The sequence below is a fragment of the Pleurodeles waltl genome, chromosome 3_2 (genome assembly GCF_031143425.1).
Source record: "Pleurodeles waltl isolate 20211129_DDA chromosome 3_2, aPleWal1.hap1.20221129, whole genome shotgun sequence".
In the NCBI taxonomy this organism is placed as follows: domain Eukaryota; kingdom Metazoa; phylum Chordata; class Amphibia; order Caudata; family Salamandridae; genus Pleurodeles; species Pleurodeles waltl.
In genome coordinates, this window is record NC_090441.1 from 42,392,231 (window position 1) to 42,623,093 (window position 230,863).

General features: G+C 44.0%; 2 protein-coding genes across 4 annotated transcripts; one reads left to right on the forward strand and one right to left on the reverse strand.

Moving 5' to 3' along the window:
- Window positions 1–11,511: 11,511 nt before the first annotated feature.
- On the reverse strand, window positions 11,512–196,622 carry LRWD1 (leucine rich repeats and WD repeat domain containing 1). 3 transcript variants are annotated; one of them, XM_069226701.1, is made up of 17 exons: window positions 196,536–196,622; window positions 148,398–148,538; window positions 147,470–147,704; window positions 141,572–141,691; window positions 135,234–135,386; window positions 102,625–102,735; window positions 90,364–90,660; window positions 86,916–87,188; window positions 85,002–85,128; window positions 83,185–83,288; window positions 77,724–77,931; window positions 75,565–75,637; window positions 55,859–55,999; window positions 54,576–54,679; window positions 45,283–45,444; window positions 44,429–44,535; window positions 11,512–12,026 (listed from the first exon to the last, which is right to left on the reverse strand). In XM_069226701.1, the coding sequence occupies exons 2-17, from the start codon at window positions 148,475–148,477 to the stop codon at window positions 11,883–11,885; spliced, it is 2,439 nt and encodes an 812-aa protein (XP_069082802.1). In that variant the 5' UTR covers window positions 148,478–148,538; window positions 196,536–196,622; the 3' UTR covers window positions 11,512–11,882. The 3 variants fall into 3 exon arrangements, with proteins under 3 accessions (XP_069082802.1, XP_069082801.1, XP_069082803.1); XM_069226700.1 differs by lacking the exon at window positions 196,536–196,622 and adding an exon at window positions 196,197–196,279; XM_069226702.1 differs by lacking the exons at window positions 90,364–90,660; window positions 196,536–196,622 and adding an exon at window positions 196,197–196,279 and having other exon boundaries at window positions 11,742–12,026.
- A 311-nt stretch (window positions 196,623–196,933) lies between these two features.
- On the forward strand, window positions 196,934–220,566 carry ALKBH4 (alkB homolog 4, lysine demethylase). Its single transcript, XM_069226703.1, has 3 exons — window positions 196,934–197,250; window positions 209,954–210,151; window positions 219,438–220,566. The coding sequence occupies exons 1-3, from the start codon at window positions 197,128–197,130 to the stop codon at window positions 220,110–220,112; spliced, it is 996 nt and encodes a 331-aa protein (XP_069082804.1). The 5' UTR covers window positions 196,934–197,127; the 3' UTR covers window positions 220,113–220,566.
- Window positions 220,567–230,863: the final 10,297 nt, after the last annotated feature.

The window sequence follows — 230,863 nt, forward strand, 5'->3', positions numbered from 1 at the left end:
ATCCTTGACAGAAAATGACGTTGAAAGACAAGGTCAGAGACTAAGGGTTGTTCTAACATACAGGAGCGCAAAAGAAGAAAAAGGGGCTCAAGAAAACATTCTCTCTTGCACCTTCTGGGAAGGCAGCTCCTGAAAATGACTCCCAACCGGGGAGATCTAAGGAGAGAAAGCAGATTGCTTACCACAATGGTGATCTTTACAAAGAGGAAGACAGTGCAATCAGTGATTCTGAACAACACATTTAAGTTATTGCACGTGGAACTGCTAACATGGGGGCATGAGTCTAGGAAAGATGTGAGAGGAGGAGAGCAAGGATTTTAGATCTAAAAAGCCCCAATGGTAAGGTGCTACAGGAAGACACCCTTAATCTCCTTAGCGCAATGCACTTGTAATAGGGAGTAAATTAAGTGTACAGTGCCCAGGATGCAGCTACGGACCAGCGCAGTGGTATCTTTTTGGCGGCTCAACTGTGAGTATCTGCAGGGCTAATTACAGATGTGTGATCTGGAATAAGTAGTATAATGCACAAGTGTCATGGTCAAAAACACAAGTACTATACTAATTCAGCAGTGGGTAGCCTCCTGAATCCGATCTAGGCACTTTAACTACACTCTGAACAGAAGGTGGTTACCAGGGAGACAGGATGTGGGTTGGTGCTGTGATATTTTATTAGCAGAAAAAGACTGGCCACCTGAATTTGTCAGCAAGCTCCTATATGGGGAAGATGTCATTTTGCCTTCTTTCTCAGTCCTATTTCCAGATGTGGTAAAGGAAGCCTATAGATCTGACTGGGCTTTAGTGCAGTCTCCAGCGCTGTACTGCAACCACGTGGGCTAGGATACGGAATCTCCCAACCATATAATACTACTTAAATCCACACTACAGCCTCAACCACAGTATCCATTAAGCATGATGCTACAGCTCCAGTGAGAGATTCTCACACAACTCGAGTACCAAGTGTAGGAAGCTAGCCTGGTGTTTGGTGAGCACCAAAAAGTGTTATCACCCTATACCAGGTCCCCCCTATTAGTGAGGTGTAGGCAGTGTCTAGGAAGCCAGGGCACTCTAGAGATAACTGTGGATGAGCAGCCAAGGCTTATCTAGGAGACATGCAAAGCTCAGGCAATACCACTTAGTCACACAGCATGTACACACATGGAAAAAAAGTGTGTGTTAAAAAAGTAAAGGGACATTATTCTAGTGACACAAATACTATATAGGCAGTACTCTACTAGCAGGTGAGTAAACACACTATTATATACACCTTAGTTGTCAGGAATGAGCATAGAAAGCAATAGAAAACAGTGCAATAAACAATAGTGACCCTGGGGGAGCCTAAACCATATACTAAAAAAAAAAAAAAAAAAAAAAAAGCATGCGAATAATGAATCCCCATCCCAGATAAGTGGAATCTATAGAGGGAAGCTGGAGGAACTAGGAAACCAAAAGGTAAGCACCAGAGTGCCCCCCAGTGACCAGAAGAGAAGAGGTAAATATCTGTTTTTCCCCAAACTCAGAGAAACTTTGGAAAAGGGCTGTGCAAGACCGCGAGAAACAGAAGATAGATCCAGACAGAAGAGGACCTGCAAATGAAGGGGACCAAGTCCAGTTCCAATTGGAGTGTCTGGTTGGGACAGGAGCCACTACCCACCTTTCTGGAGATGCAGGACCAAGTCGACAGTGAAAACCAGGTGTTGGTTATGCAGCACAGGAGCAGGGGACGAGCTCCAGAAGTGATGCAGTCGATGTCCCACGTCAGAAGCAGAGATGTAATCCGTCAGTGGTGTGGAAAAACCACCAACAAGCCTTGGCAAAGGCAAAAGTTGCAGAAGATGATTTGCAGAGCTGGCGGGAACCGGAAAGGTCCGAGAGGACTCAACCCACGAAGGAGATTCCCAGGCATCCCCCAGCAGCTCGGGGAGCAAGTAATCATGGATGCAGCCCCCACAGGCAACTCACAGCAAGCAGGCACAGGAGTCACTGTGAAGCCCACTCAGCACACCTGGAAAGGAGTGTCACATCCTTAGAGCAGCAGGCAGGAGACCACACACTGCAGGGAAGAGTGCTGGAGGCCGGGGCTACACGAAGCCTGGAGCTCCCTCAGAAGAGTAGTCAACAAGCCTCAGTAGCTGCAAGAGTCACTGTGCACAGGGGTTCCGTCCTGCAAGTAGAGGCAAAGACTCACCACCTCTAAAGTTGGACAGCGGGTAGAGGGGACCACTCAGGACCGCCATCTGTGTTGCAGGATCCATGCAGAGTTGCAGGAGAGAGGACCCACGCAGCCGGTCATGATTCCAGTATGTGCCTGCGGATGCAGGGGCGTGACTCCTTTCCTCCAAAGGAGATTCCTTCTTGCTGCAGACTGAAGACTTGCTGCCCTCAGAGTATGCACAGCCAGGGAAATGTTGCAGTTGCTGGAAGGAGCCGGAGAAACAATGTTGCAGGGCGAAGTTTTTTGTTGGAGCTGCAGATTGTACGTTCCTGTGGAGTCCAGTTGAGGTTCCAGTAGCCATAAGTCAGGGTAAACTATGCAGAGGAGTCCTGCTGGAATCTTGCACGTCGAATCTGATGACCCACCCAAGAGGGAGACCCTGAAGAGCTCTGGAAGGGGGATTGGTCACCTAGCAAGGTGACCACCTATCAGGAGGGGGCTGTGACGACACCTGCCGGACCTGGCCACTCAGATGCTCACAGAGGCATCTGCCCATCTTGGTTTCAAGATGGCAGAGTCAAGTGGCCACCAAGAGGAGCTGTGGGCACCACCCCTAGGGTGGTGATGGACAGGGGAGTGGTAACTCCTTCACTTTCCATTGTCGAGTTTTGCATCAGAGCAGGGACTGGAGGTCCCTGAACTGGTGTAGACTGGTTTATGCAACAAAGGCACCAAATGTGCCCTTTAAAGCATACCAGTGGCTTGGGGAGGCTATCCCTCCCAAGCCATGTAACTCCTATTTCCAAAGGGAGAAGGTGTTTCCTCCCTCTTGCAAAGGGAATACTTTGTTCTGCCATCCTGGGCTTCAGCTGTTGAAGCAGCAGGAGGGCAGAAACCCATCTGTTGGATGGCAGCAGTGCAGGCTGCCTGGGAAAACCCTGCAAACTGGTAGGAGCAAAGCTGGGGGTCTTCTAAGGAGCCCCAAGCGTGCATGGAATCATACAACCAATACTGGCAACAGTATTGGGGTATGACTCCGATGTATTTAATACCAAACATGCCTAGGTTCGGAGTTACCATTATGTAGCTGGACATAGGTAGTGACGAATGTCCAGTACACGGCTAAAATGGCTTCCCCATACCCACGAAGTCCAGGAAAATGGAGCTGGAGTTTGTGGGGGCAACTCTTCTCATGCAGGGGTGCCCTCACACACAGGTACTTGCACCCTGCCCTCTGGGCTAGGAGGACCTGCCATAGGTGTGACTTATAGGAACTGGTGCAGTGACCTGCAGTGAAAAGGTTGCATGCACCCTTTCACGCAGGCTGCAATGGCAGGGCTGCAGACACTTTGCATAGGCTCCCATGAGTGACATAATACATGCTGCAGCCCATGTATGCTAATTGTGGGGTGTAAAAAGTTAGCGATAACCAAATCCAGAGGGAGAGAACAGAGTTACTGGGGTCCTGGTTAGCAGGATCCCAGTAAACAGTCAAAACGCACTGATATCAGGCAAAAAGTGGGGGTAACCATGCCAAAAAGAGAATACATTCCTACACAACCCCCTGCTCCTCCCCCCTAAACAAAGGATACGGCTAATCTGTGTAAGTGGAAATATCTGGAGAGTCCATCTACATTGGAGTGGTTACGCCCAGGTCTATGTTCCACTGTATAGTCCATTCCCTGTAGGGGATATGGACCACCTCAAAAGTTTTGGATTTTTACCCTTCATCTGTTTTAACCATAGGAGGGGCTTGTGGTCTATTTGAACAAGGAAGCGAATGGCAAACAAGTATGGCCTCAGCTTCTTCAAAGCCAACACCACAGCAAAGGCCTCTCTTTCTGTGGCTGACCAACACTTTTTTTCATGGGGCCAACCTCCTGCTTGTAAAAGTTACAGGTTGATCCTGGCCCTCTGTATTAATGTGCGACAGTACTGCCCCAATACCTACCTCAGAAGCATCTGTCTGTACTATGAACTGCTTGGAGTAGTCAAGGCTTCTTAGAATAGGTGCAGACCACATGGCCTGTTTCAAATCCTCAAAATCTTTTTGGCAGCTAGCAGTCCATAAAACTTTCTTGGGCAAGGATTTTGAATTGAGGTCATTAAGAGGGGCTACAATGGATCCAGTTCTTAATGAACCTCCTGTAGTACATAATGAAGCCTAAAAAGGCTCTAACCTGGTTCTGGGTAGTAGGGTGAAGGGAGGGGGTCCAATCCAGAATGGTTTGAATCTTCCCCTGTAGTGGCTGAACCTGACCTCCACCTACCAGGTGGTCAAGCTATACCACCTTTCCATGCCCTATCTGGCACTTAGAGGCCTTGATAGTGTGGCCTGCCTTTTGCAGAGCCTCCAAGATATTCCCTAGGTGGATCAGGTGATCCTCCCAGGTGGAGCTAAAGACAGCTATGTGGTCTAGATAAGCTGCACTGAAGCTTTCCAACCCTTGGAGGACTTTGTTCACCAGCCTCTGGAATGTGGCAGGTGTATTTGTCAACCCAAAGGGCATCACAGCAAAGTGATAGTGGCCACTAGGGGTTTAAAATGTGTTTTTTGGCTTAGCATCCTTTGATAATCTGATCTGCCAGTACCCAGCAGTCAGGTCAAAGGTGCTGAGATACGTGGCAGACGCCAATGTATCTATAAGCTCATCTGCCCTAGGGATAGGATGAGCATCTGTCTTAGTAACAGTGTTAAGACCTCCATAGTCTACACAAAACGTAATTTCTCTCTTGCCATCTTGGGAGTGAGGTTTTGGGACAAGCACTACAGGGCTAGCCCAAGGCCTATCTGAGGGCTTAATTACTCCTAGGTCAAGCATCTTCTGAACTTCAGATTTGATGCATTCCCTTATATGGTCATGTTGGCTGTAAATTTTACTTTTAACAGGCAAACTGTCCCGTCAATGGTGTGGTCTGACCAGGTATAAGGGAGAATAATTCTGAGAACTGCCCTAGGAGGTTTCTGCAGTCCTCCTTTTGGGACTCAGAGAGGTAGTCAACTAGGACTACCCCCTCAACTGAGCCATCAGTTGCAGTGTGGGAAAGTCAGGGAGAGGGCACTCTTCTTCCTGTCCCTCATCAGTAGCCATGAGCAGAGTCATATCTGACCTGTCATAATAAGGTTTGAGAGATTCACATTAAGCACCCTGTGGTGGCTTCTGGTAGTGCCGAGGTCTATCACCCTTTTTCCTCCATAATGGTGTGGGGTTCACTCCACTTCTCCAGGAGTGCCCTGGGAGCCACAGGTTCCAGGACCCACACTTTCTGTCCTGGCTGATACAGTTAGGACAGCCTTCTGGTAATGTCATTGTTTCGGAAACTCCTGGCTAGCCTGAAGGTTTTTACTAGCCCTATTCATGTACTCAGCCATCCTTGATCTGAGGCCAAGCACATAATCCACTATGTCTTGTTTGTGAGGCTCGAGAGGTCGCTCCCAGCTTCTCTAACAAGAGCAAGGGGACCTCTAATAGGATGCCCAAACAGAACTTCAAATGGGCTGTAGCCCACACCCTTCTGAGGGATCTCTTTATAGGCGAAGAGGAGGACTGGCAGTAGGCCATCCCATCTCCTTCTGAGTTTTTCAGAGAGTTCCATGATCATACCCGTGAGAGTTTTGTTAAACCTCTCTACTAAACAATTTGTTTGGGGGTGGTAAGGAGAGGTGAACTTGTAAGTCACACCACATTCCTTCCACATGCCTTTCAGGTAAGCAGACATGAAGTTTGCATCTCTGATACCACCTCTTTAGGAAAGCCCACTCTTGAGAAGGTGCCAAGAAGGGCTTTGGCCACTGCAAGAGCTGGAGTGGTCCTAAGAGGAATGGCCTCTGGGTACCTGGTGGCATGATCTATCACCAGTATACATCTGTTCCCAAAGGCTGTTGGAGGGTTCAGGGACCAACAATATCTACCCCAACCACAGGCAGTGGGATTAAGGGGGCCTTTGGAGTGCCACCTGTCTTGCCATTGGCTTGACAGGTGACACAGGAGTGACAAAACTTATTTGTGTCTTCTGACATGTGGGGCCAGTGAAAGTGTGGGACAAGCCTGTCCTAGGTTTTGCTTTGCCCCAAGTAACCTGCCAGGGGAATGTCATGTGCCAAGGTCAACAGGAATACCCTAAACCTCAGAGGGATCACCAATCTCCTGGTGGCACCAGGTGTGGGAAAGGAGACCGTTTTCCCAGTACACCTTATGGGTACCACTGACATCCCCTGCCTGTTGTGCTGCAGCTTGCTGCATTGAGTTCTCCAGTGTAGGACAAACTTGTTGTTCCTTACTGAGCTCTTCCCTGGTGGGCCCTCCTGTACCCAAGAGCTCTGTTGTGTCAGCGTGCAGCTCCTCTGGTGTAAGTTCCAACCAAGGAGTGGATACTCTCCCTCAGAAGTGGATCCGCACTGGAGGCTGGAGCAGGGGGTAAGGTTTTACCATTCCTGCTCTTGGGTTTAGGAAGCTCTTGTGCCATTGTTCCAGGCTCCAAGCTTCTTTGCTCTTCTTGCTTTCTGGCCTGTGCTCTTGTTAAAGCAAATATATGCCCTGGGATGCCCACCATTGCTGCATGGGTCTCCAATCCCACCTCAGCCCAAGCTGAGGTCTCCAATTCGTTCCTTAGTAAGCATTCTACACGTAGGTCTGAGGAAACCCCAGCTTTATTTTTTCGGGCCAGTAACTTCCCCCACCCCCCAGCTGAAATCAATAACTGCCATGGGGTGGCACAAGGTGTTATTGTGAGCATTAGTCACTTGGTACATGTGACCAAGTAGGTGTTGCTCAGGAGCCACCAGTTTTTCAGTCACTATGGTGACACGGTCACCTGTGTCCCTGTAAGCCTCAGCCTCAACACCTTTAGTTAGGGGATGCTGCCTGTACTTAACCATGTTAAGGGGACAGGCAGCAGAGGTGGCAAAGTCAATGCCCCCATAAGAGACCAAAACAGCCTCAGTGATCTCTTTAACAAGCCCAGACCGCACTACAGTCCTTAAGGTGAGCCCAGCTACAATCTTAGACTGACTACTGTTAGTACTCCCACCGCTACTGCTATTGCTAGGGCCACTAGTAGTAGAAGTGGGGGTAGTAGTGGTGGAAGTCGTGGTGCCTTTCTTAGGACAGGAGCTGTCCCCTGACCTATGGCCTTTGTTTTTACAAACCTAGCACCAAGGCTTTTTGTAATTTGAGGAAGAGAAGGATTTGTTCCCACCCTCAGAGGAGTTTTGTGGGCCTGATGAAGACTATCTTTGTCCCCACCCTTATCCTGCGACTTACCGGCTTCCTTCTTTTTGTGGTCACCCCCTGTGTGAGCCTTCCTACTCACACTGGTGCGGACCCATTTGTCTGCCTTCTTTCCCAGTTCTTGGGGAGAGGTTAGATCAGAGTCCACCAGGTACTGATACAGCTGATTAGATACAGAGTTATTCAACATGTGCTCTCTCAACATGAGGTTATACAAGCCCTGGTAGTCACTAAGTTTGCTCCCATGCAACCAACCTTCCAGAGCGCTCACAGCAGTTCACAAAAATCAACCCAATCTTGGGAGGAATCTTTCCTGGTCTCTCTGAATTTGATCCTATACTGTTCAGTAGTCACACAAACCCCATCTATCAGTGCAGATTTTAAAACTTTGTAATTGTCTGCATCCTCTTCTGACAGTGAGGACTCTGGGTGTTCCTATGACTTCTCTGATCCTCCCCGAGTACCTCCTGACCCACCTCAGTGTCTAATTCTACTCTCTCCAGCACTGGGGGTTCAGTCTCTACTTTTTCTCCCTCCTCCTCCTGGCTACCAGCATGGTCCTGGTCATCCTGGAGGATGTCATTTCTCCAACATGGGCAGAATCAGTTGCGCTCCATCATGCAGTTAGGTTGGACATTGCAAGTCCTGAAAAATGGCTGCGTGCCTTAGAAAGTCATAACTAGTAGTGGCTTGTTTGCTGCTTTTAATCTATCCAGACAGCAGCAGACAGTGGCTAAGAAAGAAGCTAGTGACACCATGCTTAACATTGAAAAATTGGAAAACTTGCCTTTTAATGTGGCAAAAATTCCCTTAGCAGTATGGTTGATACATGCGATTATAAATCTACCGATTTCCACCTTTCATTTCACAAAATTAAACACTTTGCTGTAGGCAGATATGAGCGGTTAGGAAACAGTCATATACACGAAGTGTAGGAGTTGCTTTCCGATTACAAGTGTCTGAATGGCGAAAGAGGTCTTTCTTAGCGGAAGCGAATGTGAGACTACTGTTAGTCATTCTAGGGTTTGTAAGCAGGTGTCCTTGCACAGCCTTTGCAGTGCAGAGGTCGCCAACGTGGTATGCCATATGAAGGGCACTCCTGTCCCTTTGATTCGTCCAGTATTTCAGATACTTTCAAATGGAAGTTTTTTTGGTTCTGAACAAAGAAAGCTGCTGCAGCATGAAACATTGAATTCCTTATGTGATTTTGGTTTTTCAAATTTTAACCCGTTGCAGCCATGTTTTATCCCCACTACCCACACAAGAGATAAGAGTAGCGGCATTGTGGCCTCACATTGCTACTTTGAATATAAATGTTGACAAACTGAGAAGACTAAATGCGCTATTGTTCCAAAAACAAGTAACTGACATCAGCAAGAGAGATGTATGATCTCCAGATAGCAATGTCATCAGCTGAGACACAGTCCCTATTAAATACCAATTTCCCCAAACATTTTGGAGAAATGGTCAGCAGATTTTTCAATGCCCCTAGCATTGAAGTGATTTTGCACTTTTTGTTTTTTTGTTTTTTAAGGCTGTCGGTTCCGGGTTTGTCAGTACTTTCCAGACCGCGTTTGGAGTCATATCTTCAGTTATACACTCTCTCTTTTTTTTTAGCATCTTTGGCGGATTCCCTTTTACTTTGGTATTGATTGGCGGGATTTTGCTGCTATTGTTTTTGCTACGCAGCAGCTACCCTATTTCAGCAAAGCAGAACAATGGATCTACCATCAACCCGACTGTCGTGATCGCTTGATGCAGTACTTCAGAGCATCCATTTTGGTGAGAGCTGGAGCATGATTGGTCATTGACATTCAGACCAATCCAAGTGTGCAGACGGTTTACCACTGCATTTGGAACGTGCATCAATGGTGTGCCTTACAGCCTGTGCCTCCTGGAGACTAGAATGTGTTAATGTTCTCGATGAGGGTTCATTCCCCAGACATGTCCCTTGAGACCAAGGCTGATTCACAAGGCAACGTATGAGCAATTGGTGTAGACTTTTGGCCATTCCTGTCTCCAACGACGTCTGACAATGGACGGTACCAACTCCACAGGTCATTCTGTGTTTGAGGATCCTGCACACTTATGCTCTGTGGATCCCTCATGCAAATCATTTGATTCACCTGTCGCCTGCCGCAGTGGAATCCTTTTTGGTCTCAATCTCCATGGACGACATCGGAGACCTCTTTCAAGACCATAATTGTTAATTTGACCATTGCCTTTTTTTTTTTTTTTTTAATAAAACAAAATATATACGAAGTGTGATACCAAATTGCCTTTCAATTTGATCTGTCTGCAGGCCTGTTTTGATTGTCACTGTTGACATTTCATCTCTTACATATGATTTTAAACTTGCTTTTAGAAATTTAGTTTAGAGCATTTTTAGTCTTTGGATTTAACACCCTTGTTTCGTCGATAGGGGAGTGTTGTGGATCCATTATAGTTTGCTTGGGTACAGGAGTTTAGGTTAGCCTCGGCTTGTAGGCCTGTGCCCTTTCACCTAGATAAACATGCACTCTTATTATTCATTTTAACAGTACTTGCAGTTCCTGCGTTTTATAAGAAATGTTTTTCTTTGCCATTCCGTGAAAGCGTCATTATCAGGAATGTACGTATTGAATTGTCATCATGTCCCTCGGCTTCACAGAATATGAACAGGTCAGGCATTTTTGTTATCGTACTGATGATCCAAGTTTGCGCACACAATCTGACACGTAAGTACATAACCACGTCAGGATGTCTGCACAAACAGTAACATGGACCTTATATAAACACTGATATCAAGGTCATTCGAGGGGTTGCCACCGAGGAGCTTCCATTTACACTGTGCGTCATATTGCAGCAGACCTCAGCCTTTCCATCTCTGCATTGCTTAATTTGGGGGACTTGAGGTCGGCCTTGTTCTAAGGTAACCGTGGCTGGGGCGCTTCTTGTGGAAATGGCTTGGGCAGATTAGGATTATCATACTTTGCTCTCTTTAGGGTAGACAATACACCTTAGGGAGGAGTTTGTGTATCCATGTTTATTGCAAAATGTTAGGGTTGTTATTTACATCGCTTATTTTCACAATCCTGACTTTGTGTCTTGTCCTTATCATAATCATTGCAGCTCATGTATTTTACAGTAGTCTATTCAATAAATATATTGCAAACTTTCCTGCATCTTCGTCTTTGCCTGTGTGTGTGAGTAAGGGGCTAATTTCTAACAAGAGAAAAGGGTAAGACTTGTTGCATCACAAATTCAGAGTCCATGCCCTAGGCTGCTAGAAATCACATTTACTGTTCATGTTTTTGGGTGACGTGCTGCTAGAGAGCCAGGAGGATTGAGTCAACAGCTACCAACTGTTGTGGGAGTAACTCAGAAGGTACAATCAGAGGTGCTACAGCCCCTAATCCAGCAGTCTTGTAGAGATACAAGGGTCCTTACGACAGATCAACCAATGATGGTTCGTCATGTGACCCAATAGGGGACCAACAAGGTCCTGACTGCAGGGCTTACCTTTGGCATGGGGAAGCTGGTCCTGTGCCCAAGGCACATACAGCTGCCTCCATTAAGGGCATGCATGCAGATATCTTGGCCTGGTTCCAGGAATTCAACTTAATCTGCTTTTAATCATTTGGTTTTTTAATACATGCTGTACGCACTAAAGTTTTATCAACCCCCTCAACCTTCTCCTCGCCCCAATCTCCCTTTAGCACCTGGCACCATATCCTCAACCCACCCCTAGCCAAGAGCTTGGCACCAGCATGAAGCAGGTGAACAGTGAGCGAATCCGATGAAATGGAGCGCATAGGTGATCATGGCAGTCACTGCTCAGATTTAAACAGCCAATCTCTGACCTTTCAACACAAAAGAGGCCCCATGTTGCCTCATGGTCAATTAGCAGGGAGTGTCTCAAATCGGGTTCGACACAGGGAAGTATCCGAGCAAAGGCAGGCCCTTCCTGGCTGTCCGTGGGTTCAGCAGTCGAGGTAGGAAGGGGTGAAAGTTATCAGGGGAGATGAAATGGAACAACCAACACCAATGTACGAGTTTCATAGGCAAAAACATAAAAATGCATGGGATCATTCAGGAATAATGAATAATTAAACACTACCTAAGAAATCAACAAAATACAAATATTCCACTTTCTCATGACTTTATGAAACCATAGGAAGGCTGGAATTTCACAGTAGAGGAACTGAAGCTTCAGCTAAAAAAATAACACACTAAAAACCTTGGTTAAAAAAGTCTGCTTAAAAAAAGCGTAGATAAAATAGTTGTCTTCCATGAGCCAAAAAGTTCCACGGTATGCTGTTTACATGGTGACAATTAGAGAATGATAGTTGAATAACGTCAAAAATTGTGTAGATCTTAATGAATATAAGAGTTCAAACACTGAGTGATCAGCGTCGCTTCAGTCTTCCTCTTTCAGCAAGTCTTCAACTTTTTTTTTTTTTTTACATTTAAAAAGGCACAATGAATGTGTATTGTCTGTTCAACTTGCTCTTTTGATTCTACTTTATCTTCCATATTGCTACAATGTTCTTGTCCGTGATGTAAACAAGATAACCAAAGGATGGGTCCACAGTCACTCCGTTGATCATTGTTCCCTTCAGTTTCCCAACTCCTACTGAAGACAAAGTTGGCCACTTAAGTATCTATGGAAACAAAACACGAAGTAGTTCATTACAAAAAGTATATAAAGTAGCAAAACAATTTAGTTTGTAATAATGTTACTTACATACAATGTATTTGTTAAAAGTCTGCTTCTTCTGAATATATATATATATATATATATATATACACACACACATATATATATATATATATATACACACACATACATATACATACACATACACACACATATATACATACACACACAACAGATTTAACATGGTAATCCTTCATACTCAATGTTTGCTAGTGGTTTCAAAGCTCATATTTCATAGAATTATGTGAATTATTTCCTGTAATTCATAATGATGAATTCATTTGCAGAATACTTAGCTTCCCATAACAAATAAATGGTACACATAACATTTCCTCTTTCTTTCAGTGCTGGTATAAAAACAAAATTCAGAATTACTGTGCTGCTCACCGAACATGCTCACCCTTGCAGGCCCATCCTTGATGCAAGCATCTACCAATTAATTCTGGCCATTAAATTATATGAAAATAAACATTTTATAAACAGAGAACTCTTTAACTCCCAGAAAAACATGTATTTAACAATTTAATTCAAGTTCAAAATGACATAAGTTATGCCCCATGTAATGAGTAAAAGTGAGAGGCAAGGTCTCAATATCCTAAAAACACACTTGACAAACAAGTTAGTTACATTGGGCAACTCCTTATCTGGTAGAGACAAACCAGCCGCAGATTCCTTACCTTAGAATTCTCCCCAGGTGCCATACCGGATCCGTACAAAAATTCAGCGGTACCTCTGCGCGTCGGTAGAGCGAGTCTTATCGATATAATCCCTGCCCAACACACCGACATCAATTTCTTCTGCGACTAGAATCCACACATTAACGCAGAGCTCCTATAGAAACTGGCAGTGGAACAGGTTAGCACCAAGGAAGTGGATGTAAATTTGATGTTACAACCACTAAATTGAAAAGCATAGCAAAAGAATGCTAAGAAGCAAGATAAAACAGTTTTCAGCGCGGGGACGATGGGTGGGTCAGTAAGGAATCTGTGCTAGTAGTCTATGTATCTACCAGATAAGGCGTTACCGGAGGTAACTAACTTGATCATCTGATACAGATAACTAGCTGCGGATTGCTTACCTTAGAACTAGATAGTAAAGTAATATCAACCCAGGAGGAGGGTCTGCGAACACATCCTACCCAAGACTTGCAATAAACAAGCGGTCTAACTAAAGGAGTAGTAGACCACACAGGAGAGACAAAGATAAGAAGCATTCAGCTCACCCGAAAAGAGTGGATGACCCACAGAATATTTCAAGAAAATATAAAACGCCATGGGGCCCAAAGTGTATGTATGGTAATGAAAATGAATCAGTTGGTAGAGAACAACAACAGGGAATAACATGAAGTGCCCCAAAGTAGGAGCCGAACGAGTAAGGTGCAAAAGTGCTCCACCAGTTAATGAGATAGTAGGAATGGTACACCCATCAAGGGGTAACGCTAGAGAATATGAAAAAAGGGAAGCAATGCATATATGCTGCTTCCTTTAGGATGCATAGGCAACACCTGCAAGGAGGAAGTTTAACACTGGAAGGGAGGGTAACTCAAAAGACAGTGTACATCTTCAGTAACACCCAAGGGGGAAATCTGCAGTGGGAGACCAAACAGAACTGTGAGACACAAAGCCAGTTGACAGAAGACACAAAAGGTGTGCCAAATTCATAAAATGGGTAAATTAGGAGGTCCGAAAAATACATGCCGGTGACACCCATATGCACAGATATAGATGTAAAGACTTGTGTCCATACATATGTCTATAGATATGCACAGGATCAGGGTAACACAAATACCAGTATAAAAATAGAGACATCGACCTATGAAGCAGCAATGATTTATATATTATATATACATACACACACACATATATACCTATATATCTAACAAGTAGAGAAAAATGAAAGTTGCGCAACAACATATGAGTAAAAGAAAAGGGGAGAGAGAATACAGCCCTCAAGAAAGAAAAGCCACCCAAAGATGAAAATCAATGCTAGCTTACAAAAGTAAAAAGGAGGCTGGTAGAACCACCTGCTGATAGAAACCAACAGAAACCTTTCTGGACATGAAAAGACCAACATGAGGCAGACAAATGCCACGAGTAGATGGAAATCACAGAAAGGGTAAGGCAATAGCAATGACAACCCAGCAGACGGAAAAAATGTTGTCGAATAAAAAGATGAAAGATAAGAAAGTGATCTAAAATGTGGACCCCAATAATGAAATGTTATGGAATATAAGGTGTATGAGACTTCGACCCCCAGAATGGGGTTCTAACACCTGACCAGCAGAAGTCTGCGAGGCTAAATGTGAATGACGACATCCAAGGATAACAGTCCGAAACACAAAAACAATATGAGGTATGAAGAAATATGAGTACCTTCTTGCAGCTGGTATAGTAAGGATGAAGCAAATGCTAGGATTGGAATCCTACAAATAAAATTCCTGAATAAAGAGGTCAAAAGATGACCAAAGGACGGACACACACTAAGAGGAAGAATCCCAGGAAGGGAAAGAAACCCCCCTAATGAGACGGAAACATAAGTCCAGGAATCCATACACAATTGGATGATGCCAAGACTTACAAGTGCGGGGGAAACAATAAAAAGGCACATTAACAGTATGAAAAGAATAGCCAATTGTCATACCAATGGCAAGATACAACCCTTCTCCTGGCCATTGTGTATTCAGGAGCACTAGATATTTTGACTGAACAATAGCTCCGTACCTGATAGGAAGTACATATACATAAGGAAAATACAGATATAGATATATAAAAATATATATGTATATATACACACACTCCAGCAATAAAGGGACTGCCTCCATTACCGTACCAAAAGGTCAGAAGGAGGAAGAAAATGCCCAGGAATAAGATAAAAAGATGAATGTGGCACAAGGCCAGAGAGAGAATAAGTGAAAAAAACAAAGTAGTGCCTCATAAGGACAACAGATTATGCTCCGACTTGGAGCAGATAATAGCCAGAAGAGAGGTATCTGGAGTAAAAGAGGTATCGGCATGTCCAATGGAAGCAGACCATAGAAAAAGGGGTTGAAAATCATCTCCCACTGTACCAATAGAAATGGACACTTTTTTTTTCTTCTTTTTTTTTTTTAACACAGCAGTACAATCCTTATTGACACAAGGAAGCATACTACTCCCACAGCAGCACTGAGCAAGTTCCCAGTAGGGAACAGATAAGCATGAAATAATGGGCAAAAGCCTACACCAATTGCTCCAAAGAGCTGGGACTGAAAACAACTCCAACACGAGGGAGAACCCCATAGAGAGCACTCATCTTTCAGGCGACCTGTCAGCAGAGTACAAAAGAAAAACCCCTGTTTAGAGGTATGAGAACCAGACCGGGTCGGAAAATTAATAATGAAACCTGTCTACCAAATAGAAACAGAACACCTGCAATGCAGGAGTACCACCTTGAGTGCTAGAACATACGAAGAAAAGAACCCGCAAGGAGCAGGAACACCACCACCACAATGGCAGTAGAAAAATCTGCAACAGGGAAAAAATAAAATAAAAATACAACTGCCCCTGAACAAGGAACCAGGCCAGACGAAGACTCGAATATGAAGAGGACCTAAAACTGAGTCCCACCATGAGCATTTCTAAAGCGGCGCAAGGCTGAGTCGGCATGCGCCCTAATAAGGGAGGTGCCATCAAAAGGCATATCAAGCAAAGAAGCTTGCTCAACTTCTGAGAAACTGGAAGAACGTAACCATGCCCTTTGTCGCATCGCTAGTGAAGAAGCCATAATCCTTCCAACAGAATCTGTGGTATCCATACAAAATCTAACACTAAGCTTGGCAGCATGCAAGTTGGCAAGTGAGCGGACAATTGTGGGGGAACCTCAATCTGTTTAGGGTCATTGATAGGACCCAACCGTAAATATAGAGCGATAGGAACCTAGATATCATTTCTTAACCGGCACATTACACATGATCGGGCCTGGGGAAGGGTCCAGGACGCTGCCTCTTGGTCTCTGGCACGCTTCCCTCCAATAGGTTGATAATTAAGATTACAATAGTTGTAATGGTTTGGACTGGGAGAGTTGTAGGTACCGGTCCTGGGGAGAGGGAGTTACAAAGGGGGTTTTATTTTGGTTGTGTTGTTTTCAGGGTTTATCAGGCACATCTGTCTCGCAGCCCAAACGGTTCACACCTTAGATTACGAAACTCAATAGGTTTGTCCAGTAGTAGTAGTAGAGCGGTGTTAGCGGACCGCCTCTACACCCCTCCTTAAATTATGACCACAGAATATAAGATAATCACATGGAATGTCAGGGGCCTAAATAACATGTCCAAGAGGTACAAGGTTCACAGCTTTCTTAAACGAAGGGGAGTGCACATAGCTATCTTACAAGAAACTCACTTGTTGGAGCAGGAGATCAAGGCCTTGAAAAAGCGCTGGAGGGGACAAATATTCGCCACTACCCACTCAGCGTTTGCAAGGGGAGTGTTGATATGGATCAGACCAGGCGTCCCATTACAGGTTCTTCATACTTTGATCGACACTGAGGGGAGATACGTAGTGATTTCTGGTAGATTGGACAGGAGAGAGGTAACTCTTGCGGGACTATACGCCCCAAATCACGAACAGGGAAGATTCCTAGACAGATTATCACTGATCATGAGCACACTTCTCACTAGCACTACGTTAATAGGAGGAGACTTAAATTGTGTAATGAATACCGCAATGGATAGATCGCACCCACCATTGTCACAATCCGTAACCCATAAAACAGCACTGCACTTCCAGCAGTGGCAAAAACACTGGCAATTAACGGATTGTTGGCGCAAACTTAATCCCCCCAATAGAGAATACTCTCTATTCAGCAGTTCACGACCTGCATGTACGACTGGACACCTTTTTGGCGTCTCCAGAGGTGCAATCTGTGGTGACGAAGGCAGAGTATCTTGGCCGCACCATCTCAGATCATAATCCCTTATTGATTTCTTTGGCCTGGTGCGGCGAGAGACCTTTGATTCCCACTTGGCGTCTGAGAGCAGAGTCACTTGAAGACGAAGCCTTTAGAGCCCAACTGGGCACGCAGATTACGGAATTCTTCGAGAATAATGCTGGAACTGCCGCGTCCAGATCTGTAGAATGGGAATCCTTTAAAACAGTGATCAGGGGATATTGTATTAGCACAACTGTGAGAGTACGGAAGGTGCTAGAGATAGAATTAACCGATCTCGAGAACTCCCTAAGGGATCTCGAACGTAAGCACCCAACACAACCCGACCTCTCAACACAACTAGAAGAAACAAGGGCTAGAATAATAGAAACTAACACTAGATTGTCTTGTTTCGACTACAAACAATTCTTGCAGAAGCAACATACAGAGGGCGACAGAGCAGGTGCCCTAATGGCCTGGTTGGCCAAACCGCCCCAATATCAAACCATAGTGGTGGAGTTAGAGACCACCCCGGGTATAAAAGTATATGGACAGAAGGAGATCAATGCCACCTTTCTTAATTATTACTCAGAGCTATATGCCCCTCCCACCGAAGTACTCAGCGACGCTCAATTACAAGATCTGGGGAACCTCAACCTCCCGGCATTGAAAGGGGAAGATAGTATAGCCCTGGCGACTCCCATATCGCTTACAGAAATAAAGACTGCAATCCAGAGTATGGCAAGGGGCAAGGTACCGGGAGCAGATGGTCTCCCTTTGGAGTTCTACCTTAGTATCAGGACTCATTAACCTCCCAGCTCAGCATCTTATATGCAGAGGCATGGAATAACAACAGCTTACTTCCTTCCACTACAGAGGCCATAATGATTCCCCTTCTGAAACCCACCAAACCCTCCACAGAAGTTTGACCATACCGCCCACTATCAATGTTGAACTTAGATTATAAAATATTAAGCAGAGTACTAGCTAACAGACTTCTACCATACATGTCCTCATTAATCCATCAGGACCAATCAGGATTCATCCCAAAGCGAAGCACTGCCCAAAATATCCGTCAATTGATTTCACTCCTTCATGCCCTGCCCTCGGACGCAAATAGAGCAGTAATCATCGATAGATGTCGAGAAGGCTTTTGATAGCCTACGATGGGACTACCTAGAACGAGTGATGCTGCAGCTAGGACTAGGAGAAGGGTTTGTCAAATGGACGAGGCTTCTCTACACAAACCCCACAGCGAGAGTACGCACTGGCCGTACAATATCCCCTTCCTTTGCCATAGGTAGGGGTACAAGACAGGGCTGCCCGCTATCACCTTTACTTTTTGAGTTGGCAGTTGAGCCTCTCGCCCAATCAGCTAGGTCCCAGAGGTTCTACGAAGGCATTACAATCAATGCTTGGACGCATCATCTTGCTCTCTATGCGGATGACATGTTACTCTTCCTCCGGAACGCAGAGACCGATCTACCAGGAGCAATGACAATGTTAGACAACTTTGGAGGTGCATCTGGGCTCCGGATAAACTGGGGGAAGTCTTCCATTTTTCCAGCTACTAGGGGTATCGAAGAACCAATGGACAATCGGGGTCTCCCGTGGTCCCCGTCCACATTCAAATATTTAGGGGTCAATATCTATCACTCTGCTGAGGATTTACTAGAGGGGAACATTCAGAGCACGATTAGGAGTATCAAAAACAGCATGATATTCTGGCAGACACTTCTGCTAGCGGTCACTGGGAGAATTGCACGGATTAAGATGATAGTATTACCCAGAATGTTATATTATTTTGCAACCATCCCACTCATTATACCGAGGGTGGTATTTAAAACAATTTCGTCCTTGATTACAGGATTTATATGGGGGAACCAACAGACAAAGGATAGCATTGCGCACCCTCCAGAGAACAACAGCAGAGGGTGGTTTGGCTGTTCCTGACTTTGAATTATACTATTGGGCGAGCCAACTCCAATGGCTGGCGCGATTCATCAGAGCACCCCCAGTGGGGGAAGCACTGAGAGCCCCTCTCCACTGTTCCCGTGATAGAATTCTGGGCATTCTACTAAACCCCAAGAAACAGAATAAACCACTTCCGATAGAATGGGAAGCATCACGTCACTGCTGGGAACAATACCTAAAACAAACACATACCAGAACACCGTACTCACCAGAGGCCCCCCTGATCTGTATAGGAACCATCACAGGAAACCATGTGATAAGGGGTATCACCCAATTCATGGCACTTCAGATCGACACTATAGGGGCTCTATATAATAATGGGAAACTGTGCACTTATGCAGAACTGCAGGAAAGGTTCCAGATACCACCAGGGCTGTTCCTAACTTTTAACGCAATTGCTAGGACTCTTCGTAGACAAGGGGGCACAGGACTAGAAGAACCCCCCAGACATAATACCTGTGACAAAATATGCACTATAGGAGACCACGGGAAGTTGATATCAGGGATATATACATCTCTACTAACCAGCATATGTCTTCCCTTAAATAAACTTAAGACCAAATGGCAGGGGGAATTAGATGTTACAATAGATGACACACAGTGGACCAGAATAACCACACACATATATACAGTTTCCAGAAATGCCAGGTTTAAATTTATAAACACATATGTTTATCACAGAGCTTACTTAACCCCCTATATGATATCAAAGATTTATGGTGTAGAAAATGCCAGCTTCCCCCGATGTGCAGAACTAGCTGTAGAGTTGCTGCACATGCTCTGGAGTTGCCCACTAATCGGGGACTACTGGACGGAGATATTTGAGGCACTCTCCACTTGCACGGGCAGAACATTATCCCGATCAGCCATGGTGGCGGTTTTGGGAGATTTCCCTCGTCCCAGCAAGCATAAAATCACAAACCGATTCATAGACCTGGCTCTGATATTAGCAAGGAGAGAAATAACCTCACACTGGAAAGATCCGAAGGGACCACAGATAAATCGTTGGAGAAATGCATTAATCAAATGGGCGGAAACTGAAGGGACAGTATTATTAAGGGAAACACTCAGGGGCCTAGGAACTAGAGACAATGCTTAGCATTGGAACACGATACTGGACAATTTTAGAACACCTGACTGATGCAGAGGCAAATTTATCAGTCAGATCATGTATAGTTGACCAAGATATTCCTGTTGAAGATCGTACAAGAGACCAAATAAGTAACTCATTTGTGAACCGAACTAACACCTCTGTATAACTGATGGGAAGTGCGAAAGGCGAGAGGGAGGGGGGGATACAAAAAGATGGGAAGTTATTTTGTTCTGTATGCGTTTTCATGCAATTATAAAGCAATAAAAGAGATCTTTAAAAAAAAAAAAAAAAGCTTGGCAGCATGCAGACCATCCCATACAAGGGGATTAGGGAAGCACTTTGTTGTTCCTCTGCACGTGTTCAGTGCTGTATGCCCTCTGGAATATCAGCATATGTTCAGAGTTCGCTGAGAAGCCCCAGCATATCCCCTGTTGAACTTGCAGCGCCCGGGATGTGTGAGCAATGTCCACAAGAGGCTTTCTTCCATGGAAGCGCGCTCTGTGCCCAAAAGCCTCATTACCACTGTACGCACAGCCCAAATAACAATTGCCCTGACGTCTGCTCTCTTTTCTTGTGACATAAGGAATTTGTGCACCGGGACCAGCCCCGGCCATTTGCTCCTGCAGAAGCTGCGCCACACGCTTATGGGAAGCTCCTCCTGGGTTGATTCTGCACATGGGGGCCTAAGCAGTGCTTCCCATCAGCCTCTGCTGTGTGTGTGCCCCCTACCCCTCTCCTTCTCTTGGGAAGTGCCTGGGGCCTTAAGGAGAGTCTGGGAACTGCTTGGCTGCATTTAGGAATTTGATGGAACTTACCCTACCACATGTAGTGGGCACGCAGGTGTTCCTGTGGCCTACAGGATTTTGTATGCGTAACTACAGTAATTTCTGAGCTTCTTGCAATGAGGTTAGAGTGCCTAATAGAAGTGCAGGTGTCTTGGTGTCCTATAATTGTATTGGTGATGTGTGTTTTTGCAACCACTATACAGTGCTTACACTAATGTGGTGATTTATGTACCTTGTGTCTATAATCTGATGCATACAATGACCAAAGTATGTACTGATCCCAGGATGTTATTTTTGACTTGCAGAATACTAAGGCCTATCATGTAATTGCCTTTTATAAACAATATTTATGATTCATGTTGTTTTCGTTCATGATGTATATACGTAATATAGAAAAATATTTCTTTTATAATCAAGTGTGAAGTCTCTTTTGTGGTGTACTTATTGTATCACTGCTGTGTGTTGTGCAAACGCTTTACACATTACCTCTGGGGATAACCCGGACTACTCTGTGCCAAACTACCACGGGGTGAGCACAGGTTATCTTTGGTGTGTTACTTACTTGCCCCGACTATAGAGTGGTGGGTTCTGCGTGGCTTAGGTACATACCCTAGCCAACCACAAACCCCATTTCTGACACCAAGTAATACCTTCAAAGTGGTGGGTCTGAAGATCTAGTCAATCCGATAAGTCCTTCAACATAGACCTTGCAAAAAGGTGGATCGAAGCCTGCATACAGCTCAGTACCTATCCAAGGATAGGCACAATTTTGAAAAAAATGCCAAAGAAGAATTGCTTGCCCTAATGGTAAGGGCACTGATGCCCTCTGAAGACTCCTTGGCGGGAGCATAGCAGATTTTCTTTCACAGTACAGTCGAGCATGAAATCCGCGCTTCTGAATTGCCTTGCCTTTCTTGAAAAGCACACAGCCAAGGAAAAGCAAATCAGTAACTGTACTTGCAGGTCCTATCATAGCGGAAACAAAGGGCCCTGGAGCGGAAACAAAGGGCCCTGGAAGGATCCTGGTTGTGCAATTTCTTTTCCTCCTCTTTGATGAAATAAGAAGGTGGGTTGAATATTGGTAGAACTACTTACCCACTGAAACCGTGTAACCCCATTCTATAGGAAGAAAGCCAATTTGTCCGGGAAAAATTAAAACAAAAGGAGGACAAACTGATGACAGCAATTGTGCATCAGCTTGAAGGGTGAACCCATCAGGAACATGCACACTGGGTTAAAGCCCCACTAAGACATGACAATGGGGGCTTTAAAAAAAATTTAAAAATTAAAAATACAAAAAAAAAAGTGTCAATCCCGAACTATAGAAGTCTTTGACAATAACCACTTGTCTTGTAAACAAAATAAAAGCTGAAAGGGCTAAGAAAAAAAATCCTTTACTGTGCCCAGAGAAGATATCAGACAAGCAAGCCTTAAGAGAGTCAACTTCTGCCTTGGCAGACCGAGACATAACAGAACCAACTACCAGAATAAAAAAAAAGACTTAGAGGGCGACAGGCTGACAAAATGAAATCGACCTCCTCTGCATGAAAGTCAAGACCCCTCAATCACCAGGTATTAAGGTGGAGGTTCTGCAGGTTAGGATGCAGAACTTGTCCCTCTCACTGTGAGAGCAGGTCCACCTTGAGCAGAAGTGGGAGAAGGGTGCACAATGACACAAAGCAGATCATAGTACAGCCAGCCTGGTATGATCAAGGGTATCTCGGCACAGTCCTGATGCCCTCAGAATCTGAGGAATGTCCTCTATGCTCCACAGAGAACCTCCTGCTGCAGAATGTGATTATGGTTGTCTAAATAGACAAACGGAACAGTGGTGTGAAGGAGGCATGTCTTGGAAGGGCATTGTTTTGTTTGAAATCCGGAGAACCAGACGGTCCATGGTGGTGGACTGGGTGTGAAGTGAAACATGCTCCCCTCTGCAGGCTGCACGTTCCCTCAAATAGTGAGTTAAGGTGGAAACGCAGATAGCGCCTGGGAGGAGGAGGAGGAGGAGGAAGAGGACTATTGCTGTTGCCCTTGACAACCACGGGAGGTGCCACACCCTTATACCTGTTAAAAAAAAACTTTTAAAAAAACTGCAATGCCTGGACATACCATGGGAGCATCCACTGAACTTGAAGTGCTGCTGGTGAAACGGGTGCACAAGAGAGGCTAGTCCCAAGCACTGAGGTGTATGTATAGCCAGCCTGACCTTCCTTGAGGCGAGCTCAGTCATTTGACATGTACATAAGATCGGCTTGGACATCACCTGAGTAACCAGTAGGTTGCCTCCAGACATGGTGATGGATGGCAACAGAAGAGTGCATGGAATAGACTGTATGCAGGCAAGAGTGGAGAATCTGTTTGACTATTTTGCACAACCACAGCAAAATGATCATGAAGGTGGTATGGAGGTTTGGACCAACCACTTGCACCATTTTCCATTAAGCATGGGAATAAATGGCCAAAAGCCAAGTTGGGTCGGTACTATGAAGGGCAAGGCTACCCAAAAAAAAAGACCTTCTACCCTTGTTGCATCAATTCCTTTCAGATACCTCTCTGTGGGTGTACAGGGAAGCAAGTTAAGGGCCTGAGAAAAGAAAATCTCAACTACAGGTCCCTGGGGAGGGGTGAGCCATCCAAAACGTTGGGTCTACAAGAAGACCAAGATGCGATTCAACAATGCCTTGCTGAAGGGCTCAATGGCAGTGGATGGCACCTGCAGAATTTCTGTGACGAGGGGAGTATTGTTCTCCTCTATAGGCAATGGTAATTCAAGGGCTTCTGAAGCTATATGCAGAACAGGCATCAACAAGGCAACTTTCTTTGCGTGGAAGCCAAAGATACACCTTAATGAAAGTATCTAGGCACCTGGCATACTGCAGCTTAAAATAGTTGCCAACATCCACATCAGTGAGGAAGGAGATTTTCCACCTCACTATCGTGGTAAACGGTACTGGGCATCTGAATGTGTCCTCAATCGGAGCCAAAAAGCTCCCGAAGCCTGGCAAATACTAATTCAGAGGCAAGGGCGTATAAAGGAGCTCTTCCTCCACAAACTGCAGTCTGTTGCATCAGATTTGGACCAAAACTGCCTTCTGCTTTGGAAAATTAGCCACTTTTGTAATGGACCCGAAGATAGCCCTGGTGATGATGAAGGTAGCTGAAGGTTCAGCCAGAGCCAAAATGGCATCAGAAGAGTTGTAACAGTGGTGGACCAGCACAGTGATGTGGTTCCTGGCAGAAGCCAGTCAGCATCCCCTTGGCTTCTTTGGGCACGGAGGAGCACTACAAGTAGCCAGAGTGAAGTGCAAAAGGGCTAGCTTTGGTGAAAGTCACAATCTGCCTGGGGTCAGCGCAAGGAGCTGGGAACTGAAAAATGTAAAAGGGAGTCTGGAGCCAGACCCTAGGCACAACCAGATGCAAGTGCATCTCTGTCAGAACAGGCTATGAAGAAGACAGAGCATGAGACGAGGAACAAAGCTGCACCCATAAGCGGAAGAGACACTGTGAAGCTGAAGAGGAATAGCTCATGTGGTGTTTCTTTCTGGAGGACTTGTCCTAATCAGCAGTGTGCTTTGAAGTATCTTTTACAAAAGAGAGCTGGAGCAGGGCCTGAACTGATGACCTGCTTGGGGGTCATCTTGAACCCACACAATATTGAGCTTTGCAAAGAGATTTAAAGGACCATGCTTCGGCCCCAGTTACTACTGATTGAATTCATGAGGGTCCGAGAGCATCATATGTTTGTAACAGGAACAATACAGTTTAAACTGCAACAGGTTTGGGGGAGACATACTGTCAAAAAGTGCAAAAAGGCAGTTTGTTAGTAAATGTTTGTGGTGAGCAACTCCAGATATACGAAGTAGGGGTACTGATGACAGTTACTTACCTTCAGTAACTCATTCTGGTGGGTAATGCAACCACAGCTCACCCTGTGAATACCCGCCAGGCACCTGATTGGATCTGGAAATTTGCACTTCGGTAGGTGGCACTGTGCAGCTCTGATTCTGATCCATCCCTCCCCGAATGTCACCTCGTCCCCTCATAGCTCACTGACAGTTTCTTTCTGATCTGTGTCCGTGCCATCAGACGACAAGCCATAGGAAATCATGAGTTAACCAGTGTGCCGATTTCTAGATTTAAATCTCATTAACAGACTAAATGAGTGCATTCCGCAGAATGGGGAGGAGGATGGGTCAGTGAGGAATTGGTGAGGACATCCCAGAAGGTAAATAACTTTATTCTGACGGATAACTAACTGCAGATTCCTCAACCTTGTGAATAGATACCCAAACAGTTTCTCCCCATGTGGAGGTGGGTCTGGGGAATGGGTCAGACAACAAGGAATACTGCAGAAAAGACCAGCATAATTCCCCTTCTGCTGAATCAATCTATCCAGGAGCAGTGTTTTGTGAAAGTGAACTTGTGCCCATGTAGCTGTCTGGCAAATGTACAAGACTGGAGCACTGCACGTCAGAGCAGTTGTGTTAGTCTTTGCTCTGGTAGAGTGAGCATAAAGACTTCCTGGAAGCTACTTCTTGGCTAGCCCAGAGCTTAGTACATACTGCATAAGACAATCTGTTTGGAAATGGCTCTTTTTGCCCCAGTAAACTAACAAAGAGGTGATTGTACGCCCAATCTATCTTGGTGGGATTGATGTAGAAGCTCAGGGCTTTCTTTGGATCAAGGTGATGAAGTCTTGCTTCTTTAGATGGATGAATTAAATAAGCTGGCAGGGTGATAAGTGAAAAAGCGTGACGATCGTTGGCAGAAATGCATCTTTTGCCCCAAGTACTAGCTTATCTTGGAAGAAGGTGGTATGCAGCTGCTGGACACAGTTTGTAGCTCACTTGTGTGACAAACTGATGTTATGGCTATGTGGAAGATGGTATTCAGTATGAGGAGGCAGAAAGAACAGCTGAGCATTGGTTCAGATAGGGCCCTCAATGTAATTGAGAACCAAATTAAGGTCCCATTGAGGCATCACAAAAGGTGTTGGTGAAACCGTAAGTAGAGTAAGTGCTATAAACAATGGTGGCTTATCTGGTAGGTGTAAAAAAATGCCAAAAAGGTTGATAAGCAACTCTCAACTGGCACCACAGCAAGGCCTTGCTGGACTAATGAAAGACAACATAACATGTCAGCTTGCTGTGTCTATAGTGATTGTACGCTGCGGGAAAAAAACATAAAACAAACATCTCCTAGGGTCCAGTGTAAACTGTTTTGGCAGAGGAAACCTTGGCTGCAAGATTTTTTTTTTTTTTTAAATATGTTTTTATTTTATTTAACTCAACAAGTGAACATAGTGAAAATATACAAATACGCGTGATACAATGAGACTATATGCACATTTCCCTCGGACCTTATAAGTACAATCGTTTAACCAAAAGTAGCGGCGCCCGCAGGAGGCCCAGGGCATTAAAGCAGGCATTGGCATGCGCGCAATCGGTGGGGCAAGGTCAGGGGGAAACGTTATTAGGGGAACTTTAAAGGGTAAGAATACTACAGATGGGGGGGGGGGGATGAGGGGGGATAGGCCAAGATTGGGGGAGTCAGTGGGAGCTCAGTGAACGTGGTCCCCTGGTGGGGGGGGGGGGGGGGAGAATTGCCCAGAGGTGCGCCGAGCCAGCAGTACGCGAATCTGCACTCCCCCCCCACCCCCCCACCCAGGCTATGCCTAACCTATCACTTGTGATAATGTGGTCTCGTTCATTTGTGGAGGGTCATTATGGAGTGTCCGGGGGTGTTCGGTAATCTTAACAGGTATTGCTATTTTAGTACCTGGGATGTAGAGGTGTTCATGGTGGGCGTTCATCGTCTTTGTTTTCGATTTTTGTGACAAAGGAATTCCATGTATTCAATCCCTTGATCGGAATCCCCTTAGCCAACAGGAGCTGCAACGTCCGTGCCTCGGCTCTGGCCCAACGCAGCAGCTCTGCGCGCCACAAATCGATCCCAGGGGCGGCCAGGGCTTTCCAATGTATGGCTATAAGGCGTCTGTACATCACCAACGCAAAGGCTATGCATCTTAGTGAGTGCTTCCGGTTTTTGGGGCGGGGACCTATACCAAGCAAGCACAGTTCCGGAGTGAGAGGGAGCATAATGGCCGTCCACTCCGACAACTGGGTTATGATATCATTCCATGTTGTACGGACTGGGAGGCAGTCCCAGGTCATATGAAAGAAATGGACATCGGGAGTTGCGCATCTAGGGCAGACCTGGGGCGATTGGGGGAACATACGTGTAATGCGGTGGGGTGATAGGTAAGTTTGGTGTACACAATTGAACTGGGTATAACGAAATCGTGGGTTGCGTGACACTTTTACCATGTTCAGAGCCTGGGACCAAGCGCGCTGTGTCAGGGGATCAGGTAGCACACCGTCCCATCTATTTTTTGCTTGGTCTTGACTATGCTCTAAGTGAGAGGCGAGGATCGTGTGTATTCTGGATACATTTAGTGGGGCGGTTATGCTGCTGAGTATGTCGTGAAGAGTAGGGGATATGCTAGGCTCGATGTTGCCGGAGTTCCAGCAGGCGCGAAGCACCTGTCGCGCACTGCACCAAATGTTATGAAGCCGCCTTGCCCCAAGTTGTATTTAGTGGAGAGAGCGTTGAACGTTAGGAGGTGGCCTTCACTGTATAGATCCCCAATTGTGCTTATGCCTTTATCGACCCATCCACCTAGGCCCACCTTAGGAGCTATATTTGCGAGTTTTGAGTTTGCTAGTAGTGGGATCCTGGGGGAGTATGGCAGAGATTGAGCATCTGATATTACGTAGCGGCCCCATACCCGGTGTGCTGTTTTCAGTAATATATTATGTGGGTGATTGGGGTGCTCGCGGTTCATAAGGTACTGAAGTACTCCCGTGTTACCTAAGGAGGAGAGGATCTGTTGTGATTCCGCTTTGTCGGGGCTTCCAAGCCAGGCGGATGTCCATTGTAACTGGGCGGCTGCGGAGTATAGTTCAAATCTGGGAGCTCCCATGCCACCCATAGCCAATGATTGATGTATTTTAGTTAATGCTACACATCGCCTTCCGTTGCCCCAAATTAAGGCTGTTAGTAGGCTATTCAGTGGTTTAAAGAATGAGGCTGGTAGTATCAACGGTAGAGCCATAAAAAAATGGAAGAGTCGGGGAAGGATTATCATTTTGGCAATGATCACTCTTCCCATAGGTGAGAGCGGGAGCGAGCTCCAGAAGGGTAAGGAGCCTCTAATGGATCTGATCGCCTGCCCTAAATTACCGTCCCTGAAATCTTGTCTGTCGTGATATATATTTATGCCGAGGTATTTAAAAGTTGTGAAGCACCACTTCGAATCGCCCGGGTTGGAGAGTGCCCTGTGAGCCTCAGGAACCGGCCGCATGGGGAATATACACGATTTTGTCCAGTTCACCTCCAACCCGGCGAGTGAGCCGAATTCACGCAATAGTTTCAGTAAGTCAGGCAGAGAGTCATTATAGTTACGGAGAAAGATAAGGGCGTCGTCTGCATATAAAGATACTATGCGGTACGTGTGGTCATCTTGGATGCCCCATAAAGGGGCTACCAACTGTAGGCGGGCCGCTAGGGGTTCGATGGCGAGGGCGAACAAGAGATGAGACAATGGGCATCCTTGCCTAGTTCCCCTTTCATTATTTAATGATTGGGAGATCGTGTCACCTGTTTTGACCCGTGCGGTTGGGTTAGTGTAAAGCACCCTCACCCATGCAATGTATGCCCGTCCGAAGCCCATGCGATGGAGGGTTTCCATCAGGAAGGGCCAACCAAGCGTGTCGAATGCTTTTTCTATGTCTAAGGACACCGCTACTCGGAAGTAATCGCCCGCTGGGGAGTTCGCCATTAATCGCAGTAAGTTTCTGATATTGCCATAGGTGCTGCGGCCAGGGATGAAACCGGACTGATCTTGATGGATCAAGTCCACCATGTATGGGAGCAGTCGATTGGCCAAGAGTTTACCTAGTAGTTTACAGTCTGTGTTCAGTAGCGATAGTGGTCTGTATGAGCGTACATCTAGAGGGTCGCGGCCTGGTTTGGGGAGTACCGCTATTAGAGCTTCCCTGCTAGTGTCGGGTAATTGGCCCCGTTCTCTAGCTTCGGATAACATCGTGAAGTATGGGGTTAAAATCTGCGATGAGAACGTGGTATAATATTCCGGGGGAAGACCATCGCTGCCGGGTGCCTTATTTTGCGCTAGTTGTTGCAGTGCCTGTTGTATTTCTTTTGTGTCTATAGGCCTGTCCAGATCAGTTGTTTGTACAGTGGTCAGGCAGTTTATGGTGATGTCTTTGAAGAAATCGCCTATATTAGTTGTGGGGGGAGGAGGGGGAGCTTTGTAAAGGGTGCAATAGTAGTCTCTGAAGGCGCTATTAATGTCTGCTTGGGTATTCACAATTAAACCTGTGCCTAGGCGGATGGCGCCTATAGGAGAGTTCTGTGGATTGGATCTTGTGAGCCATGATAGAAGTTTCCCTGGTCTATCTCCCTCAGAGTGCGTGCGGGCCATGTGGTGTCGATAGTCGAAGAGACTTAGTCGTTTGTCTGTTTCGTACCACTGTGCTCTTACTCTGGAGAGCTCAGCTTGGCCAATCGAGCCGCTTGCTAGTTTATTTTCGGAGAGGTGGACTTCCGCTTCTAGGTCGCGAAGCTCGCATGCTAATGTTTGCCTTACTCCTACTGTCTTTGATATACAAGCCCCCCCCCCTTATTACTGCTTTGTGAGCGTCCCACTCGTTTGCTCTGGAATTCGATGTCCCGTTATTTTGAGTGAAGTAGGAGGAGAGATGTTCGGATAAGTCAGTTCTAAATGGCGGGTCCTGTAGTAACTGGGTTTGCAGCCGCCATGTTGGGATGCAGGCGCGTGGCCTACCACATCTAATGTGGGCGATAAGTGGGGAGTGGTCTGAGATTACCCTGGCAGTATATTCGGCACTCGTGATTTTGTGTATCAGATCCGGAGTTGTAAGAATGAGGTCTATGCGGGTATGAAGAAGGTGTACCGGGGAATAATAGGAGAATTCCCGGTCTTGTGGATGTAAGTGCCTCCAGGTGTCTATTAGGCGGCGATCCGACATCCATTTCCGTATCAATTGCGAGTTTTTTGGTGGCTGGGGTAGCGGCTATAGGGGTGTGTGACCGATCTATGTCTATTTGCGGTACGCAGTTCCTGTCACCGCCCCAGATGTATGCTGTGAGTGAATCATTAGATATGTGGGAAATAGTGTTGTGTAGGAAGTCTCCTTGCCCTATGTTCGGGGTGTATAATCCGTTAATCACCAAGATCTCACTGTCTCACTGGCCCGTTAGATGTATATACCTTCCATCTCTGTCAGTAACGCTGCGTTGTACTGTGTAGGGAACCCCAGGTGCTATCCACATGAGGACCCCCCTAGCGAAGGATGAATTACCCGAGCCATACGCCTGTCCCGCCCAACACTTCATTAGCCGAGGGATCTCCTCTGAGGGAATGTGTGTTTCTTGGAGGATAGCGATATGGATGCGGTGTCTTTTTAGGTGTGCGTGTATTCTGCTGCGTTTTTTGGTACCCGCCATGCCCCTCACTTTCCAGGTCATTATGTTCTATGTAGGTGTTTTATTCATTATATTGGGGTGGGGTTTAGCGCGTTGAAATTATGGACCCGGGATCCCATCCCCAGGGTCCAGCATGAGTTGCCATCCTCCCTGCGCGTGTGTAACTCGTGCGTGCAGCGCGGCCGCCTCGCTCCCACTTGTCAACACCCCCTGGCCCAAAGAAGGGGAAATAGTGCCAAATAACAATAAGAGAAAAAGAGACAACAATATACCACGATAAAGGATATATCGGGGGAGACCCGATTTGAAACAATTTGGCACAACCGGTGCCTAAACAGCAGTCCAAACGGTAAAGTTCCATACAGGGGTTTTTCGGTTGAAAGAGCGTGGGTTGGTAGAGATTGGATATCACCTAGTCCTCCTCCAGGATAGTTCTGTCCCTTTGTGCCTTGTGTTGTGGTCGTGCCCACAGGTACCGTTTCGGCGAGTAGTCAGCATGGCCGCTGTAGCCCCAGCTCACGAGTGGGACGCACACATGATTTTGATCGAGTCCAACTGGAGAGTAGGGGGTTTCAATGCCCCAGTTCAGCGCTCGGGGGGGAAGCGCGGCAGCGGCGCGTAGGATAACACTAAAGTTCGTCAGCAGAGCGCGGGGTGAGGTCGGGGCCGACCAGGAGCTGGGAGAGGGGAGAGCCAGATTCCTCCCCGGGAGAGCTGCTGTCGGAGATGCACGCCACGCTTCTATTGTCAGCTTGGGATCCAGTGAATGTGCTGGTTTCCCTTAAGCTTTGCGCCTGATCGGCCTCTATTTGCGATCTCGACGGACGAGATATTGTCTTAGTTTTCTTTTTCCTGTTGTGAGCGGGCGTGATCCATTCTTCAGTTGCTTTTTTACCTTTAGGGGAGCCGGCCAACATGAGTGTTTTTTCGTCGATGACTACTCTGAGCCGGGCGAGGAACACTAGTGAGTAAGTGATGCTGTGTTCCCGCAGTAGTTGCTTTATTTTAATATATGTGGCTCGTTTACGTTGTACTTCCATCGTGTAATCCGGGTAGGCGGATACGGTGCTGTTTTCCAAGCTAATGGGGTTGGATTTTTGGAAGTGCTGGAGGACTGAATCTCTCCCTCTGTAGTTCAGGAAGCGGGCTATCAGAGGGCGTGGTGGTGCACCAGGTCGTGGGAGTCTCCTCGGGATTCTGTGCGCTCTTTCTATTACTGGTGCATTTGTGGTGCTTTGTATGTTTATTATTTCGTTTAGCCATTTCTCTATGAAGTCTTCGGCTGTAGGTAGTTCCATGCGCTCCGGGATGCGATGAATCTTATGTTGTTGCGCCTCGATCGACCCTCCGCTTCTTCGGTCCTGCGTTGCAGCTGTGCTAGTTCTGTTTCCAGATGTTGGATTTTGCTTTTCATAATTGTTACTTCTGGTTGGATCTGTTCGAATGAGAGTTCTGTGGTTTGCACTCTGTCTTTTAATTTACGGTGGTCCGCGCGGAGCTGTGAGACTTCCAGTGCAGCGGCCTCTATTTTACTTTCCAGCGATGTTTTCGTCTCCATTATTGCTTGCATGATTTTGTCGAATTGGTGGGAGTGCGTTTGAAGTGTCTCGCTCAACTGGAGCAGCATGGCATCTTGTGTGGCTGAGCGCCCAGTGACGAGGGGGGGGTTCCCCTCTAAGGGGGCCCCCAGTTTGGGATGTTTAGGTTTAACCATGGCGCGATCTTTGCTGCTGAGGTGGGTGGAGTGAGTCAACTTCCTAGGGAGATCCTGGAGGGACAAGCCAGTGGCCTCGTCTGTGCTGGCAATTGCCGATATGCTAGCTACACGGAATGGCCGCGTGTAGTGTGGTTTCGTGGCAGAGCCCGGATTTGCATCCGTGGCGGAGGTGTCTATATTGCTTCTATTGGTATTGTCCCTGGGGCCACGGTTTTCGAGTCCAGGGAGAGAGATGTGCCATTAACAGGCTGTGCTGTAGAGCGCTTCCCGAGGGGGGGTCTGCAGCTACCCCGACTCCTCTATTTATCGTTTGGCTGCTCGGTGCCTGTTTTTTATTATGTTTTTTTTTTTTGTAATCCCCACGTCCCTTGTGCAGTCTCCTCACCGTTCGTAGTGCAGCGCAGCAGTTTTGGAGCCTCTGCAGGCCGAGGTCAGGGCCGCTGGGTTTCCTTATGCGGGGGGGCGGGCACCAACAGAGGATCGCAATCTTTGTCTTTGTTCCAGGCCGCGTCGCGCGCCGATCCTCGCGTCGTCGCTGCCCAGGGGTAGAGCTCCGGCAACCTCGGCCGCCTCTGTGGCACCGGCAAAAAGCGAGCGGCACCTAAACTAGGCATCCACTCGCAATGATCCTGGCACACCCGAGCAGCCTAGCCCTCAGGTCCAGTTTTTTGTGGGCAGCTGTTCACCGTCCGGGTTGTTGCTCCGCCCGCCGATCGCGCTCAGGGCCTCGGCCGCGCAGGTAGAGCGCAGTCAGACCAAGGGGCAGAGGGCGCCCCTGCGCGCCCGGCCAAGCGGCTCCCAGCCCCTCGGGCAGTGGCAGGGCGTCAGGACTCCAGCGCCGACCGGTGTGGGGTTGCAGATTTAGCTCGCCTCCCTCGCAGGGAAGGGTCGTCGCTCAGCGGAGCCGAGGCCACATTCACACCCCGCTCCTCGATCCGGGCCTGGGCCACTGCCGAAGTGGCCCGACCGGCAGTATAATGTTCAGGGCTTACCCCAGGAGTTGTGGGGGAGCCCCAGTTACTTATGGCACTTCAGGGGCCAGGATAATTATAAAAAAAGGCGGACCGTGAGCGGAGCTCCGAGCTCAAGCGTCCGCTCCGGCCCTTGGCTGCCAAGATAACTCCAACTACTTTGGTAGCAAGTTAATGTGGAGGCCAGCTTTCCCCAGGGACCAGAGTCTCCACTTCTGTGAATCGTCCTCTTCAACCCAGTATCAATGCATCTCTCATGACCTTTAGCTACGGATAGGGTAGGGCAGGGGGAGGGATCTGCCAGCTGGCCAGTTGTAGTCAAAAGTCCCTTGGAGCAGAGCCCTCTGAGACTTCTGATCCCCACTGCAGAGCCCATATGTGCCACTTGGCGTGGTCCGCCATCAGTCTGCAGGCGGCCAAGAAACCTCAAGGCCGCTCTCACTGAGACCCACATCAAACCATTGGGATCATAGCCCAAATGTCCTGGACTCATTAAGGCACAGGAAGAGCAAAGTGTCCAGGTTGGCTCCAATTAAGGGCTGCTAATGTGAAGGATTCATGTGCCTCTTTGGCACATTGATGGAAAAGCCCAATGATGTCAACAAGTCAGCTGTCTGGAGGTGACTTACGGCTGAGGTGAGTGCACCTTCAGCAACTAGTTGACGAGGTATAGCAACTGTGGTATTCCAAACTTCTGCACATGGGCAGCAACCAGTAAGGCCAAAGGAGAGAAACAAGAGCTAAAAGTGTTAGTTTACCTGAAACGCCAGGTAGCATCTGTAGGGCAAGAATGTATGAAGAGGCATCCTGGAAATCCAACACAATCATCCAGTTGCCTGGGTCCAGGGCAGATAGAAATTGTCTCTGGTTGAGCATTTTGAACCTGCCTTTCTGGAGGAAGTTCAGCGGGCGAAGATCAAGAATAGGAATGGGGGCCTCCATTTTTCAGCATCAAAAAGTAATGGGAAAAACAACTAGTCCCAAACTCTGATGCCGTCACCCTCTCTACAGCTCCCTTGATCAAGAAAGCATGAACTTCCCCTCAGAGTATGGACAAGGGATTCTCCAGGAGGCGTTGTGGTGGAGAGGCATGTTGGGAGGGGATGATAGGAAGGAGATGGAATAACCATTTCACACAATCTGGAGCAGCCACTGGTATGATGCGATTCTCCTCCACCTGGTACTCTCCAAAACCACAAAGGGGAAGAAACTGCTGGGAAAATAGCTACATAGGCGATACCAACCCAAGAAAAAGCGCTGTTGCTCTGCTCTCTTTAAAGTGCTCCAGGGCTCAATCTGCCTAGTCTTCAAACAAATGTGTACCTCAAATGCCATGTACATAAGGGACTGTTGGACACTGCTCGAAAAACTGGTGGATCAAATGCAAGCATGGAGCTGGAGCACCACACTGGTCCCAACTACTTTAACTCAACAGCAGTGGCATGCACTCCTGAATGGAAGAGTACTGTTGCATAATGCATCAGAGTGGCTCCCCAGGAGGCAGCCTATGTTCACCGACCTGAGAGCAAGGCTGGCTTAGGAGAACATTTTTAGTGAATGCCTCCATATATTTTGATTCTAGGTCTGGGGTGGTTGTCAGAAACCCACTTGGTTAAGATGAATTGTATACCACAAGGCACTTTGGGGAGGCGGAGGAAGGCAGGGTCCCCTAGAGCAGGCCTATGCCATTTTGCAATCTGCGTCTTTACTGGAATGCAAGATCCTGGCTTTGCCCAGGGGCCCAGCCCAGCAGTAGGTCTGTGGGGGCCTCATTTCTTTAATATTTATGCTGCTAAAATTAGATCCAGTCTGAACGTCAACTGGAACATTCTCTATTGGACCATTCTTACAAATTAGCCATTTACATCAGTGATTTGTTTCCTAAATCTCCCACTTCATGCTCCTTTTACTGATGACAGAGAGCGGTGCTTTCTCCCACAGTACAACTCAGGATGATCCTGAAACAATTTCTTTACCCAGTGACAGCCCTTAAATTAATTCTTTAAGAATCAAAATGCTAACTAATACACATGGAGGAACGAGAATTGTAGGATTTTTTCTTGCTCCAAGTAGAAGCAAGATACCCTACAAAATGTGCTCGTCTGAATCCTCATTTTAGTAAGAGAAGTATCTCACATTAGTACCCATGTCAGAAGGCATTGGGTTTTAGAGAGGAGAGGGGAGGAGGTATGTTTGCCCAGACACATTGCTTAGAATAACCAAATTGCTGCACCATAACTTGGGGGTTGAAGTGTTATGGGGAGAGATTGAGTGGGTGGTAAAAGTCTGGTTATAAATTGTTTTGATGAAATGACTAGAGGAACCAGTGTGCAACATAGAATCAAAGCAATTACAATGTGACCAAAACATACAAATAAAAAAAACTGAGGCTTTTTTTTGCTAAAATCGTCCAGGACAGTACATATGTTGTGGCTACTCAAACAATTCCAATGTTACGGTTATTTTCTAAGGAAATACAGTTGTTAGGCTGTTTCTTTCCATCCCAGTCAACATGTGACAACCCCTATGACTGGACAACCTGGAGCTCTAAGGCTGAAAAATGTAGGCCATGAATAGTTTTATACAGCTATATCTCTATAACCTTAAGGTACAATGATTCCTACCAATACCTTATCAAGCGAGACTGATAAAACACTACCTGCTAACATTTACTGGCTACAATGTAGAGAAATATGTAGTTTTTGCCCAGCTTTGGTGGACAGAAAATCTGAATTTTATTAAAGACACAGAGACTTATATTATTGCATTCTTCTTTAATGCCACTACTTCAACAGCAGGCCCTTTAAAGAATATGGAACAACAACAAAGTCCCAACTTAATAATACAACAGAGCACCCAGCCATCTCCCTTCTTTTTTAGCAATCGGCTTCAAACACACGTTTAACTGCAAAACATATCAAATTGAAACAAATAATTAAGTTCCCCAAAAATTAAAGTGCAAAAGTCAATAATTCAGTCACCCAAAAAAGTCCACAATTTTCAACATCTTACGCTGTTATTCCTCTTCTTTATTTTTGTGCTCGAGCTACAATACAAACGACATCAATTAACTTGGGCTGGGTTCAGGGAGGGATAATATTAGCCTCCGTGTCTAACAAAATCCAGATTTTCTGTCCATCAAAGCTAAGGAAAATCTACATTTAAGACCGGAGGCTAACCTTATTGCAAGTATAAAGTTTTTCCAACAAACAATTAGCTACAGTCTCAACAGGTTTAAAATAATCTCTGGAACACCGTCAATCAACCAATCTACACACCTCAAAATATCCTGCAATGCACCCCCCAAACATATAATCTTTCAACGGGGATGCACCCCTCCTAGAATGAGCACCAAAAGTTTCAACATTCACACCTGATTTTTTTGATCATATTTCACCCAACGTGCCAGAGTAGGTGACAAAACTGCTTTAGGTGGGTATTTAAAGGAAATTATCAACTGTTTCTCAAAATCAGCTCAATTATGCTGTCCTCTCATATTCCTTCACAAAACGACCGGATCAACTTTTCGTGGTCATCAAAATAGGGATAAAATATTGAGAGTTTGTATTAGTCCTCTTAGTCAAATGGAAACCACACCCTCAGGAGAATAAATTCTGTTTGTAATGTCCATGGCTCTGACATCTGAAACTCTCCTAAAAGAAACTAGACAGCAAAACTGTCAACTTCGGAGACAACATCTTCAAGCTCAAAGCTTCATTCGACTCCAGATTATCTAGATAATTTAAAAAAGTTTAGACACACCCCAAATCAAATTATACCTAACCACTGGAGGTATTGAAATCCTTATACTCCGACACCGGGACATCTTGTTTGGGGTCAAGGGCAACAAGTTTTTATGTTTACTTTGTCCTTGGGACAAGTAGGCCCAATCCCCTACAGCACAAACCCTTTGGCTGCCTGTTTACAGAGAGTGGAACTCTCTGCAGTTGAGGTAATGTGTTTCCAAAAGATAATGCTGTTCGAACTTGTATTTATGGTTCATTAATTGAAAGCCTTCATTATTAGGGTGCGTGCTGTAAATAAATGTTTTAAGGTCACACTTCACTACTGACGTTGGTTCCAGTACAAAAAAAAAAAACGTGTACACACATGTTTGAAAAGTTTAGGCTAAGAGGCTAAGTATAATGCTCCCAGAATGCTCTCTGATTATATGCAAATGACGTGTCATTTAGTAAAATGTGTTGATGCATGCTAGTATTTCCCAAAAATATTTCTAATGGAAAATCAGTGTAACCATTTTCAACACGATTATGGGAAGCATGAAAATAAACAAACACTGACAAAGCCAACTGATCTGACATATTTTTATAAGTCTTTTAGTTTCATCAATGCGTGTCTTGTTTTGAAATGGCTTTTGTAACACTTTATTGTTGTGGGAGCTACCAGGCCCTCAACATTGTAACAAACATTGGCAAAACCCCCCAAAAAAGTTTTTGAACTCTTAAAGCACACGTTGCCACCAGCGGCATAACAAAGGCCCGCAGCCGCCCTCCAGGGGGCCCCGTCAGCACAGCACCTGCCCTGAGTGAGTCTGGAGAGGGGGCTCCTCCATGTTCTTTGCAAAGGGGCACCCTCCAGTTTCGTTACGTCACTGATTGCCACTGTAGTTCCTGACACTGAACAAAACTACTTTGTGTGGCAATATGCTCCTTGTGGAAGAGCAGAATGCGATCACTCACAGTAAAGCCAGCCGAAAGAGAGAGAAATAGAAGTTTAATAAAAACAAAATGTCTTTGTTAACACCAGACCTAATTAGGGACCAAGACCCACATGTAGGTAGCTTTTTGCATGTCGCAAACAGCGACTTTCGCTGTTTGCGATGTGCAAAAAGCACATTGCGATGCACAAACCCAGTTTTGCGATTCAGTAACCTGGTTACCGAATCACAAAACGGGTTTGCGACTCGCAATTAGTAAGGGGTGTTCCCTTCCTAATTGCAACTCGCCGTGCAATGTAGGATTGTTTTGTGACCGCAAACGCGGGTGCAAACCAATCGCAGTTTGCACCCATTTCAAATGGGTGCTAACACTTTCGCAAAAGGGAAGGGATCCCCATGGGACCCCTTCCCCCATTGTGGATGTCACTGTAAACATTTTTTCAGAGCAGGCAGTGGTCCTGCGGACCACTGCCTGCTCTGAAAAAATGAAACGAAAACGTTTCATTTTTCGTTTTTGTTATGCATCTCGTTTTCCTTTAAGGAAAACTGGCTGCATTACAAAAAAAAAAAAAAAAAAACTGCTTTATTGAAAAGCAGTCACAGACATGGTGGTCTGCTGTCTCCAGCAGGCCACCATTCGTGAGGGGGTCGCAAATTGCGACCCATCTCATGATTATTCATGATGTGGGCATTTGCGAAGCCCTTGCGAATCAGATTGTGTCAAGACACCATCCTACATTCGGATTTGCGACTCGCAATTTGCAGGTCACAAATCTGAACCTACCTACTTGTGGCCCCAAATTCTTAAAGAAAGTCACAAAAGTGCACCCATGGTATATGTCGTACCCCTATAAAATATTTGTGAACTGTATTTTAGCATGGGTAAATACGATGTGTAGATTTGCTCATGTGAAAATCTATTGAGCATTTGCAAGTTCATTTTCCCTCCAGCCACTTTCTTCCCAACCCTGGAAGAAGTTCTAATTCTGCCATTGTCAGGAGTAAATGTCCAACCTTTCTTATTATGGGAAAATATTAGAGAGAAGCTGGTAAAAATCTTTAAAACATGCAGGTTAGTAGGTTTGCAGACTCAAAGGCATTCCAGCCCTGGAACTATTGCTTACTGCTTCCTCCAGCCCCAGTATGCAGATCTGCAGAAAGGTGACAAAATAAGGAAATTGCTACAGTAGGGATTGAAACTCCAAGTATTGAAGCCCTACTATGGTAGTAGCCCTGGCATAATCAGAGAGGTTATTAATTGCTGCCATAATTTGTTGCCACACTACATGGCACCAAAGGGACAAGTAGATCTTTTTACAGGACAAGTAGATTTGAGAAGCAACCTGTCCCCTGGACAAGTAGATATTTTAATAAATTCCACACCCCTGCATTATGCAAAACATATCCTGAAGCAATAGCTGACCTATGCCCACAAATATTTCTATAGGACATACCCTTTTTAAATAAAGATGTCAAGTAATTAACCACTTGAACTACATCCAATGAAATGGGATCAAATTCCTTTTCCACACACCAGCAAACCCATTTTTGCCATGCTAGTCCATGCATCCTCCTTGTTCCTGGTGCCCAGGAATCTTTAAGTTTTGTAGCTTCTAGTGAGAGTTCTAGCACATCCCCACACACACACCTGAAACTTACCAGGCCACCAGTCTCAGTTGACCTGACATCACCAGTTTGTGCGTTTCTCCCCGAGATCTCAGAAGACTGTCCTGAAACACAGGTAATAGGACTGGTAATGCCACTGACAATTCCAGGAGTATGGGATACCAAACCTGTCTCTTCCAAAAATCTGTCACCAACACCAGTAACTCCTTCCACTTGTGAATCAAACTCTTCACATGAGTCATCGTCGAGAATGGGGGAAATGCATAAGGCCAGAGACCTCTTCAATCCTGTCGAAATGCATCTACCCCTGCTGAATCCAGATCTGGTCGCCAACTGAAAAAAAGTCTCTGATCATTCAACCTGTTTGCAAACAGATCCCCAAGGCATGGGAACCTTCGAATCATCAACACCTGAAAAAACAACCTGTTCCGCATCCAATCACTGGATTCTATGTAATTCCTTGAACACCAGTCTGCTTCCACATGCTCAGACCTCCTGAACCACCAACACAGTTCCCCCGTTACCTCCATGAGTATAATCTCCTCTGCATACTTCAGACCACTCCTCAAATGCCTGGCTTTCAATCTCTGAAGTGCATGATAATGTAAAGAAACAGGAAGAACAGCTTGTAGCGTTGACAAACATAACTCTCTAAAACATCCTCAACGATATCTTCTCTGAACTCAATACCTTTTGAATTTCTTTCCTTTCCTTACCTTATTTTCTTCATTTTCCCCTTTGGCAACTTCAATTGCCCTTCCACTGTATCTACCATAAAACCTAAAAATTGAATCTCCTGACTTGGGACAAGACATTAATTCTGTCTGTTCACTATGAAACCCAGATCCTCCAACAATGACACTGCCATCCTCTTATATTCCACAATTTTCACCTTGCTCTGATCCATTAACAAAATAACATCCATGTAGCCAGATAAATAATCAGATGTATGGCTCGCTCCCTCAAAAAAGCCGACACTGGACGGAGAACCTCTGAAGCACCAAGGGGCTGATGAAAGCCCGAATGGAAGACACACAAACTTCCACATTTTTCCTTCCCATCTAAACTGCAGAAACCTCTGATGTGGTTCCCAAATCAGAATGGTCAGGTAGCGTCCTTCAGATCTAACCGTCATCCAGTCCCTGCCTGTAGAACATCTCTAAACAAATGTATACCTTCCATTTTGAAGTGGTGGTACTCCACCACCCAATCGTTCGGACTTCCTAAATATTTATCATGGGCCTCTCTTTTGTATTTTCTCCACAAGAAAAATATTGCTTACAAACACTCAAATGGTTCTTTACTTCCACAGTTGCCCCCTTTGCCTTTATCTCCTGAACATCTTTGCTTACCATCACCGAAAACTCTGTACTGAACTGAATCCTCCCGGAATAATGATTCTGAATTGGTTCCTCTATGAAGTCTATGTGATAACCCTGCACCATCTCTCAAGACCTCAGGATCTCCTATTACCCAAGTTAAATTTTCATAAAATTGTTCTAGTCTGGAGCCTAACATTAAGGGGATACCAGTAGGGTGTTGTCTTACCTGAACTCCTGGTGCAACAGTCACCACAATCTCCTCGGCCTCTAGATCTAGGAGGGTAAAACTCACCGCTTGGTATGAGGTCTGATAAATACTGGGTCTAAAAGATTGTCTCGTAATACCCATTCCTCAGCCGGGGAACTGACCTCTTGTTCGCCTGGCTCCTTCATGAAGAGGTTTATCAAACTTTTTGCATTTCCTACTGTGATTTCTGCAACACTTGAAATTTCCCTACATGTTTGGACATCTCCTTAATGAAATCCTCACCAAATAACCCATTTGCTGCCTGTCGTGCATCATTATTTATTAGTTCAACTAAGTTCAGGTAAATTTTAAGTAAAATACTTCTTTCCACAGATATTGCTGTGAAGCATTCCACAACAAACACACAGTTCTCTAAATCCACTCTCTCAGCTTATCTAAGTTTAATGTTTTTTGAGAAACGTAAGCCTCTTTGGCTATATCAAATATTTTAGTCAGTGGACCTTTCAGATCCAAAAGTCTATTTTAGCACATTTTTAAGCCTTTATCAAGCCCTTTCCTTGGGTTTCGTCCTCCTTTGCACATGGAGGCTAAAATCTTTACATCAAGCTCAGGAGTCAACATAACTATTTTCCAGACTAGGTCTTGAGCACTCAGACCTCAAGCACAGTCTGATTTCTTTCGGTATTTGCCTTCTCAACCATGTCTCCACATAATCTGCCACATGGGCTGCTGGGCACCACTCTGGAGAGAGTGGGTGTTTTATAAGCAGTGGGTCAAACATGAATTTCCCCCAATGGATCAGTAAGGGACTCTGCTTCTCTGCTTAACACACCATTTTTGGGCTCTGCCCTCAAAATGCTTTCCCCATCGGAGTCAAAATCTGATGAGCAGCTAAGCTCCACCTCTGCACTACCAGATGAACCATCACAAGAAACTGTGGAGTGCCTACGAGTCTGAAAAGACTTTCCTTTACTCTTTTCTGGACCCTTTCTTTGTTCCCCTTGTGTGTCAAAGGCACCCTCCTGTTTCGTGCATTCATGAACCCTCTGTTCGTTCTCTTCTGTTGCAGATTTAATTTTCCTTTATTGAGTCACTTCCTCCATTAAATGTTTCCTCTTTCTACTCATTTTTCCTCCTATTTCCTCCACAGGCCCTTCTCTGGCTGACCAATACCTCTGATCCTGAGTGGTTAAACCCTTCACCTGTAGTAAATCATCCAATTTATTTTCCATCTTATTGTTAAACTCTGAAGAAAATGTAGATAGCATATTTAAAATTATGTCTTCTAAAGAAAACTCCATACTTTTCAATGTACTAGGTTCACCCATTTTCTATCTTTCTCCAACAATTAAAGCAGTCAAAAACAAGAAATCACTCAAATTCTCCTCACTGCTTCCCTAAACCAATAAACCTCACTGTACTATTTTCCCAATTTAGTAAAGCTTCAAATGTCACACTAACTGTAAAAAACCTACTTGAACAAAGCCATTAAACCTCATACTGTAAACTGCACAATACCTGTTGATCATATGAAAAAAAACAGATAAAAACAGAAACCTTTAGCCCAATCTGTCAAACTTTATTAACTAAAGTGTACAAGCGAAGCTTTCCAACTAAAGATGGCTGCTGTCATGTCACCACGTCCCGTAAAAACAAAATGAGCCAGTCGGTCTATTTCTATTTTTGTGATCTATTAAAGCACCAATCGTATTTTAATTCTGGACACACATACATGTGTAGCTTATCTTACTGGCATCTCTTTACTGCCCAACTTCAAACCATTCAAGATAAGCGGTACCAGCAACAAGCGATTTTCAGTGCGAGTCCCCGTTGACATACAAGATGCGTGTGCCACTGTTATTTTCAGAACCTATGCAAGAGTTTAACCATGCAAAAAAGGAGCTTGAGCCCAACCCCAGTAAGTATCGACAAAACTAATCTATGATATCAATCTACTTTAGATAATACGAAGAAAATGTAAACAGTCTGTGTTATAAATTTAAATAAATCTTATCTACTGCTAGGCCTTAAAAAACTATCCATTTATTGCTCTTTATCTAGATTTATAAGTTTAAACAGTCACTGCCAAACATTCTCACGAATACTCAACTGTACACAAAATTAATTTGGATTCCCAAATCACATTCCAAACATCTTATTTAGGCAATCACTCAGAGCTGCCAGTTAGGTACGTATCTTTTGAAGCAGCTGCAAAAAAGAAGGAAAATGGCTGGGTGTTCTATTGGTTCATTAAGTTGGAACTTTGGTGGTGTTCTATATTCTTTAAAGGGGCTGTTTAAGTAGTGGCATTAAAGGGGAATGCATACATGTTAGCCTGCGGTCTTGCCATCAAATAGATGGTTACTGCCAAATCTGCCTGGATGAACACCCCAGTGCTAGGCCATGTGTTATAATTACTGTTGTCACCAAAATTATAATTAACAGTTATTATTTTCAATGTTATGGTTTATCGTGTGCCCCCACCTGGCACATTCCTTATCTTTCCTAGTATTGTTAATCGTACTCTCCACATGAAGCTCAACTTAGAATGTTGATGATGCGCGAGCGCAGCGATGGTGAGGGGATGGCGGAGTAAAAAGAAGATTCCTATCTTATCTTCCGACTCCCCTGTTAATTATTTGATTTTCATCATTGGCGAGGAGATTAGTGTGAGGTGGAACTTCCACCCATCTGCCCTTTTAGTACTCTCCAGTACCGTATACACAACTGATCCTACTGACAGTGGTGGTTGAAGCTGTGAGGATGTGAGGATGGACAGTGTCTAGCCTCTATATCCATCCTGGTGGCTGTCGACTTTGGCGAAAGGTGCCCAGAGGCACGGTCAGTAATGTCTAACTTTCTCTAGTAGTACCCAAAGTCTTCTTTGCCTTATTTGACTGCAGTTAATTACTGAGCGAGTTGCGTATCCCATCCCTGACAGGCTGTCACAAACCCTTTTAAATTCACTAGTTCTACACTTAAAACGTTTCCTTTTAAATGTACAAGTTAGGTTCAACTCATTTCACTTTTGTGTTGAAATGGCACTTATTTCTTCGCTGATAAATGGAGCTGTTCATTGAGTTGTTTATCAGAATTATCAGCGTATGCAGATCAGTCACTCCAATTAAAGTGACACACAAAAGCTCATCAACATTTGCCCTATTCACAATTGACTTTTTTAAATGATTCTTATTTTGCATAGCACAAAACTCCATGCCAACTTTGTATATTAATCGTATCTGACTCTTGAAGAATAACATTTGAAATATCAAACAATGTGACGTACAAGCCTGCAATGGAACCTATGTAATCCTCCAAGTTTTGATTCACTCAGACATCAAAACCCTCTTCCCCCAAAAGAATCACCAGATCTCTCCCAGCATGTTCAGCTCTCTTCCCACACCTTTTATATTGCCCCGCTTCTTTGAACTGCCACCCCCATATACATTAACTTATCAATCTCCATGCACCACCCCATCCCCATTCTCCATAGCCAGAAGAGATGTTAAATGTGGTCAAAGAAGAAAACCTTGTACCTGGGTAGGACCAGTTACTTTCTTGGAAGTAGATTTAGTTTTGCACATGCTGACATCATACATCCAGACTCTTCCTTCTTCATCGCCACAAAGTACGTAGTCCTTTTCTGTTGAAACAAACACACACAACTGTAATACATGTTCTTTATTCTACATTATCGTTGATTTTTGTCAAATCACAAACACTGTCCCCTTAGTAGCATAGTACTTTACACTGAAACCACTTTATGGGGAAGAAGATGTGTGTTGTCATTCGGTTACGTGATATCGAAGAGAGGAATGAGCCACTGGAAGTATATACTATATTACCTGAAACTCCTGGGGGTAAAAAAAAAAAAAAAAAAAAAAAAAAAGGAAAGAAAGAGCACCCTCACATGAGCATTCAGAAGGTGGTGTAAAATCACCTCCCCACTTTCCCGGCCAGCATCCTGTAAATGAAAAAGCAGCTGCTAGAGAACAGAGGGGATGCTATCTGGTTGAGAATAGTACAATGCAAGAGGATCCTGCAAAGGGAAACCCTAGTAGACAGAACGTCCCATTAGCATGTGCAGATATTATTGCAGGGGATTACTAAGAGGATAACTGGACTTAATTTTTCCTACTTGCCCCTTCTGTTAGCCAGGGACCCTACATTCATGTGGCAAAATTATTCCAAGACACAGCCTGATTGGAATTTTCAAATTAAGTAAGAACATCCATTTCTAAAGAGCATTGTGAATTACTGGATTTGGGGTTGGTCAGTTGCATTTTCTTTCTGCTAGGAAAAGAACTATGTACTAAAAAAAAAGAAAAAAAAAAAGTGTATACCAATGCAAGTTCTTTAAAGTAATGCAATGTTAATCTCCACTACTCACCTGGACAGCTGCATAGCATAAGATACGGGAGGTCTGTCTGGGACCACTGTAATTCTGCCAAAATGTAGGCATCTACTTTTTTACCGCGTTTGTTCTTCTGATTCTTCAAAGACTGGCTCCAGCTCCATAAATATATGGAACCCTGCATGGCACTTTTGGAAGCTGAAACATAAATGAACTATACTTTAATATTTATGGAATTTAACAGCAGTTCTAAAATCACTATGGTGGATTTAGTATGGAGGAATTACAAACTATTGACTTCCACTGGTATGGATACCTCTGTATGGAAAGAGTGAGAAGTGTACAAAATTCATGAAGAAATTAAATAAATATATTTATCCGCAACTATGGTTCTTTACTATTGCTAGCTTTCATACAATCATTCTGTTAGGCATAAAACCCATATCCAAAATCACTACTAGAAGTGGTTAATGGCAACCACCCAACAAGAAAAGAGCATGGAACCCCTAGACTATACACAGACGTGTCATTGATGGCAAGGGTTAACTGACAATACCTGGGACAAAATGAAAATCCCAAGGTATAGGTCAGTAAAATATCAATAAAAGTTTGGTTTTCAGCTACGGACAATGGAGACATATGGCCTAGCCACAATGCTTAAAAAAAAAAAAAAAAAAAAAAAAAAGAGAAAAGGCAAAAAGGAAATAACTGGAGTAAAAAATTGTCAACTATGTAATTCCTACCTCAGCCAAAAAGATTTCTCCTAGAGAATACAAACCTATCTCACTATCTGCCTTTATAGGATTGCTACCTTTTACAGTACAGTCAAAACTAGTTTTGGATGGAGAAAAGCTATAACTTTGGGCTGAGATGCCAAATAATTTCCTTTCTTCCTTTACTGTCTTGCAATCAGAAATGGGCAAGTGTAGGAGCAATACCTCTCAGAGGGTAGACCGACTTTTGAAAAGCAACTTGAAGCTCTCACTTTCCTCCAAACCCTAGGGTCGCCAAGCCAATGGTTGCATAATAAACAAGAAAAGAATGGCATGGTGTGCTTTACACTGTTGGAACAAGGCTGCATTTCAACTGATAAAGCAAGCAAGATTCTTGCACGAATATAAATTCTGGAAGTATGAATAATTGCTGGGTGAGGCCCTAACCAAGATGCGTAGCCACAACAGAGCAGGTTTCTGTGTAGGAATGATCCCATATCTTTGGGACTAAAATTGGTAGAGAGACCGCCTGATCAATTTGCTTTTAGACTTCTTCGTAGCGCTCTGTGGACAACAGCACATTTGTGTCAAGGCCTTCAATGACAATCTTTGGTCATAGGTACACCTCTAAGCCACTAGCACTGTGCAAGGTTGAGTTAGACAAGCTGCCTTTACCACTGTTATAAGTGAACATTACGTTCTACTATTAGTGGTGCTTATAAAATCCTTAGCGTAGTGTAACTTCGCTGCTGCTTCTTCTGCCACATAAGACACTTCTCATGCTATCATTGGTCCTCCGACTTTCCTTGCTCTAGCGCAGTGGTCTTCAAACTTTTTAATGCTGCGCCCCCCAGTTGAAAAATAAAAATCATTGGCCCCCCCCTCAGAATTTTTCACAATTATTTTAGAAAGATGGCAATGTTTAAATAGGTCTAAACCTATTTAAACATCGCAGTTAAGTACTGTTACCTTTTTAAAACTGCAATAACATGCTTTTGCTTAAAACAAAGGCATGTTATTTGTATAATATTTATTTTGGCCAGAGTTTGGCGCCCCCCCCTGGGATCACTTAAGGCCCCCCAAGGGGGGCCCGCCCCCCAGTTTGAAGACCTCTGCTCTAGCGGGTACCTTTCCACTTGAATGGGAAGAGTTGATCAATATATTTGAGAAATACACTGAAGCTCCAGATCGTAACCTAATTTTTAGCCTCCAATTTCAAATTCCTTACGCTTTACTAACCGTTTTAAAATTCAGTTTTACATTTTGAATCTCTGAACCTGGGGGCATGGCCAAGATGGCGACCGGAGCAGCAGCATAACCTGCAGCTCCGCTCCCGGCTGATTAAAATCTCCTGCAAAACGGCGATCCCCAGTCTTTTCCGGTGGATCGCATGTCTCCCCGCTGACCTGGTGCCTCCGGTGGTGTTTTAACCTTGGCCGGGCGAGTGCGTGACTGAGGAGGAAGAGCTGAGGAGCGCGGGGCTTGGAGAGGTGGGGCCTGCGGCACGGTCATGTGCCCCTGCTGCCGGGAGCGCCTGACACCATTGCAGAGACAGAGGAGGGGACCGGCTGACTCGCAGCGCTTAATCGGAGTGTGGAGGGGCTGCGCTCCGTTCCCGGATGTTGACTGAGCTGTGCGTGGCCGCGTGCAGCCGCGCGGGTATGCCGGACATAGAAAACGACCTATCGGCGGCGCATGTCGGGCCCGAAAATCCATGGCTGGGCGCTTCCCCTTGTGCGGGCTAGTGGCCGTTGGCTGGGGTGAGGTGAGGTGCAGCGCGGAGGGGCTGCGCTGCGCAGCGTAGCCGAGCCAGAGGACAAAGGATTTGTGGTCTGTCATGGAGATGCTGGGGCCCTCAATTGAGTGCGTACAGCCCCTGGCCCCCGTGCCGCTTAGCCCTGGGGTACGCGATGAGACACTCCTCATGATTACGGGCAGGCAGAATTGGCCCCATACGCAAGCAGCACAGCAGCGTAGAGCCTGGAGACACCGCGCAGCCCCACAATTGTCAAACTGGGCCAAACCCTGGGATTTGCCATAACCATTACCTGCCAGGAAGGGGTCCAGAGGAACAAAGGTCACGATATAAGGTGACTGGACCCTATTGTCACCGTAAGGGGTCGCTGGAAGTCCTCACCCTGCGCCGTTCCTCTGGGCTGATGCACACACAGTGGTCCTGGGCAGTGGGCCCTCCTCGGGGGACCTTCTCCACTGTTGTAGGGGTCAAATGGGCAAGCCAAAAGGCATCGAGAGTGGCCACAGGGTCCATGGACACGGCGGACGCCCCCATCTAAAGAGCAGGACACAACCTTTTAGGCACTGCAGCAGATGGAACTTACTCTGTGTAATCACACTTCACAGTTTGAGAGGGTGCTGCAGGCCATTGTGGACACCAAAACCACCCTTGAATCGAAAAATCGGTGAAGTAATAATGGATGTCAGCTTACTCTGGACCGGCCATCGTGCGCTGGCAGACCGGGTTGAGCTGTCCCCGTCGATTAGAACACTACAGGAGAAGATGCTGCATCTATTGAATGAGTTTGACGGGCTGAAGATGCCGAAGGCAGATCAAGACGCCTAGTGGGGTTCCCAGAGCAGGTCAAGGGCCCTAAAGCTGAACGGTTTGTAGAAAAATGGCTGGCAGAGAGGGTCTTGTGGGACAAAACCCCAAAATTCTTTGATTGAACTGGGCCACAGAGTCCTTGCAGACCACCGCTACCAGGAGCGCATCCTCATCCCATGATAGCCAGGCTACTTAATAACCGGGACAGGGACCTAATACTGCAACTGTTCCGCATGACGGGCCCTCTGCCATTTGAAAATGCATCAATCACGGCCTATCCGGACTTTACCGCGGAAGTTCAGAAGAAACGTGGTTCCTTCTACCAAGTAAAAGAGCGCCTCCGTCAACACAACATTAAATATGCGCTCCTGTTTCCTGCCAAACTGTGTGTACAGGATGGGTCTAAGGTGCATATCTTCACCTCTCCAGAAGACGCCTGGACTTGGCCCCACGAGGGCTGGTCGTCCCCCAAGGAGAAACGCAAGCGCCGCTACGCTCGGTGATCAAGCCCACACCAGAGCAAGTGGTGGAGGAGCGCTCTCGTCTAATACGGGAGGCAACGCGATTTGTTGCCGAACCCCAGCGGTGATGTCAGATCAAGTGGACGCTGAACCTGAACACGAGTCCCGCTCTGAATCTGCGGACTCCCTCTCGGGTCGGATTCTCACCCCACGTTCGGCTGATGACATTTAAACTGCACCACTCGTTCCGGCATCTAGACGTCCGAAGACGTGCTGTGCCCTTGGTCTTCCGCGCGACTGGCCATGGGTGCCATTGTTGAACCGGCGGATGCGCGGTGCTGGACACATGGCACACATCCGGAGCCTCCCCCGGTGGGGTACTGAGCAGCGGGTCGAGCGTGACCATTCGTAGGGCTGGGAACCTGAACCCCCCCCCCAGAGTTGGCCTACATCATCCACGCCCCACTCCATATGGGCCTGTTCAACCTTATACCTGCTTGCAGGATATGTTTCGCTCTTGCATATTTAGTGCCATTGTTTAATATTGCTGTTCTGGTTTCTTTTTTGTTGTTTTTCAGAGAGGTTCTCCCACTGTTCTCTCATGAGATTGTTTCATTACTGCCACACATCACACTTATCCTAGAAGGCGGCGAGCACGCTGTAGGCTCTTGGGGGCGAACACGTCAGGGTGGGATGTTCTGGATGCTCCTAAGGGGTCATCATGGGCTGGGCTCCTTGCGCTCCCCCACCAGCTAACCTCTCCACATTTCCATGACCTTACAAGGACAAACACACCCCCCCTAGGTATAACGTGCTTACATGGAATGTGAGAGGGATGGCGACTCCGTGCAGACGACAGCGCATACACGCATATCTGAAACGATACCAGATGCATTTTGCTACGCTTCAAGAAACACAACTGTCAGATGCCACTCTCGACAAAACGCGAATAAACTGGAAAGGGCAATTGTTTGGGACTGTGTCCTCGTCCTTTACCCTTGGGGGGTAGCGATCTGGATCGCCCCAGGGGTGCCCTATGTGGTCGCCCGCATGCAGATTGATCCTGATGTCCGATATGTGGTGCTAGAAGGTAGCCTGGATGGTGCACCACTGTCACTAGTGGCACTATATATTCCCAATACTAATCAACACAGCTTTTTACATACATGATCAGCAGGGTTACTCCAAGATCCAGCAGTAGATAGCATCTGGGTTGGGGACTTTAATTGCATCCTGGACATTCACATAGATAGGTCCTTCCAACCACTTCAGACTGCCCGAGCAGCCAGATCTCACGCGAACTGGAGGATTGGACGTTGAAAAATGGCTTGGGTGATGTTTGGCGCTTAGGGCACCCAACACAGCGCGAGTATTCCTTCTACTCCCCTGTCCGCAGCTTACACACCAGAATAGACATGATCCTCACATCGCCGGCAATGGTACACAAGATACAAGGGTCGGATTATCTGGCTCGCACCGTATCAGACCATAGCCCACTACGCACAGTACTAGGTTGGGGGAGACCACGCACTCAGATCCCCACATGGCGCCTGCAGGTAGAAGCACTAACTGACGCGCGCCCCACCCCCCTCCCTTCTGTACTGACCTTGCTCAGTGCTTAACCAATTACTTCCCCCTGAATGATAATATAACGTCCCACCGCGCAACTGAGTGGGATGCCCACAAGGTAGTGGTGCAGGGCCACTGCATGGCTGCTTTGTGGACGTTCGGCGGGTATTGGTGAGAGAGATTGCAAGGTTGGAGTCCAGGTTGCGTGAGGCGGAGATTGCAGTAGCAGGTAATGAGATGCCAGTTGAGGAGCTGCAATCGTTGAGAGACAGACATAGAGAGGCAGATACTAGATTGAGCAAACAGGACTATAGATATTATATGACACGTCAATACGTGGAGGGCGATAGGGCGGGCTGCTTATTGGCTTGGCTTGTTCGACAGACTACTCAGCCCTCGCTCATAGGTGCAATCCATTTACTCTCCGGGACGATAGTAAATTCACAAGTGGTAATTAAAGCTTTTTACACCTATTACTGGTACACCTATTACCTACACCTATACTCGCCCCTTCCTCCCCCGCCAGTAGAGCAAATGGTTGACTTTTTAATTGCTTCCCTCCACAGACACCTGCAGACTGCACAGGCAGACATTAGATGGCCCAATTGGTATAGAGGAAATTCGTCTAGCGCCATCACAGATGGCCCATAACAAGGCACCTGGGTCGGACGGCCTGCCAGTGGAGTACTTGACATCCCAAGCTAATCACCTTTTACAGCCATTGCTTTGAGCGTTCAATGAAGCATACGATAGGGTGCAATTGCTGGACTCGATGAACAAAGCTCTTATAGTTGTGCTCCCAAAACCTGGTCGTGACCCTCTGGATGTTCGATCATACCGCCCTCTCTCCTTGCTCAATTCAGACTAAGTTGTTGGGGAAAATCTTAGCCAACAGACTCCTTTCCTTTTTGCCACACCTAATCCATGAGGATCAATCGGGCTTCATACCCAGTAGAAATACCTTCCTGAATATCAGGAGACTACTTCGTATAGTACACAACAACGAGTCTCCCCTCCCCCCCGGTGCGGTGGCCCTGTCACTGCATATAGAAAAGGCGTCTGATACTTTCTCATTGGCACGTTAGAAGCAATGGGATTTGGCGCAAGATACATTAAATGGATCAAGACTTTGTATGCCAAGCCGACGGCCCACGTCAAAACGGGGCAAGTCATAACAGAGTCCTTCCCCAGTAGGCAGGGGAACCAGGCAGGGCTGTCAGCTGTCTCGCCTACTTTTCGCAATAGCCATGGAACCTCTGGTTGTTAGACTACGCATGCGGGCACATATGTGGGGCATCCCGGAAATTAATACATATCATCTCTTTGTACGCGGATGACGCCCTGATAGATTTGTGCGATCATGCTACCTCCATGGTCGGAGTGATGGAGACACTTGATACTTTTGCAACCATCTCTGGCCTACGGGTCAACTGGTCTAAATCTTGCATTTTCCCTCTCCCCCCGAACCATTGGAGCTCCGCTCGATCCTACCAAATTATCAACTACTGTGGTGCCACTCTACTTATGAGTATTTGGGCATACAGATATATCACTACGCAGATGATCTTCGGGAAGGCAACAGACAGGGTTCTTCATTCAGTCCGCGGCTCTTTACCATTCTGGGTGGCCCTTCCTTCATCACCTATGGGGTGGGGGGCCATCGCAAAAATGCTCTCCCTCCTGAGATTTCTATATTATTTCACAGCACTCCCGACTGTCCTGCCTCGCTCATTCTTCAAGTCCCTGCAGTCAATAATGACTGACCTATTATGGGTCAGGGACAGATGTAGAGTAGCGCTGTCCATAACACAATATCCACAGAAGGAGGGAGGACTAGGTATGTCCAATCTCGAACTGTATAACACGGCTGCCCAATGGCTTGGCGAGACCACCTCAGCAGAACGTACAGTGATAACGAAAACATTAGCGCTGCTCTCGGTGCTAACTTGGCTGTTAGACGGATCATACCGTTCACCACATGGCTCCATTTTGCTAGAGGTAGCGAAATCGTGCTGGCAGAGATATGTCAATGGCAGAGGCTCCCAGATGCCATACTCACCTTTGCTCCCATGGACACAATTACCTAGGGCCCATGCTCTGACAAAGCATCATGACGTGTCTAAATGGCGCGAACTGGGTCTGGTGAACATAGGAGAGTTCTACGTGGGCTCCACACTGAGATCTTTTAGTGAGCTTATGGAGACTGTAGGGATTTATGCCGGCACCTTCCTAACATACCGCGCAATCAAACACTTGCTGGGTGTCACGTGGTAACAGGGTGGTGCTGAACCGCAAGAATCACAGCTGCTTACATGGACTCTCTCGGCTGGGAGTACAAGGGGTGCAATATAAAGATTATACTCAACACTACTAGCTCGGGTCTGCCCCAAACTGATGCGCGCTAAAGCCTGATGGGACGAGGTACTCCCATCCCCAGACGCCTGGACGGCAGCACTATCTGCTGTCAAAAATGTTTCTCGCAACACTAGACTCCGTTACACTCAGTTTAATTACGTGCATCACTCTTATTTGTCCCCATCCCGCATAAAACTCATATACCCTGGATGGGACCCGCTATGTCCCAGATGCGCGCAGCCATCAGCAGATTTCTACCATATGGTGTGGATATGCTCTCCCCATTAGCCACAGCCTGGCAACGTATCACTGACACCATAGCCGATATCACAAATCATACTCTAAATATGGAACCCGAGTCTTGCCTGCTGGGTCTGCGCCGCCAAGCCAAAGGGGACAAACAGTTACACAGATTTATTGATCTGCTTTCATAGTGTTTAAGCGCTTGATGGCAACTCACTGGAAGTCCCCACACGCCCCGGGATATACCAATTGGTTGCGTGACCTGCTGCAATGCTCCCACGCGGAAGCTCAGACACTACGCCAATTACAATACAGAGGGTTGGCCCAGGGAGGCTCTGAAATACGGGATGCTTTTATTGTTAATAAGGAAGCCAAGAATGAGGCACCCACCTTGAGCCCTATGTGTATTACATGGTGCTGAATAGACAAATAGTCTCCTCCAACCCAAGTGGTAACCTGCATGTCCAACCCGCCATACATTATTAGGCAGCAGCAAGCGCCGCACACATAGGACTCTAATTACGATATTACCTGCTCGTAAAAGATCCAGCCACGTTGAGGCTAAAAGGGCCCCCGACTGACAAACTTCCCCAACATATCTAGGAATACGAAACAGATCACTAATGAGCCCCCAATGCAAAAATAAATACATCGCCACATCCCCTATACTGGACATTGACAAATCTTGCCGCCCCACACACAATACAACCTCAATAATCATTACTAATGTGGCACAGTTCATTGTTATGTTCACATGGCACATCTATATGTGTATCTCACTGTATGGGTTTGTATATATGTACATGATTACCCGCCTTTGTGGGCGACTGTTCCTGGCAATCTCTTATGTTCAATAAACAGGTTTTCTTCTTTTTTTTAATCCCTGGACCTCAAGAACCAATGGTCTAGAATATTCAGAAATAGCTGTTGCAGAAGGTGATGCAACAAGTATTTACTTAATGAGCAAACAAACCTAAAAATACAGGGGGTACGGGTACTCCTAGACGCAACAGAATGAGTGCTAGATAGTACCACAGCAACAAGAAAGTGTCCAGGATGTGCACCAGATATGCAAGCAATTTACAGTAAAAATGATGCAGCAAAAAAAAAAAAAAAAAAAAAACACCTCACTAACAGCTTGCAACAGCCAGGACAGCAGCATAGAGTTTTAACTGATAACATATAATTAGAAATATCTTTAACGTGTAACAATGACTGATAACATTTCACTGTGTCACTGGCCTACATGTTAATCCTAAACATGGCCACTGCTACAACCAGAATCCATGAGGTCAGTCACCCAAGATACCGAATCTGAAATCCACAAATTTACCTCAATGATTAGTAATGTACAAAAAGGATGAAGCCCTGACATGAAACCATTTCAATAAATATGATTTTGTAATTATGTCAATTTATATTTACCAACAATGTCATCATTCAAAAAGGCCAATCCATCTACCAGGTGGTAGTCGCTTTCCTTATCTTCCTTCTCGTAAATAGGAAACTGAATCTCGACTTCACATTGCCTGGGAAAAACGTGGAAATCAATCTTCATTTACTGGATTAGGATTGGAGTCTGCAATGCTATAGCCGATTCGGAGGTTCTAAGGCAAGTCTAGCATATCTATCCACTCTCAAGAGATGGGTACAAACAAGAGAAAGGTTCTCGGTAATGCCCTCCAAGGAGAGGCAAACGTTTACCAGAGAGGTCATTCAACAATAACATCAGACCTGGCATTTGCCATTATGTAAAGAAAAGGACAACCGAAAGGCTGAAGACATTGCAATGCTGATGCAATGTAGGATTCATATAGCATGAACCTATCTGCAAGGCAACACACCGTTGTGCAAATTTGGAGAACATAATAGAGGGTGAAAATGTCAAAACAAGAGGGTAAGGGAGTGGACTGCCGGCTGCAGACCTAAAAGGGAGAAGCAGGGTATGTGGCAAATTTGATTTTGGTTTAACATGCTTTTATTAAATCCCCCAATCTTACTGAATCTACACAGCAAGATAAATCATCTTAAAGAAAGACACCATGTAACATGAAAATTCGGTAAAACAAGAAAAAGGGGTGACTTTCCATGTTTAAGTTGTCACAAGTGGTGACATTCCACCGTAATTATCATGAATGTATATACCTTTAAGGGAAGCTGCAAAACATTTCTTGAACGTCCTGCACGGAATCACTAAAGCACAGTACGGATCAATATTATAAATGTTGTACAACTTTATGGAGTATTTCATAAATGTAAAAATAAAATTGTGGTTTGCAATGCGCAACTCCGCCCACAAGTAGCAAACATGGCTTACAGCACCAAAGGTGGAAAAGCAGACAGGTGCAGCACATAAGCAGAGGTCTGGTATCTGTATGAGCCTAGGTTCATGCAAGCCTTTTAATGGAGTGATGGACACTTGTTGCACTTTCAATTAAACCCCACTATTGACACAGATCCATCGATTACAATCCACACGCTTTAAGGACAGTTAAGACATGTAAGCATGTTTGTCACCTTCAGAGAGTTCAGGATGGCATAGCTGTAACCTAGCTACTTATGGACATTAGGACAGATGTAGGCATAGCATAGAACTAGAACAGGACACTGGTCTGCAATCACCACACCCAAAGGGAATATGCAGATACTACAGGAGAAACAAAAGGAACAAGCTCTGTGGATGACAAATTTACTAGGATCTGCATTACCTTCTTCCCTGTTGTGTGTTCAGAGTGATGTTCCAGGCAAAGCAACCATTTTCACAAGCAGCCAGGAGGTAACGATCTGGGCAGGATGGCACAAGAGCCATCCGTAAAGGAGTTGAATCGATTTCCAATGTCAGCAACCGACTAAAAGACAAAAGTTGGTGCAAACAAAAATAAATATTATGCCAATAACTCAAAATGTGCATCTTGGTCTTAAATTAGTTTCCTTATAGGAAACTGCCATTACATAGTACAGGAAAAAGGACATCAACATCAGTGTAATTATTCTCTTGACCCGGTTTTGAAAATGTAGCCAAAGGTAGACAAATGTACAAGCGACAGAGGGAAATGCTGGCTGAAAGACTGGTTAAAACATCAGACCACGCGCTCAGGATACTCCAGTATGAAAGGACAACAGTGCTGAAACGTGTACATACGAGGACTTCTCACTGCAGAGACAGGCCAACACTATTTATATGAAGCGTTTACGTATATGTGTAGGTTCCCCGTAAAGACGTGAACATTGCTGATTAAATCTGACCCCCTAGCAAAGTTGGTACATGTGGTTTCTCGATTGTGCCTCCCCTTTTTCCATCAGGGGACAAATAACGAAAAACTGGGGCTGCAAAGTCAGACACTCCGTGATGATAAAGGTGCAAACAAAAATGATTGTTACACAGATACTCCCTTTATTAAAGGGTCATCTTCTCAATGAAGAAATGTGTATAAATCTACACGTATTTCACAGTTAAACAGCCTGGCCACTTGTTAAGTTCTGAATTCCTATTTTGGGCATTCTGGCTTACAAAATGTTAAAGGATTGTCTGGTATCCAAGGAGTCCTTTCTGATCCACCACTGGGATTTCCATATAAACAAGCACTGTCACACTAGATCATGCTCATTGGCGAAATATTGACATTGGCAATCGGGTGGGGGTAGCGGGGAGTGTTCAGTCAGCCACTGAACAATGAGCATTTGCATACACGCAGCTTCAGTTTGTGGCTTTATTCTGGATTAAAATCCCTCAGCTAAGGCTTCAAAAGGGGCCATGGCTAGCGATTGGAAATGTGAATTCCAGTGCGAGCAGCAGATGGCCAGCGGAAGGACACTAATCAGAGCAAACGAATCTGGACTTGGTCCGTGCACCACTGCATGAAAAAGAAGTGACACCAGGCAAGCGCCGCCCAAACAAGAAGGCAGAGAATGGCGACAATGATGCCAACGAAGGGTGACCTATGGGCGGCCTCCAAGCCCATTACTGAGCACAAGATTCTCAAAAGCGAGGTTCGACCTATAAAAGGGGAGTCCTTCATAATCCTACGCACACTCTCCCTACGATCCCAGAGGAAAAGAAAGCTTTTGTGTTTTCCAGAAGTCTAGCTTGAGTAACCAGGCTCCGAGATTCTCAACCCACAGCGACTCCCACAGTCCGTCTGGCACAGTGTAAGGAAATGCCTCCTTGGCATGGTTGCCCCCTGACTTTTTGCCTTTGCTGATGCTATGTTTACAATTGAAAGTGTGCTGAGGCCTGCTAACCAGGCCCCAGCACCAGTGTTCTTTCCCTAACCTGTACTTTTGTATCCACAATTGGCAGACCCTGGCATCCAGATAAGTCCCTTGTAACTGGTACTTCTAGTACCAAGGGCCCTGATGCCAAGGAAGGTCTCTAAGGGCTGCAGCATGTCTTATGCCACCCTGGAGACCTCTCACTCAGCACAGACACACTGCTTACCAGCTTGTGTGTGCTAGTGAGGACAAAACGAGTAAGTCGACATGGCACTCCCCTCAGGGTGCCATGCCAGCCTCTCACTGCCTATGCAGTATAGGTAAGACACCCCTCTAGCAGGCCTTACAGCCCTAAGGCAGGGTGCACTATACCATAGGTGAGGGTACCAGTGCATGAGCATGGTACCCCTACAGTGTCTAAACAAAACCTTAGACATTGTAAGTGCAGGGTAGCCATAAGAGTATATGGTCTGGGAGTCTGTCAAACACGAACTCCACAGCACCATAATGGCTACACTGAAAACTGGGAAGTTTGGTATCAAACTTCTCAGCACAATAAATGCACACTGATGCCAGTGTACATTTTATTGTACAATACACCACAGAGGGCACCTTAGAGGTGCCCCCTGAAACTTAACCGACTATCTGTGTAGGCTGACTAGTTTTAGCAGCCTGCCACAAACCGAGACATGTTGCTGGCCCCATGGGGAGAGTGCCTTTGTCACTCTGAGGCCAGTAACAAAGCCTGCACTGGGTGGAGATGCTAACACCTCTCCCAGGCAGGAATTGTCACACCTGGCGGTGAGCCTCAAAGGCTCACCTCCTTTGTGCCAACCCAGCAGGACACTCCAGCTAGTGGAGTTGCCCGCCCCCTCCGGCCAGGCCCCACTTTTGGCGGCAAGGCCGGAGAAAATAATGAGAAAAACAAGGAGGAGTCACTGGCCAGTCAGGACAGCCCCTAAGGTGTCCTGAGCTGAGGTGACTCTAACTTTTAGAAATCCTCCATCTTGCAGATGGAGGATTCCCCCAATAGGGTTAGGATTGTGACCCCCTCCCCTTGGGAGGAGGCACAAAGAGGGTGTACCCACCCTCAGGGCTAGTAGCCATTGGCTACTAACCCCCCAGACCTAAACACGCCCTTAAATTTAGTATTTAAGGGCTACCCTGAACCCTAGAAAATTAGATTCCTGCAACTACAAGAAGAAGGACTGCCCAGCTGAAAACCCCTGCAGCGGAAGACCAGAAGACGACAACTGCCTTGGCTCCAGAAACTCACCGGCCTGTCTCCTGCCTTCCAAAGATCCTGCTCCAGCGACGCCTTCCAAAGGGACCAGCGACCTCGACATCCTCTGAGGACTGCCCCTGCTTCGAAAAGACAAGAAACTCCCGAGGACAGCGGACCTGCTCCAAGAAAAGCTGCAACTTTGTTTCCAGCAGCTTTAAAGAACCCTGCAAGCTCCCCGCAAGAAGCGTGAGACTTGCAACACTGCACCCGGCGACCCCGACTCGGCTGGTGGCGATCCAACACCTCAGGAGGGACCCCAGGACTACTCTGATACTGTGAGTACCAAAACCTGTCCCCCCTGAGCCCCCACAGCGCCGCCTGCAGAGGGAATCCCGAGGCTTCCCCTGACCGCGACTCTTTGAACCTAAAGTCCCGACGCCTGGGAGAGACCCTGCACCCGCAGCCCCCAGGACCTGAAGGACCGGACTTTCACTGGAGAAGTGACCCCCAGGAGTCCCTCTCCCTTGCCCAAGTGGAGGTTTCCCCGAGGAATCCCCCCCTTGCCTGCCTGCAGCGCTGAAGAGATCCCGAGATCTCTCATAGACTAACATTGAAAACCCGACGCTTGTTTCTACACTGCACCCGGCCGCCCCCGCGCTGCTGAGGGTGAAATTTCTGTGTGGACTTGTGTCCCCCCCGGTGCCCTACAAAACCCCCCTGGTCTGCCCTCCGAAGACGCGGGTACTTACCTGCAAGCAGACCGGAACCGGGGCACCCCCTTCTCTCCATTCTAGCCTATGTGTTTTGGGCACCACTTTGAACTCTGCACCTGACCGGCCCTGAGCTGCTGGTGTGGTGACTTTGGGGTTGCTCTGAACCCCCAACGGTGGGCTACCTTGGACCAAGAACTGAACCCTGTAAGTGTCCTACTTACCTGGTAAAACTAACAAAAACTTACCTCCCCCAGGAACTGTGAAAATTGCACTAAGTGTCCACTTTTAAAACAGCTATTTGTCAATAACTTGAAAAGTATACATGCAATTTTGATGATTTGAAGTTCCTAAAGTACTTACCTGCAATACCTTTCGAATGAGATATTACATGTAGAATTTGAACCTGTGGTTCTTAAAATAAACTAAGAAAATATATTTTTCTATATAAAAACCTATTGGCTGGATTTGTCTCTGAGTGTGTGTACCTCATTTATTGTCTTGTGTATGTACAACAAATGCTTAACACTACTCCTTGGATAAGCCTACTGCTCGACCACACTACCACAAAATAGAGCATTAGTATTATCTATTTTTACCACTATTTTACCTCTAAGGGGAACCCTTGGACTCTGTGCATGCTATTCCTTACTTTGAAATAGCACATACAGAGCCAACTTCCTACACACAGGCTAAAGAGTTCTGATTAGTAACCCCGTTCCTAAATCCCTCGAGCTCTGAGGCAGTTTTCTTTCCTTGCTGCCTCAGAACCTACTGCCTTCACTACCACGACAAGTCACTGCAAAAGAAATGGAAGGACTAATCAGGTTTGCAACATATGCACTGATATCATTGCCTATGGGAGAGCTCTTTCATGTCCCAGTTCAACCTTCATTCAGCTGCTACATGCCAGCAAGGTTCCTCCATCCAAATTACATACTCTCCCCCTGGTCGGTCCACCTCAGGCGCTTTAATGAGCAAAGCCCCAAGCTTACTGGCAATTTCAATCCTGTCACTTGGCAGTCATAAATTGCTCCATTAATATGTGTTCTACTGTGTTGCTTAGTTATGTAGTATATAGTTTTAATTAAGGATTGATGTAATATCTCTATATAAGCAATTCAGTATTTTTGTACATTGTATGCTTTGCGACTTGTCTTTCATTGTGTGCTGTGATGGATGCACAAATCTGCCGCTGAAGGATTTGCAAAATGTGAACATACTTATAACAAGGCATGGTTATGTTTGCGAACACCACTGCACTGGCTGAGAATGAAGTGATGGAGGCCTGCAGACATCCGTCCCTGCATTTGTAGATTACGTTATTCGTAGCCCAAAAAAGGGACAAATGTGGCAATAAAAAATAAGACTTATGTGCACAGGTGGAGGTGGTTGTAGAAGGTAAGACGGGGATCCATACAAGGAAAGAATAAACTAGGAAGCAGAGAGAAGAGCATGGCAGGGAACACAGATGGTAATAGTGGCACAGAGGGGGTGCCATGTAGAAATGTGAAATAGGAGACAGAGGAAAGAATGGCAGGAAATAACTAATGCAGAGAAATCAGGGATAGAGGCAATGAAGGCAGAAAGAAATGCGAGCAAAAGAGCTGAAAATGAAATGCAGAAGATCACTGGATTAGATAGAAGACACACACACAGTGAAGAGAAGAAAAAAAAGTTACTTATGTTCAGTAATGCTCTTTGTGGCAATTACCTTAACTGCAGATTCCTCACCATTAGAATATTCTAAGACAATACACTGGATCTGGAGGACTCCTCAAGCATGCGTCTAAGTGGTGTAGTATAGCGCTGCAATTAACCTTTAATAGGAAGGCTGCCAGGGTCTTCAGATTCAATCTGTTCAGAAAGGTGGTGTTGGGTGGCTGGACCGAAAGAGCCTCCTTTTACTCATGTGGCATGCTGATGTAATTGCTATGAGGAAGCCTATTTGTGTTAAAAGCTTTATGAAAACCTCTGCATAGACTCAAAGGACACGCACTGGAGGAATGTCAAGGCCAAGTTAAGATGCCATAAAGGCATAAAAAATGGTTTGTGGAAAATATGAGAGTCAAACCTCTTATGAAATGCATCTTAAACAGTGGCTAAATAAAGAGGGTAGGTTAGGTATACACAGAAAACCTTGATAAATACCCTTTCACTGGGCCTACTGCAAGACCTAGCTGAGTAACAAAAGCACAAACAAAAACATCAGAAATTATGGCTTTTAAGTGGATAGATGGATTTTGAGTACCACACCAAAAAGCAAATTAACTTCAACACCCCGCGTAGCTAGAATTGTGGAAAAGGGGTCTGGCCACCTCGGTCTAAAAATAAAATGCATTCAGTTGCCACCACTCAATCTCCACATAGAAAGGTGCAGGCTGTAGAGATTTGGATGTAGAACCTTCCCATCCTGCTGAGACAGTGGGTCCTCTCAAAGTGGAAACCTCATCGGGAGGTAAATACTCAGGACCTATGAACGCCACACTCTCCTGGCCTAGTCCAGTGCCATGAGAATGGCTTCGGCCCAATCTGCTTTATCTTCTTCAGAGGCAGGAGAGGCAACTGGGGAGAGTTGTACATGAGTCCATCCTTCCATTCCAGCCAGAAAGTGTACCCCAACGCCCACCTCAGATCCCTACACTGGCTGCCCATCAACAAAAGGATCGCCTTCAAAATCCTAATCCACGCTCACAAAGCCCTCCACAACACCGGACCAGCCTACCTCAACGAACGAATCAACTTCCACATCCCGACCCGCCAGCTCCGCTCTGCCGACCCCACCCTCACACCAGTCTCCTGCATCCAACGCACCACTTCCGGCGGCAGATCCTTCTCCCACCTCGCCACCAAAACCTGGAACTCCCTCCACACCAACCTACGCAAGACCCAGGACCCCCTAACTTTCAGGAATCACCTCAAAACATGTCTCTTCGAGCAGTAACAACCCCCCCAACCACCTCACCCCCAGCGCCTCGAGACCCTACTGGGTGAGTAGCGAACTTAAGAAATTTGATTGCTTGATTAATGTATTGATTGATTGAAAGGCTAAAGGCTATGTCCTACTTTTTTTTCCTGTCCTGACCCAGTTTTTGGTTCTTTAAAATCTGGTCACCCTGCTATTGTGTCACAAACCAACAAAGATTATGAAAAAAATAATAATTGCCTGGGCACTGCTGCTGTCTGAGAGGCACACGGTATTACTGGGAGGCAAATTAGAGTGGGCGAGCTTGAAAATAAAATCAGGTCATAGGTAGGTGAGACCAAGCAGAAAGACTAGATGTGCAGCCCCACCCATGAATGTGGCTCAATGGGTGAGAGACAGCACCTCCTGTCAAGAGGCACCTGAACAAGAGACGCTAAGACAGTAAAAGACGTGAGGGGAGTAAACTGCAGTCACACCCATGAAATTAGCACTCTTTCATGAGTGGTGAAGAACACGTCACAAAGGAACCTCAAACAAAAGCAAACTGCATACTTTTAAGGTTGCCAGATATCACCTATTGTAAACGCTGTCAAAGTGGCATCTGAAACCTGTGTGGGTGCCTCGGAGTTGTCCTGAATAGCTCTTGTGATTTGGCAAACCACCATGTTTTTCAGGCCATAAGCAGACACTTGTTAATAATTTTGCACCTTTTTTTCTTCCACACAGTCCTTTCAGAAAACAATTGAATTACTTTTGGAGGAACAAATGTAACACCAGCTGGACTACTTCTCTTCCAAGGTGACACACTGCCACCACACTGCCACTGACTGGCAAGTTAACGGTGGTTAAGTTGATAAAAAGTGAACAGGTTTTAATCGTGTGAGGTCACCTAATTAGGATTTATATCATATGAAGCAATTGCAATTTTTTAGGTCTCAGCTCTAGATGGCGCACATGTACAGTCTCTAAAAGAGATGTGTATCTAGTTTGTGGGCTTCGGTCCGCCCATAGGCTTCTAATTTGCTAGCTCCATCGTCACTCCATTATTAAATGTCCCCATTTGTCCAGGGCATGCATGCGTCATGCCTCTGTCAGGGTTTATCCCTCACCGAGAGCATGGACTAATTACTCCTAAACATATGCAGTGGCCATTTTAGGGCATTGTTTCGGGACTACTACCTTTTTATTGTTTTGAGAGTGCTTTTCACCAGCGCTCTTAAAAAAAAAAATGTTTTTTTTCTTCCACCGTTCTCAGTGGCAACAGTTAGATGCACCTGTGTGGTTCATTTGCCCTTTCTGTAATCACGCTTGAGTTGGAGGTTCAGACAGATCCTAGGGTTGCTTGTTTTGGGCAGGCTTTACAACATGAAGTGCTCAGTGTCTTCTTAAAGAGCCATCTCCCATGAAGTCTGCCATGCCTGCACCCTGCCCTGGTCCACTCAGAGCAATCACCTCTGGCTGGCTCCTCCATGCACAGATTTGCCTCATCCTAATACGAAACACTATTTCCCTGCATTGGAAGAGTTACCTGCCTTGTGTGACCATGCCTCATCTGGATGTGTCTGTGTGGTGCGTGCAACTCATCAGTGGTGGTGCCACAACACCCCTTTGTTTTCCACCCCAAGCAGCTGTACCACCACTGTGAATACTGCTACTACCTCCAAGACCAATTCCAAAAGCACTGGGCTAAAGCCAGCGGAGGCTGCGTGTTGGTTCTCTGTCCACTACTCCATTCTCAGACAGGCAGAGCACACCCCCAGAGGCGGCTCCGCCATTAGGGCAGAGGAGCAGTTTTTATTTTAATTATTGTTTTGATCCACTGCCTGCTTCCACGCGGTGCCCCCTCCCCCACTCCCTGCTCCAACATGCTGCCCACCCCCTCGTTGAAGATGCGAGCCACGCCTGCACGCCTCTTACCTTCTTCACTGGCTGCCCAGCAAAGAAACAGCAGCAGCTCTCCCTGGGCTGCCATATTCGACAGCAGGAAAGCTTGTATAGGAGGTTCCACTTCACCCCTCTTAAGCTTCCTTCTTCTCACTTTGTTCGCTGAGCACCAGAGGTATAGGCTGGGCACACACACTGAGTGATGGCCCTTTCACTGCTCCCAGTGCTACCCTCCCATTCCCACCTGTCATTCAGTCGCCATATTCCCCCACTGGCAAGGGTTCAGAAGAAGCACCCTATACACTACACATGCGTAAAACCAGCGGACACAGTAGTGTCTAGCAACATGCCAAGTGCACCAATTTCAAACACTGGCTTTCATACAGCTCACGGTCATTCACAATTTTGGCCAGTCATTGCAGTTTAGGGGATTTATTTGACAAAAAAGCCTGTTTTGGGCTACCAAAGCCACTGCTTTGAGTGACAGCAGCTATAGGAGAGGAGCGACCAGGCAACAAATAAAAAACTTTTGACGATCTAAGCCCTTTGTTGGTTGGACATATAAAAGGCGAAAACATTCCTTCAATCCTGTACAAATGCTACTGTCCCATCCATGGGTTTCAAAACAACGTAGGTAAAACAACAAGCATTGCCAAAGCCAGTAGGTCTCGGCAATCCAAGAGCTTTAGGTGTTTAAGGTTAATGCATTTGTGTACAGCTCTGGGGCTGGTTTTATTGATACACACAAATGCATGCACACTGCTAATGCCTCTAGCTCCCGGATAGCTGAACCCTATTGGATTTGTCAATGTTTTTTTTCTGTGCGCCAGTATCAGTCAAACTCTGAAGTCGCTGTGACAGGTTCAGCACCAGTATTTTAAGCCTTACGCAAGCTGCTCCACCACAAGGGGCGCTTACAAAGAATGAGGTTAATTTCAAAAGAAAGCAAGTACTGGAGTCGAGCTAGGTAAAAAGTCACATTTCAGAGACTTCTCTTCTGCTTGGAATTCAGACAACAGTCCACATGGCATCAGGTACAAGCATAGACTTTACCAACGGGACGTTTTCTGCTGTAGCAGGTGTAGCTGATTTTGCTCGAACAAAAAAAGACAACAAGGTAAGTTTCTTTTAAATGTTAGAACTGCTTTTCAGGCTGGTATGAACTGTACACTTGTGTTATCAGCATTTCATGAAATGCTTTTGTGCACATTTCCGAGTTGCCTTGCTGATTATAGTAAAGGGGGTTAAGCATATTTGAGTTTGTTCAAGGGAGCATATCAAACCAGGTCGATCACACACAAGAAGGAATGGTAGCCTGGTCTTCAGGAAACCACCAAAGGTGCAGTTCTGAAGGGACACTGCCTCGGACAATGATTGGGTTGTCCAGTTGGTTAAAATAATGGGGATGAGATGCAAGAGGTGTAGTCACCAGTCATACTCAGATGGCTGGCCATGTGACAGTATAAATATGATCAGTCAAGATCGCTGAATTGTATTTCATAAACACTGGTATACCAAGGTCTCAAGCAAATACTTGGGGTGCTGAAATATATAATCACTGATAGCTACTAAAAGGTTGTGAAAACACTGTAGAACTCCACTGGCTATCACAAAACTCTAACAGGAAACCCTACCCACAATGCATAGGTTTGCCTACCAAAGGGGCAAATTGCATTGATGGACTTAGGCGCTAGAGTAGCTGAAAAATGTAAGTCAATACATTTGTTTATTTGCTTAGTGCATAACTGCAATTTTTTGTTTGCCCTTTAAATCGCCACTGCCAGTAAAGCACTTTCCTCCATTGGAGGCCCAAGTGGGGAGTCAAACTCTGTTTTAGGTAATGTGTCTGGTCCACTGGCATTTTCATCACTGGAATGAGGAGCAGCAATCTGCCCCCTTCTTCATGATGAACATCAGTGTCCTGAAGGACACTGGCACCCTGTACCGGGTTCTAGTTGCAGTACCCCCTCCACTTTTTGCCTGTTTTTTGATGCAACTCTGATTGAAATGCACTGGGCTCCTGCTAACCAGGTCCCCAGTGCCAGTGTTCCTTCCCCAAAACAAGACACCTGGTCACTTGATTCCCAAGTGGTCAGGCCGCTTTAGCACCTCTGTAGGCTGCGTGACAAGGTGCTCCCAAAAGTGAAAACATGACACAGCACACAGCCTGTATGCCATTTCCCTTAAACACTGCATGTGATATTTGTACGTCACCCATCCATCAAGCCTTAGAGCCCTATGGCAGGGTGCATTATATTGCAAGAGCAGATATGGTTCTTAGACATAAGTGTGCAGTGAAGCCATTTTACATACTTGTCCTGGACACTGGTCAATACGAGTTCCCCAGCTACATGATGACTTCACTGAAACTAGGGATGCTTGGTATCAAACATCTCATATTAATAAACCCTCACTGATGGATGTATTAATACATGCACCCAGAGGTTCCCCAAAAAAACCTACCAACTGCTGGTGGACTCACTGACTAGTTCTAGCCAGTCTGCCATCAACAGATTAGAGTCTGGCCCCAAAGGGTGAGAGCCTTTGCTCCGAGGTCAGAAACACAGCCTGCTCTTGCAGGGGAGTTACACACCCATACCAACAGGATGACCTGCAATTCTGCAATCCAAGGCAAGAGGCTTCAAAGAAGCCCACTGCCTTTGGTATGCAGAACTGACTCCTCAGAGGAGCATACCGACCCCCTTGCCCTATGGCCCATTTGGCACCTGGACAGGTGGGAAAATCAGCTATGCAAAAGGGGTGTTACATTTCCAGGCTAGTCACACCCCTAGGATGTCCAGCCTGAAGTAGACACATCCTAGGAAATTCCACCATCTTGTGTGCAGTGGAATTTAGGAACTATGGACAGGTTGATGTCCACTTCCCACAGGAGGTGGTCATCTAGGGGGTGTAGTGACCTCGAGGGTAAGTAGCCCATTGGCTACTACCCTTCACTCCCCTTAAAGCCCCCTAAGTTGAGTATTTAGGGGACCCTGAGATCCCATGATTTCAGATCTTCTCAGGACACAAAAGTAGTGGTCAGAGAGACCCACTTACCCTAGAACTGAGGAGCTCCCTGCCAGCTGCACCTGAACCTTGAGGGGCAACTGAGCTGCCCTGCAGCTGTAGCCTCCAAGAAAGAGTGAGAGCTGCCAGTGCTTCGCAGATCAACTCCCTTAGAGCAAAGGAGCTGCTTCCCTGAATTTGCAGGCAACCAAAGAAGAACTGTGAGGACCCAGGACTGCTAAAACCAAACACCAGACATCACCACTGCACCTGAGCCACCTAGCCCGAGCTGAAGTGGGCCAACTGTATCAACGCGGTTACCAGGCCCTTTAGAGATTAAGCCCACCTTGAGTTCGCCCACTGAGGACTTCCCAACAGTGCTTGCAGTCTCTTTCTGCAGGCCCCGGAGAAGTGGGCCAATGGTGTCCCTATGTGCATGAGGATCTCAAGGATTGAGCACCCCTGTTGTTTCCCCCAGATTGGCTGCTTGCAGCCTCTTTCTGACCCGACCGATCTCCATTGAAGTGAATGCGGCACCCGATGCCATAACACCTCTGCACCCAGGTGCCCCAGAACACCCCCTCAAGGTGAACTGTTTGTGTAGCCTTGGACCTTGCCCGTTACTGACCTCAAGTCTATAAGAACATTCCTGTAAGTCGTTGCTCAGTAACCGTATGGAGTGTCTGTTTCTTTCACACAGAAAACCATTGGGGCACCCGAGGCTGAACAGCATCTCTGCACCCGGATGCCTCAGTGCCTCTTCAAGTGACCTGTTGGTGCTGCTTTGGACCTTGCCCCATACTTACCTTAACTCTAGAAGAACAATCCAGTAGGTCGTTGCTAAGTGCTCGAAATCAGTATATGTTCCTTATCTCCGCACCCAGACACCCCAGTGGCTCCCGAGGTGAATGGACAATGCCATGGACGTTGCCCCATACTCGCCTTAACACCAGACGATGGGTCCTGTAAGTCACTGCTAGCTACACATATGCACTATATGTTTTTCCCCATAGAATAACATTACCGCTCTAAAAATAGCAGTATCAACTTTTAAATACTATAAAAAATTAATAACTCAAAATGTACGCACCCGATCCAGATGATCTTGGTATCAAAATGTATATAAAAGTATGTGTTCTTTTCATAAGTGGTGTCAGATTTCTTTGAGTGTTTGTCTTGCTTACTGCCTTTGTGTGTGCAATACATGCTTAGCTCTACCCTCCGATACTAATATGCCCAACTGCTCGTCCGCTGTACCACAAAAGAGAGCATTTGGTGTGTCATTTGGGTCTCTGTAAATCATCTGGGGTTTGGTTGGACTCTTTACACAATGTACCTCATTTTTGTCCACTATATAAGGAGACCGCTTCCAACACTGGGTCCAAATTGGAGCCAAAAACAAACATGAATTCTCTGCAGATAATGACATCAAGGCAGAGATCTGGGAATGGAGTCTGGCTGTATGACTACCAGTTGCGCTTTCGTGATTCATATAGACCAGGAGTGGTGAAGACATGATCAGAAACCGGCATCTGGATCACATTATCACACAGCACCAGTATAGAAGGAACTGGCGAGGACCTTGGTGCCATATAAAACTCAGTACTGGAGTTGGTAGAGACCTGTAATTGGGTACCAAGGGGGCGGACTGCGTCAGGGGCAGACCTGCTGGTAAAGATCCAATTGGAAACCCTTGCAACTCTGAGACCCGAAGGCTTGCCAGACAAAACCAGAACTACATCAAAAAGCTGCAGCATGGCTTCTTTGAAGACCGCTTTTTGATATTGGGGTGGGGGGGGGAAGGTGGCCTGGAAAACTAGGGGCATTGGAAGAGAGAATGTCAGATCAGACTCTTATTTACCAGAAGACACTCAGGGGGAAAGGGACTTTTCACGGGAGTGGCCCAGTGACCATGCACATTGTGTAAGGAATTTGTAGGAGCAATTTGAACACTGGTGAGGTTGAGAGAGGAGCTCCGCATCTGCATTAAAGGGCATGGGGGATAAAACAGCAGACGTAATATGCAGGGGTGGTGCTTATATGTGCCTCTGCTCCGTCACTTCCAGGTGGCATGGAGTCTCCGCTGAGCCATACAGCACCACATACCAGTACACAGGAGCAATGCAAGAAGATTTCTCTGGATCCAGTCTTGTGCCTGAGGATATTCATCAAGATGGGACAGAAAAGTGAATCTTGAAGTTTGGAAAGTGAGAAATTGATGGATTTCTTTTGAGTTGCCAATGGCTTGAGAAGGTAGTAGAATAGTTGTATTCAAAAAAACAAATAAGAATCAAAAACAATGCTCCAGTAGGGAAGCATTGGAGAGCGTAGGGTCAGGAAACAATATTCACAAAGGGAGAAGGCTGGTAGAAGGAGAAAGCATAGGAAAGAAAATCGGTTTTGTTTGGGTTAACATGGAGAGTTAGAAGACACCCAGGGTTATCACTCAAGCACTTTCCAGAGGATAAGCAAGTAGAAATAAGAAGATAAAGAAGTACCTGCGAATCATCAGGGTAGAAGGGGCAGAAAGTAAGAAAAATGAGTGAAAATAGATCAGGGATGCTGTATGGATAAGAGGAAGGTCCAAGAACAGAACCCTGGGGGTTCAACATAGCACAAAAAGAAGTAATAAGAGGTTTTCTCAACTCACAACTCAGAATATGCGAAGAAACTAAGCTAAGACTAGACCTACACAGTCACCAGCTAGTATTGCCTGCTGTGCCCCCCCCCCCGACAGAATACAGCACTCTTGTATTGGCATGCATGCATGCATCAGGCCTCAAGACTCCTTTTTTCTGGGCCTTGATTTTGACCAGGAGCTCCTGGGCGAAGCAACAGGGTGCATCTGTAGGGATAAGCCCTCCTCGCTGCGGCCCCAACCCGCCTGTTGGCCTTAATCTGCCTCATGTGCGGTGCCCATTGGGGTGCTTGAACCTTAGCCCATTTCAGTGGTGCAAACTATGACGGATGGGCCCTTCATGAACTACTAACACTATGCTGCTGTCCCCAGCGGCCTGCAACTGACCACCCTTCACCAGGCATCGAACAAAACAACTTTAACGCGAAGGCTGCACAGCTTTGGCGATGCAGCTGAGACACCTGTGGACACTTCACCACTGGAGGCTTATTGGACTTCCTCAACAAACTGGCAGTGCAATGGCAGAGGCTCCTCCAGAACATCCTCTCATCGTAAGTGGAGATAGTGAGGGACTATAAGTTGTTTCTTTGCCAGAGACTGGTAATGGCTTGGGGCTCTTTGACCCCGAGGCAGGTGTATGCTACTTCCTCAAGGTAGCCCCAACACCTCCTTTTCCCCTTGCTATGGTCGGTGCCTGTGTGAGGTCCAGTCTGCCAGCCCTCATGCAGACTTTGGGGGTCAGTGCATGCAACCTGGCACCATGGCTGAACAAAAAGGGCATATGAAAGCCTCCAATGTGGAAGACCTCCTTACCAAAGAGGGAGCAGAGAAAAATGACCCGCCCAGGGAGGTGCCTAACAATAACCTTGGTCGGCCAGAATCAGTGCCCGCAAGCCACAGAGTAGACGACTTGGTCTCCCCACCCCCCCATCATCAGGTCCTTCCTGGAGAGTTTATTTGGCACTCTGGGAAACAACTTCAAGAGCCTATGCTAGGAACTAATGGCTGATCTCAAACAAGTCTGCCATGACCTCAATGATCTGGGCAATAGGGTTTCCTCCCTAGAGGATAGTGGGGATGCCCAGTAGGAGGAAATTGACAATTTACGGCAGGCAGTTGCGTCACTGAATGATCAGAACATAGATCTTCAGACGCACCTCAAAGATCTAGAAAAACGCTCCTGTTGCTCTAACATTTGCATACGTGGGGCCCCGCAGGGGGCAGAGGATGGAGACATTGAAAACTAGGTCACCTGACTTTTTGGTCACATCTTTCCAGGGCTCACAGACTGATATCTATTTGGAGCGCACCCATTGTAATGGAGGGCAGTGGGGCACCAACTGAGCTGGGGCCGACATCTTCATCTGTGCCCATCCTTTCCAGCAAAAACAGGACATAATGACAACAGCCCGGGAGGCCGGGTGCCAAACAGTGGCTAAGCCAGGACTACACCAGGACTTGCCGCCAATATTGCTCTTTAAATGACACCCCCCATCCCCTGGCAACAATGTTTCTCTAATCCAAAAGTGTCAATGGTGTCATCCATTCCGCCTCACTTTCCAATGGAATGATGCTTGACGCACCCACTCTGTCCATATGTAGGAGGAAGCGGACTATTTTGCACTTGAAGGGATTATCGGATGGTTCTGTGATGATACCAAAAGACATCAGACCCACCTTCACCAAAAGATACTGATGGATTAAGGAGGCCGTGGAGAACTCAGCGCATAAACCCTCCACAAAGTAGAGCCTCAGGAAGCAGTCAGCCCTTCTCCATCAATTACAATCTCAGGGCTCTGCCGAGGATTGCCAGGAGACCAAGTGATGGATCGGCAAGGAATGTCTCCTGCTGTTGGTCCACGCACCCGACAGCACCAATAGTGGTCCCTTCCCTGAAATCATTCTAGGTCCTGAATTGACCTTTGCACACAAACATTTTTGAAGAGGGTTGTGGCAGAGCCTCGACCACCCTGAGAGATGCAAAGGATTCTGAAGGTGATGACTGTTGTAATGAGATTACAGTCCTGTATCCAATTTGTTTCACTGTTCGTAACTTGGCTCCTCTTGCAGCTGATCCTGGTTTCTGCTCACCCACTATTGCTAATAAGTTGGAACAAGCTTAGGCTGGTTCCCATTGTTCAAGGTCCTCCACGGAGACCCACACACAGCGCATGTGCTACATGATTTACACAGCAGAATTTCATGATGGATGGATTTGGAGCGGCTATGCCTGCCTCCAAACTCAAGTAAGTGTTAATGGCCTCCTCTCGCATCCCTTTAAAGTCCGTCACGGCACAAGAAAGGGCTGTCTGCTCTCTGCCCTCTTCCCTCTTTTTTTGTCTTTACATGGAGCCCTTGGCCGCAAAAATTAGAGCGTACCAGAAGATCGCTAGAATTTTGATGGGAGGGTAGAACCATAAATTGGAACTCGATGCTGATGTCTTAGTTTCCTTAACGGACCCCTTTACCTCTGTCCTGGCTCTTCTTACCAAGCGTGCCCTTTAGTGGAGGCCTTGGGCTGTAAATTCAGCTTCCAGAGATCCCAGATTCTCAACCTGTCCACTCTAGATCACCTTAATGTGCAAGGTATGTGCCCATTCACCTGGGCATCCCAGGCATTCCCACATCTGGGTCTTCTGCTGTGTCTATCAGTAGCTGGCACAGCAGAGTACAATTACAAAGCACTTTTAACCGCGGCCAACTCAAACCTGCAGGCCTAGCATTGCAGGAACCACTCCTGGTTGGGCCGCCTGGCAGCAGTCAAAATGACTCCCCTATCCAAAATCCTGTTTGTCATGCAAACCCTCCTGGCTCAACCACCACCCCTTCAACTCTCCAAGTCACAACCTATGATCAAGCTCTTCATTTCGGAAGGTAAAACACCACGCGTGGGCTGGCACTGAGTGTAATGCTCACAGAAGGGTGGTAGCCTTGGCATACCACACTGTATCACTTACTATCTTGCCGCCCAGCTGCGTTATATGCTGGAGTGATATAGCCCTATTTCCGAAAAGCATTAGAATTTTCTTGATCAGGCGACTGCCAGACTACATATAGGGAAGGTCCCATGGTTGTCTAGACATTGCCCATTGCCAGATGCTTCAGGCCACACCCAAGGCTTGGTATAGGGTTGCCATCACTAATGGCCTCACCACTTCACTCCGCCCCTTCCTTACCGCACCCCAGCTTCCCTATGGTTGCAACTGGAGAGTGGTTTCTTGCTTGGCAAGCTGTCAACTGCAAGCTCATTGAGGATATTTCCGAGTCAGAGGACTTGATGCCCTTTGACAGACTATTGCAGAAAGAACAGATGATAGACGGAATGCTGAACAATGTTAAACATTCACCCCCAGTCACAGATCTGGGCCTAAATCCATTTTATTTGCTCACCAAGTCATTTCAATCTGGACCCAGCCATATGCAAATCAGTCTTGACCCTGCTCCACATGGGAACAAGTCCAGCCCACACTGTCAAGCCAGGTCCTCCCTGGTACAGAAACAAGCATCCTGGAACTAGTTTCGGGTCTAACCCCTCATCAGTCAGGTCGGCTTGAATCCAGTGGCATAGTGTACATGGGATGCAAGCCTGAGCATACCTGGGGCACTTAAGGTAGTAAATGCACAAAGGACAAGGTGATGGATGGAATGCTTGAACTAATTTCAGGCACTGACAACTGCTCGGGACCTTATCTCAATCCATTGATTTCTTTTTGCCTGAAGTTGGCATTACTAGCCCCACTGGGCAATGGATGTGAGTGGGAGTATATGTTATCATTGTTGATACATTCAACACAACAGATTTGAACTAGAACAATCAAGAAGGGGAAGAATAGAGGATAGTTTATTATTGTAACTAAGGTAAAAGCCAGTGACACAGTAGAACAGTTTCTGTGGAACGAGCAGCATGAAACTATTGACAAAGGGACAGAACAAGATTCAGATACAAGTTATTTAAACGCAACCTGCACAAAGAGCTTTGAGAGAAAGAAAGGAGGGAAATAGTGTGATAACTTGAGGTGAGGAAGGATCTAGGGAACACTTTCCACAGCACACTAAAGGAAATAAGAGTTAAAAACCCTAAATTAAAAAAGGAAAAAAAATAATCACTCAATGTTCTCATACTGGGTGTCCTTAACTAGTCATTATGTTACGACATGTTACGACCATTTCTGCAGACCCTAGGAGATCACTGAAACCCAGGGTCCCCCCCCCCCCTTATTCCTTTTTATTTAGTTTTAATTCAGCTGGCTCGCTTTTGGTGCCCCAAGTCTGAACACTGATTGTCTTCTGGTATTCTCTTTCCTCTGTCTGCCGACTGCTTGTGACTTTCAGTTGAAACAAACTGACTCCTCCTTCTCCTTGCAATGATTAAAACACAAAATTGTATGACACAATCTCTGAACTTCGATTTTGCATTGCAAACTGGCGGACCCTTGGTTTGGCAAACAGACATGTTACTCCTCCACATCAGTGACCCCATCTGTCAGGCAATTGCTGTTACAGTAATCATTTTCAGTTTTTTCACAATAACGTCAAGTCGGAGATAACATTCTTTATAGGGTTCTTCTCGAAATAGAAAAATCGGTCTTATAATATGACAACATACTACTCAGTTGATCAAACTGTAGGGGACTTTGATGCTCCAGAATAACAAGGTCACTTAAGTACATACAGGCAGTTTTAATTCTTCATGGGCACACCAGAGACCATCCTTCCTCCAACCTGGTGAAACATCAGATACCAGAGCTAGATCACCAACAATTCTAATAGACCATTCTTATTCATCAAACTCATGGGATTCAGCACCTAAATCCTAAACCCAGTGGACACCCGCTACATAAACTTACTCCATCGCCTAATATGCGGTTCTCGGGATGCAGTGCAAACTAATCAGATCAGTATATTTAAAATTACAAAGCTCAAATCAACTCAGGAAAAAACCTTACACTTTTACTTGAAGTCATGGGTTCTAGAGACAAAATAAGTCCCTACCTAAGACTTTTCAAAATATCACAGGCCAACAGAGTAAGGGATCACAATATTGCACTGCCATTCAGTTTCACAATAATGGTAAGAAGAATGACTGTCCTAATTAATACTGGTCATTTTCACATTAAACAGTTCTTGCTGCTGGGAGTCTTGGTGCTCTTTACAAATAAAAAAAGAGGCCATGAACTCCAATACAATAAACAGTGTAAAGAAGAAGAGGATGGAGTGGAGACTATCGGAAACACCATTGAATGAAAACAGCTATACTTACACAAAAGGTTGCGGGCCGGATTACAAATAAAAGGCGCTATTTATCCCACCTGGGTGTAATGATACCCTGGTGTTTGTTATTTATTGGGTGAGATAAATAGCACCTATTACAAGTTAATGGGGAAAAACATGCAGATTAACACACCAACTTCCACTTGGTATGGTACATATCGTACATATCTCCTCTGTTCAGTTTCGTCAGGTTTGACCTGCTGAAATTTAAAGCTTGAGGTATTTACGCATCAGATAATTATCGGATGCGTTAAATACCTTTCAACAGGCAATTCTGACCAGTGTGTAAAAAGGGGTTTACGCATGGGTCGGAATATAACAAGCAACAGAGGCTATCCAAAATAAATGTGCCAAACAGCTCGTGAGCGGGAGTGCGATCAGTGAGGGAGAGGAACAGGGAAGTCAACTGTGATGATTTATTTTGACAGATGAGCCAGGTAGCCTTGTACATCTAATTTGTGACTGTGGTGCAACCGCACTCTCTAATTGCCCTCTGGGTTTTTTCTCCTGTATCTGGAATCATGTATAAAAACACTTCTTACCTTGCATTAAAGTTGTAATCTGCATCTGGAATGCCAATGTCCCATAAAATTATTCTCTTATCGTAAGAGCCAGCTGCAAAAAAAAGATTTAAAGAAACTATCAACATTGGGGGCTGATCTCTTACAGAAATGTTTCCCTAGTTTTGTTCTCGGTCTTAAGTCACATGCTTATTAAGGATAGCAACCAAAAATATATATATTCAATTTAGCGCAGCAGAACTACGCATTCAATGGAACCTCTTGCTCCTCTTTACACAGGCAATACATACTGCTAATTCTCGTCACACAAACTTTGCAATATGTAGTAAGAAGAAAACTGAAGTAAAGCAAATTCACAAAAATATCAACAGGGTGTATCTGAATAGGACAAATTGAATAAAACTATCCACAATCTTGCAGGATAAATATGGATCTCAATGAAGAAAGATCCATCTTGGTCCCTCTTCTCAGGATTGTATTTCCAATAAACTTGAGAACTGGGCCTTCTCCATCAGTAACTCTGGCTGCCATTCCAGAAGCACATTTATTTCAACAAATACGTGCAGAATCTGCTGTTTTAATAACTCTCAGTAATGAAAATGTGAGGTTTATCAAAGACAAACCATACCAGCAAACCTACATGGATTTCATGGCAAATGCCTTAGAGACTAAAAAGCCTAATTTGTTGGTGATTCAAAGACCAAGAATAGTTCACCACATCCGAGCCTCTAGCTTACTAAAACTGCATCTGGGTCTGCAATTCGCTGGAGTGGGATATACAATAGCCTAAAGAGGCAGCAGTGGCCAGTGTCTACTCAAATACCCCTTACGAAGCTCATACAAATGAGTGCGGACCATTTGCTTCCAGGACATTGCACAAACCTTCAACAGAAGGTGGTAATATTCTTTCAACACCAAGTCTCTGCTACCTTGTAACCAGTTTTTTTGTATTTACAGTAAATACCTAAAGAACTTTCTCAGATTTTGAAAAACAATATTTAATTTGCTTGGCCATATACTTTTGCTCACCCTTTACCCACAACTAGATGCAATTCACTTCATCAAAATTGGGTGCAAAGTCTATTTATTGACCACGTAGAGAGTAATTCTTTCTCACCCATTGCTGCATTTTTACCAAAGCAATTGTGATATAAAGTGTATATAGCATTAGCAGAGTTTGAAAGACTCTGAATACAGGTGAATATGCGATTCAGGAAGGAAGTACAGCACCAATTCAGGCAATCCGTGTTAACCAGAAAAAGCCATCAGTTGGGAGAGTGTGTGCATAGGGAGAATACAAAGTTTGGCAAGTGGGGGGTGCATCAGGATCAACAGTAGAGGTGTTTTGAGGTAAGGGGAAGATAAGGTAGGCATTGAGAGCATAGTTGACAGAGGAAAACTGAGGAGAGCCTAAAACAGCATATAGTGCAGTTTTACAGAGCACGCTTGAGAGGGTTAGTAGGCGTTCAGTAAGGCCTTTCTGGAAAGTGTACAGGCACGCACCTGATGACAGCATTTGCTCAGGAACTGCAAGCTTCAAAACATTACCGGGTGACTCACAGGACAATGCCCATTATAAGTGATGGGAGAAGAGCTGGCGAAGTAATTGTAGAACAATGAAAGATCTACCAAAATGCGATAAGAATGCAATGCAAGTGTTTTGGAATGGAAAGCCAAGCAGATGTGAAAGCAACAAACATGCACTGCAAGGTTCATAAAATGTTCTCAGGATCTGATAGAGAACAGGAACTACTTGACGTTTTAAGGTCCATCCTGGTCTGATGGCATCAAAACATCAGAAAAAAGTGATGAACATCTCCTCAATGGGCATAGTGATCTTTAATGGAATAAAGATTTACAAAATTATGGCTTTCCCAGATGCAATGCGAGTACATCAGTATAACCTGTGTCTCCATGTAACACTCACTCAAATGCCACAAAAGAACTATCAGAGTAAATTCCACCTTTATGTGGCCAGCACAATAGTAGAATGTAGGAAACAATTACCAAGTTAGGCTTAAAAATTACAATTTCTATGATGTCTCCTTCATTTGTCAATGTAAGTGAGTGGGTAGGTTACTAACTGGATTTTTGTTAGATACTGATTCTTTTAAAACAAGTCGCACTCCATTGAGCTGGTTGGATTTAAAAAAAAAAAACAATAACATTAAAAAACTTACTGAAGAGGAAGGTTTCTTGCTTGGTGCTGAAAGCAATGGTGGCTATTGGCTTTTGATGAGCCTTGATTTCTCCGTAGCAAAAATTGGCTTTCGTATGAATGAGTTTCACCACTCCTTTGAGGCCCGCTGCTGCCAGTACATTGAATTTTCGCTTCTGTTGATCTGCAGCCACCATGGTCAATGATGTCCAGGCCAAGGTAAAAAACTCCTAGTGAATTAATGACAACATATCAATTCATCTAGCAACACCTAGTAGTATTGTTTGGTATTAATCAAGCACCCACCTGCTCCCCCAGCCCAGGAGGCTACAGACGATTAGGCAGAAAAGAGATGATGAAATTTACATAAATGTAGAGTAAATACCAAGTGTCATGTGTTTATATGTATGCATAAGTTGATTTCAGTTATTTGTGAAAAGACATTGTATACTTAGCCGTAAGGTACAAGGGTATATCGGACCACTGCTGCTTCTATGCACATATGGGTGTACATAGATAAAGGGCTTCATGCCTGCTACTAAACTAAAACATTAGTGTCATGTGTGTATACACATCTGTAAATTAATTTACTTGTTATAAAAATCAATTCCCTTCAATAGTCCCATCTTACTTGCACCAGACCCATCTGAAACCTTACTGACTACTATGACCACCCAAACACCCTCTCCTTTTTAGCCAATTCACCCAACAGGATTACTCGCAACAAATGCTTAACTTTGCTAATCCATTCCCATCATTCTACTCCTACTCAATACAGCACTCAATATGTAAAATCTATAACTGCCAAATTTTCAGTTTGTTCATGAGTGTTATATTCAGGTGTTTCATGTGCTTAGGTGTGACATTTCAATGCACTGTATGTAACAATTAATCACTGGCAAAACTAAGTACGATGTCGGCATTACCCATTTTGTGCTGTGTGCTCGTTTAGAAATCGTCAAAAACAATTGAAACACCCTGGACTTTTGCAAAGTGGTCTTGGTTAAAAAAAAAAAAAAAAAAAAAAAAAAACAGTATTGACTAAAGATGTACTAAATATGCCATCTGAACAAGATAGGACCATCTAGCAGTTACATCTTTGATTTAGGACTTCTCCATCCCTCCTCACTGTGAATGAAGGGTGACAAGACCCACATGGGCAGATTTCCCAAAATGATTATAGCTCTTTTAAATTCTAGTGGGAGCTGAAACATGGTGTGCACGTTTTAAGTTCAGATTATCTGGTCACTGTGCCATCTTAAACTTAAAAGTGCATTGGTTACTTTTAAAGTTCACAAGTGACAGGTAAGCTTTCTTGTTAAAAATTACCATTCATATTAAACCTAATGGTAAGTGGAGGAGCAGCAGGGGGTGGGGGGGGGGGGGGGGGGCATGCCTAATGCCTGTGCTGAGGCAAGTTGATGAGGCTGGGGGAGGGAGGAGGGGGGGGGGGGGAGGGGTGATCAGCTTCGGAGCTCTAAATTACCTGGTATTAACAAATTACTTCATTTCAAGGAAAGGGAGGGTCGATAGCACAGTTTTCCAGGACAGAGTAGAGGAGACTGTTTGATTACTTTCTTTTGTGACAAGACCTCGGTGCCTACTTGTTGAAAGCAGCTGAGAACAGAGGGCTGTGTATTTGCTCTTCCGAGTGCCACACCTGTGCGTGATAATGTCCAATCATTGCACGGATGTGGCTCTATCACTAATATGCATTAGATTAACCCACAATGTGTGGCACTAAGCAGGATTAGAGGACTTAAGAGGTCAAACTTACCACGACTAATTGACAAAAACAAGAAAGCATGTATTACTAAACTACTGTTTAACTCTGATTTTGGGCTTCTCCCGGCTGACCTCCATTCTTGTTGCTTTTCCTACTGCTCTTCCTATTGCTTTTTATCTTTATACACCCTCCATTCCTGTCGGTTTTCTCCCTTGCCCTTCATTTTGCTTCCCTTCTGCTACGCCCCAGAACCTGCTACAGTTTTTTGTAAGTGCATTCACGCTACTGGCTTTGTCAGTTCGTAGCATTCTATATTTTCAGCACAAACGCAAAAGAGGTCCTCTAGTTTCTCGACGGATGTAAGATCCTTTTTTTTTTTCCAGCAAGCTTGAAAGGGGTGTTAATGTCTCCCCTAAACAACTGAAATGGGATTGGGCAAGCTCAATCCTGAGGAACATTGAGGAACATTGTGCTTTAGACACTAACCCAGCTAGTTAGAAGAGGGTAGGGAGCTAAACCTACAGGAAATCCACTGTCTTTCCCCTTTGCAGGCCTGGGAAGTGGGAACAATAAACCACTCCTTTGTCTTAATAAGGCCAGTGAAGTGTAATGAGCTCAGCCCTTATTTTCCAACCCCCCCTAAGTGGAATTTCATGGTTTGGTGGGGTAGGGAAAGGAGGATGGGATGGTGGACGGTATTGTGGGTCTGTGGCCTCTTTGCCAGGCTGTCTGTACAACATTAAGACACACAAGACCCTATTTTGTCCACTCGCGAGCCAGTTTGCCCACCACAAGTGATTGTAAATTTCCCTCATCCTGACTTCAAAGGGCAAAGAGAAATATGCACCGTTTTTATTTAATTTTTGGTAACCCATGAGCTGGATCAATTGGCTTGCAGGTAACATGCTTTTGAAGGTATTTTTCAATCTGTCCTTGTTCTTTTGAGGCGTCATTGTGCTCACCAGACATCTAAATTATTTTATGTATACTCAGCATGGTTCCAAAAACCCCACCTGAACTGGTAATGTCTGACTGGAGCAGAGTCTCTCTACTGATCAGATGCCTACTTACTGGAGCTCAAAATGGATACCTGCACATATATTAATCTCCAATCAGATACCTATGGTTTTTTACTTACCAGTATTTTACCCCAAATCACAAAATGTATTATTAAAACTGTGGGCTCTGAATGTGAACCCTTTGAAAGCGTCCCCTCTTAGAGCCCCCCCAATAGCCTTTCCTCCCCGTTGGCAATCAATACATTTTCCTTACTCAAGCTTAGTTGTATGAACCGTCTAATTCTGAAAGGTTTTCCAACAGGACCAACCTTATAAAAGTTCCAAAAAAAAGAAATAAAAAAAACTATTGAAATAAAATGTTATACCAGGAAATCTAAGTAAGCAGGCCATTGTGGTAATGCAAAACATTGCACAAACATGCTTATCTGGTTATGACCATTTTAGGATATACACTGGCCGAGGTGTTAAAAAAAAAAAAATGTGCTTATCATATTATACAACTAAGCAATTCATAAATTAAGAGAACAAAGGACGGTGTGGAAGCATGTTTTATTTTATGTGGTATCCATTTTATCCTGTTCATGTTTGTGATAGTGATGAAAAGGCCTGCAAGACGTACTCAAAGGTCAGATGACCTCAGGTAAACCAATGTATTCTGCTGAGCAGCTTGTAGTGAGAGGCTTACACAAAAGGACATCTTGCATGGTATGCATTGCCTTGCCTGCTCCAGAAACAGCAATAGTTAGAGTAATTTATGACCATATGTTGCCACAGGTCTAAAGCCCTGCATTTTGATTGGGTAGGAATTGTGCAGAATCAGTGTATTTGCACTTCGGAAGCTCCCTGCTATCGGGCATGTAAAGGTCACACCTGCAAACATCTTATATCACGCTTCTATAAGGAGTTGTCATTTCATTTTGATTGGCTGAATATTTTGATGATTGTGTAATTTCTGTACCTTCAGCTCAGCCTCACATCATGTATCTAATTATAAGGATGAAGTAATCATTATTTCAGTGTCATACTTGGATGTGCATTTTTACGCCTTCCCATATTCGTAAATAAAAGATCAAGTGGAAGTTCGCAAATTAGGCATGCAGCTGCCAGCTTCTGTCCCCATGTATAAACCTTTTGCCTATGGAAGTTTATCGAGGTTCTACAACAGGAATAACCAGTATACTGGGAAACTTACTCTTTGGGCAGGGGAATGCTCTGCTACAGCAAACACTTTGCAGATCAAGGGACAATCTACTGCCTGTTAAATGGCACTAGAGGTCTGCTATGTTTATTGTTTGCTGTATTACGTATTTACTAATTTATACTTGCTCTTTAAGATACTATAAGAATTCACTGTTGTCACTGCAATTAGAACATAATGGCCCTGTGAGACTCTTTTCAAAAAGGTCAGCGTTACATAAGATTTAACGGTAAGCAATTACAGCTTAGACCTGTATGTATCACTCAAGGAGAGTATAAATCCTTCACCTACAATACCTATAACAAGGCCTCTTGCTCAAGAACTTGATTCTATTTATTTACTTCTATGTAACTTATTTTGTAGGTGTGCAACATATTATATAGCCTTATAGCCCGCTGCTGAGGGCTATACTGTTTGTTAAAGGTCCTGAACCCGAGTCAGTCCATAGCAACAGGCGAGGGCCTATAACAAGGGTGAGGGACTTTAACAATAGGTATAGCCTGATGCCAAAAGGCTATTGGAACATTCCACCCATGAAGGGTACAATATTCTAAATTAAGAAAGGGAGAAACAGAAAGACAAACCTGAGAATGTTGGAGCAGAAGGCTTATACCAGCCATTCATTCTAAGCCTAGAGCCACTCCATTATCTTCAAGCTCTCAACATTCCAATGTTCTTATATATATATAAAACTTTTTGTGACAATGCTGTGAACGATGCAGTGTGTGTGTGTGTGTGTGTGTGTGTCTGTGTCTGTGTGTGAATACACACTGGTTTAACAGAAAAACTCTTGGTGTATACAGACTGTGGCTTAAGAAAACTTCCAGGGAAGTGCTAACAGGCATATAGATAAGACTAGAAATGGAGCCATATATGTATAGGTCACTTGTTCACACACAAACACTGCATCATCTACACTATCGTCACAAAAACATTTAATGTGTTGTAAACCTACAAAATAGGTTATAAAAAAGTAAGTACATAGAATCAAGTTCTTGAGAAAGAGGCCTAGATAAAGTGGTCACAACTTAAGTAGTTCTACTCTGAGTGATACATACACGTTTAAGTTGTAACTGGTTATCATTGAATGGTATGTAAAGGTGACAAAAAAAAAAAAAAAAAAAAAAAAAAAAAAAAAAAAAAAAAAAAAGGGTCCCATGGGGCCATTGTGTTTTAGAATATGTATACTCCGGTCCCTGTGGGCTTATTGGGTTGCTTATTGTGAGAAATATATAAAAAAAGTCACTGCAACCATGGCAGCTTCCAATGTTTCAAACTTGATGCACAGCGACCTCACAATGAGAGCTGCTAAAGTAGCACAGAGGCTACCAATGACACCTTGAGAAAGAAATGTACTCGAAATAGGGTACAAAATAGCCATTCATATTGCTAATTACAAAAATATTATAAAATAACCATGATATAGCATATCCATTACAGGGTCAGAAAAGAGCACAAATATAAAGTTGCTTTATTAAACTCCTTTGAATTGAAGCACTATATACATTACATTTCTGAAAAGGAGACATTCTGCACCGACCTCTCCAGAGACTTTGTACTTCTTCAGCACGTGTCCAGTTTCACAGTCAATGATACACACAGACTCTCCTCCACAGGTAGCAACAGTTCTGGATGATCTTGTACCTTATCCAAAACATGAACATAGTAAAGCTTTATCATCTCAAATGCCCAATCTTAACGGAAGGAGCAATGCTAGTAAATTTGGTTTAAAAAAAAAAAAATAATATCAAAGATTGCAATTTTGGATCAGTTTTTCTGTATGCACGATTTACCCGAGCATCAATTCAGGCTAAACACAATGCATGAAGGAATTCACTATTAAAAGAGTGTGTCTGAATGTGGTGTTACACTGCTTTCACTGCTCACATTACCTTTGACCATGTAGCTACACACACTGCTCTTGTTGAGCCAAATACTATACAATATATGCAAGGCTTTATAATTGTCAATTTGTGCAATATGGTGTGAGTTGGGGAGACTGGACGTCCATGATTTATGTAAACCATAATATGGTAAATGGTGTGACTTGAAATATCATCAAAATGCTACCAGTTCAAATGAAACACACCCACACATAAATAACACACAATATCACAGATAAAAGTGGATAATCCAAATCGACGGTTGGTACTCCAGCGAATGAGTATGAAGGCCTTTGAGTCGTATTCTGGTGCTTCATTAAAGCATAATTTTTATTCTTAGACTTTGAATTCAAATTGTACTCTTTATAGAATCCACTATAAAATCATGCACCCTATCAAAAAAAAAAAAAAAAAAAAAAAGTAAATATTTTTGTATGACATTCTTTGCCTTAATGAAAGTGTCTCGTGCAGGAGAGGCACAGGTGGAAGAATCATGTTGCAGCCCATGCTTCCAGACATTAAACAATTCGTAAGAGGGACATGTTAGGTCAATAAGAGGGGCAGTTGCCTCTATTCACTGAAATGCACACAGCACATTTAAATTTTTAAGGGCAAAGGAGCACGTACATAAAACGTGCTATTTTGTCCTAATCAGTGTTTAACTATTTGTTCTGTATAGATTTCCTGGATTCGAGAAAGCAATGCCTGCCTCATCGTTGGTAAATGTAGTCAAATGTTTTGGTGGTTAAAGGGAGGTGCTGCTTCCCGCAAAGGGCACTCCACTGTGTTTCCAGGCGGCACACTGGGCATGTTTTCTAAATATAGTTAGACTTTGTGGTCTAGGGCAGTGGTTCCCAACCTGTGGTCCGGGGACCCCTGGGGGTCCGCGACTGCTTAGAAAAATAATATTAACAGATTAGATCCCCAGCTTTCAGTAATGACTCAGTAGGGGGTCCCCAGTTTCCAATAATGATTCAGTGGGGGTCCTAGAGTACCAGTAATGATAAAGTGGGGGCCCACAGAAGGTTGGGAACCACTGCTCTAGGGTCCAGATACAGAATCACATCCGTTACCCCCTCTTCATGGCATTGCAGAATGACTGTCTGTAGGAATAACCTGTACAGAGAATGAGTTACCAAGTCTTATCTGTGCACACCCCTAATAGTAATCAAGTGTCTGTTTCGTTATTGGCGCTTCTCACCATTTATATACATTAGGTTGCCCTGCTTTTCTGCACATTCCTCAGGTTTACTTACCCGGACACCAGCTCTTTCGCAGTGTATGTCTTGACCTGCTCCTCATAAGCGGTTTGCCTGCTCACTGCTCTGAAGGCAAATATTTTGGAACCATACCAGGGAGCTCTTCCCCTTCAGACTTATGCAGAGAAATACATTAGGAAGCTCTTCATGACAGCTCACCAGTGACTCTAGAAGAAGGCTAGAGCAACCAGATAAACAGTGGCTCTTTCACTCACCTTCGCCAGAGGAGCAGTCCAGGGAAGGTTCAAAGGCACATGCCCAGAGCTGGGTTGTAAAATCCTTACTACTGTTATCTTTGCTGTGGCACTGAAGAAAGTGAAGTGGCTCCAAATCAATAACTTTCTGTAAAAGATCAGACAATTTCACTATTCCCCAAAGACTTTGCTCGTTGTTCATAGTCTGGTAGCATACCATTCTACTGATCAAGAACATTATGCATGGATTTAATCATATCATCGTGTTTAAATTCCACTAACACTTATTTAACCATAGTTCTAATGCGGTTTATCAATGTGTTACTGATCACAAGCAAGCATGCTGGAACAAAGCTTCATTGTAAAGATGTCTAGCTCACACGCGGAGTTCTATGGGGCTGGCAAAGTTTATGGTTGGTATAATTCCATTGAACAAAATAGACAGGAGGACAAAACTGGCAAGGGAAAAAAGGAAATCGGCCACAAAGAAACTGTAAGAAATATAGCACAAACAATCGAATAATTAATTAAAAAGTGGAGTTAAAAAGAGCAAAAGTGAACTAAAATTTATTTTTAGAATCACTAGAAAGGTAGAAAGCCATAAACACTAATCTGTTGCCTACCTGTCCACAAATCTAGCTCACATGAACACCACCTAACTAGAGGTCCAAGACGCATCCCTGCAAGTACAATGATTTTAATTAAATCCTAAAATCAATATTTTTTCCACTAAAACGTAGTTTAAACCAAGGCTAGTCCAAGTTCCACTGTCTATAGACTCCATTCTCTCAGGCTCCCAACAATAACAGGCAGGAGGCTGTGCTTACAGTAAAGAAAAGTAGGCTTTTTCATGTAAGTGTTGTTACTGTTGCTTATGTGGATTTAGATGAGAGTCAATGACACATTTAATAGGTCTATGACCAGGACTATTATCAAAGCGAGTTAGATTTAATCCATTTAAAGACATCTGTGGACTAGACCATTTTCAAAAACAATTCAGGAATGTTTTACAGGTGATGAACAGATGTCTATTGGACGCTTAATTATATTTTTGGATGCAAGCATATCCAAAGTGCATAATATCCCAACATGCAACCAAAACAAAACGGTGTAAAGTACAAGAGCTATGTGAACAGGAAATGTAACTTATATTAACTTGACTACTGCTGTTTAATTGCCTTGACTATTTGTTTCTTCTAGCTTTAGTATTGAATTGGTAGCCATCCCCTTTGTATTGTAACGGTTTTGATTAAACAATGCATGTACCTACTTAGGTACTAGGCAGGACTCCCAACAGTTCCACACATATACATGTTACTTGGATGACAGTTTCCTATCTCGTTTGCCCAAATCAGAGCTCTAAATATTGCGTTGGAAGTTGATTTGATACACTCAAACTTGAGTAATGCACCATTATTACTCCATTTATGAATAAGGGCATATTTTTCAAAAACCTTTTGATTCAGTGCTAGATTTGTCAACCTCCCCCCAAAAGGTGATAACAACATGCCAGGTAAAACATGACTAATAAGAAGGGTTTAACTTGATCTCTCTCTTCTTGTGTATTGCAGTAGCTTTTAATCAGCTCATGTCATCCTGTGAACAGGAGACATCAAGAAATGCATCAGTCTTTGCAGTGAATTAGAATATTTTGCTAATGTAACTGCCTGGTTCACAAGACGACTGGAACTTTAATGGTGTCTTTGGAATACTGGATTCTGCTTTCCTGAAGCATTCACAATCATGCCAAGTTACAAAATATTTACAAACATCTGCGCTACAATCCTTTTGGATTTCAAGACCGATTTGCTAGACATCAAGGACAATTTTAACATTCCACAGAGTGTCAATCTGTGCAGCAAATTCGACTATATAAAACCTTTAAAGAGATAAAACCAATGCCTTGCAACAGCATCAGCTTAAGGATATCCCAACCTGCTGTGGATCATGCGGTCCATGCTTCGGGCTGCTGGTCACTTTGCTTTTCTTAGGGGTGTTTTTGGTCATCAGGGGATCCGTGGTTTCCTTCTTGCATTCTCTTGGCTGAAGAGGTGACACGGCACAACTCCTTGGACTGCTGGGCAATCGGCTGGGTGTCCGTGGAGAAACTGCTGCTGAGTTTGGCTGTAAGCAGAGCCTTTTACTAGGTGATTCTTCTGGAAAGGCTGAAGCGACGATGCGGTTCGGTTTTCTAGGACTTTTTGCAGCCTAGAAAGATCCAAATCAAGCATTCAAAGTTAAATGTGAAACATGTTAAGTAAACCAAAGTACTGGCAATCCCAATATACCAGGTGTGATATTTTTTGTGAAAGGCTTAAGTGTAAAGACCACAAAAAAAGTGTTTTGCTTTGTTAACAGAATTGAATAAAATATTTACAAGCAAAGAATAAATTATTAAATAGAAAGAGGTTTATTTAAAAAGGAACAACAGCATGGACCTTGTTAATAATGGGGGCAGACATTTTATAAATGCAATGGTGGCCATGGCAACTATCTGAGTTTCGATTCATTTCCCCAGGTTGACTGCAGCGTAAGACATGGACTTCGTGGTGCAGTAATGGCACTTGGATCTCATGTGGTTAACCTTCCCAAACCCTCCTGCCCTTGACCTCCTTCACAGGGTCACCACTACACTGCACTATGTCGTGTCCAGCAGCAGCCTTGGCCGTGCTGGCACGCTGGTTCTGCAGAGTGTTATTTATTTCTCCACCACCTCTGTCCTGCTGGACTGAAACTACACTACAGCAACAAGGGTAATGCTGGCTTGTTCTCTTAACTGCCTGGCCTCTCCCCTGCAGCCAGATTCATGCTCTGGGTTCAACACTATCATTTGCCTTCCTGTACCTCGTTCCCCTGCCAAACCTGATCAATGCGCCCCAATCATCCTCCTACCCCCCCCCCCCAGCATGCTGCCAGTGCACCTTTTATAAATTCAATGGACGTTATGAAATACAGTGCAGATACGTGGAAGCTCATTTAATGGGTGAAAGGCATCAGAGCAGGAGATTGGGCGGACATTCATGCCTAAAGGCTTTAACAATTTAGCCATTAACTCATTTTTGGCAAATGCTAGCCCACATACCAAAGATAGAGACTAAACAAAATACAGCTGGATTGAGTTGCAGCCTGTCTCTTATTTGATATGTAACAGGCAAATAGTCTCTTCAGTCAAACAATGCACTTATATTTAAAGACAGTCCAGGACTTCAGGAATATATTTAAGATGTGAAAGGAATGCATCGATACCCAAAAGGAAAAGGCTCCTTGAGAAAATGAAAATAGCTCCCGACATGTCAATTCTAATGAGTGCACAGTAACATAGAAATGCTGGTCCATCTTGGATTGTCCACTTGAATGTATAGAGATATCATAATGTCAAAGGCGAACAGCAGATGCAGAGCATTGCTGGACTACTGTGTAAAAGTAAAATGTCTGGGTTTAGCTGAAGTCATTTAGGACTGAGCAGACAGAGGTGATGAAGTGTCCTACAAAAGCATTTAAATGCAGATTCACACTCCAAACATAGCCATTGCACACATAAGTAATCTGAAACCTCTGTTGTCCCAGTATAGGTGTGACCTTCTGCAAATAAGAAGAGGTATTCTGACCCTTCTGACTTCTCAGGCATCTAGCCACCTCTGGTAGTCAGTTCAGTGGTCTGTTGCCGGCTAAGGGGAAGAAACCCTTTTTCTGGTACTTCAATACAGGTGCAGGGAGGCAGACAGCAATTGCAGGAGTGGAGTCAAAGCTGATCTCCTGTCTTTCACTCAGTGGCACACAATCTCACTGGGGACTTTCCGTACCACATTCCTACCTTCACTCTAAAGCCCTACACGGTTGGTGGACATGAAAGGGGATGGAACTCGCTTTAGAGGGGGATGCAAGGTTGCAAAGGCTGAGGGGCTTATGGGGCAGTGAGGGGAAACTCTGGCATGAGAGGCAGTGTCTTGGTAAATTAGGTCTGTAGAATCCCCTGGCCTTCTAATGGGCACGTAAGACTGTGCCCAAACATTGGGTGCATTTAGGCATATGAAGGCTGCAAAGGTGCTTGTATGCATGTGTGCGTTTGTGTGCCTTCACCTGGCACAAGACTGCTCGGCATGTAAAGCCATACAGGGCCACTGAAGAAAGACGATGAGCTTTTGAAAACAGTCCCTAGACATACAATTGCTGTCCCTCAATTAAGGATTTCTGCACCTAGCTTACGAGTGATGCATTGCCATACGATGGCTGTTTCCAAGAACGTGAGGATTTGGACAGCAAATGGTGGCTATACCTGGCATAAAACAGATACAGTACCTTCCGTGGGTAACATTGTAGGTTCAGGAGGACAACAAATGGTAGCAAATAGCTCTGCTAGACATTTAATGTTAGTGCCTAGATATTAGCTGCACCAGGGCATACAAGGCTGCATCTGGGCATATGATGGCTTTATAAACCCAGTTAAAGTTGCACATTGCAACAAATCATACTAACTGTGCACGTAAGGTTATACCCTGCATATGAGGATGCACCTAGCAAAAGAGCAGCAGGTGAGCGTTTGATGGTTAAATCTCGACATAAGGAACCTAGCTTTGCAAGGGAGGAGTGCCCAAGTATGTAAGGCTGTGCCCAGCAGAGGATGAACTTACCTGGTTTATGACGTTGTACCTCAGCACATGGGAGCTGTAGCTGGGCATGTGAGGCCAGGAGTGGTAGAATGTACCCTGCCTTATGATGCCTACAGTTACATGCAGACTGTAGATGGGTGTGTATATACAGCTATATCTAGCATAGGATTGTAGGACCTTGGGGAGTGATTTCAGCTCACAGATTTATGATGCTACATGGGCTGCCTGCCCAAGGTGATACTTGGTCAAGTTGATGGTAAAACCTACACTGTACAAGGTATAGATGGTGGTCTCCATAGGCACCCAGCATGGTTGGTGCGTGCCTCTGTTGATCAGCCAGACGTCCAGGTAATGGAACATGTGGATGAGTGGCAACCATAGCCGGATATTTTGTAAAAACCCTAGGAGCTGGGGCAACCCTGAAAGAATACATACCATACGATTGCAGTGTTTGGGCACAAAGCTGTACGTGCACTGTAGCTGGCCATGAGGCTAGGACAGCATAAGAAAAAGGCAAACTCTCCTGCCATTGATTTTTCTATTCCCAAGGGTAAGAGCTCAAATAAGCAAACGCGGACTAATACCAGATATTCAACTTTTATGGATGTCTTCTTTGAAAAATTAACTATAGCATTTTTTTTGCACCCATTATATTGTGAACATCGCTTGTAGAAAGTAAGGTTTATATTATTAAGAAGGTACCAGACTTGAAACTATAAATATCTCAATCAAAGAAAACGACTTGCAAATGACATGTTTCAATTAATTCTGACCTGCTTTGGATCCTGCAGTTTCAGGATCTGCTTCGCTTGCTCTGAGCTCCCACTCATTTTGTTCTTCTTGGGGGTGTCTTTAGTTGTCAGTGCAAGCTTTGTATCTTTACTTTCCAGCTTACATTCTTGTGGTCGCTTAGGTGAAGGAGAACAATTCCTTGCAGTGCTGGGCAACAGACTTGGTCTGTTTGGAGATGCACCAGATGATTCCGGTTGCAATCGGTGTCTTTTGCTGGGTGATTCTGCAGAAAAGACGGACATGTCCACACTTTTCTGCTTTGTGGGAGTTCTTGCTGCCTAGAAAGATTCAAACGTTCAAATACAAATGTGTAGGAAGTTTCAAAATAAATGCCATTTGTGTTCATAGTGACAATCCAGTGCGTGTCAGGCATTTGTGTGTACAGCGGAGATCTCAGGTAAGACCAGACTCCCACACCCTGAGTGAAGGACATGTAACAAACAGACGTAATTTATATGCATCAGTAGACCAGTGCTTAGGGAACCCATTTTAATACTCATACCAGTTATTCGGCTGGGAAAAGGTTGAATGACACCCAAAAGAGATGTAAATGAATCAACAATCGATTTTTACTTATTCTAATTATAATTTCCAGCACTTCCACCATGGAAAGGGTCGCTAACCAGTATGTCTTTTCAAAGCCCATTTACCAAGATCCCAAATAGACAGCACAATTCTCTGGCTTTAGTAGGTGGGGAACTATCATGTCAGGAATTGCTCTGGAACACCTACAGCAACAAAGTGCATTTTATCCCTTTCCTTGTATAAATAGGAGGCAGACAGAAGGGCCTCTTAGATCCTCATTCCTCACATGTGCATGGTTAAGACCCCCCCCAAGCGCGGCTATTTGTAGAGTTGTCACATAAACCAGTCTGCTGCCGATGACTACAGTTAAGGGCTCTATTATCTGGTTTGGCCTCAAAGCTGCTGTGGTACCACCTTTATTGAAGAAACGCACTTTGGATTTTAATGAGTTATCGAACGGACGCTCCATCGTGCTGCTGCCTTTCCTTGCTAGGCTATTGGCAAAGGCAGTTTTCCGTCATCTCACCAGCACCGTGGAGAATAAGGCCTGTTACATTCTTTCCAGGACAGGTGGCAGTGCAGTAATGGTGGTTTCTGCCCTCGAACTACGTAGAAGCACAGACGTCAATCTTCCATCAGCGTTAACTATAAATGGCTTATAAGGAAAATGCTTCTTAACGTGTAAGCATCTGTTAGTGGCATGCAGCGCTGTAGATTCACAGGTCGTGCGTTTCAGCCATCTAGTGTTGCGCTCGGACATGTACAAGTTGTTTTTCTTCGAAAGTAGTCTTCGAGTCACAGGACCAGGCTACTCCACCTATCAGTGGTAATGGGCATGGGCTCCATTGTTAGATTGTTTTTTTTCTCCACAAGGAGGGTGTGACTGGAGATGGAGCGCAGAGCTGCAGTAAACAATGACCATGCAAGGTAGAATGTATCAATATGGGGAAAAAGAAAGAAAGAATATCTGTAGCAACCACAGGCATCCAGGGAGGAGGGTGGGTGCATGTGGATCCACAGCACTACATACCACAAACAAATGCTTACTGGGTAAGTAACGTTTTCTGTTTATGGCATATGCAGCTGTAGATACACATGCTGTGCAATGACTGCAAAAGCAAAAAGAGGATGATGGACGGAATGCTGAACAACGCTAACATTTACATTCACCCCCAGTCACAAAGATTGGGGTTTAATCCATTGTTTCTTTGCCCTCCACGCCACCAGAGTTTGAACCCAGCCACATGCAAATCAGTCTTTACCCTGTTCCCCATGGGAATAGTCCAGCACGAACTGCCAAGCCAGGTCCTACCGGCAAAGACTGTAAAGCAGTCCTCCTAAAGCGGTGGCTCAGCCCCAGGATGTTAAGGAAGACTGGAATGTGCTTAGGACAGCCTAGCCAACTCTAGCATGTTGTCTGGTCAGAAACTCCACACAGTAGTGCTTGGTAATGTGTGAGGAGTGGGCCAGGTAGCTGCTTTACAGATGTCAGCTAGTGCTATGTTACCTAAGAAAGACATCAAAGCTCCCTTCTTTTGAGTAGAAGGGAGTCTGGGAGGGGAGGGAAAATACCTTTTAGCTCTAGTGTAGCAGGTCTAAATGCACTTGATAAGCCAACAAGCAAATCTTGCCTTGGAAATGGCACACAACTAATGTGGCTTAGAGTACGACATCAACGGCTGTTGTCTCTTAAGAAATGGTTTTGTTCTGTCAAAGTAGTACATTAGCGCTTGTTTGACATCCAGAGTATCTAAAGCGTGTTCTGCTACAGACTCTGGATGTGGAAAGAAGACTGGGAATTCTATGGTCATGAACCTGGAAGAACGGCCCTTCCAATATAAGTGTGTGTATTTCACAGACTCCAAGGGAAGTGATGGCTATGAGGAAAGCTACTTTCCACGACAGACATTGCAATGGGTAAGAGTGAAGTGGCTCGAAAGGAGGACTCATGAGCTTAGCAGAAATCATGTTAAGATTCCACTACGGAGCAGGAGGCATCCTGGGCAGAATAACCAGTTTAAGGCCTTCCATGAAAGCCTTAATGACTGGTACTCTAAGTGCGAAGTGTGTTGAACATTCTGTAAGTAGGCAGCAGCCAGAGAATGCCTTTTACCAATGCTGCAAGTGGATTGATATGTTTGGGAAGGCAATAGTGTACAAAACATTCCATTCGGATGCATACCAGGCCCTGGCAGTAGGGCTCGTCTCTAAGAATAGACATTCAATTCGCACAGAAGGTTGAGGTAACCAAAACTCTAAGACCTCACAAGCCAAATTGCAAGGTTGAGCTGCTGAGGATTGGGGTGCTGGAGAGTATTCTGGTTTTGTGTAAGACACAAAAGCCATTATTGAGCTTCTCACTGGGAACTAGATAGAACACCAGCAAGGTGAAGTATGATGACTGGCGTGCCCAGGTTGGAGCCACCAAGATAAGGCTAAGAAATGTCTGCCTCAGCCTGCTGACTACAAACGGTACGAGCAGGAGAGGCAGAAAAGTGTAGGCAAATAGCGCAACTAGTTCATCCATAGTGCATTGCCCATAGACTGCGGGTGTGGTAACCCGGCGGTGAAGTTTGGACATTTTGCATTTGGCAGTGTTGAACAGATCTATTTAAGGAAAAACCCATCGCTGGAAGTCCAAAAGTAGGATTGGGAGGTGGAGTTCTCACTCGTGGCTTGTTAAGGTGTCCTGCTGAGCAGGTCAGTGAGCTTGTTGCTCACCTCGGGAATGTACTGGAGAAGCGGATGCACTCGGATTTACTTACCACTGCCAAATGCCCTGGGATACTGCTGACAGTTGGGTGGAATGTCTGCCCCCACCCAGTTTCTTGAAGTAGAACATGGCAGTCGTGTTGTCTGTGCATACTAAGACTGTCTTGTTCTGGATGACAGGGCAGAATGCCCAAAGGGTGAGCCGAATAGCTAGCACTTCTAGCTGATTGATGTGAAGGGACTTTTGGGTAGAGAACTATGTTCCCTGAACAGTGAGGTGATTGAGATGCATACCTCAGCCAGTGAGAGAGGAGTCTGTGGTGATGGTGACCTGCAGAAACTGGTTGAGGAAGGGCCACCTTTGCATCAGGTTGTTTGTGTTCCACCACCGAAGAGTGACATGTGTGGCTCCCTACCAACACTAGATCCTCTAGATCTTCCGTCTGACACCACTGTGCCACTAGGCACTCTTGCAATGGACGCATGTGCAATCTGACATGCGGAAATATGGGTATTATTCCTACAAAGCACATCACTGTTCTGACAGTTACCTCGCAATCCGGCTGAAAAAGAGGCAGTAGGTTTTCAAACGTGTGTACCCTCACAGGGCTGGGGTAAGCCTTTTCCACCCGTGCGCCCAATATGGCCCACAGAAAGGGCTGTACTTGAAGGGGCTGGAGGTGGGACTTGGTCAAGTTGATGGTAAAACCTACACTGTACAAGGTATAGAGGGTCGTCTCCATATGCACCCAGCATTGTTGGTGCGTGCCTCTGTTGATCAGCCAAGCGTCCAGGTAAGGGAACATGTGGATGCTGCTCCTCCCGAGATGAGCGGCAACCATGGCCGGATATTTTGTAAAAACCCTAGGAGCTGGGGCAACCCAGAAAGAATCGCCATCCACTTACCACAAACCTCACGTGAACAGGGATGTGGAAGTAGGCATTCTTCAGATGAAGGGCGGTCATGAGGTTGCCTTGCTGCGGCAGAGGAATTACATCTTGTAGTGTCACCAAGTGCTCCAACAGAATGTACCTGTTGAGACATCTGAGGTCGACGATGGAGTACACCCCCTTTCCGTGGTTCAGTGGCAGAACTGGCTCTATGCCCTCTCTTGCAATGAGGGCCTGTATCTCCTCTTGCAGGAGGGGCAGATGGTCTGGGGATTATGTGTCGGTGAGGGTAAGGGGGTGGTTGGGGAGTTTGGTGGAGGTTGAATGAGTTTGAGACAGTACTCCTCTTGTATAATGTTGAGAACCCAGCAGTCAGAGAAGATGTGTGTTCAACAGGCCAGAAATCCATGCAACCTTCCCCCTCCCCCTCCCGCCGACAGGTGTTGTAGGGAGTGGGGACGAGGATCAAGTCAGTATTTGGGGGTGGTGCCCTTTCCTCTGCCCATTGTTACTGCCCCTATATCCACCCCTATATTAATCCTGTGATAGTGTTTGCTGCGTGGGCCTGGAGAAAGTGGAAGAGATCTGTGGCCGGAGTCTTATTTCTGCTGCATTATTGCGAGCGGCAAAAAGACACAGGGAGAGGGAGTCTGCTGCACACCGATCACTTTCGCAGTCTCTGTATTCTTTTTTAATTTTCTCTAGCATCAGATCAGCTGAAGAGATGCGGTCCATCCAAAAGGAGGTTCAAGAGGCATTGCTGAACCTCAGGCTTGAAGCCAGACACTCGCAGCCATATATTGCGGCATAATAGGATACAGCTACCTGGGAGTAAATAAGAGTATCAGCAGCAAACAATGCACAGCAGATGACGGTTATAGATTATCTTGCCCTCCACCATCATCTCCTGTCACTTCTTGTGATACTTCTCTGTCAGTCAGTCATTTGTAAAGCGCGCCACTCACCCGGAGGGTCTCAAGGCGCTGGGGGAGGGGGAGACCGCTACTGCTCGAACAGCCAGGTCTTGAGTTGCTTCCTGAAGGAGAGGTGGTCTTGGGTCAGACGGAGGTGGATGGGGAGGGAGTTCCAAGTCTTGGCTGCCAGGTAGGAGAAGGATCTTCCTCCCGCGAGGGAGATGCTGGACAACATCTGCCATCTGAACTATGCCACCTTGGTGTTCATTCTCAGAAACTGTATCACAGGTATCACAAGAGCATTAACCTCTCTTCATAGACTCTTTTCAAGAACGTGTGGTTTTGAAATCACTCTGCCTTGTTCATAAGGCAGTCTATTCGACAAGTAGCTCTGCTTTGACTAAGCGTTTAATATGGTTCCATCCGCCCCATTATTTCTCATCTACAACCAAGCCCTCTATGCAATCTCCCTGGTTTCAACAATCTTTTGGTAGGCATGCCTTTTCTGCTGCACTGACCCAGTACTTGAACACACTTTCATTTCATCTCCAGAAAGAACCTAATCTTAAGCTCTAGAAAACCACTGGCAACATGGATCTTTCCAAATTAATCCTGCTGTGGGGTTTCCAGCATTCTCTGGTATTTCAGTTCAGCACCAGGTACCAAGATACTTCAGTAGGTTTGATAGGCTGTGCAATATAAATACTTTCAATATAAATGTAAACAAGCAAGCATTGTCAAAATAAAAAGGTCTTGCTTTTGGGACCTATTAGCAATACACTTTGTTGATGTACAGCATTGGTAAAAAGTTAAATTATTTTTGGAGATGCTGTGAAACAAAGAATGACACTGCCATCTTCAGACATTTCCTTCTGTAGGCGTGTGCGTACACATCTAGAGAATTATGGGGCACCATTTTCTTTGGTTCTTTATCACTCTAAGATGACGGGTGGCATTTAGATCCGTAAATAAAAAAGTAATTTAAGTGCACTAAAGCATTTATTTGTAGTAAACCACTCCGGGGACAATGACATATGGCAGCCCCGAAAAAAAAAAAAAACACCACACACACACCTTTACATGCTTTTTATGTTGCGTTTATTCAACCACTTCACTGCCAGGCCTTTCACCCTCCAGGTGCCAAGCCTATTTTTTTGCTGTTTGGGGCAGTGCGCGATTAGACCCTCATAACGTTTTGTCAACATAAGCTACCCACGCCAAATTTGTGTACTTTTTTTCCCCAACATCCTAGAGAAAAAAAAAAAAAAAGTGAGAAAAGGGCTGCAGAAGAAGGCTTGTGTTTTTTCCCCATGTAAATGGCATCAAAGGGTTTGTGGTGTTAAAATCACCATCTTCCCAGCTTTCAGGAACAGGCAGACTTGGACCAGGAAACCACAGTTTTCAAAACAATTTTGGCATTTTACTGGGACATACCCCATTTTTACTATTTTGTGTGCTTTTAGCCTACTTCTAGTCAGTGACAGAAATGGGTGTGAAAGCAATGCTGGATCCCAGAAAGCTAAACATTTCTGAAAAGTAGACAACATTCTGAATTCAGCAAGGGCTCATTTGTGTAGATTCTACAAGGGTTTCCTACAGAAAATAACAGGTGAAATAAATTATTGAAATCTAGGTGCTGCGATTTCAGATTTCTGAAAGCAATATACCGTTACATCTTCTGGACTCTTCTGGTTGCGGGGATATATAGGACTTGTAGGTTCATCAAGAACCCTAGGTACCCAGAACCAATAAGTGAGCTGCACCTTGCAATGGGTTTTCATTCTATACCGGTTATACAGCAATTCATTTATTGAAATATAAAAAATGAAAAATAAGTATCAAGAAAACGTTTGCATTTCCAAAATGGGCACAAGATAAGGTGTTGAGAAGCAGTGGTTATTTGCACATCTCTGAATTCCGGGGTTCTTATGCTACCATGTGAATTACAGGGCACGCCTCAAATAGGCGTTTCTTTTTTTTCCACAGTCTTTTTCCTTCCAAATGTAAATGTAGAGAAAGACAAGGGGCAATAACACTTCTTCTATTCTGTGTTCCCAAGTCACCCGATAAAAATAGTACCTCACTTGCGTGGGTAGGCCTAAAGCTCGCGACAGAAAACGCAGCGTGGTCACATCACATTTTTACATTGCAAAAAACACGTCAGATTCCAAAAGTGCCTAGCTGTACATTTTGGCCTCTAGCTCAGCCGGCACCTAGGAAAACCTACCAAACCTGCACATTTTTAAAACTAAACACCTAGGGGAATCCAAGATGGGGTGACTTGTGGGGCTCTCAACAGGTTCAGTTACCCAGAATCCTTTGCAAACCTCAAAATTTGCCCCCCCCCAAAAAAAAAAAAAAAAAAAAAAAAAAAAAAACACATTTCGGTGATGGAAATTTCTGGAATCTGAGAGGAGCCACAAATTTCCTTCCACCCAGCGTTCCACGTCTCCAGATAAAAACTGGTACCTCAGTGTATGGGTAGACCTAGCGCCCGCAACAGGAAATGCTCCAAACCGAAATGCCCCAAAACACTATCTGCACACATCAAAATTATCAAATACAAAACTACCTGTTTTTGGGAAGGGGTGGTGCACCTATGTTTTTGGTCCTGGGCTCAGCAGCCATCTAGGGAAACCTACCAAAAACTCAGACATTTCTGAAACTAGACAAGAGGGTGTCCAGGGAGGTGTGACTTGCGTGGATCCCCCAATGTTTTCTTACTCAGAATCCTCAAATATAGCTATTAAAAAAAAAAAAAAAAAAAAAAAAAAAAAAAACATTTTTAGGCTGACGAGTGTAGCAGAATTTTTATCAGTATAGATTAGAAAATATTGGGTAGTAGGAATTTTGTGGATTCCTGCAGATTCCGGAAGGTTCCATCACAAAAATATGGGAAAAATCTGATTTCCAGCAAAATTTGAGGTTTGCAGGGCATTGTGGGTAAGAAAATGGTGCGGGTGCATGTGAAGCACACCACCCTGGAATCACCCAGATGTTTACTTTTCAGATGTGTCTGGGTCTTGTGGATTTTTCTACATGGCAGCATCCCAAAGTCCCAAAAGTGCAGCCATCACCATTCCAAGTGGGTCGATTTTGAGAGTTAGCCAAGCTCTCATGGCCCAAATGTAAAACCAAAATCCAAAAAAAGCAAATGTCCTCTTGCTTTCTGTGGGATAAGATGTTTAGTGTGCGGGGGGAGGCGGGAGCTGAAAGACAGTTACTCCCTTCAGTTGGGGTAAGGGCATTATGAGGCCCATGGTTGGTAATCTTCCCTGGTCTCTGGTGGGCTTTCTGCCCTCCTTGGGGCAGATGGGCCTTCCAAAAATAGGCCGAAAGATTTGCCCAAGGGGCTTCCCCTCCAAACAAAAACACACACACCAATCCCTGGTGCCTAAGTGGTTTCTGCCCCCCACCCCCCCCAGGGGCAGATCGGCCTAATAGAAATAGGCCGATCTGCCCCCCAGGGGAGCAGAAATGGCCTAAACACAATTATCCCCCAGGGGAGCAGCCCTTGCCAAAAGGGTCGCTCACCATATATAAAAATACAAAAGTAAACAAATCTATCCCTCGTGTCTAGGGGTTTCTGCCCCCAGGGGGAGCAGAAAAGGCCTAAAAATATTTTGCCCCCTGGGGGAGCGGTCCTTACCCAAGGGGCTGCTCCCCTTATGCGCAAGTATAAAAATAAAAAATAAAATAATCATCCCTGGTGTCTAGGGGTTTCTGCCCCCCCAAGGCAGATTGGCCTAATGAAAAATAGGCTGATCTGCCCCCCAAGGGAGGCAGAAATGGCCTAAAAATAATTTGGCCCCCTGGGGAGCAGCCCTTGCCCAAGGGGCCGCTCCCCTTTTGAGTAAGTATAAAAAATAAAAATAAAAAAACCCTGATGTCTAGTGGGCATTTCTGATGCGATCGGGCAGCAGAAATGCTTGCAGAGAAATGAAAGGAAAGGCCTTTCCATTCCTTTCATGCCTCTGCCTGCCCCCTCCTCCAGAGCCGAAGAGAAATGCTGAGCATTTCTCTTCTGCATCGTGCTGGAAGCATGGGGGGCGACCTCTGATGAGGTCAGCACGCGATCACGTGCTGACCTCATCAGATGTCACAGGGGAAAAAAGTCGTGGGTGGAAGAGATTCCACTTCCAGCCCTGCTCTGTGGGGAGGGGAGGGGTGGGGGGGGGGGGGGGGAGGGCGCCAGCCCTTCCCTTCCAGCCCTGCTCTGTTGGGGGGGGGGGGGGGCTGCACTTCCGCCGAGGGCCTATACCAGGACCTCAGCGACGCGCCATTGGACGTAACCACTACGTCCTTGGTGGGGAAGGGGTTAAAAAAAAATAGAAAATGCTAGAGAGGGGTGGGGGAGCGGACGACGTCGGGGAAGCAGCAGGTATTACGGTAGAGGGTGGATTAAAAAAAATAATAAAGCCCTGTTGGGAGAGGAGGACAGAAAAAGCAGCACATAATGTAGAGAGCAACACAAAGCGTAGGGGAGGTTGGTTTTCTAGCAAGGGGAGGAACACATGAGGGAAAGAGTTAGGAAACATGCAATCTTATGGAGTGCTTAAAGCAAAAGAAAAGTATTTTCCTAAAAGTAAGCAGTGGAAGAATACAGGTCAGCCTATCAAGGGGATGATAAAGAGGATATGCTCAAGCGGGAAGGATCAACACAAGAAAAGGAAGGAAGAGGAGGGGGAAGACATTGCATATCAATTAAGTAAATGAGTGACAACAAAGCCAACCAATTGAATCAGTGGTAGGTCTCTTGGCAATCTGGAACCAGACAGCTAAAATCTGTCTGGAAGAGAGACCTGAACAATTGTACATAATTAGGACAATCTCCCTCCTAAATTCATTTTGTAAGCACGCATAAATATATGTTTCACATGGATTTGTATCAGTAGTTCATAATTACTTTAATGGTCTTTGATCCCTGTAGATGGTTAGTGTCATTTCAAGGGAAAACATACTTGTTTATTCAGACCATAATCCTTTTATGACTATTTTTCTGGTCAAATTAATGAAGGGCATCTTAGTCTAGTGACTTTTGTATTTAATTTGGAGTCGGGGGGGGGGGGGGTGGTAGGAAAGAGGGGCTAAAACAATGTGCTTTCATTTTTTGTATGATCTCACCGTAAAGTTAAGTAAGCATTGACAGATTGGCGGTGGAAAGGCTATCTGGCAGTTTATATCATTTTCAGGTTGAATATTAATATTTTGTGATGTTATCTCAGACAGAAGTGAAAGAGCAGAGGCATTTTGTCAATGAAGAATGATGACATAATTTTGCGAGTTAATACCAAACACGCATGTGTGTAGCACTCACTGCATAGAGTTCTCCCAATATTGTTTTCAAACACCTTTAAAAGACAGAACATATTTACATTAAAATGCAATTCAAGGCTATGTAAAAAAAAAAAAAAAAAAAAAAAAATACAATGGGAACTATGTTAAACATTACACAGGAAACCTACTCCAATGATGTACTGACAGGCGTTCTGTTGCAGCAGCATTATGTCGTCTTGCAGAATAAATCTAACCATCTAACTCTGGAGAATGCGCAGGTTTAGCTCGGTGTAAGAAACCGTAATGAGGTTAGGCTCCAAGTGCACTGTAGCAATGGGTGATGCATGGAGTAACCCATCTGGCATGGAGACCAGCATCATTGCTTCCAAAATCAAACAAGTGATCAGCAGACCTTGAGCTCTAGCTCCATAGAGGCACAAAAACGAAATGGAGAGCGTCTACTCAGGGACAGTATCTGGTAGAAAAACATTGGAGGGCGAAAAAGTCTTATTTAAATGGAATTCTGGGAGGCCATGGGAGTTATGTGAAGTGCCCTTCGTCCTAAGCTCCCTGTTGCAGCTATTTTTGCTGTTGGTATTTTCTTGGTTCTGCAGTCGAGGATTCTGGGGGATTTGGTGGCATTCCTGCAACCTAAGACAGAGACACAGAGGATCAGTACATCCTGGGAAGTGAAGCCGTGAATCTCCATCATTCGGCTGGTGGAGCCAAAACAGGTCAGTGCTTCTCATTTTGAGATGCAGTACCTGGTGGTGCAGATGGGATGACATGACCTCTTTTGGAGGTATACGTGAGAGGAGTTTCGTTCCCACGATAGAGGCAGCTGACACAACTTTAGTGGCTTAGACTGGAAGAGGCATGGAGGTAGATGTGGCTAATAGATACTCTCATCTCTCTCCCACACTCACGCTGTCTTGGTGTCTCTGGAGTGGAAGACTCCATTGCTGCTTTAAGAATATCCAACTTGTAGAAACGTCTCCTCAAGAGATCTGTTCTGGTATTGATAACTTCAATATGTGACAAAGGCAAACATGGTGTGCCCCATTGTCCTTTCTCATTTGGGGTAGAAGGGTGTCTTCTCTAATTTTCTCACACAGAAGGCGTAGTGAGGGGGCCTGTGTGAATCTTCAACAATCCGAATCCCACCACTGATAAGGCAATACAAGACTTCAGTTCAAATATGTATCTATGTGGTGTGACCTCCATGTGCCGGGAATAGGTGTTATGGGGAGTTTCCCTCGCTACTTCAAAGTGTGCTCAGGATGACATCCAGTGGTTGAGATACTTATTTCCCAGCTATCTTCCAGAGGTTGAGATATTTATCTCCTAGCTATCTTCCAAACCCAGCATCTAGTGCGGTACTGTTGTAAGACGAAGTTTGTGCTGAAACTTGCAGACTGCAGTACAGGCATGAACCAGGTATTTTTCACCAGACAAGGGATACAGAAGTCATGTGGTCAGCTGAAAGAAAAAAATAGCTAACAGGATACACATGGCTTAATTCCACAGCTTTGAAGTAAAGGCTGCTGGAGTGGAAGGAAGAAAGAACAAGAAAAAAATTATCAAGAAAACAAATACAATTAAAAGGAAGGATATCTGTTTGAACCCTTGCATCAAGAACTCACTAACCATAATAGATTAAGGTTTTGATTCAAAACACATGGTGACGAAACAAAACTGGAATGGTATAAGTCCGCTATGGAAAGGGGTACATTCCAGTAATCAAGCAGGCATATGTGTACAGTAACAGCGGACTAATCTTTGAATTAACAGCTTTTCAAGAATTTCATGGCACGGTATCCATAAAATTGAGAAAGAGCTAGTACGAGTATCAAAAAATGCAAATTATTTGAACAGTGTAGCTACACCAAGAGTTGCAATATGAAATCAATCCATGTTATTTACCTTGTGTGTAACACCAGCATTTGCAGTCTTGGTATCTTCTTCTGATCCAGCATCCGTATTTTCTTTAGGTTCTACCAGGGATGATACGAAGTTCTCTGCTATAATTTTCACCTGTATTTGCAAGCACATTAAAAGTTGTCACTGCTATTAAATGCCATTTAACAAAAATTCCATAAACAAAAAGTAATTAACCAAACAGCATCACAATGCCTAGCAGGGCCTACCAAAGCTGTGCTAGGTTTTTCATCAACCCAATATACCAAACCTAAGTTGATGAACATTTCTGAGTTTCCTGTAAGATTTTTAGTATGTAATTTAAAAACAGATCGGCAAAACTTCACCATTCCTATTTGATTTAACACGTATATATTTCCTAAAAAGACATTATGCACACTTTTTTTAAGTAAGGTTTAATTTAAAAAATATATATTTCTACTGCAGTGATCTTTCTAGTGCCTTGAAAGATTATTGCTTTCAGGCACAAAATCTGGAAACCTGGAGTTAAAACAGTGAAGGAAAGTCATGATCTTGGTCTAAGAATCTCTTATCTCAGCATGCATTAGAGAATTGGCCCTCAGTGAGGCACCAAAACGAGCAGAACTGGTGAAGACCTGGCTACAAGAGAACTGAGCCTGGGAAACATGGTACAAGCATTAGGCAACTTTTGTACAGATTTTGGAAATCCTATATGTAGACTATCTTGAGAGAAGGTTTATCCTTGATGAAGCCGCACCATATCTTCCACATGCGAGATGGAGGTGCTATTACATTGATGATCTCTTCTTTATATGGTGAGGTGATGAATATTAACTTCTGCATTTTGCTGGTTGTCTCAATTTGAAATTTACCGTGCAGATTTATTAATGCCGGAAAGGAAAAAAAAAAAAAAAAGTTTGCTTAATTTAAAATATTTCACCCTATGTGGATACAATGTTCTTCCACACCAGCTGTTAAAACCCCTTTCCCTTGTTATAGACCTTCACCAGCGGCTCATAACGAGAAAAGCAAGGAGAGGGCCTTTAATGATTATATATAGTGCTGGGCTGTGGGGTAAAATTCTATAGTCTTCCACTGCATCACGAGGAGTATTTTACATAAACTGGTGTAATACGGTTTCCCCGAGCCTCATGCAGTATATCTCATCAACTGGAATTTAAACGTAGAAGATAGCAGGATTGGTTGAGTAGGAAGGGGAGCAAATAGTCGTTCAGGCATAATTATTTTTCTTCTCAGTTTATTCTTGGAAGAGATGCAAATCAAGGGTGTAACAAAACAGACTGCCTCACTAAAGCACTCAGTTTGGTTATGTGCATTAGTGCTGAACACTCCTATTCTGTGCAAGATCTGAACATTTCTGTGTGAACTGCTACACAGATACATGGAATAATGAACACAACTAAAAGATATGAATGCTTCCCAAATACTACAGTTGCTGCTTATAACATGAGGAATATTCATTTGGTGGTTTCATGGGCATTTAAGAACACACAATTTGCTCTCATCTCCTTCAGCTACTAATTAATTATGATTTTCTAGTAACTCCAAACCATCAACATGCCGTTTAGCATCCAGTAGCCCCGTGGACACTTTGGAGAGTGAAGACCTTGTACGCTGAGCCGGAAGAGCCTTCTCCCACTCGCCACCTACAACCTGCGGCCAGACAGTGCGCTCGTGTGTGCGTGGAGGGCCCCATTAATGCTGTAGGAAGGGTAGGACCTTCTTTCATGGCCCCCTCTGTCCACACTGGGGGACCCCGTTTACTCCTTCAATGCCACCCAGTGAAGTGGCAGCCTGCAGTCAGGATGCGTGCTCCCGTAAGTGAGACACGAAGCGGCAACCTAATCCTGCTCGATCCGTACGCGAGGAGGGTCCCTGAGGTGATACAGAAAGAGAGGGCCCCCCCAACTATTCCCCTGGCTGAGTGAGGGGCAAGAGGACAATACTGATGGTAGCCCAGGGTGAGTGACGTGCTTCGTAGTTGGGTAGCAGCCAGTGAGGAGCGGAGCAGACTTCCTGGGCCTCGGCTTGGGCTGACGACCACCTTAGCCTTGCCGGGAAGAGACCAGAACATCCTGCTGCACTCCGTCCTGCAACCCCTCTTGGATGGGGTGCAGCCACTAGTGAGGAACCTGGCCTAAAAGGCGGCGGTGACTAGAACATAGTACCCCATGGGTGCCCTTTCGCCTCCCACCTCGGTGGGGGAGAGGTGGTAACTCATGGGGGGGGGTGGGGGGGGGGGAAGAAAAGTAATTCTCTCCCCTTCAGTTAACCGGGCAATTGCGGTGCCCGCAGAGGGAAACAGTTTGGGGGACGGCAGAGTGTGCCCTCCGCCCACCCTCACCTGAGGCCAGAATAAAAGTCAGACAATCCCGGGACCAGTGGCGGCACAAACTAGCATGAGGCAGAGAGCGCCAGAGCCCTGGATCACTGCCTTGGGTTGGGATGCCTTGGATGCAGGGGGAGCCCTCCCTCCCCCACTGGGATTGTTGGGGAAGAGGGAACCAGACTGCTTGTGCCATTCTCCCAGAAGCAGATCCTGATTGACATGGAGAGGGGAGACGAGTCCGGTGCCAAGCTCCTCCATTTCTACCCCTCTGACAATTGTCTTGAATACCTGGTGAGGCTACTAGACTCCTTTCTCCCTCTCCCACCTGACCTCCGTACCAGGGAATCGCAAGAGAACCAAAGACAGTGGCTGTGGACTACATGTGCCCCCCTCTTTGGACTACAGCAATCTTAACACTAGACAAGAGGTTCGAGTCTCTCCCATTCCTCCCCCCCCCCCCCCCACCTCCTAACCCCTGTTGAGAAGTACTCCTGCACGGAAGAAGCACCCTTCTCAACACTGGCTTCATAACTCTGGATTGCATGCATAGGGAGGGAGTGGTTCGTAGATCACTGCCCCACCCGACAGCACTCACAGACTGACTGTTCATAAGGTGGGCACCATGGGAAAGCGAGGGGGGCAAAAAGGCACCCCCCCTTAGATTGCCAAGTTACCGGTTCGATCGACTCATGCACTCAGGGGGGAAGGGGACTCACCCCATCATTGATAAAATAGACCACATCTAGTTGGGCATAGCAGACACCTGGAGGACCTGCATACCAGGGGAAACGCAGGAGCAATAGCGGTAGGTCTATTGCGAGAGGACCATAAAAAGCTATCAAGACAGGTCACTCTAACTGAAGACGCACTTATGGAACTAGGCCCCACAGTTGTGGACCTGGAGTGACAGGTCTGCACACTGGCAACTAGAGTGCAGGAGCTGGAGCACCTCACAAAAGATTAGATGGGATCGCCTTCTGGAAATAAGCTTAGGATTGTTGGCTTATCTGAGGGGTGCAGAGAAAAATGACCAGGTATCTTTCTTCAAACAGTCAGTGGCCTCAGTGGCCCTTTCACTACACTATCAAGTGGAGCACGCCATAGAGTAATGGCGCGAAGACAATCAATGGGCTCACCGCAGAGACCAGTGGTGCTCCATCTCCTAAATTTCAGAGACAAAGACTATCCTGAGAGCAGTCCGTATATCCAGCCCCATTCGCTATGAAAATGCAAACATACTCCTCTTGCCGGATTACACTTTGCAAGAGCAACAGCAGTGGGCATCCTGCTTGGGAGTCAAGAGACGTTTGCAACAACTTGGACTCAACATCTCCTTACTGTACCCAGCGGAACTAAAAGTCCTTGTTAATCAGACCAGTTACTTCTTTACAGAATACACTGATGTCTGAGACTGGGTGGAGCAGCGCCGATATGAATCATCCACCCGACAATTCCAGTGCAGAACCCGGGGACAGGGAAATCAGTGAAGCAGCAATGCAACAGAGAAGACACCATGTCACAAGCAGAGGGGTCTCTCTCCCAGGCTTAGGCAAAAGACTAACAGCTCACACTGTCAGCGATCTCACATCTGGCCTAAACTTCAGAAAATCATTGCAGCTGAATTAGGGAGCCCCTCACTGTGCACTGGTCCTGACATGGCCCCTACAACCAGCGCTCCTAGAAGACAGTTGTGTGACTCAGTCCAAGATACAATGACCCAGTATATGGCAGAGAACTGGTGCACAGCGAAGTCCAGACCTGTAAAATGGTAAGCTTTAAAAATGGTCCACAGGGGTCACAGCATCAACACGGTGGTGGGGTTAAGGGCAGATTTGCTCAGCGAACTAAAGACTCTTGAAGAAATGTTGGGCAAACTTGAAGCAGACTCCCACGCTGTCTTGGCAAAAATGGGTATGCTAACGAAGGCCAGGGACCACCATGCCAAACTGATAAAACATCTGTAAAGCTAGGATTTCAGGCCCTATCAAGCCAAAATGCATGTGGAGGGCGACAAGTCTAGTCACCTACTTGCATGGCTCCTCCATAGTTCACATCCCACCACTGATCAACCAAACGCTGACCCACCTGGTCACTAGCTAGGTAGATATCCATGCCACATTTACCTCCTATTACAAGGCACTCTATGATCCGCCCCAGACCGATCGGTCCGCTGCAATACAGACCTGGGAGGTGTGTGTTACCAACACTTGATCAAATGGCCAGCAAAAAGCTGCAATTGCCCCTTACTGAGTAGGAGCTAAGAGCATCAGGGGGACAGCCACGGGTAAAAAACCCAGGCTTAGATGGCCTACAAGTAGAGTTTATAAAGCCTACAACGTACTAGAGCCTAAACTACTAGAGCTGTACCAAGCAGCCCTTGCGGAGGGGAGACTGCCACCCATATTGCAAGAGTTCCTTAAAGTTTCCCTGTTAAAACCTGATAAAGACCCACTGGAGGTGACGTCATATCACCCACTATCAATATTCGGTACAGACTATAAAATACTTAGTAAAACGCTAGCTGGTCGTCTCAAGGAGCACGTCACACCTGGTACACACTGACCAAAACTGTTTTATCCCCGGCCATTCCACGACTCTAAACATCCATAGACTGCATCGCATATTAGAACCAGCCCCATTACACTGGTCATATGCTGCCTACTTGGTCTGGAACACGCATTTGATACACTGGAATTGAATTATGTTTGCAGTGCTCTCACGCCTCGGTCTACCGAGACGGTTATCAAGTCTCATCCACTTACTCTACACAGCCCCAACAGCCCCTGTAAAGATAGGCCAAATCATCTCTACACCAATAGAGATAAGTAGAAGGACGCTACAAAGATGTCCCTTGTCACCGATCCTGTTTGCATTGGCAATGGCACCCCTGGTGCAGCCTTCACGACAGGACGGTGAAACCCGACATCTAGTGTTGGGCTCGGAGTGTTACAAGTTGTTTTTCTTCAAAGAAGTCTTTGAGTCACGTGATCCAGTCACTCCTCCTCTTCGGTTCCATTGCGCATGGGCATCGACTCAGTTGTTAGATTGGTTCCTTCTCGCTCCGAGATTTCGATTCGGAAAACCGTTAAAAAAAAAAAAAAAAAAAAAAAACCACACACACAACTTTTCATTCCGACAGTATCTTATCGATCGGGTTAATATTTTTCCATCGACACAGCAGTACCATCGAGAAACAATTTTGTCTGCCCTTCGGGGTGCCCGCACCCAATTCGGGCCTAGTCAGGCCGACCGAGTGGAGAGCCTCATGGATTGGACTCCATTCCGATTTTGCCATCAGTGCCACGCGAAGTACCCATATACAGACCAGCATCTGGTTTGCAACCTCTGCCTTTCTCCAGACCATCAGGAGGAAAATTGTGAGGCATGTCGATCCTTCTGATCGAAAAAGACTTTAAGAGACAGAAGAGCAAGAAGGCTCGAAATGGCGTAGAAGAGCGGGGAACATTTCGACGTAGAAGCAGGAATTGGAGGAAGACAGACAAGTCACAGCCGGACAACATGTGAGTACGTCTGCCCCTGCACCCTCACAAAAGAAAAAACAAAAGGCCTTGGGCACGCCACTGCCTGAAGGCCATGGCTCGGCCCGAAAAAAGACTGTAGGTGACCGACCCCCCCAGTTCAGCACCGAAAAAGGCCACTCCGCCGCAAACAAAAATCTCAGTTTCAGACTCCAGTAAACATCATTTTTTGGAGTCGAAAATAAGAAAACCCATTTCGGAGCCGAAACCTTCCTCGTCCTCATCTTTTTCGATCTTTTTACGCTCTGGAGCCGAAAAAATAGTCAACCTATACAGAGGAACATGGACTTTCGAAAAGACTTAAAGAAAGCCACAAAACCTCGGAAGAGGAGTTAGAGGTAGAACCAATACTGCAAATCATGGATGAAAGGCAATCCAGGATCCACATCCATAAAGAAACAGGGAGAATTCTCACAGCACCGCCTTTAAAAACAAAGAGGAAGCTAGCATTTCAGGAGGAATTGGACACTATGCAGCCTCCAGCTAAAGGCCAAAACAGAAGGCGAAACCACCAGATCCTCAGTCTTCTACTGCTCATTCTCCTCCTCATTCTCCACACCTACGTACCTCTCCTCCCACCAGCCCTACACCAATGCATTTGCCCACTCATTCATATGATTCACAACAGGACACTATGGATCCATGGGATCTTTATGACCCTGATCCTATTCCAAGCAATGATCCAGACAGCTACCCCTCTAAACCATCACCACCTGAGGATAGTACTGTATATAACCAGGTCATAGCTAGGGCTGCAGCCCATCATGGAGTTACCGTGCATACAGAGCCACTAGAAGAGGATTTTTTATTCAACACTTTATCCTCAACTCATTCTAGATACCAATGCCTCCCAATGCTCCCAGGCATGGTAAAACATGCAGATCAGATTTTTAACGAACCAGTAAAGGCATGCATTATAACGCCTAAAATAGAAAAGAAATATAAACCATCTGACCCTGATTATGTCACCTATCAGGTGCCACCTGATTCTGTTGTAGTTGGTGCTGCCAGGAAGAGGGCAAATAGTCAGTACTCAGGAAGGAGATGCACCCCCTCCTGATAAAGAGAGTAGGAAATTTGATGCTGCGGGGAAAAGAGTTCTGTCCCAAGCAGCAAACCAGTGAAGGATAGCCAACTCACAAGCACTACCAGCTCGTTATGACAGAGCCCATTGGGACGAGATGAAAGATCTACTACAGCATCTCCCCAAAGAACACCAAGAAAGGGCTCAACAAGTAGTGGAAGAAAGGCAAGCCATCACAAACAACCAAATAAGATCTGCCCTAGATGCAGCAGACACCTCTGCTAGGAGTGTCAACACAGCAGTCACCATACGTAGACATGCATGGCTCTTGTCTTCTGGATTTAAACCGGAAATACAGCAGGCGGCGTTAAACATGCCTTTCGACAAAAAACATCTTTTTGGGCCAGAGGTAGACACAGTAATTGAGAAACTACGAAAAGACTCCGACACAGCAAAAGCAATGGGTGCACTCTATTCTGCACCATATATGGGGTAATTTCGTAAGCCTCAGTTTCGAGGTGGTTTCAGACCACAGACACCAGAGGCATCAACCTCTCAAACAAAACCAGCCTACCAAACACAGTACCAACGTGTTAGTTTTAGAGGCACATACAGAGGACAATACTCAAGAAATAGAGGGAAATTCCAGACCTCTAAGCAGCCTGCAACACACCCAAAACTGTGATTTCCCTCACTCCCTTCCACTCCACACCTCTAATGTGTGGGGGGAGGGGGGTAGACTACAATAGTTCCACACACATTGGCAAAGTATTACCACGGACAACTGGGTACTATCAATTATCCGCAATGGTTATTGCCTAGAATTGATAAACACCCCTCCAACTACACAACCAAAATTTCACAAACTAACCACAAAACACACACTTGTGTTACAAGAAGAGGTCCAATCTCTACTACTCAAAAAAGCAATAGAATTAGTTCCACAGTCTCAGATAGGAACAGGAGTTTATTCACTATACTTTCTAATTCCAAAAAAATAAGTCGCCCTCAGGCTAATATTGGACCTCAGGACCCTCAATTTTTACATCCTGTCAGAACATTTTCACATGGTAACTTTACAGGATGTCATCTCACTTCTACAAAAACGTGATTTTAGGACCGCATTGGAACTCAAGGATGCGTATTTTCACATACCCATCCATCCTGCCCACAGAAAATCTCAGGTTTGTCATTCAAGGAAAACACTACCAATTCAAGGTGTTACCCTGCGGAATAACAACAGCGCCAAGAGTATTCACAAAGTGCTTGGCAGTAGTGGCAGCTTACCTAAGAAGACAACATATACATGTCTTTCCATATCTAGACGATTGGCTAATAAAATCAAGCAGTCGTACACAATGCCAAAATCATACACGTTACATAATACAAACCTTACACACACTAGGTTTCTCAAACTACCATAAATCAGACCTTCAACCAGCACAAATACAACCGTATTTAGGGGCAATATTAAATACTCAACAAGCTCTAGCATATCCAAAACACACAAAGGATACAAGCTTTTCAAAACCTAATTCCACAAATACAACCAAATCAACAATACACTGTAAGATTTGTCATGAAAATACTAGGACTGATGGCATCTTGCATTGCAATTGTTCCACCTGCAAGATTAAACATGCAGCCCTTACAACAGTGCCTTGCACAACAATGGTCACAGGCACACGGTCAACTCCAAGATCTAGTGTTGATAGACCGCCAAACATATGTCCTTTCAGTTGTGGAATTCTACCAATCTAAACAAATGATATCAGAACGGTAATTTCAGGACCCGGTGCCTCAGACCATAATTACAACAGATGCATAAATGATTGGTTGGGGATCTCACCTAAACAATCACAGCATTCAAGGACAATGCGATGTCAAACAGAAACAGTTACATATAAACCACTTGGAGTTATTAGCGGTCTTTCTGGCACTCAAAGCTTTTCAACCTCTTCTCACACAGAAGAATGTTTTTATAAAAACAGACAACATGACAACCATGTATTATCTCAACAAACAGGGAGGGACACATTCATCCCAACTGTCCCTTCTGGCCCAAAGAATTTGGAAATGGGCAATCCACAACCAAATTCATCCATTAGCACAGTACATCCCAGGGATAGACAATCATTTGGCAGACATCCTCAGCAGGAATCTCCAAACAAACTCACGAATGGGAGATCCATCCTCAATTACTTCAAAAGTACTTTAAAAAAAGGGGAACACCAAACAGACCTGTTCGCAACAAACGAAAACACAAAATGCTAAAACTTCGCATCCAGACACCCACATCCCTTATCCAAGGACAATGCTCTATGGATCAATTGGTCAGGGATATTTGCATACGCTTTTCCCCCTTTCCCACTCCTTTCGTTTCTAGTCAACATGTTGCGTCAAACTTCACTCAGCATGATTCTCATAGCACCAACATGGGCATGTCAGCCATGGTACACAACATTACTAGATCTATCGGTAGTACCACATTCCAAACTTCCATGCAGACCAGATCTGTTGACACAAAACAGAGGTCAGATCAGACACCCAAATCCCAAAGCACTCAATCTAGCAATTTGGCTCCTGAGATCATAGAGTTTGGATATTTACAACTTCCAACAGAATGTATGGAAGTTATCAAACAAGCAAGAAAGCCTGCGACTAGACCGTGCTATGCAAACAAATGGAAAAGATTGGTATATTGCTGTCAATCTAAAGATATAGACCCTCTTACAGCATCAATACAAGATATTGTACGTTATTTACTTCATTTACAAAAATCTAACTTAGCATTTTCTTCAGTAAAAATACATCTTACTGCAATTTCTGCATATTTACAAAATATACAGCATACCTCTTTATCTAGAGTTCCTGTCATTAAAGCTTTCATAGAAGGCTTAAAAACGCATCATTCCACCTAGAACGCCACCAGTTCCATCCTGGAATCTAAATATAGTGCTTACAAGACTTATGGGTCCTCCACTTGAGCCAATGCACTCATGTCAACTGCAATTTCTAACATGGAAAGTTGCCTTCCTTGTAGCAATTACTTCTTTACGAAGAGTAAGTGAAATACAAGCTTTTACTCTTGAAGAAAGTTTCTTCCAAGTACACACACAAAGTTGTACTGGGAACAAATCAAAAATTTCTACCAAAAGTCATATCACCATTTCACATTAATCAAACTGTGGAACTGCCGGTCTTCTTTCCACAGCCAGATTCTGTGGCAGAAAGAGCTCTACATACATTCAACATCAAAAGAGCTTTAATGTACTATATAGACCGAACCAAACCATTTAGAAAGACTAAACAACTATTTGTAGCTTTCCAAAAACCACATATAGGTAATCCTATATCAAAACAAGGTTTAGCAAGATGGATTGTAAGGTACATCCAAACATGCTATATCAAAGCAAAAAGACAGCTTTAAGTTACTCTCAAAACACATTCAACAAGAAAGAAAGGTGCGACAATGGCTTTCTTAGGCAATATACCAATGACTGAAATATGTAAAGCAGCTACATGGTCAGCACCACATACATTCACTAAACACTACTGTGTAGACGTATTATCACAACAACAAGCCACAGTAGGTCAAGCTGTCCTAAGAACGTTATTTCAAACAACTTCAACTCTTACAGGCTAACCACCGCTATTTTTTTGGAGGACAAACTGCTTTGTAGTCTATGCACAGCATGTGTATCTGCAGCCACACATGCTATTGAACGGAAAATGTCACTTACTCAGTGCACATCTGCTCATGGCATGTTCTGCTGCAGATTCACATGCACCCTCCCTCTTCCCATAAGCCTGTAGCTGTTTAAGTTACTACATTTGTATATATATTTACATGGACATCTCTTACTTTATACCTATATACTCTATCACTCCTTCCTTTACCCTCTGACGGGAAAATAATCTAACAATAGAGTCAATGCCAATGCGCAAAGGAACCGAAGAGAAGGAGTCACTCGATCTCGTGACTCAAAGACTTCTTCGAAGAAAAACAACTTGTAACACTCCAAGCCCAACACTAGATGTCACAATCCATATGTACAGCATGTTAACCTGCAGCAGAACATGCCATGAACAGATGTACACTGGGTAAGTGACATTATATTTTAATGAACCATCACTTATTATTCAAAACGCTGGCACTCCATGCAGTTACTGTTCTTTATTCACATCCAAGAATCCATTTCATATCAAAGAATTCATCACGACACAAACAAAAATGGGGTGACGTGTTTCAACCATCACGGTCTTCTTCCTTGGCCCTCAAAAAACAAAAGTGTACAAATCTTGTGGCCCCTCCTATTTCATATATAACAGCTAACCCACTTCATGGACATAGAAGAAATCCTTTTTTTAAATATTGTATTTTACTTGTATTATGTCTCTAAACGAATTCTTATCCCCTACCTTGATTGCGGTCTGTTTTCTTATCTTTAGAAATTAGAGTTCATTTGTCTAGGGTTTTGGATTAATTTGTATTTTAATCTTACTTGATAGTAATTTATGTGGTCATCCAATCAGCTAAATAAGCAATGTTGAGAACATGTTGATATTATGTTTATTGGGATTGGTGAGTTTTGAAGTACAGAATAGAAAACAGACAGCAATCAAGGTAGGGGATAAGAATTAGTTTAGAGACATAATACAAGTAAAATACAATATAAAAAATAAAAATAAAAATAAATAAAGGATTTCTTCTATGTCCATGAAGTGGGTTAGCTGTTATATAGGAAATAGGAGGGGCCACAAGATTTGTACACTTTTGTTTTTTGAGGGCCAAGGAAGAAGACCGTGATGGTTGAAAACGCGTCGCCCCATTTTTGTTTCTGTGCCATGATGAATTCTTTGATATGAAATGGATTCTTGGATGTGAATAAAGAACAGTAACTGCATGGAGTGCCAGCGTTTTAATAATACGTGATGGTTCATATCAAATGGGTCCTGCGCCCATTTTTTAGCACCAACCCAGATAGGCGAGCGCAGGAAGAACAGGACTTTCTCAGTGATATATATATATATATATATATATATAGATCTATATATATATATTATATATATCTGTGACATCTGTCAGGGGCTGGGCAAAATAGAAACAATACAGACTGAATTTCACGAGGCTTCGGAGTTAGGAGTGAACTGGGCGAAGACGTTTGTTCCCCATTCATCCGGCCTGCCCACCACAACATCTCGCTGTGGGTCCCAACATACTAAAATGGGAATCGCGAATATTTTGCTATCTCGAAATTTGTATATACACACCACAACCCCCGGGATTTGCTAGATGGCAATCTCACTCAGGCTATTGCCTCCTTATGGCCACAACTGACGTTCTGGAGCGCCCTGCCACTCTCAGTACAAGCCCTGGTAGCGTTATCCAACATGGTGATGCTCCCTCGCCTCCTGCATTACTTCCACTATTTGCTGTTACATATACAGAGTTTCACGTTTTGCATGCTGCACATCATGTTGGGCACCTTCATCTGGAATAAAGGGTGCCAACGCGTTGCCTTGTGGAAGCTCAAACTCCCAGTGGACAGAAGTGAACTGGGGGCTCCTAATTTTGAGCACCATTATCTGGCAGCACAGCTAGAGTGACCAGCCCCATTGGCGTTTCAAAGAGGTTGGGGTTGGATGAGGGATTCTGGCAATTTCCAATCTACCTTCCACCTCTCAGTATGGGGACATACATTTGCAGAAGGGGATACCAGGATCTTCTAGACTACCTGAGCACCACCAAAAGAATTTCTGCATAGTCGTCCTGGATCTTTCTCACTACACGCAGAATCAACTGGAAGGGAGAAAATGTGTAAAGGAAACCTTGATGGCTGGGCAGGTAACATGCTTGTATTTACAGAACAAAAATACAGGAAGTGAATAACCTCATTTCCTCCTTATGGCGTTCTGGGAGTTTAGAAGCCATCTTGAAGGTAAGGCTATGCAGCAATGTCTGTAGGACACAGAACACAAACAGACAGAGGTGGATGAGGACAATGGTATTTACTTGTCTAAATATTGTGAGGTCAGGAGCACTGCATATAAGGTGACGGTTACAGTTTACACAGCAGAGGTTCTAGTTATTATTTGCTTATCTAACAAGACATGGCAAATTTCAGACAGTTTACAATTAAGTAACAGTACCCATAACTTCACAAACATTTACTTTTTAAAATACATGTCAATCTCTTTGAGCAGATAAAACAATACCTTCCATGAACAAGGGTTTTTTCTGTATTTTTTTGTTCTATATTTCTTGTTCCTTTGTTCCCTCCAATTCCTCGTATGTATGGTTTTTGGATTTGGGGAAAGGAGGCTAATCCCAGGGCTAGGCCAGGTCCTCTGCACACCTCCATTCACACACAGCCTTTGGCCTATGTTTGGGCCAGGTACCCCCCATTCTGTGCATCCTATTCCCTTCAGCTGCACACAGCAAATGTTGGTCTTAATTTGCACAACCTCCTGCTTGACCAATTTTGCTGCATGGCAGTGCATATGAGAGAGTCACTGCAGGACACACGCAATTTCTTGCACAGCCAATCCCAGCTGCACTGAGTGATGGACGCAAGTGCGTTCAGGTATTCATAGGTAGTTCCGGTTGCAGACCCTACTGCAGCCATTGTGTCTCAAAACCAACTGCATAAGGTCCTTCGCCATGCTCAGTGGGTCCAGGGAGCATGTACGGAAGCCATTCCCACAGCCATTTTGTTATGCAACATTTTTGCAGGATTTATTAACAAACAAAAAAAAAAAAAATATGCAGACCTGATGCAGAACCTAATTCACAAACACTTCTGGGGCAGTATCTCATTTGGGATCCTCCCAGTAGACAGGGAGTGCTCCCCCAACAACTCTTGAACCGTCTGTCACTTTTTCTTTTTTGCTTCAGACTACAAGCTTCAGTGCCTGGCATTTGGTAATGACCACTGCCACAGAAATTCTGCACTGGAAAAAAAGTTAATATTTCAAATGTATTTATCAAATCTATCATTCACTGAGCATTTTAGGATCTATTATCCAGAAAGATCTATATATTAATAGCCTAGATAAACGAAACCCCTCTATCAATAACCGTCTAAAACAACTTTTGGTAACACAAACGTCTTAAAAGCTGCTGAACAGATTTCCACCAACTAAGCAAATGTGCACCTTTTAGTAAAGTGCATGCTGGCCCCACCCCTCCCTCAACAATGGTAATAATTAGCATATCATCTGCACAATAGTTTATGCCATGATGGTCCTTCATGTGTATTAATTAAAAAAGGAAAACAAAAAAAACAAAAAAAGCACACACACAGGGTACAAACTCTTGCATAAGTCCATATTGCGATGCAGTGAAAATCGAGACTATCATGGTCCAGAAGATCCAAGGGACAGGTGTATGAGCCTATGAGGATCTATTATCCAGAAGGATCTATATATTAATAGTCAAGATAGACTAAAACCCCTATATCAATAACCCTTTGAAACAACTTTTTGTAACACAATCATCTTAAAAGCTACTTAACAGATTTCCACCAACTAAGCAAATGTTCACCTTTTAGTAAAGTTCTATTGTGATGCAAGTTTGGAGAACTTCTGTGCAGAGGTTTCTGCAGCAGTAGTCTCCGATGCGACTAAATGCTGAAGATGCAACATTGACTCATTGTTATTTAATCCTTCTGGATGGATGAGCACGAAAGTTGACATGCTAAAACAGATTTATGCTACTTGAACGGCACGTTTCATGCATATTTTTCAAATGGCACAAAAGTTAACGACAAATGAAAAGATGGCTACTAAATGCAAAAATATCTACAGCATTGTAACAGACTCTGAATTATGTGTATATATTTATATATGCACAGATCAGAAGGGGGCAAAAAAAAAGGTGGTTTATTACCATTGTTGAGTGACTCATGACATGCAAAGCCACAAAAGGTCCATGCTGCCCCACCCCTCCCTCAACAATGGTAATTAGCATATTACTACCATCTGCACAATAGTTTATGCCATGATGGTCTTTTACGTGTATTCATTAAAGAAGGAAGTCAAAAAAAAAAAAAAAAAAAAAAAAAAACAAAACACACACACACACACACACACACACACACACACACAAGCAAGCACAGGTATCCAAGACGATCCAGGGTACAAACTCTTGCACAAGTCCATGTTGGGAAGCAGTGAAAATCGAGACTATCATGGTCCAGAATATACAAGGGACATGTGTATGAGCCTATTCTAAAGGCTGCGAACACTCTGATGAATGACAACAACATTTTAGGAGTCGATAAACATTCGCCGACTCCTGCAATGTGACTGTGACCAGATACTGATTACATTTTGGGAATGGGCGTACTGTAGGGGCCCCTTCCAAATACAGTATCAATACAACATAATCAATGTTTTGTGCCTGAAATCCAGTCAAAAATATTGAAAATTTGCCGACTCCTAAGTTGGGATGGTAAGCCATCGGAAAGGGAAGAGGTCACGTTAGGACCCTTCCTATTTTTTAATGTTTTAAAAAAGAAAAAAGAAAAGGTTTGCAGATGAGTAGGCAGAGGATGGGGAGTGGAGGAGGAGGGGCACTACCGAATAGAATAACATTTTCAAAGAAAGAAAGCTTTTAGTTTTAAAACACAACACTGTTTTATGGAAACCCGGCTGCATTAAAAAAAGCTAACTTTATTTAAAGATCACAGATATGGAGGTCTGCTGAGCTGAGCTGGCCACCACCCCTGTGAGGACGACCAATTACATTGAGTTGCAATCGGAGTCCTACATTATTCAAATTAATGAGGTAGATCGGATTACAACCTAATTAAAATCCGAATTTTACAAGCTTACCTATTAATAGGTAGATCAGTTGGTAAAATTGTTTACTGTTGCAAAACGTTCGGCAGCAAATTGTGAAACTTTTTTTGCGACCGGTATTTCATATATCAGGCCCACATCAGATATGGTGGTAACCAGTAATTTGAACTTTGCACAACAGTAATAAATGGCTGGCTCTGTCTTTAGTACTAAAAACTTAAACCAAACAACAAGCGTTAATGCATCACATTTATTTTAACTTGCATGGCACAAATATAAATATATATATATATATATATATATTATGGTTCCATTAAAAATTGCTATATTTTAGGCAGACTTTCATATTTGCAGAAACAAAAAAAGCAAAAAAACAAACAAAAACAAAAACAATCCCAAATCTACACAGCCATAGCAGGAACGAAAAGTTCAAAACGTGATTACCAAGTCCACATACACAGTTCTGCAAACTCAAACACTGGACTTAACTGCCTGAGAAGCAAATTCTCAAGATTAATTCTGTATCATTTAGAATGTGCTTCAGGTCTTCTGCTCATACAAACTACTCCTCCAAGAACCAAAGAAAAGAGCACCTATTTGAAATTAACAGGTCTGTTTTTTCTGAATACGCCATAAATAGTAAAAGGGATGTGAGGCTAACAAGACGTACTATGTGCCTTAGCTTAAAATGATGACTAGGCTGTTAGGAAACCACGATATAAGCAGTTTATTACCCCCTCATCATGATCTAGAAAGATCCCTTGCCTCCTGGAACGCTGTACACAGCAGACCATGCTACCCACAGAGATACTCTGATACAACAAATGGGATTTTATAAAACGACTGGAGGATAAAATTATGCAGAAACTCCTTTAATGCTATGCTTCTCAGTAACTTTAAAGCTCTACAAACACAGAACAGCTACATAAGCTGTCCAAGGATGAAAAGGCTTTCTATCCCTCAGACCAAGACTTTGAAACATGGACAACCTTTTCTTGGTTTTCAGGGTCTGCCAGGTTTAGCATCTCATTTAAAGGTTCTACCTGCCTCTTCCATGTCTATTGAGACAGGTCATCCTTTCTGGATAACATCCAAGAAGCTGAGAAGGACCCCTCTACCTCCAATGCAGGAGCGTTCCAACATATTTTAATCAATCTTTGACTCTTCCTCACCAATATTGTTATGCGTGTAATGTTGTATTACACATATGGTTTCCTTGCTATGCTCATTAGATTACCTTACACATTTTGACTTCTACTACTGTCAATGGAGACAACGTTTGATGTTAGCTTGTCCCTCATGACTGAAATATCACCTCACCTAGACTAACTCGACTTTTCCTCTCTCTCATGATCATAATTGTATTACTGATGTGAGTATAGTAATGGCCTGCTGAAATGTTCCTGCTCAAGATCACCGTATCCACATCAGTTTTCTTTTATAAACCAATGTGAAATATCATGATTATGTAAGCTTGTATGTCATAGGCATCCCACACAAGACACTTTGCCTATTGTTTGTTTTCCAGAAATGCTTGGGGGGGGGGGGTGTATCCTCCTCGATATGATTCCGCACACCTTCAAGTATGACAAATGTTGCATTTGTTTACTCATTCATCTGGTTCCCATTGAGATAAACACATATGCCTTCCATCTCCCATGTAGGCCGGTGTTTCAAATGGGGTCTGGGAGGCCCGAGGCTTTTTACTTTGGGTTCCACACTGTACCACTTTCAGGTAGGAAGGAGTGGGTGGGTAACGGAAGGTGGCGACTCTATTGTTATGTTACCTCTCTATTATTGTTTCTTTTTTCTAGTTGCCTTTCCTTCTGGAAGACACCATGGTCATGTTTAGTAATCGGTCACAATGTATGCTTGGACATGCCAACTATAGGTTCTTGAATCTAAATGATCTGCCAATGACATTTCCTCTCTCAATGCACACTGCATCTCAGAAGATGTTTTGCTCGCCAGCACAAAAGAAAACAACTGGAGTGATCACTCTTATTACTAGACCGGCAAGATGTGTGCTTACTACTCTCTCTGATTCCTAGCACCTCCAACACCCAGGCGCCCAGAATTAAACCATCTATTCCTTCCCCACTAATCATACTCCAGGATTGAATACATCTTAGTGTAAAAAAGCTTAGCAAGTACGATTACGGACTCTAGCATTGAACCTAGGTGAATCTCAGACCACTTGGCTATATCAGTCACATTAGACTGGTCCACGTCTAGCCCTACTCACAAATCCTGGAGGCTCAACAAAAGATTCTACAAAACCCTGCACACACTGCAACAATTCGATCAGACATTATAAACTTTTAAAATACCCCATCCGGAAGACTTAGCCTTGCCCTCCCCCAACCCCCCAAAGTACTTTAGGATGCATTCAAGGCCACTATTAGGGAAGCAATAATAGGAGTCATTGCACATACTTTTATGACGAGACCGGAGGCTCCTATTATGCGTTTCCTTTCTTGCTTTTATTAAACAGCAGCAAGTGAAGAAAAACTAAAAATCCTATAGGTGAAGAGAAACGAACCAATGGGAAAAGATTTGTAGTCCATGTTAACAAGAACCAATAAACAGTACAGTATGCCATTATGACGTAACTTGGCTGCGAGCAGCAAGAAAAGAGGGCTGTTCGCAGTCAAGTTAAGTACTTTTTCTTAATACGCTTCGTTTATTTCTGTGTTTAAGGACGTTTTTATTAGTTAATTGTGTTTGTTTTTCCAAACGAGGCGCGCATTGTGCGTCGCACGAGTTCCGTGTTTGTTAAATTGTATTGTCTAGCCGGCAAGTTGCCGCATACGTTTATTGACTTTTTGGTTCCTCACAACTCTTTGCCTCGCGCGCTCCCTTCTATAACGGTTCCAACCACGTCGGACCGGCATTTCCCGATCTGCGCGTCAGGAGCAAAGAGCCTTTCATGTGCCTCACCTTCCGTTTCCACGCTCCGGAGCCCTTTGCCTTTGCCTTTGATAGTGTGCAGGAGAGCAGTAAGGTTTCCCTATTCACGCCCAGGGGTGGGGTTTTCTTTCCCTGGCAGAAAGATTAACCCTTTCATTCCTGCTTGCCTTCAATCTGCCTCTAACCTGCTTTTCATTAATTTTTGGTGGTTGTCACTCAGGTCAACATGGAAACTAATGGTTCCACTTCCATTCAGGTTGACCCTGAGGAAGTTTCTGCTATTAAGCAGGATATTAATGTATTTATTCAAAATTCTGTTCAACAGGCTGTGAACAGTTCCATAAATAAAATTATCCAAAAACCTGGAATCGTCAGTTTTGAAAATGTTGAATCAAACCATGTCTGCCCAGTCTGCAGGGGAATGCAGACAGCGCCTTTTCCCCATTTCTCAGTCAAAAGGTATTAAAAAAAATTGGCACTAAAGATTCGTGAGGTTCCCTCACCCATGGCAGAGGACGCAGTTCCTCAAAAGACTCCGTCTAAGGAGAATTTAAAAAAAAAAAAAAAAAAAAAAAAAAAAAAAAAAAAGGAGAACACACACACCTCAAGAAAATGTGAATGTTTCCCAAAAACGTAAATCCAAAACCAAGCATAATTTGTCCCCCTTGGTGATTTAGTCCATACAGGACACCAACGACGATTTACCTGACGCAAGCTCAGATTTGGACCCCTCTGACCAGGATGATTCCTGTGCTTCTCCTGAAGCAAAGAGATCCAAACACTCTTACGAACCCTCTAATTCTACATCCCTGCTAGACTGCGAGGGTTTACCGATGTTTGATCCCTCCTTTATTTTGCATCCCAATTCTACTGAATGGTTTCCAGCCGCTCATGTGGGTGACTGTCCGCCAAGCTTTTCAGCCCCCTGGATAAACAAACCAGGGAAAAGCTCAAATCTGAGTGTCCACGCCCTTCTCTTGCCTACAAGTCTTCACTCACTCCTGCCATTGATCAGCCCATACTAACTTTCTTCACCAAGTTCGGCAAAGATCCTCGGAAAGGCATTGACAAAGCCTGGTCCTCCTGTCAGGACAAGTTGATGGATGTCATCGGTCCCTTCACCCGCATATTTGACATTGCTGAGGCTGCCAGGGTCGATAGTTCCCTTATTGATCCTGAAGAACTCTCACTATGGGTTCAGAGATCGGTCTGTCTTCTCGGAAATGCCAATGCTGCCATTTCTCAAGAAAGGCGTAAGGGTCTCCTACTCAAATTTGACTCAAAACTCGTCAACTTGGCAACGATCCAACCTCAAGCGAAAACAGAGGGTCTAGTGTTTGGTGACAGTTTTATCAAAGAACTCTGCAGATACGTAGCCACCTTTACCTCTTTAGATAAAGCCCAAAAACCTTTAAAGAAGAGGTTTAATCAGCGGGTTTTCGCCAGGGCCGGCAGAGGCAGGAGCCACTTTGCTGGCAGCTCTTACTACTACAATCAAGGCTCCCGTGGCGCTTACAACTCAGCCTACCAGGATTTCAGACCACAGTTTTACCCACAAAGGGCCAGAGGCTTCCGGTCCGGAGGTTACAGGAACTCCAGGAATACCAATCAATCAGGTAATTCAATCGTTTTCCCAGTTTCCCGTGGGCGGTCGTATTTGTCATTTTTTCCCAAATTGGTTATCAATCACCTCAGACCCATGGGTTCTAAACACAGTCCAAGGATATATGATAGAGTTTTATTCAACTCAGATTCAGGCCCTGCTACCTCCTCCTCCACGTTTTTCTACAGATCTGTCCGCTCTCATTTTTTCGGAGGTCCAGTCTCTTTTGCAAAAACAAGCTATTGCAATTACTCGTCTCGATCCTTCTGGCTTTACCAGCTCCATTTTCCTAGTCCAAAAGAAGAACAAGAAAATGCGTCCGGTTATCAATCTAAAATTCTTCAACCAGTTTGTGGTTTATCGCCATTTCAAGATGGAAACCATTCTCCATCTCAGGGATTCTCTTCTTCAGGACGACTGGATGGTTCACCTGGACTTACAAGACGAGTATCTAGTTGTTCCAATTCATCCAGAACACAGGATTCAATTCCAGTGGCTAGATCAAATATTTCATTTTACGTCACTACCCTTCAGTCTTTCATCGGTTCCTTGGTGTTTCATCAAGTTTTAAAGCCAGTGGTGGCTCACCTCAGGGCGTAAGACTTCTTATTTATCCCTAAATCTCGATTGTAAAATCCTAGGCAAAATACTGGCTAACAGGCTAGCTCCCATCATGCACACTTTGGTACATGAAGACCAGAACGGCTTCATCCCAAACGCAACACTTTTAAAAATATCCGTAGATTGCGGAGCGTAATGGGGGACACCCCCACAGACGCATGGGATGAAATGGTGCTTTTGTTAGGTATTGCGAAAGCTTTTGATACACTAGGGTGGGACTTTGTTTGCCACCATACGGAAAATGGGCATCGGCCCCAACTACATACAGTGGGTCCAGACATTGTATGCCAGCCCACAAGCCCGGGTGAAAACAGGAGAGGATATATCTGAGAGTTTCCCGATCGCCAGGGGCACCAGGCAGGGATGCCCCTTATCTCCATTGCTGTTCGCTATAGCAATGGAACCGCTAGCGTCTCATTTACGGTCTATGGGAAAGAATTGGGGAATAGTTAGGAATGGGCTACATCATGTTATATCACTATATGCAGATGATACTCTAATATACGTGCGAAAAGGGAGCGAGACTATACCCCTAGTAATTTCACTCCTGACTGAATTCGGGGAGATGTTGGGCTTGGCGGTAAACTGGGAAAAAAAAAAAATCGCGTGTGTTCCCACTAACTATATGGTCCCCGCTGAGGAAAGAAAGGGCCCCAGCGGGACAATTGAAATGGTGCTTTGATACGTTTAAATATCTGGGGTCCACATATATGATAGAATTGTAGACCTCAGAGATGGGAACTTAGGCAGAACACTGGCTTCAATGAAGGGCTTGCTGCAATTCTGGTCTAAACTCCCACTGTCACCCCTGGGCAGAGTAGCAGTGGCAAACATGCTACTATTACCCCGACTGCTATATCACTTTGCGGCTCTGCCACTATTGATCCCCAAGAGTTTCTTCCATGACCTGAACACTACCCTTCTGCAACTAATATGGGGTGGGGCAGAGCGCGCGTCGCACTTACCACACTGCAGCACCCAATAAGCGCTGGTGGCCTGGAAGCCCCCCACTTCGAACTCTACTATGCGGCAGCACAGTTACAGTGGATATTACACTGTATACATAGACCCACGCAGGCGGAGCCCACGTGGATCCAGGAGAGACTACAGGGCGAACCCCTAATCACTTGGCTAACAAATAAAATACCGAAAGGGACGTCTGAAAATCCACTAATGCTAGCGGCACACTCATGTTGGAAGAGGCACATTCAAAGCGGCCTCAGTTCGCTCCCTTACTCGCCGCTTATACCATTGGGTTTGATTCCTGGATGGGTTAACGCAGCTAAGACACACTTATTATCGGTCTGGGCAGAGGCGGGTGTATTGACAGTGGGAGACTGCTTCGAAGAGGGCAAACTGATGTCATTTGAATCTATGCAAGCCCTCACAGCAGTGAACCCCGGGCAATTTATAACATATTATGCTATATGCCATGCAATTAAGAAGGCATGGGAGGCTGGAGATCAAGAACCGGCGATCTCCCCTACATTACATGCTACAAAATGACAATCGAATGAAGGTAGTGTCAAACTTATATAAATCCCTGAATAAACTCCCTGTACCCAACCTGGTGAATGTAAGGGAAAGATGGAATGCAGTTCTACCAAGCCCGTTACCGCAAGAGGAATGGCTGAAAGTTTTTTACCACACACCGGGGTGTCGAGAAATCCCAGATTTCACTATACACAATTTAATTATACACACCAAACGTACCTTTCACCAGCCAGGATTAAAAGCATGTTCCCCGGCTCGGACCCAACCTGCCCTAGATGTAACGCCCCAATGGTACATTTTTATCACATGGTCTGGGACTGCCCCCAAGTGAACAGGGAATGGAGTGGAGTAGTAGAAGAGGTTTCAGAGTTGACTGGTCTGGTGCTCACAGTTGATCCTAAATCCTGCCTGCTGGGGCTGAGACCGAGAGAAAAGAAACATAGGCATTTACATAAGTTCACAGATCTAGCATACGTGATGTATAAAAGACCGATAGCTATGAACTGGAAAGCGCCCACAGCACCAGATGTGAAAACCTGGCATAACAGGACATTACGATGGTCCTGCATAGAATCTCTAGTACTACGTAAACTAGCAAGGGAGGGCCAACAACACACAGGTTGCGAAGCCTGGGAAATCATAGTAAGCAGACTGGAGGCCAAAAATGATGATAGACCGCCATGAACTCGACTAAGTATCAGCCTTGGGATAAATTACCACGCACCGACTACCTCCACTATAATCAAGCAAGAAAAGCAAAATACACCATAAAGACTGAAAGTGCCTTCATTCCCACACCCCCAACCTGCTACAACATATAGCTGCTAACAAGAATGGAGCATACAATTAGAATAAGTGTAACAAGCACTACCGCAGCACATTTCATAGTCAGACATCAGTCCGGATGCCCCCCATCACCACAACAAAACATACACTAGCAGGAAAGATCACAACCAAGCCTATCACCCAGGCACAGCGGTCAAACACATTTTGAGTATTACATCTAGACCTAAGTTAAGTTATTGTTTGTTTTGAATGCATGTTTTATAACAGCACAATCATACTCTATCAATGTAAGTGCAAATTATGGTGAACTGATTACTATTGAAAAAAAAAATCAATACAAATATTTTAAAAAAAAAAAAAAAAAAAAGAGAAGAGGACTTCTTATTTATCTAGACGCCATTCTTCTGACGAGTCAATCTCCGCAATTGCTTCTAACTCATCTCAACCTGACCAGTTCACTTCTTTCGAACTTGGGTTTCATCATCAACAAAGAAGTCCCTTCTTTGCCCTACCCAAATTATAGAATTCTTAGGTTTCCAAATCAATTCGTAATTCTTCCTTCTGCAAAGATAAAATCTATAAAATCAGAAATTCTTCAAATTTTACGCCATCCTTACATTTCTCTAAGAACACTCGCCCGCGTAGTCGGTCTTCTTTCTTCCTCCATTCAGGCCATATTCCCAGGTCCCTTACACTATCTGGCCCTTCAGCGTCTAAAGATTCAACATTTGCGCAAAGGCCTTTCATACGCAGACACCATTCCGCTAGATCATGATTCTCGCACAGAATTGCAATGGTGGATAGACCATTTAGATGCCTGGAACGGAAGAGCTATCTTTCCATCAGCCCCAGATCTTGTATTAGAATCAGATGCAAGTCTGACAGGTTGGGGAGCCCGTTGTGGTCCAATCTCGACTGGGGGTACATGGTCATTACAGGAATCCAGATTGCATGTCAATTGTTTAGTGATGCTTGCGGGCTCCTTTGCAATCAGAAGCTTCACAAAAGGACACGTTCGTTGTGCCATCCTTCTCAGAATGGACAACATTTCGGCAGTCCGCTATATAAATCATCTCGGAGGCACCAGATCCAAACCTCTTGCAGAATTAGCAAAAGGGATTTTGGGAGTTCTGCCTTGCAAACCAAATTTCGGTTCATGCAGAGTATCTTCCAGGAACCCTCAACTCCATCACCGATTGGCACTCTCGTCATCTCCACGATTCAAGCGATTGGAAACTCCATCCCGAGATCTTTCAAATCCTTCAGTACAAGTGGGGCCCCTTGTCGATCGATCTATTCGCATTTCACCTAAATTGCCAACTTCCTCTATTTTACAGTTGGCGTCCGGATCCTTTGGCAATGGCCTCAGATGCATTCCTTCAAGATTGGTCCATGTCCCTCTTACACTTTTCCCCCTTTCGCTATGATCAGCAGGGTGCTAGCGCAGGTCCGACGTCAACATGCCACTCTAATCATAATTACTCCTTTTTGGCAATCCCAGATTTGGTTTCCAACTCTTCTGGAACTTGCCATAGATGGTCCTTTCCTTATTTCTCCTTTTCCAGATCTTTTTAGACCCCCTTCAGCGTCCTCACAGTCTTGTCCTGGACAAGCTTCTTTATCTTTCAGCATGGAAAATTTCGGGAATTTCTCATCTTTCCCTCTTATTTCGGCGCAAGCTGCAGAATAGATCAGACAGGCCTGGGCTCCAGGAACTAGAAAGGCCTATAAGTCAGCATGGGGTTTATGGCATAGCTGTGTTCGGGAAAACACATTGCTTTTCAGCAGATGCCACCTTTATCGTGAACTTCCTGGCCGCCAAAGCTAGCAAAGGCAAAGCTTTCCGTACTATCAATCTGTACAGATCAGCCATTTCCTCTGGTCATCAGTTCGTTAATCGAAAACCTGTGGGTGAACACCCTCTCATTTGTCTGTTAAAGGAGTAAAGTTTTCTAATACACCTTTACCTAAGTATAGGTTTTTATGGGATGTTAATGTACTGTTGAAGTTCCTCCTTGCATGGCCGGATAATTCCTCTCTTACTTTGAAAATGTTATCTGCAAAACGCACCATGCTGTTATGTCTCATTTCTATTAAGCGTATTTCTGATGTTAAAGCGTTGGATATCTCTTCTAGGCAATTTACTCCTTCTGGTGTACTATTTTCTATATCTCGCAGAACTAAAACAAATCTACATTCTGCCTTTTATCCATATTTCCCGGACCAACCCAAATTATGTGTTGCACAAGGTTTAAAAGTTTATGAACAGATGACAGCTCATTTAAGAACGTCCTCAACTCCACAACTCCTTATTTCTTTCAGGAGGCCTTATCGTCCTGTGTCTACGGCTACTTTAGCTCGCTGGGTTAAATGGATAATGTCTTTGGCCGGCATTGACACCTCCAGATTTGGAGCTCACTCTTCCAGAGGTGCTATGGCATCTAAAGCCTTCTGGGCGTGTCCCTCCTTGAGGACACTCTTAGATCCGCTGATTGGTCGAATGATAATGTTTTCAGAATTTTTTACTGTAAACCGGTTGATAATATCTCTACCAATGTTGTTAATTTGCTTTGAACTCGCATAATAGAAGGCTCTGGTCTTGTCATAAAATGTAGATTTTCCTAGTTTTAATGACGGAAAGTCTTAATTTTATTAAAGACAGGAGGCGAGTATTATCCCACCTCTATTATCAATAACTGCTGTTTGTTTTCTGTTTTTTTCCCCATCCCTTCAGTGTCAACATCGGCTGTTCAACCTGCCTCCTAAGAAGTTCTCAATCTTCGGATGTTCCATCATCGTTTATTCGTCCTTCCTCTTCTACACTCCTGGGTTTGACGGACCACCAGTGTGCTTTTCTTCATCTACAGTGTCCTCGACTAATGAACTTTTGTTCTGAATTACTATCCCTTATTATGGCAGTTCTTATTTTGGCTTCTATTTTTCCTTTATTTTGTTCTAATTGACTTTAACCTGCAAGAAAAGAGGGCTGTTCGCAGTCAAGTTACGTCATAATGGCATACTGTGCTGTTTATTGGTTCTTGTTAACATGGACTACAAATCTTTTCCCATTGGTTCATTTCTCTTCACCTATGGGATTTGTAGTTTTTTTCACTTGCTGCTGTTTAATAAAAGCAAGAAAAGAAACGCATATTACTCGCCTCCGTGTCATTAATAAAATTAAGACTTTCTGTCATTAAAACTAGGAAAATCTACATTAATCTGCAAACACCTAGATCAAAGCATTAGAAACCAAAATTAAACAGTTGGAAATTAGACACCACTCAAAGAAAGGAACTCTTCTGTTAGACACCATAAATCGTTAAAAATACAAATAAAATCTTAAGCACAAGAGCAGGCTAATGGGTAATTAAATTCATCTCAATAAAACTGTCCAGTCAGAGATAAGGATGGCAGCTTACACTTCGATCCACTAGAAATTTGTCACATCAAGATTTTTACAAAAACCTGTACTATGAAAATACAAATTTCAATTCTACAGACAGACTTGTGTATTTAGGTAAACGTCACCTTCCCAAACTAGATGCCCAACGTCAACTCGTCCTGAACCTAGTTATCACAGGCTCTGAGCTACAAAACTGCCATCAAACTCCTCACACTGGGAAAAGCTCCTGGTCCTGACGGACTCCTTGATCGTTTCTATAAATTATTCAAAGACAAGCCACGCTCCCCTCTTCTGAATCTCTTTCATAGTTACGCTGAGTCCGACACTATCCAGGGTACCACAGCAGAAGCAATAATGTCACTCATCCCCAATGAAGGAAAGGACTATACCCACCCTAAAAACTATAGACTGACATCACTCATTAATTTGGATTTATACGCAAAAATCTTAGCCAGACAAATTAAAGCAATATTACTTTCCCTTATGCTGGCTTTAAGGGCAGACTCCCCAATGACAACATTAGACTATTGGGCCATATCTTACAATTAGCAAAGACTAACATTTCCCCTGTGGCGTAAATAGCACTCGATGCGGGAAAAACATTAAACAAGGTAGCATGGCCCTTTCAGAAAAGTTGCCATGTCGAGCTTTAACGTAGGTGATTCCTTTATAAAGATGACTATGGCCCTTCCACCGTCAATGACTGGACGAACTGAAGTAGCAAAAATGATTTTTTTTGCCCCGTTGCCTATACACACTACAACACTCGTTTGATACACTCCCATGGGCGATATTTCAGCGATTGCCTCATTGCTCAACAAACTTATTTGGAAGGGTGTACGATGTAGAGTGGCATGGCAAATGCTTACACCTGCTAACGCGGGGGTGGGGCAGGGGTGCTCTCCTTACTGAATTTGGAAATGTATTCCCTAGTATTTGAACTGCAACACGCTGCACATTGGTTCTCAGAAGACAAGAACTGGGAGAAGTTACTACTGGCAAATGGAAGCAGAATAAACATGTTGCTGAAGCTGTTGCACTCTGGCGGCAGAACCCCTGGAAAAGGTGCCCTATCTTATCATGCATACGGCGACCCTATGGGAACGCACAACAAAGGGGATGTTACAGAGAACACCATTTGCTAGAGAACTTTCCTTCTGGGATCTGCCTGCTTTCCGCATGCTAGCAGAGGCCATTGATACTAGGGCCTGGACAGATGGGGGGTGTGAAACACTGGGAAACCTTTACCCCACAGATAGCTTTCTCTCTTTTGAAGCAGCAGAAGAGACATTCACTCTGGGGGAGGGCCAATTTCTCCTACACACCAGTATAGTAAATAAAACTAAAAGGGATCCGGACCCAGTGCTCCACCGACCTCAATGTTACATCAGGCTCTACTGGAGCTGGGAGGGACACGCCATTTTAATCACACGTAGGTATAAAGCCCTGCTCACTGATAGACCCCAGGCTTCAGTTCAGGTCGAAAACTGCATGGGAAGAAGAGCTAGGGGGTTGGGGGGGGGGGGGGGGGGAAGGAACAGATAAATGACTCGCAGTGGCATAGGGTGTGTTCTCTGGTCCAAGCAGTGTCTAGTAATGTGAGATTTAAAATGGTCTCACTTTAAATATCGTACCTATATTACATGACTATTACTTCATAAGATGTACCATTCAAAGTTGGAAGGGTGCCCTCAATGGCAAGAATGTATAAGCGGCGTTTCTACATCTAGCTTGGCACTGTCCGCTGGTTAAAGCATACTGGGAGGCTGTAATACAACATTAAGAGGAAACCTGTGGGATAATATAGATCTGTGTCTATGGCGGAGGAGGTGGTTCTCAGACGAGTTAGAACAGACGATAAAGCTGAAGAAGACATACAAGCCTGCGGTACATTAATATCCACCTTTGCAGTGATGGACAGTCTAACATTAGGTGGCACAACAGATGGAGACAGAAGAGGGCACATTACTACGCATAAGGAAACACAAGTAAAGTAACGACTTTAAAAGTATATATATGGAGTTTGAAAAAAATATATATATATATATATATATATATATATATATATAGTCTTACGGTGTGGATAATAGTAATGTATATGTTGATTGACTGTAGCAATGATCTCAACAGGTAAGGTTGTTGGTATATGCTCATTAAGTGCAGAGTTTGGCTTGATGTATACTAAATATCTAATAAAAACAGATTCTATACAAAAAAAAAGGAAGATGACTATGGCCCTTTACTCCAACCCCTTCGCCAAATTTTGAACTAATGGTGTCCTATCTAATTTCCACTTACTCAAGGCACCAGACAGAAATGCCCCTTATCTCCCTTTTTATTCCTAGCTATTAAACCACTCTTACTATCTCTCAACGAGAGATCCAATTTGGTGGGATTAAAACTGGGCGACAGTTACTTCAAGATAGCAGCCTATGCTGATGAGGTTTTATTGATTGTGACTGACCATGCCAATACAGCCACCCCTGAAATGATGGCCAAAAAAAAGGACTATTCATTGGTATCTGATTAAACTCTCAACAAGGTCAAATCGGAAGTTAGCCCACTTAATTTGTCCTGTACCAAAGAAACTCTGGGTTCCTCGGGGTTGTCATGGTAGCCCAATTTTCTCAAATACCTAGGTCTCGAGTTCAGCGAAGATCTGGTGAGATAAATAATACATAATGAGTGATTGGTTACACAACAAGTCGAAAAATTCCTAGATGGATGGTCACCAAAGTTCTTTACATGGTGAGGTAAATTGGAATAGATTAAAATAGTCATCACACCGATTGCTAATTATATTTTAAGTATGGCCCCGGTCTTCTGCTCAGATGACCGGTTAGCGACAAAGCCAAAGAAGTGCCAGCCTGGCTGACTAAGAAATACCAAATTGTCTTTCGAGCAGCTCAGGGCGCAAACAGGTTAGATGGTGCATTGGACTTGTCCCTCCGTGGTTAACCCTTAAGAAGCTGCTTGTCGAGAACCTCTCTTTACCATTCTTTCTAACAATAACTAAAAATCCGCCCATTTGAATCCTACCACAAATGTCTTCTTACGCCTAGACTCTTCCCTTTTCCGAGGTGAAATTCCACCACTCCCTCAGGGCTTCAATACGGCAAAAAGAAATCAAACTGGACGCTACTCTCCCTATAGAAGGCCATTGGCGGGCAAAAGGCATATATGTTGTTGGTGACCTCGGTTCCAGACTGCACCCTATTCCATTCTCTGACAGACAGAAATATGACATTAACCCCGTAAATTTCTATAATTTCCTTTAACTAAAAAGTCAGCCATTGCCAAGCACATGCCTCCTTGCCTAAGTTTCTTGTAATCGTTAGAAAGGGTGGTCATATTGCTTCCAAAATATATTCCAAACTGAAACTTCTAACCACCTCACTGTGTAAGCCGACAACAGAAATGGAGGACACACTGGACCCATGACGGGCACTCCGACCGGTCGTCTATTGACTGGGAGAGGTTGTAGGCATCCCCATTTTAGAAGAACATCACACCCAATTTAGCCCAAATCAAATTACACATCTTAGAGTATCTTGGACCCCACACTGATTGGCTTCCTTAGTTCTGATGGAGAACAATAACTGCTGGAGTTGCAATACTGAGAATGCCAACGTGCGCCATATGTTGTACGAATGCCCCCTCACTACTTGATTTTTTGGAAGAACATACACAACATTGTTGATGACATCTTCCACGTTAAATTCCCCAGGAGTTTCTTGCTCTATTTGTGGCTCCTTCAGTCCTCCACATCCCCTAGCTCTTTAAATGGAGGAGTAAACACTCCTCCTTCTAATGTTTTCATTAGCTCATAAGACTATTTTATCTTCCTGGAAATAGTTAGGGAATGCTTCGGGTAATGCCTGATGGGAATGGCTTTGTTACATTAGGAGAACACAACCAATCAGGCTTACCCAATATCCCTGGATTTCAGCCCATAAATCTTTGTGGAACAACTCGGACCATTACTTGAATTAGTAAAATCCCCACTAGTGACATGTACCAACAATAATTAGTACAGTACTGAGTTGTACGGTGAGTATTAGGGTGACATGTAATAATTGGCCGTTTACCGGACTATACTTACCCTACCTCAATGTTAAGGCATGCACATACTCTGCACGTATTACTGTGGCAACTTTTCCCTCTTCTACCCCCTGCGTTTCTCTTACTTTCAGTTCCCACCTTAGCAGTCAGTCAATTAGTACTATATATCTTGTCAGGCGATTTTTCATTTTTTCCTATTTTGCAACTGTATAAAATGTGCTAACCCCTTTTTTTTTTAAAGCTAAAAACCCAATATAAAACTTGTGAAATCAAAAAGAAGTAGAGACTACCAGGATTTAATAAGCAAGACATCATTGGTATCAGTAAATTTGTGGGACACAACAGGGCTGAAAACCTATACCGAAATGCAGGAGGAATTTCAAATGTTGGATACAGAGAAATTTCAGTGCACACATATGGAGTTAACAATCCCCCTGGAGGACAGGGTCCGAACTGAACCACCACACAAAGAGTAATTTCCCCCACACATAAAAAAAAGATAACTCTCCAGGCCCCATAGCAAAGTTCAAAGAAAGATGGGATAAGGACTTGGAAGACATTAGTGATAAGGAGTGGACTCAAGCCATAAGGAGCGCAAGGAAGGTGGCGAGGTTTTGACTTGTAAAGCTAAGGATCCTTCACAGAGGCTACTACATGAGGGTACACATGCTAAGGTTCAGGCAAGCCATCTCATACCTATGCCCCAGAGGCTGCAAACATTCGGATGATTCATCCACACGGCCCTTGACTGAAGCACTACTGGGAGGAGGAGTCAACAAGAGACATGGGCATAATGTGCCCCAAAAAACAAATGCATTATTCTATAATTTGGAGTGATGAAACACAGCTAGGCTGCGGGGTACAAGCACTACCCTACACTTGAGCAGTGTAAAGAAAGCAAACTGCATTCCAGGGGCCGAAAAGGTGCTGTAGGAGGACCGAGGATGTCCCCAAAAGTTTGAAAAGATGTGGAGCATTGTAAACTATTTAGGGGGTACCAATAAGTCAATACAACTAGTTGATAAAAGACAAATCACATTTTCTTACAATGACATGTTAAATTCCAGTCGCATGAAGCGTCTGTGAAACCGAGTCTATACCTATATCTCTACAAGATTAGAATGATTATTTGAAACTTTGACCTATTATTAGCATTGTACTTGTTTTTTGACTTAATTGCAGTGCATAGCACAGTGACGTTATGTTATTTGGTTGAAATGCAAAACTATTAAAGACTTATAGATAAGATTATTCCCTATGGCACCTACTTAATGCCGAATGGTGACCATTAGATCACATGGGGAATCATATAAAAATCATGGATTTGAAGATCTCCTGGGAAAGTGAAGTCATGAAGGTAGAATGTTCAAGACCAATTCCTGGACCTCCTCACACGTGACAAGTGCGCTATACAAAATCAGCATAACATAATTCAAGGGAAAGTGTGCTCTACGACAAACGTGGATCCAGAAATTGTAAACTTTTTATTCAAGCTTGCAGTGGATCCAAGGAAAGGCTTTGAAGTTAAGTGTTGGGCTGTTTTAGGATCTCTAGTGAGGATTATGTATATAGTTGCGGCAGCTAAGATGAGAGGTTGCTGCGGAAATACCTTTGCTCGGAACGGAACTAGAGAGTGACACCCGAATGTAGCTTTCATTTCAGAGCATCGCAAAGTAATATTAATGACAATAAATCCAAATCCTGATCATGGCTAATAAGGAAGGGTTTTCCCCCCCCCAGCAATGAAGAATGAACAGACGAACAGTACGCAGAGGTACAGCACAAGTACAAATTACATAACAGGTTAAGTAGGGAGACTACTATTGGTTTTCACAGTGTTACAGTGTCTGGATGGCCTGACATCGAATTCAGAGATATTTCGAGGGATTCAGGAGGATGGGGCCCATTGCGAGATTCTACTGCTCTCACCCTCTTATCTATGATAAATATTTTTTTTGCAACTGAAAAACCTTTAGGATTTTCAATATCTTTATTTCATATACATATGAACATTTTTATTTAATCAAAGCACTTACCCTCCACTTTGTGAAGTCACGGAGTGAGTTTGGTCCATATTTGATCTGCACCATCGCTGATTTTACAAAGTCTTTTCTGACTGCATTAATATGTGTCGCTGAGAAACTCTGGGGTAGTTGATTTTTGTAGTTTTGGTCCCAGTGAGCAGACACCTGATCAAAAGAAAGTCTTTATTACATTAAACACTTCTTCACTGTGGACTGTACAGTGCAGCTATTTTACGACAAACCAAGTATAATCACTGCAAGCAGATTTTACAAAATTGATCTGCTTTGTCTCTTTGGGCTGTCCTTTCTTACTGAGTATATACATGTGGCAATACTGCCTTAGAAAAAGGACCATTCTCAACCCCAAACATGAGGATACTCTAGGACCAGAAATAATTTCCTGTGCATTTGGAGAATAAATATGGTCTATTGTCTGGTAATGTTGTGTTGAAGAGTATTTGTGAAGCACTTAAACCGTAAGTATTCAAATGATTCTAGACAGACACGCCTTTTGTGAAGCAACTAATCAACCTGTCAGGTGTTCCCTTAAAGTAGTGCAGCTTTTCTTGAAATTTGAGATATACATTAAAAAATAAAAATAAAAAACACACACACACACACACACACACACACACACACACACACCTCTCTCAAGGTGGAAGCATTTTGAAATAACTTAAGATTTGGGGAAGAAACCATAGAAAGCTAAACATTTTAGAATATGAAAACGACCTGGAGGAAGCTCAGAATGGGACACAGTTTTCCCAGAATCATGGCTGCTTTACAAAGGAATGTTGCTTAGTAGTGAGAAATTTCCAGGTTCATCATGATCCGATATGCATGCAGAGGATCTCATTGGCATAATGTAAGCTCACTAGCAAGGAGGTGACTCAATGGCCAGTGTTTGTTAATTTCAGTGAAACAGGCTGGCACGGTATATGCTAAGATGTAGAGGCTCCTCATCTCCAGTTCAGGAACCCACGGAGAGCTAAAGGAGACTATGGAAAAGCGGACATTGGGAGAGGAACCAATTAGTAACTGCTGAAGAGTCGTCATACGGCGCTGCAGTACAACCAATGGTCTACAATCTTCGACACATTTGTCTGCTTTTAGCAAAATAAAAAAAATAAAAAAACCTGACTTGTCCATCTCATTAGGTTTAGTCTGCAGGGCCTATGCTTGCACGCTGTTCATTACTACTACAAAAAAAAAAAATCTTAAAGGGGGCTTAAAGTCTGCCTGTTACTTACCTCGTCGTACCACTGGCTGATCCCACACGGCTCCCACATCACTCTTCTTACCATTGGATGGCTCCCATGTGTGTCTCATTTGCTTGCTTCCCATTGGTCAGCACCTCTTCACTTACCGTTGGCTGGCTCCCTAAGGGGTCTTATTTCCTTGCTTCCCAATGGTCAGCAGCTCCTCCTTGCCTCTGGCTTCTTCCAGCTTTTTGGATTCTTCGTCCCTGCGGTGGCTATGGGACCAAGTACTGCTTTCAGTGGCCAATGTCCTTTCACTGTCCAGCAGGTACATTATTATTATTTTTTTTTTTTACATTTACTGAGAGTGCATGTGCCCTCAGTCTCTCACTTGCACTAACCCCCACGCAGGATCATAATCACTACATTGTCAAACATGCAGATTAAAATGGTGCCTGTGAGTAAACAGCATGACTAACATTATTTTAGTACACTTTTGTACTTCACATTGGTAAGCAACTGACGCAGTTACACATTTTCTTGTGTTTTGCTACGGCATTGTCTTTATGTAGAGGCAGTTTATGGTCTGTTTTTAAAAAAATATATGTATATGAGACCGACTTGATAAATTCACCGTTTACTGCAGCGGATTAGTCCACCTCAAAGGGAATAGCATGTTCTAACATGGCCCGCCACCTAGCCTTTGTCTGGAGTGAGCACTGACTTAAGGCTGCCTGTTGGGTCTGTCCTTTTTTAAATACTCTTCCAATGATGATGATGATGATGATGATGATGATGATGATGATGCGCCGGAGGCATTCAATGCTGATATTCCGAGTATTTTGCAATGAGCTACTCTAAGGGCAGCACTTTCTGCCTTCAGTGCCTACTTCGTATTAGTTTGTTGAATGCTCCGTTTCCATCACCTGTAACAAACCACGTCAGATTCTGTATGTCAGGTTTACAAAATACATCACATGCTGCTGGGCACGTTTCACAAATATAAGGAACACTGAGCAAAGAAATGTCTGTGATGATGGGAAAACATTAGCCATGGCCCGACTGTTTTTTAAAGCAGCAAAATATGCGCATGCACTGCACAGGCCAGAGAGGAACCTCTCAGCAGATGTGCACATAGCACACAACCCCAATGGCCTGGCGCTGCTTAGGGGTTAAATGAGGATGTGGCGTAACGGCCGGAGCTGCTGACTTTGGAGCTGAGGAACCAGGCTCTAGTCTCGGCAGTGGCTCAACATCCTGTGATTCTGGGCAAATCACTTAATCTCCCTGTGCCTACAAAAAATGAAAGTTTCCTAAGACAAGCTTTGGCAAAGCCAATAGGTTTCGTTTCTACAAAATCTTTTGGTCAACTGGTTTTGTTAATGTTTTTTAGACATTTCAAACAGAGTAGGTCTCAAAGTTTCGTTTTTTTATTTATTTATTTTTTAAACGCGCTATAAATTGGCCAGCATTGACTGCATTAAAGTTTAACGGTGACCAGGTCATCGTGTTTTGTTTTTTTAACTTTAAGACATGTAGCTCTGTGACATGTAAAAAAAAAACAACAAAAAAAAAAAAAAAAAAAAAACACACAACACACACGCATATTGAAAACATTGACAAACAATAGATTTCGTAAAGGCAAAAGCTACTGGCTTTGCTAATGCTGGTTTTTCAAGAGCTTCCAGTGGCCACAGGAGTATAGATGCAAACAATTCATTATAAAGAAAATAATATATATATATATATATATATATATATATATGTTTTAAGCTATCCAAACATGATACTTTAACCATTAAGGCATCGAAAATGTCTGCAGTATTCATATGCATTCATCAGCTAGTGAACAATATCATAATCAAGACAAACATTTGCAATGCATTAGGTCTCGCATTTGCGAAAGTTAAAAAGGTACTGGCGTTGAAACCGGCATTTGTTTTAAAGTTTTTTTGTATGGGAAAAAGAAAAAGAAAAAGAAAAAAAAAAAAAGAGCGGTTTAATCCAGTCGACTACGTTAGGAGCAAGGGACATACACCACGCGTTAAAAGGAAAAGAATAACGAAAGCCTGCAGTTTATTGTTGCCCTTGTGCAATTTTAAAGAGGACCGCAGGGACATGCAAAGAGGCACGAGAATACTGGTCGCAGTGATATGGAGTAACATACAGAGCTGCCGACTTTGGGACCGGGAAACCGGGTTACAGTCTGGCCTTGGCTCTAGAAAAGAACTGATCTAAAAAATACATTTGTAAAACATAAAATGAAATAAACAATGGCAATCAAAAGGCAGATAAGTAGTGTGGGCATGTGGATGTCCACAAAGGAAGTGCATTACAATTGAACAAAGAATGAAGCGCCCGTCACGAGGGGACACAGGGAAACATTAACAATGGTGTATAGGCTCCCAGGGCGAGGCTACCAATAAACACAACAATGCTAAACATGCAGCCAAAGTAAAAGAAACAACATACGGCCACACAGAGTGAAGCAGCGAGGCCAAAGAAAAAAAATAGTGCGCCACACTAAGCTGTATGGCCGATCGTGCAATCATTCATATAACAGGGTCAGTCTGGAGGGCGGTAACAAAGCAGCCTCAAGGCGGGACAAACGTGAAGCCTTTTCCTATGAAATCAAGGGAATTTTGAAAGGCAGGCCAAGTAACAAATTAAAGTGATGGGCGTGGTTAAGGCCCACAGATGTAGATTACAACATGTCGAAGACAGCACTTGTGCACTGCCAAGCTCAACCAAAAAATGGCATCCTTGCTGACTGTGTAATTAAAGTATTTAAAAAGAAATGTAATAAAATAACTCCAAAATTGGGTAATCAAAAGTTTAGTTATCAGGCATTTGGAAAGCTCACAATGGATACTAGAGTGGCACTGAAACATGTGGTCTTGTTATCTTGTGTCAAAATATAAGATACACTGTTCCAAATAGAAAGGGAGAAAGGATACTATGGCGGGGGGTCCTAAAATTTAGGAGCAAGAAACCTCACACATCCAAAAGGATGTCATGCTTCATCATCGGAGTTGCTCCTCGTCAGACCGGCACTGCAATGTCTGACTGGCACCACCCCGAATGGGGGGGCTCTTTGCCGGAGATCTTTTCAAATAATGATGCCGTAACCCCAAGAGTGAGTAAGCAAGGAAGGAGATCAAAAGTAGTGGTTAAAATTGGCTCTCAAAGTCTACACCGGGTAATTAATTTATTGGACCAGATGTGAGGTAAAGGCCAAGGTTAAAAAAATAGTCATAAGAGTGAAACAGAAATAATGATCAATCACTCTATATCAAAGAACAAATGAGGGCAGGGAATTTCCAAACCATCCCTATCAAGGGTCAACATGTTTTGCATCCTGGTGGTCCATACAGATCCAGTGATGCTTCGTCAGGACCTAAATGACTATGTGTATCTCCTAAACGTAAGGGAGTCTGGATTACTATTCACCAGAAATTATCAGAAAAAAAAAAAAGAGTATCCAATCACTTACATTGGTGCGGAAAAAATTATTCCTAACTGTCGCCCATCCTAATTTAGGGAGCGCGCTTCCTAGGACCACACAGACCAGTGGTCAGACGGAAAGTCAATTTTTAAACGCTGCCGCCACTGTCGGTAAACCTACCCGGGTCCGTGTTCCCTGAATGCAAGTGATTGGATACTCTTTTTTTCTGATAATTTCTGGTGAATAGTAATCCGGTGTAGCCTTTGAGAGCCAATTTTAACCACTACTTTTGATCTCCTTCCTTGCTTACTCACTCTTGGGGTTACAGCATCATTATTTGAAAAGATCTCCGGCAAAGAGCCCCCCCATTCGGGGTGGTGCCAGTCAGACATTGCAGTGCCGGTCTGACGAGGAGCAACTCCGATGATGAAGCATGACATCCTTTTGGATGTGTGAGGTTTCTTGCTCCTAAATTTTAGGACCCCCGCCATAGTATCCTTTCTCCCTTTCTATTTGGAACAGTGTATCTTATATTTTGACATATCTATCGGGAGGACATACACTGGACCATAACCTCTTCCTATCCCTCCATTTTTTGGCTTGTTATCTTGTGGCCAACTTGATGCTGCTAGTATGCATGGGTTATATTCCAAATTATCAAGGTGAAGAAGACATCCTGCTTGAATACGGACTTCACATTATCAACTTCCAGCATATCGTCAATATAAGCATACATTGGGAAGTATTGATTTACTATGACAACTCTGCATCTACTTACATTGACAATATGTTGGTAGTCGATATTATGTACTCAGTATAAGTGCAGATCATATGAACCAACTTTTGGTAGAATACTGTGTACATGCCAATGTTTGTATACACAAGGGAAGACTAGGATGTGCTTTCTGCACTATTTATTTTACAAGGTGATGGAAGCATAGCTGTAAGGTGGGTTTGTTACACCCCACTTGACACTGTAGTGGTGGAGCCGGAGGGTGCAGGCAAATGCCACATTACATGGCTACAGTGCATCTAAACCAGAAGCGGTGGACGTACTATTTGATGAAATCCAGACATCACAAGACACAAGTGCCTATAAGATCGACCCACATGTTGTAAAAAAATAAATCCATCAATTTCCACTCACACACAAGACATCTCAGTAGATGGTCTATGATGTCCACACAAGTAGTGAACACCGGCCACCCTGTTTGGAATGAAGTTAAGGAATCAAAATTGGTTTCCATTCTGTAATTCTATTGAAGGAATGTGGTTAGGTTATGAGGATGTGATGGCAAGCTAAGGTCCTGGCCAAGGTTGAGTGAGAATAGGATGTGAAGAAGAGGGCAGAGTGTACTGCTTCAATGCTCTTCCAGGCCCTAAAATGGTTAAAAACGGAAGACACTAGAGGAACACAATCTTAACATCACTGCCCTTTATCTGGACACCTGGGCTGCGCATCCTGAGGTAAGAGGCTATGTACACTTGGGATTGGTCAAAAGCGGTCAGATCCAAAAACCGGCCATATTTCCTACCTGTAATGGGATGGCATAAACTAGTGAGACTGAAATATGATATTGACATCAAATGGCAACTTGGGGGGGGAGGGGGGGGAGAAAAAAAAAAACCCACACACATCAACAAGGAGGAAAAGAAGACCCCCCCCCCCCCCCAAAAAAAAAAGTACTCCAAGAAAGTAAGCTTACACGGTTGGTGAGCTCCCTGCCGTTGACAAATCGCACGTGATTGGCTGACGAGGTTATATCTTTGCCGTTGAGGCGCCGAAGTTTTGGCAAAAGACACATGACCTTGTAATCATCGCTGATCTAGAAGGAAAAAGGAAATAGAAATCGTAACATAAACATACAGGCCAACAACCTCATTTATGTAAAGTATATCAATATTTAGATTTTTCCCTGAACACCACTATACCACAAAAAATATTAGGAAGTAGATGGAACACTTGTGTTTTGTACTGCACAATTTTCATACCATCATATTTACTGTTTCTAAAGAGAACAGCTACTCCTGAACAAAGAAAATGGTATTATGTGACAAACCATGCTGTGTTGTGTATGCGTCAGCTTTACTACCCTCACAAGGCTTACCAAGCTATAGTACAAATCTTTAAAAGGTACTGCTATACAGATTGTCACCTTCTCCAAGGCCCTCTAGTTCCTCTCACGCCGTAATACTGCACCCAGAATTACTGAAGCTAGGGAATGCAGTAATTTCAGAGGCAGATTACAGGATAGTTACGAGTAGGCCCTTTCGGACTGAGGAACTACGGCAGAAACTAATGTCACATTAATTTCTCCAGGTGATGCTGTTTTACTAGTTTGCAATGATCTGCTGCTGATGGATATGGGACACTATTACTAGTGAGTGTACCCCTGGACAATTGTACAGGAGGTTTTCAAGAGGGGAAACCAGAGATAATGATGGTGGGTTTGCTCCCTGAACTTTTAGTGCCATTTGTTCTGGTCACTCAGCTAAAGTGTTAATGATTGTTCTCATTTACATTCACAGTCAATACAAAGAAACAGAAGTTTCTGCTATTGCATTACTATTGATAAAGGAGGAAGGGCTGCTCAGTGTACCGATTTATTCCCGGAAGCCCTCCAGTGAGAGGAGGGGGAAAAGAACATCAGAGGTAGCAGGGCAGTCCTTTGGGTGGAGCTGGCTGAGTGGCCCATTGTTTACTACCATGGCTGAGAACTGCTGAAGGCAGAGACTATAGAGCAGGATACAAGGTGAGGACCTATGTGAACAGACAGTACCTTTGGTGACCATGTCACCCAAGGAGAATAGCAGGAATTATTTGACCAAAGCAGACTAGTTCTCTGCTAGCCTCTGGGTCCATGATGGAAGAGAAGGAACCCATAGTAACCAATACGACCCAAGAAGAGACAATTGATGGCACTTCTGAAAGACCCAGGTGCTGAGACTAGCAATATGGAGCACAAGATGTCTTACATGGAACATCGTCTGAAAGAAATGTCTTTGAAAGTCAAATGGTCAGAAAACTGTGGGAGGAGCTGGAAAGAAGTAGAAAGCACAAACCCACCAAGAGCATAAGAGGCAGCAGGTGTTGGTAACCCTCAGATGGAAGCCTCTCATTCAGGTGATCAAAGGAATTAGGAGCAAACCCTAGTGTAACAAACACATAGGAACCTTTAGCAATCAAATCACAACACTGGTTAAAATACTAACCTCTTCCTCATGTTTTTGAGAAGGACGCTCCTGCTGATCGAACTACCTCGTCATATTGAATGAGCCAGACTGGATGGTGAGACTTACCTATCCAAAATCTTAACAATTCAATGACTAGGCGGAGGGAAAGGGGATGTCAAAAAGTAGGAGATATGTATTTAAAGAAACAGCTTCTCACATTTGGACAAAGCACAAGCGTCCTTTGTCCTTAGACCTGGTCAATTTTTTCATCATGCAAAATTAGCCCCGGTTAGTAGAAAAACACTACGCCCCTTGGCAGAAAGTAGAAAATTAATCACTAATCTATATACTGCATTAGTAATTGTCAGGGGTGGACATAGTAAACAAGCATGATAAAACCTATCACAAGAATACCTGGAACCCTTAACGGACTCAGACCGGACGAAAGCCATTGAAAGGTTAAATACATTTGTCATCAAAACGCTGCAAAACTCCTGGGTCTAAAATGAAGAACCAGACCGGAACTGAATCAAGAAAAAGGGAAAGAAGAAATGAGAGGCCTAGCTGTAAAAGAAGTAGTCCTTTTAATGGACTAATTCCCTCATAAGTGGCATGCTTCATCATCGATACGGACTATATTAACAGCTACGTGGGAAGGGTTGAACGTCCCCTGAGCACAACACCAAGGCTAGAGTTGAGGCTCAACACCCGACACTGGAGAGTTGCCCCTGATAGAACCTCTTATCACTATCAGTTGAAGGTTCATAAGGATGGTTTTGAGGAATTTAGGATCACATTTCATACAGGAGCACTTATATGACCAGCAGTACCATTATCTCAGGTCCTGAAGAATACTGCAACACCTCCGTTGAGGGTTATAGGCAGAAACAGGTTGACAGTTTTTGAGGACACGAGTAAACAGATCTAATTTTTCCTGTAGTGTCCTAGTTTTTAATCCTGGCACAGGGATGCATTAATAAAATATTTCACATACCCTGTAGTCAATTTTAGTTTCACAGCCTTTTCTGCTTTCGTTACACTCCACTGTCTTCACCACCCTCTGCTCATTGTTGGATATTATCCATACCTCTTCAAACATCTGCAGAGCTTCTCCCTTGCAGCAAAGGAGGTTGTAGCCCATATCGTGACCAGATATCATGGTGTGAGGAGGTTCCCGATGATTAAGCATGCCACCTACGTTGGGTAAGGGAATTTGTCGTTTAAAAAGGATTACTCCTTTTACAGGCCTTGCATCTCTTTTTCCTTATATCTTGCTTCGGTTCCCATCTAGTTCTTCATTTTAGACCCAGGAGATTGAGTGTTTTGATGTGATTTATTGGGAAACTAACTCCTGCAGGTCTTTAAAACTCCATTGGCCCTCTTGTGTTTTAGTTAACAAATGTATCCACATTTATGATTTAAACTAACATGATTCCACTACATGCACAAAACATATTTCAGACCTAAAATGTTTTTTTTTTGTTTTTTTTAGTATTTGCCCAGGTAGAACATCAGCTTGCTATAGATGTAGCGCAACAGGGGTACACGGTCTTCATATGTTTTTGGCTGTGAGCAGAGTTATACGATTAAGTGGTGTGGAGCCGACAGACAATCACTAGCACATTACCCACTCAATCCATTAACCAACCTCAATTAGGAATATTCCCTGTTAAAAATAAAAACCTACAAAATGAAAATGAGGATGGCCACCTTAGACATGGCATTAGCTAAAAGGTACACAGCAATGTACTGCGAGAGCCTGAAGACTCCAAATTATGTGGAAAAGATGGAGTGGGATATAACAGACGAACAAACCATGAAGGCCACAAAAGTGAGATGACAAATTATCAGAAGATTTAGCTGACCGGGCAAAAAAAGCTCACAACACAGATGAGAATTCATCTCCCGGTAACAGATCACCCAGAACTACGTGGCATGTAACTATTGTCACTGAAAGAATACGCTTGAAATGACAATTAGATTCTAAATGCACGTTAACATGAGCCATTTAGTGGAGTATAAATGAAAAATTTAGAATCTACATAACACTTAATGCACAGATATACAGATGCTATTCTGCACTGTCAAAAAGTATTAAAGTTTACTTTTAAAAAAACGAAAAAAAAAAAAAAACAAGGCTACTCAGTGTCACTACTCCCAGAAGGATAAAAAAAACGCATCTAGAATCCATGAGCACTTTCAAACAGTTCAAGAATGAAAAAGGCTCTGGGACACCTGCTCATTGCGCCCTTTCCATTAGAGGATATTACAGTGACACTTCCCCTACAGCCTGTTTATGGGAATATTTATACCATAGTTCTTTTCATCGGAAAAAACTCACTACAACATGGACAGCCTTTGCATGGCAGCGAGAACGCCATGCAAAGGCTGGCAGAAGAGGACTCGTAATCCCCAGGGCAGCAAACAGCGGTGCCCTGGCGGATTGCAACCGCCAGGCTGTCGACAGGCGCAACCTGGCAGTGCCGGCGATCGGACCGTGGCCCATCTGCCACAGTCATAATAGGGCGGTCGGGTCGACCTGTCTGCGGCAGTCCGACCACCATCGCAAGTGTTGCGGTCTTGACTGCCACACTCGTAATGAGGGCCACTATATACAACAGAAAGCTGAAAACATAAACAAAATATGATATGATGCATCAGAACTATTATTAAACAACCGTAACTCATTATTGAAGCACTCAGTCATTCCTGAAAGATGAGGGAAGACGGAGATTTGATTACAGGGAGCTGGGAGACAGTGTTTTTGTGCAGTTCTCCTGGAATGGAGGTACTTGGGCCCTCTTAGCAACTGTAGTGTCATTGTACGATTCTTGAAGTCAGACTGACCGAGATGTGTGAGGAATCTGTTCATCAGTAACCTTTCTATCTCTATTCTGAAACTGTGGGCGAAGGGGTTTGACCAAATCTCAGGGGGTAGAGAGGTGTATATCCTCAGAGCCAATCGGGAAAAGAAAAGGAGCGAGCGTAGGTTTTTTTGTTTTCTGAATCTGGAGTGTTTTAGCCTGGGTGAGTCTGCACTTCTGAGGAAGTGGTTGCCCCCGAGATTCAAATGTTTTCTGCCAGGCAAGGAGTTTTAAGCTGGGCTCGGTTTCGAAAGGGAGCCAGTTGAGAAACCAGAGTCAGAGGTAATGGGTCAAAGTGTCTTGTGCCTGTTACCATTCTTGTTGCTGCTTTGAGGTTCACTTTGAATGGCGCAGGACTCGAGTTGGGGAGACCCATTAGGGTCGCACAGCCCTATTCTGGTCTGGAGACCACTAATAACTGTACTGCCAATTTGAAATCTGGTGGTAGAAGGAAGGGCTTCACTCTTCAGTAGGATGAGGTGGAATGAAGCACTGCGCGTGGTTGCACTTTCAGATTCGTATCCAGGTTGTACCCTGGGAATTAGTGGATTCTATAATGACAGGTTTGCAGTGGAGGGCATCTAGGTGGATAAGCCAATCTTGGATGTGTGGGGAGCTGTTATGAGGGGAGATAAGGAGGAATTCTGTTTTCAGAGAATTCAGCTTGAGGGTGTTTTGAGACAGGTTGGTGTTTTAACCAGCATGTGGTTAGGATGGGCGACATCTTTCAGTGAGGACATCTTTAAGTATAATTGTGTATCATCTGCTTGCATATGGTATGCAAGGTTTGAGGATTTCCATCAGTGGCTCCACATAAAGGATAAATAGCGCGGGAAATGGTCGACCCTTGTGGGATTTTGTCTCTCAATGGTGAAGCATTTGAAAGTGAGCTGTCTAATTTGACTCGCTGTGAGAGATTCTGTAGGAAGGAAGCAAGCCAGTTGAGTATGTTACCTGATAGCCCCACTCAGTTTTCTAGCAATTCAAGAAGGCTGTTGTGATTGACAGTATCGAACGCCAATGAGAGGTCTACGAGGATGAGTAGGCAAGAATCGTTGCAGTCTAGGCACTGGCCATAATGTCCACAGTAGCAGTTTCTTTGCTGTGCCCTGGTCTGAATCCAGACAGAAGTTTGTTGAGTACGTTGAACTGTTCAATATACTGACAGTTGGTTGTCTACACATTTTTCCAACAATTTGGCAAGACAGTAGATATTTGACACTGGATGAAAGTTGTTCAGCGCAGAATTGTGCGGACAGTACTCATCACCACAATGTGTCTTGCGCCAAACCCGAAGCCACCATTTACCCAAACAAGAGGCCACGCATTTTAAGTGGCTAACCCTGCATTTAAGAATGGCATTGCTTCCTGTGTCGGACTCAAATAGCTAACATTAATGAAACGTTAAGGCAGGTATTCAAATTTAACAGTATGCTTGTGCACTGCAAATCTTGTTCACAGGTCTTAAGGTCAATCAATTCAGGTTTACCCACATCTAACTTACAAAATGATAGATCTGGCTATCAAATTTGGACTTGGAGTCCCATGCTCCATACTGTCTCTTACCGTCATGTATAAGTTATCGTCATAGTTCAGCTCCTCCAAGGCAGAGAGATGTTCCAACAGTGTAACGTCTTCCAGCTGGTTGTCAGCGCAGTTTAAGACTCTCAAGTTTGGGAGTTTCAGGTCACTGGGAATGTCCGAGAGCAGGTTTCCAGAAAGATTTAATTCTTGCAGGCTTCTCATTTGTGAAAACAGTTCTGGGTCCAAATCGTTTGTCTTAAGTTGCATCCCAGACAGACTAAAAATAAATTGGAATAAAAATCAAAATTAAAGTGTTGTTATTTTCGTACTGAAATCAACATGAGCTTCAATAGAGTTTCAAGTATTATGGATAACAAATCTTGAGAAGCTCTGGGAAGTGCCAAGGAGGAGATTTTAACCTGGGTAAACACTATAGCAGACACAGGAACTTGGCGTTGGCTTTAATTGGATTAAAATATTGCCAAGAATCTGCAGATTGGCCTCAAGATGAGGGGGCAATAGATGGTGGAGTTTATCTGTGTAACATTCTCCGGTGCACTCTTCTCCGCGGCCCACTCCTTTGGCAAAATAACTCACTGTCCCCTTTGCAGCCTAGAGATAGCTCCTGTTCTGTTCTAGTAAACCAACGCCATTAGACTTTGCCCATAATTATTTCAGCAAACATTCTTATAGACTTCATACAAAGGATTGTGGAGGCTGGACTAGCCTGTTAACGATTGGGGTTGGACGAGACAAAGGTGAACAAAGTAACTTGCCCTTACTGTCATCTGCCCTGCCTATGTGTAGGTGAATTACTTCAGCTGCTGCGTTTTCCAGGTTTCTGCCAACCATATAGCCGAACACCTCAAGGTATACTAAGGTTTTTATAAAGCCAAACAAATAAAAAAAAAAAAAAACACTTTTACATTAGCTGCACGAACTGGTAAACATTGTTTGGGTTCTTACGTACTTTAATGTCTTTATGTCCCATAGTCTTGTGGATCTGGGGAGTCCCTTCGTCAACAAAAGCTCCGATGTAATTTGGGGCATTTTTTTCTATAAAATAAAAGCTACGACAGCCGTCCCCGGTGTGACTTAGTGTGGATCCCTCCTGCAAAGATAATGAATCACTGTTAGAATACATTTTTGTTAAAAATCAAAGATATAATGTAATTTTTCAGAACAATAAAATGCTTTAGCTTAACATGCTGGTATTTGCGAAGACTCATTATTACTGTTTGAAAGAAATTAGTTATGGTATATTTATCAAAAAGTACAACTGAATCACCAGTTTATTTTGCATTTTAAGCCACATGGCAAGTTAAATGAAGTTTTAAAAACCTACATTTGATTGCATCTTGGTATCAACCAGGCTGAGAAGCCCTTAGCTCCCAACGCTCCTTGGAAAGTCAACTTCTGGATGAACCCTTCACATTCAAATACTTTGCTGGCAAGATGAGGATATTGCAGTGGTCTACACACTGTTGCATTTGATATGAAATGTGATGTTATCTAAATCTTAATTGCCATAATGGTCACTAATATAACCACTAAACAAAATACGAATCAGAATGGGAGGGAATATTGAAGAGGCACTTGTCCATTCATAATTTAATACCTGAATCTAAATATTAACCTCCATGTCCTGCATGCATTATCTGGACTGCAAGGTCTAGAAAGCTGGCGAGTCCCATTATATTGATCCAGTTACTGGGACACCATAGGGCTCTGCATTACTACGTTCTGTGATCCTGCCTGCAAGATGAACACTAGTTTGGAACCAGTGTTATGTTAGTTTGTGCTTGCACATGCCCTCCTGATCATATTTGAAATCAGACCCATTTCAGGTGCAATTCTGGTGTTTGGCTTCCATCTATTCTTGCATTCTAGAACATGTATGCCACCAGACTGAGAGGCTAGATATTAATGAATTACTGCATATTTTACTGCAGATTTTTGCCCTGTCCATTTGTTTGTTCTTAGTGTCTACATATGATTTCAGGCAGAGAGCTGGATTTAGGATCTGAACTGCATAACCTGATCTGCAATTAGCTCACACCAGTTTTTTGTTGCATTTAACCCTACTGTTGGGACGGTAAGTCTTCTGCATGTCGCTGGAGAGCGTGCTTCTGCTACCTTATGGTGCTCAACAGGCAAGTCACTTAAAAGTTACTATATGGTTTCTAGATCCCTACCTCAGGGAACATGCCAATCATGCATATTCACGGAGGATCTCCCTGTTTACATGGACTGAGACCCTAGAGCTTAGCTCCGAGACAGGGGTGCACTATGCATGACCCTCTCTATTACACAGAATGGCTCTGGCTCTCTCTACCATGGCAGTGGTAGATTAACAGTGGTGGCAGCAATAAATGTATAGTGATGGATACCTGAAGCCTTGTACCCTTTGGGGGGGGGGGGGGGGGGGGACTACTAGCCAGCCTACTGATCAAGTCTGTGCAGTCTTCTTTGCCTGTCGTCCTGTTGCCTTTGTCTACTTGGGATGGGTGTTTAAGAGCCAGTAGGTTCTCTCGGGGAGAATGGTGAGGTGAGCCATTGTGTTTAATGTGAGCCGAGCTGTTCTGCTTGACATCCCAGCTCCCCATGCCCCTCCCTATTCCTTGGGGAAGCCTGGAGGGCTGGGGTAGACACTTGCTCTCATCTGTGTTTAGCTGCCATAACTCTGGTAGGAGGGATCCTTCCCCCTTTTTGTTCGGTGATTGTCAGTGCCTCCTGGTCTGGAGTTAATAAAAATTCCCCTCTGGGGAATAGCCCGGGCAGATACCAAGAGCCTGTCCTGAAGCCCAGTAAGTCCCCCTTGCATGCCTTGCACACTCAGGGAGCACGACACATGTGCCTCTCAATTGGAAGGGCTCCAAGGATTCAAAAGTAGCGGACCCTATGATTGGATCAGCCTATCAATCAGAGGTGCTAAAAGTCTGGCATGAGTGTTCAGTGGTTTTTCAAGACTGGTCTCCGGTTCTAACATGCATCTACAGAAGACAGGTGTGGGTCCATGGTGTAAGGGCAAGGAAGCTTGCTCACTGCTTCTGAACAAGAGTTTTCTCTTGTGATGGATGGATTCTGCTCTGAACGAATTTGCCAACTGTGAAGGAGCAAAGGCATCAGTCAGCAGCCTGAATGCAGAGAATGAGATGTGAGGCTTGTCGAGCATGCGATTGGAAGACAAGGAAACTGCAAACAGCTGCTCAAGATAAGGAAGCTTGCAGCACATCAGAGACAGGGGGACGGGAAAGCGTGATCACAGTTCATGAAGGGGAGATCACTTTGCCCAGACCCCTCCACTGTGCTGTGGGAGCCTGTGTGATACTTACACTTACCTGTTGATGGGGAAGAGTGCCCTGTGGTACAGGCCCCCCTACCTTTCTCTTTCTGACACATGGGCGTACCAGGGTGTACTGACACTCTGGCCAGCCAACTACCTTCATACAGCTAGCCAGTGGCTCCTAGACTAGTGGGACTCCAGTAAACTGTGCCAAGACATCAGGCACCTGCAATCTGATCCCTGATGCCACCCGAGCGGTGTTTACTAAAAACAGGAGGTCACTTCTGTTATTTGGGTGGTGGGTTCTGGGGCTGATCTGGAACATTTGACTGCATATCATACGCTGAAACTACACCGTTGCAATACAAGGATTGCTATCACGGCTCTAGCGACAGAGGAACCCTGTGCAACATGGTCTGTAATATGCAATGCTAATTGTATGTCCATGTGCTAACTGTTTTTATAGTGCTTTGCGTCTAAGCACTATAATACTATTTGGTGTCAGACCTCTGGCCCCCAGAACATGTATAGATGGCTGTTTTTCACTGTTTATCCTAGTTTTATGTGTAGTAGATTTCTTGTGTGTATTAAAGTACTTTTCTTTTTAAAAAGTAAAGCACTGACTGGACATTGATCTTATTGGCTGGTAACACGGTGTGCACTGTATGCTGAACATCTAAACCCACCTCACCTCCTTGAGTAAGCCTTTGACTGCTGTCTCGCTACCCTGATAGAGTGAAGTGCTGGAGAGGAGTACTTGGTTATCCAATTTTGGGTCCACTAGTACTGAGACCCCCCGGAAACCACTGGCAAACACTTCAGTTGATGCGATTGAGTGTACTTGCCATATATGTGAATGTGTTGGAAGGACAGGTCTTTACAGACTGCTTTCTTTTTACCAACTGAACACACTGGGAGTTTGATGTGTGCTCCCTTTACCTACATTGTAAACACCTCTTAAAACCTGAAGAATCGAGACTCCTCATACTGTTTTTTGCAGTAGCCTGCCATGTCTGAAGTGGCCATGGTGTGCAGCATTTTAGTTTTGACTGTAACCCTTTCTTAATCTCGTATTGTTCTTCTCTATTTACAAGAATTTCCTTCCTGTCTGCAGTATTCAGGTCTTTTCTCTGCTGAGATTCTATGACCATGTATTTACAGAGTGATTAGCAGAACCTTGTTTTCCTTGAACATATTAGATAGATATATATCTATCTATCTATCTTTTGTATGTAATATTTTTTTTTTTTTTAAGAAGAAAAAAAAAGTGCTTCAATAGTTGATGCATGAGCTATATAAAAATGTTTTGGACAAAAAAAAAACACATTGTAACAGTCTTTTCTCATGTTTCCCGTATAAAGAAAAAACACGATTAGGTTTATAAACCTTTAATCTGTTACATCCTGCTTGTTGAGCATGAGCCGTAGTTAAAAAAATTAAATACAATAACCCCATAAACATAAACAGCTGTTCTAGTGGGCTTTTCTTATGTGTGCCTTATAACACAGAATCACTTGGGTTTAATAAAATACTTTAACACCCATTATTTTCCTACGTGATGTACAGTAAAGCAGAACTACATTAATAATATAATAATAATTCAGTGCAGAAATGGACTTGGGCCATATACTCCTAGCATTTGTCCTAGTTTCCATATGGACCATTGTCATACTGCTTTGGTTTAAGACTTTATATATAACCTTGTTCTGAGTTCCTGTGCTAGTTTCCCTGGGCCAGAAGGGCATTAGCCTATCAGATCTATCCTAGAGTTTCTTCTTAGGTTTCCCCTTGTCAAGTGGAAATTAGTTGTCCCAGGGCTTGCTGGTATAGCTAGCCTGACCTTGATTCCTGAATTCACACCCATGATGTAGACTATTGAATCCTTTTTTTAAAAATGTTTTAACCACTTTGTTTTTTTCAAAACTGTAATACAGTGCAAACACATTTCTCAGGAGAACGGCTTCTAATGTATCACTTTCTACTGAATTATACAAAATGCGTTTTATATTGGTGTTTTTTCACTTTTCTTTCCAATTTCCCCAACCTTCTGTCCATGCTCTTCCACTTAACTGCAGATAGAACAGTCCTGGGTTCTCCATTTTAAAGATCAAGTTAATTTAAAATTATGAGGCTCTAGATCACCGTCCAGGTGTCATCTTAACACTCTCCTTTTATGATCTGTTCAGTGTCATGGGCTAAACTCTCTGCTCATTTAGTAGGCACGTTCCCTCCATTGCCACTATGTGCCAAAGTCTTGAGTGCCACTGTGAAATAGGGGGAGGTTCTTTTGTATTCCAATATGAGGTTAATGTGGTCTTTGCTGCCCCAAGACAGTCAACATTAGAAGGTCTGGTTTAGTTAGATATTTTAACTGAGGAGAGCACGGACCAAGCTTTGCGAAAGTGAAATCTGTGCCACGATGGGTATCCCAACGTAGTTTGCATCGGAGCCAATATCGGAGCCCAATACGGTTTCACATAGGGTGACGTTCCCACCAAATATAATGGAAGGCTTCTTTTGTACCGCATCACAGTGAAAATGAAGCATTAGCCTGTGGATGCACCTTGCATAGCTTTGCAGGCAAAGATATCAAACACCACTTTGTAGAGTGCCTCCCTGCATATTCTCTCACCACAAACTTTGCCACTGAGCATCTTCTGGCACCCTCCCAGGCACTCTGTGCCAATGCATTTTCAATGTAGTCAGGATATCTGGGGTTATTTCCCTCAGGACACTATACATGGGGGACAATTTTTCTATGTAGGTCAGGTCTCGGGTGGCCAACAGTTTAATATTGGGGGGCTCATCCCCCAGTGCTTAAATTGATTATAATGGAATCACTGTGTTGCCTAGGTGGAAGTCTTGTTTGTTCTCATCAAATGTTCACGTCATTCCTAGAGAACGTATCCGAGATCGTTAAACTACCCCCCCTCCTTCTCTCAATTTGTTAAATGCGCTGGCTGAAGAGCAAACATGAATGTGAGGTACATAGAAATGGGGAAATTTAGTTGATTATTTGTTTTTGATTACTTTGCCCAGATAGTGAATGTGGTTCGGGAGCTATCGTAAGCATTCAGAGATCGGTCACATTTTGGCTTCCAGATCAGGCCCTGATGGTTCTGGCCACCACAGTCCAGTCCATGTGAGGCCAGATTTTATGAGGTTCCCCCAACACCATTCTGATGGTGTGACTTTATATTAAGTTGATAAGTCTGGGAGAGTTAAGCCTCCCTTACCCATTTTGCATAGTGCTTTGTAGGGCAACTGTGCCCTCTCTTCCAATCACATAAAATTCAAGGTCTGTGTTGTGAGGGTTTAAAAAAAAAGCTCTATGAACTAACATAAACTAGTGTTTGAAAGATATGCACTACTCTCAAAGTTTATTTTATGTGCATGTGTCTGGTCTGTCCATGAGAGGTGGGGGGGGGGGGGGGGGGTCCATCTACAGAAGTCCTCCCAGAGAAGTTACAATTGCAGGGTGATTTACCCCATACAGATCGGACAGGTTAAGGGTTATCACTATCCAAAGGTTCTTGATAGACCGGGATGCATTTTAAAAGGAAACTGATGTCAGCAAAGTGATTTCATCTGGTACAAGTGTTCAATTCACTTCCTCTGATTTTGTCTGGCACACATTTAAGCCTGTCACTCATTCATATAGGCTCAGATAGTTCTCTAGACAGAGGAATTTGAGTGGTATGTTAGAGCCAACAGAACATCAACAAGATCATGGGATCTACTCTAACTGCATGCCCCCATCCTTTAGTCTCATCTAACTTGCACCAGAAAAGGCTCAATGCTTGGGGCAAACTGTAAATGGGAGAGCAGGTTTCACTGGTGAATCGGCCTGCTTATATTAAAAAGGCCGAGACCCTTGCCAGAATTCAGGAGATAAATGTGGGGCCAAACCCCACAGTCTTGAGACCATCTGTAAGAAACTTCCAGTCAAAATCATTTCCAGCATCTAATGGTATCAATATAGCATGAATAACTTTCCCCTTAGCTTGCTCATCTATGTGGATGGTGCAGCAAAATGTTGTCTACCATGTATAAAGCCTGATTGGCCCAGGTGAATTGTAATTGCATACTATCCCTGACAAGGCAGCGCAGGGCTTTACACCAGGCAGGAAACTGTTCCGGAATCGAAGGTTAGCTGTTAGGCCAGTATTATTGGTTACTGTGACTAATTAGATTAGTCTTGCGTGCCCAAGCAAACCATTCCATGCATGCACTCCAATTTCTTGTGGTGTATAAATTAATAGGAGGAGGTGGTTATGATAATTAGTGGAGGTATGTTACACATGCACGGTGTGATTACCCCCTTCGCTGCCAGGCCTTTTCCCCCCTCAGGTTCCACGCCTTTTTTTGGCTATTTGGTGCAGTTCGAGCTTAGGCCCTCATAATAACTTTTGGTCCACATAAGCTACCCACGCCAAATTTGCGTCCTTTCCCCCCCCCCCCACATCCTAGAGGTACCCAGAGTTTGTGGGTTTCCCTGAAGGAGACCAAAAATTAGCCAAAATACAGCGAAAACCTTGTTTAAAAAAATAAAAAGAGGGAATAGAGCTGCAGAAGAAGGTTTGTGTTTTTCCCCTGAAAATGGCAGCAACAAAGCGTTTGTGGTGCTAAAAATCACCATCTTCCCAGCTTTCAGGAACAGGCAGACTTGAACCAGAAAACCACATTTATCAACAAAATTTTGCCATTTCACTGGGACATACCCCATTTTTACTATATTTTGTGCTTTTAGCCTCCTTCCAGTTAGTGACAGAAATGGGTGTGAAACCCACACTGGATCACGGACAACAAAACATTTCTGAAAATTAGACAAAATTCAGAATTCAGCAAGGGTCATTAGTGTAGATCCAAGAAGTTATTCCTACAGAAAATAACAGCTGAAATACAAAAAAAAAAAAAAAAGCCAATTTTCTTTGTCTTACTCTAACTTTCCTGCGATGTCAGATTGTTGAAAGCAATATACCATTAGGTCTGCTGGACACTTCCGGTTGCGGGGATATATAGGGCTCGTAGGTTCATCAAGAACCCTAGGTCCCCAGAGCCAATAAATGAGTTGCACCTTGCATTGGGTTTTCATTCTATACCTGGTATACAGCAATTCATTTGCTGAAATATAAAGAATCAAAAATAGGTATCAAGGAAACCTTTGTATTTCCAAAATGAGCACAAGATAAGGTGTTAAGAAGCAGTGGTTATTTGCACAACTCTGAATTCCGGGGTGCCCATACTAGCTGTGAATTACACTGCATTTCTCAAATAGACGTCTTTTTTTACACACTGTCTTACAATTGGAAGGAAAAAATGTAGAGAAAGACAAGGGGCAGTAACACTTGTTTTGCTATTCTGTGTTCCCCCAAGCCTCCCGATAAAAATGGTACCTCACTTGCATGGGTAGGCCTAATGCCCACGACAGGAAATGCAACATTTTTATTTTTTTAAATATATTTTTATTGTTATTTCAACAGTGAAGAACAAAAATAAAATTGGTTGCGTTACATAATTGTACAATTAATTTCTTCGTGTTCCAATGCTAATTCTTCCATTGTCCATGCATTCTTAGCGGTGTGGATACGACTGTGCAATTGGGAGAAGCATTTTGGAAACATTGTGTTCACAGGGAGTACAAAAGTACCATAAAAAGTGATAATCAGAAGATTGAGGATTAAGTGAGAGAAGAAAGTGAGAGAAGAAAGTGAGGTCGAGATTGGGGCGAGCGTGCGCAAGGGGGGGGGGGGGGGGTTGAAGGGCGCCGCCAGTCACCCCCCACCAACAGAGCCCCTGGAGGTATCTGGAGCAGTGCAGCATGTGCTCTTATTATGATTACGAGTCAGGGCAAGCGAGGGGGGCCCGGTAGTAGCTCACACCCAGGGAGGAGGCAAGGAAGGATAGCCACACAGGCGGGGTGAAGCCATGGCAGCAGGGCTGTCCAGGGTGAACAGTGTGCCCATGTACGTTGTCTCCCCTGGTCTAGTTTATTGCCAGCAAGCGTCCGTTACTCATTGTATTTGTGACTCATTCTTCTAGTTACTACTGATTCAATTATTTCTTGCTGGTTTACAACTTTATTGTATTAAATGGGATAACCCATTGTGTCCATATTTCAAATATAACCTGTCGACTGCTAGGTATTGCCTGTCATTATCATTTATTTATGGGGGGGGGGGGGGGGGAGGGGGGGTTGATTATCGTCTTTGCTTTCCATGGTTATCACGAAGGAGTTCCATGTGTCCACGCCTTTGACCTGGATCCCTTTTTCCTGGAGTGATTGTAGTGTCTGTGCTTCCGCTTTGGCCCAACGCAACAGCTCGGCTTGCCACTGATTGATACTTGGCGCGCTAGGCGCTTTCCAATGCATGGCTATCAGACGTCTATACATCACTAGTGCTAGTGCTATGCATCTGTCAGTCTGTTTCTGCCTTTTACATCTTGCCCCTATTCCTAGTAGGCATAGTTCGGGCTTGAGAGACAACGGGATGTCGGTCCATTCGGTTAGCATGGTTATTATAACGTTCCATGTGTGCAGGATTGGAGGACAGACCCATGTCATATGAAAAAAAGTCGCCTCTGTGTTTCCGCATCTGGGGCATCTCTGTGGTGTTTGGGGGGAACATATGTGCTAAACGGTGGGGGTGATAAATAGGTTTGATGTACATAATTAAACTGGGTATAGTGGAAACGGGGGTTGCGTGATACTTCATAAATCATTTTCATAGCCTGGTTCCATGCGTTCTGTGAGAGTGGTTCTGATAGTACCTGATCTCATCTATTTTTTGCTTGTTCCTGCCCATGTTCAATATGTGTAGTCAAAATTGTGTATGTCCTTGATACATTCATTGGGGCAGCTATGTTGTCAATCAGATCGTGTAGTATAAGGGCTGTATTTGGTTCCCTATTTCCACAATTCCAGATTGAATGTACCAAATGTCGTATTGTGGCGAAAGCAATAAAATTTCCTTGTCCCAGGTTATATGTATCAGCCAGTGCCTCATATGTTAGAAATTGCCCTTCGCTGTAGATAACACCCACGGTATGTATGCCCTTCCCGGGCCATGTACTCAGGCCTACCTTAGTTGCTATCTTTGCAATTTTTGGGGATCTTGGGGAGTACTGCGGTTTTTTGTCTCCTGTTAGAGCAAAACGACCCCATGCCCAATGTGCTATATTCAGTAAGATGTTCTGTGAGTGTTTTGAGCCATTTCAGTTCATCAGGTGTTGCAAAATATCGGTATGTCCTAGGTCCAAGGGTATTGTGTGTGTTTCTACACCCATGGGGTTTCCAAGCCATTTAGATATCCATTGCAACTGGGCGGATGCATAATATAGTTCAAATCTTGGTGCCCCTAGCCCTCCTTTTGTAAGTGGTTGATATATTTTCGATAGCGCTACGCGCCGCCGGCCATTGCCCCATATTAAATCTATGAATATGCTATTCAGGGGTCTGAAAGGAGGAGGGTAGTGCCATTGGGAGCGCCATAAAGAAGTACAGTAGACGTGGTAGTATTAACATCTTTGCTATGGCCACTCTACCCATGGGCGAAAGCGGAAACGAGCACCAGAAATGCAGTGAGCCCCTAACGGATCTTATCACTTTTCCCAGGTTGCCGTCTTTGCGGTCCTGGGAATCATGATACACCACTTTTAAATATTTAGGAATAAATGTGTAACACCATTTCAGGTCACCCGGATTGGAGGTTAAATGATATATTTCCAGAACCGGTTGCATAGGGAATAGGCAGGATTTAGACCAGTTCACTTTTAATCCAGATACCGAGCCAAATTGGTGCAGCAGTCTCAGCAAGTCAGGTAGAGATTGTGTGTGATTTCATAGGAATATTAGTGCGTCATCCGCATATAGTGACACTATACGGTGTGTGTCCGTCGAGGATGCCCCAAGCCGGGGCTAATGTGCGAAGCCGAGCAGCTAAAAGGTTAAATGGCTAGGGCAAATAACAGTGGGGATAATGGGCAACCCCGTCTGGTGCCTCTTTCGATACTGAACTTCTCGGATATCATGTCCCGTCTTGACTCTCGCTGTTGGGTTAGCATATAGTACCCTTCCCCAGTTAACGTATATGTCCTTCCGAAGCCCATGCGGTTGAGAGTATCTATCAGAAAGGGCCATCCCAGCATATCGAACGCTTTTTCAATATCTAGTGATACTGCTACCTGATTTTATTCGCCCACTGGGGAGTTTGCCATAAGGCGTAGTAGATTCCGTATGTTAATGAAAGTGTTGCGGCCCGGTGTGAAACCAGACTGGTCATGATGGACCAGATCCGGCAACCATGGGAGCAAGCGATTTGCTAGGATTTTACCGAGCAATTTGCAGTCTGTGTTTAACAGCGATAGTGGCCTGTATGAGCGAACATCTAGTAGGTCATGGCCTGTTTTAGGCAGTACCGCTATCAGCGCCTCGCGTAAGGTGTCAGGTAGTTGACCGCACTTTAAAGCCTCATTTAGCATTGCTAGGTATGGTGTTAACGTTTGTTTCGGGAATGTGCTATAATACTCTATGGGAATGCCATCGCTGCCTGGTGCTTTGCCATGTGTTAATTGTTGTAGGGCTTGTTGTATCTCAGCCAGATCGATAGGTTTCTCCATGTCCACCAACTGAATAGCAGTTAGGCGGTTTAATTCGATTCCCCTGAAGAACTCATTTAACTGTACTGCTGAGGGAGGGGGTGAGGCCTTGTATAATGCGCTATAATACTCTCTGAAGGCACTGTTTATTTCCACTTGAGTGTTTACTATTATCCCTGTATCCAGGCGGATGGCCCCTATAGGGGGATTCCGACGTTCGTTCCTTAACAGCCATGCCAGTAATTTTCCTGATCTATCCCCTTCCGCATGTGTGCGGGCCATGTAATGGCGATAATCATAGTGCCTTAGGCAGCTATCCGCCTCGTTCCATTGTGTGCATAATCTAGTGAGCTCCGCGTCAGTAACAGTGCCCTCTATTTGTTTGCATTCTGCAATGTAAACGTCCTGTTCTAATTTGCAGAGCTCTTGCGACAGTGTATGTCATACTCCCACTGTCATGGATATACACGTGCCCCTGATAACAACCTTGTGTGAATCCCATTCATTCGCCCTGGAGCTCGTTGTCCCGTTATTTAAAAGTAAAATACGAGGAAATCTGCGTAGCTATTTCTTGTCTGAACGGGGGATCTTGTAGTAATCGGGGTTGGAGACGCCAGGTACGACAGGAAATGCAACATGGACCCATCACATTTTTACATTGAAAACTGACGTGTTTTTTGGACAGTGACTAGCGGTGGATTTTGATCTCTAGCTCAGCCGGCACCTAGGAAAACCTACAAAACCTGTGCGTTTTTGAAAACTAGACACCAAGGGGAATCCAGGATGGGGTGACTTTTGGGGCTCTTACCAGGTTCTGTTACCCAGAATCCTTTGAAAACCTCAAAATTTTGCCCCCCCACCCCCAAAAAAAAACAAAACAAAAAAACAAAAAAAAAAAAAAAAAAAAAAAAAAAAAACACACACACACACACACACACACACACACTTTTTGGTGACCGAAAGTTCTGGAATCTGAGAGGAGCCCCAAAGTCTCCCGATACAAATGGTACTTCACTTGTGTGGATAGGCCTAGTGCCCGCGAAAGGAAATGCCCCAAAACACTATCTGGACACATCAAAATGATAAATTATCAAATACAAAACTGCCTGTTTTTGCAGGGGGGGGGCACCAGAGTTTTTGGTTCTGGGCTCAGCAGCCATATAGGGAAACCTACCAAACCCAAACATTTCTGAAAACTAGACACCCGGTGGAGTACAGGGAGGTGTGACTTGCGTGGATCCCCCAGTGTTTTTTTCCCCCAGAATCCTCAGCAAAGCCAAATTTAGCAAAAAAAAAATAATAACATTTTTCCCCCATTTGTGTGGGATCACTGCACCAGGACAGATTTCCTACTACCCAACGTTCCCCTCTGTCTCCCGATAAAAATGATACCTCACTTGTGTAGGTGGGCCAAGTAAGTGCCTATGACAGGGAAGAACCAAAAACATGTCAAAATTGAGGGGGAAACCAAAGCGGATCTAAAAGGGCAGTAAAAAAAAAAAAACACAACATTTTTAGGCTGACAAGTGGGGCAGAATGTTTATCAGTGTAGATGCGACAATGCTGGGTGGATTCCTGCAGATTCCATCACAAAAATTTGGGGAAAATGTGTGATTTCCAGCAAAATTGGAGGTTTACAGCACATTGTGGGTAAAAAAGAAAATGGTGCATGTAAAGCACACCACCCTGGACTCAGCCATATGTTTAGCTTTCAGACGTAGCAACACAAAAGGATGATGGACGGAGTGCTGACTCACCCCCAGAGTCACAGATCTGGGTTTCATCCATTGTTCTTTTGCTCACCACGCCACCCCAGTTTGGACCCAGCCATATGCAAATCAGTCTTTACCTTGTTCCTCGTGGGAACAGTCCAGCCCGAACTGCCGAGCCAGGTCACCTCCCTGGACCGGAAACAAGCATCCTGGGACCAGTTTCAGGGTTTCACCCTTCATCAGCCAGGCTAGCTTGAATCCAGTGGCACAGTGAACAAGGGACCCATGTCTGGGTATACCCTTCCCACTTAGAGCAACTTTAGCAACACAAAAGGATGATGGAAAGGGCATTGTCTGCTATTACAGTAATATTAGTGCTCATATGTTAATGCTGTTCGAACTTGTATTTATGGTTCATTAATACAAAGCCTTTATTATTAGGGTGAGTGCTCTAAGGAAACGCAAGCTTGGACTTTACTACTGACAGTGGTTCAAATATATAAATGTGTACATGTTTCCAAAGTTTAACAATATGGGGCTACTTCTAATACTCACAGAATGCTCTCTGATTAGATGCAAGTATTTGCTTGAAAGCAAGAGTGATGATTCTTCGCTTTCAAAATAAAATTGTTCACAAACAAATGCAACTAGGAAAATACTTTTTGCCATATTACTGTAAAGTTTTAGGTACCTTTTCTTTGAAGCGCCATTTAGTGAAGTGTGTTGATACATGCTAGTTTTTCCGAAAAATAATCTTAATGGTGAACTAGTGTTACCAGTTGCAAAAAGGATTATTGGAAACATGAAAATAAACAAGCACTGGCTAAGCCAAGAGGTCTGACATTGGTTGTCAGCCGTTTGGATTCTGTCAATGCACCTCTTGTTTTGACATGGTTCTTGTAAAGCATTATTGTTGTGGGAGCTGCCGGGCCCTTGCCATTACAAAAAACATTGTCAAAAAGAAAAATTATTTCAAAAAGCATACATTTGCGACACTAGTTTGTGGTACTGACCAAAACTGTGTGCAGATATGCTCCTTGTGAAACAGCAGAATGCTGTCACAGTGAAACCAGTCGACAGAGATACACTTTTAATAAATAAAATAAACATTTTTTTTTTAAAATCGTGGTTAACACCAAACCTAATTAGATGCACAGTTCTTAAATAAAGTCACAAAGGTGCATCCATGGTATATGCCCTTGCACTAGTGCAGAATTACAGCTCTCTTGAATTCACAAGAATTTACTGAAGTAGGCCAGGAAATCATACTCCTAGAAACAAATTGTGATGTCTATTTTAGCACGAGCAAATAAGCCTATGTAGATTTGCTCATGCAAAAAAAACTGTTGAGTGTTTAAAAGCTCACTTTTCCTCCAACCTTTCTCCCACCCTCCCCCCAACCTTGGAAGAGGTTTACTTCTGCTCTTGTCAAGGAGTACATTTGCAATATTTCTCACTTTGGGGGAACGATTAGAGAAGAGCTGGTAAAACCCCCTAAAAACATGCAAGTTAGTAGTTTGCACAGACTCAAAAGGGCATTCCATCCCTGGAACTATTGCTTACCGCTACTTCCAGTCCCAGTATGCAGAAAGTTGGCAAAATAAGGGAGTTACTAGTATTCAAGTCTTACTAAAGTACAAGCTGTCGCATAATTAGAGAGGCTATTATCAGAGTTCTTATATACAGAGATTGCTGCAATAATTTGTTGCTGCACTGCATGGCACCAAAGGGACAATTGGATTTTGTTATAGGACAAGTAGATTTAAGAAACAACCTGTCCCATGGACAAGTAGCTATTTTATTAAATTCCACACCTCAGTACTGATCACCTTTCAGAGGAGGCAGCAGGGTGGCTGTACTTTAAGTTCTTTCACTGCTTGGTAACTTATTTATAGAAGATTTGTTCTTTCTTCTGCAGTTTTCAACGCTAGGTAGGGCTGCTATGTAGTTAAGATGCATCGGTTCTCTCCACCCACTCCCCAGCCTCCCCTTGGGGTAGTTCAAGGAAAAGCATTCTTCCATCTATGGAAGTTAATCGGCTCACATTGCAGGATCACGCAATATTGCTGGGTGGAGACCAATAGGGACGTTGTCTGAAAGGTACTCCTAGTTTTTTGCCCTGAGCTGAGAGCTATGATATTCTTGTAGCACAATCGTTCTTTAGTCAGGACTTGACATACAATCACTACTTGATAAGCAATTTTGAAAAAACAAATAGAATTAGACCTGTAAAATGAACTGAAATGGCTATCAAAGAGGAGAAGGTGTACATGAAACTAGATTGGATGCAGAAGAAAATGTGAGAAAGAAATTGCTCCTTGGGGGAAACAAAGCTCGTGTTGCTCATCTCTTACACTTCTGGGTTGGAACATGAGCTTCCCATTGTAACATGAGCTTCCCATTGTGGGACTGAAGGGCAGCCATTGACCAATAACATAACTACCTGATGCTTGGTTTGACCCTTCTAGTAGTAGAGCTTGGAGAAGAGTGATACCAAACTATCAAGTAGTAACTAAATTAGGCCTGGAAAGCAAAGCACCATTGCCTACGCTGTCCCTCGCCAGTCTCCAAAGGCAGCATGTTTGCTTACTTCGTTATCCTCCAATTGCTACAGTATTACTACCTCGCCCCCTCTTTCTGTATAAGATTCTTAGTGTTCTTCCAGTACCACACACCAGCATTACAGGAAAGCGGTGCTGAGGGCTCAAAAGTGTTCATGTTGCTAAAAGCATCTCAATAAGTTGGACAGTCCAAAAGCTACAAAGTGTGGAAACTTCTGGAGGCTTTTACAATCACAGCAGCAAAATCACCAAGCCCGGCCAAAGCAGCACTGGCTGCTCAAAAGAGGGACATAACGGACGATGTCACGCTAGGCCAGCAAATGCCAAAGCATAAGGAGCACCATCCAATAACAGACTTCAGGCAGGACAAAAGCTTGAGTAGGTTTCACTTAAAGGTATCCATCTTATCTAATCTCACCATTACTATCGAACAGAAGCCTGGAACAATATGAAAGATTCAAGGAAAAGGTCCTAACCACAGATCTAGTCTCATACCACATGACAGAAGAAATTTACTGCATTTTGGTTATGGAGTATCAGAGTTATACCACTTCTACTTGCTGTCCTTGAAAATCCTGGTTTATCATGATGCTGATATGCAAGCTGTGTCTCCTACAATTTGCCATTCTTGCTTTCGAGACTCTTAAAACCATCTGCTACGTTGGCCATTCTGAAAAGCAAAGACTTGCAATAGATTTATTTAAACAAATAAATAAATAAATACAAAATTAAAAAATGGGGGGGCGAGGAAGTGGTAAACGATGAATATGAATTACAATAACTTTCTAGAGATAGCTCACCTTTTCCATTCCCCTGCTACGTTTCTTGCACATTCTTTCTGCTCACCCACTTAATCACAGCATCTACCTCTTGGGACTTGGATTATGCAGACATGAAACATGTGCCCTGGGATGGTGGACCATACATGCCCACCTATGTAAAAAGAACAGAACTGCAAACAACCATAGCAGTTTCTGTCACTAGACAATCTCTCAGTCAAGTCTTTTTATCAAGATTTCCCTATCTCGGTTTTGTTCTTCAGTGTACTTTGCCCAAGAATGGGATGAGGTTTCAGGGGACTTTCAGAAATTTCCCTTTTGCACTTCCATGCTCTCTGAAAACAGTCCTATAACTTTGTGTGTGATGTAAGGACCACTCCCTAAACATGCATGTACCTATTGTCTTCTGTTCCGCAAGGTACATAATTGCGGAATGCAATAAAAATGAAAATGATCTAATGGACCCAAGCATAGATTATATACCAGACTATCACCAAGGCTTAAAACAGAACTGGTGACTCTCAAGGTTCCCATTATGGGCCTTGAAGGACGAACAATACCTCAATGCTGAGCTACACAATGCACCAAAGAGACTAGAGGATCAACAGAAAAGTTCCTAGGAATAATGTAACATGTTGTGGTGCTGGACACCTCAGACGCTGGAGAAAGGAAGTACTATTTGTAAAGCATGTCATAGTCAAAGTCAAACTGCCACCCTCGTTTGGGGCCCAGCTAGCTCACCGATATCTGGCTCTCATTTCTGCCAGAAACAATCCAGGTATATAATGGGCAAGATCCTTAACAGCTGAACATGTAAGGGGCTGTAGAGATAACTGAAGGACACCAATAAAGACCGGGATCTACCTAATGTACAGGTCAGTATCAGTGGAGCGTGAGGAAGAACCACATTTGAAGATATAATAAAGGACAGGTGCTGGAAAGCCAACAAGCACTGCCCAAGCCAATAGGTCTCACTTCTGCAGGAGCTATTGACTTTGCCAATGTGTTTTAGTCAGGTGGTACATCATGGCTAAACGTTAGTGGTATGGAGTGTGGTAAAGTGGAAGGGTGTAATGTGGATTAGAGTGTGAGAGTAAAGCAGAGTAGGTCGCAGTAGAGAGCATAGCGTGAAGTGGAGCAATTGTCGTGGTGTAGACTGTTTTGGAGTAGTGTCATACAATGGAGTGGCACAGTGTCGTGGAGTGGAAGGGCGTAGAGTGTCAGAGTGCAGTGGTGTAAAGGGAGCTGCACAGAGCAGAGTGGCATAGAGGAGTAGAGCAGGGAGTCATAGAAGGGCGCAGAGTGGAGGGACATGTTGGATTGTTGTTCAGTGGTGTGGAGTGGCGTGACAGAGTAGAGTGTCATGTCAGAGAGGAGTGCTGTGGAGTGAAGGGACAGAGTGGCGTTGCATGTCAGAGTTGATTCTGAATGGTGTGGTAGCGTAGTACCATCACAGACAACCTATTTTCAACTGAAATTACCATTACATTTGCAGACACATACTGTTTTACTGATAAAAGTATACAGCGCATAAATGATATGTGGAAATCTCATCACCTAGTGTATTGATCATATTAACATATTTGTTTCCACCACACTTCAGATTTTTTTTTTTTTTTTTTTTTTAACGTGCTTCATTTGTGCTTTCGAAATCTGGATTTAGTCTGAAATATCTGTACATTTAGTTTACAGACATTTACTTTTTGTTCTGTGCTAGGAAAAAACCTTCCTTTCTCAGCAAGATTGTCACATAAATCTTCTCACTTGGAAATCAGAGAAAGAAAGAAAAACAAAGCTCTTGTGCCTTTGAATGCACAGCAAATGTGACACAATATGAACAAGATTTAACTGCCTGTTTACAAAAAGGGAATACTTGTGGAAGTATACAGTAAAGAGGCTATGCTACACAGGAGGGACAAACTCAAACTGGACAGCGTAAAACAAATAAAGCAAGTGCGAGAAAGTCATCCTTTTAGCTCTGTTCACCCCCATTCTGTCTGACTGATTCCGGGGACAACTGACTGACTGTCCTGGGCTCTGCTAACCAAGCCCAGGGCCACTGCTCTGATTACAAAGAACTGTGTAAGTCTCTAGTATGTAGTAAGGCAAGGACGATACAAACTACGTATAAGTCCTTAGTATATAGAAGTGCAGAGAGGTATGGAGTCCCCATAGATTTCCTGCACTGGAATGCATTCTGCTGTGTTGCCTGCGGTCACTTTTTGCAGACTGTATTTAAAAGTAAAATATATGGAAATTTGACTTTGGAATTAAATAGGTACTTCCAAAGTGGTAATCTACCTTATTTGTATGTATAGGTCACCTCTAAGGTCCCCCCTAGGTGCACCTGGGGTTGGGTGTCATGTAACTATAAGCAGGGACATTGTAAGAGATGTGTTATATGCCCTGGTGAGGGAAAAACTGCCCATTTCATTTTCCCCCCCCATTATAGATTCTTAGCTCCATAGGCTAACATTGGAATATTTTATTTATGTATAAATGTTGCTAGGAAGGAGCCAAAAATGTAATTCAAGGACTGAAAAGATTGGTAATGATAAATTCATCAATGGTAAATTGTTGGCTTTATCATAACTAATACAGAAGATAAGTTGTAGGGCTTTCTTTTATGTGAGCCAAAATACGGCCTTCTAGCAGCCTCTCTTGATTGGTCAGCCTTAATACTCTTAGCCAAGCTGGTTTGATGCGGTGATAAGCGGCCAGCATTGAGCAGAGGTTATCTGGTGGGGGGAGCTCTGCAGCTTGAAAGCACAGGCCAGAAAGGGGGCTGGGTAAATCGAACTGGACTTCAAAGATAACAGGACAGTAATGAATGCCAGCCAGGCCTAATCCCCACCCCCCCACCCCATCCTCCTGTGCCCCTCAGCCAGATGGCAGGCCCATGAATTGAATTTGCAGATGGTCTGGAGGGGTGAGTATTTAAGACTTGGCTAAACCAACCTACTGGTGTTGCCCATTTCCATTCTCCGCTGGAGAGAAATCCACTATCATGGATTTTAAAAGTGCCGTGCTTTGTGGGAGAATAAACATGCACACTTTGGAGAAGCGGTCATGCTTTTGGGTGGTACCCTCCATTTCATTGGACGGGATGCCCCCCCTGCTCGTCACCCAAGATCACTCAATAAATATGTGAGAGCTGCATAGCAACTCGGACCTGCTTCCTGAAAATACAAGGAGGACTGCCCTGTTGGAACCCTGGTCTGCACCCCAAAGGACTGATCTCTGAAGGTATGCTCCTGCTGCACACTGAGAACTACAGCCCTGAGATTTTTGGCTTGCTTTCAAAAGGACCAAGGAGTGGACTCCCCTGAAAGTAACAGGTTAACAGAGTTTCTTTGCACCACCTCCCTTAAGATGCCCCCAGCCTGGAGTGTCTCCAGTGGACTTGCAAGGATTTGGCCAGGTGCATTGTGGGAATTGTAGTTTCAAACTTCCAAGGACCATCTCAGAGTCTCTAGACCATTGGATTTGTGTTTTGGACACTTTGAACCCTGAAGGGGAACTTCAGGAACAGGTTACAGAAGTTTGGAGCAACTTTTGGAAAAAGCTCCTTAAGTGGACTGACTCAACATCGAGAGTCAAGACGACTACCTTCAACTGCGACCTGGCCTGAATTAAAGGTTTGCCCCACTGAACGCTCCAGACTGACCAGGGTCTTGTGGAAAAGCAATCCAACTTCGTTGCATCGAAGTCGGCTTGCTGGAGACAACCGCACAGCGTCGGGGGGAAAATCTTCCAGAAAGGTTTCTCAGTCTGAAAGTAAAATTTTCAAAGAGGCCTTCCACTCACTGTATCCAAGCAGAGCTCCATTGCAGTCAGCCACAAATTGTGATTTAGTCCCGGTCTAGTGCAACCAGATGGCGCTAATAACTTGTAAGCACTCTTTAAAAATGTAATCTTTAGAAATTCATTTCTCGGATTCTCTATATTGGATTTTGTCATTTTGGTGTAAATTTTAAAGATAAAAATATTTCCTATTTTTATCAATTGTGTTGGATTTGCATGGTGTGTTGGGTCTTACTTATTTACTGTATTGGAGTTTTTAAATGCTTTACATTCCCGTCTGCTGAGTTAAGCCTGGCTGCTCGTTGCAAGCTACCAAGAGTTGAGCCAAGATATAATGTACTGAGACCCTGACTGGACCCTATATTGCGTTAATGGCCTTATTGCTAGTGGCAGGTGCATATTTACCCCTTTTAATAATCCATTTTCCAACAGCAAGCAACTGAGTTACAAAACACAAAGCCAAGGGTAAGCAATGTCAGGAATGAATCCCCAGAGAAGCTCCCAGAACGTCCAAGATGTAATTAGCAAACCAGGTAGACTGCGACCTAAAAACTGGCTGATCTTGGCTGGGAAATAGACCACAAAAGTGAGTTAGAGAGGGCATCACTTTTGCAGGGTTCTATTAATGCACTGCATTTTAGTCAATGGGGAGACATTCCGGGATGTTTTGAAAGTTTTGTGCATTTAGCAAGAAGATATCCTTTGTTCCTAAAGCATTTGGCACAGTAACTGCATTCAGGGATGTGGAATTCTTATCTCCCGAAGCCTGGGACATATTGTTTGGGGTAAAGGGCAACAAGTTTTCATGTTTATTTTGTCCTTTGGACAAGTAGGCCCAACCCCCTGCAGCACAACCCCTTTGGCTGCCAGTTTATAGAGAAGGGAACTGCCTGCAGTTGAGGTAATGTGTGTTGATAGGTTAATGCTTTTTGAACTTTTATTTATGGTTCACCTATGAGAGGCCTTCATTATTAGGGTAAGCGCTGTAAATAAATGTTTTAAGGTCGGACTGGATTACTGACAGTGGGGCAAGAAAAAAAAAAAAAAAAAAAAAAAAAAGGAAATGTACACACGTTTCAAAAGTTTAGCAATATGAGGCTATGGTTAGTTTCGCTACTATGGAAATGTAGGTGCCATTTCTTTGAAGAGTCATTTCGTAAAAGGTGTTGATGCATGCTAGTATTTCCAAAAATCAGTGAAACCATTTTCAACACGATTATGGGAAGTATGAAAATAAACAAGCACTGGCAAAACCAACCGATTCCACATTTTTTTTTTAAAAGAGTCTTTTAGTTTCATCAATGCGTGTCTTGTTTTGATGTTGCTTTTAAAACACTTTATTGTTGTGGCAGCTGCAAGGCCCTCAACATAGTAGCAAACACTGGCAAAAAGGAAAAAATGTTTTTGGTCTCAAAAAGCACATATTGCCACCAGTGGCGTAACAAAAGCCCTACAGACCCCCTCCAGAGGGCCCCCTCAGCACAACACCTGCCCTGAGTGAGTCTGGAGTGAGGGCCCCCCCCTCCATGTTTTTTGCAGAGGGGTGCCTCCAGTTTTGTTATGCCACTGACTGCACAGTAGTTCCTGGCACTGAACAAAACAACTTTGTTTGCCAATGTGCTCCTTTTTGAAGAGCAGAGTGATCACCCACATTAAAGCCAGTATAGAGAGAGAGAGAAATAGAAGTTCAATAAAGAACAAAAACAAAATGTCTTTGTTAACGCCCAACCTAATTAGGGACCCAATTTTTAAAGGAAATCACAAAAGTGAACCCATGGTATAGGTCTTTGAATTAGTGGCTTTCATGAAGTCACAAGAACTTACATAAGTAGACCAGGAAATCGTACTCCTAGAAAATACTTGTGAACTGTATTTTAGCACAAGCAAATAGGCATGTGTAGATTTTCTCAAGTGAAAAATCTATTGAGCGTTTACTAGTTCACTTTCTTCCAACCACTTTTTGCCCCAACTCTGGAAGAAGTTCTACTTCTGTCATTATCAGGAGTACATTTCCAACCTTTCTCACTAGGGGAAAAGTTAGAGAAGAGCTGTTAAAAATCCTTAAAACATGGTAGTTAGTAGGTATGCAGACTCAAAAGCATTCTAGCCCTGGAACTATTGCTCACAGCTTCCTTCAGCCCTAGTATGTAGATCTCCAGAAAGGTGGCAAAATAAGGAAATTGCTGTAGTAGGGATTGAAAGTAAGTATTCAAGCCCTACTATAGTAGTAGCCCCGGCATAATCATAGAGGCTAGTATGGGACCTCTTACTAGATGAGATTGCTGCTATAATTTGTTGCAGTACTACATGGCTCCAAAAGGGACAAGTAGATTTTCTTTTTTACAGGACAAGTAGATTTAAGAAGCAATCTGTCCCATGGACAAGTAGACATTTTGTTAAATTCCACACCCCTGCTGCTTTGCAGAACATCAAAAAGTTAAAAATCAATGTGAGTGGTTTATGCTTCTGTGAACTAGCCAGATGAGGTGCACTGAGGGTGAGAGAGGTGTACACATAGATGGGAAGTTAACTGTTAGGATAGTTATACCAAGAGAGACACAATGGGCACATATTTAGGGTGCTCTATAAAGATTTGTCAACTATATGTAAGAACTGATATGGATAGTAAGATGATAATGTTTATTCCACAAGAAATATTTTATGTAAACAAAGGGAATAAAACAGGGTAAAAATTATAGCATGTCAATATTTAAAGGAATGTTGTTCACCAAGAAACACGCCTATTGACAGAGAACCAGAAGAGATTTGAGGGAGGTGGAGGGAGAAACTATGAGGGGTGAGAAGTTGGGCTCAGTCTATTGGAGGTCCACTAAACTAGCTGGACGAGACATGGTGGAGGTGCACGGTCTGCAGTGGGTCCCATAAACCACTTGGGTAGAAAAACATACCATATTATACAATATACACCATTTTGAGAGTGATGTGGACATAATTAACAGTGAACAGTGACAAGGTCAGATGCATCAAGCTGCCAATTACGGTAGCAAGTAGAATATCAATCCTCAAATCACTGATATATAAATTGTCATAATTTTTTTTTCACCTATGCAAAGCCCTTCTGTGCCATTTTGGTCTAAGCAGGGATGACTCCCATGATTAAAAATAAATAAATACATTTAAAAAAAAGACACGTCCGACAGCACTGTGAGTAAGGGTTTATTAAATGTTCCACACCTGCACAGAAGCAAGGCAGCAGGTACAGCATGTGGTTCTTTGAAAAGCCAGAGACTTTAATCAGTATCTAATAACTGCAAGACAACAGTATATGCCTGGGATATCAGAACTATGATTTTTCAACAGAAACCTTTGGCTAGTACAAAATCAGTTTAAAAGGCTTTCAACATTTTGGAGGTCATCAACAAAACACATCTGAACCAAATGTGTCTAGGAAATCCAGACGACTCTCGAAAAAGTATTCAATGCAAATTACAAGTGTTTTTACTTTTACATTAGGTAATGAAAACATTCATTTTCAACAATGTTTAGTAATTGTAATTCATGGAGTGCATACTTATTTGAAAATATTCGATTTCAAAAGTATGATATGAGCTGTTTGAAAGTGACAGCATAGTTAGCTTGTGAGGTGAAATTGAGCAAGTGCAAAGGAAAATAACACTCAAAAACATGAGGAAATCTTTGGTTTTATTGCATCAAGCTAAAGAGCTATTAGGATTTAATCAGGGTCTTATATCCACAATCACCTTGTAGTCAAATAAATAGTCCAAACCTTAGATGGTCAGCATTTCCACCCTTTCAAATTCAAAAATAAACTTGGCAAGTTCCAGGGTTGTGCCCGCTCCACCCTTTTATTTGCCTTATATATGGAACCTTTTGCAGAATGGGTAAGGTCTGATGCGGAGATCTGGGGGATGTAGGGCACCAGGAAGTTAGACTAGTGTATGCACACAATATCCTGCTATACACAGGTCTCACCAGCACAATTCCACATTTGATGCACATGTGCAGGGAGTTCAGGGCAGAATCAGGACTCAAGGTGAATTGGGAAAACATTCCAGCTCATGCCAATGTCAGGGAAATGCAACCTTCACCTCTTGGGACATAATTATGCCATCCCAATAAATCCAGAATTCAAATACCTGGGTACACATCTGCAGAACCTCAGATGCTGGTACCTCAAAATACTGCCCTCCCCCATCCCAACAGAACAACTGAAAAAGCAGCTTGACAAATGTTGCAATCTGCCACTCTCCATGCTGAGAAGGAGGCACTTTAAAAAAATGGTCTAACTACCTCAAATACTGTAACCTCCACAGCTATCCATATGCCCTCGCCTGAGATGTTATTGTTCCCTTACAAAGAGAAGCTGCAGACTACCTCTGGCTGGGAAAAACAGCAGTGGTGGCATTCAATATATGCATTCAATCGCTGTATGACGGTTGCCTGGGTTTTTTAGATCTTCAACACCATTTTCAAGCTGCTCAGATACTCCTGGTAAGCAACTGGCTCTTTGCTGACAGAGCCGACCGGGTGGTCAGGCAGGAGATAGAGGCAGTAGGGCTTCTGCACCTTATCTTCTACCTGGATAGTGACAGAAGATCTAGGTCTCTGCCCCACATTACCAAGATACCCATTGACCAGGGCCTAAGAGACATTAGATAGCATGGTAAGATAATGGAGAAGACTACCCAGAGGCACAGTAGGTAGCTCCCAGCTGTCAAGGTTCTCCGGATGAGACCATATCAGAATATCAAAGATGGGAGATGTGTAGGGTTCGTCAACTATAAAATCATTCAGCTAACTGCCAGAGGAACGTGGCTACACAAATCACAATTTTTCAAAAATCTACAGACCAGGCACCTACTCGCCACCACCAAAAGACATCTTCATTTTAGTCCCCAAATACAACTCACTTGAATCAAAATGTATAATTGAGCATATGTTTTTGGGGGGTGGGGGGGGGGGAGGAGGAAGTAATATCTACACTGTATGGGGCCATGCAAGTAAATATGCTGGATCCACTCTTGTAGCTGGGAGAAAGATGGGAGACTGACCTGGGCAATTCGGGAGGAGAAAGATGCGTCCAAGACAAAGAGTCTGCCACAGAAAAAGTTAACCCCTTCGCTGCCAGGCCTTTTCCCCCTCAGGTGCCAAGCCTTTTTTTGGCTATTTGGGGCAGTTCGCGCTTAGTCCCTCATAACTTTTTTTTCACATAAGCTACCCACGCCAAATTTGTGTCCTTTTTTTCCCCCCCAACATCCTAGAGGTACCCAGACTTTGTGGGTTCCCTAGAAGGAGGCCAAGAAATTAGCCAAAATACAGTGAAAATTTCGTTTTGTTAAAAATAAATGGGAAAAAGGGGCTGCAGAAGAAGGCTTGTGGTTTTTTCCCTGAAAATGGCATCAACAAAGGGTTTGCGGTGCTAAAATCACCAGCTTCCTAGCTTTCAGGAACAGGCAGACTTGAATCAGAAAACACAATTTTTCAACACAATTTTGGCATTTTACTGGGACATACCCCATTTTTACGATTTTTGTGCTTTCAGCCTCTTTCCAGTCAGTGACTGAAATGGGCATGAAACCAATACTGGATCCCAGAAACCGCAACATTTCTGAAAAGTAGACAAAATTCTGAATTCAGCAAGGGGTAATTTGTGTAGATCCTACAAGGGTTTCCTACAGAAAACAACAACTGAAAAAACAAAATATTGAAATGGAGGTGAAAAAATCTGCAATTTTTCTCTACGTTTTACTCTGTAACTTTTTCCTGCAATGTCAGATTTTTTAGAGTAATATACCGTTACATCTGCTGGACTCTTTTAGTTGCGGGGATATATAGGGCTTGTAGGTTCATCAAGAACCCTAGGTACCCAGAGCCAATAAATGAGCTGCACCCTGCAGTGCGTTTTCATTCTATACAGCAATTCATTTGCTGAAATATAAAGAGTGAAAAATAGCTATCAAGAAAACCTTTGTATTTCCAAAAAGGGCACAAGATAAGGTGTTGAGAAGCAGTGGTTATTTGCACATCTCTGAATTCCGGGGTGACCATACTAGCATGTGATTTACAGGGCATTTCTCAAATAGATGTCTTTTTTAAACACTCTCATATTTGGAAGGAAAAAATGTAGAGAAAGACAAGGGGCAATAACACTTGTTTTGCTAATCTATGTTCCCCCAAGTCTCCCGATAAAAATGATACCTCACTTGTGTGGGTAGGCCTAGCGCCCGCGACAGGAAACGCCCCAAAACGCAACGTGGACACATCACATTTTTTTAAAGAAAACAGGTGTTTTTTGCAAAGTGCCTACCTGTAGATTTTGGCCTCTAGCTCAGCCGCCACCTAGGGAAACCTACCAAACTTGTGCATTTTTGAAAACTAGAGACCTAGGGGAATCCAAGCTGGGGTGACTTGTGGGGCTCTGACCAGGTTCTGTTACTCAGAATCCTTTGCAAACCTCAACATTTGGCTAAAAAAAAAAAAAAAAAAAAAAAAAAAAACACACACTTTTTCCTCACATTTCGGTGACAGAAAGTTCTGGAATCTGAGAGGAGCCACAAATTTCCTTCCAACCAGCATTCCCCCAAGTCTCCAGATAAAAATGATACCTCACTTGTGTGGGTAGGCTTAGCGCCCGCAATAGGAAATTGCCCAAAACACAACGTGGACACATCACATTTTTTCCATAGAAAACAGTGCCTACCTGTGGATTTTGGCCTCTAGCTCAGCCGGCCCCAGGGGGGGCAGAAATGGCCTAAAATAAATTAGCCCCCCCCCACCCCTCCCCAGGTTGCAACCCTCGCATACAAGGTCGCTCCCCTTGCGTGACAGCGCAAAAAAAAGATCCCTGGTGCCTAGTGGTTTCTGCCCCCCTTGGGGGCAGATGGACCTATAATCGGCCGATCTGCCCCCAAAGCGGGCAGAAATGGCCTAAATACAATTTGCCCCTCCAGGGGAGCGACCCTTGCCTAAGGGGACGCTCCCCATCTGTAAAACAACAACAACAAAGAAAATCCCCGGTGCCTAGTGGTTTCTGCCCCCCTTGGGGGCAGATCGGCCTAATTACAACAGGCTGATCTGCCCCCATGGGGGCCAGAAATGGCCTAAAATTAATTTGTCCCCCAGGGGAACGACCTTTGCCTAAGTGGTCGCTCCCCTTACGTGAAAAACAAACAAAAAAAAAAACACCCTGGTGTCTAGTGGTTTCTACCCCCCTTGGGGACAGATTGGCCTCATAAAAATAGGCCAATCTGCCCCCAAGGGGGGCAGAAATGGCCTAAATATAATTTGCCCCCTATGGGAGCGACCCTTGCCTAAGGGGTCGCTCCCCACACCTAAAACACAAAAGAAAAAAAAAAAAAAAAAAAAAAAGAAAGTATCCCTGGTGTCTAGAGGTTTCTGCCCCCCCTAAAAGGCCTTTAAAAAAAAAGCCCCCCTGGGAGCGACCCTTGCCCAAGGGGTCGCTCCCTTTAGGTCACATTAAAAAAAAAAAAAAAAAAAAAAAAAAAAAAAAAAAAAACCACACATCCCTGGTGTCTAGTGGGGTTTCAAAAGCCGGATTGCAAGCAATCTGGCTTTTGAAACCCTGGGAGAGACTTCAAAGGGAAGGAAATAGATTTCCTTCCCTTTGAAGCCTCTCCTTGCCTCCCCCAGGTGATCGAAAGAGAAATGCTGAGCATTTCTCTTTCGATCAGCGATGGGGGCGGCTGTGTGATTGTCAGCGCGCGCTGACGTCACGGGGGTTCCCCTTTCAGCCCTGACCTGGGGGGTTGTGGGGGACGGCCCTCGGGGAGCGCTAGCGCTTCTCCCGAGGGCAGCATGCAGGACGTAATGGTTACGTCCATGGCGCCACACGGGCGCTGCCATGGACGTAACCATTACGTCCGTGGCGGGGAAGGGGTTAAACTATTTTCACTGTTTATATTTTAATCCTGAGCGTCTGCACTTATATATATATATATATATATATATATATATATTCTCCTGCTTTCCCGTTCTACTCTCCACAGCAGCAGGAACAGACAGCACCACAGGGCAATTCCAAGTATCTAATTTATTAATTCCCAACTGTGCATAAAAAACAGAGGCAGTCGGTGCGTTTCGGCATTAGCCTTCCACAGGACTACAAAGATGTGCTTTCTATAATGTCCATTCTTATAGTGCCTTTCACCAATTAGTCCATCATCTTTGCCATTACAAAAAACAACTAGACCTGAGCCAATAACAAAGTACTTTTTCATTTCTTTCTTTACATTTTATTTGCCTCTTTTCGAATCCTTCCATTCAGATGGTCATTCCAACAAAATCCACTGCATGGCTGAAAAATATATATTTGAGGCTTCATAATTCATTGTCCATTATCACCTATGTCCAGTTCCAATCTTAATCATGGCCCAGACTATTAGTTAATTGCATACAGTTAGTACATGGACTATTATTGTGCAACTAACCATAGAAACACGAACACAACACATTAGACAGGAAAGTTTGCTACATCTTAAGCTCCATTAATTTTTTCAGCCAATTATATAATCCCTCACACTCCTGAAGAGCAGAACTCAAAGTGCAAATTTATTTTCTGTAATTTCCACCTTATCCTACAGATTTTATACAGACTAATTTCTTTGTTAAATTGCGTGCATGAAAGTGCAAATGCTCTAACCTAGGCTTCTAGTTATTCCCTGCAACATCACAAATATATGATCTTCAATATGCACAATTACTTTTAATTTTTTTTTTTTTTTTACAAATTCACAAGGGCGCCCTCTTTTTCAGGGTGAAGTACCATTTGAAATATGTGAACCTTATTATACAACACTTATTTTAGGTGAAAAAACAACCATCTGTATACAGTCCGATTATTCTCAAAAATATTGATATAAATCAATTCTAAAATACCAATTCTTTAACTACTTAAATAGTGATTTCATAAACCAGTTGTACAAAAAAAAAAAAGAAACAAAAAAAAACACAATTACTGCCATAATTTAAAAAGCAAATGTCTCTTGCTTAGTTCCTACATTATCACTGTTGTAAATATTTTGTGAAAAATCCGCATATGCATGATACAGTAGTAATTAAAATACTTTTTCCCACCTCTACAATTCTGTGCAAAAAAAAAAAAAAATCTGTATAAAAATACACTGAAAACAAGTACCCACTACCAACACTCAACATATGTCATGAGTTTGTAGGTGTATTGTCTCTAATATTCTGGATTCTTTTTCATACTTTCCCCTCATTGGCAAAAATAACATTTCATAAAGTAACAATCTTTCCACTTTAAAAGTCCTGTCTTTACACAACTACTCCATAAAAAGGGTGCAGCGGGCCATATTTAAGTTAACCTCAAATCATATACATCTCTATATACTCATCGTGACACCCTACCCACTATTAATTAACTCTGTTAGCAGAAGAGCTGTTTAGCCAATTGCTACTTTCCTCTTCATTATTATTCTGTGAGACAGGGTCAAATGGAGGGAGAAAAGACTGCTCAAGAAAATTAATCTAGACTCTACTGTCCTTAACAATAATTTTCTTTCTCCTCCCCGTCACTCTTTCTAATATGTTTTAAGCCAAAATATTCTAGATCTTTTATATCACCCTTGTGACTTTCCCGGAAGTGTTTTGCAACCAGGTATGAGAACTCCTGTTTTTATGTCCTGAAGATGCTTCAAACTTCTCAAAAGGCATCCCCAGATAATATTTTTCACAGGAGCATTTTTGGGCATACACTACAAATCAGTGTTGCAGGTGATCGGCTCTCGGATTTTCTCTTCCCTGCCATTATGTAATGTGTAAGAGGACTTATTGGTGCCGTTCCAGCATGCCTTGCACTTTCTAAAACCTATGCTGCTTCAACCAGTTTGTATTTTTATTCCCCGTTACATTTTGGTAACAACTACTGGTCAATAGGTCACCTGAGATGCCACTTTTCTATAAGTAATCTCAGGGTGATCCAATAATATTTCTTTTAGTGTCTTCTCTAATCTAAGGATACCCCAGTTCTTTTGGATCACCTGCCTGATTATTTATGCTGCATACTATAAAGCAACAATAGCACAACTTTTTTTTTTCTTTTTCTTGCGCAGTCCATTTCCTGGGGAAAGTTCTTGCCTTGTTTTGGCTCTAGCCCTCTCCATTGCATTCTCAACCACCTCAAGTGGATATGCCCTAGAGAGGAATCTCAATTTCATTCTGTTTATTTCGTCCTCAAAATCTATTATTTCAGAGAAATTTCTTCTAGCTTTTATTTCTCCAAAAGGAATGTTCCATCTAAGATTTCTGGGGTGTCCACTATTCCTGTGGAGTATGCGGTTACATGTTGTTTTCTTTGGATGTATCTTAGTGCATAAGCACATATCTCTTATTTCAATATCTAAGAACGCTATTTCTTTAGGGCTAATGGTGTAGGTGAAAATTAAATTCAAGTTTTTCTGATTTAAGGGCAGAATAAATTATTCTAAACTCTCGGCATCCCCTTCCAAATTAGAAAGAGGTCATCCATGAATCTGACCCAGAGGTTTACATTTTTCAATATTTCCTGATTAGTTACTGTTCAGATCACCTCCGATTCCCAGTACCCCATAAGTAAATTGGCATATGTTGGAGCAAATGACGTGCCCATGGCAGTTCCCTGTTTTTGCAAATAAAACTCGCCATTAAGAATGAAAACATTATGGTTTAGACAAAAGTCCAATCTTTCACGCAACGTCTTAGAATGTTTCATATGGCTAACCCCGTCTGTTCCTTAGAAAGTATTTCACATCCCTTATGTCATCAGTGTGTCTGATTGACACGTAAAATTTGATTTTATGACAAGACTGGAGGCTCATATTATGCGTTTCTTTTCTCACTTTAATAAAACAGCAGCAGTCAAGAAACATACTACAATTCCCAGAAGGCCAGAGAACCAGAGCCAATGGGAATAAAAACATAGTCCAAATACTGTACACCAATCATATTACGAACATATGCATTGTGACATCACTTGACTGCGAACAGCCCTCTTTTCTTGCTGCTCGCAGTCAAGTTAAGTACCCTTTTTCACTTCTCCATATATTTATTAGTCGTATTTTGACTATACATATATTTTATCACTGTTTATAATTACGGTTATTTGTTTAACGTGTTTCACGCGCTGCTCGCGTACTTTATTTACTCAGTCGGCAAGTTGCCGCATCGGGTTGGCACGCGGCGCTTCGTTTCCAACTGCCTAACGTTCTCCTTCACGGCGGTTGGTCCGAAGCGCCTGAGGCATCGCTCAGTGTGCTGCGCGTTTTTCTTCAGCGCGCACCCTTTTCCTTTTATCTACTGCAAATACCTTGCTCTCCGGTTTTGCTTTGGCTCACCTCGGAGCCTTCCATAGCACGTCCTGCTGTGCCCTTTTCCCTGCATTCGGATAAGGCTGTGATTTCCTGGTTTCTGCTCACCAGTGACGCCCATAAGCGGGGCCTTTAGCTCCTTTGTAGTTTTCTTTCCCCATTAACCCCATAATTGCCAGTTCCTTTTTTGCTTTACTATGGAACCAGATAACTCCCCCCGTTTACAAGATGCTGATGACATTAGGCAGGAGCTCTCTGCCTTTATAAAATCTTCTGTCCAACAGGCAGTAAGTTCTTCCTTACAAAATTTTTTAGAATTTTTATTTTCAGATATGATTTCTAAATCCATGTCGGCCCAGGCTGCGGGGGAAATGCAGTCAGCGCCTCTCTCCCTCAAAAAAAAAATCCCCAAAAATGACGAAAAATGGCGCAAAAGAGAAGTGAGGCTACCTCACATGTGGCAGAGGACGCAGTTACTCAAAAGGCTCCCTCCAAGGAGTATAAAAATTTGGACGCTGGGAAATCAAGTTTGAAACATAAATCCAAATCAAAAAATATTATTACCCCTTTGTTTATTTCGTCCATCCCTGACACGGACGATGATGTATCGGATTTGGACTCTGACTCCAATGTTTTGGACGTTGGGGGATGAAATTTCTGTCTCCCCTCCTCCACCAAAGAAATCTAAATTGACCTCTCTCCATTCTTCCACCCCTATTTCCCTTCTCGACCCTGAAGGTTTCCCAATGTTTGACCCTTCAAATATCCTTCATCCCAATTCTACTGAGTGGGTTCCCGCTGATCACGTTGCCCAATATGTTTCCGCAAAAATTTTCTGTCCATTAGACAAACAAACTAGAGCTAAATTAAAATCTGAATGTCCCCGCCCCTCCCTAGCCCAACACCTTTCAGCCACCGCTTCTATAGATCAGGCCCTCCTCACATTTTTTTACCAAAATGGGCAAGGATCCACGCAAGGGAGTGGATAAGGCGTGGGCCTCCTGTCAAGATAAACTGATGGCCGTTTTGGGTCCCTTAACCCGTATTTGACATTGCAGAGGCAGCCAGGATTGATGGCTCGTTTATTGACCCTGAAGAGCTTACCCTTTGGGTCAACGCACCTTTTGCCTGCTGGGTAACGCGAATTCCGCTCTCACCCACGAGAGACGAAAAGGCTTACTTCTAAAGCTCAATCCAAAGTTGGTTAACCTGGCATCGGTCCAGCCCAACGTCCACACTAATGGCGCACTATTTGGTGATTCTTTCATCAAAGATTTAAGTAAATATGTAGCAACCTTTACGTCATTGGATAAAGCTCAGCAATCGCTCAAAAATATTTTTTCCCAACGGGTTTTTGCAAGGGCCGGCAGAGGAAGGAACTGCTTTGCCGGCTGTTCCTATCCAAATCAAGGTTCCAGAGGATACCATAACGCCTCCTACCAGGAGTATAGGCCACAGTTCTATCCTCAAAGAGGCAGAGTTTTCCGCTCCAGAGGCTTCAGGAATTCAAGATCTTCTACCTAACCAAGTAGGTCTTTTATTTCCTTCAATTCTCATAGGGGGGCGTCTCTGTTTTTTCCTAACAAAATGGGAGGAAATCACTGCAGACCCCTGGGTCTGCAACACTATTCAGGGTTACTCCATAGAGCTCTATTCAACCCCAGTACAAACCTTCTCCCCTCCTCGTTTTTCCTCAGACATGGCTCTCCTTATTTCTTCCAAAGTGCAGTCCCTGTTGCAAAAACAGGCCATCTCTCCCACCTTTCCCAACCCATCAGGATTCACCAGCTCCATTTTTCTAGTTCAGAAGAAGAACAAAAAGATGCGTCCTGTAATAAATCTCAAAGGTTTAAATCATTTTGCAGTATATCATCACTTCAAAATGGAAACCATCCTCCATCTGAGACACCCTGCTTCAGCGAGACTGCATGGCCCGATTGGATCTTCAAGATGCTTATCTAGTCGTTCCAATCCACCCTCATTTCAGAAAGTTCCTCCAATTCCAATTGGCAAACCAGTATTTTAATTTTACTTCTCTTCCCTTCGGGCTATTATCGGCCCTATGGTGTTTCACCAAGCTCATGAAACCGGTAGTGGCCTCTCTCAGGGCTCAAGGAATCAGACTCATCATTTACCTCGACGACATTTTATTAATGAGCCAATCTCCACATTCTCTCTTGACTCATCTATCCATAACGTGCTCCCTTCTTTCGGAGCTAGGTTTCATCATAAACAAGGAAAAATCCATCCTAATACCTTCTCAAACTATAGAATTCTTAGGCTTTCAGATAAAGTCAATTTCAGCCACTCTCATGCTTCCCTCTGCAAAGATCAGAACCATAATGTCGGAGATTCTTCAAATCCTGCGCAGTTCTCAGAACGTTAGCGGGAATTGTACGTCTCCTCATCAATTCACGCTATTTTTCCGGGTCCTGTGCATTACAGAGCCCTTCAGAGATTAAAAATTCTGCATTTACGGAAAGGGCTCTCCTTTTTCAGATGTGATTCCCTTAGACATAGATGCACGCACAGAACGCTAATGGTAGATAGACCATTTAGAGGCTTGGAACGGAAGAACTTTCTTCACATCAGCCCCAGAACTAGTATTAGAAATCAGACTCAAGCCAAACCGGCTGGGGGGCCCGGTGTGGATCAATCTCGACTGGAGGTACATGGTCATCAGAGGAGTCCAAAATGCACAGCAACTGTTTAGAGATGCTTGCCGGCTCCTTTGCGATCAAAAGCCTTGCAAAAAAATAGAGTTTGTTGTGCCATACTTCTCAGAATGGACAACATCTCTGCAGTTCGATATATCAATCATCTCGGAGGCACAAAATCCAAACCTCTGGTGGAATTAGCCAAGGGCTTTTGGGAATATTGCCATTTAAACCACATTTCGGTTCATGCAGAGTATCTTCCGGGATCTCTGAATTCAGTGGCAGATTGGCATTCTCGCCATCTTCGAGATTCAAGCGACTGGAAACTACATGCTTCCATTTTCCAAAACCTTCAGTACATTTGGGGTCCTCTTGTAATCTATCTTTTCGCATCCCGTCTCAATTCTCAGCTTCCCCAATTCTACAGTTGGTGCCCAGATCCACTGGCTTTAGCTTCAAATGCCTTTTTACAAGACTGGTCTCCTACCCTCAATTATGCCTTTCCCCCTTTCCTCATGATCAGCAGGGTGTTGGCTTAGGTCAGACGCCAACAAGCCTCTCTAGTGCTCATAGCCCCATTCTGGCAATTACAAGCTTGGTTTCCAACCCTCTTAGAGCGGTCTATAGATTTCCCACGGTTGATTCCTTCCTTTCCAAATCTGCTGCTAGACCCCTTGGGCCATCCTCATCCTCTCATTCTGGACTATGTGTTGACACTCTCCGCATGGAAATTAGCAGGCAATCCAGTTTTTTCCCTTGCATTTCAACAGAGGATTCAAAATACACCTTAGTCCTGGGCCCCAGGTACAAAGAAAGCTTATCGATCAGCCTGGTCTATTTGGCACAGCTGGTTTCTGGGAAAACACATCGATCCTGTTTCAGCAGATGTAATCTTTATAGTGAATTTCTTAGCGGCAGAAGCGAGTAAAGGTAAGGCTTTCCGTACTATCAATTTGTACAGATCAGCTATTTCCTCCAACCACTCTTTCATTAATGGGAAACCAGTTGGAGAACACCCTCTCATTTGCCGTCTATTAAAAGGGAGTAACATTTTCCAATCCTCCTCTTCCTAAATACAGTCAATTATGGGATGTTAATATGGTTTTGAAATTTCTATTGTAATGGCTTGATAATCTCATGCTTTCTCTGAAAATGTTATCTGCAAAATTAACCATGCTATTGTGCCTTGTTTCTATCAAACGCCTCTCAGATGTCAAAGCGCAAGATATTTCCAATCGTCAGTTTACTCCATCTGGAATTTTGTGTACTGTGGTTCGCCGAACCAAAACCAATTTATCTTCAGTTTTTTACCCATATTTTCCTGACCATCCCAAATTATGTGTCGGACAATGTTTAAAAGCGTATGAACTAAAGACAGCAGATTTAAGAACTACCTCTCATTCTCAATTACTAATTTCCTTCAGGAAACCTCCCAATCCTGTTTCGGCTGCTACATTAGCCCAGTGGGTCAAATGGCTAATGTCCTTGGCTGGTATAGATACTTCCATGTTTGGAGCCCACTCCTCCAGGGGTGCCATGGCTTCCAAAGCTTCTTGGGCGGGTTCCCGTTTAGAGGATATTCTCAAGTCTGCAGATTGGTCTAATGACAATGTATTTAAAGTTTTTTTTACTGTAAACCTGTCGATAATGTTTCATTGAATGTAATTAATATGCTTTGAACTCGCATAATATGAGCCTCCGGTCTTGTCATAAAATGTAGATTTTCCTATTTCTATGACAGAAAGTCTTAATTTTATTAAAGACACAGAGGCGAGTATTATCCCTCCACTTATCTTAACTTTGTTTATTTCCCCCCCCCCCCCCCTTCTCAAGCACCATCGGCCATCACTCAACCTTCTACCTAGGACTTCGGCTTACACTTGGTCTTCTACTCCTCATACTGACAAGACGCCATTCACTGCTCCTTTTTCTGTGGATTGATCTTTCCAGGATCTTTCGTGGTTATCCCAGACTTTGAACTTTTGTTCTATCTTTCCTTATGGCAATTCTTATTTTATTTACTATATTTCCATTGTTTAATGCCAATTGACTCTCTCGCAGGAAAAGAGGGCTGTTCGTGGTCAAGTGATGGCCCTTCGGGCGTCCAGACAATCATAGAACCATCCCTGTCTGGTGGTTCACAAACCCTCAGAGTCATAATCCGCATGCTGCGGACTTTGAAAGCCTTATCAGGGCTATGGCTAAGGAACAAGATTATAATGAGTCTTCTCAGAAGACTAAGTCCGAGAAGGATCGGGCTTCTTCCTCTTCAGACCATTCATCTGATCAAGGGGATGATCTACCCCGTAAGCGCAAAAAAAAAAAAAAAACACACACACACACAATTATCACCACCAAGAGGAGCCTCTTTCTGCCCCCAAGGTCCTTATGTTAGAATCAGAGAACACTGTCCATCCCCGGTCTTCCTTGTGGATGCCCCCTCCGGAGGTGGTAGATTATATGGAATCCCACATTAGACATGGATTTGATAAGGAGGTGTGCTCCAGATTGCCGTCTGAGTGCCCCAGACTGAATTTCTCCTCTAAAGTGACGGAGACGCAGGAATTGTATCCTACCTTAGTCACCTTTTTCAAAAAGTCCTCTAAGGATCCGAAGAAGGGCATAGATCGCACCTGGCAAGGCTGTCAAGACAAACTTAGTTGTAACTGGCCCTTTGACCAAGATTTTGGAACTGGCTTTTCAGGCCAAGGAGTCCGGTGAGGCCATTAACCATGACGTTTTGGTGGGTTGGGCTCAAAGAGCCCTTTGCTTCCTGGGGAATACGAATTGTGCTATCTCCTCGGAAAGTCGCCACTCCATTGTGATTAAGCTGGACCCCAAATTGGCAGACCTTGCTTCCTCAGAGTCAGGTCCTCTAGCTCAAGGCTTACTTTTTGGATCTCCGTTCCTCAAATAACTTTCAAATTTTTTGCAACATATGCAAATTTGGACAAGGCCCAAGGCTCTATTAAACGGGTCCTTTGTCCACTTTTTCGAGGGGCTTGACGCTACAGAGGGAGTGCCTTCAGCAATTTCAGCCATCAAGGCCCTCAGCCTAGATACTATCACCAAGGAAGAGGTGGCTTCCAAGAGTATGATGCCTCCTCCTCAACTTTCTACCCCTCCCGCCCGAGAGCAGGTCCCTCCAGATTCCGCAGAGATCCAAGGGAAACCAATCCTACTCCCAGGAAGCAGGATCTACAGGTGAGCCAGATTGTAAATTCAGAGGTAATTTGGGGGGGGGCAGGACAAGGGGTTTTCTGCAAGAGTGGAGCCAGATTACTTGCGATTCTTGGGTCCTGGAGACCATTCAAGGTTTCAAGCTCGAGTTTTACGAGTCCTCGTTCCAGCCTTTCCCTCCCCGTCCAACGTATTTTTCCCCTTCAAGAGCGCAAAAGGCGCTATTGTCAAGACTTCAAAGCACCCTTCTGGTTTTCTCAGTCCCGTGTTTCTTGTAGTCAAGAAAGGGGGTGGTTTGCGTCTTGTTTTGAACCTTAAAAAAAAAAAAAAAAAAAAAAGGGACTTCAACAGATTCTTAATTTATCGCCACTTCAAGATGGAGGGTATCCACTTGAGACATCCTCCAGGAAGGAGACTGGATGGTTCATCTATTCCCTCCCCACCGAAGATTTCTTCAATCGCAGTGCGAAGGCCTCCGAGTACAAGGTTCTCCCTTTTGGTCTCCCATCTGCCCCTTGGTGCTTCACGAAGGTGATGCGGCCAGTGGTAGAGTCCCTTTGTTCTCGAGGGGTACATTTAATAATTTATCTAGACGACATTCTCATCATGGCTCAAGACACTCACCTTCTCCTATCCCATTTGGATTGGACCATTTCCCGGCTTCAGAATTTGGGGATTCATAATCAATGTCAAAAAGTCGGTTCTGATCCCGGCTCAGCAGATGGATTTTCTGGGATTCCGGATCGACGCCATCCGTTCTCAGTTCTTCCCCCTTAAAAGATTCATTTAATCAAGAGGGTTACTATTGTCCAGTCAGACTGTATCATTGAGGGTGATTGCCCGCATGGTGGGCCTGCTCTCTTCCTCTATCCATTCAACATTTCCGGGCCCTCTCCATTACAGGGCCCTGCAGAGGTTAAAGGTTTTTCGTTTGCAGATGGGCCTCAGATATGCAGATCAGGTTCCTCTTTTTAAGGAAGCTCGATCAGAGATGAATTGGTGGCTAGACCACATGAAGGCTTGGAATGGCAGAGCTATTTTCAGCTCCTCCCCAGAGATCGTGATAGAGTCCGATGCCAGTCTTTGGGGTTGGGGAGCCCGTTGCGGGTCAGTCTCCACAGGGGGTCATTGGTCCAAGTCGGAACTGAATCTACATATCAATTGTCTGGAGCTTCTAGCAGGCTCCTTTGCAATCAAGAGTCTTTCCACGCTCAAGGTGAATTGTTGTATACTTCTTCGTATGGACAATATCTCGGCGGTGAGACATGTCAACAAATTAGGGGGGACCAGATCCCGCATTCTAGAAGAGATTGCCAAGGAATTATTGCATTTCTGCCTGCAACACTGGATCTCAGTGATTGCGGAGTATCTGCCAGGGAGCAGCAACTCTGTCGCGGATTGGCATTCTCAGCACCCTCGAGATTTCAGCTACTGGAGGCTTCAACCAAAGACCTTTCGGGCACTTTATGCTTGGTGGGGTTCTTTTTCGATGGATCTCTTTGCTTCCCGTCTCAACTGACAAATCAAGTGTTTTGTCAGTTGGAGGCCGGATACAGAAGCATCAGCGACGGATGCATTCCTACAGGATTGGTCTCTGGATCAGGGGTATGCTTCCCCCCCACTTGTTGATTCCCAGGGTGTTGGCGCAGATCCGGCATCGGCAGGTAGATCTTTTTTCTAGTGACTCCCCTTTGGAGGTCCCAGACCTGGTTTCCGGATGGCCCTGGAGTGGAGTTGCGAACATCCTCTACTACTCCCGTTCAGGAGGAACCTCCTTCTGGATCCGTTGAGCCTTCCTCATCCGCTCGTTCTTTCGGGACAGCTGGCCCTAGTGGCGTGGCGTCTTTCAGGGAGAGATGGAGTATCCCAGGCGTCTTCCGCTTTCATTGCGGGAGCCTGGTCTTCCAGTACGAACAGGAGGTATGCTTCCGCTTGGAACTGATGAGTGCTTGGTGCAGTGCACGGAATGCAGATCCTTCTTCAGCGGATTGCAGTTTGGTCTTGAATTTCTTATCCTCTGGCTTCGTCAGGTTTGGCGTATAGATCGATTAATAACTATGGGTCTGCTATATCGGCGAGTCACTTGCCAACTGAGGGTAAGCCAGTAGGTGAACTACCCATTGTTTGCAAGCTTTTGAGGGGTATCCGGTTGGCCAATCCTCCTCACCCTCGTTATTCTACTCTGTGGGATGTAAATGTTGTTCTACTTTTTCTGGAATCTTGGCCAGCTAATAGGTTCCTTTCTAGGAAGCAGCTTTCAGCGAAGCTTACTATGTTATTATGTTTAATTTCCTGTAAAAGGGTGTCTGATGTTAGAGCCCTGGAATAAGCAGGAAGGATTTTTTCTCCTGAGGGAGTAACATTTTCTATTTCAAGTCGTACCAAGTGTAATTTGGAATCAGTTTCTTATCCCAGTTTTGTGGACAATCCCAAATTGTGTGTTGTACAATGTCTCAGAGCGTATGAGGAAAGTACAGAAGAATGTTGTTCTGATATATGGGGGGTGGGGGTCAATTGCTAATTTCTTTAGTTAAACCTTATCACCCTGTTTCTTGGGCCACTCTGGCCAGATGGATTCGCTGGCTATTGAATGAAGCAGGCATTGATATTTCTAGGTTTGGAGCTCATTCCACTGGAGGTACTATGGTTTCAAAATCTTTTGCTTTGGGCTCCCATCTGGAGGATATTTTAAGGGCTGCAAATTGGTCCCCCCACCCCCCATCTACGTTTAAATCTTTTTATTGTAAGCCTATTGTGGATATTGCATCTGCGGTGGTGGATCAGCTTTAAAACAAGCATAAGCTGAGCCTCTGGTCCTGACATAGAATAAAACAATTTCTAGCATTCACGTTAAGAATTTTTCAATTCTATTAAGAACACGGAGGCGAGGATTATCCCACCCGCAATGTTGGCATTTGTTTGATTTGTCATACTATATCTGTTTAACATCTTCATTGGCATGTTTGTGTTTCAGTGCTTTATCCTCCCTATTAATATGTATAGAATTATTCTATTGTGGTTCAGTTTTATGGCCTGGTTTTTCATCTCTTACAGGAACTGAAGACAAATAATGTGGTCGGACATGCAGTTCGTTGCTCTGAGTTTTCCGGATAGATATGGGATTTTCTCTCCTGTTATCTCAAGTTGGTCGTCTTGTTTCTCCTCTTCTGAATGTTTCCTGTTAATGGACTTTGGACTCAATTAGTCTGTTGCAATTTTGTTCGAGCAAAGAAAGAGGAGCTGAGTTATGTGTGGCAGCGTTATATATAGGGGTCCTCCTCTATGTCATCACGTGTTGATGGGACTGTTGGGATTTGTAGTTTTGTTTCTGTTATCACTTTTGATTGTCTGCTGTAAAAAAAAAAGCATAGAAAGAGAAGCATAATCCTTGCCTCCGTGTCCCTAATAGAATTGAAAAATTCTTAACGTGAATGCTAGAAACTTTTTTACTGGTGTATAATCCAGATTGAACAATGCTTCTGATATAGTCCTGGGCATGTTTACAAATACCGAGTGCCAGCATTTGGAAAATTGTATTGCTTTGTAACCTTGACTTCTAAAGAGAGTGTTCTTTACATCATCTGAGAGAGACGAGCGCCTTTACAACCCCAGACTAGATAGAAACTTAAGGGACCACAGCCATGCATTGAGGGAAATTTACTAATTTAAATGTTCATAAGAATGGAGGGGGTGGGGGGCTGTGCCTTTCATCAAGTTTCGCTTCCCTTGGTTTAGGACCATTCATTATGTTATTTGTAAGAAAGGTACCAGTTAACCATCACTGACAACGTCGTCAAGCTGGCTAACCAAACAAAGTATACATAACATAGGCACTGTCCAGAGGCCTAATAGCCACAAAAGGTTCACCCCACTCCCCGGTCTTGTTGTTTGAGCACTAATAGAAAATAAGTTCTAATCCACACAAATGATATACGAAAACCCTTCCCTACATGGATGCGTGCTATTAAAAACATTGCTATCAAATATAACGTAGATGTATGGGTTGGCATGACTTCCAAGAGTCCATTTTAAACCACTGTCGCAAGACCGGTAAGAAAAAGAACAACACTGGGACCTATGCTTAACATCATCCAACTAAAATAACTAGGTTTCAAAAACATTGCTCAAAAGCTTTACTTTACCTGAAAACTTATCACATAATGTCAACCTTCTTTAAATGCAAATTTTTCCTTCTTCATACCAAACACAGTCACCTACCTATTCACCAAGCGTCGGTAATGATAGGTCTGACTTAGAACGGAAAGTGTCTCTTCAGTCAATGGTGTTTTTAGGCACTCAACAGTCCGGCATTCTGTCACTTATGCATTCACTCACTCACCCATTGAACCACTCATCCACTTAACTTAACCATCTGCAATAAGACAGACGCACAAAGTCAAGAAGCATATGGACAATACATTAAAAGAATGAAAGTAGAAAACAAGAAAACATGCAGCCATCTAAACTTGATTGGCATATGGATGCAATACAAAACTAACAGCATCTGGCAGCCATCTCACAGTGGTACTGTACACAGTGTACTGTGATTTTAAACTTCTAACATAGTGGCTATTTTTAGAAGCAATTTGTTGGTCATCTTGGAACAGTAAAAACAATGCACTATGCATATTTCAGGGCAGATGAACCTTAGGCAGTGCACCTGGCGGTCATGTTTGAATGCTAAAGTGCACAGTGTATCACTGCTGTACGGATCCATGGTGACCACCATAATGCCTCTAAACATGGTGGCCAGCTTGCAACTGTAAAACAATGATACACTATGGACAATACAAATGTAGGATAGGCACCGGATTTAAAATTAGTGGCCACACAAGATGCAGCAAACCAGATAAAAAGAGCAGCAAACCAATGGGACTGTCTGGGGAGCTGCAAGGTGAGTACCCCTCCCCCACACACACAGATACACACTCTAGAGCCAATGGTCGACAAGGGCTAACCCATTGCCATGACGTCCTAGGCGGAAACAGAATGTTAATGAACTTGAACAGACAAAAAAGGGCGGACTCAAAGACCCTCTATGTATGTAGAGGTTTTGGTTTTATTACAAGGGCTTCTCAAGAGGGTCTAGCAAGCATTATCCCAGTGTAAATCTTATACCCCCATGGTCTATCAAAGGAAGTAACCAACACCAAATTCCTTGTTAAATACAGTAACCAGTGACACTTGCAACAAAAATGTCTGTCAACAGGAACTAACAACAGTGTAATGGCAATCCATCTTTAATGAACTATTAGCATTAACATACGGTTTTCACAAGTAGTAAGTCAGGCCTATAGTCTTTGTTGTACGTGTTCCAAATAAACAGTTCAGTCACATGAAATTTTCATTTGTGAAAATTATGTTAATCAATCAGGTCTATAACGCTTAACACTGGCTTCTTATCATCACCAACTCAAGCCTACCATATCTAGCATAAACCTTCGCACAAGGCACTCGTCAGGTAAAGTAAACAAAAATGTCAAATCTATATAAAATTAGAGTTGGCAAAAAACGACATACACCACATATTATGGACTAACAAGAATCACATTGCAAATAGTCTACCTCAGGATTATCCTGAGGGATAACCAAACACCAAAACCCTTGCATATTAAATTAGCCTGTGAGATTCCATGCAACAAAGTACTAATCTACAGCCTTCGATGCAGTGTAATAACAATTCACACTTATGTGCCTATTGGTCTTAATTATTCCATTTCACCATAAGTCAGGCTTATTAGCTCTGTCGTAACTTTGCGTAATAAGCAGATCAGATATGGCATCTGACAATGTTTCCCAATGAACCAATCAAATATATAGACTTAATCAATGACTTGGCGCAATAACATATGAGGCCTCTTGTACTGCATACAAGCAGACAACCATCAGGCACACTGTCCTAAAATTACAAAACATACACAAAAATTACAGTTTGCTCAACAATATACAACACTCGAAAAAGACCTAACCAGGATTAGCACACTGCAAATCTTCAAATCTCTGTCAGGAGGTAACCAATACTAAACACCCTTGTCTACAACAGTAACCTGTGAGATTCATACAACAAAATATCTATCTACAGACTTTAACACAGTGTAATGATAACCCACTGTTGGAAGCCTACTCCGTTTAACACATGCTTTTCACAATACATAAGACCTATTGTCTTTGTCATAATTTTCATAATAAACATTATCGAACCTAAAGCATCTGACATACCTTTTTTTAAGAGCCAAATCAAGCCTATATCACAGTCTTGTGTAATCAACTCAGGCCTAGTGTATTCTGTTTAAGCGTTTCCACAAGGCACCTATCATATATTATCACAAATTACAAATATTCACACAAAATTACAGTTGACAAAATATACAGCTCTTCCTAAAGACGCATAATAAGGGTTCTCAATATGCAAGCCTTCTACCCAGAGAGCTTGTTTGAGGGGGTAACCAACCTCAATATCTGTTAGATTTCCTTTAACAAAATACAATTCCACAAGACTTAACACAATGGCGATCTACCCCTAAGGCCCATTGGGTTTTTGCTTTTCACAAAAATTTATGTCAGGCCTACTACCTTTGTTGTAACTTTCCGTAATAAAAAGATCCAGGCCATAGACATGATTGATTGCTTGTCACCATAACTAACTCAGTATTACTGTGTTAAGTATACGCATTACCACAATGGAAAAGGTGTACTTCAAGCACTCTTTCAGAGGAAGAACGTAACTCTAGGCCAAACAAAATCCATACTGAAAATAAATCACATTTGGGGAGAGTTAAGCCCCTTGCCTAGAACGGGTTTTTCAAGCTCTTTTTCTATTAATACATTAGGCATGTGGAAATCTTTGCTCCCAAGGCAGACATAAAAATCAACAATCTTGCCCCCTTTAGCCACCCTAAATGCTTCAGAGTGGTTAAGAGTAAATGCAAGAAAAGCAGACCACATCTCACCAATCAAAAGCAATGTCACTGGCTACCAATAGATGAATGCATCAATTTCAGGAACACTTGGAGAACATGGTGCAAACTCAAGGAAAAGCTCTAAACAGAGAGGCATAACTTAATAAGAGAAAACTGGGACGGACAGTAGAGGTCTCAAAAACACACCCAAGACAACAAAACAAGCCTTTACTTGCCTCAACCGCTTACATTTAAAAAAAAACAAAACAAAAAAAAAAAACAGACATTTAATAATCTTAAAATGCACATAGTCAGGGCTTGTTTTATTTCACTACTAGCTACGTCCCAGAGATGCTGAATGTTGTTGGATGATGTGGTCATAAAAATTTTGTATTGTAACTAAATCAACAAGGTACTTACCTTCTGTAACTCTGCTTGAGGCGGATACCCTGCCTGCAGAATCCTCAGGTTTAGAATATCCTCAGGCGTCAGACTGGACCTAGAAGATTTTTCACAGCAGCCTCTGCACACCAGGAGGAGGTGGCATGTTGCTCTGTGTCGACTCCAATCCAGCACGAGAAGGGACAGCTGGAGCACCACCCAGGTGTGCTTTCTGGACACTGCCTGTGCCCTCAGACAAGGAGCCCCAAAACCAACTGTTCATGCCAGTGTGCAGATCTCTTATTTGGAGCCTTTTTTTAGATGAAAAAAAAAAAAAAGTCAATTTTGCAGAACAGGGACGTGGGAAGGCAGTGAGGAATCTGCAGTTAGCTAGAGCTTTCCAAAAGGCAAGTAACATGTTCTTCTGATGGATACCGCTAACCGCAGATACTTCACCTTCAAATAGGTACCAAAGTAGAACCTCTCTCAGTTGTGGGTCTGTGGAATGACTAGGATCAAAAAGCTGTGAAGGATCGAATGGTGAAAATGCCCTTCTAGTCAGCTTTTTGTGAATGTGTGCACAGATATCCACGTTGCAGATAGACAAATAACCAGGACACACCTCATGTATCGATGCAGTGGTAGCAGCGTTGGCCCTAACAGAATAGACTGATTTTTTTGCACTGCTCTGCCTTTCTTGGCTCTGAAGAACCCTACAAAAAGCTTATTGTCCACCAGCTGGTCTTCTGTAAGATAGAAGTAGAAGCTGAGCGCTCTTTTCAGGGCCAAACAATGGAGACTCTCTTCCTTTGAGGGATGAAGTGGGTCAAAGAAAGTTGGAAGACTGATGGACTGCCAGCTATGAAAAGAAGACACCACTTTATTCATCAAAAGCAATTGCTGTAGGGTGGCTGGATAAAGCTCACCCATGAGATGAGTATCACGATTTGAAAGTCTTTAGGGTCAGGAGATGTAGAAAACATCTGTGCAACAGGTCAAAAGGGGTACACTTGATCAAATAAAAAGGACCCAATTACCTAATTTAGGGCCCAGTGTGGCAGCACAAATGGTTTAGGGGGAAACATGTGGCTCAAACTGAAAAAATAAATACATAAATAAATTGCATCACAAGAGGGGATTTGATCAAGGACAGTGGATTTGGTAGGCACAACAAAGCTGAAAAGAACAGAGATAACATTAAACTGTACCCACTGCAAATCCTTGCTGGGCCAAAGCCAGAATGAACAATAAGACATCAAACAGTTTAGCTTCCAATGGGTCTATACTGTGAGTGCCCCATCACGCCTCAAATTTGTCCCACGGTACACAGACTTTGTAGGATGATGCCTGGCTACAAGGATGATAAACACCTTCAAGGCAGAGACTGAATGTAGTCAACTCTGACTCAATCTCCACATTAGTTTACAAAATACATCCTGCTTGGGAGAGGTGCCTCACACAGTACAATAATCTATTTCTTTATTTATGATGTTTGGAGAGCACGGCCACAGGGGAAGTGGGGTGCTCTACATATAACATTCCGATGGATACTTCTAACAGCAAATTACCTGCCTTTAAGATATCCCCAGATGCCTGCTGAATCTGGAAGATTTTTCAGCATATCCCCTGCACACCAGTAGGTGGCGCCATGCAGCTTTGCATCCACTCCACACCCGAAGTGACAGCAGGAGCCGCATGTAGGCAGCACCCAAACACACTGATGTCAGTTCCTTTCTTCCTGCGTGGCTGTATGCTGATCCTGTGTTGGATCCTAAATTTTTCCTATCCGTTGACAAGCTTTCTCCTTTCAAGTTTCTCCAGTGTGTAAGGGCTCATGTCCCCTTCTAAAACTTCATGGTTGAAGCCTTGTAGGGATTGTTGCAAAAGCAGGTCTATGCTGTATCCCTACAAGGTGTCTCTGCTGTTTGGGTTTAGAATGACGATCGGCCCAGATCACAGCCAGTAGAGTGAGGGCCTGTGCTCTGGGTGGACGCGTCTGAGACAGGATGTTTTGAAAGGTCCAAAGGAGCCCCGCCCACCCCCTCAAACACCACCAGGCAGATTGTCGCCCTCTAGGCAGGGGTCATCCGGAATGCAAGTACGTTTGCCTGCTCTCCAAGTTGTTTGGGGGGGGTGGGTACAGAGGGGCTTGCGCCATTTTTAAAAGGCTGTAGCTTGCTGACCAGCCTGTTGGCTCAATGCAGGCGGTGGCACGGATGGTCTACAGGACTGGCTTGCAGCAGTGCACAGGGCCCAGAAAAAACTACTCTGGGCTGCTTCTGCAGCTTGGCTGACACCGTCACGCCATCAGCAGTGAGCACCAGCATTGTAAAGGGTGTACGGCAGATGCACTTAGCTCTGCGATGTTGGCTTGCACCAGTCAGTACTAAGTCCCTGAAAAGAGAGCCTCTGCCTACCTACTGCTATCTCTATGCCAACGCCAGAAACTAGCATTGGGTAGTTTATATGTGAGAGTGAGAGAGTGTGAGTGTGAGTGGAGTGCCAGTGGACCACTCTGGCAGCTCCAGCATTTCCTAGTTGAAGTAGCCAGTATAAGTCCAGGAGCTAAACTGTGGTGCAGAAGGCTATAATAATCCAAAGTGGCCAGTCCAGTCCTGGTGGTCTCGCCTTCTTAAGTATTGTGGTAGGGAAGGAGTGTAATTGCATACTAGGCAGAACTGCTGCTGCGTTTGTCTAGCCCAGTTGGTGGTCAGTCCAGGACCGGACCAACTTTTTATTGTGATGGGGAAAGGTAAACGTTATAAGTGCAGAACACTTGCTAGCCCACTTTGATTAATGCACTGACTGCCGATGTCTGTGACACCAAAGAGAAAAATAACTGAATCCGAATTGGCTCGAGGAGAACAGTGACGTGTATTATAGTGCTACAAGGCCCAAGCCTGCAACCGAAAGCACTGCGACTATGCAGGTCATATTTTAAAATGGTATTGCACACAGTATAAGATAGGCTGCCCCAAAATATGCATACATAGTGTTTAATATAAGACAAGTGCTATGAATATATATATATATATATATATATATATATATAAATAATAATATGCAATCAGACCGCTTTGAGGGTGCTGTACAGCAGTTTCGAGATCTTTGTAGAGCTTCTCGTGGCTCAAAGGGGAATACCTTGATATTTCTTTCTTTTCATTGACTTCACCGCTTAGTCTTACTAACAAGAAAGCGTCACTTTAAGTGTCACATATTTGAATGTCATTCCTAAGTACTCTGAAACCATGAAAATATCATACAAAGAGGTCCGAAAGCGTGTCAACTCTACTAGTTTGTAAGTCAGTACTCAAACATACCAACATTCCCTGTTGAATGCGAAACTATAAAATACCGTAACGCAAAGTGTAAGTATTGGCTAAAACAAAAACAGAAAAACAGAGCGTGCAAGTTTTGTATCACTACTTTCTATCCTATCTGGCTCCAAAAACCACAATCGCATTATTCCTCACCCACTCCTCCACACGTTTGTGCCTTGTGACTTACTGGTGCCTACTACTTGCCCTCGTCCCAAACCAATCCAACCATGTTACATAAACACATGCACGCCCATATAATTGCTAACCTCAGCCCACGCAAACTTACCCACTGCGGTATTTCCTCGCTGACTCCCAACTTTCTATGAAATAGTTTATGAATTCCCCGCCTTATGTTCCCTTTGACCTCTTACACACCGGATTCGTGTTTGTGCCTGATGTGTGCATGGACATAGACAGCGGGCACCATTCATGTAAGCATCCCCGGGTCCAGAATACCAAAACAGTAATTTCGGAAAGACAGGAATTCGACAAAAGTGTCAAAGTAAGTGATAAATTGATAAACTTGCAATTAAAAACCGGTGACCATTCAATAGCACAATTTGCGATTAAACATCTACTAAATAAGTATCATAAACAACGGGAAAAGATTAAACACCCTGCGTACTTCAGCCATCTACTTATTATACCCTTTGCATGCCACTGTCAGAGAACGTCCTGTTCTGAAATAGGAAACTGACCCGTTTCCACTTCATAGATCGGACGCTGTTCTAGTCCTCGCACGGTGTTAGTCCTTCGCCTATGTCGATCATTATTCCGTACTGGTGATAAACATGACTGCCATTTTGCAACAATGTTACTTTCATTGCACGGAGATTAACATTAGCAAAAAGGACAGACTATTATGAGTTTTCTGGAAAGAAATACATTATTATGTCATGCATAAACTGAAGTACGCCGCTCGGTATATTAAATATTGATCAAACAGAGTGTTCGTATTTGTATTACTGGTGACACTTAATATCAACAGAAGCGTAATTATTCTTTTAGGCTACTTACGGGGAATGCTACTTCCATTCACGAAGTGTGAGTTTATGTATTTTAGTGACCAATAATACTAATCCAAAATGGTAGCCAGGGCGAGGTGATTGGACGCCAGGCTTGGCAACTGACTAGGTTGAGAGGTGGGCAAGTTAACAGCAGCCAAGCATGATACACTAGGGAAGAAGATCCTGTTTGTCTAACTGAGAGGCGCTCCGATGGCTACGCCGCCGACCCTATCTAACATGCCTCGGGGCTGCGGGTGTAAGGGCATCAGGTCCTGCTTGCTCTGCGAGCCATTGAAGGAGGCCGACGGGGGGCAGCCGAACTCCGCAGACGAGGTACTTAAAGAAGAGGGAATGGGTTATGGCACATACGAAGTTCGATATGACCAAAATGCCAGGTCACGATTCTTTTTGTTAGCATGTCCGTATCATTTTCCACTTTGTTTTACATTGTTAACACGTTTCGCAAACTTTAATTTACTTCAGTAGGCAAAGAGCTCCCATCCCGACTTTGTGCTTGGTTAGTATGTATGTAGTATCCCAAACATTTGACAGTCATTCGACCTCTTTATTAAGGTTTGGTATTATTGTATTCTTTCTACAATTTTGGTGTATCATATTGTCAATTTCGATGTTGTCATTAATGTCAAAGTTGTATGACACCACCACTTACTATGATATCATCAAATATGCTAATTAGCTAGCTCTCCTAAGAAATTTCAACTCTTGAGAGCTCCGATCGTGGGAGTTGTAGTCTTGATTTGCCTCACCTGAACAAACGTGATCAACTCCTCTGATTATTACTATAATCTATGACAGAAAATGCCATGCCTGAAAACATGGTGACCATCAACAGTCCACAAACCCACTAACTCTTCTATCACTCGTCGACTTTATGCAGGGTTTTTACAATGTGCAGCACTCCATTTACTTTTGGTAGTGATCACGTGCTGGCACTTGCACCTTAATCTTTTTGTAAAATGATCAAATATATTTCACCATTGGTTGTATGGAAGGGAGACAACATCAGGAATCCAGTTTCCGACCGGTGAAGCCTATGTGACTCCACAATAAAGACCAGAGATTATTAATTGTGATTAAATGGGTTTATTTTAGTAGATTAATCCATCCTGTATACAGAGTAGGAATAAATTCACATGATACAGCAATATAGTTTGCAGCTTAAAATGTGCCAATAAGTTGAGCTGTAATAATACGAGATGCAGAATAGTTACAGCCACAAGAACAAAGCACATTGTTGCAAATAGGTGTTCCATAAATAAACTTCCCTTTTTATTGTAAGCAGGATTAGTTCACCAGAATTTCTGCCCAGCGAGCATAGAAGGTGTTAGCATGAAAGAGAACCTCTGTAGAAGTTCAGGGAAATAAAGAAGTGTCCGGCATGAAGCTTTGCACTTAAGAAAAGTCCAGTAAGAGAGACTTGTCCCTCTGAGTCGAGGGAAAGTCTGCCTAACTAACTATGGAAGTACCAATTAAATATAACAGTAGCTTCAAAAACACCTATATCTCTCTTTACAGTACCAGGAACCAACCAAATTGCTGAATGCAAATGAGTCAACACACTCCCTTTCAGTTCCCATCTCATTGAACTGGGACTGCAGCTGTCAACCTTGAGCTTCCCACCATCCTGGTGCGTGAAAAATAGAAAGCCTCCTTTGACCATTATTTCTCGGAATTCGTTGTCGGAGTCCTCCCGGCATGCCTTACTACCAGTCATCTGATACAATCAATGAGTCTTTCTCTAGCTAGCGAGAAGCTTGATAATGCACCTGCAAAGCAAAGGTTACAGCACTTGGCAAATTAAAGAAACATTCTCAGTCGAGGCCTTCTGTCGAATTAAACCTCCTGAATCAACATGAATGTGAATTACAATATGAAGTGACACAAAATAAAATCAGTAAACAATGTTAAATGTAAATGTGCATAACATGGCTACAGCAATCAATTAATGCATTCATGTGTATATCATTTTAGTGTTTGAAATGGATATAATCCTTTGATTCATTTGAATGTAACACTCGTTAGTAAAATTAAATCACACATTCAATTTAAATGTCATATGTGAATGTATAAATGTGTATTCATGATGTAAAAAGAGTGGAGCCTAAATTACACTGGTCTGCTAGTTTTGTGCTATAGAAATACCATGTTCACATAACTGCTTGCATGCTTCAGCCTGGAAATTCTACGTGTACGTGGCATGAACAACATCTGTTTATTCCTTATGACTTCTTTTTTTGTCACATGTCACAGTGACATTTGCTTTTTTTTTACCAGACAATTTGTTAGTTGCTACAGTTGGTGGCAAAAAGCCTTTAGGGAAACCAGACAGTTGCTAACTATCCCAAGTTACTTCTTGTCATGTTTGAGTAAGTGACCTAGGCCTACTCTCTTTTTTTTTTTAATTTACCTATTTTAATGTAGCACTCCAGCTATATGCATGCAAACAGAGAATGAGAATGTATATTTTTCTCTTTCCTGACAAGATGCAACCTGAGATTAGATCGGTTATTTGTCATTGGATGCTTGGCAACAAAGTTGACTGTGGTGATTCCTCTTCCTGGGAATCTTAATTCACATGCGTTTGGAGAAAGATGGCTTTTGTTCTTACAGTCTAGCATCAGATGGGACTTTGTAGTAATGGTGAGTATTCAGCGGTTGCAGGCAGAATGTAGGTGGATTTTTATCTTGTTGAAAACACTAAAATCTGAGGTGTGGACTTTGTAATACTGCACGCACCGCAGTACCTGTGTCTTTTTTTTATTTTTTATAATTTATGTCACGGTACAATATATTAGACGGCTTTTATTGTAATGCACATCCCTCCCATAACCGTTCTTGTTGGTGGTTGAGGCACGTTTGGGCAACTATGTTGATTACAATTTGTTGCACATAAGATCAGTGTGTTATGGCGTTTCTTTAGTGTAAGGTAAATATCACACCCCTACCATCATCAGTGTGTCACATGGAGTCATGCAGGACCTTATTCTGGCACCAAATGTACTAAATCTATAGAGGGAACCTCTACGCCTAATCCTGAAAACGACAGGCTTAGCCATGCATCAGTATTCGGGCAACACCCAACTTTACCTGAATACTCCACAGTTGAAGACCACTTAATTCTAAGAGGAGGCTTAGAGAGAGAGGTTGCATAACTAATTGTTACATAGCAGTTCTTTGTTTGTGGAGCCATCTGTGTGGTTAGTACCAATAACAAACCACCTACATTCTGCCTAGTTATACAACTCAAAGTGAGATATACTGATTGTACAAAATTGGTTTGCAAAAATGTGAAAAATTGTGCTTCTAACTTTTTTTAATAGAAAAAACACAATAAGCATTTTGAAGATCTTGATTATTGAAAGATACTTGGAAGTAGAATACAAAAGCAATCACTAAATAATTTAACATTCAAGGACTCTGAGTAACCTCATAGGATTAACAGACCGGATACACAGTGGAATTCAGTTAAATTACATTCTCTGTGCTGAAAGCCTGGGAGTGCACAACGGAATCTGGGAGGCAACTCCAGCTTTAGTCATTTGTAAAGTAGGTACAGCGAGTCAGAAACCGTATTGGTGCACCCATAAAAGCAATAAGAATCTATTGAAGCATCTTGCCTGTAGCAGAAACAATGTTGGGCGGGCATGCCATGCACTCCTGTGGGAGTGAGACAGACCAAGGGAGGGACCGCGGAGGCACGAATGGGTTGCTGCAGTGCATAAGCCTACTTACCTCAAGGCGGCCAGCCTGCTGGTGTTCTTTTGTGATTATCTTCTTTCTGGGGGAATTTCTGAAGGCAGCCTCACATCGCCATAGTGTGGTTTCCTCTTCCCAAAGTCCTCTGGTAAGGATCTCTGGGATATGTTTAGCTGTCCAATCCAAAATGGTATTTCCACCATTGGTGCCTATGGAATCTTCCTGATACAACATGGCGGTCTGGTTTCCTGTGAGGTATTTCCTTTTTGCTACCTATTTAAGGAGGGGGTTCCTGTTCACTCCTTGTGTCAAAACACTTCCAGGACTCCTGTGGTGTTTTCCTGTGCTCCAGTCCTTCCTTAGGATCCTCTAGGAATTGATGGTCTTCCTTCATGATTGTTTGTTGTTTTCCTGGATGTCTTCTGTTGGTCTGGATCCTTTTCTCTCTCAGCCTAGAGTCATGGTTTGAAGTATTTCTAGCGTTCTGGAGTCTTTGCAGTGATTTTTTGCCCTCAGACTTTTTCCTTTTTTATTGGAGCCAATTCCGGGAGGCGCTTTCTGCTTAGGGGCTTCCTGGGTCCACAGCAACATGGCTACTGCAAGAGGTCGCCTATTGCTGGTCACAGGGATTTTATAACTACTTTCAAACTCATTCTTCAACCCTTTTGGTGGCCATCTGTCTGACTTTATACTGAACTCTACATTGGTTCCTGTCCTATCTCCATTCAGGGAAAATCTTCTCACTACCGTCCCACAGGATGCTTACTGCCCTTACCTGTTCTGCCAGAACCATGACACACTATTTCTACTGACTTCATTGTCTCCCTGCCACCTTCTGAGTGAAATCGGTCATCGTGGTTACCATTGACTCTTTTTCCAAAATGGCTTATTTTACAGCCCCAATGAAAATACCTTCAGCCAAGTCCTTGGGACAAATCTTTTTACAGGAAAGTTTCATATGCATGGCTTACCACAGGTTACTAACTGATCATAGCCCTCAGTACATCTCTCGTTCCTGGAAATCTTTTTGCAAATCTCTTAAAACTGAGGTAGACTTATCCTCTGGTGTTCTCACCCAGACTAATGGTCAAACCGAATGATTAAACCCCGGGCTAGAACAATATCTCTGATGCTTGTGTAACTCTACTCAGTCAACTGGCCATCCTTTTTAGTCTTGGTTAAGTTTTCCTATAACAATTTCATCCATCGGGCTACCCAATCGTTGCCATTTTCTGCCTCAGCAATCTTCTTCCTCAGACTTTTTCCCTGTGAAATTAATGAGTTCTATCACGGTCCCTGCTGCTGCCAGCATTATTTGACAGCTGCAAGCTGTTCGACTGAAGAATTCACATAATCTTCAGGTATTTAAAATGTGGATGCAGCTTTATGCTTACAACGGCTGCATCTCTTCTCCTTCCCATGAAATTGGAGATAAAATATGGGTCTCCTCCATGTTTTTACCATCTCATCTCTCCCTCAATACATTTAAATCACAATTCTCTGGGCATTTTAAAATTGTCAGGTCATCAATCCAGTTGCCTACCAAGACCCATTGTCTCCCACTTGGAAAATCCATCCTGTGTTTCATGTTTCTCAATTAATGCCTTACAGAGTGAATCCTTTTCAGCATCTGTTTTCTTTGCCTCCTCCTATTTTAGTCATTGATGAACATGATTTAAGGGTGAGGAGATTTGTGACTCTCACATTTTTGTGGGAAACTCACATTTTTGATCCAATGGAAATGATACCCTCTGAGTGATCAGTCTTGAGAGGATACCCCCTCCGATCATGCCACAGTTTTGGTCTGCCGCCTCTTCCGTAGGCTTACGGATAAGCAGAAAGCTTCTGCCACAGTGCATACTGTGGCATGCCTCCCGAAGCCCGCAGCCGAGACAATGTCGGGCTGGCAGAATGCTCGCTCCCATGGGAAAGACCGCAGAGGCACCGGCGAATTGCCACAATTCCTAAGCCTACTAACCTTAAGGCGGCCAGCACGCTGGTGTGGTCTTCTGTTGCAGTCTTTTTCTTTGGGGCATTTCTGGAGGCAGCCTCAACGTCTTCATAGTGTGACTTCTTCTTCCCAGTGCCCAGTCCAAAATTTCTGTTCGACCATTGAACCCTTTGGGATCTTCCCACTCCAACATGGTGGTTTACTGTGAGGTATTTCCTGTTTTCTACCTACTGACGGGGACGTTTTTGTTCCCTAATTGCGTTGCAATGTTTCCAGGTCTCCTCTGGTGTGTTCTTGTACTCCAGTCCTTCCTTAGGATCCTCTCAGAATCAACTGTGTTCCTTCCTGATGGTTTGCTATTTTCCTGGTTTTCTTCTGTCGGTCTGAATCCTTTTCCCTCTCTTCTTAGAATCCTGGATTGAAGTTTTTGCCAGTGCTCTGGTGTCTACGCAGAGGTTTTTTCCCCTTGGGCTTTCTCCTTCTTCTTGGGGCTAATTCCAGAAGACACTTTATGCTTAGGCTCACCCTGTGTCAGCAGCACCTTGGCTACTGAGAGGGGTGCCCCATACCCTTGGCAGTCAACAACTGAAAACTTGGGCATCTGGTCCAACCCACAGCCAAAGACTCTCCCCCTGGCGTCAGCTGCGTGACATCTATATTGAAAAGCTATATCTAGAATGATATGGTAACATATCCCTTTACATTTGAGTGCACACAGGAGAGGACTCACTTGGAAAAGTACATTCTAAGAGAGCTACAACTAAACTTATTACCTTAGACTGGTCTGATGACTCATTGTCATTTTTAACGATCTCTCACACACTAAACCTGCCTCACAGATGGAAACCTCTCCAAACCAAAATGCTCACTTGTAAACTGGAAAAGCTCACCCTCTTAGACATTAAAGAGCAAATTGCTCGCAAGATCAGTCAAGGTGGCTCATCTGTAAATGTTAAAGAGGCTAAATAAAAATCTGTGTGTGATAATAACAGTAAAACAACTGACCCCCCATTAATCTAAAGAGCCCCTACACTACCAAGTCAACCAAGATTCTCAAATCAAATCGCTCAAACTAAAACAACCTCAGAAAACGAATGGAGAAAACTGAAATCTCCCAGCTACTCTTTAAGCAATAAACTTGTTATTTTAATAGGGAATCCATCTGCCTTTAAGAGCAACTCATGATCTCTCTTAATAACATCCGATCATTGTTCTGGCACATAAAAACCAAATCCACCCATCTGAGGTCCCCAGGTCCTCTGAAAAGATCAATCATTTAACTGAGAAAATCTGATTATCGAGAACAAATTTATGTCCACCTGATTTACTGTACTTCTCCTCCCCTGTTTCTTCCCATATTTGGGACTCCTTCTCGCCAGTCAGAAATGTAGGAATGAATCCATGAAACATCTAAAACATAGAAACTACTTTGTGACCCCATAACAGCCAAATTAATCAAAGACAAATTCCAAAATTTAAGGACACATAGTTTGATCTGGTCAGTGCCTCCCAAAGACAAGGCATATGCCTGACTTCATTGGAAAAAAGGGACGATCATACCAAAATAAAAAAACCTAATCTTGATCCCTCCAAAACGTCTGGCAAGTCTTCAGTCTACCATGGCTAGGAAAAAACATAGAAAAAAACACAGTTTCAAGCTTGCCAAATTATTATATCTTTATACAGAGTTTAGCAATCTGGCATCAGAGCTGATTTCAGCATCAAAAGAAGAAACTTAAAAGTGCTCAACTATGTACACTATTGTGAGCGTATCTGGCCTTATTTGGTTTTCTAATTTCTATTTATAGGGGGACGGTTAGAGGTCTAATGGACCTATGAACTCTGTTAAGAGTGATTTTCCATGAACACCAAACCATAACCTAACCACAATGAAGGAACACAAAAGAATCATCAATTCGTTTAATCAGTTAAGAATCAGTAAATTTTGACACACCATGACCCATTTGGCCAAGAATAACCACACAATTTGGTAAAGTTTGAATTTTTATTTCCCTTAGTTAAGTTTTTTGCAAGCTATAGATCAAATGATTAGGCCCATTGTCATGTCCTGGGAACTTCAACTTATCATGGTCAAAAGATAATAGTATCCATAACTAGAATATAGTATTACAGCATATGAGTCTCACAGGAAGCTTGAAGAATAAATCTTTGCAATATTTTTACTTTAGGTTAGCACTGTGTAAACAATGTAAAATTCTGCTGAGACTGAGAAAAACATTTATTGATATTTCTTTAATACTTAACGCTTGACATTAGGCCTTTTCTCAAGTAGGCCCCCTTTTCACAGTCTTTTAATCCTGTTAATAATTATAAGTAAAAACATTTCATTAATCTTTATTAATATGAATCAAAATGCATTCAGTTCTACAAGTGCATGTCAATTTTTATAAACGTTTATTTCCATTAGTACACGTTATGACTACCACCTATGGTGGGCACATTTTACCAACTCTCGACTTTTACTCTAATTGACTACTGTACGGTAATTCTTACTTATTACACATTGAAATATATTCTAGAACATTTATTTAGGCTTTCAAACCATATTCTCAGTTTGTGCCTGTTGGTATTACAAGACATTTTAGCTGCCTTTGTTACAATCAATCACTGTCACAAACATTAGAACACCACATGGGGTTCCGATATACGATTCTAAGCTGACTCCAATCCTTCCTGACACACCAATATCAAAAGGTGAAAACTGAAGACCACAGTTCCTTTACAGCTTCCCACAGGGACAAATCCTAGCCCCTACCTTGTTCATTCTTTACATGGAACCACTTAGTCAGGTGTCACGTTGCATCAATATGCGGATGATGCCCAACTATATCTAGAATCTGCTTACGCCAATTACATACATTTGATGGAAGAGACATTCTGCTACTAACTCTACCCCACCTTTCTGAACTTCTTAAATCTGAAAGGTGTTTACCTAAGGTGTCCCATCCTCATAATCCTAACAATTCAGTCTTGATTTGGCTCTCACTCTTGTCCCTGTATTTATATAGTGGTGAAGACAGCAAAGTTTCACCTTCACATCCTAAAGGATATCCACCACCTCCTTTCTTAAATCATCTCTAAACAGCCGTTCATTTACGAGTTATCTCAAGACTAGTTTTCAAAAATATCATACTAGCTGGGGTCCACCAAACTTGATGCCCCCCCCCTAAAAAAATTACTTCCCTAGGCTAGTTCACTCTGCTAGAAATATTAGTTATTTCAATTTCCATTCTCAGTGATCAGCATTGGCTTCTCAACATGACAAATATCACATTTTAAAATCTGTTACCTTGACTGTATGCATATCCATAACTATATAACTGTTTATATACCAAACCTTCTCACCATTTGTGGGCCTAAAAAATCATAAGATGTTTGTTTTTGAAACCCATAAATGTAGAACATCCATAACACATAATCACATCTTCCCTGGAGCAGTCATCACAGCTTGGAACTCTCTACCACCCAAGCTCAAACTGTAACCCCACATGTCACCTCCCAGAAACACAGCAAGCCCCACTTCTTCAGACGCTACCTAAATTAAACTATAAATGACCTAGGTTTGCAGAAAATATGTAAGGCACTATGAAATGTTTGTTCTCATTGTTGTAACCCTATGCCCATCTCAATTTAACCCTCTTTGTTTTTTTATTTTTAAATGCCTTCACACCCAAGTAGGGTTGGTCGCACTATAGAAAAAGTTAAAGTTAAACTACTCCCTCCTAACTCTCTCAATAAGCCAGTATTTTCCATTTGCCCCCACTTCTCAAGCCTCTTCTAAATGAGTTTTTCCACCTTTTCATGTCACATGAATGGTGATTGGAGAGTATTGGTTTACATTTAATACACTTTCACTGCAAGTTTTGAATGTGTTTGACTGTTGTGTCATTTCTTTGCAGAGGCTAGGGTGCCTAACATGGATAGAAAAACTTAAAAGGAGAGAAAAGATTAAAGTAAGGGAAGTATATGAGAGACTGAGAGCTTATCTTAATGAGATTTTGTTTTGATTCACAAATGGGTTTAGTACAAATACAAAAAGCCATTTTGCAGTCGCAGACCTGTGATTATTGAGAATCGCAGCTTTGTGACCGCAAAATGGCTTTGTACATCTGGTCCCTAATGTTTTTGCTCCATGCCAATGAAACAACTAAATTCATTGTGGTACTGCACAAACCAATGATACATTACTTTCCCTAATGTGTTATGCCGACCAATAAATTTAAGTGATGATTGGGGTAGGTGGGGCAGCTTACTAGACTCAGTCAGACGTAGGACTAGGGAGCTTCGTCGTGACTCCCACTTTCAAGGCAAGCAGAGGCAGCTACATGCAAGAGTGCATAGTGGCACCGAAACATCTGGTGCCAGAATGATTGTGACATGGGTGGGCCTGGCCCCAGTGCCGAATGGATTTCCCCTAAACGAAAGTTCTTGTGAGTGGTGGAGTCACCCTTCCTCCTCTGCAATTTTCAAGCTGGCTCTGATCATATAAGGTTAATTGGAGAAGGCTGTGGTGCCAAATTGTTTTTGAGATTACCTGGCTGAGTGTGGACATGACATCCCAGAGACTGGAGTAGGCTGCTTACCGCATTAATATAGTAGACTCACAGTGACGTGGCCCTGTGGGTGAGATTAGCCAGGCCATGTTCCTGGTATGGGACGAAGGTGAGCCCGAGAGCTGAAGGTGAGGTCACACAGAGTCATGTGCGGAATGGTGTGCTTGAATGCTGACTTGATATACGAGTCTGCCTGAACTTTTTGAGGCCCAATCCAGAGAGTGGAGTGCCAAACAGATCCACTGTGCCTTCTGTTACCTCATGAAGAGAAGAGGCCCATCCTCGGTCGGAAACGCCCCCCAAAGACCACAGGGTCAAATGTGTAAAACACAAGAGGGACTTCTTCAACCTGAGTAAGGTACAAGGGCCCCACCTTTGCTGGGATAACCAAGAGATAGAAGACTGCCTTACTGTTAGCATGGCCAGTGCGAAGCGCTATAACAGGACCTACTGAAACAGATGAGAGGCACTCTTCAATTGAAAGTGGCTTTGAGAATCTTAAAGTCAGAGTGAACCAGACTGAGTCCCAACTGGGAGGCCTTCATCAATGAAAGTAGAAAATTGAGAATGCAGTGCTCATTGAGGTGGAGGCAACAAGAGGACTTCAGGCAGTGCTTCATTTCTGCTCTGATCTAGTTGGAGAAGGCGGGGGGAAATATTGGACAATTGGTCGAAGGCTTGTCAATGGAATATTTTGGGTATTCCAAAACCAGAAGAAGGAGGGAGTATGGTGGTCGTTATCACCCAACTACTGGGGCCGGAGACAACGGGGAGAAGAAGATGCCGCTTCTATGGATGTGTGCAAGGCTTTCCCATTGCCAACAAAAGGCCCAAAAACTGATTGGCAGCGCACCTTGCTGGAGTTGGGGAGTCCACAACAGCGAGAGGCCGTGTTATGGTCTGCCGCAATGCAGAGAGGTCTAATGTTTAGGGGGCATAGGGTACTGATGTTTCCTGATCACAGCAGGCTGGCACAGAGCATGAAAGCTACTGGCAGCCGGTCATGAATACTCTGTGGAACATGGCAAATTTGGAGGCACAACGTAATGGGTGGAGTTTTGTCTTCCTAGATTCGAAAGCATCGAAGGCTTTACTTGACAGTGAAAAGAGACCGGGTGAGTGCAAAGCCCCCAGGAAGACACGTGAAGGCCCTGGGTCAGTGGTTCCCAACCTGTGGTCCAGGGACCCCCGGGGGGTCTGCGAAGCGTCCTCAGTGGGTCCATGACCGCTTAGAAAATTAACTTATATTAATAGATTAATAAAGTGTATGTAAATAAACTGGCTAAATGTACAATTGAAAAAGTCTAAACGTGCTGTAAATGTCAAGGAATTTGAAATTGGAGACTAAAAATTAAATTGGTATCCTCAAATTGATTTGGGGGAGTAGTGCAGGTGCATCAAACATAATATAGTATTGACTTCAGAAAAGCTCCAACCTTCCTATTCAATTGAAACAAATATTTTTTATTTTGTTTGCAAATGAAATAACGTGTTTTAATGTGTGTATGTGTTTAATGGAATGCTTGTTTCTGTATTTTTTGTATATTGTTTTGCTGTCCAACTCATTGATAATGTATAGGCCTGGGTCCCTGGTTCCAGTAATGACTCAGTGGAGGGGGTTAGGGGTACCCAGATTCCATTATTGATTCAGTTAGGGTCCCGGGTTCTCACAAGGATAAAGTGGGGGTCTACAGGAGTCAAAAGGATGGGAACCACTGCTCTAGGTCACTGGGTATTGACCATAAGTTCCAGAGCAGAACTTTAATAGTTTGGATGTCGCTTAGAGTTGAGACTATAATGCCGCTATTATCTTACCTCCCTTCCCCACAAATGACTTACCCTTTGATTCCCGTTCTTTAAAGTAGCACAGGGTAAAAAACCTTTCGCACGGTTACTATCAGTGCAGGAATACAGTGATAGGTCAATTGTTATTATCGGTCAACATGTAGTTCAGTGGGTATCCTTGTGTCAGTTTGCTTTACAACTATGTTATTGTTTTTTATTTTTTTTCCTTTTTCTCCTGCCCAAAAAACATACAAACGTTAAAATCACGTGTTTGGTGCAAAGTCAAGTAGATGTGAGTCCAAATTCACAAGTGCTAAATGCTGGTGACAGTATATACCAATGTGGAGTCTTCGGTGCTTAATTGGTGTCGGTGGTGGGAACCAGCCTTCCTTTTGTGGAGGAGGTCTTATGTTTCATTATTAAACTCTGACCGAGAGCTATGGGGAGGGAGCGACGGATCGGACAACAGTGACAAAGGGAGAAAGCAGGAATGAAAAGGAACTTGCAATAGTGAGATATTGAGGCAGGCCGTTTAGGGTAGTGAAAAAAAGAAGCATACAGTTCAATCCTGCAGTGCATCCTTGGTGGTCCACCGATCCTGGACACTGCGCCACAAGTGCCGGGCTCGCAAGAAAACTGTGGGCCACCCCACCACACATTTGTTTTCCTTCAAATTAAATACTGTCAGTCTTTAACATATTTGTAAGCCATGGAAACATTAAAGAACCTCTACACAGTAAGAATACTGCAGATTGAAACAATATACATTCCACAGAAAACTTTTGCTGTTTAACTGTGAACGTGTTGTAATGCAGCTTTCTGAGATGTCGCCAGAATGCTGTGATGGTATTAGTAGTTTGATTCCTCTAAGAAAGCTATGTCAATTGGTGATTACATTTGATGGAGCAGTTTTGGTGTGTACGGTGTGCTGTTTCTGTTTTAGAATTGTAATGACTAGTTCTCTACTGATATCTCTACTGTCTGCTTTATTTATTTTTCTCTTTTGCAGAGGAAGGCAACTTTTGTTTACTGCCCTACATCTGGTTTAGCCATTGGAGAGGAGTCGTCTGAATTTTCTGGTTGGACCTTTCCTTTTTCTGGGGTGGTTTTGATAAATGACTTTGTAAATGAAGACGAGGAGCGCATGATGACGTCTATGATGGATCAGGATACTTGGAAGGAATCTCAGTCTGGCCGGCGGAAACAGGTGAGAGTCACAATTGGTACATATCTTTTCTCAGATATAAGGTGTAAACAACAATCGCATCTCCTAAAAGGGGCGGGGCGCGTGCGGCACGACAGGGAGGGGAAGTGGAGGGGGGAAACACATTCAATTATTTAAAAAAAAATAAAAAAAAATTACCTTAACTCGCTGCACGCCGCTCCTCCGTCTCAGCTGCCTTCTGCTGCAGGCACAGGCTCCCAGCCTTCCCTGCACCAATCCTGACGCTGCTCAGAGCAGCGTCAGGAATGCCTGGGAGCCTGTGCAGGCTGTCTCCAGCCCAGCAGCACGGTTACCGGGCTGGAGACAGCCTACTGCACATGTGTGTTTGGCCGGCCCAAGACTGCTGGACAAACACACATGCACTCTCCCTCCGTGCACATCACCCCCAATGCCCTGCCCCTTTCAAAACGAAAGGATGATAAACATAGTTTCAGTTTTCATTCTGAAAGGTTTGCAGCTTCTGCTGCTGGGGGGGGGGCGGGGTCACGCTCCTCTGCCCATATATGGGAGCCGCCCCTGGTAAACAACATAGAGACCCCTCACTTCTGAAAGACCCCTGCCTTATGAATTTTTGGCAGTGATTGAAAAGACTCCAAAGTAACAGGGTAGTTGATCAAAGCTGTTGTTCCTTTAGACAGACTTTACTTTGTAAAATACTGGAGGGTGGCCTCTTTAGAAGCAAACAATATCCTAGAAGATCACTGCATGCCGCCTCTTTATTGCTCCTCACAATTGAACATTTGTTTGTTTTTTAAAAGCAAATCTGGTCCATTTTTTTTTTCCTTTATCACTCTTTACTCATTCTTATAAGTCGGTATAATGCATATTGCAAAGAACACATATAATACGACTTTGCCATTAATTATCCGGGATCCTATTCCTGCGACAGAGTGTATAAGTCAAGTACTAAGCCATTTGAATGTAAATAACAATTTAAATCGGGTCCCAAGGCTTGGCTGTGATGTACGCCTGTTGGCTAGCCAGCGTGCTCATGCTTCATTGGATCTGGAGAACTCTTCCATGTAAATCCAAGCCATTTATTATGTAGGTCAAGTGGTCCCCGTGCCTCCCCAATTGCTAACTAGCTACCCCTCATGTGTCTTGACACAGTTTTTTGTGAACTACAGCGAAAGTAGTAGTGTTTGGTATCAAACACTATATCTTAGTAAATCCACACTGATGTCATTGTTGGTTTTAATGCATACATCCAGAGGGTACCTTAGCAGTACCCCCTGAAACCTACAAGTCCTCTAGTATAGTAAGTCCTCTAGTATGCTTGCTGGCATTGACCAGCCCTGTCACCACAGACGGGTTTCCGACCCCCTGGAGGTGAGAGCCCCCACTCTGAGGTCCCAATCAATGCCTGCTCTGGCAGGAGGTGTTATCATCTCCTCCAGCAGGATGGCTAGTAAACCTGCATACCAAGACCAGCGACTTCAAAGTCCCTGCCACAGTTCATATGCGACACCAGCTTCCCTCAGACCTGGGAGAGGATGTAGTGACCCCAAGGGTAAGTAGCTGATTCGCTACTACCCTTCACTTCCCTTAAAGCACCTAAATTGAGCATTTAAATGACCCCCTGACATCAAGAAAAGGAGATCAAGTCAAGACTGGGACCAACTTCACAAAGAGCTGCAAACCCCCCTAAACCCTTAGAGGAATGCCCAGCACCTCAACAACCAAGAAAGATCTCCCTTAGAACAGAGGATCTGCTTCCCTGGCTCTTCAGGCACGGCTTGTAATGTCCGGTACTCTTTCACGTTGGCCCACCGAGGGAACAACAAGCCAGGAGAAGATTGTTTGGAGCTCAGGAGGTCAGCCCTGACACTTCTCCGAAGTGTTGAAACGCTGACCCCTGACAGAGTCTCCCCACACATATACCCGGGGTACTGGACCCCTTGCAGCAATCATGGCTTGTTGGTGGTCCATTCGGTACTCTAACAGCACCAAAGCAGACCTACCATTGAGGGATGCCAGGATCCACAAGTCCAGTCAGGAGAGCAGCCCCTCTGCCCTGTTTCCTCTCTTCACCAAGATACAGTGTGGACGTCTGACCACCGCGACCTGACGCCTCAAAGTACCACTGCATCCGAGCACCACAGCCCGAGTCCGAGGGAGGCGACGGTGTCAACGGAGATCTAGGACCCTCAGAAGCTGAGCCCAGCCTTGGGTTTGGCCAGACTTGTCCCCCAGTCCCTACCTGCTGCCTCTTTCTGCAGGGACTGAGAACCGTGAGAGTCTTCAGCAGCGTGACCCGACTCCTCAGAGCATCACTGCACAGGAGCTTCGAGCACGAGTTTGGTGTTCCTGCGTGCCCAAGACCTGAACCCCCCCTTTGGGTTTACCTGGACTACCCCCCCTCCCTGTCCCCACTTGCAGCCTCTTTGTCCCAGGATCATTTCCTATTGAAGTGAATGGGCCACCCAATGCTGAAACGCACATCTGCACCTGGACGCCCCAGGGCATCTCAAGGTGACCTGTTGGTGCTGGATGTATGACTCTAGAACAAAAGCTGTAAAGCAGACAACTTCAGTAAGGAAAGCGATAGAACAAAGCTGGAATTCTCACCCCAGTTTCTAGAATGAACTGTAACAGCACACCAGCATGTAGAGTGCTATTAAACATGCCAAAACAACAAATGCCTTAATCACGCGCCCACTTACAGGCATCATTTTGCAGTAAAATATTCCACTTACTTTTGAACATTTGGAAATCGTTTGTAATTACCCAAATCATATTGCCGCCTTGCAGAAATGCATTACACATTCCTTGCAGTGTACTGGTTTGTTTCCGCCCAGTGCACAAATGCAGTGAAGTAATGGACATGTAGTCTTTTTGGATTGTGAAAGCACAGGCATTGGTGTGCTGCTGTGAGCTGCTCCTGTAATAAAGAATAACCAAAGCAGGTTGTGAAAGTTTTTTTTGGCCTGGGACAAATCTGTTGTCATGATAAAGTGTCAGTGTGGGCAGTAGCTGCAGCAACTTGTTAGCGAATACCTTCTATGGTGTTTTATAGTTTAGATTAGTCACGGAGAAGGGTGGTAGAATTTGACCTCTTGGAGTAAGGATCCTTTTTGTTTAGTAGACTTGTACGTCGGTGGGCTGTGTCAGATCAGGTGGTATAATCCCACTGGGAACTCATCTGAGCCTGGTATCTATCAAGCAAATTATTGCAATTTGTATCTCAGTTGATGTCGAAGAGGTGCCCTGCACTTCCTTCTGCGGATTTGTTATGGTGAATATTGCAGTTAAGTCTAAGTATGTCTCCACGTGAGTATCACTGCATACCGGTGTCTTAAAGTGCCAATGGTACCCTAGTCTTTGTCAGGAATAATGACATATCATGGCAGAGGCCAGTACATTTAGCGTCTTTCTCCATGCTCCTGGTGCCCATGCCCCGCCTTTAAGGGGCACTGGCTGCTTTTAAAAAAGTTCAAATGTAAGGAATGCGCACAAAGATTTTGAGATATTGCTGGCCCCCCATCCCTGTATTTGCAGGCAATGGCAAAATGTCCCTTGCCTCATACATATTAAGGAGGCAAGAGGTTTTCTGAAGGTACATTCTGCAGTGTGCTTGATCAGTAAATCGGCAATAATGTAAAACCAGGCCAGGGTCAAAAGCTAGTCGGTTTAGTTCATCCAAGATCCAGGAAGCTCAATGTTCCTTGAAATATTTAGTTCTTCCACTCACTTACTTGTTGATGTTGTATTCCTGCCGTTCTCTCCTACAGCTAGCATGATGCCTCACATTGACAACAGACACTAGGGGCCTGATTACAACCTCGGCGGATGAGACACTCCGTCACAAACGTGGCGGCTATCCCACCCACCGTTTTACAAGTTCCATAGGATACAATGGAACTTGTAATACGGCGGACAGGATATCCGTCATGTTTGTGACTAAGTATCCCATCCCCCAAGGTCGATTTTGTTTTCCTGTGTATCATATGATGCGCTGCACAAGTCATATTTTATGTTTATCAGCAGAGGGCATATGCACCTGTGCCGGATTATTATAACCACAAAGGGAGTGAACACATATATTTCAGATCAAAGTCTCCATCCATAGGGTCTCTATTGCTCATACCTCCATTAGAGTCTTCTTGTTGATGTGATTATGCTTACTTGTCTTCCACTTAAATGTTTAGTGGTCAAACATGGCATTTTTCATCACTATTTGATGGACTGGGGAGCTGTGACTCACAAGACCTGTAACACCTGCTGGAAAGACACAAAATCTTCATTGCAGTGCATAATTTGAGCAGGTGTTTGACAGGGTTCAGCATCAGAGCTCATTTTAGAATAGCATGAGTTTAAGTGTTTCATTCATGCTAGTCGATGGTATATTTTGCATGCACAAATCACTTCTTCTGTAGAACTGCTAATAGTGAACGCCACACTAATTTTATTTTTTACATAAACGGCTGGAGCAGCTCGTGGTGCTTTCTAGGGTTGGGGCGAGTGGGGGCATAGGGAAATGAATTTAAAAAAACAAACCACTTACCTGGATCGCCGCTGCTGCCGCCACCGCCACGCCACTCCTCTGCTGCAGGCACAGGCTCCCAGCCTGCCCTGCGGCCAATCCTGACGCTGCTTAGAGCATGCGCTCTCCAGCCCGGCAACACAGTGCTGGGCTGGAGAGAGCCCTGTGTGAATGTGTGTTTGGCTGGCCCGAGAGGAGTGCACAGTGCAATCACAGCCTGTGGCCCAGCCCCTTTTACTACAAAATAATAACAACACACAGTTTTGTAGTAAAAGGTTTACAGCAGCTGCTGCTGGGGGGGGGGGGGGGGGGGTGGCAACACTCCTCCACCCTAGTGGAGGAACAGCGCCTGACTTCTACCACAGAAAAGTGGCAGTGGCACCTTGCTTCACCCAAGCCCTAACACCCTCACAAGAAGGTACCTGTAACACCAAGCTCAAGATGCCCTCGCACTCCCCGTTTACATCTAAATGTAAAACCGAAAGTGAGGTGCACTATGTGTTTTATCTGCGTTTCTAAGGTTTTTAAGTTATATATAACCAAACTAACCATTACTTCAGGTTAAACTTTTATTGTTCCCAGTGATTCTTTTTGTGATCATATCTAACAGTTCCCTGCTGTACCCAGGACCTCTTGACATTCAGGAAACGCCTCAAGACATGGCTTTACGACCAGTAGCCCCATCCCCCCCCAGCGTCTTGAGACATTAACGGGTGAGTAGTGCACCTTTATAAATCCTTTGGTTGATTGATTGCACCCAACCACCAAGATACCAGCTACCAACCCCCAACACCCTTGGTCTTTGAATTTTAGCCCGGCCCATCAGAAGTAGCACGAGTTCAGTGACCACATGATAAAACACATATTTTGTGTTGTTTGTTTCATTATGGAGCGACACCATACCTTAAAGTGTAGAATTTGAAATTATATATGTAGTGCACAATGCTACCATCAGACAGATTTTCCAGGGTAGTGACATCCCGCCCTAGGCCTTAGGGGCCCGACGTGCCCAGGTGCCACCCCATTAGTGACGTGCTGCAGTCACCTGTAGAGGTAGCCTTGAGTACCTTAGTCCTACAGTGCTTGGGCTACACATCCATCTGGCCTTCCCCTCACCCTCTCCCATTTATCACATGTGGAGTCAGGAGCCTCGCTGAACTCACCCAATCTTGTGACAAGCTGGGAGAAATTGGGGTGAGAAAGAAGAGACTGAAAGTTCGTGCCTGCATAGTGCATCAGGTTGGTGTATGAGCTGCTCAGACTGGGACTTTGTTTAAGTGTTCAGGGTGGAAAGGCGCTTCTGTCCTCTCCAAAATGTTCCACGGAGCACCCAGTAGCTGTGGAGGGACAAAGTCACCTGATGGTAAAAGCATCCCAGCAGAAGCTAAATGACGCTGCATACCATTGCTGTGTGACTTTTTCATGCCTGTGCAGGCCAGACACAAGAGCACTGGTCTCCTCAATTTGTGGAAATCACATACCCATCTTGAACCTTCACTTTCTCCTAGTGAGCAAACCGTGTAGAATCTGCTGTTAAGTACTTCGTTGCCTGCTCTTGCCACACAGTGACCCCCCCCCCCCCCCCAACCTTTTTATCAGCGGCACAGATGGCTAGCTGGGCGGAGGCAGAGCTGGTTATGGTGGGTGACTGTTATGAGACCTCCACACTGATACCACTGGCAACCCTGATTTAATTGTATGGCCTGCCCTCGGACCAGTTCCTCCATTACGAAGCACTTGTCTGGACTTTCACGGCTCTCTGGGATAAGGGCATGGATGAACCACAGACGCATGCAGACCTCCAGCTGTTGTTGTATATGGGAGCCGAGCGGCACTTGGTGAAATGGTTTTATGGCACTCTTAATCAAATGGTCAGTAAACCGCTACATGTACTACGAACGAAGTGGGAACTGGGCAGGGACATACTGGACCAAGAGTGGGTGTGATTGTTGGTGTATCCACAGAAGATCTCCTGTAACACACACCTCAAATGTAGTCAATTCAACTACCTTCACCAGACTTAGCGGACACCTAAGAAACTTACAACTATTTATGCGGAAGAGACCAGGCACTGTCCTAGATGCGCCTCAGAGAAGGCAGGTTTCTGTCATATGACCTAGTCCTGTGCTTATGCCTGGGACTTTTGGGCAACAGTGGTGCGGGAGCTGGATAGGACACTCGACCTCGGTATAACTTGCACTTTGGAGATGTTCTTGCTGTGGCCCTTCCCTAGGTCAAAAACTAAGAAGGTGGAGAACCGCTTCATTGATTTGGTGGTGATATTGGCCAAGAGGCAGATTTCCTTGACCTGGAAGTCAGTGGTGGGCCTGGTGGTGTCCAGGTGGGAGACTGCTGTTAGGGAGTGAGCTAGAGCATAAGAGTTAGCGCTTCAGAGGGAAGAAAAGAGGGAGTGATGGGACTCCCCAAAGCTCCTCTTTGGATGGGAATCCTAGAGGCTTTTAAGGATCCAGATGGCCGGTCTGCACCCTTCTCCAGTGCATTGGGCTGAGAGGAATGAGGTAAAACGGCAGACCAGAAGACCGCACACAGCTATTGCAGGTGCTTTGGCTGTTGGGGGCCTGAGGGGGTATGTTGAATGTGCTATAGGTTAGCTCTTGTCTGGTATTGTTATCCCTGAGGGTTCATGCCTGTGCCGCCTTCCTGACTGAGTGGGGAAAAGTGTTGGCCTGACCTCTTCGGCCCCTATTTGGCGAACAAGAAATTCGATAATTACCTATGCCCAACAGTTTACATTGTTCGGTTCTGGTTATTGTTTTCAGGTCTGCTCTGTATCTTGACAGGAACTATGTATTGGGCATGGATGTTCTGTTCCAGTGAATGGAAGGTCGAGATCTAATTTTCCAGGGCATTCCATAAGTGTTCGAATTCAGAGAAAAAACTGTGAAGAATAATGTTGGATCTAACTTACATCCTTGGCTTCTCATAGGCATGGTGTAAATTTCTAAGAGATGTTTTGTTACATTGTGAGTTGAGGAAAACCTAATAAACTTATTTGCCAAAAAAAGAGATGCCTGCTCTGTAGTTTAGAATTATATCCCCTCCCCAATCCAGGTGCAGCAGTAATTTAATGGCCTGACCTAACCAGAAGCAGCTAGGGAAGCATTTTTTAAAACAAAGTTCAGAATCATGTAGATTTTTTTTATGCGGGCATGCTGCAAGCTCACATTGTGGCTGAGCTCCTGTGTCAGTAAATCCAGTTGTTTCCGTGATGGATCACCCCTGTGGGTTTTCAGGTGGTGCCCCACCAGAAATATCACCTGTCATGCCGATAGTCTGGAATTTTTAGTCTTCCACCTGAGAGGCAGCACCAGACCTTGGGAATGACAGGAAAAATATCCAACTGTGCTTGTATGATGGGCCTAGCAGCCCATTAATCTTAAACAGTTTGTGCCTTTTTATGGGGGGCGCTTCTAGGAAGTAGCTGCTTCCAGCCCTTACCTCGTCAGCATGTCCCTGCTCCCAAGTCAGTAGCAGGGCCTATGCTTACCCCTGAAGCATGACTGACAATGCAGCAAATCAGCATGCAGCTCAAGCCTTTATTGCCCGCACGTGTTGTTTTCCTCTGTTTCAGATGTATGACTCATATGATTGAGTAACTTTCACTGCAGCAATAAATGTTACAAATAAATACAACGTGCAAAGCGGTATGCTTTAATATGCTTTTTTTAGTGTGCTTCACTAGTCCTGCACCTTGAAAGAGCAACAGCAGATGCACTGGCTTAAATGACTGACATTTCTGAGAGGGTCCACTTTCCAGCGTAGCCTTTACTCGCGCATGTTGCCACCGGAGCGGAGTGTTGCGGACGCGTTGGTCTAAGATGCTAGCACTGCTGAAGCTTGATGTCATTTTGAAACATTGTTTCTGAACACTGTAGATAAGCTACACTTCGTTACTCCAGGCAGACACCAGTTTCACCTTTTGAAGCAATCTCTGCAAGGCCCTCAAGAGTAGTTGTTGGTCACCCACAGAAGGGAAGCCAGTGACGTTCACACATAACTAGCAGCTCACTGGTTTGTACCACTAATCCCACCTCAGCTCTTACATGTGTAGCCTATATGTATGTAGTGTTGGCTTGTTTTGTATGTAGTTTTCTACTCTGGTCTTTATCTCACTTTCTTTTGTCCCTTTCTGTTTCTAACACATTGATAGGAGACCGAGGCCGCTTGAGTGGCGTGTCTTGTATTGCACACAATTACATTCCACATTGTAAGCATCAAAGCACTTCATATTTTATACACACACACAGAAGGTAATAAAACAAATGTTATTACTCTACGCTACAACAGAATGGTGAAAACGTAAGAATAAAAGTTATTTGTATCAGTATGTACAACAGTATTGGAATGCACACAATTAAGATACTAATGCGAGGAGCAATTAACCCTCATCAACATGTCAGCGCTGTATAACAAATTAATTAATTCAACATACATTAACTGTGCCATTAGGCCAATTACTTTACTCTTGTTCACAACAGCTGCCAACAACTTTCCCACCCGCAGTCTAAGTAGAGGACCCCTGGCTCACACATGGAGGACCTCCTCTTTTACATTTTTGAGTGGAAATGATGGCCTAGTCAAATTTCTGTAGTTTAAGAAGAATGATGGGTGTCGTCCGATTATGTGACATGTTGTGTAAATCGCTCACATCATTTTTCTTTCTTCCGGTGATGCATGTTTCTTATGTCATTTTCCCCTAAAAGCTTGGAACAGCTGAATGCAATAAGAAACTGAGCACGTTTTTTCTCCCTTCTTATTCTATAGGACTATGGTCCGAATGTGAACTTCAAGAAGCAGAAGTTGAAAATTGGCCATTTCAGTGGCTTGCCCGGTTTCAGCAAAGACATTGTGAGGCGAATGGAGCAGTATTCCGCGCTCCACGGTTTCCAGCCCGTTGAGCAGTGCAACCTGGATTACGACCCACAGAGAGGATCAGCCATCGATCCTCATTTTGACGACTGGTGGCTGTGGGGGGAACGTCTAGTCACATTAAATCTACTCTCAGAAACTGTTCTTACCATGTCTTGTGACTCTGCAAATGATCTGTTGTTATTTAGAGCCTCAAGTAAAACGGAGACAACAAACCATGCTTCAATTAATGGTACTTTTCACAAAAAGCCAAACACGGATGACAGAGGAGCATGTTCAACCACTGTCCCCTCCAGCATTCAGAATACAGGACATAATCCTTTGACAAGATGTGTGCCATTTAGTGAAGTGAAAGTGTCCATCTGCTTACCACGGAGGTCCTTAGTTATAATATCAGGGGACGCAAGATTTAAGTGGAAACACGCAATTTACCGTAAACATGTAGAACATCGCAGAATATGTTGCACATTCAGGGAATTGTCTGCAGAGTTCAGTACAGGTGGCAAGGAAGAAGAACTGGGAAATAAACTACTAGACATAGCTTTAAGCTTCAGAGGAAGACCAACCTGACAGAAACAAACAAAAGACTACTTACACACACTTTTGGAAAACATATGAAGAACCAACATGATTGTGATCCACTCTGTAAATATACAATTCTCTTAACTGGACAACTGTGTTTTAAATATGCAAATAAATATTTTAAATAATAATATTAAAAGGAATGGAAAATTCTGAAACTAGGGAGTGCATCAGAACAAAAGGTATCTATTGGGTCAGAGGCGTGGATGTTCACATGTACCAGAAAGGATAGACACAAGATGATAAATTCCCAGAGATGTGGTAGTAATAGGAGCACATTGTTGAAGATGGAAAACCTGATATAAACTGGTCAGAAGGTGAGATATCGGCCATAATGAAACTGGTATTTGAATACATATCCAAAATAAGTCTTGAGTAAAGTCATAAGCAAGGAGAAGAAAAGTTGGGTCTAATTTTGTTGATTAAATTCAGAATTACAGTTTGGGATGTGCTTGATCGATTTCATTAAAACATCATTTTACCGATCGGAGTACAATATTAAGTCCTCCACTGATTTGACTAAAAAGTATGAAAGATCAATATTAGTACAACATCAAAAGAGGATTATACTAATACAAAAAGTTGTACCTGTATAATAGAAACTTCTTTTTAGGTCTCGAATACAGACTGCTTCAGTTGTCTGTTGGCAGACATGTTGGTTGTTTTCAATACATACCATTTAAATACAGTGGGCTTTGGGTCAGCCTCTTGCTCCAGATTTAATGCCTTTGTTGACTATCTTAGGTTTATTCTTGATTTTATGGCTTTTTATCTCTGTTCTTATATTTGTCTCGTCAATGTGCATTTTTTGTCTCGTGCTCTGATTGGATGGGTTGCATCCTTCCACTGCTGCTGTGAAGGGACTCGTTTTTCTTTAGGTTTTCAGCACTCAGAGTGCATGTGTTTCCTTGGTCTCATCCCTGCTAGTTTCTCTTCCCCGCTCCTGCACTCTGTATTTACTCCCCCCTACTGCTCTCTGGTGTGCCATGTCCCACTCCAAATCTTCATTTATTATTATTATAATTTTTAAATAAGTGCTTGGTAGCTGTAAAACGCTACTAGGCAACTTGCTTTCCTTTTTTTGATGCACTGGCACACCCTCTATTTTTTACTTTTAATTTGCCATTTAATTGGCGATGTATCTTGTTACAACAGTAAATTAAAAGTGCCAAAATGGCTGCTGGTGTATTATGACGTATGCACACACGTGTCCGGTCATACAGGTGCTACACATGCATCACGATGTATGTGTACACAGTGGCAGCCAACTGGAATGGGTATATTTTAACAGAAAATCCATTCCAAGATGGCTGTCAGTGCATCTGCATGTGTCCATATGCACAACTGCGCATGTATTTGTACCCATTACGGCCGTGCCGAGTGATTTCCTTCCTAGGTTACTCTAGAGTGGTGCAAATGGTGGCTGCATCTGGTTTTGCAATACGTTGGCGCCAATGGCTCTTTCCCAATTCATTTATTAATTCTTGGTTTTAGCCACACGGGGATTTGATGCAGGAATAGCCACCCTTTGAAGCTGTAGCCTATCTTCTATAATCACTGTCATACCTGGGATCTGTTAGTGCTGGATATGGATTCAAGGCTCGGCATCAAGGGAGACAAGAGGCAGTTGATCCGGCCAGAAGTGATGAAATACCTGGAAACAAGTGAGGCTCGGTAACTATTGGATACTAAACTGAGCATAAAAGGCTGCAGCAGGGACTGTTAAATCAATTCTGAGCAGACCTGTGCAATCGGCCTATTTGAGTTACAAACTTTAAACTCCAATTTTGGAGCAGTTTACATTTACTGTTAGGGCAGTGGCTATAAGGACTTTGATCATGAGGTCATATTGCTATTTATCGGAGAACCCACCGAGCTTTGTAAGAGTTGCATACTCCTTTTTCTTATTTTGCGCCTTTCCCATCTCCCTACACTCGGTTCCTGCTGCTGCTGCTGCCCTGTCACCCATCCTCGCGAAGCGCTTCCCGCCCTCCTGCATCCCAGCTGACTGGACCCTCCTGCCTCCCTCCTCTTCTTAATGGAGGCCACTGCATGGCCGCACAGCGGGCGCGCCAATGGGAAGCCCGTCTGCGCCGGAACACGCCTAGAGCCATGAACCCTGGTTCTCAGACCATCCATCGTTACAATGCAAAGACCCCCTACGCACTGAACACAGGATGCTCCACCGCTTGCATCACCCAGAGACCCCCATGGACCTTTCTCTTACTTTAACTGCCACTGCACCCTCACCCTACACCAAACACCAGACCCTCCCACCACAGGACCATCAAACACCCACCCTGGGTGCCTAAACTGCATCCTCCTCAACATACGCTCGCTCCACTGGGACCTGCTACACTCCACCCACCCAGATATCACCTTTCTCACTGACATGTGCTTCACTAATCCTGCAAAGAAAGAGCAACTGCAGATACACTGGCTTAAAATGACTGTGATTTCTGATATGGTCCACTTTCCAGCTGAAATGTTGGAGAAGCGTTAGTCTAAGATGCTAGCACCGTTGAAGCTTGATGTCATTTTCAAATTTTTTTTTTTAATACTTTAGATATGCAACACTTCATTACTTCAGTAAGACAGCAGTTTCACCCGCGACCTCAACTATCACCACAGCACCGCTTCCCTGCTTGAGAACATCACCACAATCTGCCTTATGCACTGCCAACATACATCGCTGGACACACATTCGACCCAATTTTCTCCGCCTGCAACAACATCACTGTAGACAACACCTCCACACTACGCTGGACCGACCACCACTGCATTGATTTCTCCATCACTACGCCTACCGTCCATCTCTACTCCCCATGTCGGAAATGGAACCAGATCACCGAGTAACAGCTCACCAACACCCTCAGCAAGTCACCACCTACCCTAGCTACAGACCCAAAAATCTCAGCACTGAACTTCCACCAATGGATCTCTGAATGCGCCAACACCCTAGTGCCGCTCAGAATGGCCTCCGGTAAACACCTCAAGAAGGCCAGCTGGTTCTCCCAAGGACTCCAGGCACACCTGCAGAGGGCTAGAAAAAAGATGAAGAATCAGCAAGTCCCCAGAGGACCTCACGGCTTTCAATCCGCCATCTAATCCCACCACCAACCTCATGAGATCCTCTAGGAAAGCTGCCCTGCAGGACCGTATCAGCACCACCGCACACAATACCAAGAAGCTCTTCGCCATGGTTAGAGTTCACCAAACCCTAATCCTAAGCTGCAAACATCCCTCCATCTCATGACCTCTGCAACAGACTAGCCACCTTCTTCTGTTGAACAATCAAGGACATCTATGATAGCTTCGGACCCCAAGACCCTCTGAGCCCACCAACAACCCTCCATCTCAGACCCTCTGAACCTTCACAAATCCTGCACTGCTGGACCACCCTCACCACAACCAACAACCCTCCATCTCAGACCTTCTGAACCTTCACAGATCCTGCACTGCTGGACCACCCTCACCACAACCAACAACCCTCTATCTCAGATCCTCTGAACCTTCACAGATTCTGCAATGCTGGACCACCCTCACCACAGAAGAGACCCGCTCCATCATGAGCAGCATCCACTCCATAGCCCTTACTGATTCCTGTCCCCACCGCATTTTCAACAAAGCCCACACCTCTATCCCACCCAAGCTCTGCCACACTCTCAACTGCTCCATGGAGACAGCTACTTTCCCCGAGGACTGTAAGCATGCCGAGATCTGCCCGCTCCTGAAGAAACCCATGGCTGACCCCCCTGGGTCAGAAGAATCCAGAATAACTACCCCCTCATCTCTCAGCTCCAATTCCCACCAAGGTCATCAATGCACAGCTTCGCAAACACATTAAGGATAACAACATCCTGGACACCTCCCAATGAGGCTTCAGGAGCAACCATAGCACAGAGACTGCCCTCCTCGCCGCCACAGATGACATTCGCTCACCCCTCGCCCGTGACCAAACAGCAGCCCTCATCCTACTGGACCTATCGGCCACCTTCAACACTGTCTTCCATCACACCCTTTGCTCCAGACTCCACACAGCTGGCATCCGCGGCAAGGCCCTAGAGTGGATATGCTCCTTTCTGACTGGCAGAACAAAGTCAGACTCCCGCAATAGCTGTTGGAACATATGGAGATCAGCTGCAGAGTACCCCAGGGCTCCTCCCTGAGCCCCACACTCTTCAACATCTACATGGCCCTGCTCGCGTCCATCATCAGAAGCCACAGACTGAACATAGTCTCCTATGCAGACACCCAGCTGATCATCTTACTGACAAAACCCTACAACTGCCAAGAACTTCCACAATGGGTTGGGAGCCGTCGCCGCCTTCATGAAGGAGAGCTGCCTCAAGCTCAACTCAGACAAGACAGAGATCCTCATCCTGGGACAACTCCTGGTGGCCTGCTACACTCGGCACCCCCAACAAACCGTGCATACAATCTCAAGCTTCATGTTGGATTCATCTCTCACCATGACCCACCAGCTCAACTCTGTCACTTCCTCCTATTTCCATACACTATGAATTCTCCGAAAGATCTTCAAATGGATTCCAAACGACTGCTGCAAGACCGTAACCCACACCATGGTCACCAGCAGACTCGACTATGGTAACACCCTTTACACTGGCACCACCCAGAAGAATCTGAAGAAACCACAGCACATCCAGAATGTCTCCCCCAGACTCATCCTGGACACCCCACCACAAACACATCACCAGCCACCTGAGGGAACTCCACCAGCTGCCTGTCGAGAAAATGATCAACTTCAAACTCCTTGTCCACACATACAAGACTCTGCACGACCTAGGGCTCCACCTACCTCAACCACTGCATCACAATCTACTCCCCCCCCCCCACCAGACCTCTCCACTCAACAGGCACTAGCCACTGTATCCCACCATATCCCGCGTACAGAAGACCTCGGCTGGAGGAAGATCCTTTGCCTACCTTGCAGCAAAGAGCTGGAACACCTTGCCTCTTCACCTCAGGCAGTCACCATTGTTACCTCAATTCAAGAAGGACCTTAAGACCTGGCTCTTCGACTGAAGCACAGAGGACCGACCCCCCACAGCTGCACTCAACAAATTTCTGACTGATGATGGTGAGAGAGAATTCACTGTGTACTCCCCTAATCAATGGAAGCGACTGTCCCACCTACCCAGGCTAGAAATTACTGAGAGCTGTAGCAGCATTATGTATAGTTGGATGGCACTGGTCTATGCATCCTCCTCTAACTTGGATTTTGCTGCCACTTTGTCTGGAATATGTGTGAACCATACCTGTATATGTATGTTGTATGTGGGGGGTGCATGTGTGGGTTAAGAAGGGGGCCTGGCCTATTGAATGGTGGAGTCCATGTGTGAGCATGTCAAGATGATGGCCTACTTGGTATGAGGCTGTCCAGGGTCTATCTTCGACTTGGGAGCTTGGAAATATGAAATTTCCCAACCCATTCCAAAAACCATTTGTGTCTCAATTTGATAATATATGAGGTAGCGCACAAGCCCCTGGAAGTTTGCTTCAATTCCCCTCACAGAGTATACCCTAACTGCCCCCATTTCTTGCCGCCTCTGTAGTCCTAAATATATGGCCTCCCATCTGGAGGCCTAATACTGCAGTAATAGAGGATCTGACAACGAGTTGATGAAGCAAAGTTCATGCACCCCAATGATTGACAGACCATCTCAAAATTTGAGAGGTGCAGGTGTCCTGATTGACCAGACTTGGCAAAAGTACTGGCTCTGGTTATCAGTACAATGTTTAATGATTCCTCTGTATGCAGGGAGGGCCTGTACACCAGTGTAGGTAGGAAGAAAATGATGATCCAGGAGTGGAACCTTTGCCATTCTCCCTGATTTAGACTGGTAATAGGTGCTGAAAACTCTGCAAGTGCTGCTAATTGGCCTAGAGAGGAAATTTGACGACCTCTGTAAAAGGGTGTACTGAGACAGCAAGGAAGAATGGCTGACCACCTCTAAACAGCATACTACAGCTGCCTGACGTGACCTGTGTGGGACAGACTGATTGTGTTTACCCAGAGACACAAGATTATCTCAGCTATGAGTGGGAAGCAAGTACTCTGATTTCAACAACATGTGGGACCAGGGGAAGTTTATTGTCTTCTATCAGTGCTAAGTGAGCATACTTTGTACTTGACCCTCCCCTTGCTTTTGTGAGCATGTATCTTCATCTCATGTTGCTCCCCCTACCCCAATGGCTTTAAGTATTCTTCTCCTCTTTACCTGGCCTGTGGATCTGGTGAGGTAGTTAGAGGAGGTGGTCTGGGTTCCTGAGCCACTGGAAATTTTCATTCAAGTGGGTCCTGCAAGAATGATACAGTAGTGCTTTGCAAAGGTATCTGCAACCAGGACACCACCGAAAAGCAGCCATGGCCCTCGCAGAATGAGCACAAATGATCTTTCTTGGCCAGGCCATAGCAGATCTTTATACATATGGCCACTTTTTAATCTCCATAGAAAACTACACAAAAGCTGGTCATCATATCTGGTCTGTTGTGTGCTATCACTGCATGCTTGGGATGCAGCCTATTCGGATGTTCGTTGGTTGAATTAAGCAATAGTCTGGGCCATATGAAATGTAGTAACCTCTATGGGTAAGAAAGATGTGCAGGATGATCAGCTTATCGGGGTAGAAAACTATGAAGGGTGGATGAACTGAGAGTGCCTCTCTGACCCAGCGAGCAGAAGTAATTGCCACCAACAGAATTGTTTTTGAGTAAGGGCAAATGTGCATCGGTTCGAATGGAGTTGCCATCAAAAAAAGTAAAAAAAAAAAAAAGATCATATCCTATTGAGAAATAATAAAAAGTAGGAGGGAACAGGAAAACCAAACCTTTTACACAATGGGTCATTACAGATGATCTAAGCAGTAACGGCCACTGGATAGACCTCATCTGTAGGCACCACCTGGCCCTGGTTAGGGAGGGAAAATGCAAATTGCAAGACATCTGAAGGTAAGATTTACAGGAGTTGATTCCTTCCAACTCGCATCACTGTATTGTTTCTCCAGAAGCTTGTGTATATGGAGTTAATAGGCGTCCTGACCATCAAGATGACATCTCTGACCTCATGAGGGAGGCAAAAAGACCAACTGATAATCTCAACGCTTGCAGGTCACAGCATTTGGTGACTGTAGGGGAGACTTGGCAATCCTTTGAGAACAGGTCCGCTCTGTACAGTAGAGGAATGGGCCGTAAAATGCTGAGTGCCAAAAGATTATCATACTAGATCTTCCTTGCCCAGCACTGATGACAAAGGTAGCAGGAGGGCTGAAAGTAAGAGGGACTACACTGACGTTTATGTGCCAGTTTGCATTAACAGACCCCAATGATATCACATCCACAGGCACAATTGTGACTAGAGCCCTGTGGCACCACTTGGCTGTGCAGGAGAATAATTGCAGTGGAAATAGGTTTCTGGACCAGTCTGAAGCAAGGAAGGGGCATTTGTAAGCTGATGACTCTGAAGGAAGAGGTATCCATCAAAATAGGTCAGCACAGCATGAATGCTGGAAGTTTCCTATAGTAATTGTAAAGAAAAAGTTGACAACTTAATGTGGCACAATATTCCATTTGCGATCCAGGGCCAAATAGGAGCTTAAGAGGCTCTGTTTTTTGTTTTTCACACTCCAGGGTAATTCTGGAAAGAGCTTGATCGGTGTATGCCCAAGAATCAGAGCCAACCCCTCATGTAAAAGAATTTTCTTAAGACTAATGAAAGTAACAGAAGGAGGGATGATATTATCCAAGTGCGTCAAAAAGCTATTTTCAATTTGATAAAGAGCACACAGATGTGGGTCCAACTTGGCTTAAAAAGAATTACAAGAAGGAGAGTTGACCGAGGTTTGGTGGGAAGCAACTCTAGAAGGAGAAAAAGGGACTTCTGCTGGTACTCCTGTCCAACAACAGGATCAACTATATTTTTAGAATACTGGCTGTCTTGAAGTTGGCACCTCAATTGGTCTGTTAATGACCCAAAGAGGACCACACTCCAGAATACGAATACGATAAAATAGTACTTTTTTCGCAAAAAATGTAGTGGTATGGAAACAGACTGAAAAAAAGCATTAAGGAGTTTTTCGGAGGTAAAATATTGCTGAGGTCTGAATTATTTTAAAAGAACGGACTAGAAAGCAAGCTGAATTTAATTATTTAAAATGATTAGAAGAATGGAAGAATAGGATTTTAAAAAAATAGCAGACGGATAATGAATGCTAGAGGTGGGTGTTCTAAATTCCCTGCAAACAGGGTCTAATTTACGCCACTTGGGCCCTCATTATAAGTGGCATCTTAAAGCAGATTTTATCAGAAACTGGCGTTTTTGCCTAAATTGGAATCGTGTATAATGCAGTAACACCGCATGTGGTTCCCGGAGACAAATTCACCAGTTGAAAATTAGCGGAGCATGTCCCGGAAAAAGATACATAATTTCGGAATATTATATTGTAATAAATACATTAACACCAATTACTATGTTCTTCCTTTTTTCAGCTGTTTGAACTGTTAATGGCCTGGTAAAGATGCACAATATTGTGCGGTATTTCTTTTTTAATTGGGCGACTTGTAATGAGGGCCTAAAAGTGAAATTGTATTTTTTTCTTCAGAAATGGAACACAGCGAGCCATATTCCGGCCTTTAGACTGAAAGAAGGAATTAAATAAAGCCATTGTCACAAGATTAAGGGATCAAATATTTCTGAGTTTTATTTATGTCTGTATGTTTATGAATTTGAAGCAAACGTAGACCAAGATAACTACCTTTTGGGCATTGCACGGACAAGAATACACGTAGGCCCAGATTTAAAAGGGCCTAGCGCCTCCTTGTGCCACAGTGTCTTTTTTTTTCTATGCAATGTAGCCCAAAGAAACCAACATCGCCACGCCAGATTGACAAAGTGACCCAATGCATGCATTGTGGCACTTTGCGACCCCTAGCGTCACATTGTGCATGCGTCAAGCATTATGTAGGCAGAGGGGTGTTCACCCGTTCTATGTGGGATGGGGTAATGGCGCAAAGAAATCAAAAACATTTCTTTGCGCTATTTTTTTCAGCATTTTTAACGCCTGCTCAGAGCAGGCGTTAAAAGGGGGCAAACCACTGCTTACAATGGACCCCTGTGTTCTATTCAGGGTTAGCCTAAAAATGTTGACGCTATTGCCCCCTACTCTGCGCCATGTTGCGCCAAATTTTAAATACAGCGCACACATGGTGGAGCAGGGGGGCGCTAAGGGATGCAGGAAAGTGGGGCAGCACTGGGTGCAACGCCACTTTTCTTAAATCTGCCCCAGTGTTTAGGGAGCCGCTTGATAATCTAGGCCCAGATTTACAAGAAAGTGGATCAGTGCGGCACAGCAAGTCACTCTGCTGCGCTGCACCGCATCACTTTGAAAGCGCAGGAAGGTGCCATATTTAAGGAAGACCACACATTCCAGTCAGTTCCTCCTGCGCTGGCGCACAATGGACTGCCTAGAGCCAATGCAGGTGCCTGTGCACTATGGTGCAAGGGTGTCTGCGTTGCTTGCAGGATTGTTTTGGTGCAAGAAGAGGAACATTCCTTCATAAAACCAACCCTGGGAGGCTTTTTCCTCTTTCTAGGAGTATCCAATTTTAAAAGCTCATACTCTCTTTAAGAGGATGTGGGGAGTGATTTCAGCTTTGTTTTGTAGCTGCTAGATACAACAAGATCATTTCCCCCAATCCTACATGAGAACTCATGATGCGAGGAAACATTTAGAGAAAGTCAATCAGGCACTGTTTTGTCTGCAGAGCAGGCACGCATATTACTATACAGATGAAATGTCCTTCTTGCAAAAAGTAAATTCTTGAAAATTGGTGAAATGTGACTCCTGGTGGGGTTGTGCTTAAGTGGGGAATTTACCTGCACATACAGTGGTGGGGCCCCTAAGTGGGGCGAGTTTTTGGAAGAGGTTGTAAAATGTATACAAATGGTGGTAAGGTTGCTCTAACTGCAAAACTGGAATGCGAGGTGATGGATCGGGAGCTCTGGACAACTGCCTCCTTGCCTTTGCCACATAAAGAAGGTCAAGTTTATTTTGGGATTACCCGCAGATACTAGGCAATGCTACAGGCCCCAGAGTGCAGTGCAGTGTGTTGATCTCCTAAACACGTATGTTGGGCAAGAGATGCATGCTCTTTCCAAGGATAATTTTAGGGTTTGGAAGGCAAGGGCAACATGATAGGTCCATGCATGTTGTGCTAAACTTTAAAAAACAGACTACTGAAACTGGAATAAGTAGTCATAGGGATATGAGCGAGAGTATACCTACCTGGGCCAGCACTGACTTCAGAGGATATACCAGGCAGAAGGGAGTTCACAGTCGTAGTGTTCTTCACTGCATTACCATACCTGCAGTTCTTTGTGCCGTCATCCATGCCTGCGGTCCCTTTCCTACTCAGTGCCGAGTTTCTGGGAGCCTTCTGGTGGGCACTAAATACGGATGCATCCTAAAGATGGACTTGTCCCTAGAAATCGATGAACATGTAAACACAATAAACTCATGCGCTCCCTGGCACTAGAGCTGACAACGGCTTTTGGAAATTAGAGAAGTTACCATCACCCAAACTTTCAGAGCTCTTTGGAGCACTACAGATATTTACAATTGTGGACTGCAGAGAGTCCATATTATGAAGACAGCAGCTCTCACAGGCACTGCAGTTGCAATTCTTCCACGTTTCGTTGTCTCCATTACCAGGTAGGTGA

What these genes read in the sequence shown, in the direction of transcription:
- LRWD1 (XM_069226701.1), bottom strand. Translation starts at nt 148,477, where the DNA reads ATGCCCCAAATTACATCGGAGCTTTTGTTGACGAAGGGACTCCCCAGA. An exon ending in TGGGACATAAAGACATTAAA is followed by an intron (nt 147,705 to 148,397) that starts GTACGTAAGAAC and finishes ATTTATTTTTAG; the next exon opens with TCTGTCTGGGATGCAACTTA. An exon ending in AACACACAACAGGGAAGAAG is followed by an intron (nt 54,680 to 55,858) that starts GTAATGCAGATC and finishes CGTTTTTCCCAG; the next exon opens with GCAATGTGAAGTCGAGATTC.
- ALKBH4 (XM_069226703.1), top strand. Translation starts at nt 197,128, where the DNA reads ATGGCTACGCCGCCGACCCTATCTAACATGCCTCGGGGCTGCGGGTGT. An exon ending in AGCCGAACTCCGCAGACGAG is followed by an intron (nt 197,251 to 209,953) that starts GTACTTAAAGAA and finishes TCTCTTTTGCAG; the next exon opens with AGGAAGGCAACTTTTGTTTA. An exon ending in AGTCTGGCCGGCGGAAACAG is followed by an intron (nt 210,152 to 219,437) that starts GTGAGAGTCACA and finishes CTTATTCTATAG; the next exon opens with GACTATGGTCCGAATGTGAA.